Source organism: Brachyhypopomus gauderio, chromosome 2 (assembly GCF_052324685.1).
Source record: "Brachyhypopomus gauderio isolate BG-103 chromosome 2, BGAUD_0.2, whole genome shotgun sequence".
In the NCBI taxonomy this organism is placed as follows: Eukaryota; Metazoa; Chordata; class Actinopteri; order Gymnotiformes; family Hypopomidae; genus Brachyhypopomus; species Brachyhypopomus gauderio.
The window spans coordinates 8,581,105-8,824,897 of NC_135212.1; the positions used below are offsets into that span (position 1 = coordinate 8,581,105).

At 40.8% G+C, this 243,793-nt stretch overlaps 9 protein-coding genes, 2 long non-coding RNA genes and 1 pseudogene across 17 annotated transcripts; 3 read left to right on the plus strand and 9 right to left on the minus strand.

The window, feature by feature from the left end:
- Positions 1–16,131: 16,131 nt before the first annotated feature.
- On the plus strand, positions 16,132–42,408 carry LOC143486107 (LHFPL tetraspan subfamily member 3 protein-like). Its single transcript, XM_076985957.1, has 4 exons — positions 16,132–17,509; positions 38,750–38,986; positions 41,020–41,047; positions 41,201–42,408. The coding sequence occupies exons 1-3, from the start codon at positions 17,083–17,085 to the stop codon at positions 41,034–41,036; spliced, it is 681 nt and encodes a 226-aa protein (XP_076842072.1). The 5' UTR covers positions 16,132–17,082; the 3' UTR covers positions 41,037–41,047; positions 41,201–42,408.
- Positions 42,409–46,103: 3,695 nt separating this feature from the next.
- On the minus strand, positions 46,104–47,850 carry LOC143486135 (uncharacterized). Its single transcript, XR_013123143.1, has 3 exons — positions 47,745–47,850; positions 46,862–46,912; positions 46,104–46,304 (listed from the first exon to the last, which is right to left on the minus strand). It is a non-coding gene; the product is annotated as an uncharacterized LOC143486135 (long non-coding RNA).
- Positions 47,851–47,856: 6 nt separating this feature from the next.
- Positions 47,857–55,761, plus strand: nucb2b (nucleobindin 2b). Its single transcript, XM_076985969.1, has 13 exons — positions 47,857–48,009; positions 49,358–49,492; positions 49,783–49,890; positions 49,991–50,123; positions 52,443–52,546; positions 52,794–52,979; positions 53,307–53,397; positions 53,477–53,535; positions 53,631–53,723; positions 53,819–53,908; positions 54,185–54,355; positions 54,600–54,660; positions 54,842–55,761. Exons 2-13 carry the CDS (start codon positions 49,358–49,360, stop codon positions 54,937–54,939), a joined length of 1,329 nt encoding a protein of 442 aa, XP_076842084.1. The 5' UTR covers positions 47,857–48,009; the 3' UTR covers positions 54,940–55,761.
- On the minus strand, positions 55,192–59,694 carry LOC143486125 (uncharacterized). Its single transcript, XM_076985976.1, has 7 exons — positions 59,468–59,694; positions 59,204–59,328; positions 59,021–59,087; positions 58,777–58,927; positions 56,669–56,814; positions 56,168–56,278; positions 55,192–56,039 (listed from the first exon to the last, which is right to left on the minus strand). Exons 1-7 carry the CDS (start codon positions 59,621–59,623, stop codon positions 55,866–55,868), a joined length of 930 nt encoding a protein of 309 aa, XP_076842091.1. The 5' UTR covers positions 59,624–59,694; the 3' UTR covers positions 55,192–55,865.
- Positions 59,695–65,423: 5,729 nt separating this feature from the next.
- nat10 (N-acetyltransferase 10) lies at positions 65,424–79,855 on the minus strand. The gene is made up of 29 exons (XM_076985995.1): positions 79,700–79,855; positions 79,359–79,484; positions 79,174–79,265; positions 78,899–79,070; positions 78,693–78,815; positions 78,545–78,606; positions 78,222–78,336; positions 78,034–78,141; positions 77,714–77,847; positions 77,504–77,597; positions 76,928–77,026; positions 76,643–76,779; positions 74,768–74,892; positions 73,811–73,961; positions 73,587–73,683; positions 73,392–73,508; positions 72,630–72,731; positions 72,467–72,541; positions 72,180–72,296; positions 71,840–71,973; positions 71,502–71,550; positions 71,248–71,344; positions 70,782–70,892; positions 70,529–70,701; positions 70,305–70,424; positions 69,501–69,599; positions 69,252–69,325; positions 68,744–68,824; positions 65,424–68,620 (listed from the first exon to the last, which is right to left on the minus strand). The coding sequence occupies exons 2-29, from the start codon at positions 79,470–79,472 to the stop codon at positions 68,515–68,517; spliced, it is 3,078 nt and encodes a 1,025-aa protein (XP_076842110.1). The 5' UTR covers positions 79,473–79,484; positions 79,700–79,855; the 3' UTR covers positions 65,424–68,514.
- Positions 79,856–80,597: 742 nt separating this feature from the next.
- On the minus strand, positions 80,598–91,628 carry caprin1b (cell cycle associated protein 1b). Its single transcript, XM_076986003.1, has 18 exons — positions 91,469–91,628; positions 90,623–90,802; positions 89,302–89,364; positions 89,102–89,188; positions 88,267–88,505; positions 87,902–87,984; positions 87,308–87,484; positions 85,837–85,889; positions 85,468–85,551; positions 85,176–85,337; positions 84,989–85,097; positions 84,835–84,899; positions 84,609–84,719; positions 84,011–84,157; positions 83,649–83,802; positions 83,333–83,530; positions 81,514–81,620; positions 80,598–81,355 (listed from the first exon to the last, which is right to left on the minus strand). The coding sequence occupies exons 2-18, from the start codon at positions 90,800–90,802 to the stop codon at positions 81,269–81,271; spliced, it is 2,106 nt and encodes a 701-aa protein (XP_076842118.1). The 5' UTR covers positions 91,469–91,628; the 3' UTR covers positions 80,598–81,268.
- Positions 91,629–98,924: 7,296 nt separating this feature from the next.
- Positions 98,925–102,668, plus strand: lmo2 (LIM domain only 2 (rhombotin-like 1)). The gene is made up of 3 exons (XM_076986007.1): positions 98,925–99,460; positions 100,346–100,561; positions 101,352–102,668. Exons 1-3 carry the CDS (start codon positions 99,420–99,422, stop codon positions 101,572–101,574), a joined length of 480 nt encoding a protein of 159 aa, XP_076842122.1. The 5' UTR covers positions 98,925–99,419; the 3' UTR covers positions 101,575–102,668.
- A 286-nt stretch (positions 102,669–102,954) lies between these two features.
- On the minus strand, positions 102,955–134,429 carry tspan18b (tetraspanin 18b). 2 transcript variants are annotated; one of them, XM_076986004.1, is made up of 9 exons: positions 133,966–134,429; positions 118,457–118,538; positions 108,135–108,230; positions 106,274–106,468; positions 105,860–105,934; positions 105,651–105,749; positions 105,059–105,235; positions 104,314–104,397; positions 102,955–104,001 (listed from the first exon to the last, which is right to left on the minus strand). In XM_076986004.1, the coding sequence occupies exons 2-9, from the start codon at positions 118,457–118,459 to the stop codon at positions 103,954–103,956; spliced, it is 777 nt and encodes a 258-aa protein (XP_076842119.1). In that variant the 5' UTR covers positions 118,460–118,538; positions 133,966–134,429; the 3' UTR covers positions 102,955–103,953. The 2 variants fall into 2 exon arrangements, with proteins under 2 accessions (XP_076842119.1, XP_076842121.1); XM_076986006.1 differs by lacking the exon at positions 133,966–134,429 and adding an exon at positions 121,158–121,196.
- Positions 134,430–140,214: 5,785 nt separating this feature from the next.
- Positions 140,215–162,247, minus strand: LOC143508752 (uncharacterized). Of its 2 annotated transcripts, none has more exons than XR_013129450.1 (5): positions 160,889–162,247; positions 142,577–142,809; positions 141,266–141,321; positions 140,693–140,750; positions 140,215–140,346 (listed from the first exon to the last, which is right to left on the minus strand). It is a non-coding gene; the product is annotated as an uncharacterized LOC143508752 (long non-coding RNA). The 2 variants fall into 2 exon arrangements; XR_013129451.1 differs by having other exon boundaries at positions 142,577–142,812.
- Positions 162,248–163,559: 1,312 nt separating this feature from the next.
- Positions 163,560–179,378, minus strand: cd82b (CD82 molecule b). Its single transcript, XM_076986008.1, has 9 exons — positions 179,220–179,378; positions 175,385–175,457; positions 173,075–173,147; positions 169,904–170,028; positions 169,073–169,147; positions 167,337–167,435; positions 166,584–166,757; positions 166,193–166,276; positions 163,560–166,004 (listed from the first exon to the last, which is right to left on the minus strand). The coding sequence occupies exons 2-9, from the start codon at positions 175,445–175,447 to the stop codon at positions 165,927–165,929; spliced, it is 771 nt and encodes a 256-aa protein (XP_076842123.1). The 5' UTR covers positions 175,448–175,457; positions 179,220–179,378; the 3' UTR covers positions 163,560–165,926.
- On the minus strand, positions 174,130–174,279 carry LOC143508977 (U2 spliceosomal RNA; annotated as a pseudogene).
- A 4,742-nt stretch (positions 179,379–184,120) lies between the features above and the next one.
- On the minus strand, positions 184,121–221,846 carry tp53i11b (tumor protein p53 inducible protein 11b). 5 transcript variants are annotated; one of them, XM_076986012.1, is made up of 8 exons: positions 221,718–221,812; positions 198,074–198,133; positions 196,394–196,531; positions 190,248–190,306; positions 189,545–189,593; positions 188,515–188,611; positions 187,833–187,934; positions 184,121–187,079 (listed from the first exon to the last, which is right to left on the minus strand). In XM_076986012.1, exons 3-8 carry the CDS (start codon positions 196,520–196,522, stop codon positions 186,946–186,948), a joined length of 570 nt encoding a protein of 189 aa, XP_076842127.1. In that variant the 5' UTR covers positions 196,523–196,531; positions 198,074–198,133; positions 221,718–221,812; the 3' UTR covers positions 184,121–186,945. The 5 variants fall into 5 exon arrangements, with proteins under 5 accessions (XP_076842127.1, XP_076842126.1, XP_076842125.1 ...); XM_076986011.1 differs by lacking the exon at positions 221,718–221,812 and adding an exon at positions 203,569–203,646; XM_076986010.1 differs by lacking the exon at positions 198,074–198,133 and having other exon boundaries at positions 221,718–221,846.
- Positions 221,847–243,793: the final 21,947 nt, after the last annotated feature.

A 243,793-nucleotide genomic window follows, 5' to 3' on the forward strand; every position in this document is an offset into this window, starting at 1 on the left:
TCACGACACTACAACCCGTGCGCCAACAGCGACTCCACCCACATTGTGTTGGTCCACCATTGTAATGGAAACACAACGCGACCGTACCGTTCCGTTGCGAATCGACCCGTATCGAACCGTACCGCGCCAAGCAGGCCCTAGTGGAAATGCGCCAAAACAGCACAAACATTACAAATTATAAGTAACTACAGCAAACACTAATTAATTTAACAGTTTATGTCCAATATGAAGAACACAACATACATAAGTATTTAATACATCTGTATTCTGTTTAGCTAACCGCTCGTCTTCTGACATCAGTTTTTACCGTCACTTACTTAGAGACCTAGATTAGATAAATTTAACAGTGGTTGTTCGTGCAAACAGAAACAGTCTGATTTAGTATAATCACCAAAGAAAAGTTACTAACATTAGCAAGATGAAAATTGGTTTATTATGAACTTTCACATTCGTGATTCTTCACAAATGAACAGCAAGTGAGTAAATAAGAATATCAATGTAGGACGGCAATAGTGATTTGAATGGCTGATCTGATAAACTCCTCCTGCGTAGTGCAATTACTTCAGACCAATGAAAACACCATAGTGGGAGGAGTTGGATCTAGATCCAGCTCCACCCCCTGGACTTTTGCTTCTGCAGCGAGGGGTATCTCACGAGAAGACACGACCAAAACGACAAACGGCTGAACTGTTTTTTTTTTCCACCTTATGCGTTTTAAATGGTATGCCATGTTGGTTGATGACATAACTTGCACTTTACTTTGTTTGACTCATCTCTATCTTTTTCAAAATAGTTTTAAAGTTTTTAGTAGCCATTATAATCTCGGTAGACGCTGACTATCATGTAGCGTGTTCAGCTCCGCTCATTTGGATTTTGCAACTGCAGGGTGTGATTTATTAATTTGTAATAAGGAAGATGCCTATTGTAAATGCGCACCCATCATTTTAAAATATTTATTAACAGAAATTAGTATGATTTTATTTGACAAAAGGCTATATATAACAAAAAAAAAAGACTTTTCATGTAATAACTAATTCTTAGCAGCATCCTTGGGCACCCCCATGCAGTTAGAATGGTATATTCAACTATGACGTTCATAGTCGACTAGGGGGTATAGTTGACTATAGTCAAATCAGCGACTATTGCAGGTCACCCCTAGTATATATATAGCCAGTATTCGCTCACCCATCCAAATTATCGGAATCAGATGATCCAATCACTTCCATTTCCAAGGCCACAGGTGTAGAAAATTAAGCTAGGTATCACTCCTAAATCTTCCACTGTCAGCTGTATTATAAGAATATGGAAGTGTTTGAGAACGACAGCAACTCAGCCATGAAGTGGTAGGACACGTAAACTCATGAAGCAGGATCAGCAGATGCTGAAGCGCATAGTGCGAAGAGGTCGCCAACTTTCTGCAGAATCAATCACTATAGGCATCCAAACTTCATGTGGCCTTCAGATTAGCTCAAGAACAGTGCGCAGAGAGCTTCATGGAATGGGTTTCCATGGTCAAGCAGCTGCAGCTAAGCCATACATCCCCAAGTGCAAAGTGTCGGATGCAGTGGTGTAAAGCACGCCGTTACTGGACTCTAGAGCAGTGGAGGCACGTTTTCTGGAGTGACGAATCATGCTTTTCCATCTGGCAATCTGATGGACGAGACCGGGTTTGCTGGTTGCCAGAACTTTGTAAAGTTTGGTGGATGGGTGGATGGTGTGGTGTTGTTTTTCAGGAGCTGGGCTTGGCCCCTTAGTTCCAGTGAAATGAACTCTGAGTGCTTCAGCATACCAAGACATTTTGAACAATTCCATGCTCCCAACTTTGTGGGAATAGTTTGGAGCTGGCCCCTTCCTCTTCCAACATGACTGTGCACCAGGGCACAAAGCAAGCTCCATAAAGACATGGATAGTGTCTGGTCAGGACACCTTTGGGATGAATTAGAGCAGAGACTTCTCGTAATAATTTATTACTATGGTGTAGGGTGCCCTTTTGTGGCCAATACAGCATCAATTTGTCTTGGGAATGATAATATACAAGTCCTCCACAGTGGTCAAAGGGATTTTAAGCCATTCTTCTTGCAGGATAGTGGCCAAGTCATTACATGATGCTGGTGGAAGAAAACGTTTCCTGACTCGCTCCTCCAAAACACCCCAAGGTGGCTCAATAATATTTAGATCTGGTGACTGTGCAGGCCATGGGACATGTTCAACTTCACTTTCATGTTCATCAAACCAATCTTTCACCAGTTTTGCTGTGTGTATTGATGCATTGTCATCCTGATACATGGCACCGCCTTCAGGATACAATGTTTGAACCATTGGATGCACATGGTCCTCCAGAATGGTTTGGCAGTGACGCGCCCATCTAGCACAAGTATTGGGCCAAGGGAATGTCATGATATGGCAGCCCAAACCATCTCTGATCCACCCCCATGTTTCACTCTGGGCAGCAGTCTGGGTGGTTTGCTTCTTTGGGGCTTCTCCACACTGTAACTATCCCGGATATGGGGGAAACAGTAAAGGTGGACTCATCAGTCCTTCTTGGTCGTATGCTGACATTACCCAGGATACTGTGGCTCTTGATACATCACAAAGATTTGCTATCTTGGTCACAGATGCGCCAGCAAGACGTGCACCAACAATTTGTCCTCTTTTGAACTCTGGTATGTCACCCATAATGTTGTGTGCATTGCAATATTTGGAGCAAAACTGTGCTCTTACCCTGCTAATTGAACCTTCACACACTGCTCTTACTGGTGCAATGTGCAATTAATGAAGATTGGCCACCAGGCTGGTCCAATTTAGCCATGAAACCTCCCACACTAAAATGACAGGTGTTTCGGTTTCACCCCCTGTATATTATAATCTTTTAAACCATGGAAAATGCATTTAATTCAAAACCTTTATATTTGTAGCAACAATTGCATAGGTAGTGAATGCTTAATGAAGACATGACTCGTATTCTTTCAAACTTTGGGGGTTAATGTGTGTAGAAATGTATGAAACAGAGAAAGCACAGCACTAATTATGACAAACTAACAGTAACTGTGTGCGAAACGCTAAGTGGCTAAACATGGCCAATATCTGTTTGCCATGGACATTATGGGTCACACTCATCTGCACAGGCATAAACATTACCCAAACATAAGAGCCAAGGTCACCTCGGCAGATTAAAGCAGTCTCTAAATGAGTATAATTAGGCAAGTTGCTAACGACTCTCTGCTAATGACTGTCAGTCTCAAGTGGCCTTCCTACCAGCCTGTAGTGGAGATCCTCGCACCAGTGTTTTCTTACATTTTTAGGACAAAAACATTCTGAGTGGAATGGAAAACCAGAGATAAACAGGTGTAAACTATCCTCTCAGGCCATCAAGATGGTTCTGTCAAGGTAACGTTGTGTCTACAAAAGCTCTGTTTATTTTTTAACTGAAAGCAAAAAATGTTTCTCTTTAGTTACGGAGGTTAAGGTTTGGATTGGGGTTAGGCAGACTGCTGAGGCCATCCACTCAGTCTTGTATGAAAACAAGATAGTTCTGGACGTAGTCATGTATGAAGCCTTTTTTTAAAGCTGCCACACAATGTTGCCATGACAATGCATGACTGAGATCACAAACTGCACCGTGTTTATCAAGAACATGAGCAGGGAAAAAAGAGGATTCATGAGAATACAAGTGAAGAAAGAAAGAGCTGTCTGGGTCTGGTCTTTCTTATCAGCCAAATAATCTGTGAATGTAATTAGACATGAATAACGAGCTCGCCGTTAATTAATCTGTTATACAAGCTGTGCATGTGCAAGGGAGAGGGAGACTGAGAGAAAATGAACAAGGACAAAGGACAGAGTTTCAGTGCAATGATGTAAATTAAAGAATGCATGAAAAACAGAGAAAGGGCTGAGGATGCCATATTAATTTTGATTGGCTGTGGAAACTTTCCATGTAATTAGACATGCCATTTTGTTCCATATAATATTTTTTTTATTGTTGGCCGGGTCTGAAACTCATCACCATCTGAGCTGGTGATGAATCTGATGGTGTACGAGTGTGTTGTGCTAGAGCCCAGCCAAACCTGACCTACCCCATCTACTGCACACAATTTGTTCTCACTAGTTTGTCACAGCCAGTAATATCAGTAAAAGTCCATGTTTGACCGATTATTAGAATTGTGGGTAATCACTCAATGGGACTGGGACAAATCTCAAATTGCACTTTTGTTTATTCTGAAGAGAAGAATTGGTGATATAGATATGATGTTTGTAACTGAAATGTGCTATGAATTTACATATGTGCCTCTGAGCTGGCCACTGTTATATGACGTCACTCCATAAATTTTAGATTAACTGTCCACTGAACAAGTTATGGTTTAAATTTATGTTTGTCAAATAACTCCCCTTAAAAAAATATGTATTAAAAAAGACTATTTACATGGCTCCCCCAGTAGAGATGTAAAAACTCTTAAAATAAATCTGACATCCTGCTTGTTAACTGCATTTCATTTTCACAAGAAATGTTCCTAAGTAATAAGCTAAACATTGCATTATTGTTCAATTTCAGGGTGTGCTGCGTGGACAGGTCCTTGAGGACTGTACTTCCTGTTCTAGGTGTCATGGAATCTCAACCAGGTCAATGATTCCCTGTGGAGACCAGGAAGGGGAAGAGAAAGGTTCCACCCCACTGGTCCATGTTGCACCTTAACCCTAACGCTGCCTTCTAGAACTGAATAAATCATAAGATCACATTTCAACAACTGGAGCAAAGTCTAATTCCACCACAGATTTCCAACACCCTCATCTCTTGCTGTGCAGTATTTCTAGATTTCATTACATTCACTTGACAGGTATAGCGAGAGCCTCATAACAGAGCTCTTCTTTGTGAAAGAGAAGCTGAATTATGTATCAGATGGCTGTTTGTGGGTGCATGCATGTGGACAGACTGGCTGACACTCTCAGTTTCCTTCCCCTCAGACTTTTTCAGAAGGTCACAAACAGGGCTGCTAGGATGGATGAACTCCTGGGGTCTATGTCACTTTCCTGTTTTCCACACCATTTCACAGAAGCAGGGAAATGGCGCTGACTGTTCGCTCATTACAAGCCAGTAGTGGCCCGCCAGTGGCACCTTCTTGCAGCCAAAAGGCTGCTGACACATTCACGGCACACTTGGGGCCGCTGAACCTCCCAGGTTGCAGAGGTCCTCCCTGGGACCTGATCGATCACGGCTTGAGCATGTGTACTCTGCGGGCTTCACACAATGAGCTGCAGGGTCAAAGATTTGACACTTACTGCCCCCTTCGAGGAAGGCAAAGACAAAAAATCAATGCCTTATTAGGACTTCATTCCTATCTCAGGGGAGGCCAAATGGTGTTGAGATGAAGATGGAGAAGACTAACCTTTGTCAGATATGGTTATAAATGTGCGTACACTTAATAGCCACCTCCACTCGTAGTTTCGTTAGCTTTGCCGACACTGCTCCTCCTCCTCAGATGAAGATCCTGTCTCAAATGTCTAGACTGCTTGTATCAAGGCTGTAAGTCCTGTTTATTTAGGGTATACATTTAGCAAATTGCAGTCTAGCGCATGCACCTGACATATGAAACACCTGCTTGGCTAATGGCAACAGCATGGGCCATTTCTACAAAGCCCTCTGGAAAGTCAATTGGTTTTTAATGAAGTAAGCCCTCCTGTCAAAAGTTCAGGTTTGATAAGATCTCTTGGTAATGGACGAACATGGTCAAAATGCCACAAAACATGTAATGTATCTCATTCCTGACCGAGGTCATCCAAGGTGCAAAGCAGTTTAGCTTTGCCTTGTATTATTATGGCCACTAGGTCATAGAGAAATAAGTGACATGTGCGATTAGTGGAAGTCAGTGAGGCATGAGAGGCCTTGAGAGAGGATAAAAGATCATAGAGAGAGAGAGAGAGATATGGAGATTATGTGAATTAGGTTAGTTCCTTCTCAGTTCTTCTCATATATGAAAATCAGTCAGCTGAAATAAATTAATTAGGTGCTGTTCTACTAAAATAACATAACGGGGAAAAGTCAATATCTCCCTGGATGTCAATAACAATTACTTTTTACTACTCAACACAAATAATTCAGTTCAAAAGAACAACTTCATTAATGTCTGATAGGTTGAATGAGATGACAGCAAAGCAAACATACTTGGACTACCCAGAATCACTAATGATTCTGGTAGGACAGTGGACGAACTAGAACACTTTCAGGAATCAGCAACATCAGGCCAGGCATTACCAAGCTAAACAACAAAAGTTCCTCAAAACAAACAAACAAATAATAAATAAATATCAAAGTTTTAGTTCCAACAGTAAAGATTTATAAAGTGACTGGCTCATCAAAGTGTCTCCATCAAAGCGATGTTTTATGATCAACTGACATTTCTCCTGACATAATAGCTTCCATGGGCGCTAAATCTGAACTTTATGCTACTTGGCCCCAAGTATAAATTTAGCAGTGAGATGTCTCCCATCAAAATGAGCGGTGAGCTAGTTAATGAATAAAGTAGTTTGCTTCTAGTAAAGTAAAATACTGTGGTTCCTCATTTAGTCATGCTTGTGTTCTTCCTGCTCTAACACCCAATTCAACTCATAAAGGATTTTATTAAAAAACTGCTGAGTCTGATAAGGTGTATTAGATCACAACAACCAATCAGTGTGATGACCATGGGATAACAGACACTGAGTTAATGTAATAGACAGACCTAACAAGTATTTGAAATAATAGGGCAGATCAGATGCAACGTATGTGGTGAAGTACAGATTAGATATAACTATTTTCCAGATTTACTATTTTCCAAATAGGACAGTTTACAGGCTAATTGAGCGCTGTTTAGAACCATGCCAGTACCATCCTCTGATTTGGCTTTGCCACACTCTTTATTTGATGAGTGGCTCTTGAAGGAATTTAGACCAAGGCTGAATAAGCCATCCAAGAAACAATAAAGTAAACAAACAGCGCCGTGCACATAAAGGACAGTAGAGCTCTGCTTCATTCTGGATAAACACTATGGACTTTGGACACTATGGAAGGGTTTTTAAAGAGTTTAAGACTCCAAAAAGGAACTATTGCTATTGGCAATCTCTTTGGAAGTCTCTTAGTAGTACATCGTCTACCTCTGCATCCTTCTTTAAATCTCCACATTCAGTTGCTAACTGGTAGAGTGTAAAAGGAATTTTTTCATTGGTATTCATCTGTTATCCACCCAAAGTTGAATGAACTATGTACCACAGTTCTAATTATGTATGTTTTACTTCATTTGTTGTGAATTTAGGTGATATTTGAGATCTGAGAGTTCATTTACAATATAATGAGATGAATTGGTCTTCCAGGTGTTTAGCAGCTGTATGTTGTTACACTAAATGCATAAGCATATACATAGGATGGTTCGTCCATACTATTTAGCCCTAATAATAAATTAAAACGAAAGTAGGAATGCATAAAAACTGACTTATAGTTCATTTAACGGGATACTGATATAAATGCTGTATCTGTGTTGCTTGACATTAAATCTCTGAATGGACTTCAGTAAAGTAGAAGCAGAACGGCACTTGTCATGAAATCAATTTGGAGAAAATATTTATGGGAAGGTGGCCACAGGCCTCTACCTTCACACACAAATGGGTCCATAAATAAAGATGATGTGCTCCAGGCTTTGGAGATAGGATACAGACCAACCCCCTCCATAACTCCCACCCCACCTTTCTCCCCAGAGTGCCTTATAAGGAGGTAGACTGGCCAGGGTCAGTTCAGATATTCCTCTCCCTGCCTTATAAAAGCAATTTATGATGGCCATCATCATATCATAGAAAATTAAAAACTTAGATATATCAGGCTGGGTGCAGTAGAAGTGATACAGCAGAGAATATACTGGTAATGAATTCCTGTGTGTGCTTGTTCAAAGGTATTGAATCATTTCACAGGGAGCAACCTTGACCTGACTGACAACTGTCTGTGCCTTGACACGCTACAGAGCATGATCCCCTGCTGGGCATCTGGGCTCGACACCGCACCTCACGCATAACAAATTCCTTCCAGCAAGGAAACAATGAACACCCCTGCACGTTCAGAATTCAAATCATGTCCGTCGTTCAACTGAATATGAATTGGTGTGTTTCACCCAATCTCAACAGAGAAAGAAATTATCTCCGTCCAAACAATGACATTACACCTATGCTGAAAGAATCACGGATCTTGTGACATAACTGCCATACATTTGGCTGTTTCTTTGACCTGTAGCGTTCTGCTTCCTCCTCCTTCCACCTGCACTACTCTTACCCTCTTTCTTTGGGGTCAGACACTGCTCTAGCTCACCACTGAACTTGTGGCTATGAGTGCTGTGTCCAGCAAAAAGTTTACCAGTTCCCAGTCAAGAATGACTGAAGATACATATTTCATGCACGGTATTAAAAATTCAAAGGATCTATTCTCTTTCTTTATTCTGAGAGTCAAGGGGAAAAAAAAACAAGCCTCAATAATGGATGAGAGAAAGGTTTTGCTAAGAAAAAAGAGCTGGTGTGGTGTGACTGAGCTAAGAGTGAGAGAGAGAGAGAAAGAAAGAGAGAGAGAGAGAGAGAGAGAGAGAGAGAGAGAGAGTGAGTGTGTATTTCAGAGAGCATATTCACTGTGCATTGGGAAATTTTTTTCTTCAGATGTTTTGGAGTGTACACAGCTAGCTGCTTAGGGGTGATTACTCTCACACTCTGCTGTCTACCACAAATAATATAAAAGTGGTTCTTGTAACAGCTGAAAATTTTTTACAGTTTTTTAGGGCTCGTTCAAAAGTGTATCAAAGTACTCTGTAATATATATGTTGTTGATTAGTCTGCTTGAAGTGTAGCACAAACAAAACAAAACAGCCTTCTTAGCTAAAAAGGATAATACTTTGCTTTAGCCGCTTACTGCTTAGAGGAATAGGGCATACATGGTCTGTATGAGCTGTGCAAGAAAAGAAACCACATTTCATATGCAACGAATCTGGCGTTTTCCTATTAAAACCTACACATGCAACTTGCTACTCTGTTCTTCAGCACTGTGAGTGGGCTATGTAATTCATAAACTGGCTACGTAATACATGAACTGCTTCGTAATACATGATTTGGCTACATAATACATGAACTGGCAACAAGCTCAAATATGATGTGGAAATCATATTTGATCATCTTTATTACAGCCAAACGTAATAGTTAGACGGTTGATATGGTCAGCATTAAAGTTGCCACACATGTTCATGTGTCTTTTCTGGGAGCCTCAGAAATTAACTTATTTTAATCCGCCCCTCCCCCTTAGCAACACACACACACACACACACACACACACACACACACACACACACACACACACACACACACGTCACGTCAGAGAAAAGTTTATTTTCCTACATTCCCTTTTATATTACTACTTAAAAGTCTTGGGACGCCCATTCAGATTCAGTAATTATTTGATTCCTATCTTTAAGCAGACAGCAAATTCCTCTCTAGAATGACAAAGCTCTCAAGAAACCAAGTAGCCTATCAGCAGAGATAAAAACTACTGTGCAAGATTTTTAAAACTACCGCTAAACCTGGAGAAATCATTGCCAGAAGTAAATAGGAATAGGCTATGTTCTGTGTCGGTTTTCTGTCCATATATCTAATCAAATCTTCCACTAATTACCTATTTGTTTAACCTACAAATGCACAATTACTGCAAAATCACCGCACAATCACTGCTATCACTACAACAATCAAAAAGACTTGAATTTGCATTTTGTTGTTTTGTTTTTCCATATTATGTTTTTTATTTAAAGAAGATTTTATCTATCCACGGGCAACATAAGATAACAATGTCTGTTGTGGAGCAAACCAGCATTGCACATGTTTCGATGTCTTGATACCTTCCATAATAGTACTGAATTATTTTGGTAAGACAGAGATCACACTGCCATCTAGAGACCATTTTAGGTCATATATGGACCCCAGCGTCCTTCAGGCATGAAAGAGATAATAAATCAATAGGCATAGGATTAAACAATTTGTGGCTGGATGCCTTTTTTTCAGATCAGTCAAGAATTCAATCATCATATAATGCACAAGCAGAGGGTTCTCTGCCTTAGCTCTTCACAGTGGCTAATGCACAGCCTAACCTGTTCTGCAAACCAGGTTCTCCTGCATCGTTATGAGCTGTGCAGAGGGCAGAGTTGAGCTGTCACCTAAAGCTGACTAGCTTTCATCATGCACAATTAGGCTATATTACAAGAGAAATATAGTGGAGTGAAAAAAAGATAAAAGAACATGAACCATTATCAGCCTCCACAAACTAGTACAGGTTTCTCTTACTCCTGTCAAATAGTTCCTGATTAGCACACGTGCACACACACACACACACACACACACACACACACACACACACATACACACACACAAATGGATATTGCTTTCACTGTGTGTTATTAAGATAATAATGACAGTAAGAACAGTATTAGCTCCAAAATATTAGACACTCAATGATACCTGACTTCTTAGCTTCGAATCTGCAATTATCTACCATGTTGTGTTATTAACATCTGTAATGTTACCATGGATAAAGTTTTTTGTTAATTGGTGCACACACACACACACACACACACACACAATCTCTTGATTGCACAATGCTATACAGACTAGGCAGAGCTCATTCTGCACCCAAGAGCCTTTCCTTTGTGTTGATTGTAACTCCCTCTTGCTCAGATTTTGCTGTTTTCCTTTTGTTTCATGCTGGTTTATTTTCCTTTGATTGGGAAAAAAGTGACATTCCACCAAAATGGTCCACATTATGTTTGATCTGAAGCTCATGATGAAAAGAGCACATGCAGCATAATCACAAAAGCGATTTATAAATCTTCTGAAAGGGTGTAATGTCAGTAATTATGTCTACAGTGTGTGTGTGTGTGTGTGTGTGTGTGTGTGTGTGTGTGTGTGTGTGTGTGTGTGTGTGCGTGTGCTAATCAGTCATTCTCTATTCAAGTAAATTATGTAGGTTTTGTCATTTTGCTGACACATTTAACTTATTCATTGGCTGCAATGGTACCACATTCTGTCCATACTTGCTGAAATACAACCTAAACTAAATTATTCTCTTCCTACACGTGTTATAATATACAAGACGTGCATTTTCTATTACAGTGGATTGGACAGTATAGTCATAAGTGACATTCTAATCATTTGGACGGAAAATCATTTTTTATCCAGAAGCACCAAGCAGAAAAAAACTAATCTATGAGAAGAGAAGCTTATGGAGAATGGTGCCATGAAACGCCATGTTTGGGAGTACAGTCCAGCAATCCCTCCTCACCAACCAACAAACCATCCAGCTCACTCTCAGAAACAAACAAAGAAACACACACACACACACACACACACACACACACACACACTGACAGAAAACACACAACCTCCCTATGACCTTCCGTTATCTTCCCAAACCCAGGCATTCTTACTCTGGCTCTGGCTTTTATACACAAACACATCAAACTCTGCACTGTTCACCAGCCAAGGACTGCATCTGGATGTTCACTGGTGGTGTGGTTGTTTTTATCTCCATAAAAAGGCTTAGCCCCAATGTGTTTCTGTCACTTTCTCTCTCTCCCACTCTCCATCTATTTCTCTGTTTATAGAGTTTCATAAAAGGAGCCTAGATATTAGCCTAGACATTGGCTGTAGCTTTATACAATAGAATAAATCCTCTCTACTTAACATTTGCAACTGAAGTTTTAATTAGCCCTGTCAACAGAAGAAGAGAGACATAGTACATTTAGCAGTTCATTAGGCAGAGGTTAGTCCTTTAGACAGGCAATGGTCCATTAGGAATGGGTAAGTCCATTAGCCAAGGGTTATTCCTTTAAGTCGGGGTTATTCCATTGGGCAGGGGTTATTCCATTAGGCAGGGGTTCATTCACTAGGCAGAGGGTAGTCTGTTAGGCAGGGGTTAGTTCATTAAGCATAAGGTAGTCTGTAAGATGGGGGTTACTTCATTAGGCAGAGGGTAGTCTCTTAGGCAGGGATTATTCCATTAGGCAGGGGTTATTCCATTAGGCAGAGGTCAGTCCATTAGGCAGGGGCTACTCCATTGTGCAGATGCAAGTCTGTCAAGGTTTATCATGTTATGACTTTTTCCCATTTTTTCCAATTTACTATGTAAAAGGTTTTCGAGATCTTTCAAGGTCTAAGGTCTGCTCCGTGTTAGTCAGTGATGAGTAAATCAGTTATATGTTGGATTATATCATGTTTGCAGATCTTGAGATTTACTAAACAATACACATGGAAATATACTGAAATAATTAGAATACTAATTATTCTAATTCTAATATACAGTGAGTCCAAGAAGTATTTGATCCCTTGCTGATTTTCTTTGTTGGCCCACTAATAAAGACATGATCATACTTTTAATGGTAGATCTTACCATTAAGATCTGGTATTCTTACATGGAGAGACAGAATATCAAGACAAAAATCCAGAATATAATTTTAAAGAATATATTTTAATTAATTTGTACTTCAATGAGGAAAATAAGTATTTGATCCCTCTTGCCAAACACACTCAATACTTAGTGGCAAAGCCTTTGTTTGCAAGCACAGCGGTGAGACGTTTGTTGTAGTTAACCACAAGTTTAGCACACACACCAGGGGGAATTTTGGCCCACTCTTCTTTGCAGATCCTCTCTAAATCATGAAGGTTGGTGGGCTGTCGCTTGGCAACTCTGACCTTCAGCTCCCTCCATAGATTTTCGATCGGATTGAGGTCTGACGACTGGCTGGGCCACTCCATGACCTTAATGTGATGTTTCTTGAGCCAATCCTTTGTTGCCTTTGCTGTATGTTTAGGGTCGTTATCATGTTGGAAGACCCAACCACGGCCCATTTTCAGATCCCTGGCAGAGGGGAGGAGGTTGTCCCTCAGGATTGTGCGGTACATGGCTCCATCCATCTTCCCAGTGATGCGGTGTAGTAGCCCTGTACCCTTGGCAGAGAAACACCCCCAAAACATTATGCTTCCACCTCCATGCTTGACGGTGGGCACAGTGTTCTTGGGGTCATAGGCAGCATTTTTCTTCCTCCACACATGGCGGGTGGAGTTGAGGCCAAAAAGTTCAATTTTGGTCTCGTCTGACCACAAAACCTTCTCCCAATAACTTGGTTCATCTTTCAAATGATCATTGGCATACTTGAGGCGCGCCTCCACATGTGCTCTCTTCAGCAGGGGTACCTTTCGGGCACTGCAGGATGTGAATCCATTGTTGCGCAAAGTGTTGCCAATTGTTTCATTGCAAACTGTGGTCCCAGCTGCCTTCAGGTCATTTGCTAACTCCTGCCGAGTGGTTGCAGGACGATTTCTGACCGTTCTCAGCATCATTGCCACCCCACGAGGCGAAATCTTCTTTGGAGCACCAGGCCGAGGTCTGTTGATTGTCATGTTATACTCTTTAAACTTTCTTTCTGATAATTGCACCAATAGTTGTTACTTTCACATCCAACACCTTACTAATCTTTTTGTAGCCCATTCCAGCTTTGTGAAGGTCAACAATTCTGACTCTGAGGTCCTGTGACAGCTCTTTGGTTTTACCCATGTTGGAGACTTGAAATCTGTGTGATCTGTCTGATTCTGTGGACAGGTGTTTTTCACACAAGTGATTAGTGAGAACAGGTGGCTTCCGGTCAGGTAACAAGTTGATTGGGAGTGTCTAACTGGTCTGTAAAAGCCAGAACTGCTAATGAATACTAAGGGATCAAATACTTATTTCACTCCATGAAATACAAATCAATTAATATATATTCCTTAGATTTATTTTCTGGATTTTTGTCTTGATATTCTGTCTCTCCATGTAAGAATACATCTACCATTATAGAATGATCATGTCTTTATTAGTGGGCCAACGAAGAAAAACAGCAAGGGATCAAAACTTCTTGGACTCACTGTACAAATAATTATACTAACAATTAGAATTAGAAAGCCAGTGCTTTCATAACACAAATAAAATTATCATGTAAACCTGTAACAATTTCTTAAATGATTGGCTACAGTTTGGATTTAAAAAGAGAAATAGAAAAGGCAATTGACAAGTAAAAAAATGTAGTTATTGATCATTTGGTTACCATTCTATGATATGAAACCAATTTCCAGAAAGTTTTCTATTTTTTTTCTCTTTATCCATTTGACAACTTTAATTAATTTATTAGCAGATGAGCCACTGATTACTGATTTCAAAAATAGGTTTCCATTGTAGAGGCCATGTTCACAAAGAGAAGGTTTTCGTGACTTTTCTAAAACCTTTCTAAAAGTAAAATTAAATCAAAAGTATATGTGGTACAAATACAAATTTATAACAAGCCTCTCTCCAGTGTGTATACACTGAAATAATACCAAAATAAAATTATAAAATTAAATTAAAATAAAGTAATAAAAGAAAGTGAAACTTGCTTATAGCCACTACCAGAGGAGCTGAAAACAAAAATGTGTCATAGACAAGCCTTCCTAGTCTTTCACGTTTTTTCTGCTTTTACGATCTGCATCTCTCCCTTCCTCCCTCGCTCACTCTCTCCCTCCCTCTTTCTCTTTACTAATTCCAGTCCATCTTTGGCTCCTCGTGTGTTGTGAATGCATATTGGTAGGAGACAGACCAATTACTGCCTATTATTCTGCAGTCTCTGCAGATCTGAAGAATTTTCCAAACGTCATCCACTGATACTCTACAGGCCAGGACCATTATCTCTTATTGCAGATCATTACAGTCCACATGGACATTAAAAATTAGAATCTAAGATGCATATAAACAAATAGCTTTTGCAACTTATTTTCCTACAAAGTGGCATTTATGATCTTTTTCCTGTTACAGACACGGGTATTGCGCAAAATGCTACTGAAAACAGACAAATTAGAAAGAGTTTTGCATAAAAGTGATAATGTTGTAAGTGGTTACTGTGTAAAATGTAAGGCAAGGAAAGCTTATTTATGTAACACGTTTCATAGACGTAACACAAGTGAAAGATTTTACAGTGGAAGATTTTTATTCAGTCTGTAACCTGACAGTCTATTCTATTAACTTGCACTGACATCTAGTGAATATATTAGGGACTGCAACACAACGCATCTTGAACTTATCTGCATTATACTGTAGGCTATACTGCAGTAAATTGATTACAGAGAATAATTTTCATAACATACATTTTTATACCGATATATTATTTAAGGAGAGCATTTCATTGACAACTACAAGATTTAAATCCATTCTATTTTCAACTCAGTTTCAAAATTTTGTTGTCATGCTCTTACATAAAAAAAGAAATATTCAGAAACTGTAGATATGTTTTATGCAAATAAAACCATAATTCATTGTCTTCTTTCGTTAGTTTGTGCATGAAACGATTAGACAAGGGGACTTTTAGGCAGTACGGATTCTTTGCTTTTACTGTTCAGGAAACTACGGCAGTTTCTGGAAGTGGGTAGAATGACAGGTGCGTGGAAGCAGCCGTATTCTGGTGATTCTGGTTACCGAGACAGAACAGACTGGGCTCACAACTGCTGTGTGAGAGAACATCTGCTCAGCGGACATGTACACTGGCACGAAGCATCATGGCGAAGAGCCCAAAGTAGCGGTGATCAGCAGTAACCTTGCTAAATGTGCACCAAAAACCATTCATGTTATTTACCCAGTAGAATTAAAGACAGCAAACTATGGCGATCCTTGTCCTGGCAGTTGAGAGTTCTATATAATTATTATTATAATTCACTCATTAAGGATGTTGATGGAAAAATTCCTAATAGTTAACCTCACAAATTGGGTCATGATGTAGCAGTGTTAAGCAGATTTCCTATTATTTATGCACGCTTTAATAAATAAAAAGGTCAAATCATTGTAGACATTTTGAAATGTCTCCATTCTCAATCATACTTCAGAGATTATGTTATCTTGATTTAGTCAGTGCCCCCAAAATATTGAAGAATTATTTGCATTGCTCTGTGTGTTCAACCTGCCGTTCTGTGCCGCAGAAGGCTGTATGTATAGGAATATAATGGGCTGCGACACCTACTTATTGAAAGGTTTATTTATTAGTACGTTTTTGCGTCTGTGATGGGTTAAAAACAGTATTGCAGAATTGCCGTTATCGCATGAGCCTTTCAGTTCTAACGTATAAATGACGAAGTATATGGAGTCTTCCTCACAAACTGCGAGCATCCGTCACTTTGTGGAGCCTTTGTAACGCTGCTGGGGTGCGCATACGGGCTCTGCTGCTGCAGCCCGACATCTAGCGCAGCGCTTGCATCGGCATGAGACGCTTTTAGTAAAGTACTCACACCTGCCTCTTTAGTTTTAAATACAGAAAAGGGGGAAAGGTGTTAAACGCGTTTAATACGGCACCGAATTAGACCGACGACGCCGATTTGAGCGACAGCCACCTGCGTTTCATAAAAGGAGAGGTATTTATTTATACGTCGGTATTAAAGGATGTCGTTATAGGCGGAGACGGCGTCGTAGTTCCATCACCATCTTTCCTGCTTCGTTTCGATTCGCTCGACTACACGGAATCACGGCACGGCTGAGGGAGGATGATTTCCGCGGATTTCCGTTTAATTCTGAGGTAGAGACATTGGGACGCTTCACCCACGTCCTCATATACCTACGTTTCCAACGGAAGACCGTTGCGGGCCTCATATATTCGGTTCGGAAACTACTTTGCTGCCGACAGGCGTTGACGAGACTTCCATTAGGGAATAAATAAAGACTTGCGGAGTGGCACCTGCTGAAGCAATACAATACAATAGTTTTACAATAGACAATAGAAAGAGGTTTAATTGCGTTTGTTTGTTTCTTTTTTCCCTTAGTCTAATTACAGCCGATCGATAGACGCCAGGCCACTCTATCTCGTTAATTGCAAAGTAACGATGGGAGGAAAGGTGGACACAGACCGCATTTTACAATAAGGTGCTTAGTGTGGCGTGTCTGTGAACCGCGAACATTACTAGCCGTACGCTATTATAATAAGTATATCTTAAGAGAATAAAACAGGCTAAATCGAGACGCGAGACAGCCGGATCCCTACAAGTTGTTTCGTATAGAGCATGGCACCTGGATGTCCAGCAGCGATGCTCCCCGCCTCTGAAGCCGCCAAGGTCTACCAGACCAACTACATCAGAAACTCTCGCGCTATCGGCCTCCTGTGGGCCATTTTCACCATTTTGTTTGCCATCGTCAACGTCGTGTGCTTTATTCAACCTTACTGGATCGGGGACGGCATAGACACTCCGCAAGCGGGTTACTTTGGTCTTTTCCACTATTGCATCGGGAACGGACTGTCCCGGGATTTCCTCTGTCAAGGCAGCTTCGCCGAGTTCGAGTCCATCCCGTCGGGTGCGTTCAAGGCCGCGTCCTTCTTCGTGGGCACGTCCATGGTCCTCGTACTCTCCTCCATCGGCTGTTTCGCTCTCTTCTTCTTCTGTAGCACTCTAACCGTTTACAAAATTTGCGGCTGGATGCAACTAGGCTCAGGTAAGTTAGTCACCGCTGGCTTCTTAATTAACGGGCAGATTTCTGGGTACCTGCTCGTCTTCAGAGAGATGGTGTGCCGATGTCTTTAGTACAAAGCTGAGCTTTAATGTCTGAATTATAATAGTTGTGATGCTCACTCAAGCGTTAGTTTCTTTGAAGAGTGGACGGATGGGTACTATAGATACATTTAACCATTTGGATCTATGTGACATGCTAACGGCACGATTTGTTAACTGGTTTGCAGTCAATACTCTAATACTCGGTTTTCACTTCAGTGGCGTAGGAAAACAATATTCTCAAACCTGACAGAACACAGTGAAAGTGATTACAGCAACATTCCCGAATGTATGAGATTATGGTGTAGATTATTGGACATTTAAACATCAGACGCCAATCTTTCCGAATGAAACTTGCAGCACAGGCACTTTTCTAAAACAACTTACTGTGTGAATTTAACTGAAGGCCGTGATTTTGGAGGTTACGTGACTCCTGCTTAAAGCCTCATGTCACCTGACTTAAACAGTAAAATCTCTATCCGACAAGTGTAAGTTATAACAAACGCTGTTGGTGTCAAGTTGACATAACTGCACTGATTTTTGGTGACATTAGGATATGACACATTGTGGAGTGAAATGACATAGCATATTATGACAACTGACTAGCTCAGTCTATTTTGGTTTGACATGGTGACTGTTTTTTATTGAATAGAGTTCTGTATATTTCTTCTTTTCCTTAAACAAGTTTAATTTCTTGCTTTGAAAAAAAGCACTGGTAAAGTGAGTTACTGAGCTTTAGGTTGATTTAAGAGTTATTGAGACAGTTTTTGAATTTCTGCCTTATGTAAAGCTTTTTTAAAAGCCTAACAAATCACCTTTCTTGCAATACTGAAGATCTCTCCATTTGAGGAGGTAAGAGGTTTATATGGTATTCTAAGGAGGCATGACAAACTGACCCAAGTCTTTATTTCTTTATTTTTTTGTATCAGTTTGGTGATTGGGATGGTGCAGATGATGTAGGGTAGGAAAAGCATATGTATTGCACAATTTAATTTCAAATGCACATTTTCCATTTTGTGCTCATCATTATGAACCAAGACTCCACATTAATTTTTGTTTCTGATTCTGTTAAAAGTTATTACTGAAGATTTAAAATTCCAAGCACAGTCTGTTCTAGCTAGGTCTCGTCTTCATGGGGAATGCAAGAGTTACACCCAGCAATGTGCTTTTTGTCCTTTACAACTCCCTCTGCAGAGTTGAATTTAGCAAGTTCCAGGCCCTGGCCATGAACCCTAACTTGGGAGTGTTCCTTGTCTCTCTGCCTGTTCCCTTGAGTGGCTCCCTTTATCCTGTCCTCCCTCCACCTGTCTTTTTCACTTGTCTGTTCTTTCCCTGTGTTCTCCCTTTTGCTGTCTGCCTGCATCTCTATTCCTGTCTCACTGATGTCATTCTATAGTATATTTATCAGGATTTGTCAGAGATGAGTTAAGATGTCAAGACTAAACTTGATGATAGGTTTAGCTTAGCTAGTGTATTAGGGTGTTTGCTTTGTGAAACAAATAAATAAGCAATTATAGATCTGCTGTCCACATTTTACATTTACATTTTTAGTAGAGTACTGATGTAGAGCGTGCAGAGCACACTCAGGTATTCTTGGTAGCCAGGTTGATAGCTAATTTTATTCATGAGCAGAGCCTTTTAGCACTCTGTCCAATTCTCTCAAATCATGTTTGAGTGAATGGAACAAAATAAAAACAACCTAATCCAAAAGTAGAAGGAATATATTAACAATGTGTTTCTGATGTTGTAGTAGTACATTGTATTCATATTTCCACTATTGTTTGGTGCCATGCATTAGCTATGACCTTATGATGAAAACCAGCTAGCTAATGTCACACACACTGAGGACTTGCAAATGTGATTATGTCAGAGAATTTCCAGAGAGGAGAACTGCCACTCCACAATGTGTTCCAGGTTTGTCAGATGCTGGAGGGGCTACGAGACCAGGATGAATAGAGGTGACTGGAGCTAAATGGCTAAAAACTAAAAATAGTTTCCCCATCACCTGGCCAAGACCTTCCTATAATTTTGGAAAGTAGAATTACACTGAATAACAAAAAAATCTGTATATTTCCTTTTTCCCCCTCGTCAAGTGGGTTGTGGGCAGGAGGACAGTAGCATTTTTGATTCTGAATGCTAATTGGTCAGTGAGGAGACACTGGAGAAGAAACTAAACCACACAAAATAGAGCTTACAATATTAAGACTCAGTGGCAAAAATTACCAATTACTTTAGGTTACTTAGCAAGAAAGCCTAAGGACTAACAACTTAGTAACTAATATTAAGTTGTGTATGAAATGACAACAATGTTAGAACGACTGTTTATTTTGAGTCTAATCCTAACTCTAGCTAACTAATCTTACTTCCATACCTACCAATTCCCATATTTTATGTTTTTCCAGCATATCTTTCTTTATTCCTAGAGCAAATCTGATCAAAGCAAATCTGATTTTAACAGTGACCAGAAACAGGGGCAGAAACATTGCTAAAGTTTTCATCACATTGTTACTGCAGCACAAGAGATACTGCAGAGCTTCACTGCTGTTCAGTTTAGCAAGGTCCTCACTTGACAAGATGTTAAAAAACTCTGATGTCATAATGTATGTGTCATTTTACCCCACATGACGCATCCTATTGTCACCAGGATAATTATATTTATTTCAGCTTTTAAAACTATACCTAAGGTCAGTATAAAAGCAAAAAAAAAAAAGCAAACACCACAGATGGGCAGGAATCAAGATCAACACATGAGAATTGGTAAATGGTTTGTGTTTTACTAAATTACTTATGGTGCAGACACCAGAGCTCCACATAGCTTGTAAAAAGTTTAACATATGTGTTTAGTCATTTGTAGTGACCAGACACAAAAAATATACAACAGGTGTCCCAAAAAGCTAGAAATTGGTGAGTATGTTAAGATAATTAATACAAAGTAATAAATGTGATGCAAGGCGTAAGCAGGATGGCGAGGCAAAATATGCTTCAAACAGTGTCTTTATTAATATAGTAGTGCTTAAACAGTGTCTTTATTAATGTAGTAGCGCTTTACGCTTCAAACTGTGTTTTTATTAATGTAGTAGTGCTTCAAACAGTGTCTTTATTAATGTAGTAGCGCTTTACGCTTCAAACAGTGTCTTTATTAATGTAGTAGCGTTTTACGCTTCAAACTGTGTCTTTATTAATGTAGTAGCGCTTTACGCTTCAAACTGTCTTTATTAAAGTAGTGGCGCTTTACGCTTCAACCAGTGTCTTTATTAATGTAGTAGTGCTTCAAACAGTGTATTTATTAATGTAGCGCTTCAAACAGTGTCTTTATTAATGTAGTAGCGCTTTACGCTTCAAACAGTGTCTTTATTAAAGAAGTGGCGCTTTACGCTTCAACCAGTGTCTATTAATGTAGTAGCGCTTCAAACAGTGTCTTTATTAATGTAGTAGCGCTTTACGCTTCAAACAGTGTCTTTATTAATGTAGTAGCGCTTTATGCACTTAAAACACATAAACACTTAGAACACACACACACACAAGCAAGACTCTAACAAAGACGTTCAGGGATCAGAACGTAGATGGACATAACAAAACCCTAGTTTGACACATTACGATAACAAGACGGGTGCGACAAATAAACACACACACAACACCGCACCCACAGGAAATATATACATGGACATAACCAGACGCAAACTACACATACGCACACCAGAGGAGAGGGGTCAGGGACTGTACCGTGACAAAGCATAAGTTTTGCATTTTGTGGAATGTGTAATGTTACACATATATTGACCAACAAAACTTTTTCAGATATCGATACTTGGAGTAGTTCATGTAAATTCATGTACACCTAAAGATGATGTGTTTGTAAGGATTACAGCAATACAATTCAGCATCATCTTCTCAGGTGAGGCACAAGGATGTATTCCTGGCCAGACTGGAATAAATGCCACTTAGATGTAAAAATTTATTTTATTTCAAATTGCTTGTTTTTAATGTCATATTCACTTTAAGGCTTAACATTGACTTACCCATGGATCAAAATGTGTGAATCAAAGCATTTGTAGGTCTAGATGATAGATTCTATAGCCTTTCCGTTACACTTATTCACACTCTTTCTGTGCAACTAATTCATTCAAAAGGTGAACTGAGGCTACTTCACATAAGGCTAGCCCAGGGCTATGAGCGAACAGAAACACTTGAATGTAGGGAACGTGATTGGTGTGTGTGTGTGTGTGTGTGTGTGTGTGTGTGTGTGTGTGTGTGTGTGTGTGTGTGTGTGTGTGTGTGTGTGTGTGTGTGTGTGTGTGTGTGTGTGTGTGTGTGTGTGTGTGTGTGTGTGTAGGTGGGTGGGTGGGTGAAAGAGAATGGCTGACTGCACACAAAAACAGTTGTTTAAATTGCTATGTGAATTAAATAAAGAGAAGAAGGATATTACATACAGCAACAACATGCACTGTGTCACAACACACACACACATTACAAACACATGCACACAACACACATTTACTGTTTTATTCTGTCTGGACATTTTTAATCTGCCATTACATACTGTGTGGTAATCCATTACGTACACGCATTGTACAGTTGTACACAGACTAAACAATATAAGTGTCAGTCCATTTCTTCAGGCTTTTTTACTATTTCCAGTCTGTTTGGCTGTAAACCATATTTACCACTAGCCACTGTTACAGTTTTCTCTCTAGTGCTTAGTATGGGCATAAAGTAAAACCCACATTGCAGTCATGTGTCAAATATAGGGGGATTTTGCAGTCTTTCACACTGTATTTGTACCATCCACATTTACTAAGTTATAAAAAACTCATATAGTCTTATTACTCTTGTAACTGAATTGACATGATACAAGGTACTTGTACCTGTATATGTCAGTATTGAGTACTTCTGCCTCATGTTCTAAAGCTCATAAATATCTGTATCAACTGAAAAATATAAAGAGGACAAGCAGATGTCCTGTCAGTACATTATTATGGAAGAACGAATTAACTGAACATATAATGTCACTCTAGATGTGAGATTTATAGCTATTAATTTACTGTATTTGTTCACTGAATTAATAACAATGGAACATTGTTTCAGACTTTACACTAAAATATATTTTAAAATAATATAATAAAAGTTTCAGTAATAAAACTGGGATTGTAGCCTGGCATTGCTTGTTGTCAGACCAAACACATTTTACACTAATTACATAAAAAGGAAGGTTCAATCTGTATGGATAAAATTTGTTTTGATATAGATATAATTAATGTTATTATCATTGTGCTCAATGTAAAACATTAGTGCAATGGTGGAATTTTAAGTATAACCATAACTTTTTGTATTATGATTACTAGAATAAAACCTGTTAAGTGGAAAAGCAGACTTCAGTATCATGTTAATTTTGGTAACATAGTGGCACATTACTCTCAACAGTGGCAACAGATTAACTACAGACTGCAAAGTGATGTTTTAATTAAGGGGCTGGTGATTGTATAATTGCAATGATCTGGGAAGGAAACATGAATGAGTGTTAACAGACTTGAAGCATAATCAGTCATCACGTTTTAAGCAATGGTTGGACTGGAATTTCACTTCAGTTTTCCTTGGTGGGACAGGCAGATTTTATTTATGTTTGCTCAGATTACTGTGTTTTGATATATATTTTATATATAAAACAAAGTATTAAAATGAGAAGCATGAGGTGATATGAACATGATGCTAGCAGGCAAGTGTCAACAACATCTAGACTAGAGGATGAGTTAACAATTAAGCCATAGGTATTTCAGATTCAAGTATGATAAATGAGTAAAATCAGATATAAAACACTTGTAAAGAAGGTCATATGCCAACGACTACATTTGAGAATGGAAATGGGTCAAATAGTCAAATAGCCACAGAGAGTTTGGGAGTTCTCTGACTCATATAACAGTCTTCTGGAACATTACATCAAGATGACGAGGGCATCACAAACAGTCCTAGATAATCACATGAACGCCCCTTGAGCAATATTATTGGTCTGCTGTACTGATTTTGAATTTGAAGTTTTATTCTAAACATTCAGGGATCATTCTATACTACCCAAATAATGCAGAGTGGTTAGTGGTCTTTCAGCTTACAGTTCAGCATTAGGGGATATTTTAGAAAGTGACCATTGTGTCATACCTCTTAGTTGTAAACTTCACCTTGTGTTGTGTATACAGTGAATTATGAGTATTGTCATATTATTTATGCCTATTAAGTGGAAATAGCATCTCTTTTGGTGTGGATACTTGGCCACTATCCTCTCTCTCTCTCTCTCTCTCTCTCTCTCTCTCTCTCTCTCTCTCTCTCTCTCTCTCTCTCTCTCTCTCTATATATATATATATGTAAGGGCATAACTTCCTCTTCCTCCTCCTCACCGTAATCCACGGTGGGAGCGGAGCACACGGACGGAGGGTATTCCTCCTCCTCCTCCTCACCATCATCTACGGTGGGAGCGGAGCACATGGATGGGGGAGGGCTCTCCTCTTCCTCCTCGCCCTCAACGTAGTATTCTGTGGGGGCCGAGTACACGGACTGAGGGGAACTCTCCTCCTCTTCAGTCTCCTCCTCTGACTCCTCCTCCCCGAACTCGCTCTCGGGGGTCTTCTCCGTCGAGCAGAGCTCCAGTAAGCCTACCGCCAGAAGCGAGGAGTCGGTGTTGGGAGCGAGGTGTCTCCCTCTCCAAATTTGTTGCGCGTCTTGGTGCAACTGCTCCGCCAGTGACTCTGCTTCAGCCTGACGCAGCAGAATTGCAACCACAGGATCCTGCCGCATCTCATCGGTGGTCACTGGGGCTTTGCAATGCTGTGCAGGGGAAGAGCCATGGTGGTGCCTACTGGGTCTCCGGCCCTTCTTTGCCCAGGTGGCGTAGCCTGGCATTCTGTCTCTTGATAAGGCTCATCGTTCTGTGACGTCCGGCAGCACGAGGAAGGACGAGACAGAAATCTCTTTCTCCGTTTTTGCAGACGTTACTTTTAATACAAATAACAACGCAGACAGCGCACATACAACGTGTTCACAATAAACATGAACAACTCCAACAATGACGAGCACAAGACACTGTGCGAACGCACATTAAATAGGCAAACCACATAAACCCCACGTGATGACGAGACGAGCCACAGGTGAGACGGATTATCACAGGACATAACCGCACCCACGGAGATCCACAGACGCAGACGAGTAGACGCAGACGACGTAAACACACGCCCAAAAGGAGGGGTCGGGGACCTCAACATGACAGCACGCATATTTTGAATTAGCCATTTTAATCTAGATTAATTTCAAGATTTCAGTGAGATTAATCTAGATTAAAGAAATTAATATATGCCCACCCCTAATATATATATATATATATATATATATATATATATATATATATATATATATATATATATATATATATCCCATATATATATATATGTGTGTGTGTGTGTGTGTGTGTGTGTGTGTGTATATATATATATATATATATCAGTGGGGAACCGTCAGGGCCCTCTACGCCCTCTCAGAGGGCCTAAAATATTCTTAAAACATTATATATATAATTATCCAATTTTATTTTATCTACTTACAGTTTTACAATCGACATCTAAACAATTACAAAAATATAAGCAAATAAAATATTCAACCGTGTCTATTCAATCTGTGTTGGAAGGTGAGGGGTTAAGTGGAAGCGCCTGTGTCTCCCCCTATCAGGACTGTGATGCCCGCTGTTCGTTTACAGAGGGCCTGGCAGTTATAATTCAACGCAATACCAGTTTCAAATGACAGTAAAATTGACCAATCATATCTTCCCTCTTAGTGGGCGGGCTTAACTGTATGATAATTTCCGCCCGCTGTGGCGACGCTAGCTGTCGTTACCCTACCGCCGCTAGCTAGTTTCGATTCGGCCCTTTGACGTCCTCATTTACATATTCCGCTTGCGAGAACCACGGAGCTGTGAAACCTTATTTTGTTTGGAAACTTATTTTGCTTAACAAGTTATCTAGTACAAATGTTATTTGAACGCACTACATGCGTTTCTAAAGCTATACTGTCGGTTTTTTCTTTATTCTTTAGTGCAGTTTATTAGGAGAGGAAATAAACCTCTCCTAATAAGAGGGGGGGTGTAGCGGGCCCAGGTTTAATGGTCACGGTTCGCTACTGATATATATATATATATATATATATATATATATATATATATATATATATATATATATATATATATATATATATATATACATACTATGGTATAGTATATATACTATGTTTTGTTACTTTTGTATTACACATAAGAACATGAATAGAGTTTTTTGTTGCTATTTTACCATTTCCATGTGGTCAGATTGTACTCAATGTTACTTTACAACAACACAGGAAGAGGGGAAAACAACTCAACTACAGGAGGATGGTGATGATAATGTTGAGAATAAGGTACGATATAAGTTGTTTTAATGGATGAAAATGAATAACTCGATCAGAAAGATTGTGATAGCTCCACGTTTCATGGCCATGACACTGGAAGGTCTTCCCTTTGCAAAGACCAGTCTAAATTTAGGGATGGAGAGAAGACCAACATTAAAGGACCTAAGTGTATGAGGAGGGCAGTTTGGGTGTAAAATGTTCAGCTAAATAGGGAGTTGCAAGACTGCAGAGATGTATATGTGAGCTGGAGGAGAATGTGTGTTTTGGGACAGGGAGCAATTGTAACATGAATAATTGGAGTGATGTGGATAAAATTTCTAGTATGTAGAAATATTCTGGCAGCTGAATTTTGGACATATTTAAGTGGGTGGATGGTTTTGTTTGGGATGACAATGAAGAGAGAATTGCAATAATCAAGATGGGGCGTGATGAAAGCATGAATCAGAGTTTCAGCATCTTGCTTGGTGAGCATGGGCCTACATCTAGCAATATTATGGAGGTGGAAGAAGGCATTTTTAATCAGTCACTTCATGTGAGGTTCAAAGGAAAATGAGGAGTCAAACAGTACATCCAGGTTCTGTACTGTTTAAGATCTTGAATGCTTTTGAGCAGGGATAACAGGGTTGTCATAGCTATCATGCTAATTTATGTCTGTGGGTCATCAGCATAACAGTGTAGCCCATGGCTGGGAATAATTTGACAAAGGGTAACATATAGATAAGAGAGGGCCAAGGACTGAACCCTAGGGCACTCCTTGAGTAATAGTATCAATGTAATAATTATATTCACCAAGGGGACTAGTGTAATCTATTAGAAATATAAGAAGTAAACCAGCAAGTACAGTGTTAGCAATTCCAATGACTGAGAAATGGTGATAATTATGTTATGGTTAATTGTGTCAAATGTAGCACCTAAATTCAGAAGAATACTGCGGGTGCCTGAGTCAGTGGAGACAAAGAGATCGTTGAGGGCATGTGACACAGCTGTCTCAATGCTATGCATAGTATAAAAGCCAGAGTGGAAAGGTTGAAAGAGGTCCTGAATAATTACGAAAAACAGGTTGAGAGGCTACAGCCTTTTCTAACAATTTGGCTAGAAATAGGAGACTGATACTTAGGCTTATGATTATCAAGGAGTTCTGGATATAGAACAGTTTATTTAATAATGGGAGATATGACTGAGGTTCTGAGGTCTGTAGGAAAAGATCCTGAAGGATGGCTTGCATTTATAAGATGACAGATAGGAAGACATAACACTTGTTAAGGAAAGGAGTGGAGGTAGTATAAAACTGACTGGATTTAGCAAATAACTCATAAAGAAGCACTTACAAAAGTTCAAAAGTGCTTTGCCATCTACTTATAAAATTTATCCTAGTCAGTAGAGCAGGTTACAGTTCAAGATACAACTGAACTAGAAAACTGAAATACAGGAATCAATTATGATACACAGAAGTGCAAAATAAACATAACCTCTATATCAGACAACAATAAGTGCAATAATAAACAATTTCAGACAGTAAGTAGTTTAGTAGTAGTAGTAGTTTCACTTACTCAACATAGCTGCAGGATCAATGGTCATTTAAATATTGCACATATATGTAAGTCTTCAGTCCATGTTTGAAAACTCCAAGGGACTCAGTGGAAGTTCATTCCACCGTCTATGAGCCAGGATTTGAAGTATGGTGTTTCAAACCAAGTCTTACTTGAGGGTCGAAGTACTTGGGGTATGGATTGGGCTTTGACCATTGTCATCATGTAGGAAGGAGGCTGTTCCATTTTTGGCTTTGTAGGCAACCATCAGGTTTTTAAATCTGATGCGGGGAGCTAGTGGAAGCCAGTGAAGGAAGGGCAGCAGTGAAGTGACATGGATGTACTTCAGAAGACTGAAGACTAGCTATGCAGGTCTGAAGGCCCATAGAAGAAGAGTCTACTGAGTTGCAGTAGTTTGGCTTTGAGATGATGACATTGCACAGTCACCTTTTTGTGAGAAAAAGTGCCAAATCCTTCTTATGTTACAAAGGAGAAATTTGCAAGACAGTGTCAGGTTTGAAAAATTAGTTCAGAATGACAATTGGTTGTCCAAAGTTATGCCCAGGTTGCAAGCAGTTTCAGACTGTGATGCCAGGGAGTTCTCAAAAGAAACTGTAAGGTCACGTTGAGGATTGGCCATTCCCAGGATGTACAGAAGCTCAGTTTTGATGGGGTTGAGCTTCAGGTGGTGGGCTGTCATCCATGAAGCAATGTCAGTCAAGTAAGCTGAGATATGGCTAGAAACCTGAGTTTCAGAAGGTGAATTTTCAGAATTCATGGAGTGTCATCAGCATAGCAGTGGTAGGAGAAGCCATCGGAAGAAATATCACCAAGAGAGCAAATACACAGAGAGTAGGTGGCCTAGCACTGAGCCCTGAGGGACACTAGTGGAGAGTCTACATGGAAGGAATGTGGATCTTCTCCATGTTACCTGATAGGACCAGCCCTCCAGAAGAGAGGGGATGATTTTGAGGTTTACTGTGTCAATGTCTGCCAAGAGATCCAGAAGAGTCAAGACAGATGACAGTTTGGCAGAATGTTTTTTCTGTCACTGCTATGAGGGCTGTTTCTGTTGAATCTGCCTGTTAGTATCCAGATTGATTGGGATCATGGAGCTGGTTATGTGTGAGGAAAACATATAATTGATTGTAGACAGCTCATTCAAGAATATTTGAGATGAAAGAGAGGAGTGATACCAATCTTTATTTGCTTATATTGGAGCTGTCGCTGTAGCTACATGTCCAGATTATAAGGAGTTGTTGATGATGGCAAAGATGACTGGAAGCAGATCTCTCTAAGTTGCGTGGATTAGACAGGTAGGAATGTGATCCAGTGGTCATGCAGGTGGATTGCTGGATGCCAAGAGTTGAAGGATTTTGTCTGAGGAGTAAGGAGAAAACCATGGCACAGAGTTGGATGTAGGGGTATGAAGACTGGTGGGAAGAGAGGGAACAGAGGAAAAGGACTGGCAGATTGAGGCAACCTTCTCCTCAAAGAAGGTGATGAAATCCTAGGAGTAAGAGACGAGATAGGAGGATGGGGAGGATTAAGAAGAGAAAACAGTACTGAAGAGCTTGCGTGGATCACATGCTGATGATTCAAATTTGCCTCTTTAGTTTGATGACTACAGAGCATGACTTCTTTTTAGTGGAGAAATATGCTGTAATAGCATGAAATTCAAAAGAAGAGATTGAAAGACAACGGGGTGAAATGTAATTTCCGAGACACTTATTTTCGAGTGGAGATTCATCTGTGTTTTGGTGTTTCCATAGACATGCAGCAATATGAAGGCTAAGGAACATTATAAGCACATAAGGTTCTTAACACCAGTCAGACCATGGACAGAAACAAGCAATATTCAAGGTCTATCGTCCTCAACAAGGTTCACCCACTGAAATACATATACAGACATAACCAGACACAAACGACATGAACACGCCCAAAAGGAGGGGTCCAGAGTTGTTCCGTGACAATGAGACAGCAACTCTAAAACAGCAACTCTAATTAAATTAGAGTACAATACATTCGTTCTTCCTTCTCTGTCAATACTCCATGAGAGAGAAGGAAGAACTGGTCCACCAGACAATAGCATGTTCAGGCTCTTATATAAAAAATATATATATTAGATCTCAGGAGAACATGTCCAAAGATACATGAGAAAAATTCTATGATCTAGTGAAATCAAACTTTTTAGACATTTTTTGACAGTTTTTAGACTTTTTAGACAGTGCTAAATATAATATGTTGGTGCCAGAAACCTAAGACTACATTGCATCATTTCAAAATTGACGGACAGTGGTGCCTGTGTCCTGCTTTGGCAGGGCATCCCTTGAGCAGGTCCTGTACAACTCAGACAGATTGCAAATTGGTGGAGTAAAGTACAGAAAAAAGAGAAACCTGCTGTAATATGCAGGAGTGCTGGGACTAGGACAAAGACCAGAAACATACAAGAAAAGCTACACTGCAGTGCCCTCAGCCAAAGAACAATGGTTTGTCATGAGTTAGACTTCAATCCAACTGATCATCTGTGAAATAAAAGTGCCGGTAATTTGTTCACAGAAAGTTCCTATCCACCCTTATACAGCATAAAACGGTTTTGCCAAGAATAATGGCCAACATTTCCAGTGCTGGGATGTGCAACTCTGATAGCAATTTAAAGAGTTAAAGATGTCATTTCAAATGTGTTTTTTTGTTTGAAATTTGTATAGAAAAGCACTTTCATTTTTGATATCGTAGAGGTCTCTGTGTTGATGACTGTTAAATATGTCACGATTGCACGTGGAATTCTAAAAATCTAAATAGGTTCTTAAATCTCAAAGTACCCAAAATACTGTATCTTCCCGGCTCTGACTATGTGGGGCCCTAAGAATAGATTTCGTGGTGGTATTAGAAGCATGTATTCTTAGCCTCAGCATATGGCTGTCCAGTCTCATGGCGTATGTTCCATAAAAACTTCTTGCTGTGAACATGGAGCAAAAGGTGCTTGCGCTCTGTCTCTCTCTCTGTCTCTCTCTGTCTCTCTGTCTGTCTTTCTCTCTCTCTCTCTCTCTCTCTCTCTCTCTCTCTCTCTCTCTCTCTCTCTCTCTCTCTCTCTCTCTCTCTCTCTGTCTGTACAAGTGTATTGAGATGAGTGTGAGAATTGAGGGATGTGGTCAGATAGCCTGTGGAGATATGTAGAGAGACTAAAAAGAGAAACAGCACATTCAAGTCCAAGGCTTTAATTTGTTTAGACATCACTTTCTCCTTTAAAGTGTTGCTTCTACTTAAGATGAATTAAGCTACGTTATGTCACATGTGGCTTGCTGAAGTGTAGATTGACAATGTTGTGTTAAAGTACAGGTGCTGTTCTGTGTGTTATAAGGATTAGACTGCTTTGCTGCTTGGGGGGTTGTTCAGATCCATTCCAACAGAACAGAATGAAATAGAATAGAGTCAAATAGAATAGATAATCAAATCTTTGCAAGGACTTCAATTGACTGGGGAACCATGATGATCGGAGGGTCAAATTTGGTGTGCACAGCATGAATTGATAAGCCCTTCCTGTCAGGTATCAACGGTCCAGGCTGGTGGAGGTGGAGTAGTGGTGTGGGGAATGTTTTCTTGACACACCCTGGTTCCTCTGATACTTGTGTATGGATGTTTGGACAGTAGGGCTTTGTGGCTGACCAAGTTCATCACTTCATGGCAGCTGTTTACCCTCTGGCAGAAAGATTCAGCAAGACAATGCACCATGCAACAAGGGTTGTATAGTCATGGATTCGTTTTACGAGCATGAAAACAATTTTCCTTGCTTCCCTGGCCTTCACAGTCCCCAGGGGCCTCATGTACGAACGGTGCATACGCACAAAAACATTGTGTACGCTATGTTTCACGCAAACGGTCAGATGTACGAAATGTGATTTGAACGTGAGAAAGTGCGTAAACCTACGACACCTTCACCTCTGGCGTACGCATGTTTCTAATGTGTTTTCGTCAATTAGCGACACTTAGAGGTGATGCATTGAAATTACAACTATTAAGATATCCTTCACGCACACATTGTAGTAAGCCCTTACTGGGTAAAATAAAGTAAATTAATCAGAAAATTAAATAGTAAATTAATCAGACAATTTCACTGCGAGGAGTTGCGCATTGCCAGCAACAACGCTCGGCTTCCTGGCAACTGGCTCGTTTCAAAGCAAACTGGCAGACCGGTCGGGGATGTCCCAGTCATCTTTGAGCCGGGCCATGCCAGCTGTTTTGGATGGGATCATCTGCATGTCAGCTAGTTATATAAAGTTCCCATTAAGAAGCGGTTGACCAGGCAAACATTAAAGCGCAATTTGCAGCGATAATGCAACCCTAATATAATCGGAGCGATCGACTGCACACACATTTCTATGAAGGCACCATTTGTGGAGGAATTTGCTTATGTGAATAGAAAGCACTTTAATTCCATAAACATGCAAATAATCTGTGATGTAAAAACTTACTAATGTAGTGGCACGTTGGCCTGGATCAACCCAATGATTAGTTCATCCTTACAAACTGCATGGTTGGGATAAGATTACAAGCTAGCAGAGTGTGTGACGGGTGGCTACTTGGTAGGCAACAAAATGTAAGCATTTAAATAAAAGCATTTGACATTTCCAGCTTAGAATAATTCGTTTTAAACATGGATAATTGTTAAAGTACTTAGGAAACAGCAGCTACGTGCTCAAGACGTGGCTGATGACCCTTTGTAATCCACAGACTGACCGGGAGCGGAGATACAATTCTCTCCATTCTCACACCCAGTCAGTCGTGGAGAGGGCGATTGGGCAGCTGAAAAGCCGGTGGCGCTGGCATGTGGGGTCCTGCACAATGTTGCGCACAGGTATGCCGTGCCATTGTTAGAGGTGGTGGAGCAACCAGTGGACCCAGAGTCAGGACAAATTAATGCGCAGCGCAAATTTTAACCAACTCTTTTATTGAGTCGCTGATGCTAGTGAGCGCATCACTGATATTTTTAGGTGCATTATATTATTCTGCCAGTGTGCATTATTCTGACCCCACAACATTTAAAGCTTCACACACGCTATCCCACTCAGACCTTTTGCGCTTTGCCGTAATGCCACAACGTGCCAAACAAACATTTTTCCGCACCTCTACCTCATTCAGGAGCGTCTCTACTTTCACATTCGGTGAAGTTCCTCTTTTTTCCCCGTTTAGACATGGTTTGTGATAGATCAGAGAGCAAACTTCTCCGGTGCAGGGCAAATTTAAATGAATTTGCATATTTATAGGGGGGCGTGTCAACGTGTGCGGCGTACGCACAGTTTGATACATTTTCTGGATTTGTACATACGCCAATTTTTAGTAAGTAATCCACGCAAGTCATTGTACATGAGGCTAGGGCTGAACGATTTTGGAAAATAATGTAATTGCAATTTTTTATCTATAAATTGCGATTGCGATTTAAAATCGCAATATTTTCCCACTGTTTTCAGGAAACTCTGTTTCAGCATTTTTTATACAGCTCAGATTCAGGGTTGGCAACTTTTCAAGATCGCTTGGAGTGAGACTTGAACCTGGAGTGGGTGGCGAACGTAATTTGTTATGGGGGGGGGTAAAATGGACTAAATTTAAGTATTATTATTATATCGTGATCGATCGATCGCCTGTGGTTGGCGCCAGAGCGAACTAGTAACTTTTTAGTCTAAGACGCTCAATGCGTGAGAGTTGGCAACCCTGCAGGTATAGCAATATGGCTAAAATATGTGCGTGAGGGCATTTGGTAGCGCATATCCAGTGTGTTTAACAAAGCCATGAAGCCGGGCTGGTTAGCACTGTCGCCTCACAGCAAGGCGGTCTGGGTTCAATTCTTGGTCTGGGCTGCTCTGTGTGGAGTTTGCATGTTCTCCCTGTGCCTGCGTGGGTTTCCTCCGGGTACTCCGGTTTCCTCCCACAGTCCAAAGACATGCGTGTTAGGTTGATTGATCACTCTAAATTGCCCGTAGGTGTGCGTGCGTGTGTGTTGGCCATGTGGTGGACTGGCGACCTGCCCATGGTGTACCCTGCCTTCGCCCGGAGATGCTGGGATTGGCTCCAGCCCCCCCGTGACCCCGACTAGCGGGATTAAGCGGTTCAGATAATGGATGGATGGATGGATGGATGGATGAAGCCGGGCTTGTTCACTACATGAACAGACATCATGTCTTTCACTATGAACTCCGTTACTGCCCGAGTTATTTCAGCGTGCCGCTTCGAATTAAATCCATAAGGAGTTACACTTTCAAACGGTTAGGTCAGTGAACCCTGTCTGCTGGACCGCGGTCAAGCTATGCGCGCTTTTGCGATTCATCCGTGCTTTAAATCTTATTGCGCCTATATGCGTGATTTTACGGTATTTCGCTGCTCACCGCATACTAAAGCTGTATAAGCGCGGAGAAACACTTTTGCGTATTTGAAGATGCAGCACTGGTCGTTGGCATTTTAGCCTTACAAATATCATACGAGGCTTTGTGGTGTTTTTTTTTAATGCTGAAGAAGGTTTGTAGTGTTTCCTCGCGTCGTAGCGACAGTAGCAAGGCACGTTTTACACAGTACCTGACGTTGAGCAGCATCTTTTTAAAAGCCAAAGTAATTTCACACAACTGATGTGCTGCCCCTCTTTGGTATTAGACTTTCAGTTGTGTCAGCTTCTGTCGAGCCTGAAGCCATTGTGCAACAAGTTAAAGTGCGCTGTGTTAACTTCACTTCTCCATCTCCCTGCCTCCTGCTCGGGTTTGCTCCGTTCGTCCTCGGCTCGGCTCGCTCCCAAGTCACGTGACCAGTTTAAATCGCAGCCTTTGCGATTAGAGAATCGCGTTTTAAAATATCGCGAGATTATCGCAAATGCAATTAATCGTTCAGCCCTACATGAGGCCCCAGATCTTAATCTTATGGAGCACCTCTGGGAGCATTTCTTACATCAACTGCAGGAAGAAATCCTGTCCTCATGAGCCAAGATTCCTGCACAATGATTTAAGTACCTAGTGGAATCTATGCCATGGTGAATTTCAGCGACTCTAAAGGCCAAAGAAGGTCCAACACACTACTAGATGGTTATGTCTACTAAAGTGGCCGTTTTTCCAGTTTACCCTCACATCAGTATTATGTTTAAAATACCATTTATAGTGTTCATAATCTCAAATTATGTTAAATAAACATACATTTTAGCTGCTGTAATTTGCACTATACTACATAATTAATATGTGAGAAGTTGTCATGATTGTGTTTCTTCCTTTCCCCCACCCCACTCCTCTGTTTCACACTCCAAGTATATGACCAAGAACTGACGAATTGCACATTTATAATCGTGCTAGCCTTATCTGTCAATGTGGACATTCAAAAACATTTTACACCTCTACCAATGAGCAAGACAGAGAGTGAAAATAAAGGTAGAAGTAGCCGGAAAATGTTGAAAACGTTTTACAGAACAAGATAAAAAGTGAAGGGGAGAGTAGGAACATAGATATATATTACTCAAAAAAAAACATTGAAGGAATGTGAAGTAGAATAATCTTTATAAAATGCATTGCATGTTTTACACTACAAGCTAGACATTTTTTGGACTGTTGATCGAAGAACCCTAAAATGGAAAGATAATCTACATGCCTGGAGGCAGAACTGATAAGGGAGAGTGTTTTTGAGAAGTGGAAAAAAGATTAGTGTGCTTCATTGTTAATGTAAATTATTTTGGGGGCCATTCCGTCACTGAGTTCTATTTTCACTTTCTATCTTAAAATGTCTCCTCAGGTAGTGGCAGAGAAGCGAAAACTCAGGACTCAAGAAATTAGAGTATATGTTTCAAGATAAATGTTTTTACTGAATTACATATTCATAAAGAAAGGCAGCATTGTGGTTAGGGATGGGGCCGATCCGATCCAGTATCGGTATCGGGTTCCGATATCAACGTAATTCACGTATCGGAAATTTCCGATCCACCCTGTTAAGATTTCCGATCCACACAAGCTAGCAGTCGAACGTTCAGCATACGGGCTCTAGTTGGGTAGTTAGTGCGAACAGTCATTTCGTCTCAAGATGTCTGCTGTGTGGAAGTACTATTTACTTGATTCACCACAAAGCGATACAGCAAAGTGTAATGTTTGCAAAGCTGTTGTACCCAGAGGTGGACGCTCCGTTGCAACATACAATACTACGAACCTAATAAAACATCTGCAGAAGCACCACCCTAAAGAGCACGATGAGTTCTTAGCCACGAAGGGGCTGAAAGCACAGACTAGCCGTCAGGAGTCACTTCTGCAGTCATTCGAAAGACAAGGTAAACTCTCACCAGACAATGTGAAAGCGAAAGAGATCACTGAGAAGGTACTGAACTTCATCGTACTCGATGACCAACCATTATCAGTTGTCGAAAATGAAGGCTTTCGCAGCCTGATCGAATACTTGCAGCCAAGATATAGTTTACCATCGAGGAGATATTTGTCAGAGACTGCGCTACCTGAACTTTACAACCAAGTGTCAACCAAGTTAGCCGACAAGTTAAAGGGAGTCCCAAATCTGAGTTTTACCACAGACATTTGGACGTCAGATGTCTGCCCGATGTCACTGATCAGTCTTACAGCGCACTGGATTGACCGCGACACATACGGGCTCTGTTGTGCCGTGCTCCAAGTTAAAAAGTGCAGAGGCTCCCACAACCGTGCAACAATCGCAGCATCCATTACAGAAATGCTAAATCACTGGGGGATATCACTAGCAAAGGTGCATGTCATTATACGGGACAACGCGAGTAACATGAAGGCTGCGATGCAAGACATGTCAGTTTCTAACCTCGGCTGTTTTGCTCATTCGCTGCAGCTCGTTGTGAACGAGGGGCTAATATCACAGCGCAGCGTTAGCGATGCCTTAGCAAACAGCAGAAAGATCGTAGCACACTTCAAGCATTCACAACTTGCACAGTCTCGTTTGGAAGACCTGCAGCGTGAAATGCAAGGTGCGGGAACAACGACGAGCCCTTCTCGCCTGGTTCAAGATGTGCAAACTAGATGGAATAGTTCCTTCTATATGATCAAGAGCATCCTGAAAGAGAAACGAGCCCTCTGTGCCTATGCTGCCGACCACAACTTACCAGCAACACTGTCAGCCAACGACTGGGCTTTGCTTGAAAAAACAGCGGCTGTGCTGGAGCCCTTCGAGGAGTTAACCAGGAAAATCAGCTCGGCGACCTCCAGTGCAGCCGAAGTAATTCCAGCCGTCACAATTTTACAACGCCTGCTCACAGAGAACACCAGTACCGACAGCGGCATCAAAACAATGAAAAGCACGCTCCTCCAAGCTGTCAACCGGCGTTTCAGCGACATCGAAAGTCAGCCACTCTATGCTGTTGCCACTTTAGTGGACGCTCGATACAAGGACAGGTGGGTTATTTTTGTAACAATTTAATCAAAATTAAATCCTGCTGAATCAAGGGTTAACCTATTCCTAATTATAACGTGAATATTTCTTAATGACATTAACTTTATGTAAACTAAAAATAATTGGATAAGGGGGATGTGTGTGTGTGTGTGTGTGTGTGTGTGTGTGTGTGTGCCTGTCAGCTGTATAAATTGTACTCAATGTTTCTTCTTGTGTGTGTGTCTGTCAGATTCTTTACAAGTGGAGAAGCTGCCAGGAGGGGGAAGGCTCTCCTGATTCAAGAGCTGGAGAAGGTGGAGCAAACACTCACTGATGAAGCTGGGACAACGGTGGCTGAGCCAGCTAAGAAGATTGCTTGCATGGAAGCTGGACCAAGCACTGGTGTTCCTCCAGGCTCAACGAAAAGCAGCTTCAGCAGTCTATATGACAAAATTTTGGAGGAGCATGATGAACCTGCAGGAGGTACCCAGGCTGTGGTCACACAAATGCAGATGTTCTTAAAGGAACCAACTATAGGTGAGGCAGACAGCCCTTTTCAGTACTGGGCAAACCACCATGCTCGGTTTCCCCTCCTTGCTGCAGTTGCCACAAAGTTCCTGAGTGCCCCAGCAACCAGTGTGGAAAGCGAAAGACTTTTCAGCACAGCATCCAATATCGTGGATGAAAAGAGAAATCGTCTGACAGCAGAGCGGGCAGAAATGCTAATCTTCCTCAAAAAGAACCTGCTAATGTTTAAGTGAAAGTAGTTGGTCACTGTTATGTTATCTCAGATAGTGCTGCTGCACTTCATTTGTTTGTTTTGTTAAGATAATGTTTTACCCATTATAGGTTGCTGAGGTGAATAAATATTGAAGGCCAACTTGAAATCCTGCTTGCGTGTAGTTTGTTAACAGTAATGATGATGATAATGTATGTCCTCATAAATGTAAGGGCTATTTTTTTAGGTTTAGTGCAACTTCTACTTAAGTGCTTCCTGTGCCAGTATACTTTGGTCCATCATCAAGTGGCTGGTATAATTTGAAAGAACAAGACTGTTACCAGAGGTATCGGAATAGTATCGGTATCGGCAGATATCCAAATTTAGTTATCGGAATCGGATCGGAAATGAAAATATGTGTATCGGTGCATCCCTAATTGTGGTGTGGTGGTTAGTACTGTCACCTCACAGCAAGGCGGTCTGGGTTTGATTCTCGGTCTGGGCTGCTCTGTGTGGAGTTTGCATGTTCTCCCTGTGCCTGCGTGGGTTTTCTCTGGGTACTCTGGTTTCCTCCCACAGTCCAAAGACATGCATGGTAGGTTAATTGATAACTCTAAATTGTCTGTGTGTGTGGTGGACTGGTGACCTGCATGAATATTCATAATGCTATCTTATATTTCTCTTCAAATGAAAGGAAATTATATCAGAAAGTTACACCAAATAATCTATTACTACCAGAGTGTATGTTTAGAAGAACTGTGATTCTTTTACATTTTAACAGGTCAACTTGACCATCTTTTGTTGTCCCACCTGTCCAAAAGTATCACCGGTTGGCTGGCTGGCTGGCTGACTGATTGACAAATTGACTGATTGATGTGTATTAGTTCTTCATATCTATCCCTTGGCTATATGTGGCTGTGTTTGGTGTTTGAGGTTATTGTGAGTAATTCTCACAGGTGCCTTGAAGACAAGTAGCTTGAAAGCAAATCGATTTTGAGAAAGTTTAGTGTTGCCTCAGAACAAAGACCAAAATGGAGGTGATGGACAACCACTGCGTTGATACACCTCGGTTTCTGCTAATGTCTCCTGCCTTTTCTATTCTCCTGTCTTTCTTTCTTTGGCCTCATTTACTTTGTTCCTTCTCTCATTTGTGATTCAGGTGTATGTCTGGTGCTGGGATGCATGATCTACCCTGATGGCTGGGACTCAGATGAAGTGAAGCGCCTGTGTGGGGAGGAGACTGGTAAATACACCCTAGGGGCCTGCTCTGTGCGCTGGGCCTACATCCTGGCCATCATGGGCATCCTGGATGCATTCATCCTCTCGTTCCTGGCTTTTGTGCTGGGCAACAGGCAGGATGGCTTAATGGCTGAGAAGCTTCTGGCTGAGAGCAAGGGTAAGACTCCTACCAACATGTTACAGAATTCAACTGTATATATTCATTTACATTTTATGGCATTTGGCAGATGCCCTTATTCAGAGCGATTTATATTTTTATCTCATTTTTATACAAGTGAGCAATTGAGGGCTAAGGGCCTTGCTCAGGGGCACCTCAGTCATGGCCTCAGGTCTGGGAATCAAACCCACAACCCTCCGGTCACAAGACCAGTTCACTAACCACCAGGCCATGACTACCACATATTCCACATACACCAAATTCTAAAAATAAATCGATACATTCATACACTCAAGCTTCAGCCTTGGCCTTCATCACTGAGGTCTAAATAAAGTGTTTCCTTCTGTACTCTGTGTCTCTGGTGTATACATTAAACCTCAGAGAGCTAAGGGGCAGACGATGTGCATTATGTCAGAATAACCCTCATGACAGTACTACTGTACATGCTTCTCTTTCCTACAATATATTCGTACATTTTACATATATTGCAATTAAGTGTCCAAGTGTGGGACAAGCGCCTACAAATCACACACTGATCATCAGAATGTGAAAAACGAATGATGTTAGTGGATGAACACAGCATGACATATTATGTGATGTGTAACTTGTACCATCATGAAAACAGAATGGAGTGAAAAGAAAACAACTGGTGATCTGTGGTCAGTTATCAGCAGGGCTGATCACAGATCAGTCCCAAAATCAAGACAGGTGCAGAATACTGTCTCAGAACACACTACTCATCAGACGTCATCTCACATTGGCTTAGAATGGGTTGTTGTCTCAAAATAGATTAACACTGTTGGTTCATTGAATTCTTAAAAAAAGGTATTGCCCTTTAACAGTGAGATTAATGTGTATCTGCACTATAACTGGAATCAGATAGGATCAGCAAAGCTGTTAGACGTAACAGGAGAGAGAGAATGGAATGAGAACAGAGTGAATACACCTGCAAGCTCGCTCTAATTATAGCTTGTGGCTATTCACTGAAGCATTAAACTGCTAAAGGCTGCTTATTTATATAGTTGTCACGTTGCTGGAGAATAAATAAGACACACATAGCAGGGGGTGTGGGTTAGTAAACACAGAATAAAGATATCTCTTGGTACTAGTGATAATATAACTGAAAACAGTTAAAGAAGTTAAAAGAGATTCTTCACAAAGCAAGCTGAACAACCAGAATTAGTCCTTTAGCATAAAATGAAGTGATAAAAATGAAGGAAAATTATTAAAAATGCAAATGACTGAAAAATGAATAGGCAAATCATTCTAAGCAATAATCAGTAATTTGCAGATGTTATTATGATGTATTATAAGAATAATGTATATATTCAGACCATTATTATATTACATTGTAACATTTAGCCTCCATGAGTTAGTCTATTAGCCCTCACTTAAGCATGTCAATTTATTTCTCAAAAATAAATGAGTTTGCGGTCAGTTGCCATCGATACATATTTGATAACAACAATAAACACTGTTTAATATTTGACAATTTTGCCTCAAGTGTGATAATGCCAAAGTCAGTAGCTGGAAGGACTGGATGCATGGTGTGAATTAGCCAGATTAAGTGTGTGATAGGATATTAACATTAGATGTAGCTTAGCCTAAGTTTACAAGTAGACTGAATGAGCTGGTTAGGTTAGCTAGAAGCATATTTAAGCAAAGGCTCTGAGCTGTGAACGTAGTTTTTCCTGCACTTTGACCCCGCCGTCCCTCACACCTCCATTAAATATCTTTTCTTCACATGCTTTTTCTGCCCTTCTTTGTGCTGTTTGGATGTTTTCTCCACATTGCTCACATTGCTAAGCCTTAATGGGGGCTTTGTTTTTAACTGTCTCAGAGTTTTCCTGGGTGGCAGTGGCATTCCCATAATGGCACTAAGGATGCAGTGTGCCCGGTGCACACATTTGTTTCAGAATATCATTTTGGATCTCCTTATGTTTATATAGCACCTTTGTCACATGAAAGGAAAGACAGTACAATCCAAGTTTCAATATGCCCTGGTCATTTTATCATCTTTCTTTCTTTCACAGAGGGTGGAAATGCCTAAGAATGTAAAAGGTAAGCAGTCAAATAATTTATTCACACTGATGTAATACAATGAGTTATTGTGCTATTTTATGCTACCTGTTTTACAGTGATATATTCAATATAAGATTAAAAGTAGGCATAACCATAACTAGCAAATATGTCTTGTCTTTCTTTCCTCTGTAGGATAGTCTGACGGACTGTACATTGCTTCTCAAGCCATCTTAGCCAACTCTGATGGAGAGAGAAGATTGAATGCCTGCAGACTTATGAGCTGTTTTTCATCACCTCAACCATATGACCATTGCACCTAGAAGACAATGTATCTATCAGTCCATTACAGACCCTTGTTCATCAGTTCCATTAGAACAGGATGTAAGTTATGACGCAGACCAGTGTGCACACATGCATACACTACAGCTGTGATCACATTCTGAAGTATAAAAACCCACTCCGTGTCTGTGTGCAGGCCATCTACTACACTGGACACTTCTCGCAGTTACTTGATTACCACCTACTTAGATCACCATGTGAACACTGTGACATCAAAAAGTTACTTCATAAGATTAACCATAAAACAACTTTAAAGCCAATGCACACTTTTTCAGTGTTGTTTTTCTTTATGTTTCATCTTTTGTTGTGTAGAACTTAAGTAGCAATCCTCTAGATTCAAGCTTCTGACAATCCCGATTTAATAAATGATTATCATATTTATCCAATTAGCATTTTAAATGTATTAAAGTGACCCATCTCAGCCAATACTAGCAAGTACTCGCAGGTTTGTGATTTGTGCCCATTACACTTCTGTTGAAGACTATGTAAGTACACTATCGTCATTTTGCACATATAAAAGAGAAGAATTGATTCCTATTAAAAATATACATAGTATATGTCATTGCAATCCTATTTCACTGTGAAAAGGAGAATATGTTTTATTGGGGGTAGTTGCTCTCAGATCATCCTTACCTTGCTTATAGCAAGGTTTATATTTATTTTGGTAAGTGTGGTGATATTTATGGTGATTACAGAGTCATAAAAAGGTGCAAGTTATGGCATTTCAGGAAGACTATTTTGTGCCGCACACATCATTACATACATGATCAAAGAAAGCTTTTTAGATGTAAATATAAGCCATCCAGTCCAAGGGAAAAGTCATGAATGTAGAGTGTCAGCTTTGTGATTGTAGGTACTAGCATAGACTAACTGAACAAATGAGTCTTTCCTTTTATGTAAGGAGGATTAACAGACAAACTGAAAATCATTTTATCTGTTATTGTTGGGCAAGCCCTGATACACCACTGTACATAAATCATAGATATGCTCAACAGTATTATTCTTATTAGAGGAGAGAAAAGGTCATGCAGCTCAATAAAGGTTTTCACTCTGTATTCTCATTCAAACTGGCCTCCATCGTCTTGTGTGTGTGTGTGAGTTTGTGTGACTGGGTATCTACAATGATCATATATATATAGCTGCTTTAACATATGAATCACTTTCTCTTCTTTGGTCCAGCAACCTGGAGTAGTGTTCCTAGTGTTAAATAAAATATATGGGTTCGTTTCCATGACCTGGGCCAAATAACTGTCAATGGTAAATAACATTTGGACCATGTTTTGTGTCTAGACAAATATGGTAAACTATGTCTGAGAAACTGATCCTGAACTTATATCAATTACGTCAATAGAAGCCTAACCAGGTGTTTTAACATACGTATAGAGTCTGGTATTGTTAGTTTCTATAACCATATTAGGAGATACAAAATGTCCAGTACACTGGACATTTTGAAATGAAGATAAAGGATTCATTAACTGAACACAAAAATAACCACCTGATTCAGGAACATTACAATCCATGAGCATAAATCAGAACCATCCCCCAACCCAACCATGTTAGAACAGAAAATAACATCCCACAAACTGTTCACAAAGTCCAAAATGTCTCTAAACCTTCACTGGAACTTATGGGCCTTAGCCGACCCATGAAGAACAATCCCACAGCATTATCCCTGTTCCACCAAACCTTATAATTGGCACAATGCAGTCAAGCAGGTCATGTTCTGGTATTCATCAAACCCAGACTTGTCAGGTAGGTAAGTGTGATTTGTCACTCCACAAAACACATTTCCACTGCTACACAGTGCAATGGCAGTGTGCTGTACTCCACCTGACGCTTGGCATTGTGTTTGATGATGTAAGTCTTGCATGCAGCCGCCTGGCCATGAAAACCTATGCCATGAAGCTCCCAGTGCACGGAGATGGTGCTGATGTTACTGCCACAGGAGGTTTGGAACTGCAGATGCTCAGGCAGAAGATTGTTGGTGATTTTACGCACTATGCTCCTCTGTGCTCAGCAAACCCCACTCTGTAACTCTACATGGTATTGCCACATCACGCTGAGATGCCGTGGTTCCTAAATACTTTCACTTTTGAATAGTTCCACTACTGAATAGACAGTGGCATCCTATTACAGTACCATAATGATTCAGTGAGCTCGTTAGTACAACCCATTCTTTTACAAATGATAGTAAAGGCAGAGTGTGTGACTAACTGCTTGATTTTATACCAATGTGGCAACATGACTGAATGAATTACCCTGAAATCAATAATTAAGTGGTGTGTCCTAATTCTGTCTGTATAATGTAACTTCTAACTTAATAGTGCTATCTGAAAATTCTGACATAGGTCCTTCTGTACGATTCACAGAATGAATGAATTTTGAATGAATCTTAGTTTGAAAAGGTAAACTTTCTTAAGAAAGTTATCCACCCCAAAGACAGTCTTCTGTTCTAAGAAATCTATTAGCCACATTATTATCTCAGGTGACATCTTGGAAATCACTCTTGAGCTTGCCAACAGCAGCAAGAAACAAGCAGTGTTCAGCTCGTTCAGCATGAAACACACTTGCATTCATGTGCCAGCATACATTGGTGTTCCAAATTGTATATCAAGTTCCAAATTGTACACCAGAGCCTCTAAAATTACCAGTGCTGGACAGTAATGTACATGTATTTTCCTACTGTACTTAAGTACATTCATTAAATATTTACATTTAGAAATATTTAGAGATATAGTATTTCATACTTTTTGTATGCATTTTACTTTCAATCCACTACAATTCACATGAAAAAATGATAAATAATCTCTCACTTTCTTTTAACATTGTTTTTTTAGTCGTCAAATTTGACAAAACATGATGAGATAAGCTACAATTCTGGCTAGCTGACTATCATATAAAAAATATAATCTATTGTTAACCAGCTAACAACAATTGTGAATAGGTCCTATGTCTAGAATCAAGATGATTAGGTATTATTATCTGCTTCCCTATAAATTAGGGGAAAACGGGACAGAGGTGCAAAAACATCTACATACATATACACACACTCACCGGCCACTTTAGTATGTACACCTGTCCAACTGCTCAGTTGTTGAATCAGCCAATCACATGGCAGCAACTCAATGCATTTACGCATGTAGACATGGCCAAGACGATCTTCTTCAGTTCAAACTGAGCATCAGAATGGGGATAAAAGTTGGTTCAAGTGACTTTGAACATGGCATGGTTGTTGGTGTCAGACAGGCAGGTCTGAGTATTTCAGAAACTGCTAATCTACTGGGATTTTCACACACAACCATCTCTATTTTTTTTTTACAGAGAATGGTCTGGAAAAAAGAAAATATCCAGTGAGTGGCAGTTCTGTAGGCACAAATGCCTTGTTGATGCCAGTGATCAGAGGAGAATGGCCAGATTTGTTCAAGCTGATAGAACGGCAAAGTAACTCAAATAACCAGTCTTTACAACCCAGGCATGCAGAAGAGCATCTCGGAACACACAACACATCGAATCTTGAAGTGGATGGGCTACAGGATCAGAAGACCACACTGGGTGCCACCCTTGTCAACTAAGAACAGGAAACTGAGGCTACAATTTGAACAGGCTCACTAAAATTGGACAATAGAAGACTGGAAAAACTGGAAAAACATTGCCTGGTGTTCTGGACATTCCGTAACCCTTAATTGGTAAGCACAATAAAAGTCAGAAACAGCTAGGTAAGATAATAAAGTAAAATAGATTTATTAAACAAGTATGGATCAATCCAGGGTTCTCATTGTACATACACTCAAGAGCGCCTGCAAACGAGAGCCCATTCCCCCTCTGAGCTCTCATCTCTTATACTCTAGTTCATAAGCACATAAGATGTGCACGGGTTGAACATGGTTTGACAATCGTATATTGGCTTCTCCCTGCACGCCCCCTCCACGCTTGTTCTCATGATGGTCTGAGAGCCGACGTGGCCACTTCCATGTTGAGACTAGGAGACCATCTGGCGTCTCCGGCGAGGTCGGTTTAGGTAGGGCTGAGGACATCCAGGGTAGACAATACAGTTTTCTAAGGCCTTACTAAGCTGTACGGGACACCGAACAGGTTCAGTGTCCAACATAGAATAGATGGAAACATCATAATTTCCACCACACTGGTCTGACGAGTTTCAATTTCTGCTGCGACATTCAGATGGTAGGATCAGAATTCAGCATCAACAACATGAAAGCATGGATCCATCTTGCCTTGTTTTAATGGTTCAAGCTGGTGGTGGTGGTGCAATGGTGTGGGGGATATTTTCCTGGCACACTTGGGGCCCATTAGCACCAATTGAGCATTGTGTCAATGCCACAGCCTACCTGAGTATTGTTGCTGACCATGTTCATCCCTTTATGACCACAGTGTACCCATCTTCTAAAGGCCATTTCCAGTAGGATAACACGCCATGTTATAAAGTGCGAATCATCTCAGACTGGTTTCTTGAACACGACTGTGATGGAGTTGCCCTCCACCACAATATACTGTACATAATATATAAGTTGTACGTTGTACGTTAATAAGTAAATGAAGAGACACATGGGATTTAATGTTCTTTTTATTGAATAACTATAACAGTACTTATCAGTTTACCAAGGGAGAACCTGCACAGAAAGAAGGGAAGGATGTATAATGTTTGTAATGGAAAATGTGAAATTTTGGTTTAGCAATGTAAACATTATCTACCTGGCCAAGGTAAAAGGTGTAATATGGATTATTAGTGTATATTAAGATATAAGAAAAATTATTCTTAATAAGTATATTAAGAAAAAAACACTTACCGGTGATTTGGTATGCAGAAGAAGGCCACCATGTTGTCTTGTTGAGGAAACAGATTGGGTTCTGTAGAGAGCTTTTATAGGTTGCGACAGTCAAGAAAAAGACTGTGCTCGAATGGCCTCCACAGTCACCAGATCTCAGTCCAATAGAGCACCTTTGGGATGGAACAGGAGATTCGCATCATGGATAGGCAACGGAGTAATCTGCAGCAACTGCGTGATGCTGTCATGTCAATATGGACCAGACTCTCTGAGGAATGTTTCCAGTACCTTGTTGAATCTATAGCATGAAAGATTAAGGCAGGTCTGAATGCAAAATGGGGTCCAAACCGGTACTAGCAAGGTGTACCTAATAAAGTGGCCGGTGATTGTGTGTGTGTGTGTGTGTGTGTGTGTGTGTGTGTGTGTGTGGTGTGTGTGTGGTGTGTGTGTGTGTTTTTTTTTTATAGCTCTACCTTCTGCCTTCCAAGCAAAGTCATCAAAAGAATTAATAGATTATTTAATGTTGTCAAGCAGAAACCATTGCCATGTCCATTTATACAATGATGAATAACAGATGGCATTAGAAAATCCATCACGTAAATTAAATATTCCGGTATGAATACATTGGCTGTTTCCTCAAAAAGGCAGTTATGCTAACCCAAAAGACCGCTGTAGTAGGAAACCAGGGGAATCTCTACTTTCAGGTGCTGGATATGTGTATTTCACCCACCCCTGATTAGGATTCCTCATTACACATCATTGTTTGGAGTAAAATGTAGGTCTGCAAAAAACATGTCAAAGGAGACAAGGTCAGATATATTGCAGGAGCAAGCCATTGATTCTATAAGGAAAAATCTACTGTCGTTCTCAGTCCACACATTTTCTGTCCCAGCTCCCTACATTTAAAGCAAGCAATAAAGATGACTGCCTGGTACTGTCTTACTACCCTGTAGATAAAACCAGAATATGACTGTCCAAGTTCCCTGAGGACATAATTGGGAATCACTGTACTAAAATATTTGACACCCCTGAGGTAGGTAATAAGTCTGAGACAATCTTTCAATAGTCCTTTAGAACTTCAGACTCTCCAAGTAGTGTCAGTAGTGCCTGTTTAGAGACTGGGTTTAGAGGCCAGGCTGTAATGCTTCGGTGAAGTCTTTACACACACACACACACACACACACACACACACACACACACACACACACACACACACACACACTCTCTCTCTCTCTCTCTCTCTCTCTCTCTCTCTCTCTCTCTCTCTACCTGTAATTAACACGTGATACAGTTTCACAGTTTTAAATCATGTCATTAAACTACTGGGGACAACCTATAGACAATGATAACAATAATTGACGTTGTTCTTAAATTTGTTTGAATGACATCCAGGTTCCTGACTTGCCCAAACAAATTGAGCTGTTTTGTCAGCGTTGGCTATTTTTGCCGATCATTTTAAACTAATAGCAGCCTAATATTTAATCATTAATCAGAAAAAACTGTCATGACACTTGACACTTGGTTTATTATTTTCTTTCTTTTTTAAATTAATTTTGTTGCTCATCAACAGCCTGCCGATGGGCGTCTTGACAGGAGATGTAAACGCCACGTACCTTTTGTTGCAGCGGAACTTGACGCGGTACCGCGGAGAGACGGACAGACGAACTATCCAATGGCATATAAACGCGCAGACCACAAACGAGCAAGCAAGGCGACGTATCCAGTCCAGTCCTAATCGTGTGTACGGATTTGTAGGCGGAATTGTCAACGAAAGAGCGAGAGTTTCATTCGGGGAAGTTGCGAGTGTACAGTCAAACGTGAGCCCAAGGCGGAGACAGCGATTGGACTCCACGGAACCGCCGCACAGTGTTGCCGAGGGTAGGTGTTCACTTGCTGCTCCAAAACAAACGTGTGCCAAATGACTTTTAACGCAATGTTATTAAACGCGGGTATCATTCCCAGTGATGTTTATTGTAAAGCCGGATTCCTGAATGTTTTTATTTTATCTTCATGAAATGCTTAGTTAAATATTGACCATATGGAGACTGGAATGCTGGTCTCAACGCAGTCCAAGACCGTTCTACAACCGTAAAGGATAAATCCATACAACCATTAGACAGAACTGCACGGACGTTATGTGTAAAATCACGTGTAAAATTTTGGAGAAGGGTTCTGTGCATACCCAATGTAAACTCCCAGTGGCTATCCTGAACCAATATGTTGTACAGGTGGTTTAATAAGCGTTGACATGTAAAGCCCCTAGCAAAACTGGGGTAATGTTGTTACTGTAGACTTTTTCTGTGCCTTGGCTAGTCTACAGCGTCTGTCTGCCACTGTGCTTATCTTTGTTTTGCTTCAGCAAACCTTGTTAGTCAGTGTCTCACAGAGGAGGTGTGGTTCCCTTTGAGTCTCTTTTCCGAGGCTTCAGAGTTTTTTGCTGCCACGGTGACCCATAGCATAGTCTCTTCTTAAAAACAAACAAAAAAATAATAAAATAAACTGACTTGAATTAAATTAAATTGATGTAGATCAGGGGTACTCAACTGGCGGACCGCGGTCCGGATCCGGACCCGAACGCAGTCCTGTCCGGACCCAATCTCATTCCTGATTAACTGGATACGGACCAAAACAAAGCCGGAGCATTTATTTCAGGGCTATTGACAAAACACTCCGTCACGAGTGTTACGTTTACCACCCCCGCTCAACAACTTACGTTCGCCACCCCCTCAACAACTTAAAATAAAAGCCTGCCTGGTTGACGCTTCGCGAGCGGCGCGAGGGTCCGCGCGGCGAAAATGACGTAATCGCTGTGGCTCCGCGTGTGCGCGAGTGCCTCGCGCGCTGTCGGTTCGCGAGGTCGTGCACCTCTCGAATTTTGTAACTTCGCGCGCGCCGCGCTTCAGCGCAATGAACAAAGTCACGTTTTCAGGGTTCATACACCTTTATAAGGTGGAATTCAAGCACTTGTACGTCACTTTCAAGGTCCATTTTCAAGGCTTTACGTTCGCCACCCCCCCGCTCAACAACTTACGTTCCCCACCCCCGCAACGGACCTCAGGTCACAGGTATCTGCCAAAATTGGACCGCGGACAAATTTAGTTGAGTACGCCTGATGTAGATGATATCACTGAAACCCCCCCCCCCATCTAAACTGCTGTTACTGCTGTTATGAGCAAGGACATCAAGTATCATTTGTGATAAACAGTCTATACATTTGTGTGCGCAGATGTTGAGAAGGCCAAGTGTCACAGTGTGCTGTTGGGCGTTATGTATGTGGATTTGTTTGGAAGCAGTGCCCATTGCTGTGGACCAGACCAAAGTCAGTCCACCAGCAGAGGATATGGAACCGCCCCAAAGTGTAGTAAGTAAAGTCAACGATTATAATGGTAATGTCTAGACTGTGGTCTGTTGTATACAATGACAATGTGTAAGAGTATGAACAAATACACACAAAGATTAGGTTCCAAGTTTGTCTTTGTTGTTGTTTAGACAGTATACATTTATCACTGTTTGTGAGAAATTTGATCAGTTTCTCAGCCAAACAGTTTTAGAAGTTGTTTACAGCCTGTCAAATGCCTTGTCAAATCTCTTTTAGGCAGTAATTTCTGCTGCCTAAAGTCATGCTTGTATGCATAATCTACATTCAATTAGGACACCGGATTGCACTATGACCGCTATCTCAGAGAAGTTGTCGATTTCCTAGAGAAGGACCCACATTTCAGAGAAAAACTCCATAACACAGACATGGAGGATATCAAGGTAGTGCAACACCTGATTCCCGATTCTGTTCACCTGAAGCCAAACTGGACCTCACAAGAGCCCTTTTGTTGAGCTCTCATTCACTGTTTCTCTAAAACAGCAGGGGAAGCTCGCTAAAGAGCTGGACTTCGTCAGCCATCACGTGAGAACCAAACTGGACGAATTGAAGAGGCAGGAGGTGAACCGACTGCGCATGTTGATAAAAGCAAAACAAGACGTCGAAGGGGGAAGAGGTATCCACATTGTGCATACACACAATATATAAACGATGGCTCTGCAATGTTCAGCCTATTATTAAAGTAGTTGTTTCCCATTGTTTGCAGTCATACACGGCACAACCTATCTGATTTCACACTGAGAAACTAACTTTAGCTTTGAGAAACCATGCCTCTGCAACTCCAGCCCGAGTTCAAACACAATCCTGTGTGCCGATCATTTAAACATCCAAACTCCCTAACGAAGCTTACCATATAGTTGATAAATGTTTATTCAAAACATGGTGTGCAACAAAATATAACAATTATATAATATTTTAACTACTTAAAATGCAGTAGTTATGTTATGCATGACATATTTTTGAATTATTTTATACATAAGCTGAGTTTCTTGCATTTAAATCCACCAAGAACCTGCAGAACCTCACAGAATCGCTCCAGAATGAAAGTGTCATGCGAAGCCCCCAGATCACTGTGGTAAATCCCTCATGTGCCTTTAGAGTAGGAAGTAAATGTTGCGGCTTTTGTCCAAGCTCATCTGAAGCATAAAGCTTATTACTTTAATGGTGAAGTCAGAGTGCACAGAGCCTCAAACAGGTCTCCGTGGTGACAAAGGCCCCAGCCTAAAGAGACCAATCACTAGCAACACAGGCTGAGGCATGCACGACCTGAGTGCATAAATGTAAGATAAAAAAAAAACAACCAAACGTAATGCCCAATATTAGCTTGCTTTGCAGCAAATATCAAACAGAATGCTATTAAACTTAAACAAGTCATCATTAATTACTCATTAATTCATTAACCAGGCTACATCATACAGTATAGCCTATATTTTGCTTACAATTCATCACTGTAGGCATTTTAGTGTAGACTAATGCACAGTTCAACTGGTCAAAAGAAACTGAGAGCAGTAGAGGACCAGTTACACTTTAACATGGCTCTTCATACAGCCCAACTAAACTGCAGTCCTGGTCTACTGCTAATGGCCCGTGGTAGCTGATGACATGATCTGACTGATGGTGGTTTTATTACAGGCTATTTCACCATCAGACCACACTGTACCACACATCTCTTTGAGTCTGTTAGTCATCCTGTATCCTACAGTTAATCCCTTAAATAAGTGTTAAGAAAGCTGAACATTCTTCTTGTTCTGTACATGTGACCATCAGCCTTAGTGATGGTTATTAAATCATATTATTAAACTATTGGAGAGTCTATATGACGGTCAAAGTCAAATTTATTTATATAGCGCTTTTCACAACACATGTTGTCACAAAGCAGCTTTACAATCATATGGGTCCAGATCCTTAATGAGCAAGCCAAAGGCGACAGTGGCGAGGAAAAACTCCCTATAGGGTGGGGATTAGGAAGAAACCTTGGGAGGACCAAGACTCAAAAGGGAACCCATCCTCCGTTGGGCGGCCCGTTAGCACAAGTCCGTGGTCGCAGGGTGGTTCCACAGTTCCACAGCAACAGTCAAGGCTCCTGTTCCCCGGCCAAGCAGCTTCAGTCCCCTCGGTGCAGGCGGTGGGCCTCAGGCAGGAGCCAGCACCAGCACGACCCTCCGTGGCAGCGGCACATCCAACCCCGGCATCAGCACATCCACCGGCAAGCCAGACCATCCCCCAGGTGCCTGCAGGTGCCTGTATCCAATCTTCTTGGGTAGAGGCATGCAAAAAAAAATAGACAATACAGACTGAGTGGACATCAATTTAAACCATCATTGATATAAATGTACATTACTCACGTGCCAGTGATCAGCATGTGGCTCCGGCAGGCTAATCTATAGCAGCATAACTAAAGGGAGGGGTTCAGAGGTGACCACAGTTATGAGGGCTCACTGAGACATTGCTTTCCAGTAAAGTCATTGTCACAACTAGTGATGCCACGACGCAGCTGGATGACAGCATCAACATCTCAGTTTACCAGAAATCTCTGGTGGGGGGCCCCCGAGCCCCTACACCTTACAAGGGGAATATTAGCTGAAGGCTTGATTTAAATAGGTGAGTCTTAAGTCTAGATTTAAAGATTGGAATTGTGTCAGAATCTCGGATTGAAGCTGTTACAACCAAAACTGCTTGCTAGCTTGAAATGAGGCAATAGATAATGGTGACGGTTAACGCCAACGCTAGTGTTGATGTGAAATTTCCCCCACGATTTCGTAATGTTTGTCATTTGTTTCATCAGTCGTCACAGCATTCTCCACGAATGCAAACATGCATTTTTTTGCAAATATCAGCCATAAGATTTTGTTACGTATGTATTCAGCCTTCTCTGTCAGTATGTATTCAGCTATGCCTTGTCCAGTAACACCCCCATTCCTTCATACATATCTAGGGATAAAAATAGACCACCAGACCCTACTGAAACAGTTTGAGCATCTGAACCACATGAACCCTCATACATTTGAGGTGGACGATTTGGATCGGCTCATTAAATCGGTAGGTAGACCACTGCGTAAAGGGGACTACTCACGTGTGTGTGTGTGTGTGTGTGTGTGTGTGTGAATACCTTTATTCAGACCACTGAATAAAGAGATCACCTCTTACTTGCAGTGGTGTCAAAACATAATTAGTCTTCTACTGAGAAAAATTTAATCTTCTGCCGTGTCTGTTGATGCATGCTTAGAAATCCCCAGTTTAGGTTGTGCTTAAAGTCGATGTGCCTTGTCTCTGTGGGTAACTGAAGGCCACCCACGATCTGGAGAATTACGATAAGGAGCGTCATGACGAATTTAAGAGGTATGAGATGATGAAGGAACATGACCGACGAGAGCGTCTGAAGACCATGGATGAGGAGGCACGTAAGAAAGAGGAAGAACACTATGAAGAGATGAAGAGGAAGCATGCAGAACATCCCAAAATAAACCACCCAGTATGTCTAGAACATTCTCAATGAACCACAATATAGATTCTGTCTAGCTAGTCTCTAAATCTAAATCCAAAATGACCCTGTTTCTGGAGAGTGCAAACACTAGGTGTCAAATTATATACATGAAATATTTTTTTTATAAAATGTGTGTGTTTTCATGGAAGTTTTCCTTATAAAAAGACAAAATCTACAATTTTTTAAACTAACTACATAGTGTAGTCTTTTTTTCATTACTATTTTGGTCACAGTATCTTTAAAAGACCAATATTGTTTAAACATGTAAATTTGTGAGTCCTATTAAATTTGACAAAGCACCATATGCATTTGTAGGGTAGTCAAGACCAATTAAAAGAGGTCTGGGAAGAGGCAGATGGTTTGGACCCTAACGATTTTGACCCAAAAACATTCTTCAATCTCCATGGTGAGTACAAAGAAATGTTCTGTTTACAGATGCTGTTAAGCAAACCTGTAGCACTACTGCCTTCTGTTTGCTTCCACAGACACTAATGGAGATGGCTTCTTTGATGAACAGGAGTTAGAGGCACTATTCACCAAAGAGGTTAGCATTTAAAATCTTTATAATTTAACTAGAATTTGAGAATGACTTAACAAAACGGACAATGTTAAATCAGTCCCCACCCCCATTGATTTCAGCTAGAGAAGATGTATGACCCCAGACAAGAGGAAGATGACATGGTGGAGATGGAAGAAGAAAGACTACGAATGAGGGAACATGTCATGAATGAGGTGAACTCAGCTCGATAGCAGTAGGGATAGAAATGTATATAATGTATTTTTGTATATAAGACTAAAGTAAGAGAGTATTCTTTATTACACTTCAGGTTGACACTAACAAGGATAGGCTGGTTTCTCTACATGAGTTTATGACTGCCACAAAGAGGAAAGAGTTCCTAGAGCCTGATGCATGGGATGTAAGTTTGTTTTCTTCTTTTCCTCTTAACCTACATATCAAAGCTGTTGTGGTACATAGTATAATCCATTTAGGCACATCGTTTTTCTTGTTATCTCAGTACATCATGAACAATCATGAAAGCCAAGGCTTAAGCATTTATCTTTTGTCCACCTACGTAGACCTCAGGCCAATGATATCCTTCAGTTTTAAAGTAAAAGAAGAAACACACTAGGGTTGAACTTTTTCATTAAATGGCTCTGTTGTGTTTGAAGTTGTTGTGTCTTTTCTTCTCCAGACTCTGGAGCAGAATCCTATCTACACCGATGAGGAGATGAGAGAATTTGAGCAGCACTTAACGCGTGAAGAGAACAACCTAATCCAGAAGACTGCCGACCTCCAGAAACAGAGAGAAGATCTGGAGAGACAGCAGCAGCACCTCAATGCTCAGAAACTGGAGCTGCAACAGGTAGGAACCAAGTGAGAGAAATCAGAATGAGCTCAAGAACAAACTGTGAGGGGTTTACACTGCTGCCCAGGAGGGGGGAAAGCAGGAATACATGCTTAATGTGGTCTGTAGTGTGCAATTAATTAAATTCCTGTGCAGTGTTTTACTGAAGTAGAAGTAAAGTGTGAAGTAAAGTAAAGAAGTAGAAGTAGAAGGAACTTCATTAAGCACAACCCTTAATAACCCATAACCCTCCACTCTTTAGGCTGTGGAGCACATGGAACGGTTGAAATCTCAGCAAATACAACTTCCACCTGAAGCCAAAGGTAAAGGCAGCTGTGGGCGCTCAGTGTGTGTATAGAACTGACGTCTTCAGAAGTGCCAAAATATGTTACATTAACCAACTTCCAAGTAGGTCGTGGAAGTGGCAGATTATGGGTTTTCAAGGACAATTTACAGTAAATCTAATTGATTTCCCCCCATGTTTTGCTGTTCTGCCATTTGCAGTTCCTGCAACACATCTAGAAGAATCTGTGGGAGAGCTACCAGGAAACAGTCAACCTCTGCCTCCCGCATACAAACAAGACCTTCCTACACACTCTTAACACCTCACACAGGTTCATTCCATAGTGCTTGTACCGTTGTACTGTGTTGTATATCTGTAATTGCTTTGAAATATTCAGTCCAACCAAAGTTAATTACCAGTCAAGTAATTCTTGAACATGTTTTAAAAAACAGCCCTCAAAGTGCATATGAAAACATTCCACAAATTAAGATTATACTAGCATAGCATGCATTATATTTCAAGGAAAGATAGCTGCATAGCGAGACATCTTTGTCCTGTTTTTCACCCAAGATCAGGACGTTCTATTCTATTCATATTCAGCGCAGGAAACAGGGCAGAGCACACTCTCTGCCTGCATGCTCCGAGTGTCTTGCTGAACATCCAGCTTCCATTTTTCATTATACATTTCAAAACCTGAGCAAAGTCACAACCCATGATTTTATTTGAATTGCCAACACAGATAATTTAAGTTATAAATGCTACTGTCCGTTCATACAACATTCCATATATCTACACATAACTACAAGTGTGTACACTTCATATCCACTTTTTTATGATTTACATTTGGGTAAAAGCCTAAAGGACTGAATAAGCAACAGAATGGAGTAGCACTTCACTATAGCACTGATCCCAAGCTCAATTTATGAATGTCATTCAAATGCAACATGTAATTTCAGACCTCTTGGATCATCATGTCTTTGTAGTAGATCACATATGTGTGTATGTGTATGTGGGTTATCCATTTGCACTATGGAATCATTGCCAGTCAGTGTGAATTTATGAAAGTTTCTTTTAGATTCTGTTCCAATTATTTTCATGCTGTTGTGTTCTACATTCAATCAATAAATTATTTCAGCTCCAACTATTTGTTTTGTAATATTGTTATTTGATTTTATTTGTAATTTTACTAATTAAACTCATTTGTAAAGTTAATCTGCAGCCCAAAGTCACCTGCCGGATCTATTTTCAGCTATACGTGTCCTTGAATCTTGCCATGAGGTAATCTCCTGCGTTCACCGCAGGGTACTTGTCTGACCCGTCACAACAAGTGATGATGACGTCATCGTCCGGCTGGACGAAGAAGGCCAATGACTGACGTGCGCTCGAGTCACCTGCAGGGGGCAGCAAAACCCTGTGGACCTGAGGGGAATCACGTGCCAAAAGTGTCAACTTTAATATGACGTATAGTTTGCTTTAAATGTTCATTAAAATTAAGGTTAGCCATTTATGTTATGATAATATGCTTTGGTAGCAGCTGGGATATTTACAGCAGAGACAAACACATCACTGGTCCATCTTTGCATAAGGTCTGCAATGTTGATCAAAACTGTTCCTGGAATGCTTGGGGCTGAGATATATTCCCCGTTACGATTCAGGACCTAAAGGTGCACACGAGATTAATCTATTTTACTATGGAAGTCATACAAATGTAGACACAAATATAAATCAGAATCTCAATTGTTAGCATTTAAATAGCCTAATAATGTTGCGATTGCACATTATTAAACTGCCATTATACTGCCACCTAGTGGCCTGCGTCAGAGATACATCCGATATTATGTGTCAAATCTGTTTTAATCACGGCCACGCCACGTATGGGGGGGGGGGTGTAACCTTATTCGCTTCTACAAAGCAATTTTGCAAAAAGATTTTCATATTTAGCTCACCTCAGAAAAATGTAAAAATAAACATAAAATTTCATAAATATTGTTTGCTACTTTTTGGTGGTAGAATGATAGCTCCTTAGTTCCATCAGTCTCCTGTCTCACCTGCAAGCCGCCCTCGTGGCCTTGAAAGACAAGAGTGATACTGCCATAGTCTGAGTGCTCTCCACAGCGGATCTGTCCGTCCTTAACATGCTCATTCTTCACCGGAGGATAATACAGGGAGCGCAGTGTACTGCCGTTTGTCTCACCTTAACATCAACACAACCACTGTTTAGCACCTCTTTTAAAAACCTTATACTGCAGTTTTACTAGCCCTTGATGCTTTACGCTGTTTGGCAGCCATCTTTGAGCGAATGGTACTAGTACACTTCAACACTAGATATCTCAAGTTGTACATATAGGAAAATCATCATTCATGGCTCAAACTGAAGTAGACAGTTGGGGGAACATACTGATTCACTTCAATATCATATTCACATAATTTGGTTTATTTTAGAGCCTCTATTACAAATGCTAAAATGCCAGGAATGTAAAAAATTTTGACTTGAACTTGAACATGACTGGAATGTATATTCACATAGTTATTCAAATCTCTTATTGGAAATTGTCAAAAGTTTCGCTAGGGTCTTTTCTAACAACACAGAAAAAATGAAGCAAATCCATGCAAGCATTGCAAAGTTATTCCACTTTGTTCCAAGGAATGTCCAGTTCACCACACCCTGTCCAAATGTGCTAAGTATGTGCCACACCCGGTACACACCCTTAGTCAACCAAGCTAACATGCTAACAAATTCCATACACGAAACCGATGAGCCATTTCAAACAACAACGCTGCACATATTACAGAAAGACCAGAAAATTCCAATGAATAAATTCCATGTCCAAATATGAACGTTATGATATCATATTTATGTCCAATATAGTCCGACAGCATAAGCTAGGTTACCGTAGCCAACTCCGGTAGCATCCGACACGATACAGAGTGCTGCAGCACTCAAACGCTCTAAAACTGTTTATAATCTAACGCTTAGTTAATGTTTAGTATTAGAATATATATTTTGTACAATATCGCTTATGAAAAATTATCCATTGTCACTCACAGTACGTAGAATCGCGTCGTAGCCGGTGTACCATCTCACTTCCGGGTTGGCGAAAATTCCGAAAATTGCCCATATATTCCACACAAAGTAATCCGTTTATGTTCAAAAGTATCCACAATCCACATAAAAACGAACAAAATAATCCATGGCAGCTTCAGTTTCGCCGAACAGTGTGTTCTGGGGAGCTTAGCTTAGGTTAGCAAAGGGTTAGCTTATGTTGCTATGCTAGCGGCCGAAATTGGAAATGAAGCGCCAGTTTCCGAGGGCTCAATTTAAAAATATACTTGACCAATCATGTCATATGAGGGCTGGCTAGCTTCGGAAGGATGTACACTATTGGTTAGAACAGCTTTCAATCACTTCTGAGGCTCCAGCTTGTCTCTGTGGGCTTATTGGTTCACCCTCCCCCCCTCCCCTTCGCACCTCGCCGTGGGAGAGGTTGTAAAACCTGTCATTCAAAGTCACTACCCCACTTTAGACCAATAAAAACCACTCAAATCAAAGCAGAACCGCTGCAGCTTTGTAATGAGGGATCAAATCAGCGTTAAAAACGCTTCTGTGACGCTTAGGGGGCAGATTTGTCGGAGTGTCTCATTCAGGAAGCGGATTTTGGAAAATTTTGCAGTGAGGTGAGCAAGCTTTTTAAGGTACTTAACCACAACGGATCTACGCTGTTAAGGTCTTAAATTAAAGCCTTATTAGTAAACGATTTTTAGGTGACAAAACATTAAGACATTTCACAACATAAATATGTTTTGTAAACGGATATGTCGGGAGACCCCCTCGCGGGGTGCACTTTTGTGGTCAACTTCAAAGCCGGATATCTCGCGATCGGCTGCACGTAGACGGCTGAAACTCGGTAGGCATGTAGATGGGATAGGAAATTTTGATTTAAGCGCTTTTGTTCGGAGATTCATTAATGTTTAATATGTTTTATATCGCCGTAAAGGAGCTGGGCCCGCCGGCGGGCCCACTAGGGGGCGCTTCTGCATAATTTAAAAACTGTACTTGACCACATAAGGGTGAGAGAGATTGAATGTCAGAAATAAATAAAATAATAATAATAAACAAATCAAAGGAAATAAAGAAATTAATGAATGCAGAGCTCACTTCCGATGCGTTCGTGCTCCTTAAGAAACACGTTGGGCTCCAGGTCGAGACTGAGTGCCATCACCCGGAGCACCCGCAGAGAGAGCTCCTTACAGCGCAGGAAGAAGGACGTGTGGATGTCACGGAAACCATCTACATCTGAGGGCCATTCCTAGTTACAACAAAACAAAAAAAGTTCATCTAGGCCTAATTGTGGAGAAAGTAGATAGTCGTTGCAGTACTGTTGAAAATGGGAGGTGATTACAATATCCGTGCGTAAGGATGAAGTGTTGAAGGCCTCCTTCAAGTCATGGGGACGGCGAGGATTCAAACTAGAAAACATCATGAAACGCCAGGGTGATTGACTTAGTTAAATATGCATTTATAAATGTTGTGAAAGCATTAGATTCTAAACAAACTATTGAACAGGTGGTCGTTACCAATTTACCTTTCTGCCCCTACTGAGATCCAGCCATGATTTCTATGGATTGCGCAACTGCCCCGTTTAAAGGCGCTTTTCTTGTTTTCGGGGAGCATGAAAAACTTTTTAGAAACGTCCAAGACTTCATTTACCTATGGGATCCATATGATTTGCTGAGAAGCTCAGAAGTGTAAGACACTGCAATAATTTCTACTAAGAATGACATTTTTAACATTGTTAACATGGAGAAAACTTTGGCTGTGGTCAAAGTACGCGTCAGCTTAAACAAACCTCTTTCTGGTCGATTCCGGTGTTCTTCAAATAAACAAAGCCCACTTCACAGAAAGCCTTCTTCAGTTCTTCACCCAACTCTCGCAGATTCTCATCGGTCACATCACCTATACCAAGTCTATATGGATCAAAATCAACAACAGGTATAATATCCATTCTGAATTTGTTTGGACACCAAGTGGCGAAGCTGTCAGGTTGAAGGTCTAAGAGTAGATCGAAAATATGGATTCAGAAAGATCAAATCAGAGGAGCGGAAGGCGGGATCAACTGCTTATGGACCTATATGATCTAGCTTGAGTGAAGTATAGTTTTTTGTTAATAGAATAAACTATATCAATAATACTAAAATGCAACTTAAATAGCAATTGGACAATTTAAACTTATAGAAGAAAATGAAAACACTAAAGTGCAATATTTAAAAACATTACATTAGAAGATGTTCTTACCTGGATTTTAAAAGTTCAAACGAGATGTTCTACATGCTGGTTTGTATCCATGGATATAACACAGCCCTAGTGTTTATATTTTTATAAAACACCAAAGTAGTCTGGGCTTAATCCATTCAGTGATTTGTAGACTGTAAGTAGTGCTTCAGAGTCAATTCTATAATTAACTGGAAGCCAATGTAGAGATATTAGAACTGGAACAATGTGTTATGTTCTCTTCGTCCTGGTAAAACTCTGGCTGCAGCGTTCTGAGCAAGTTGTAGAAGTTGAATGGACATTTTGTGGAATCCAGGTAGGAGACCATTATAGTAGTCAATCCTGCTGGAGTTTCTCTGGGTCTTGTTGGAACATTAAACCTTTGATTGTATTTATATTCTTACACACTTGAACAATGTGCATAATGACACATTAGATGGTTTCTGCATATTATGAAGCAGATTAGACTATTTGCAAACATCATTTCAACTATTACAATTACCCATAAGACAAGTGTAGAACACAGTCCAAGTGTGCAACCAGGACAATAGACAAATGAAACTTGGAATTTCAAGTCCTTTCGAGTCTTTCTTTTTTTTTTTTTTACCAATGTTGCAGGTATATTTTAAATGTAAATAATAGACCATGTGTTTTTTTAATCTGTATTCTCCTCAAATCTGACCACCACAAATAGGTGCAAGGTATAAATACCCAGCTAAGAGATGGAGATTGTCGTACATCATGCACTTTATGTAATACAACTTGTTTGGTGGTCTTATGAAGGACCGTTTAAAAGCTATTGAAATTATTGCAAAAAAAAGAAAGCGCAGAGCTCTGGAGCCTTTATGACCTCTGTACATGAGATGCCAATGTCAATGGCATATGCCAGCGTAACCTTTACGTAAGATGCCGATGCCTTTCCGTGTTAATACCGCTACTGTTCAAATCTCACTCCAAGTGATCTTGAAAAGTTGGCAACCCTGCAGAACCTGCTTTCTGAAACAGACCCCCTCTCACCATCCACAGGCAATCATGACCTAACACGCTGCACATTAATCGTGGATGCACTTAGAGGATTGGATTTATATAGCATGACAACATAGCCTACACGTGAAAGCTAAGCGGTATCAACGTAGCCCAAAGAATACAAAGTTTTTTATTGAGTACTTCGTAATTTATGTACCCAAAAGAAATTACTCTTGGTAGCGCCATTATCTGCCTTTAGCATTTCTTTACTTCCGTTTTTTTTTTGTTTGTCTTTTTAATTTGATTGGTTGTGCTGCAGCTCATGCACACACACGTACAGAGTGTGGAAAGCAGAGGACCGGTCTGCGTCAGAAGGACGGAAATTAAATTAATGGGGCGCACTTTATAAATATTAATATGCATTTTAAAATTTAGATTTGGGGTGTCTTTGCAAGTAAACAGGTTCAAGTCCAATTCAAGTCCCAAGTTATTGGTGTAAAAGTCCAAGTCAAGTCTAAGTCTCTGAATATTTTTTCAAGTCAAGTCAAAAGTCTTAATATTAATGACTCGAGTCTGACTCGAGTCCAAGTCATGTGACTAGAGTCCCCACCTCTGGTCTGGACTTTTCTAGCACCTGCTGAATTGTAATAGACAGAGTTGTATAGTAACAAAGTAGAACTAATTCACTACTGTACTTAAGTACTAAAATGCTGTATCTGTACTTTACTGGAGTATTATTTTTTCTCCTACTTCCACTTTTACTTCACTACATATTTTGCATCAGTTTAATACTTTGACTCCGATACATTTTTTACGTGCTATATAGTTACTCGCAGGGCCGGAGTGGGCCCCTTTTTCAGTCCGGGAGTTTCATGCCCAAATCTGGCCCAAAATTATTTTTCCCTCCCAATTTTTCCCTATATGTGAGGTAATCATCAAACACTGCATTTGCACTTTGCACAATAAACACACTATTGGAAAGCTTAATGCCTGATTTATTAAAATACAGAATAGTGAACAAAAAAAATCAAAGACTCCAGGCAGACTCAGGTGCAGGGTGAGGGTGCTATCTAGTTGCAGGCTCCATTGAATCCCCTATGGTTCTTTGGCTTAAAGAGAGAGGAGAAAAAGACAGGAGAAAATGATTATTATGAGTATTGATGTGATATGAATTTGAATTTGTTGCACATCCTTGGTTGTTTTTTATACGTGTAATGAGTGTATACATATCCAGTAAATGTTCTCTAATACTGTGTATTCACCCACTATGGGATATGTATATGAGTAGACAAAACTGAGTTGTCATGTATCAGGAGTAAACTCACATCACTCTGCAGGCACATTTTGAAGCAGACCAGTTCATCAAAACCAAACAGGGCAAGACTAGGCTGAGAGCAGATGCTGTTCCCACCATTTTTGTGCATCGCCACGCACTCAGAAAGAGGAAGCCCCCTGCACCACTGGACCTGTAAAGACAGGGCCCATAGCTGCTGATCACAGCTATAGTGTTAAGAGGTGACACAGGTATAATAAGTATGAACTCCTAATAATTATATTATTTCTTTAAGTGATAGAATATTAAATCACACTAAATAGTATATGTCTTTTATATCCAGCAGTTTCAAAAACTGAGGAAATACGTTAATAAAATAAAATAAAAATAAATGGATATCCTCATTTCACCTCCTCGACCCAACACACTCTACAATCACACATATAAAAATGTTATATTTAACCAGTACTTAGCTACCCTGCAATAACATCGCGTTTAGGTGAAATGGCATTAAGAGAGGAATTTACAATTAATAGGCTGTCAGTCGTTAATGTGAAATCTTGCTAACCGTATTCGCTTTGTCTTAGCATAGATTTAGTTCCGGCCTCCTGGGGAACACTGGGGGCGTCTACGGGCGGCGGCCACGGGCGGCGGTGTCACCGTCGCCTCTGAGGTCGGCGTCCTGGGGAGCTGGCACGGCGTCCTGGTCGGTGTCCTGGTCGGCGTCCTGGGCAGCCGGCGCGGCGTTCTGGGGAGCCATTATCTGCCTTTAGCATTTCTTTACTTCCGTTTTTTTTTTTGTCTTTTTAATTTGATTGGTTGTGCTGCAGCTCATGCACACACACACGTACAGAGTGTGGAAAAGCAGAGGACCGGTCTAACCCCGAACCGCTAGCATCTAGCCCCGATCCGCTAGCATCTAGCCCCGATCCGCTAGCATCTAGCCCCGATCCGCTAGCATCTAGCCCCGAACCGCTAGCATCTAGCTCCGAACCGCTAGCATCTAGCCCCGATCCGCTAGCATCTAGCTCATCTAGCTCTGATATGCTAGCATCTAGCTCATCTAGCTCTGATACGCTAGCATCTAGCTCATCTAGCCCCGAACCACTAGCATCTAGCTCTGATACGCTAGCATCTAGCTCATCCATCACTTTGCTGTCGACTATATTGGACACTGAATAAACAACAACACTTAATAACTTGGTGTGTGTCATGAACTTGACCGATACTGATGTAAACCAAACAATCAATAGCTGACGTTACTCGGCTTGCTAATCTAGCTAGATATTGTTAACTAAAGCTGTCAGTATCATTCATAATATTATAATATATATCATAATAATATGGACTGTTTTACCACTCCGTAGTATGACTAATGGAACTAGCTATACGTTACCCACACAGCACAGGAAGCCCAGCAAGCGATGTCACGCCTCTTCCCCTGCCCAGCACCGCAAGACCACAGCGACCCCTGAGATGATGCAGCAGGACCCTGTCTGTGCGCTCATGCTGCGTCAGGCTCAGGCGTCCTCCACCGCGGAGATGGCGGTGTATTTCCGTGAGAACGCGGAACGAATGTGGCGAGAGCGACACCCCTCGCCTTCCCGGGACCTCTCACCTCTATGGGTAGGTGCCGTGGAGATATGCGCCACCGAGAAAACCCCGGAAGGCGAGTTCTCAGAAGAGGGCTCGGAAGGCGAGGATGAGGAAGAGGAAGGCGAAGAGGAAGACCAGGCTCCCTCGGTTTGTTCCGCCCCCGCCATATACTACGGTGAGGGTGAAGAGGGAGAAGACGCCTACCCTCCGTCGATATGCGACGCCTCCACTGTGAACTATGGTGAGGAAGAGGAGGTGGATTACCCTCCGTCGGTTTGCGACGCCTCCACCGTTAACTACGGTGGTGAGGAGGAGGAGTACGAAGACGATTACCCTCCGTCGGAGTACTCCGCATCGGCTGTAGGCTACGGTGAGGAGGAGGGGGAGTACGAAGATTACCCTCCGTCGGAGTACTCCGCACCTGCCGTAGGTTACGGTGAGGAAGAGGAGGAGTACGAAGAGGAAGATCGTCCTCCGTCCGTGCACTCAGGCGTCTCGGAGTGCACGGACAGCGAACTCTACTCAGAGGACGAGGGCAGTCCGCCCCCCTCTGAGTGTTCTGCTGGGACTGTGAAGGGGAGGTGGACCCCGTCCTCAGATCGCTCCGGAGGAGAGAGGATGGACTGCTCCCGGGGTGGCAGCCCGGAGCAGCCCATGAGTTGGAGCCGGGACAGCGAGGCGACCGAGATGGAGGTGGAAGAGCCCACAGTCGACTCCAGAGGACGGTCGCGGAGCGAGACGGGCGTACCATACGGCCAGCTGGGGGGAGAGAACGCCCGCCGCGCTGCACCCGGCGCGTCCGCCCGCCGCGCTGCACCCGGCGCAGCAAAGCCTGGAGGAGGACCGTTCGCTGCAGCACCTGCAGCTCCCGATCTCTCTCCCCTTATCGCTCTACTCCTGGCGCGTAGTCTGGCGCCTGTTTCGTGTGTGTCTGTCCCAGTGTTCGTGAGTCTGCCCGTATGTGTACCGAACCCCTTTTTCCCGTTTGTTCCTCTGTGTGTAAGTCTTCCTGTTTGTGTGTTTGTGTCCGTCCAGTTAAACGTGTCTAACGTGTTTTCCCCGGTCTTCCCAGGGAGGGTGTTCTAAGCTGTTGGTGGCGGACTCTCCACCGAGGGCGGTCATCTCCCAGACGCAGGACTGGGTGCTTCGGATCCGCCCATCGACGTGGGTTCGGGGCACTCGGTCCTGTTGGCACCCCGGGACGGGTAGTGCCCTTGGTGGGGGCGTCTGTCATGCTACGGTCCCCGAATCCTTCCTTTGGGGCGTGTGTTAACATTGTCTGCGTCTATTCGTCTGCGTCAGTGTCTCTCTGTGGGTGCGGGTGCGTCTTGTCATTATCCGTCTCACCTGTGGCTCGTCTCGTCATCACGTGGGGTTGATGTGGTCTGTCTATTTAATGTGCGTTCGCGCAGTGTCTTGTGCTCGTCATTGTCTAAAGTCTACACGTTTCAGTGTGAGTGTTCCATGTTTTACGTGCGCTGTATTGCGCAATAGTTGTAGTCAATAAACGTGACGTTTGCTAAAGCAAGGATCTGTGTCTCGTCCTTCGCCTCGCACCCAGCGTCACAAGTAGCCATTATAATCTCTGTAGATGCTGACTATCCTGTAGCGTGTTCAACTCCGCTCATTTGGATTGTACAACTGCAGGGTGTGATTTATTAATGTGTAGTAAGGAAGATGCCTATTGTTAATGCGCACACATCATTTAAAAATATTTATTAACAGAAATTATGATGATTTTATTTGACAAAAGGCTGTATATAACGAAAACAAAGACATTTCATATAACAGTTGAAAATATAACAACTAATGCTTAGCAGCATCCTTGGGCACCCCCTTGCAGTTAGAATGGTACATTCGACTATGACGTTCATAGTCGACTAGGGGGTATAGTCGACTATAGTCGAATCAGCGACTATTGCAGATCACCCCTATACAGAACACTTGTATTTGTGGTCTTTGACATCTTTGATTTGTAAGAGATATATAAAAACAATTGATAATCAAACTTTGACGGCTTTCTTTAATTATTTCAAAACACAATACTTGTACTTTTTACTTTCAGTACTTGAGTAATACATTTTTTGAATAAACTACTTGCAATAGGTTAAGTACAAAAATGCTGAATACTTCTGTACTTCTACTTAAGTAAAGTTTTTAAAAAACACTTCAACTTCTACTCAAGTCAGTTTTTTGATAGAGTACTTGTACTTTTACTAAAGTATGGGTCTCTAATACTTTATACAACACTGGTAATTGAAGGGTGCTTAGTTTTAATGAGAATGCATGTTGATGTGTTTCCATCTTTGGTGGCGCAGATCTTACACACTGACTCATATAGGTTTGCATATAACCAGTTCGACTGACTCACAACTAACACTCTTCGCCATTGTGGCTTTTCCCCTCTATATTAGTGAACACCGCCACTCCACAACCAATCAGTGAGCTCCAACTGCTGACCCCTCCCACAGATCTTTTTAATGAACGCGCAAAATGTTTTAAATGCACCATTTTTCAAAGTGCAGATTTGGCATGTTGCGTCACGTGGTTAATATACAGTACTGCCACAATTTTACAATACTGTCATCACACTGCCTAATCCTAGTAGGTGCTAGTATTAGCTTATCTCAGCAATTCAAGATATATATTAAAACACATATGCTCCTCTGTTCATTGCACTTTTGAAAAAATAACAATGTTGCAGCAGGCAAATTGCACTGATTTACTCCGGTGGTAGTTGTTCTTTATTTTTAAAATTTATTATAAAAAATATTTAAAAGTTGTTCTCTGCACTACTTTATGTAAAATACTATTTTTTGTGCAATACCATTATATTTATTTCTTGTTATATGGTAATATTTATAATTCATTTGCTTTTTATGTGTTTCTTTAATACTGATACAATCAACGCGATGATTGATGATGCAGGGGGCACCAACCAAAATCTCGCCTAAGGGCACCACATTGGTCAGGGCCGTCTGGTGTGGAACAACCCATTACATGGGTTACATTACATCAATTACATTACATAAATTTTAATCCTTCTGAACATCAGTGCTGCCTTCGATACCATCGATCATGGTGTCTTATTGGAAAGATTACATTTATGGGCCGGAATTTCTGGGACAGCTCTAAAATGGTTTAATTCTTACCTATCTAACAGGTCATTTGTGGTGTCTGTTGGTGACAAGTGGTCTGTCCCTGCGTCTCTCAGCAGTGGCGTGTCTCAGGGGTCTATTTTAGCTCCGCTTTTATTCTCTTTATATATGCTACCGTTAGGGGACCTTATCCAAAGTTTTAATGTTTCCTTCCACTTTTACGCTGATGACACTCAGATTTATCTATCTGTCAAACGGAAGGACGCTGGAAGTGTGTCACATCTTACAAACTGCCTGGCAGCCATTAAAAATTGGATGTCCCAAAACTTTCTTAAATTAAATGATGAAAAGACGGAGGTCCTTATTGTGGGCACTGAGGAAATGCGTACAAAGATACAATCAGATCTTAATTATGCTGATTTAAAGGCTAAATCCTTTATGAAAAATCTTGGGGTGACTTTTGACTCTCAACTTAATTTCTCAGTGCACATAAAGAAGCTCCTACAAACTTGCTTTTTTCAGCTGAGAAATATTAGTAAAGTTAGAAATATTTTGCCATACCCAGAAGTTGAGAAAATCATCCATGCCTTTATTGCCACCCGGTTGGACTATTGCAATGCGCTATTTACGTGTCTAAGTCAGAGAGAGGTAGCCCGTCTCCAACTGGTTCAAAATGCAGCTGCCCGTCTTCTCACTAGGACGAAACGCAATGAACACATCACTGGCTTCTCTTCACTGGCTACCAATAAGCTATAGAATCAATTTAAAAAATTTATTGCTTGCATATCAGGCTGTCCATAAGGAGGCCCCAGCCTATATCTCAGAGTTACTATGTCCTCTTACTAGTGAGAGAACTTTGAGGTCCTCAAATCAGGGACTCTTATCAGTCTCGTGTACAAATCTGGCAACAAAGGGGGACCAGGCATTTGCAGTGTATGCCCCAAAACTATTGAACAATCTCCCCGCAGATATTAGACTCTCTGAGTCAATTCAGGTTTTTAAAAAATGTTTAAAAACACATTTTTACTCTCTGGCATTTAATAGTTGTTGATCAGGGTGTATTTATAATCGGTGTGTATTTGTGTATTTGATAATTTTATTTTATTGTGTGTTATTTTAAATTTTTATCTTTTATCTATTTAAGAGTATAATTGTAGCTTTCTATCTACTACATTGTATGTTGTGTAATGTTTGTAAAGCACTTTGTGATTCACCTCTAGATAAGTGCTATATAAGTAAAGCTTTACCTTAGCTTTACCTTACATGCTGAATAATCAGATATTAATCCAAAATACAATGTGATGTGACCATTGAAAGCGCAAATTTCCTCTAACTTCCCATTCAGTTGATGGGGGGGAAAAGATTGATAAAAAGCTCTATAAGGACATTGCATTTAAACTTTAGGAACCTTAAAACACGTTTAATCACTCTCTGAAGAGTGTATTACATTGTTGAAAAAAACATTTACAAAGTCACTGGAAAGTTCCTTCTGTCAGGTTCATTTTCTTCCATCTGCACTTTCTTCAGTCTTATCCATACTTGACAGGTAGACCAAATTATGTGGCTTTATTTGTTTTATTATTGCCATTAATATGAATGACACAATTTGGTGCAACTTAAAAAAAAAAAAAAAAAAGGTATAGGTAAAAAAAAAAAAAAAAAGTTCAAAGCCATTTTTTTTAAAACAGTAGGTTATACTTTCTTTCCAAATTTGCCCTTTTTCTCTTTATGTTTCTTCAGCTTCTTGCCTTGCTGTTGCTCAGTCTTGTTTACACCCTCCCATTTTCTTTTCTTGTCACTAAAAGGTGCAATACATAAAAAAAGACAAACACAAACGTTCTTGTGACAGATCCAACACTTCTATTACCATACGCAGCCCTGCCATGACCCCGCTGGGTGTGTGCGGAGGTCATTCGCTTACCTCTTTATGCTCACAATAGCCGTGTGAGCTCCCTTCTTCAGCACCTGGTCCCATTCCTCATCATTTCCTCGGATCATGTACCTGTACAGAGTAACGGTTATAACAAACCCAACTCAACAGTGGCCATTGCTTATGCCATTTCATTTCAGCCTCATATTGCTCTTGCGAAAGCCAGGTGAATAACTTGGGACTAGAACAACTGTACTGTGAGAGGGATTATGTCAGCACCACTACTACAAGAAAATCTGGCAGTTGTATAACCTGTCTGTGTCGTAGGACAACAGCTCTGGGAGCCTAAAATAAATCCTAAACACTTATATGTTGTTCTCTCTACTGTTTGGCCTGAAAATGTGAACAGGACTGAGCTAAAGCAATTTTGAGAAGGCCCTGGTTACTGAAGGTGAAAAGCTCATAGAATGGATAAATCTTGGCTAGAATCTTGGCTAGACTCGTCCTGTAGGAACAATAAGGTAAAACCCAGTATGCGTCCTCTCGCTTTAGCACATACTGGGAAAGATCCATGTCCTTAATCTTCTCCATGTCCTTCTTGTGTTTATCTTTGAATTCTTCGGCTGCCTCATCCTGACATTAAAGAAAGAGGATTCATAGTCAAAATATTAGTACCAACTTAGTTACTCTGGCTTAAAACCAATAAATATTTCAGGTTTCCAAACAGTAGAGAAGTAGATTTTTCTCCCAGATCATTTATTTTCTGAAATGTCGGAGTTGTTTTTGAAGCTCCATAAGAGATCCATACCAGATCTTCGTGCAGTGACCGAGCTGTTGGTTCCATGGTAACGTCTTTCAAAGCAGCCATGTCTGCCTCGATGGCCTTCTCCTGGAGACCGTTGAAGAACTGTAGAAGATAGGACAGGAAAGAACCACATTAAGTCTGAAAGTCAGAACAAGATGTAGAAATTCACTCATCAACCAAAACTCTCATCCACTTTTGCTTAATCCAACCTTGAAAATCAAAACTGAAACGGAATATGATTAGCCTATAACTGGAACAAGAACTTAACCACAGATAGCACTTGTTGTCTTTGTACTTTACACTGTATGTTTATTTTTATTTGCACTTCTAGGTTTTAATTCCTGTTGTTTGAGATTGAGCCCTTGTTCATTTGCAATACTAAGTAATGACACTGATTCCTGTAGTTTATTGGTACTCTGGTTCAAAGGTATATTGAACTCTGACCCATCTATGGTACTATCTATCATGAATTCTGTGAGCAGATGGCACTTTGTAAGTCGCTCTGGATAAGATAAAAAATAAAAACCTTGAGTCTGCTTACAGTCTATTTGCTTAACCATTTGCATAGCAGTATGCTTGGATTTGTCATTGTGTGCACATTCATACAAAATTGTTCTTGTAGGATATCATGAGGATAGCATTGGCAAAATACAGCTTCCAAATCTCTCCTCTAGCCTGAAGCGTTAATCTGTTTCTTGTTTATTAGCCACCACAGTGCGCCTAGCTAGAGTACTTCATTTATCTCAACAGGAATATGTCATGGACCAGATCTCCTTCTCCTGTTGTTTTGGTAGGTTTTGATCTCACCTGTACCACCTTGCGGACGAGCCGGTTGAACAGGCCCATGAGCTGAGAACTGGGCAGCTCGATTTCCTTTTCCAGGTCATCTACAGATTTGTGCTGCAGCCCAAGTCCCAAAAGCAAATACTACAACAAACAGGAAGGATGAGTCAAACCTCAGAAGCCTGTCCAGAAACGCGTGCACACACACACACACACACACAGGCAGAAAAACACAGGCACACACTCACAGACTGAGCGACAGAAAGTGAGATGGAGCCCAGCTGTTTGAGGAAGAACATCTGGGCCACGGCAGGGACCATGTCAATGATGAGGTGGTAGTCCACCATGTTCCTGGAGTACATCTCCAAACGTTTCAGGTCGTATGGGGTGAACCGGGCAGCTAAGTCTGAACTGGAGAGCACTGAGGGGAGAATGAATCAGAGTTATCCTCAAGGGCCAAAACACCTTTAAATGAACAGAGGGAGGTACAAGGTCCCGTACGTGTTGGGCTGTCGTCCTTGACGGCCCTGTTCTGCAGGATGTTCAGCGCCAACGTTGGGCTAAAGCTGCTGAACTGGTAGGAGAGCAGAGAGAGGAACCTCCTACGGAAGTCTGCAGAAAAGATCATTAGATCTTTCACCTTCTCACCAACACTACCAACATAAAGTCTAATTCTAAATATCCATGTCAGATTTCATATAATACAACTTTCATGCTTTTGGGGTGCACATATCTATGACTGGATCTGGATTATGTCATGGATCTGCCTTTAGACTAGTCTAATATCATAATAATAATGCTGCTGTAGATGTGCACCATATTTGTCAATTATACATACACACACACACACACATAATTACTATGGTGGGGCACCTCAGTCATGGCCTCAGGGCCTAACCACCAGACCATGACTATCCCATGATGACGGGACGGTAGAGCGTCTCTACAGTTACATGAGCAGACTCACCCTTCCAGAAGGCAGGCAGCCACTGTCCTGGTCCTGCAGAATCCTCCATGTTCAGCTCTTTCAGCATGATGCAGGAGTGTTCCCCAGTCAGGTCATTCTGATGGTCACAATGCAAGTTCACGTTAATCTCATAAGCAGTACCGCACAGACTACACACTGCACTGATTAGTTTTCATTCTCGTCTTGCTGCGTGATCAGAAAAGTGAAATACAGTAATGGCGTTATGTCGATGTAGGTGTGTTCGTTGTCCTTACTGGAGTTTGTCTTAAATAAACTGGAACAAAGCCTGCCTTCTTCCAGAACCTGGATGGGAGAGAATACAATATGCAAACGATGGTGGAGTGGAACAAGCATTATAGCACAAGAATATGCATGTGTGTGTGAGTGTGTTTGTAGGGGTTTGTACTCACCTGAGCAACTGTGGTGTGTGTGTGTGTGTGTGTGTGTGTGTGTGTGTGTGTGTGTGTGTGTGTGTGTGTGCGCGCACGCGTGTGCGCTGTGGTGTAGGTGTGTGTGTGTGTGTGTGTGCGCGCTGTGGTTTGTACTCACTTGAGCAGCTGTGGTGTGTGTGTTTGCTTTGGTTTGTACTCACTTGAGCAGCTGTGGTGTGAGACCATACGACACCCCCAGGTAGTCCAACCTTTCAGCTGTCCTCTCATTCAGCTTCAGCAGGAGGGGAGGCAGGTCTGTCCGGGGAGACACCACCTCTTCCAGGAGACTGACGGCCTACGCACATAAACGAATGAACAAACCACCTTAATTGTGTAGTGAAACAGGGTTTAAAGGTTTTTTGTTGCCGGCTCTTCAATTCCACCTTTATAAAAAAAAATGGAGAGACATTTTTTCGTTCCACAAGTGGACAAGAATAGAGTTAATCAGTACCGCTGGAGCCAAAGTCCTCCCAAGCAGATAAAGGATGCAGCACTCGTTACCTCACTGCTGACGGAGTTGATCGCCCTGGTGTTCGCCTGCTCCCCCTCGTCCAAGAGAGGAAACTGACCCTCATAGTAGCGCTGCAGGAGCTGCAGAGCACGTGTCCCATAACCCATCTGAGGAACACAGGAACCTCCAGATTAAAGTACAAACACACCACTACCGACCGAACACCAGGAAAACAGGCAAATAAAGTGGCGAGAACACCACTTCAAGTTTTACTTAATGTCGGTTCAGCACTGGCTGAAAAAGGCAACACGGCAGAAGTAAAGATGACACTGCTTACCCCCTGATAGTCCGGGTTCACAGCTATCCGGACAACCCTTCCCCCAGAGAGACCACCAAAATCGGGATCTTGAAACTAAAAACAGGAGCAACACTGTACAAACGGCCCCCCAAAAAATAAGATTTGATATTATGCTCAGTGGAGCATCAAGGTGAGGTGATACCTGCTCCGACACTGTCCAGGGAATGAGGTCTCCGGAGGCTTTCCTTCCTCTGGATAAGCTATTTAGGATGGACTGATGAGAAATCTCTCCCTCCAGACACACCTTTAATAGAAGAACGAGATTAAATAACCACTAGTTCAGTAGGCTTAATCCACTATTAAGAAACTTGTAACAAAAAAAAAAAAAAGTAAATTTTTACCACCAAAAAGTAACAATATATACAAAAGTCATTACTTATTATGTTTACATCTGTTCTAGAAAGTGCAGGTCACAAGATAAAAAACCAAATCACTTTTTATTCATCAAACAAACCATGCTCAATAGATCAGGTCCCACACCCGATCTATTGAAGGTGGCCATGTTGAAAACAGATTTTGTACAGAATCTCTGAAACATCTGGTTGACTAGGTATCAGTATCTTTAATAATGTGAAGAAGTATCATTTGAAAAATGACTTTTTTTTTAAGAGACCCACTCAAATACAGAGGCAATTTCAGATTTATGTTATTCAATAACTGTAGCAACATGATCTTGGTATGAGTCATTCAGTTCATATAAAGAACCATGCAATTTTAGCCAGCAACACCAATTCAAAGAGTGAAAACTTTTAATATCAAATCGCAATTCATTCATGTACTTTGACAGAGGGAGTAAATATTGTTAATGGAACACAACGGTCAAAATATTTTTTGTTCAAAGCCATCACATTTAGAATTTTCGCAGAAGGCATCAATTCAGAGCAAAAACTGCGAAGGCCATTACCTGCACGACCGCCAAGACCTCAGGCAGAGCGTTGTGTGTGGGAGGAACGGGGGGCAGCAGGCAGAAGAGGTGGTGAGCTGGAGCATCAGAGAGCATCTGCAGGTCATTGGGGGAGTTCTGCAGAGGCAAACGTCCAGTCAGCACACGTTTCCTAATGCACGTTGGACGGTTAAAGGGAGTCCAGCGTGTACTCACCTTATAGTGAGACGCCACATAGAGGGCCATGAGACGCTGAAGAAAGGCCTCTGAGGCTTTGTGGTAGCAAAATAACGTGTCTCTGTTCACGTAGTACCTGTAATAAGGAGCTAAGGAAAGCTACAACTCATTCACACTAAAGAAAGGAGGAACGCGTGCGGCTACAGGGGCCAACCGGGCCACTCCACACCGCGGACCGTGAGCGGCAGGGGTCTGGAGGATACAGGTCGCAGGTTTCGGGAAGAGGGCAACCCGAGATGATGCGTGGCACACTCAGACAATCCAGACACAGGAGCTCATTCAGCCACTTCTCCACGGCGTCTCCTGGAGCGTAGCGGATAGACTCGTGGAGAGTCGCCTCGTGGAGGGTGCGGGCTGTGGAACGTAGATTACAGATTAGCGATCCAGAGAGCTGACATGGCTTCACTGTGCGGTCTTACCGGGACTGCTTGACCCCTTTCAGTACATGTGTGGCGGGCTATTTCACAGTAAAGGTTTACAAATGTGTTTTTCTACTAACATTACAATTAAGACTGTATTGATATAACGTAGGGTGCAGTCACGGACGTAATTTTGGGGGGGGACTGGGGGGGACATTTCCCCCCCAATTTTTCAAAAGCCGGCTTTGGTCCCCCCCAGTTTTTACGGTTAAAACCAAATATTTAAATAGCGACGAATCCATGTCCCCCCCACTTTTGAAATCAAAATTACGTCCATGGGTGCAGTGGGGAGTATTCGGTGTGATGGCTCTCTTAAACCTAAATGGAATGGAACCTCAATGGATCGGTACAAGAAAACTTCAGGACTGTCTCCTCAAAAGTGTTGAAATGTGCTTGGTGCCAAGGGAGGTCACACTGAATACTTTTGCCTGTAGTAGCCATTTTGTTCTGAAAATATATATTTTTTGTGTACAAATTTTCTGTTTGTATCTTAACAAATGGACAGAAATAATTATAATTAATAATTATATATACAAAAATGACAACAAATCTAATGGATGCTTAAGAACTTTAAGACTTTTACACAACAATAATATAAATATATTATAAATTATAGTATATAATATATTATAATATAATAATATATTATTATAATAAGATTATAAATATAATGTTAGAATTCTAAATAATACATAAATATTTAAATATTGCTGGTGTGCCGTGATGGTGATGCTGGGGTACCTGTGGCCAGTCTGGCGGTGCTGGTGGTTCGGTTCTGGGCGGAGAGCGTCTGCTGACTGTCTGCACTCTGCTGCCTGAGCTGCTGGATGAGCTTGAGAGAAAGGGAGCGGCCTGTGCCCTCGTACCTGCACACACCCCCCAGGCAAACAGCTGCCTCAGTCACCACACCAACGACAGCTCGCACCATCGCCATGCCAACTGCTACGTACGGAGGCCAAAATTAACAAACGGTAAATTCTCGGGAAGCAGGACGTGCGGTAAACCTCAAATCTGTGAGCATGTTACGAGAACATTAGCAGCGTCATTTATTGTCAGGACATGAATTAAAGCGTCGTAACTTGTACAGTGGGGAAAATAAGTATTTAGTCAGTCACCAATTGTGCAAGTTCTCCCACTTAAAAAGATGAGAGAGGACGGTAATTGACATCATAGGTAGACCTCAACTATGAGAGACAAAATGTGAAAAACAAATTGAGAAAATCATTTTGTCTGACTTTTAAAGAATTTATTTGCAAATAATGGTGGAAAATAAATATTTGGTCAATAACAAAAGTTCATCTCAATACTTTGTTGTATATACTCTGTTGGCAATGACAGAGGTCAAACGTTTTCTGTAAGTCTTCACAAGGTTGGCACACACTGTTGCTGGTATGTTGGCCCATTCCTCCATGCAGATCTCCTCACGTTTCATCTTCATTGCCCTTGCTGATGGAAGGAGGTTTGCACCCAAAATCTCACAATACATGGCCCCATTCATTCTTTCATGTACACGGACCAGTCGTCCTGGTCCCTTTGCAGAGAAACAGCCCCAAAGCATGATGTTGCCACCCCCATGCTTGACAGTTGGTATGGTGTTCTTTGGATGCAACTCAGCATTCACTGTCCTCCAAACACGACGAGTTGTGTTTTTACCAAATAGTTCTACTTTGGTTTCATCTGACCATATGACATTCTCCCAATACTCTTCTGGAACATCCAAATGCTCTCTAGCAAACTTCAGACATGCCTGGCTTAAGCAGGGGGACACGTCTGGCACTGCAAGATCTGAGTCCCTGGCGTCGTAGTGTGTTGCTGATGGTAGCCTTTGTAACGTTGGTCCCAGCTTTCTGCAGGTCATTCACTAGATCCCCCCTTGTGGTTCTGGGATTTTTCCTCACCGTTCTTGTGATCATTTTGACCCCACGGGCTGAGATCTTGCGTGGAGCCCCAGATCGAGGGAGATTAGTAGTGGTCTTGTAGGTCTTCCATTTTCTGATTATTGCTCCCACAGTAGATTTCTTCACACCAAGCTGCTTGCCTATTGCAGATTCAGTCTTCCCAGCCTACAATTCGGTTTCTGGTGTCCTCCGACAGCTCTTTCGTCTTCACCATAGTGGAGATTGGAGTGTGACTGTTTGAGGTTGTGGGCAGGTTTCTTTTATACTGTTAACGACTTCAAACAGGTGCCATTAATACAGGTAATGAGTGGGGGAAAGAGGAGCCTCTTAAAAAAGAAGTTACAGGTCTGTGACAGCCAGAAATCTTGCTTGTTTGTAGGTGATCAAATACTTATTTTCCACTATTATTTGCAAATAAATTATTTAAAAGTCAGACAAAATTATTTTCTCAATTTTTTTTCACATTTTGTCTCTCATAGTTGAGGTCTACCTATGATGTCAATTACAGGCCTCTCTCATCTTTTTAAGTGGGAGAACTTGCACAATTGGTGACTGACTACTTATTTTCCCCACTGTATTTGCATTTGAACAATAGCACGTCTCATCGGTGGAGTGGCCAACCTTCAACCTGTGTCTTTTGCGAGCCAACACGAAAGGACGACCTCCACCGCTGTGACCTCCCTGCAGACGTACAGGCCGGGGCAGTTGTCCTACTCACCCGTTGATGGTGGAGGACATGAACACCAGGTAAGGGCCGAGCAGCTTCTTCACCAAAGGAAGGGGGATAGCAGCGGCCTCGTCTATGGCCACCAGCTCTGCCTGGCCCAGCTTCACAGAATCAGCAGGGTGGATGTACTGTAGATGATGGCTCAGATCAGTCTCAGCTCAACTCAAATACAGCAGATGAACACTGTCTAGCCATCATCAATCTCACACGTCTTCTACACTACTTTAGCCAGGAGAAGTGAATAACGTCAACTGGCCAAGAATGCAGCCAGTGTACCTGAATGGTCTGACGATGCTCCTTGAAAATATTCACTCTGACCACAGCCTTATTGAACTCAGGATTCAATGATTGGATTATTTCATAATCCAGATGTTCCTGGAAAACAAATGAATTAATTAATTTATCAATTAACAACAGTTAACAATACAATCATATTTCACAGGCAAAGAGAACAAGAGTTGTTAAAGTTCTCATGCTAAAGATGATTGAGATGTGCTGTATGTACTCTGTATGTGCTGTAGTTTACATAATGAGGATAAGAGCTTAAAGACATCCTTGACATTTTTATCTTCAGTACCATCTACAGGACTGTGGGCTCCCATTCCTTAAAACCCACCCAATGAACAACCACAAAAAAGACCAGGAAATCTCAAATCAAAATCAGAAATGTACTGACTCGTGATTTCCATCCCAGCATGCAATTTGAGACAGCACAAAACATGTTATTATTTAAACTGACTAATCCCATATCACCATGGAGTTCAGGTTATTCTTGGGGAGCAAAACTGTTACAACATCAGATGAGTCTGAACTTCAGGGAGTAAGAATTAAGAACAAACGATCAATTCCTACCTGATACTGAAGGGCATCAAATCCTTTGAATATGAACTCAAACAGAGTGTGCAAGTTGTCTGGGCTAGGAGACGTGACAAATATATTGGAATAGCTGCAGCCAAACAGAACACAAAGGTGTTAAAACAGACAGAAGTAACCAGATCCATAGAGGAACTGTTAAGTGTGAATGGTCTCTTTTGGTGAGTCTGTCTGTGCTCTCACACCCACCCAAAGGCCACGGCTGCAGCCAATGACAGCCCCAGCGCTGCCGACTTGCCCCGCCCCCGAGCTGCTGTTAGAGCCACCGTGCTGCGCAACGTCTTTTCTGAAATGGCTTCAATGAACTTGAGCACAGCCTTGGCCTAGACCCCACACATACCCCCCCAGACACGTCAAATTAATGAAATTCCTTTTTATTTTATCATCAACTTCATTCATTCAACAATAGTTCAACAACTATTATTAACTATTATGATTAACAACTATATGATATATGTAATAACAATATGATTATATATATATATATAATCCACTGCCTCTGGGTGTACCTGGTCCATGGTTTTGCAGCAATCCACTAGAACGCCCACTGGCTGTGTGTCCTGCAGGGATTCCTTCAGGTCCTTTAGTTCTTGTTCCCGTGGCGACAGACCTTCTTCCTGTTGGTAGAGGCACAGGTCATGAGGCACTGCTGTGGTAGTGATTGGCCTGGAACTGACCAGGTTTCACCCAGATCTACCTGTGCTCTAGGTGGGACAGGCTTGATGTTTGCAATGTGCTTAGAGATGGGCAGAATGTTGAGCTGGTCGTCAATGACAACACAGGCCTTACAGGAGGAGAGAGACAAGATAAATCTGTAAAGATAAAAAGGTTGACATTAAGACATCAGTTGAATGACATTAAGACAATAGCAGGATGAGCCTGTAGATAGATATTATTATTATTAACATGATTTAGATTAAAATGCAATACAGGCATGCAAATACTAACAATACCTAAAAATCTGTCACATTTAAGCTCCATAAACTGCAAATGAAATCTACTTCATAAGATCCAACCAACCTTTCATTGAACCTTCCTACAACATCCTGGTGAGCCTCCGTCCGGTAGCGAGAATGGACGTCCTGCAGGAGACAATGAGCAATCCCAATGAGGCACACGCAGGCAAACACTTAAAAACTTCCTGATCAATGTTGCGAGTGCCATTTACCATCGTCATTGTGTAAAGCTGCTTCAGTGAGTTCATGGTCCTGAGGAGAATCACCACAATGCCTCCGCCTTCCACCGTCTCAACAGTCCGGGCCAAGAGGTTGGGAGTTACAGCCTCAAAGTCCTTTAACACAGTATGAAAAGGAAAGATGTCGCACCAAATGCCCACAATGACTGGGTGTCTAGAAGGCAATAAGCATGACCAACCTGTAGGACACACATGCCGAATGTGTTACCCAAGATTTTGTGAGTTTCATTGTAGTAACAGTAGCGGATGTTGGTGGAGGCGATGAACAGCTCAAATGGATCATCTTGCTTCAGATTCAGAGTTCCTGTTTTGATCTTTTTCTGCAGCTGCCGCATCCGCTTCTTACGGTTACTGCAAAATTATTATAAAGTATTATTAGTAGTATTAGAACAATGTTTCCATCCCAGTGCTGGGACTGGGACTGTCTGGAGTTCCCCGAGACCTGCAATCATACCTGCTGAAGTCAAGTTTCTTCTTATAACACCACAGAACCGATGGTCGTGCTCGCACCGTAGCTTTGGACAGCATGTGATGAAGAATGACAACCTAGAATACAAATGAACAAGGGTTCTTTACACAGTATCGACTGGTTGTCAAATCGGTTCGGCCTCCAGTACCCAGGTGAGTTATGGATCTTACCTGGTCTCTGCCGTGATCTCCAACAATGACGAACATTGTCCGATGTTGTTGTACGACTCCATTTTCGATTTGGACACGAATCCGATTATCGATTTTCTTCCGATACGTTGCCATGTCTTTCTATTGCTAACAGAAATAGAGAAATACTGTTTAGGACATTTGTACCACACAAATGGACCGGACAGTGTTAGTTAGGGTGACAAGGGACTCCATGCTTTAACATTAGGTTCGGTACTTAGATAACGTTAGCTAGTAAGTTTCCTACAACTCCCACCCTAGTAGTTTATTTTTAATATAATGGTCGACAAATTGTAAATGATAAACATCCGGATAAATCATACCTCAAACACTAAAAAGGATAAAGAACCACTTTAGCTAAACACTTTCAGAAAATAAACAAGCCTCTTGCACCAACACACCGCACATGCTTGATATGCTCACGTGGTACGACAGCGCTCGAGGACACGTTGTGGTTGTGCGACTCGAGGCAGAGGAAGGACCCAGACGCGTGCGTATAGCTGTCTTTACTATTGCCGGCACACATCTACATACTACATTTACAAAATAAACCTAAACCGATATCTCATGTATATTGCTGTTTTATGCAATATCATTTGATTTTTTTTTTCGTTATATTTTCCATGCTATACCTACTGTAAGACGGCAACGTACCACAGCACTAAAGTAACAATAACAGCAGAGGCAAGATGCCAAAGACCTAGTTCTGTAAAAAGGTTGTAAACATGTAGTTAAAACACCGTATAAAGATTTGTGTATTGCGGAATACGATACTTAAAATGTAATGCATCGTATACTTTGAAAATACAGGTAATTTTAAATACTGGTTTATGGAATCTCAAGAGATTACCGTGTTTACAGGTTAATTGGTGCGTGTTTGCATAAATAGCCTTGTGTTACCAGCTTGAGGATTTGTTAGTTGGTTTTGATAGCTGTGCCTTAGAAGAGATAGGGTAATTTACTGATTGTGGTATACATTACCTAAGCTTGTAGTTCTGAAACAAACATTTAGAAATATTGATTCAAGATTTATATATTTTATAGAAAATATGCCATCTTATTGACAAATATAAATATCCACCTGTACAAAGTATGATTTTCAAACATAAAAGGCCTGCATCTTAATGCAAAAGTGAGCTCGTCAATTTTGACTTGTAAATTGTAAACAAAATAAAATCAGAAATCATAACACCATAAATAAAAAACTATTAGAGCAAAGAGTTATGCAACACATATTTATTGAAACTTTTAAAGCAACATCAATATACAAATTGAAGAGTTGGGGCTTCTTTAAAATGTACCAAAAAGAAAAGAAAAAAAATCTTTAAGGGACCAAACGAATTGGGAGAGAAAGCAGTATTTCCAGGAATCAGACCAGCAGCGGCAGGTATTTTGCTTTTTATTTTTATTTTTGTAAAAAAAATAAATTAATGATTCTTTATTAAATCAAGTTTTCAGGCCATCTTAAAACCTTGACCGTGAAATTTCAACTTCTGTCCTTTCTCATTAAATCAAAGGGCCATAATGTAGATTAAGTTTAGTCCTTGACTATGCTAATCTTTCACAGGAACATTACCATAAACATAGTAAGTAATTCAGGACTAGACTTGATCTATGGTTTTCCAGACAGAGATTTAGCAGTCCTACACTACACAGAATGTTCATGAAGTACTGCCAGTGTCATTTTCATTTGCTTAATCTGTGTCCAGAAAACAAATCCTTCTCTTTATTATTTAATTTTTCATTCGTGCCAAAGCAGGTTTTGATCGAATGGCAGGAGGAAAAATACCACTGACGGGACCAAATGAAAGTGTGAGCTGGAACGTATTCGTTTCCCGCGTCTGACCGAGTGTTCAGTTTAGCCCAAGACCTCAGGTCAGTCCACAAGTGTCTCAGGACCGCATGGCCTGGCCATTTCCTCGTGGGACTCCTCGAGGACCTTGTCCAGTGGCACGCTTGTAACTTTGTTGGTAACCGTCCTGTAGAGAGTAAACAACAATTTATTACTTTTGAAAATTGTTTGTACCCATTATTTCTGCCTGGGTGAATGAAAAACGGACAGATTTATTCACTAATAGTAACCATGACAACAACAAAGCCTAATGAGTGACGTGTAAACGGCATGTTCAGGTCTTACCCTCTGGTAGTTACTGTTGGAGTAGTCTCGAGGAGTGCTGAACTGGGCCTGTCCATAACCAGGGTTTGGAGCACCAGAGAAGTTTGCACGGTAACCATCATAACTTCCTGCAAGTAAAAACAAATTCTATACTTTGAGAGACTTGACAGGCATTGAAAACTATAATTAAATACTTAAGTTAAGTAAGACATTTAGAGGAACATTACTGTTTACATTTGAATTTCACACAATGTTTAAAACTAGGCCTGTCACGATAACAAAATTTTCAGAACGATATATTGTCCCAGAAATTATTGCGATAAACGATAATATTGTCATTTTAAAGTGCCATTATAAAATTTTTTCTTGCTTCTGGGCTCCCCAAAGGAGCTTTAAGACAATGTGCCACAATAATAATATAGTAGCATAATAATACAATTACACCAGTTGGCAGTAATGTATTGTAAAGCTCATGTATGGGTTCATATTTGAGCTTGACCACATATTTGTAGTGGCAGAGTAAAATGAGATGTCTAATCTCCTTCAGAACACGTGACTTCATTATATAAGGTTGGAATGGCAGTTTGGGAGATAAAGGTTTTCTTTGGCAGTTCATACTGCATGTTAAATCTTTGCAGCATGTTTATAAATGTTTTCTGACTGTATTTAACGGCAGCATCTCTTTGGCTATATAGCGAGTTAAGTCTGGTTTAAGCCTGGCCTGGTTTAAACTTGATGCATCGCGAGCCGAGCGAGGGTCTGCGCGGCGAAAATTACGTAATCGCGGTGGCCTCGTGCACTGTCGATTCGCAGCGCAATGAACAAAGTCATGTTTGCGGAGTTCATATTCGGGCTATGCGGAGTTTAATTCATAAAGCATTTGTACGTCACTTTAAAGGTCCATTTCAATATTCCCCAGCACGTTAAACTTAATTAAGTTAAATATTTATACATATACTCGAAATAATTCGCTTTTTATCACATCATTTAAGGGTTGTTTATTTTCAAAACGCCCAATCTTAGAACGTCTTCACGTTCTCTCAGGTTTCATCCTGGAATTACAAGAGGCTCGTATTTGTTAACTGTTCAGTCAGTCAGATATTTATTGTGAAACGAAGTAGTTACAATTTCAAGTATTTTCAAGTACTTTAGCCTAAATTCCAGCACTTTTCAAACCTGAAACACAAAGCAACATTAAAATTCGTCAGGTAAATGTTCCTTCCACTGTTTTTGAGGGGATTTCCTTTATACTACCACATATCGTTTCGAACAACAACGCTTTCACCGTTCGCGGAGGTTCGCGCGAGGTGAGCGGAGTCGCGCGCTACGGTCACTATAATAACCATTAAATAATGTGATAAAAAGCAAATTATTTCGAGTCCTATTAGCCTCAAATACGTTCACGAGCTAACACATCTCCACCTGTGTGCGTGGAGGCACTGTTATTGACGTTATTGAAATCTAACGTAGTTGCGGTTTATTCTCATGTAAACAAATTTGAGCGGAAACCCAATGGTCAATTATCGACATCAGCAAAAATGATCGCGGTTAAAAAAATTATCGTACGATAAGTCGATAATGTAATTATCGCGACAGGCCTATTTAAAACCCAACCCTTGTCTGCAACTTCACATACTGTACCAAAGAATTAAATGGGGAAAAAACTAAGCCAGGGGAAAAGTGACACATTAAACTTGGAAGAATAACTGTCCAGGTGATGCAGCACACCGAGTCAGAGCCAGGACAATTCTGAATAAAAGAATAAAAGGCACTGCACACCGAGACACTACCCCTGAACCCCTTAATAAAGAATAAAAGGCACTGCACACTGAGACACTACCTCTGAACCCGTTGGACGGTCCTCGGTAGCCGTTGATCATACCCCGAGAATTGCGGGGCCCACCGCGGGGCACAGCACGGCTGTTGTAGAAGGACTGCGTCTGCCGGCCAAACGCACCGCCCTGTCCCGCCGTCTGCTGGGACAAAGACTGCTGGCCCGTAGACGTGGGAAGTGACTGGTCCTGGAAGGCACCAACCACTGCGAACGAGGAGAACAACCAGACAGACGACGCTGATCAGAGCGCATCGATGGGACTCGTCTCAAACCAACGCGCTATGGATAAAGTTGCCCACAGCTGGTGTTGAACGGTGCTCACCTGTCTGAAGCTGCTCAGACTGCAGGTCCGTCTGCTCCACCGGGTGCTGCGTCTGGCTGCTGAAAGGCTGGCTGTAGCCGCCCGGGTACTGGCTGCTTGGCTTCAGAGCATCTGCCTCGTTGGCTGGTGGAACAGGTGCATTAAGATTGAAAACCTGTGGGGGGAAAATATCCAAGATAGGGAGTTCAAATTAGTTAACAACCTAGACAGAATAGCCATTTTAATGTAGACGCAACACATAAGGCAAACGCCTTCATTATACTCTTTATGACCTTTCAATCAATCAATCAATCAAATCTGCTTAAGAGGTCAGAGATGGGCAAGATGCATGTAATTATTTATAGCCCCAGGTACAAAGTTACCGTCTGCATGGACTGGAATGGTGCGGCGTTGACGTTGATGCCGCTGCTGTGCAGGGGTTTGGAGCCAGGCTGGAACACCTGCGCATTCTGGGGGGAGGCCGATAGAGGCGCGGGGGGAGGAGTCTGCTCCGCCAGGGACATGGAGGCCTGCCAACAAAGCACATCTGTAGCAGAAACGGGCACAGATTCGGAAAACGCCACCCACACGCACTGCCAGTCGCTCGGTTGTCGGCGTGCCCGGGCAGGAGTTTCTGGGCTGGATGAAGGCTGGTCCCAATCGCAAGACAGCACAGGAAAGCTGATTTTCTTAGTTACTTTAATTTGGCTGAACTTGAAGGCAGCACTATTTGCATCCTTCTCAGGAAAGACATTCTTATGCATTTAGATACTGAAGTTTAACTTCTTTGTCATATTATAGCTTCAAAAAAATTGAAATTCCTACACATGGTACTCCTATCCTTCTAAATGAATAATAACTGCATGAAATTTATAATATCCAAGCCTAGCCTACATGAACATGTGCTACTAATTTAAATGGCACTACTACTTAGCCACTTGATCACTGACAAACGAAGTGTTTAGACGGCTGGTCGCCCACCTGAAGGGGGTCAATGGAGTCGGCCGGGGGCCGCGACTCTGCTGGGGGGGCAGGTTGGAACATGGGGGGCGGTGTGGAGTACGCCTCCGGAGAAGACGGGACCACGGGGACCTGAGGCACACCACACACACACAATCAAACACCTCAATACTCATTCTGAACAACAAAAGGGATTGTAGGATTGTAGTTACACTAGAGGGAGGACAACACTTTGATCCCCACATACCTGTGCGGGTTCCGGCTGTGCGGGTATTGTGGTTGGAGACGGTGTGAGGCAGGACTCTGGATGAACTACGGATAAAGAACAGAGAGACCTTGAGCTCCAAGTCTAACTCCTGATTAAAGTCAGTTCTTTCACGAGCCATGGCTGCTGTACCGACCCAGCGGGCAAATCATCTGAGACATCTCCATGGTCTTGGAAGGCTTCATGGGTTGCGCCGATACGATAGCCGGGTCCAGTGGCTGAGCGTCGAATTCTAGCATGGAGTCCTGCGGAAGGAGAACTTTTCAGCAGGGGCCGTGCTAAACGCAGAAATACAGCACGCACACGGTTCTGATCGTGCTCACCTGCATGAAATTGTAAGGGCCCTGCATCTGCGCCATGAGGTCCTGGACCACACGTTTTCTTAGCGAGGGGTCCGAGGAGGGCGCGGCGGTCACAGAGGTGGGCGGATGGGTCTCTGGAATAACGGGGGTCGTCTGAAGAGGCTGCAGCAGGGAACTCGGCACCTGGAAGAGATGCAAGAGGACTGTGGAACTTACTGCTGAAGGCAATATGACGACCAAACCGCAATTAAACATCTACAGGAGGAGAAAGCAGTCTGAACATCTCAGCTGCTGGTTTTAAGATGTCCCTTACTTCAGTTTCCACGCTCCATTTGTCTCCTTGTTCTTTCTCACCGTTGCTGTATGAGGTTTCAGGAATGAACTGTCTATTTACAAACTACATAGAAAAAACATAACAAAAAATAGCTTATTTTTGGCTTTGCACATACAAGGGTGCATTTTTTACCTACACCTTCAGGTGGAACACTGTGCTCCATGTGGCTCAAGGAAAAACCTAATCTAGCAGACATCCCTCAGCCCTCTGATACAAGAACCTGGCCAGCAAGTACACAACACTTTTGATGCTGTTAAGCAGTAGGTTACTAGTCCAATCAAAGGAAACACATTAGCAAAAAAACACCCTGAGCACAAGTGTAAAGGCTATGGGAGCTTCGGTTTTTACCTCTGTAGCTTCCATTAGAATGGCCCCTGCAAATCCTTCAGTCATTTCACCTTCTGTGTGAGATGAAGTTCAAAAATGAGTATTTCTCAAATTAGTACTGTATGTAGTATGCATCTCCACAGCAAGCCAAGACTTAAACTAGTGCTTGGTATGAAAAACCTCGGGAGTCATTTCACACCATAAGCAAAGCTACAATACTCTTAACTCCCATAGACAAACATGAAGTGGCCTATATAAGAGCAGAATAGGGACAGATATACAACATCGAACCATGCTGAAGGTAATGACTCAGTAGTCATACTCCAGCCACCAAAATAGGTCAGTACACAAGTATCCAGCACCAACAGAGCAGTAGGAACATAGCCATGAGAGAGAGGTTCGTAAATATCAATTAAAACTAGGGGTGGGCATAGATTAATTTTTTTAATCTAGATTAATCTCACTGAAATCTTGAAATTAATCTAGATTAATCTATATTAAAATGGCTCCTATGCGTGCTACCCAAGTAATGACTAAAAGTCAGTCTTTGAGATAGGGTTTCTTAATACAGAGGGTGCATTAGACCAGGGGCTCATCTCCTGTTTCCAAAATGCATCAATGACTGCTTGAGAAAGCTGTTCTACTTTGATACTTAAAGAAAAAAAACTCAATAAATGCTCAATAAAATGTAGGCTACTCGTGTTCAACGGTTTATTCAGTTAAACATGAATTTGTAAGCCTACATACTGTACATTAAAAGGAGTTGATAACATGTTTATTCAGCTAAACATGATATTTGAAATGTAAGCCAACATTTAGTACATTTAACCTCACGGACGTAATTTGGGGAGGACTTTTATAAAAGCCGGTTTTGGTCCTCTGCAGTTTTAACGGTTAAAGGGGAATATTTAAATAGCGACGAATCTAGCGCTAGGACCATGCAGAAAACGACCGCTCCGAGCTCCGCTTCAGTAACACTTTACGTTCCTAAAAATGAATTTTCCGTGAAGCAAACCTGGCGACTTCGTGGCTGCATCCATGTAAACACACGAACGATTTGTAATTCACAGGTTTGAAAACTCGTTCTCGCCCAATTTCTCGTTCTACTGCGCAATTTGGTTAGGAATACAGCCGAGCTAAACTATCAAGTTGAAAGTCATCATAGTTTGCTTACCTATTTTGAACCAGTTCCCAACCCAACTTTAAGAATAGATTAACGGCGATAATTTTTATATCGCCCGATAAGAGTATGAAATTAACGAACGCCGTTAACGCCCCACCACTAATAAAAACACATAAATACATATAAATTGCTCAATTCAACCACATAAAAAAATAAAAAAGAAAAACAATTCCTATAACTCATTTCTAATAAATATGTGGCTACAAGAAATCTTGAGAACTCTTTAGGAACTAGTCTTGAAACTAGTTAGAATCGGGGCACAATAGCTTTTTAAACTGGACAATATGAACGGGACAACGTGAACAGGACCTGCGTCCGCTTGCTGCTCCTCTGCCTCCGAGGACTCTGCCGCGGCCACGGGCTTCTCCTTCTCCTCTTCCTCCTCCTCCACCTCCTCCTCAGTGCACACGCCATTCTGATGAGACTGCACTTGATCAAAATAGCCACTCTGCAACACGCGCTCCAAAATCTCCCTCAGGGCTTTATCTGAAAGGAGAAACCGGATATGCTCAACACGCCCATGTTCAACAGGCATCTCATCTTCATCCATGACTGGGTGAATGTCTCATCGCCAACTGATTAATTCTGTGAGCAGCTTGATCCAGCTAAGAAGAAAGGGAGGGTTGGAGGAGACAAGTACATGTACACAACTTAGAATTACAAAATTAGTTTTGAATATATGGCCACTCTAGAACAACCTGGGTCCAACCCTGTCATTTATTCCAGATGTAACTTGAATAACTCGAACAGCAATTTTAAAGTATCACTATCGAGTAAAAGAATGAAACAAATTACATTAGATACAACAGTATCTCTACAGTAAGCAAAAATTCCCTACGTGCAGTAATTGGTGCATTATGTGAAATTAGACACCCCCCTCTCCTCCCACTTTTTCCAACATACATGTTGTTCCTGCCACGGCCTTGTCTTTGCCTTCCAAGAGGTCCCATAAATGCTGTGAAGCTTCTTCATACTGGTCGGTTAACCTGTGTGAGGGTCATAGACGATGCTTTGTTAATGGAAAATCTGCCATGCTGAAGGACAGGAAGAGAACAGGCATAGGAAAATGACTGCAAAAAGTAAATCGCTTAACCATATACGTCAACAATAAACAAAAAACCAAACAAAACAATAACACCCCCACAAACACACAACAAAGATGGTTGTGTACAAGCTTTATATCATGCTGTGTGAACCCCAGCTGCTGTTATTCGTCATTAGGAAAGTTGTGGAAGGTGAACTGTCAGCTGAGGGTCCATTTCACTAACCGGATGGTTTGGTCACGTTCTGGCCCCACCAGTTTGTAGAAGTCGTCCAGAGCGACGAGGTCGGTGTCGGTGAGGAGTGCCGGCGCACCGGTTCCCTGCACGAGTTCCTGCCGTACGGTCTCGTCGCCGAGCCGGTCCAGGATGAACTGTAGCTCCAGAACCTTCCGGAGCCTCGCCTGCTCCGCCTCTTCACGCAGGAGCTGATCACGCCGGGCTGCCTTTTTCACCGCCTTCTGGACCTGCAGGACGCCAAAAGGTCAACTAGGTGGGGACTTCCAATGCAGTCAACAAAGTGCTGATTAAGAACTCAAATGTGCAGCATTTGATCATGGTAAGAAAAAATGGTGTCAAATGCTCATTAAATTAAAATTAAGATGAGTTCACTTGGTGGAATAACTAGTAAAAGACAAGTTTTTGTAATTACAAGTCTACACAAAAGACAGGTGCTGGGTAGTGGTAGTGTCTGTGTTCATGCATTATAAATGGTAGATGTTAAGTATGCATATTTAATATATTCAAGTAGTATTTCTGTTGGTATTTTTGTGAGAGTCTGTTGTACAATTTTAATACAACCACTGTAACAGAGATGTTTTTCTCCCCACTCCCTGAAATTTCATTTTATACTAAACATTATTCTGAGATGCCGATTTTCAGTGCCTTATAATGAAGCTCCCTCGCAATCCATATGGCTGTGAATTCACTGGTGGTAGATTTGAACACCTAAAGAAGTATTGGTGAAGTTCAACACCAACGCTACATTTTGTCTGCTGAAAACAAATCTCACAATGATTTTTTAAGTGGTTGCTTCTTTAAAGTGTTAATTGCTTGTGCTTACATCTTGACTCAAAGTTTGGAAACTTTTATGCAGCTCACGGGCAAACTCCAAATTGTTGATCACTTCCTGGTACTTTGACAGGGCTTCCTACAATGAGCAAGAAACAAAACAAGAAATCTTTGTCAAGAAAATGTCAAAGTTAATGGAAGCCAACAGGCAAAACTAAGACTTGTGTTATTTGGCCCTAGCGCTTTGCTCACCAGCTGGTCCTGGTTAAGACGCTCTCCTTTGTTGTTCCGGGCCTGGTAGTCGTCCAGCTTGCTCTGAGGGAAGGGACAAAGAAAACACCAATGTTAGAAATATCCAAACACGAGGATGAGAAATGATCCTCAAACGCTTCTATGGCTGAAAAAAAGCAGCCTGACAAAGGTCAAGAAAAAATCCATAGCAAAGCACTAATGTCACAGGATGAGAGGATCAGAATAACCTTACAACACTGTTACTGTAGTGCCTGTGTAATGTGAGAGCACTTGAATGTGTCTTTTAGAAAAATACAAACACAAGTCCCACTGGCATACACACGAATGAAAATACTCTAATAAATATTCTAATTATTTAGCTATGTACCATTAGTGTTACTCGTTTTTATTTATACATTCGTGTAAACAGCATGTGACCTACCTACAAACACGACTGAAACGTACAAATATCTGAATAATAATCATTTAGCCAACCCAGCTAACTACACATTTTGGAGAATTTCGCCGCATCGCGAACGTCTCAGTTCTGCAGCTAGCCTAGCTAGCCCGCCAAGTCCATGCCACTACTGGCTAGCTTGACTAGAAATTAATCAACAATTATTAAAATACGACAACTCATAGCGATAAGTGTGTTATTTTGGTTACAGCCCAACTGGTCTGGTCAAACATGTAGGGTACACGACCCTGGACAGCTCGCCCATTAGCCTTAGCTAGCTAGCTAGGTTTTGTTCCGAGCTAAGCGTAGCTATGGCGACACTGTAAGAGCGGAAGTGCTAAGCTGGCTAACAAACAAGGCTTCAAACATCCTCGCTGCCTAATCAAAGTCTCTACGAAAAACATAATTCGCTAAAATATACAGATACTGCAACTTAACTATAACAAAAAACATACTACAAGAAATATGCGTGCCCTTCTTCGTTATGTAAATCGATGCCAACAATAAGACATGGGTGGTCAAATGTAATGGGTCTAGACTAGTTAAAGAGACTAGACTAGTTATATTGGTTATGAAGTTATTATATGTTCATGATACAATGAAACAACCCACACACAACGTCTCAACCATTAACGGAACACTGAATACGTGATATTTGGACTCTGTTACAGACATACATGATTGAATACCAACAAAGAAAAATACAAGTAGCTTAAATTATGCCACCATGTGTAGATTCAAGTGACTGCAAGGTTTGAATATTGTTGAACCCGTAGTGCTCCTATTTAGATCAAAATTCTTACTGGAATGTAAAACTTGGATATGAAGGCGCAATCTAGCACTTTAGGGGGATCCCGGAGAACTACAGCAAAACAGTAATGTTACCTTCTTTTTCTCCATATTGCGGACTTTCTTTTCAACGACATTTAACACTTGCTTCATGGCCTCAGACTGGGAGCCCGGTAGTGGGTTAGTGCCCGTGTACTGGACCACTGGTGCAGGAGCCAGGCCCACCTCCAGGCTGGCAGACTTCACAGTCCTGTTGCCATTCGTTGCCGAGGGCATCTGATCGAGGAGATGAAATATTTTGTAAAATGGGATAAATAACATCACCTTGTTATTACCTTAAAGTGCCCTTAGGTAAACGTAAAAGTTAAAATCCTCACTTTTTACGAATGCGTTGGTGATGTACCTACATGATGCGTTACAGCATCTTACTGATCCTTCGCACCAAACTACATGCCAAATCTCAAAAGTTGTGTACATAAAGATAAACGGAGATAACATTACTCAAAACACAAGTTTCGTTTAATAAGATCAGGCTGATAACCTAAACAGGTTCCGGGACACACGGTGCTGGTGGGGGATGAAACACAAAACCTCAACACCATCGCTTTATCTTTGATGTCCAACTTCAAATGAAGAATCATTATAAAACATACAATCCAACATCGACTAGCCACCTTTTCTGTGTTAGCTAGCTAGCAGGCACTAACGTATGCACGTTGATGTGTAAACTTGGACTTAAGGCAATCTCCAGCCAGCTATATATAGATTATTAACTAAGCATGAGGGCAAAAATAAACGAGTTCTTTAACTGGTTATCGAGCTAGTACGTCCATCTCTGCCTAGCAAACTAGCCAGTTAGCTTTGACCACTTTACTCGTTAGCTAGCTAGCTTCCCCTATTAAGAGTTCATAATTATGTCATTACGTTCGTAGATATGCTTACCCTTATGCTCAATATGTCCACAGGGCAGAAAATGAATCGAATGGGGGATAAAAACAGTTAAAATATTGACAGTGTTGCTTTATTTTTTTGTTTCAATGTACTGTGGGATCCGCCCCGCCGGCCTCACCGACAACTGAGAACGAGCGAAAGCGGAGGAAAAGGTTTATAACGCCGAAGGACCCCCGCGAGGCTGCCCCGAATATGCCTGTTACACCGTGACGAGATACTTCGGTTGTATGTGACAACGATAACGGAGGGCTAAAGCTTACATGATATGTACATTCGTGCCACGTGGTAAATATTTGTATGGGTAAAAGTAAAATGAGGTTGACAGTTAATAATTAATTTCTAGGTTCATCAGGCGAGAAACGACTCCCTTCCACATTTTAGTTTCGCCACAATGCGTTCGTGAAAATGTCCATGCTGTTCATACACTGTTCACAAAAAGTTTGGGATATATGGCTTTAGGGTGAAATTTATGGAAAAAAGTTCATGTTGCAGTGATATTATATAATGAAATTAAGACATTTAAGTAGAAGCATGCGATTGTGATTTCCTCATCCCAAATAATTAATTGAAACAAAAGCCAACGGCAGTGGTGGATATACAGCGCCCTCCATAATGATGTTACGTTATAGGTTACGCGTGACTCCATGCTGATCATACACGATGTATGGGGCTGGCCAATGAAGTGTTGGGAAAGAACCATGAAAACATCCAGGCCAGCCAGGATAGCGACTTACCTTACTTGGTGGTCAGTGAAAGGCCAGCTATATTTTTGATAACTCGAAAGCTGATATAACAATCAGCCGTTCTGATTCCCTAATGACTCTCCCCCTTTATGGAGGAGTATCACAGCATAGACACTGATTTAACAGTTTCTAGTGGGAGGCATAATAATTAATGAATCAGTAATTATCAAAATAATTATTTCAGTTATTTTGCTGAAATTATATCTCAGTGTATTTAGTACTACTAGGCATTTATTACATCTTAAGATGCTCTTGCAATGATCTTGTTTAATTAAATCGTGTTTATTTTTGTTAAACATTTATTACTATCAAATATATAAGCAATCAGCTTCGGTGGGTGCCCTCTCTGGGTTGGGAATGAGTCCTTGCCTCAAGTGGAGGAGAAGTATCTTGGTTTCTTGTTGACGAGGTTGACAGGTGGATTGGTGCGACGTCTGCAGTGCTGCGGATGCTGTACCGGACCATTGGGGTGAAGAGAGAGCCAAACCAAATGGCAAAGCTCTTGATTTACTGATCTATCACCTGTGGTCACGAGCTTTAGTGACCGATAGAATGAGATCACGAATACAAGCGGCTGAAATGACTTTCCTCCGCAGGGTGTCCGGGCTCTCCCTTAGAGATAAGGTGAGTAGTTTGGTCATCTGGGAGAGATTCTGAGATTCTGATTCTGGTCCGGATGCCCCCTGGATGCCTCCCTGGTGAGATGTTCTGGGCGGGCATGTCCAACTGGGCGGGGATCACGGAGAAGACCCAGAACACGCTGGCGAGATTATAACTCTCTATAGGATGCCTCAGAATCCACCCAGAAGAGGTGGCTGGGGAACTGGAAATCTGGGCCTCTTTGCTTAGGCTACTTACTCCTGCGACCCAGACTCGGATAAATTGACGTGGGTGGATTGATGGATGGATATAAGCAGTCATAAAATATGGTTATTAAAAAAATTCAGCTAGCCTAAGTGGAAATCTGTTGCAAAATGAGGCTTGTTACAATACATTTTGTGATAGGCATGGTCCTTCTTCTAATGAATTGACTTGCTTACCTGCTTGGATGAAGACAGTATTATCCTACTACATATATATTCTGTGCTATTCAGTTATGTCTGATCACACTTTTAGTTCACATGCTCAAGTGTGAAGACAAAATGTGCTAGTTATTACAGAGGCCTAGAGTTTCAAACAAGTGGCTAATTAATTCAGCATAAATTGGACTAGAAATTCCAAAAGCTCTGCTCCAAGAACTCCTGGTGAACAGAGACCCCTACCGGCCAGTCATTATATCAGTCCCTTAAATAACGTACACTTGAAGGCTTTATCTATAATCCATCCAGTGGATCACAACGAGCGGATTTAAAGGACATTATGAATTACAATGAGAGAAAAATGACTAGATTATGCAGTAAAGATATCAGTGATCTAGTCTCATGCTACGTGCTCTTAGGATAGTTATGTTTTCAAAGAGGGTCACGTCAGTTCAAAATTAGCAGATTCGTTGTAGATTTGAATGATGGTTTTTGGTCCCAGATTTGGGGCATCAGTAATTGTGAAAAGTTGTAACAGATGGGTTTCCCAGGAAAATCATGTGGCAAAACCTTCCATGCAATGTTAAAACAAATCTAAATTAACCTGCTGTTTATACCAGGAATTGCATTAATGCTAATCAAATTTTAAATATGCGTGTAAATCTATGCTTAAATGACACTAAAGTTGTTGAAGATGTTAGGGATGAGATCCTGTCTTGCTGTAGAGCATATTGGTCTATAGGTGGCGACAGACACCTCAAGAATCCGTGTGCCTGTAAACGACAACATACAATATTTTGTAGTTCTAGCTATCATTTTATGTCATTTTAATTCAGTTATTTATTTCTCAAAGCATTCAGCAATTTTATGATTTAGAAAAAACTTGTGTCTTTTTGCTTTAACCCCTGCGGTGATATACATTGACCTATCTCATGGTGACCTGTGAACATTTATGGCCCATTAGATAAGAACTCTGCAAGGTCTTGGCAGAAATACAAATGGTAGGTCTATATTAGGTCTCTATGACACACCCAGAATTGTCTCTAGAGTGGACAAATACACTTTGACAACTATTATAACACATTAAGGTCTAATGTACAGTGGTGTAACTGCTAAAGCTATCCCACTCCCTCCTTGCACTAAATGACAACATTATCAAGTAAGTATATGTACTGCACCTATGCAGTCTTAATACTTAAAAAAGTATTTGGTTTTAACTTAATAATTATAATGCATTCTTTTCCAGATGCACATATTGTAGCCAGGTATGCTTCTTGAATATGATTTGATACATTTTGTATGAGTGGTCTCATTAACCAAAATATGAATTTCTAGATTAAGGTAAAATAGTCGGAATAAAGATTTCCATGCCTTTTGTCATTTGTAATTTGGTTGATCATGTTATGATCATGTTTGTTGAAGTTACAGAAATAAGTTTTTCTTATTAAACTGAAGACAGCTTCCCTCTCATTCTGTCTTTATAGTCAAATTGTTTTTATTCAGTTAAAAAACTGAAAATTGTTTTCATTCAACGATTTTGTTGCAGTCTTCAATATGATTTAGTAGGAGCAATTTGACAGTTTATACAATTGAAACATATGTTTTGGAGGTCCGAGTCCACTAAGCCATGTCATTAGAAAAGTGGACTGCACTTGAGGTTTTCTTTGGCAAATACAGGAAGCAGTTAACATGGCTGCTCCTCACTTTGATAGCACTGTCCAATTGAAATGCTGTTTTCTTTTGGGGATAATACTGATTAAAGGAGAGTCCCATGGGGGAAGTGAAGCTCCATTTCAACGAGTGACTCATTTCCGTAGCCTGCTGTGTTTTCAGTCAGTCAGGGGTAGTCACCCATTTCAAAACTATGAGTCCCTCAGACCTTTCTGCTGATCACATTTGCAGCCAAACAACTGCTCACTGCTCTTCACTAATTTATATACTATTGTATAAATTGCTAATGTGCTTTTCATAACAGAGGGCTAAGTGGACCCAAACAAACAAATTCAGACAGACAACTAAAGACAGAGCCAAAAATCACTGAATCTAAGATTAGACAGGAAGCAGAAGCCTGCATATTGCTGTTGCAGAATATGTGCTATCAGAGTGTCAACAACACGTCCAGGCTCTCTCCCCACAGGAAATGGGTCCGAGTGCCTTTAATCAGCCTGTGGCACATCACTCACAAGGCAGTTTGGCAGCTAATTAAAAACAAAGCAGGCAAAGAAGTGTTTAAACGTTAACGTTAGTCAGGTGTTACTTCCTTTTTTATAAATACTTTACCAGATATTGTATTACATGGCAATATCATGTCAATTTATATTATTTTTGAAGGTAATACTAAAACTGTATTAATTAGTCTTTAGGACTTAACAGTAAGGAAATTCAAAAGATTTGGAATAGAGGTGTAGCGTGAAAAATGTTACAGTTATACTGGAATCAGTCTATGGAACTGTAATGAGAAGAAGTAGTTCAGTGTTCAGCTATCCACAATGACTCAGTCTTCTCAATCAAAAACACTGTAAACCTTTGACAACCAATCAATGCAAAGGAAGAGAGTGATGTCACCTGTTGCTTTGTTATTTTCCTGACACAATACTAATAATGATTGTTTAATGTTTAATAAGTGTCTTTTGGCCAGATTTTATTTTTTAAGTCTAGCCATATTTATGGATTTTGGGATATGCTAAGCAAGGTTTTTATGCTGAGTTAGTGATTGAAATGTTGTTAGCTTTAACAGACTATCAGCTTTAAGAGACATACACCATATGACTAGCATGGACTTAACAAATTTAGTAAAAACTCCTGCTGGTTGTCAAAGTGTGTTTCTCAGATGTTCCTCTTTTTACATTGCTATTCATTTCTATATGTCCCCCAATTAATGTAAAGCACCATTAAAGAAAAAAAAATTTTTGTTTGATGTTTGCTGTGACATATCCACCACATCCTCAGTTGGCACAGAGGGAAGCATAAGACATCAGTAGGTTTTTCCTGTACCGTACCTACATTTGACAGGAAGGCCTTTCTGTGGCACTTTAGTACGCACCAAACTCCTATCAAGCAGGGCCATCTGGAGTCAGACAGCCAATCAGGATCCAGTAGAGCGGCTATGCACAGGGAATAGGAAGTCAGCGTGACTGTGAGCCCCTCCTGCCAGGGTTCATCTGTGCTCATTTCCTGTATATCCTCTGTGTTCGCCATTTCCAAGCCACAGGAAGCAGTGGACGCCTCACATTCTCAGCAATGTTATGTTATTGTAACATGAACTATTGGAACAAACCACTGAAGTGATTAGGTGTGAGAACGCCTGGCTGGAGTAGGTGGTGTCCCAAAAGCTCTAGTAACACATTCTTTCCATCATTACGAATCACTAGAAAATAAGACTGTGTCCGTGAAAAGGTTCGAGTATTAGCTTTGCTTTTGTTGCCTGTTGCCATCCATACTCCTGGTAATGGATTTTGGATAGTGTTTTATAGGCCATCCATATCATATCTTAATTTGGAATTTAGCTAGGACATTTCAGACAGAAATCCTTCACCCTCTGCACAAGTAATAATAATAATAATAAGTTAATTTTTTTATAGCGCCTTTCACAAACCCAAGGTCGCTTAGTAAAATACTTGTGTACTTCACTGCTATTCTGATTACCTCCATTTCTTTTACTGCAGTACACTCTCTCACACATACATAAACACAAAATTAATTCAGCCCCGCTATATGTATGACAGCAATTCCATTCCAGTTTCTGTTGAATTCCAACACATTCTACTTAATGAGGTACTGAGCTTGGAAAAAACTAAGCATACCAAACTACATACAATATCAGGGTTATTCCACCAAAATGTAATGTCTGAATTCTTCTTAATTTAAAATATGAGCATTCTGTTTATTAAAAATAATTTGAGCTTTTCTTTGCATTTTGACTATCATTTTCTTTAATGTCTGTATGTCTAATGTTGTCTTTTTTTTCCATTTTAATTTTTTGAGTTTTTGCAGGTCTTGGAATGTTGAGGTGTATTATTAATAAGAATGATAATCTGAAGGTTTATAATGATGGTAATATTCAAACCAGACTTCTCTTAAAGATTTCTTAAACTTCTCAATAAATTTGGTTAAAATTAAACAGAAGTGACATCAAAGCAGCTGATAATGGAGAAGGAAGCACTCGCATGCATCTCCAACATCACTCCACAGTTAGTCCTCCATCCCTCCACCCAAGATGTGTTTTGCAACAAGAGACGAATTGCTTCTACTGCATTTCTAAGTTATTTAATTCGCTAGCAACATGATCCCACAAATCTGTCATTTCTTAGACCCAAACATGGCCTTGGTGAGGCAAGCCAGCTACGTGTGGAAGACATGAAAGACCACCACATTCATTTTATAGACCACAGTGATGATGGTGGCTGTAACAGCTTCCTAAATGGTTTCTTAAACCTCTGACACCTGCAGGCTACAGGATATTTTGCAATAATCAGAATAATCTGTCTGTAATGAAAAACGATTAACTGTAAGGGCTCTCTGGTTTCTGAGCTAGGGTAGCTCCAGGCTGTAAGGAGCCATAAGGTTTCACCTAACGGAAAACATTGATGGTTTGTAATGAAATTTTAAAAAGGTATTCCTCTGGGCAGGTTCTGTCCATCAAACAGAGTCCATTGTTCCATAATTTTAAACCGTCTCTAAGTGTAGATTATAAGGGGCAAACCCCTGATAGAATGCATGTATTCATCTTAGAGTTACCAAACTTTAGGGCCAGTGAAGTCAACATACTGCGTTTAACCCAAGAACGCAAATTTAATTTAGAGCTGGTGAATAGATTCTCTCAGCACTGTAACTGCCAGACGCCTCTGATATCCCCCCAGGAGAAGAGGACAGTTAAGGGCAAAGCTGGATGTTTTATCTCATGGTCCACTCCAACAGCCCACAGTTACCGCCCTCCTCTGTAAGCCCCAAGGTTCTGGCAGAAGATAAGAGGAGAACACCCCAACGGTGGCTGTGAAGGAGAGCTCGGCAGCCTACAGACAAAGGAGATGTTAAGATGCTTGCTGTTCTTACTAGTCTAAAGACAATTATTATTAGTAACAACGACAACAACAACAATAATGGGGGAGAATATTTGGCCAAAAATGAACCAGTGAATTGGTGAAAATGGGCAATAAATATTAACAAACTCGAACATAGGTTTGGTCAGTTGTAGTAAATATCAGAATATTGTTCATTAAGAACTTGAACTGAATGACAGTTATGCGGGGAGTTAAGTTGGTAGGCATAAAATAGAGACACGACACACTGTCAAAATGCTAAAAACTTATTAAACAGGATAAATAATCCTATATCTAATTATACACGCAGCCTTAAAAGATCCACAGTAGACTTAACAAATACTTAAATTTTACTTTACATTAGGTGAAGCAGCTTGTTCAGTAGCTTGACCACTGATACATTGGCAGTTATAGCACGAACATAGTTTTAAACACCAAACGTGAGACTGAGAGCTGACCGAGGTCACGACCTACCGCCTCACGACCTGCGCGGTCACTGCACCATGGCGGTCTGCCTGGTGCCGACTCTCGGCAACTATAAGCACTATTTCCTCTCATTGTCGAGCGGTCGTGAGCAGGAAGTCGGAAACGAAAGCACAACGCCAGGGGGCTGGGCTATTTAAAAATACCTGCACAATAACGGGGACCGTACATTCACCAGGAGGCTGGGCGCACGACGTGAAACAGTAGGACCGCCGTATGCGTTACGAGTCAACCTGGAGCGCGCAGAAGCCCCAGTGACCTCAGGATCATTAACACCTCACCGCGACCATTTCTGACCGCGCATCCTATTACAACTCGAGGACCTCGTTTTTGAGGCAGTTTGACTCTTGCTGATCTCTTTCTTAAGGGTAAAAGCTGCTTATTTCTCATTTTTTGGAACGATTATAAAGAGCGACGAATTTTGACTCGTTGCTGTGGAGTGAAATACGCTGTATAATACTGAGGCAGCAGGTGCATTTTTGCGCATCCTTCATCCCCGTTTGCAGCGTACATTCTTTATTTGACAGACTTGTCTTCACTGGAATTTCAGTTATAAGCACCGCGGAGGAGAAAGCAACGGATATTCTATAAAGTGCTATCAAACAAATGCACCACATTCTGGTTTCTGGAACAACGTGGGATTATAGCCAATTCTGAAATGGCATCTACAATTGAAAGGAAGACACTGGAAGCTAACGAGTGAGTACCTGTCTAGTGTAGGAGTACCTGACTACACTAGCCTATGCAATTGTGTAGAGGCCCATATAGTCTCCGTTTATAATAACCGATGCCAAATGTATGCTCTAACACCTTCGTGTGATAGGTAAAAACGCGTAATTGAGGGTACTTTACTTTTTTATATGATGAAATTTGTGCATTAGCGGTTTACGTTGCAATTGCAGTAAAGTGCGTAGGTTTGAGTACTTATAACCGCTGGCAAGCCTGGCTTTGCATAAATATTCCCAGTGGAATTGACCGTGGTAGGAGTCAGTCATGCATTACGCACTCATAAAGAGGTCCTTCAGTTTCATGTGTAAAAAAATGCCATTCTATCAAGGTTGAATTCTACATGTTAGAAATAATTATATCAGCAATGACAAATTCACCTCCGACCTGACGTTTTTGTAAAATGACTTGGTAATCTGAAACAGCACCCTCTGGCGATGTAAATTAATGCAACATCAATGAACATAAGGGCAGTGGCAGAAGCAATGTAAAAAAAAATGATGGTGTAAATTTGTAAATTCTTATAATTACATATATTTTAATCTCTTCGCTGTTTTGTTGTCATGGCTAGAAATGTCCACTTTCGATTAGAAGTTACATTGATGTGTGTGGGAGGGAGAGCTGTGGTAGATGTAAATCAAACTTCTCCATTTTGCTTTCTATTTAGAGAGGCAAGTGCTTCTATAAAACTACTGGCCTCTCTTAAGTCATCTGATGTGAAGCATATGGCAACATTTCCAATGTTAAGACAGGACAGAGAACAGACATAACCATTAACCAACTTTACCTCATGACATGGTCAGACACTTTTCACCGAAAATAAGTTACTTCGGTTACATTTTCCACGTTGTCCTACAGGGAGCCTGTGGACGAGGTCCTGCAGTTGCCTCCGTCACTGCTGACGTGCGGCGGTTGTCAGCAAAGCATCGGAGATCGATTTTTCCTGAAGGCCATAGAACAGTACTGGCACGAGGACTGCCTGAGCTGTGACCTCTGCGGCTGTCGGCTGGGAGAGGTCGGACGCAGGCTGTACTACAAGCTGGGGAGGAAACTGTGCAGGCGGGACTATCTCAGGTGATTCTGGGGCTCGGGGACCCATACAGGACAACCCCTCTTGACGACTGTGTACTCGGGGACTCATACAGGACGCCCCTCTGACCACTGTGTACTGGAATTCTAACGCTGTCGCATACACTCCGGAGGTTGAACTCATAAGTCTGAATGTAAAGATGCAGTTAGATGATGGATTCAGCTTTTATAATGATATAAATGTTGTACAGAGCACTCAATACTTTGGAAATGATTTATTCAGATTGGGATTCATATTAGGCTGTTTGGGTAGATACCAGGCAGTTTAGTAGAAACACTAACTTTGTGCCTACATTCTACAGTCATTGCAACATTTAACTTGGTTTCCTTGTTTTACATATTTTCAACATTTCTATATTTTCTACGTTACTCTTAAATATGCTGAAACAACGCTTTAAAACTATTTCATTTATACACCCCCTCTTGTCTTTTACCCACTGAAGGATCATGAATAACTGTTACTGTTTAAAAATGGCCTTTATAAAAAATACATTTGCTTTTTGATAGATGATAAATCAGTGGAGATGCTTTGAAGTTGTCAGCATTTTGAAGAAAACAAACTTCAATGGAATCTGAACATGCTTTAACATCTGAATTTGTACCAATTTTCACATGGCCTAAGTGAAAAACAGCTTGTAAAATGAAACCTGATTTGCATGTGTCCTACACACAGAAAAAGGGTTTAACATGTTAAAACCTCCAACAGGTGTTCACAACAGAGAATCCTACAGCGGGTCTTTACTCCCGCATTCACTTGTGCTTGTTTGTTCTGCAGACTCTTTGGCCAGGACGGACTCTGCGCATCCTGTGAGAAGCGAATCCGTGCCTTTGAGATGACGATGCGCGTGCGTGATAAAGTCTATCATCTGGAGTGCTTCAAATGTGCCGCCTGCCAGAAGCACTTCTGCGTGGGAGACCGGTACTTGCTCATCAACTCTGACATTGTGTGTGAGCAGGACATATTCGAGTGGACCAAACTCAATGGCAATTTGGTATAGTGTGTGCAGTGAGCTTTTTTCGCCAGAATCTACAATGATCCTGTTATCGAACAATCGTGTAACAAAGAACAAAGTGAAGCCCTGCAGCATCGTGGCACGAGGACGTCGCTGAGGAAGATCACAGCTGTTCTCCACCAAGCCCCTACCTTCAGTCCACCAGCATTTAGCCAAGACTGCTAAGAGATTTTTCTACCGTTATCTATTTATCTTAGGAAAGCAAAAGCTAATGTTTTTTGATGTATGAAGGCAATAATCGCTTTGTTTGTTTTGCTACTTTTGTACATAGTCAAGCAAACATTTTCCACAGATATGTGGATTCATTTTTAGAGTAACAAACAAAAAATGACACCTTTTGGTTTTTACTAGTCTTAATCTTCGACTCTTTCATTTTTCCTGTATCGCCCGATACAGTTGCCCACTACTTTGGAAAAGTACTTGCAAACCCTCACTGGTACCATTTCCAACAGCTGGTCAAGGATTGGCTCCATCCTGCCTGCCACTGACTGTTTGGTTAAAATGTGATTGCACAGAACTCCTTTGTGCCTTGTAGACAGTTTTACTGCTCGCCTTGGCAAGGGGATTGGGGCTTTTCATAAATTACTGGCACATATTTCATACTGACCGGGACAATGTCTCTGAATTGAACGCTTTACAACCCTGTACACAGACTTTTCATGGTGGTGATGTCAAATCCATTTTTTCTTTGCTCTTAATGACAAATCAAATGTAACTATGATCTGCATTGCATTATTGACAGCAAAGCTGTACATGTTTAAAGGAAAACCATCTGATTTCACTATTTCACCACACAGTCACCCTCTCTGGCCATCCGTATTGCACAGAGTTGCTCCTTGACTCGTCACATACACTTTCCTTATAAATTGTTGCATTATGCTCATCCAAATATGGTCCGATACGCTGAAATAATTATTCATGGGTCTTTTGAGATCCTTAACACTGCATGGATGAAACATTAGGCGACTTGCTACATGCTAAGTATTTTTGGTGGATTGTGTCTATAAGGCAGCCTTAAGAAAAATCTGTTGTATTTTCATGCAATTACTTATGTAATTTGAATAAAAAAATTCAATGGATTTATATTTTATATTGCATGGAGTAACTAAATGGAAAATGGGATAAATAAATAGCCCTCTATTTAAAATGATTTAGATTTGCTATAGTACTGTGGGAAACTGTCATACCAATTACACATTTCCATGAAGCGTTAGGCACTCTGACCTTCTCACAGCGAGAAAGCCTTACTGGACACGCTAAACAAGGATGATCCAGTACGGAGGTGGTAGTTTTAAGGTGGTCTTCATTGTTTTATAACAATGTTTGTTTTTATAGGTGTGCAAAATAATGGAATCACCTAGTAAGAGAGCTGTAAGGAGATTGTATTTGGTATAGTAGTTACATAAAATCTGAAAACATTTCTACTGATGTCTTGGTCACAAGCACACATGTTCATGATGGCACTGAGCAAGATAATCAGCATGAATTTTAGACCAATATCAAAAATTTAAAAAATATCAAAATGATTTGTACATTTTTGTATTAGTCTCGTCACAATAAACTGCCTGCTGTTGTTGCAAGACTTCAAATTATGAACTTAACTGTGGCATTTGCCAATATATCCCGACACTTTCCTGATCTACAGAAACTGTTCACCACTGTGCAGCCTTAAATGTAATGCACACTTACAAAACAAAATAGTTCACGTAACTTAATAATGTGACCCATATATACATCAAAAATTATTTAATGGCATTCTTAGCTTAGACACATATGCGTACATGTAAATCTAATTTTAAAATCACATATATGCACCACGGCAGTAAACATCACGATAAAAATGAAAGGTACGTGGAATAAAGACAAACACAGATAGATTCACACCAACAGGGACGGGTACTTACATAAGCGGTCAGAACTACTGTGTCTCCATGACAATGCTGTATGGGAGGGAGTGTTTTGGACAGGCAATGTGATTTTCTGCCTTTTTTTGTATTTTTTTTAACTAACACCACAAAAACCTATAAAAACAAGTCACCATCACTTGGTATAAATACTCTCAGTCCAGGATCAGTGCCGTGTCAATTGTCCACTTCTGTCCAGACATGAGCTGGACTTTTAACACCTGGTCAAGCGTCCATGTGGCTCTCCATGCGCAGGTCCACTCTGCTTCTTTATAATCCCAGTTTTCTTTTTTTAAATGTCTTTTTGTTGTTGTTGTTGTTGTTATTTGTTTGTTTTTTGCTTTTTTTGGCTTTTGTTACCTAGCACCTCAGAGGTCCAGCTGTGAAGTACAGGACTTTCAATGATTCTATTTTTTCACTGAATTGTTTAAGGATTTTGAGAAAGTCAGTTTTGTGCTTCTTACTGAATCCCTCTGAACAGACACATGGCAAAGACCATGGCGAAGAGCTGTGAAGAAAATAGACACAAAGAGTTTAAGATACATAATTCATTGTGGTTTATAAATCGGCTGTTACTCGTCTCAGAGATTTATCCTGGTAAAACAAAGATTTTATTAACCGTTTGCAGTACATCACCACAAGAGGGCAGCAATTAATAATAACTGTACAACAAGCATTCAAAAGCACAAGGAGTTCAAACTTCAGTTTGAAGGGTCAGTTTTCGAAGGAACCATCATTGGTCCTGTCATTAAAAAAAATATTTGAGATAATTGCCATAATTCACTACATACATAAACAGAAGAAATGTAGGGAGAAATACCTCAATAGTCAGGACAACAATAGCCAGGGCACCAGCCACATATATGTACAACTCAAAGTAGTCCACAACCGATGAGTAGCATCCCTATGGAAACACATAAAAAGAACAGGAACAGTTATTATCTACGGATGGCAGGTCATTCTGCTCCGAGAGAGTGGAGTCTGTCTGAGTCCTTCACAGGCGGAGCGTCCTTTAATAACGGGTGCATAAGCGGCGGAAAGAGGCCACGCTGCCCCAGTGCCTGAACACTCGTGCAGAGAGCTCTCACTTCAATCACTCGCTCTGTGGCTCTCACAGCCATTCAGCAAATGTTCACTTGACACTGAACACGTGAAAAAGGACTAATGAGCACATGGAGAGTCTGAGCAGACTCGTAACTCCACTCTGCAAGGATGGTGCAGCTCTCCATCAGCTTGGGTGTCTGAACTGGAAGGGAGCTTAACAGAACCTTCTGTAAGGCAACACTGGGGCATTTCAGCTTTTAAAAAATACGTGTATATGGAATATTTTAATATATTTAGAGATTTCTGGATAGTTTTTTCTTTTTATTTTAAATATTTTACTGCCTGAATACAATAATTTGATAGATTTCTGTCAGTGGATCTGTGTATATTCAGTAGTACACTGTGAGGAGAAGTCTCGGAGAGGTTTACACTAGAGCTTCACTGACCCTACACAGACATGAATTCTTTGTACTTTCGGAAACACTGTCCCTATGGACATCAAGACTGAGTCAGTCTCGGACCTTGTTGTTGCGATACAGCATGTTGCCCGAGATGCATTCCTCCTTGTTGCTGAAGCTGACATCTCCTAGGTGACTGTTCCTACGGCAGCAAGCCTCGGGCACCATTTCGCCGGGGTTGAGGACACTGAAGAGACTCTCTTTAAAGTCCTCAGGACTGTTCACTCCACAGCAATCAAACTGCAGCCGGGACATGGATGCAGGATGTTAAAGACACGTCCAAGCAAACATATATGACATCACAGCATGCACTACAAATGAAACTTTCTAAGGAATAAAAAAAATGTAATTAATTATTGCTTGCACATCTTTTCAGATTCATGACTGGCATAAGACATAGGCATAACATGATGTGTATGCTTACTGTAATCTTTTTATTTGCTTATAAAACATTGTTCTATTTTTTTTAACCTTCTTTAAACTTTGTTAAATCTCTCTTATATTATAGGCCACACCCACTATATACATATATACAGTATAGGCCACACCCTCTTATTATACCTGTACATGAAAGGTACTTATCACGCTTAACACTTCTTCACACAATGATAATTATTGTCAGCTCTTATTTATTAGCTAGAGAGCGTAGACATACTGTGTTCATTATGGCATTCCATGTTGAGGTAAAGACATCTGAATTGTTGTAGCCTTGGTAATGTTTCCTCAATTCTTTTGTGAAGTACTCTTTGGTCAGCTGTGGGGAAAGAGGAGATGAGATGTCCCATGTCAGTCCGTGTCTAGAACAATGCCACTTGTCTCGTGATGTGTGAAGTGTTGCTCCTAGAACTCTTAAGAGGCACTTACATGCTCCCGAAATATAAAGGCCAGTATGGCAGCAGCCAGCTCAGCCAGGAATATAATGAGGATAAGCATGAAGAACTGCAGGAAGAAGAATGGAGAGAGAGGGAGAGAGAGAGGGAGAGGGAGAGGGAGACAGATAGGGACAGAGAAAAATGACGAGAGAAAGAAAGAGGGAGAAAGACAGTTGGAAAATGATGTTCGAGTTCAAATCAAAACTGCTATTCTTTATAGGCACTCATGCTTTCACTCACCATTCTAAACACAAATGGATCGATATCATGAAGCCATCAACAGCAACAAGTTCTTGGAAGAACATAAATTGAGCTACATTTTTAAATTCCATCCCCTCCCAAGCCTCTAAAAACATCTCCCAACACATACACACACACACTCACACACACACAAACGGCCACTCACAAAGAGCAGTAGACACTTGTTCTCTCTTATGGCTCCGCAGCAGCCTAAGAAGCCCAGTAGAAACAGCATGCTGCCCAAGGCCAGTATGATGTAGACTCCAGTAAAGAGGAGGGGGTTGGCAGCCACAATCTCCCTAAAGCCTGTGGGGTCCACCAGCACCCAGACGCCCACTCCCAGGAGAAAGGAACCGCCCAGCTGGGGAGAGAGGGGAAGAGACAAATGTTAATCACTCACTGGCAAAGGTACTGGCCAAATGTTCCTGCCAGGGTGATGCCAAGAGCCACTTCTTCCAATGCCATTTCTTCTGGGAAAGGTTCTGTAGTGCAGTTCTTTGTTATGTTATGGAATACATAATAATGCTATTTCTAGATGGGGAAATAATAGCCAACATAAAATAGCCAACGCAGACCACTGATTACTGTGTGCAGAGGATGAGACTTGGAGGGTCTCACAAAACAAACAGCGTAACAAGCACCTGCTTCACAAGCACATTTTATCGGAGGACAATTGTGTCTTATTTGATACACCTGTTAAAGCCATTTAAGAATAGACAAAGTCCCAGACCAAAAAAAAAAAAAAAGCTACATAATGAATGGTACTGCTCTGAAAAACAAGGGGGTGGGTATCATGTCTCCTGCAATCCTCCAACTGTCAGAGAGAAAGCCCCCCCCCCCCACCTCCCCTAACTCTACCCAAAGCCCCCCCCCCCCACACACACGAAGGCTTGGGTAGACGCCAGGGTGATGATAAAACACCTGGAGGGATTGAGTGTGTGTGCACATGTCTTTTGAGATAAGGGCTTCACACACACACACACACACACACACACACACACACACACACACACACACACACACACACACACACACACACACACACACACACACACACACACACACACACACACACACACACACACACACACACACACACACACACACACACCTTCCCAGGTTGCTCTCTCTCCCTCTCCCTGCCCCTCGTGAGTCAGATCTGAATTCTTCTCATGGACGGCATTAGCAATCTGTCAGGCTGACGTGCAGAGAAAGCCGACGGCTCTTTTGCAGACACCTACTTTACCCATAAATGAAGGTTTGATAAACAGCTTGAATACATCAGGATATGGATGTCCTGTGAACAACAGCAAAGCGCGGAGCAACTATCCTCCTGTAATTCAGGGTAAGCTGTTGTTTTGTAATTGTATGCAAACCAGTTTATCTGCGTTAGCATTAATATTATCCGTGTTGGCCTGATTAATTCTCCACATGTGTACTGTGAAAAAAATTTGCTTCATCAGAGGAGATCATTCAGAGGAGGTCCTTCAGAGGAGATCCTCAGTACTGTTTCTAGTCAGTCCTCACACAATAAACACTGACACATTGATAAATGATCAAAGGAACATTTGGTACAATAAAGATTTCCTCACTCATCCCATCTTATTCCCCATCTTCCTTATTTCTAGCACCTCCAGTCTCGTCCTAGCAGCTACATACAGCTACATACAGCTACATACAGCTACATACGATCCTGGACATCGTAACTATGTTCTAGAGTAGGGGTTCTCGTCCTAGCAGCTACATACAGCTACATACGATCCTGGACATCGTAACTATGTTCTAGAATACTCGTACCAAGTCTGCTTTGCCTGGTACAAGGAGAGCCTGCATGTTGTAAACCGCAGGGCTATACGATCTGCATTTTAAGTTCATATGGGACCTTCCCATTAGAAAACTGCAGATATATGTTGTATTCACTATACTTGAGAGATTTATACTTCAGAGGGCATATGTTTGGAGAGAGAGGCTATGATATGTTGGAAATAATGTAGCCTAATGCACGATGAAGCCTGACAAATACTCACAAAGATGAAGAAGTTGAAGACGAACATGAGGTATTTGATGCAGCTGAGGCAGTCGCCCTCCATGCTGGTCCCTCGTGCTGAAGCCTCCCCAAGCCCCTGGGGAAGACACACACACACACACACACACACACACACACACACACACACACACACACACACACACACACACACACACACACACACACACACACACACACACACACAATGCTTCCTCTGAATATAGGGTGCTTGCATACACGTAGTGAACAAAATTCTTGGCAAAGACATTTCAAAGAACTTTTTCCTAAAATACAAATATATGACACTAATCGCTTGAACCATTCAGGAAGAACCTTCCTGGTTTATAGCTCTTATATTGTATTATTTCAAAATGTGTCTCTTTAGTGCAATTAGAGGCAGGAGCCCCTTCTGTTGCAGAGAACCTTCTTTCTGCCTGATAAAGCACTCACTAAGATGAAGGCCTATTAGAGTACGCCACTTTACTTAAATGAAATGGAACCTTTTTCATTACTACTGGGGGCTGCAGTCGTGAACTCACACAGCTGCTGCACCATTACTCAGACACGAGTGTAGGCTTGAAGGCCAATTACAGCCAGGCATCATGCGGAAGCGTCAGTGTGACAAGGGATGGAGGAACGCTACTCACTGCACCCCCTGCATACATACATAAGCAGCATTTCCAGAAATGGCCAAACACTGTCAAGCAAAGACAAAAATACAGTCTCGCTGTGCGCCACGGGGGGGAAAAAAATGATGGTTACTCCCCGTTCGCCGTCTTCGTTCCCATCAAGGGTTTCCCATCAAGCACTTTAGCTCCCAGATCTCTCTAAAGCTGCTTCCCACCAACATCCTTTGCGAAAAGCACGATTTTAATTAAACTGAAGTAAGTTGCAGTATTGCAGCTGACCAGCTGTACACAAAAGAAAGCTGAAGCACATGTTGCCATACGGGTATGCGGTTAATAAGAAATGGCGACAAGAATCGGTATGTTGGGAAATATCTATCCTAAGGTTAACAGACAGACTCACAGACAGACAGACAGACAGACAGACAGACAGACAGAGAGAGAGCGAGAGAACCCACGTTCTATGCTAATCCCATAATACTTCAGCACTGTAAGCATTTTTTGAGAGACAATTCCGATAAATGTACCACTCTCTGCATCTTCTAGGGAAGGTCACTGTGATCAATAAACTTCAAATACGCAATATCCTCGAGGTCCTCCCACAGAGACAGCACCAATAAATGTCAGGACTCAGTACTCAATTAAAATGATTTTTAGGATAGTTTTTACCCATGAATCCTCACTCAATTTTATGATAGAATTGTTTTTATCCATAAACCCTTACTGCAGATACTCAGGAATTAATTGACCAGCAGTCAAAGTTAAATACATCCCCTCAATCAACCTGATGGCTTCCTGATATTGATTGTGTCTTTGTGAAGCAGCTAAGCACTTATGAAACCTTCAGGGCCATTAGAACTTTAATCACTCTCCTTCACTCCAAAGGGCAGACAACTTAGTTTAAAATGAAACGTGCATCTATTACCACAATCAGTGCTAGTCCACCTCCTTGGTATGTTTTCACTGTGACCTATTGGGAAAACAGTTTTATTGCTTGTGGGGGTTTTTGTAACATGTACAGCTTCATAAAATCGAATGCACATTTGGGGGCCTCCTGGTTATGTGTGCGCAAACAAAACGCCACCACCAGTTTGCCGTGTGCTGGGAACCAGTCTAAAGTTGGACCAAGTGGGCGTAAAACAGCCCGGGCCAGTATAAATCAATCTGGCAGCGGAGTGTCGGGGTTCCTGGGGAAAGTGCGCAGTAAACAGCACGGCTTTTCCCATGCCTCACCAGCCCCCATCGATCAGACTGTGGGAGTTCCGGCTCATACTGCACATAGGAGATGGCTCTCCAAGAGACTTCCCACTCAGTGAAGCATGCATACAGCACAAAGCCTGGTCCTGCAGCACCGGCGCAGACATAACACAAAGCGAACCAGGACCGGGACGATCTTGGCGTGACGCTTGATTCAAGTGCTGCAGCTGCTGATTGTGGGACACTGCAGAACAGAGGAACTGAATAAAGTGCCTGAGATATGGAAACATCTCCCAGCAATGTCAGTATACGCTGGTTTCCAGTAGTGAGAAATAAAAATGGTCTTTACAGGACAGAGACACATAAGCAGCCACTGACCAGGGGAACACGAGCACTGCAGCATGAAGGCAGAAGTGTAAAAACCAAAAGACTCCAGACACACGATCAACATTATCTACAGTACATTAGCAAATAACAAAGGTTTCTATAACAATGGAAAATGTACGCAATGTCTTTTGTGGTGTTTATTCTTAGAATGTCAGCTTTGAACAATTTCATCTCACATTTCATCTTGGTAAGGGGCATGCATTAGCATTTATGTTTCTTCTTGAAGTCTGGGCCTAGGATAGAGAGACAAGCTTGCTCAGTAGTACAAACAGACAGAGCCCTGAACAAACTGGCTAGTTTATGAAGATGATGACTATTGCAAATGACAAATGCAATTTAAGGTTACACGAAAAGGATCACTTTTTTAAGCATTGTTTAAAAGCAGATGTTGAGACTAAATCAACAAAACATTAACAGTATAGCGGGCCACAACACACCACCACCTAAATTATATCCATAATACAACACTATTTAAATAATATCCATATTCCATAACACAAGACCACTCAAATTACATCCATAATCCACAACACACCACCATCCCAGTTCAATTCATATTGCATAATACTGCACCACAGTGCAAATTATTTCAATAGTCCACAACACACTCAAATTATATCCATATTCCATAATATCTTCAAAAACAAACATTCTACAGGCTCCTCTACTAAACAAAACTGTGAGCAGAATGTTCACCAGAAGAATGTTTTACTTTATTGTAAAGCTGTAAAGCACTTTGAGTTACATGTATGTATGAAAGGTGCTATTCAAATAAAGATTATTATTATTATTATTATTTTATTTCTTTACACACAGTCCAAGGTTTGCTCCATCTGCTCTTGTATGGGAGAAGAACAAGGCCTAGCTCCATGGCTGATTGTTTCAAGGCACCAGATCTGATCTGTGGTGATGAGCATCTCAAGAGCTTTCAATTTCCAAAAGAGACAGTAGAGACGATCCCTAAAAACATTCAACCATTTCTCAAAATTATACTCCTCCATTTATTTAGTCACAAATAAAAGCTTACACCATCTCCCGTGCTGCGCCGTCTTTGAGAAGATCAGAGAGAACAGGCATATTAAGATTGAACGAGGCATCTCTCTGGTGTGAGGTGTGGGGATTCCCCTTGAGGATGACATCTTCAACCTGATTAATTCACTCTCTGCCATGGCACCTCTCTCCCTGAAGTCGAGGCAAAGTTCATTAGCTCAACAACAAGGACATGGTGTCTGCTCCCTGACCTTCACCTTTACACTGCACATGGAAAGACCACACCAAATGAACACTGAACATCACACAGCCTTTATCCTCACCCTCTCCCTTCAGCTTCACCGAAACGCAAATCATCATTCCTTATTTGTGACTGGTCTTTGCGTATCTATAAGAAATTCAATTCAATTCAAATTCTAATTCAATTACTTTGCTACAATCTGGTATTGTCCATAATTACTGACACCTGAATAAGATAGAGGCGATAAACACAATATGTCTGTTATTCATCAGCTTGATCTAAAAAATAATGAAACAATGCGAGAAATGTTGCCTTTTCGATGTGTAAAATAATGATTTCCTCAAGAGCATATTCCTTTATCGGCATAGCTACGATTATTTCATTTTTGGCACTGCTCCATTTAGACATTTGGATCCCTGACATTTTTCCACGGTCCTTTTCTTTATTTGTGTCTACCAGGAGGTAATTCAGGAAGGTACTGCATGTCATTAAATATACAGCAAGAGTTTTTACCCAGCGCAACAAATCTAATTTTGTGAACTGAAACCAGATTTGTCATGTAAATGTATTCTTCAGTAGAGGTATGCACTGCACTATTTTAAAATAGCATTTAACAATTATCAAAAACAAACAGACAAAACTGCTGTGTGTTTGAGCCTGTTTAAAAGACGATTAAACCATTAACCTTAAGAACAGCTTTAAATTATGCAGGAAAGGGCATTATATATATATATAAGGAAAAATTACACCTGCAAGAGGAAGATTCTGGGGGTGTAGGCACTGTACTGCACAGTGGTGTTGGTAACTGAACATAACAGGACAAATATATTGCTGATTGGCTGCTGTCGTTCTAGGCTAATGAACTGAATGAAGGAAATGAAGACAACATGCTCATGTGTTTTAATGCTAGTCACTGCCTAATTACCACAGTGACATTATGTGACTGGTCTGAACACAGGCTTGTTAGACAGCCCGTGATCAGCATTCAGGTGGAGGTTCCCTACATCTGTTGCTGAATGTGCCAAAAAACTCAAAATGAAAGCAGGGTACCAAATCAGACCATGAGAAAAGTGCAGGACACAGACGGGCATCCGGCCTCTACTTGAGCACCATTTTCACACATTCACAAACACCGCTGTAGCACCTCTAGAGCATGAGCACTGGTACTGATATCATCATCACAGAACACAGTGATTAGGGGTTATTTCACACCTTGTGCACTTCGCATTGTATGAGGATTGGAGGGTTGGCACCAAAATGGCTGGTCTATGGAAACACACTAGTCTTGTGCAAGTGCTAATTTTACAACACTTTTGTGATTAGGTCTATTTTCAGTGCCATATCTGTAACCCGGCATAATTTGATATTTTCACGCCGGTGTTTGATACAAACTAAAAGCAAGCTGGGAGATGAGCAGTAATTACAGCAGGTCATGTAATAATGTTTTAATAATATCCCTTCTTTTATGACAGGAGATGGATACAATTACTAAGTTACAGAGGCGGGATTTTTGATTATATAACAGCCTTTTTAATTAGAAGCTTGGCTGTAATGCGTCATAACTAGCTCCATCCTTGCTCTGTGTATATAAGGAAAAGGTGTAAACACTACAATTAGAAAAACTGGCTGTGGATCATAATGAAATAATTTCCTAAGTGGCCGGTGTACTTTCCCTCTGCCTGATCAATAGTGAGAGCTAATGTGTGAATGGAAATATGTCAGCCATGTTTTGCTGCATGCTTTGGAGTGAGTCTTCTGGACAAAGGAGCTTGGTGATACAGAACTGATGCTGACTAAACCTGTCTTCTACTGTGCGTAATGAAAATCTAATATCTCTAACTGGATAACAAAACTGAGAATAGAATAAAGCATGTTCAGCATTTCAGAGCATACTCTACCACATACGCCGAGTGTTCGAAGGTTGCAGAGCCACTGATGAAAGACTGTATTACAGTACAAGAGACATTTGAGAGGGGCTAAACTACTGTAGCACCAAGCTAAATCATTAGCAGGTCCTGCAGGTTTTCCGGACTTTCTGGATATCAGGTCTGTAGCTCCTGATATCTCACCCAGATCTGTTATGGCTGCTCAGAAATACTCTGTCGTCTGCAATAGTCAACCTAAAAAATATAAGACTGCATAAAGGTTTACTGTTATTCTGTGTTGACAGAATTCAGAATTCCTATACTCCCCGTCTCCCGTTGTTTTTACACAAGCTACAGCTAGACTACAGCTCCCTTTAGTGTACCCCTGCACAGCCTGTCTGCATCAGATCAGTTTGGTATCAGCCGATTCCACTAACAGAAAATTGGACTGGACTCACAAAACACTGATTGGGGCATCTCCACTCGTAACACTCAAACCTGATGTTGTTAAATATCTGCATGAAAATCGTTATACACGGATAAGCCAGAACACGTTGCTTTTCATCTCTTTGGTGTTTGAGGACTTTTAACTCTTGCACTGTTAGACATGAGAAGCGATTAATGGGTATGAGAAGAGTAATGTGATTGCCTGAAACTATATTCAATCACCACAACCTCCTATTGCGGTTCCTCATCGTCCAACATGATTTGATGTAGTGCTTCTGAAAGCATCTGCATGTTTTTTACGATGTGTGTTTATGTCTTCAGCTGTAGTATGCAGAAAGTAGTAGCACTTCATACAGGGCTTTGCATGTTTTGTCATGAAATTCATGCACCAGTAGTAGTACCAGGAGTGGGCCTACTAAATTGGTCATATAAAGTATTGAATTTGGACAAGCAGTTGAGGAGCTAAGGACATTTAAGGAAAAAAAAAACTTAAAGCAAATACATATTGATCTGAAGTACATTTCAGAGATGCAGTCAAGTAATAAAAAGTTTCAGAACAGTTTAGATGCTTCTACAAGTTAACCAGCTAGAGTCAGCACCTCTGTCTGCCTAGAGAAATTACCCACTGCAAAGAGATAAATAGATCAATACCACACCATGCAAACTAACTGATTCAGTATAGATCAGAAGGGCTTCTTTCCGCTTGCTGGCCAACTTGGGCCTGATTGTCCCTCAGCAGTGGCAAACTCAGCAACACTAATTCATTATTGCCTGACGTCACTCAAAGATTTCCCATGGCCATGAACTTTCCCTCACAAATAACCTAAAACACATTTTACATCTAGTAATAATGCATTGCACCATAACATTTAGCATAGCTTTTTTGTAGTGACACAGGGCTAACTGTGATCTTATTTTACACATTTATACTTTTTAAAGACGTGTGCAGTGATTGCCGATTATTCTGAAGCATTTCCAGAATGGGACGTCACACAAAGGTTGTCGTTCAGCTATGCTACAAAAATGACAGAAATCCAAAAAATTCAAAAATTACAAGATAAAATTAGCATAACATTAAACTAAAACAATGAATAAGCAAGAAAACATACAACAACAAAAACCCATAGGAATCAGAGCCCTATTTCTCCACACAACAAAATTCAAGGGACATTGGAAAATTGGAAAACAATTGAAAAATAATCAGTCTTAAAAGCTTTTCTATTTAGTACTTGGTGTCTGTGCAAAGACTATGTGTGGCCCACAGACATCAACAGATGCTAGAACCCTTTCCTGCTGATACTTGAGTTTTCCTTCAGAGCCATTCATTTCAGCTTCCAAGGGCTTTCTGCACTTACTCTTGGCTCTGATATGTGAAATACATTCAGCAGGATTCAGTCTGGTAATTGACTTGTTAAAGACCAACTCACTTCAGTATTATATTTTGAGTCACTGTCCTGCTGAAGGTCGTATCCTCAGAATTTAAGGTATCTGGCAGGATTTGAACGATTAAGACTACGGAACCAAAACATCAGGAATTGTATGACTGTTCAGTTATTTATGGAATTCACTCAATGTTACTCCCCAGACACGACAAAAAATGGCTAATAAAGTGTCATGTAAATTTCGTATAAGCAGCACAGAATAAACTAGTCAACATGCCAACATGCCTATTATCAATGAAAAAAAAAATAACATCTGAAAAAGTTTTTTGTTGAACATTTTAAAGTCTTAAAATGTCTTACTGTAATTCTTAAGCTCTAAGTGTAAGTCTAAGTGTAAGTCATAAGCTTTAAAGTGCTCCGACACCAAGGTTTCCCGTGTTGTTCGGGCATGTGCCAGAGCTGCACATCTATCCAAATGATCGCCTCAAAAATATGTATGTGCCAATTTTCAGATTATCGCCAGTTCTAAATGCAGATTTGAATTTCTAAAGTAAAATCAAAAGTGAGGCTCCTCTCTTCTGGTAAATTATCATGACCTCTCCGTGCACTGCTAAATTTAATCATTTACAACTGTACAACAAAACGGTTGGAGTAATTTTTAAACTAAAGGATACACACATGTTGACAGTATGTCCTCACAGATTGTTTGCAGTATGGACACAGAGGTGATGTAACCATTATTACCCCTGCTTAACAGATTTTTAATCCTAGAGGTACCTTCATCACTCCAGTGTCTTTCTGTGGCTTCATTCCAAAGATAAAGCACTCATGAGCCTATAGATGCATCATGCTATGATGAAAACAGGCTATTTTGCACAAAGAAAATAACGAATGTACCACGGGGAAGCAAAGGCCTTAATGTTTGGGGGATGGAGGATACAACACTGCCTGTAACCATTAAGAGATTTAAAGTCACAAGGAGAAGTTGTGCAAGCAAATGTCCTGCTGCTACAAACAGTTATTATCCTAAATTGCCCCTTCGTTTGGGAATGATCTTAAATGAATCATGCTGTTCTTTATAGTAAAGAAGAAAGGAAGAGGCAGACACCCCTCACATCCAGGCTGTTGGTCTGGCATTCTCTGTTAACACCAAGTCCAATTAGTGTAAACCTCTGCTGGAGCTCCCTGCCTGATGAAGCACAGCTTTGACTGCCATTTATGTGGAGCTGGGCTTTAAATTTAAATGTGTTATTTTGTGTACACTGGGAACACACACAAACACATTTTACCTCGCCTTGCCTTATTTAACTGCCAGTGTACACACACACACACACACACACACACACACACACACACACACACACACACACACACACATATAATCATATACACTCACCGGCCACTTTATTTGGTACATCTGACCAACTGCTCATTAACGCAAATGTCGAATCAGCCAATCACATGGCAGCAACTCAATGCATTTAGGCATGTAGACATGGCCAAGATGATCTGCTGCAGTTCAAACAGAGCATCAGAATTTGGAAGAAAGGTGACTTTGAACATGGCATGATTGTTGGTGCCAGACAGGTTAGTTTGAGTATTTCAGAAACTGCTGATCTACTGGGATTTTCACGCACAACCATCTCTAGTGTTTATAGTGAATCGTCCGAAAAAGAGAAAATATCCATTAATCATCAGTTCTGTGGGCGCAAATGCCTTGTTGATACCAGAGGTCAGAGGAGAATGGACAGACTGGTTCGAGCTGATAGAACGGCAAGAGTAACTCAAACCGAGGCATGCAGAAGAGGATCTCTGAACGCACAATACATCGAACCTTGAGGCGGATGCCACACTGAACCACACGTCGAACCACACCGAACGCCACTCCTGTCAAGCTAAGAACAGGAAATTGAGGCTACAAGTCACACAGGCTCACCAAATTTGGACAACAGAAGACTTGAAAAACGTCTCTCTTTCTGCTGCAACATTTGGATGGTAGGGTCAGAATTTGGCATCAACAACATGAAAGCATGGATCCATCCTGCACTCTATCAACGGTTTAAGCTGGTGGTGGTGGTGCTGCAAATGGTGTGGGGGATATTTTCCTGGCACACTTTGGTCCCATTAATACCAATTGAGCATCGTGCCAACGGCTACCTGAGTATTGTTGCTGACCATGTCCATCCCATTATGACCACAGTGTATATATATATATATATATATATATATATATATATATATACACATATATACACACACACACACATACATACACACACACACACACATACACGCATGCACATCCATACATGCACACACACACACACACAAACACACACGCACACATATATAAAGCCTCAACCATCTCTGCTGCAGGGCTTAGACCTGGAAGGTGTCTAAAAGCCAGACAGAGGAGCTTTTAATGGAATATGAACATGCACAGTCTCTGCAAGGCATGATACCATCCCACTCAGAACTTTAACATCTAGTTAATGCAAGCTGTGGCCATTTTAGCACACCTAATGCTAAGGGAAAGAGAGGGTTAAAATTTGTAGGACCCAGACCTAGAGGACTGCGATTGGAATATCGGTGGAAGACCACTTAGGGGTCTGTTGCCATAGTGTCTGAAAGCCCTTAGCTGCCACATTTCCTGTGTGCATGTGTTTTTCAGGTAAGATAATAAATAATAAATTATTATTTACAGGAAAATAATTTCTATTGCTAGTGAAATGTTGAAATAAAACCCTTAGCCTATATTCCATTCAAATATATACATATAAACATTTCTCTCAACATATTACAAGCTGAAACTTCCACATGTATGCGTGAATCCAGAAGAGTCAGAGAAGCGAAACTCTGTTGTGCCTTTGACTTGGAGTAATACAACACACCCTTTGTTTTGTCAATTGTAGATTCATTTTGAGGACTGCTGTACGGTGTCTTGAAATTCATTCAGCAAGTGTTTGTGTGTGTGTGTTTTACTTTCTTCTCAATATCTATGGATTAAATAAGAAGTCAAAACATGAGGCAAATAACACTACTACTAATGAGGCAGCAGAAAAATTCAGCCCTGCCTTGGGCCTTGTACCTGGCCTTTGGTGCTAGTTTTTGAAATCATTAAGTACACAGCAGCTTCGGAATCAATGGGAAAGTTAAGAACAACAACACAGGCAATGCGGAACACGTACCATTGGTTCTCAGTTGAAGTTCAAGGTACAGATCGAAGGATGCAGTTTCTTTGTTCTCTAGTTTCTCTCTTGTTCTCATGAGCTGTAAGAAGACAAACAGACAGACAGAGGGATTGATTATGCATAATTTTCCACACTGAATACCAGCCTTGCTGACAAATGATATTACTGAACATTACAATAATTTAAACAAGCAGCGGAATTAAGCAAATAATTGTTCTGTCACATACCATTGCCACATAACTTTTTTAATGACTTCTCCTTTAATTAATCTTTCACTTTTTACCAGCTTCCTAATGGATGGCTAGTTAAAAAGTAGTACGACTGAAAAGACTGGATTTAATTATAGCCTAACCACAACAACACTAATTAACTACAAATATACATTTTTACGCATGCCTTGTTAAAAGATAAAGAATTTCAGTCAGGCAAAGAAACAAAAATGGTTTACAAAAAATGTGTTTCCAACCAAATTAACATATTTAGATGTCCACCTTTTAAATAAAATAAATCAGGACCAAGCTGAAAAGTTAAACAGATGAAAATTTTTGTAGTATGCTCATGCATGAACCAGTATTTAAGTCAGTAACTACTGGGGAACTATACACGAATCCACACCAGTTTGTTACTCAACACTGTGTTGTTATAATTTCATAGAATTAAGATTATAATTACATAATTTTCTGTCTTTCTCCTACTAAGATACAGGAGATTCCTTATGCTGTCATGGACACATGATAAAGATCACACTCGCAACACAGTGACATAAGTTATCACTATAATTCTGAAGACAGTCATTTGTCTAAATTTACATTAGCACCAAAACCTACTGGATACGCCCTCACACATGCATTCATAATACAGCTCATATGCATATTTCATTGCTTTATGTAGATGGTGTTTACAGATGGGGTGCTGTAGGGACAGTTATGGTGATGAAATGTAAGTTACACTGTTGATTACAGACTCCCTGATGCTTGGTGCAGATATTTTACCCATGTGACTTTATATCACTGCTAGAGGGTAAAATTAACAGGAACAGAATGAACAAGGTACTAGCTTTAAAAGGAACCATGGTGCGTCTGTACTGGAAGCTGGTTAAATATTCATGGCTGCCGATTGATGCTAGGCTCTGGTTCCTTCTCTGCGTGGTAAATTACCCTTTATTGCTTGATCCTAAACTGCATTTACTTGACTGTGTTTCTCCTGATGCTAACCCTAATTAGAGTCTCAACTCATGCATAATTCATTGATACCAGCATTTCGGGCTAATTACCTGTAGCAGGCGCTTGCTGTCACTGTGGGTTTCCGAGTGTCTGTGGCTAACGAGGCCAAATGATTTTATGCTTTTTCAACTGCTACTGTTGCTTCACCGCAAGCATCTTCCAGCTGCACAATGCAGCACAAGACAAGGCCCAATTAAAACCTGGATATTTCCTGCAGTGACTCACAGAAATTGTTATTCCAGTGCTAGTCTGAAAGGCCATTTAGAGCCCGGTGCATGAGCACCACACCCTGCTGTGTTCATGCCGAAAAAGTGACCTGGTCACAGCGCCCAGGTCTCCGTGTCTGTACTTAGCAGGTCTCCATTACAAGGTCTCGCCTGCAAACGGACATGGTAGCTATGGACATGGGCCTAGATCCATCAACCTTTGACTCAGACCGACAGAGCCTATGGGAACCCCCCGCATTTAGAGCACCATTACTTCACACAGACTCAGTAGTGCCAAGGGTCATCGTTATTGTTTGGTTTCCATGGCAACCGGCTAAAAGACAAAGTGAAGCACCGAACGGATCTTTATGTGGTTTATAAAGAGAACAGGCGCAGTAAAGGGAATATTCAGTGGAAAGCTCAGGATGTGAGAACATTTTAATGAGTCAGTCAGAATTGCGTTCTACACAAAAAAGGAAACCTGGTTAGCCATGGGTCAGTGAAAACAGACAGCCAGATTCTGTGTCCCTCATTTGCATCCACTTAAAGGGCTTCTTTTAAACAACACAATCCCCTTTTTACTACCAAATCAATGGCGTTTAATACTGACCACAGTGTATAGGGATTACACGTGGCCTAGTTAATTGATTTCTGTTTGACATTTTGTTCAGCAGGACAAATGTGCTTATCTGCAAAACAGCTAAAGCCCCTGTGACTGTCCATCACTATTAAATGAGTAAATGTAGGGCTACCACCAGTTCAATGCTGACAGTTAGATTTGGTCTTTAGGGAAGTGGCGATAAAGGACATCCTTTCTATGATTTAGCCTTGCACATATCCTGGACCCTGACGTTGCCCTACATTATTCCTGCTCTTTGACTTCGCATCTCTCTTCTCCTGCCCTGCTGCCAGGATGCACGGCTCTGATGTCACCGCCCACAGGAAGCTGATCACACACACACACACACACACACACACACACACACACACACATACACACATACACACATACACACATACACACATACACACATACACACACACACACACACACCCCTTTATTCTTATGTAGTCTTCTGTTTTGAAAGTTTGGAAGTGCATATACAGAACCTCAGACCTCCTAAAACACCATTTCAGTCAACAATGTTTCTAGCACTGTATCTACCGATTAGCTTCAGAATCTGCTACATGACAGGATTTAACTTAACCTTTCCCAACAATGTGGCAAAAGTTAGGCTATATTTCAGTTCAAGAGCAGATGTACAGTACCATAGTAGGGGCCACAGACGTGAAGAACCACTTCCAGGTGCTGCTGAAGCTCTGGTTACCGTCAGAACCCTAAATGCCACAGAAGCATGAAGTATCTTAGCCGTTCGCTTAGCGCATGCGTACAACACCGCCCACAGCTACACCTCCTCCTCCTCAATCACCCACTGCCATTTCCTAAGACCCCTTTCTGTCTCTTGAAAGAGGGGAGACATGGGTATCAAAACAGGTCTTTGAAGCAGAGTAATTAAGAGGAAGAGAGAATTGTCAGGCTCGACCCAGGGGAGCTGAAAGAAGTCAGGGAGGGGGTTTGCAGTTACAGACACAGTAAGAAGTTAAAAGCACTAAGCCTATGGGACTTAGTAACTGAAATATAGCCTAACCATTTTCATCGAACTGGATGAAAGTGATGGAAGTACATTTAGAATTTATGATTCATTTAAGTAGTACTAGGGCAGAGAGGCAGTCTCTGCTGTTTTTAATTCTACCCTTCTCAAGTGCACAGGGATGACACTACCCATGAGATACCTCACATCATCTACTTAAACAGGTGTGCAGTGTTCAGAGAGAGAACATTAGAATCCTCAGATGTCCAGTACAAATATTTCAAGTAGTAACCTTGTACTTCATAAAGTTCCTACACTACTTGGTATACTGGCTTGAAACCAGGGCCGGAGTGGGACACTTTTTCAGCCCGGGAGTTATATGCCCAAATACTGCCCAATATTATTTTCCCCTCCCAATCGGCCCAAACTAGAGACTGACATGAGCCGGCCCATCGGGAATCCTCCCGAATCTCCCGATTAGCCACTCCGGCTCTGCTTGAAACTCATGTTATGGAAAATATAATATGGAGCAATTTGAAATTTCCAATTTGAAAACATGAAAAATCAGGAATTCTGTAATATTGCCATACAACGAGCTCTATTTTCACATTTAATGTGGAATATGGAAATCACAGCTCCATGAAAAACACGGATGTCTTGCACGTATTTGTAAAGCCTTTGTGTTGAAATACAGATTTATTTATACTCTAAAAAGCAACACCATAAATATTTTATCACGACACGTGCAAATCATGATAAAGTACTGTTAGTTTAAACATCTTAGAAAGACATTGTCCACACCACACAGCCACCCCATACACTTGTCCAGTACTCTTGTTATTTATATATAAATACTTGTATATAAATAACAAGTAAATAAAGCACTGATTTACATTTAACATGTCATTAAATAAAACAAATCAGACAACACAGACTTTGAGAACATGAGACCACAGTACTGAAGAGTGTGAGGATCTTATAAATATTATTTTAAGGAGTTATACAACTATTGATGAATGAATAAATGTTCGAGCTTTACTTCAATAATGTAGTGATAAAGTAAATAATTGATTGGTATTGCTCTACTCATAATGCAAGCAATTAGTGTATTATTGTGCCATGTCAGCCAGTCTGCAATGAAGAAGGATTAAGGGTGCATGATATGAATAACATATCACACTGTTGGGAACATGGTGCGTTACTGAAGCAGTTATTATTTCAATCATTAATATATGGGTGTTATGGGTGTACACGTGCACCCCTGCCTACTGAAAGAAATATACCCTTTGAATTATCCTATAGATTCTGCCCACCAAATGCTGCACTAGTAAAAAAAAAAATAAAATATAATTTTATACAGTTCACAGTAAGAATTAAAATGCACAATAAGTGAATGTTGTAATCAATAAATAACCAGAAACTGCCAGACCGTGCGATACGATACAAAATGATGATACAAAATATTCTAGATTTAGCTTAATATCTAGACAATACATATGATAGGACACATTTCTGTAAATTTAATAAAAAATGTGTACTATTTTATAACAAAATGACAAAAATCTATACTTATGACAAATAATTTATACTTTCCACTATACTTTAGATCAGGGGTTGGCAACCTTTGAGACATGGTTTGCCAACTTTAACATTTCTAGTCAATGAGTGTGCCACTATCAACAAATAAAATTGGAGGGGGGGGGGGGGGGGTGGGGGGGTGTTGTTGCATGTTGTGTACTGACAGTCATGCTGTCTACATTCTGAACAAGGCTGAACATTAATTTTTGTCAGGTAAATGTTCCTTCCACTGTTTTTGAGGGGTGTTTCTTTACCACAGATCGTTTTGGAGAACACTGCAAAGAATATGATGCGGCAAGTATAAAAGCAGGTTCGCGCGAGGTGTGTGGAGTTGCGCGCTACGGTCACTCGCGAAAGTATAATTCATAATAAATAATCCAGCCTTGACGCGGTTTAGGGATTACGTCACACGCAACGCCGTGCGGTCGTAGTGCCTGTAAATTTAAATTTTAATGGTCCAATGTAGGTAATTTAAAAACCAGGACATTTCCTCACTTGTCCACGGGAAATACGGACGTTTAGTCACCCTACTTTAAGAGAGCTGGACTGTTTGCCATACCTAACCATGGCACGCAGGGCCGGCGCGACGGGGGGGGGGGGTGGGGGGCGAATGGGCCCCCTCAGGCGAGGTGTCCCGCCCCCTCAATGTAAAAAATAAGACCCATTTATTTTACAACAATCGCTACATGGTGCCCCCTCGGCCGCTCGACAATCGTTACAACCCCCCCCCACCCCCCCGCTCAACAACTTGCGTTCGCCCGCCCGAAATTTTCTGACGCCCCCTCACTGTATATGTTCTGGCGCCGGCCCTGATGGCACGTTTAACGCCTTTGGCTCTTTCTGCGGGGTCTTTATACATCATCGTGTTTTGTCTTGAAATGCTTCTTAATGCTGGAGATTCGGCACGGAACGTTGTCATAGCACAGTGTACATACATCACGATCTTTGACTTACACCAAACCATAGTCTTCCGTCCAGGGTTGAAATGTCTTCGCTTTGTTTTTTTAACCGGAGGCTCTGTCATCTCTTGTAACGCTATCAGGTAGGCTAACTGATTTTGCCTAAATTTAGGCTAAATTGAAACATGGGTCTGTGGCGGGAGCTGAGTGCAGAGTGTTGAGGAGCAATTTCGATTGGAGAATCGTGCTCTCTGTCTGAGATTTATTATTATTATTATTTGCTGATGCTGGTCCAGCGTGGCGCGTGCCAGTGATTATGCTTCAGCGTGCCACCAGTGGCACGCGTGCCATAGGTTGCCGACCCCTGCTTTAGATAGTTAAAGGCAAAAACTGCATGTTACAAATATATGTAGTTAGCTAGCTAGGTAGCCAATTAAAAAACTAGACGTTAGATCACTGATTTTTTCTTGGTTAGTCCATCTCCAATTTGGAATTACCCAGTTTTGCGTCACGCTCACTCCTCCTTAGTGTGGTTTTGTTTGTATGATGTTTTTGGTATATCATCATTTGTTCTCTTTTTCATTGTATTGCCTTACTGGTCTATCTGATTATCCTCCACTTTCCTATTTCTTCAGTTTACTAAACTTGCTGAAGCGTTAGTGGTTCGTCAGTCATTTAACAGCCATGTTTGTTTTGCCTTAATGCACATCTCATTGCAAAAGAGACTTTGTATTTGCATGTTGATAAATATTTAAGTTGCTCTGCACAACAACATCTGTGAAATGTCGTAATTGTACTGTGCAAATGTATTACAAATCCAATAAACAAAAACTGTGTGATGAAAAAAGGTCCAGAAAATTACACACCCTTCTGCTACACAAAAATAGCAGCACACTGTCTTATATGTCTTTGAAACTGACCAAAACAACCAAAAACCTTCAGTAATGGGGCCATTGGGAGACATGTTGCTCTTATGTCACAACCTTCAACCCCAAATGCTTTGAAAGTTTGAGAGTTGCTTTAGTGAACTGCACAACGACTGCGGCACACACGCCTACCACCATGTGGGACAACATATGGTCATTGCAGGCCATTGGAGAGAATGCCACACCATATACCTTCTCTGTAAACCCAGACTTCCTATAAAGGCTGTAAAAGGCTGAGAAGGTGAAGCTCGTCATGCACAACACAACCAGCCGTTAAAAGAACACATGCACGAGCCAGTTGTTCAGACACAGTGCAAGAAATGGACCCAGGCAAAGGAAGTGTAAACAGAACTCAAAGCACCTGCAGAGCACTTTCAGGGCCAGAAGCAACCTTAACAGTGCACCCAGATCTGGTCGTCCTGACCACAAAGGGCAAACATGAGAAACCCAGGACTTGGTGCAGGAAGCCCCCGATGTCTGAAGCATCCAGTGTGGCACTGAGAGTAAACCATTCAACAACCCCCACATCTCATGGGAGATTACCGACAGCAGCAGCCAAACCTGCCTTGATGATTGGATCAGTGTAGCCATGCGTTTGAAAAGACTGCATATTCAACACCTGAAGGGATGTTTCCGTCTCCTCCTAGGACAGGAATCCCTCTCAATATATCTAACAGTATGGAAACTAAACCATCAAGTAAATGAGAGCAAGGGCTCCCATGACATCAGAGAAGAATTACGCCTTACTTCATTTAACAGTTTTTAAAATGTCTTTGTTCCTTTTTATGGAGTTACTAAACATTCACAAAGACTACAGATAAATGCTAAACTGTTAACCATCACCACATTCGCAGCCCAGGCTCTGCATAAGGAGTCTCAAGAAAGACAATATTTTGAAAAGAGTTTTCTTTTTCAGTACATATTAAAACTCATGTTTACACATCCTGTTAACACATGAAACCCACATCTGTTGTCAATTTAAATCCACCATTATAAGCAGTCGTAAACATCATATAGCAGCATGTGATGTTCCAAGACATGTATATTCTAAGATATGTATACCTTTTAGATTGAGGATACCAAATGTGAGTCCAACAGGACTTAATCAGTTTGGGTTGTGTAACTAATTCTTACTTTTACTAGTCTAACTACAATTATTCCACTTGAGGGTGGGCAGCCATTTGAGATATAATATAAGAAGTTGGTTAAATTGGTTAGATTGCATCATGACAAACCTAAAATGGTAGCACAAACTGTTGTATGAGCTCTTATTTTAAACTTGAAAAAGGACCTTGGAAGAGCTCATCACTTTCATGGTTTACCACCATGAAAATTGCACTGCAGTTTTCAAAGCTTTATTCTCAAAGCTTTGGAGAGATGTAACCCTAATTTGGTGTGTATAGATCAGGCATCTGTACTGTGATCATTCTCAGTACAGGAGCAGGAACATAATACTCAACAAGAAATTTAAAGTGCAAAAACTAAATAAATTAATTAATAAAATAATAATAATTTTAAAAAATCAACACTCAAAATTCACCAAATTAAGCTCAATTGTCAAAAGCTGAAGTGTGAAAGTGATGCATGCATTAGATGGAAAATACTGGTGGACTGGATATGATGTAATTAACAGATTTTAACCGATTCCTCAGGTCGTGAGCAGACCTCATGCTGAGCTGTAAGTGTGAAGAACCTTGCAGCTGGACTCCTTCCTCATTAGGGAGATGGTCAACAATGGAACCTTCTCATAAACAAGCAGGTTTCATTCAGGTCCTATTAAAGTCATCCTGAAACTCCTCAGTTGCTTAGGAAAAAAAACCATAAAACGCGCACGCGCGTACACACACACACACACACACACACACACACACACACACACACACACACACACACACACACACACACACACACACACACACACACACACACACACACCCTCTGCAATGTTTCTTTAAAGCATCACTTTATTAGATTTACTTTGGTTATTAGATTTGCATGTATATTACTGTAGGGAAGGACATCGCTGTATTCTTCAATCGTGGAGTTCCCAAAGCTAACTGCTCCCAGGAAGGAGATGAGACATCCTGAGGGGAGACATCCTTCCTTTTTACTGAGACCCAGGAGAAGGGGGCAGGGGAGGAGTCAGGTGGGAAAAAAGCCAGACATTTTTCCACAGAGATCGCCCATAAAAATCTCAGTGCATTCCTCCTTCTGGCCAAGGAAGCAGTGAAGAGAGAAATAAAGAGAGCTTACGCCCAAGACCAAAGCACTCTGAAAACACGAGGTAACCATAAACAAACTCAGCTGCTAAGTATATACATCCATAAAACACTCTGGATGTCCTACAACCTATAATCTCTTCAATGTGGAAAAAATTGATTATACCCACTCATTCCCAATGTACCTCAAGCTGCAGTTTTATCACAGGTCTATGTAAACCTATGTTATACCTAGCTGTCTTACCTGAGGCTATAGCTGTTTACCACTTCAAAACTTTGTAATAAATCATGTGTGAGATCTACAAATATTCAGTACACCAGTGTGGCATCATTGAAAACGTGGTTTTCTGAAGAAATGCACAAACTGCATGTAATTTTGAAAAAAAAAAACACCAATGGTTGCAGAAAAATACACTAAATAAACCTGTTTTTTAATTTATTTTTGATTAATCTGAAATTGCAGTGTCTCATATAATGGCGCAAATCTTCATTGTGAGGCTACTGAGATATGGACCAGTAGCAAAGCAAACTCTTCAGTTAAAACAGCCTTCGATTCATTAGCCAGTACAATAAAACATTACTCAGAGCCATCTGCTCATGCTACCAGTGCTTCCACACAGCATTTACATTATGATGCAAAAAACTGTAATATCTGTTGGTTAGGGTTCAGTAGTTCTTCGCGTTGTAGCCTAGAATTTTGCATAAAACAGAATATTTACAAAACACTGCAAAAGGGATGGGGTAGCCTGAAGTGGTATATGTAAAACAAAACCTGCAGCAGCACAAACACAGTAATCCAGTTTTTAGTACCATACTTGGGGCTGTATTCGACACTGTATCTTGGCCCTCGTGATTGCCTATCAACTCTCAATTCCAGCAAAGCCTAAAAGAAGTTAGCATCATTATCTCACAAGAAAGACACTTGTCTGGCTGTACTACATGGGAGGTGCATGAATTGGCTGCACAAGATCCTTACCTGAAAGGCCAAAACCACAATTCAAGCTGCAATTCAAGTGTGAGCCGCTCAGCTCTTGTCAAAACAGACAGATTTACATTTACATTACATTTTCAGCATCTGGCAGGCACTCTTATGCAGATGGTTCATGTTCATTGGCTACCTGAGTGTGTGGTTAGTACCTGATTTGTCAGTCATGCATCATATTGTTATCTTTTTCCTTTTAAGGACATCTGTGCAGACACAGCTGCATTTCAGGAAACATGTGTCATAGGCTACAGTACAGGTATTAAAAATTTAGGTGCATGAGATTTGCCTACATCATAGGTGTAGTTTTTTTTCTCAAAAGAAGTTGGCTACAATCAAAATATGAAGGTTATTTTCTTTTAACACTCAAGTGCTGTTTTCTTGATATAATGATATACAGTTCAGCCCAGTTCTCACACACACACACACACACACACACACACACACACACACACACACACACACACACACACACACACACACACACAGCAAATGTAAAAAAGCTTATGGATGTATACCACTAAATGCTGGATACTAATATTTAGGCCTCAGGAGCTATATTCTGTTCCTTAAAACGAAAACAAATTTGACTGCAACAGACATAGCAGCAAAGGTGCACCAAAGACTTTTCACACACACACACACACACACACAAAAGTCCATGTAACAGTCCCCAAAGCAGTTCAATGCACAGGAGTATACCATAGAAATGCTGCAAACACCAAAAAAGGAGAGTGGGGAGGAGGGAGAGAAACTATTTGGGGTTAAATCTGCTTCTGGGGCGAAAGAAGCAGGGCAAGTAGGAGCTGGAAGAGTCTGATTTCATAAAGAAACATGCATGTGAAGAGGAGTGAATATGGGCCAAGGCTGAGAAACTAGCCTATTAGCATACCGGAATACCACTCAACACTAGCCTATACGCTTTTAGAAGACAAAGAGTGGTCCTTCTGAAATTCTGGATGGAAAAAAACACAATGAGATAACATCCAATCAAAGCAAAATGTCCACATACACTATATTGACAAAAGTGTTCGCTCACCCATCCAAATGACCAGAATCAGGTTCCAATCACTTACATGGCCACAGGTGTATAAAATTAAGCACCTAGGCATGCTGACTGTTACAAACATTTGTGAAAGAATGGGTCGCTCTCAGGAGCTCAGTGAATTCCAGCGTGGAACTGTGATAAGATGCCACCTGTGCAACAAATCCAGTCGTGAAATTTCCTCGCTCCGAAATATTCCAGTCAACTGTCAGCTGTATTATAAGAAAATGTAAGTATTTGGGAATGACAGCAACTCAGCCACGAAGAGGTAGGCCACGTAAACTGACAGAGCGGGTCAGCGGATGGTGTAGTGCATAGTGCGAAGAGATTGCCAACTTTCTGCAGAGTCAATCACTACAGACATCCAAACTTCATGTGTCCTTCAGATTAGCTCAAGAACAATACTGAATACTTCAGTATACAAAGACATTTTGGACAATTCCATGCTCCCAACTTTGTGGGAAGAGTTTGGAGCTGGCCCTTTCCTCTTCCAACATGATGGCAGAGTCTGGTGTAGATGAACTTGACTGGACTGCACAGTCAACCCAATAGAACACCTTTGGGATGAATTAGAGCAGAGACTGAGATTCAGTCCTTCTCGTCCAACATCAGTATGTGACCTCACAAATGTGCTTCTGGAAGAATGGTCAAAAATCCCCATAAACACACTCCTAAACCTTGTGGACAGCCTTCCCAGAAGAGTTGAAGCTGTTCTAGCTGTAAAGGGTGGACCAATGTCATATTGAACCCTATGGATTAGGAATGGGATGTCACTTAATATGTGCTCATATGTGAGTCAAGGAAGAAGAGCAAATGCTTTTGGCAGTATAGTGTATATATGGACCATATATGTCTACAACCTTTATTAAAAGCAAACTGTCATATTTTCTGAATATTTAACATTAATATCCATAAGCATTACATCCTTGATAGGACAGCAGTCTAGCTGTGACATCAATACTGATGCAAAAAGTCACATCCTGACACCCAACATTTCAGGAGAACCTTCCCATAAAAACACACCTCAAGGGGGAACTACAGCTGGCCATCACACAAAACCAATTTAAACTGCTGAGTGTCCCTTCCAGGGGAAGATTACCAGCTTGTGAAATGGCACAGAAAACTGCTGCTATCTATAGGGCTCAGCTTGTCAAACATGTACAGCTAAACCATGGTGACTCTACAGTGTAACCAAAACTGGAGTAAATCTGACCAAATGAGAGATAAGTCTGAGGAATCTCAACACGAGCATAAACAGTGTTTTTTCTTTATAAAGAGAACTTGTCATTTGCAACGACACATGTCTAAAGTGAAATTTGGACTCTAAGTTTTATTTATATATATATATATATATATATATATATATATATATATATATATATATATATATATATATATACACACACACACACACACACACACACACATACACTCTTGTGGCTGCCTGAAATAGAAGAGATACGAGTTTCGATTATGCTGCAGTTTATTTTGAAGTAATATGAGATGTTTAAAAACTTGCTTTTTTGAAAATATCTTGCACACCAGGACAATTCTCTATACAACTCCCCTCCCAAACTTTTCAAGTCAGACTTACTCTGAACATAATTTTCAGTAAAATATCTTCAAGGAAAAAGGACCCCAACTCCATTTTAGGCAAAGCTCTCTGTGTCACATACATTAGTAAGGGAGTCCTACAGTGAGGAAAAAATATCACATTCACTTGAAACAGATGGAGAAATTTTATTTTCAGGCTCTTTGTGGAACTGCATTTTATTGATGCTACAAACTGAGGGATGACCTTTTATCACAATCAGTCTCTTTACCCGTCTTCCCCAAATAGTGTGTACTGGTACAGGAAGGGAGAATACAGAGATTACCACCTGGGCTGATTAGAGTGAATGAAACTGGATTGAAAATCCAAGCCAACTCTGAACACTAAGGTCACTCGAAGATACTCTGGCTACTAAATGGAATGGGAGATATTTTCGACTAAGATAAGATAAGATTCGACTACAGGTCTTTACAATTTGAAGAACCATAGCAACATAAAATCAATATATTGTAAAATGTACTGTGAATTACAACAAACCAATAACCAAAAGTCAACCCTAACTGTTCATGTCCTATTATAATGCAAAGTGATCTGTAAATCACATAAAATAAAAAGAACATAGTGTCATAAGCATCTGTCCTATTTTTACCATTGTCTTATTTTTTTTAGATTTCCTGCATTGCCTCCTGTAGTTGCCTATGGTAAAAGAAATGAGACCCCCCCCCCCCCTTGCGAATTTTGTTTGTACATGTCTAGGGGCATTTAAATACTTGCTGGGACAAAAATATTCTCTGTAATACCAGGACATGCCTCAGTAAGTCTGCTGACTGTGAAGAAGCTGTGATCAAACCACAACAAGAATTTTAATGTGTAACCATGCTGGCTAAGTTATGCAATCTGTAGATTTCAGTTTGGGTGCAAACCTTAAAAGAGACTGTACTTTTAGTCAAATAAATAAACAAATTTAAATAAACAGCAAATGAATCTGATGATTATAAATCACTAATTATGTGTTATCTGTTTGACATAGGAGTTCATTTTAATGCTAAACTGGAGCCTTTTTTAAGAAAAAGGTTTTATGCCACATATATCCCTGGTTTGACAAAATGAATGTTAAGTGTGAAGCTAAAATATAGCCATTGTTTTTACTTGTGTGTAATAATAATGTCAAAGGAATCCTGCATACATCACCTACGCAAAGTATTCCTGAAAACACTAGCAATGGTTATTAATGAGCTTCCTTCCACACCCACATTTTTCAGGCTTCAAGCAACGTCCACTTTAAATATGAAAAATACCAACTAGGCTATTTATGAAACCTGCGTTTCATAAAATAGCACAGAAAAACTTAATTTGACCAATTCAAGAAAAACCTTCCTTTACTTCTTACCATATTTTTAGAGTAATTTTATTGCCGAGCAACCTTTCATTGGACGTCATGGCAGTCATGAGTGTAGCTAGTTATGTTTTATTGAAAAGAATTTCAAAAGAAGCCCCTCAGTTTAATAATTAATCAAAACTGGATTATAGTGAATTATTCTCATAGTTAAAGGGAAATTATAGTTTGGCTTTGTCTTCACTTACAATTTTTTTATTTAATTTTTTTTTTTTAGAATCACAGAATGCTATTATAAAAACTTATATTAGGGTCTTTCAGTGGGCACATAACACATAATACAAAGGCCTGTGTGAGTGAGGGAGACTTTATTAGTGATTCTGACATAAACAATCTATATCAAACTGAAATCCTCTCCCCAGAGACCAGTTTAATGGATACCTCTGTACCACAATGGCCATGCCTAAGCACGTTAAACTTGGTTTGCCCGAAGTGTCTGTTATGGATGAGAGCAGGTTCTTTATCATAGGCCCCAAGTGTTAGTTCCTGAACCAAGTGACTGGTCTAACCTCTTCCTCTACTGGAAAGATCAACAATCTAAGCTCGCAAACATACAGTCAGACTGCATAATTAGATTAGGGGAAATGCTCAATTTTTTGATAAAAATCTTATCAATGTTCACATAAGGTTACGGGTGAATAATCATGTCTTTTTGTCTCAAATGTTGTTTCTAAAGGTATAACTAGATGTGTGTGCAAATAAAAACCTCAAAATGCTAAAAAGCAGATGCACTCAGATCTCTACCCCATGGGATTCTAGTTCCATCCCTCGTGTTCTTTGATGCATTTTTCAGGTTGAAAACACAGATAATTGAAAGAGACAACTGACTAAACCGTAGGTACATAGCAACAATACAGATGCAGGTTCCAAGAACACACTCAGTTGCATCATGATGACCTATGTATTATTATTAAAACTAGTGCTTGTTTTACTTAAAACAAATTATTTAAATGTATAATGGCCATTATTCATTTTCCCCTTATTGATTCAGATTACTCATATAGTTCAGAAAAGCTATGGGAGAAGGATCCCCTAAGAAGAGTCTCAGAAACCCACAGAACTCGTGTCCTGTAGGGAAGATGCGGCCAAACCCAGCGGCTGACCTTGTGCGGGCGGGGAGATAATGTGGTTAATAAGAGGATCCCATGGTAAGCGAGCTCTGTGCTATCGTGGGAAAGCTGCCAGTTTGATGAACACGAGATTCGGTCTACACCCTCCATCCCTAATTGAATCCCACAGATAAACCGCGTCCAATATGACAAGCAGAAACTTTATTGTAGTCGCTGCTTTAAATCATTTTATATAAAACCTTGTTCAGCAGAATGTGGGGAAACTTTGCATGCTGATTTTTTAAAGGGGAGTTCATTAGTTCACTTGACATTAATTGAACTGTAGCTAATTAGGCTACCGCTCAAATATAGGTAAAACCTTAAAATAAGACTTCAAGCGGAAAAAGCAGTCTACCGACCAGAAAACATACACCAACTCGTATCATCTAAAGAGACACATTCAGACAATACATGAAAGCCAATCTTCCTTAAAGCTTCTATAATACACAAGACAACAGTTTTAGGGTCGACGAAGAGATCAGTTTGCTTTTGTAACAAGTGGTTAAGTATGGTAAATACATCTCCATATTCATCAAAACATTTAACCAGTTAAAAAAGGGACCGAAACATATTTCCTCTGGATAAAGGATTTCGACCAAACCACAACAGTAGCGTAAGCGCGTGCGCGATGCCTCTGTCTTAATGTAGTTAAGTACAACTGTTTAACAGTTGAAACATTATCACTAAACGTGTTTACTGCAAGTTCGATGTTTACTCAATGTATACTACATCTACGACGACAGTTATAAGGGAAAACGCTGATTTCCAGCAGTACTCACCTCAAAACGCCGCCTAAGACCGCGTCGTACGGTTTTTAACCCAAAAAGGCAGCGACGAGCTTGAATTTGATGTCCAAGACTTGCGTGAGACAAATAAAACACTGAGAAGTGCTCTTTCGAAACCAGGGGGAAAGACAAGCCCTTAAGCTTTAACTAATGAGTACCAGAACCCCTCAGTACTATTGCCCCAATAATCTTGTTGTGGAGCATTCGCCAACAGTTTTCAAGCTCAACACATGCCGAGTAAATGACGGACACACAACTGCCCAACCTCGAGGACTTGCACTAAACCTGCGTTGACGCCTACTTTCTTTTCTGAGACTTTTTGAACCTATGTTGATTACTGTATTTCCGTCATATACTTAACCTAGCTCACCAGCTTAACGCCATACAGGCATAACTGGAAATTCCTTACATGTGGCCAGAATATTGACCAGAGAGTTCATATATTCCTCGTATGACTCCTCCTTAAACATTACCTTTTAAACTCGTGGGCGGTGACACCGCGTTGTAGGCGGAAAGCCTTCATCGCTTTTACGTTTCAAGAATTTCTCTAGATAGTGAACAAGATAAGCAAAGTAATCTAGGATGGTAATTTTACTCCCAACAAAAGGTCGCGATGATGGCATTCCCTGAGACGTACATGATATTGTCACACTCAGGCAGCCCCACAGCACAGTCTTACATTATCTTACTGTATTCAGTTCAGAGGATTCAGGGCGCAACAAGGAATCATGGTGATCATTCACGAAGTCTTATAGGAACAACATAACAGTTGGCAGAATGAGTAAGTATCAGTTAAAAGTAATTCCACGCAATTCAATAGCCAACTATGGTGCAAAAAGGTAAATTTCTTTTAATATTCTCTCTTAACATTCTCAGACTTGTGTCTGAATGATATCATTATGCTTTTGGGTTCATCGGGACATGACAACCAAGAAATACGTCATCTAGGTATTGTTTTATTAAACATCAAATCTTTGGTAGCTTCTTATTAAAAGTGATCTATATCTAATTGACAGTTTTCTTGCACTGGGTGTCACATCCTGAGAAGGTGAAACACAAGGAATAAAAAATTGGATCATGTCACAAAGGTCTTTTTTCTCTTAAGAAAGTATATGAGATATAAGAGACATATAAGAGACATATAACCCACCACAGTACATTCACTACGATAACATAATTCAGGCCAAAGATATGAAGTCTATTTAATGTTGCTGTCTTGAGCTGTACACTTACTCAAAGTGCTGAACGTAACTTGAATGTAGACAGCTGCTTTTGGGGGAACCGTGTTTAGTTTGCTGGTTGCCCACTTGGGAAAATATCTCACCCCTCATAGCCTCCCTTGTGTGCATACCTCGTAAGATACACATGGCTGTAGCCTTCACTGTGGTATGCAAAGAAAACATCACCCCTCCCTCTCACCTCTCTCTCTTTCACACACACACACACACACACACACACACACACACACACACACACACACACACACACACACACACACACACACAACCACCACCACCACCACCACCACCAGCCCCATCCACCAACTCACACCCTTATGCTGTGTCCAGACAGCATCATTATGTTGAGGGCCATCAGAAATCACCCATGGGACAAGCAGCATGTGTCATCCCCCCCCCCCCCCCCCCCAGCTCCTGGTCACAAGCCCCCAGGGCCCAAAATGACAGTGTAGAACACAAAACTGACAGGTAGAGAAAACTACATCATAATAAGAAAAGAGTTACAGGAAGGATACGAGCACTTTATGGAATTTTGCTGAGTGAGAAAAAAATCCTGCCATGATTTATCCCATGATCACCATCACCATTGTAAAGGATAGCGTAATATAAATATGACCCCAACTGTGCATCTGAAACCTATATAAAGTATAAATCAGTATACTTCCCACTGAGGGTTGTCATTACAATGAGCAATTTCTTTTAAATTATTTTTATGACTTATTGACATATTGGCTTTTGACTGGATCAGGGTTTGTGTGAGAGAATAATCACAGTTTGAAAAGAACATTGTGTCTGCACCTGAGGTGGAATATGGCCATAGCTTGCAGACAGACCATAATTGACTGCTCTGGGACCTGTGGGAATACACGCAGAGGACAAGATGGTTTATGGCAGTCTTTGTCTTAATCCTTTGTCAGTATGAATACTTAGCTTTAGCAGTTTGTACTGCAGTAGCGTCTAAATGTTTTCATATATGTCATGTATAATTTCAGAAGTCATTCTATACTCCATTTATATTTGAATATACCATTTATAGGTAGAGCATTCATGACCATTGGTGTGGATAACTCAGAAATCCAGGCTGTTTCAAATGGAAACTCTTCAGAGCATAATCCACTGACAGCTCTTCGTCACCATGGGGATATCGTCTCTATAATAGCACTGGTCAATGGTCAGTTTTCTGCTGTATACATCACTCTGCCATTGTCCATTCAGCTTGAACTCCTTATGAGTGGGCAACAGATCCTCATTATCCTTGCCAGAGTGATACTCGTGTAAAGATCATTGAAGAACCGACACATTACTGAGAACCCCCAAACACATTTGGGTGAAGGGGAAGCTTGTGACACCTATAGTACACCACTAAAGAGTGACTTAACACAGACACAGACACACACACACACACACACACACACACACACACACACACACACACACACACACACACACACACATACACACAAACAAAACCCAATGGCAAAGGTAAGACAGGAGAGGGTGGGTAGAGGCCAGCGAAATGGGGGAAACGTGGGTCCAGCATTCATATTTCAATACACGAACACCCCTCCCCCATGCTGTTTGTCTACCTTGTGCTTCAGTAACAGGCCATGCGTAGCAGAAGCCCACTGTGCACCTACACCATTCCTGTGGGAGGAGCCAACTAGAGCATGCGAGCCGCGCTTTTGGTGCCTCCTTACTCCAGGGGCAGAAGTCACATTGGGAAGCAGCCATTCATCTTTCCCTCATAATGAAAATTCTGTCCACTTCTATGTAGTTTATTTTTATATACATGCTCAGATTAGTTCATACATTCTTGGGACTGTAGTCCATCATTCAAAGACAATGACCAATGAGTTGTGACACATGCGACCATTCTGGATGCTGTTAGGCTGAAAAAAAAAGGCCTGCACTTTAAAATGGAACCATTCCAATGTATGACTCCTCATAAACAATTTCAACAACTGCTTCACCGCTTAGAAAATGAACCGTATCTACATATATGCTTTCCACCATAAAAAGCTGAATTCCATTTTGGACATGGTACTTTGACAGCCCTTCCTTAGCAACCCTATTGCTGCGGGCTACGTCTAGCAGGCCTACATGCAGCTGTCAGCAGGGAAGGGTGACTTTACTTTTCATTACTGCTCCATCTGCCAGTCAGCTTCACTCTGCTCCACTCATTAGGGATTCAGGGCCTGTCTGCACAAATCAAATATAACGAACAAACATTCAGGGTTTTATTCTTGCACCTCCTTGAGGAGCAAACATGATCACAATCTGAAACTTCTTTTACTTTTGCCTAATAGCCTTTTTGTTGTTGGTGGTGGTGGTGGTTTCTAATCTTGAATAAGTGTAAGATACACAAAGGTATGTGGAAGGAAGAAAAGAAGCATGATAAGAATAAGAAATGGGAATCTTACCAAGCTTTCCTATTCTACAGATGAAATACAACCCTCCTATGCACCAGAGACAACTTGCTTAGATGGTGCTTGGAGATTATCGAGCAGATCGTGCTGAAGGCTTGATTCTACAATAGGTAGATAGGATTCTACAACAGCAAGAGCAATGTCAAAGTGAAAGGTGTGTGAAAATTACATTGGTGTGGCAAAATGTCACCTGAATGCTTGTGCTGGACAAATGACCAGAGTCCTCAACAAAATCTTTAATCTTAGTCTCAGTCCTCATTATAGTATCTCAGCAATCATTTGTGCAGTATTGAAGCAACAAGACTGAAGAAAGTGTGTGAAGAGTGAAGAAAGACTACAGCAAAGGGAAGTCTCACCTCCTCTATCACAAAGGGTTTTAAGGGTTTAATCCTGCATCACATCAATATCAACATTCTACCTACTACCAACTCCAACACAATGCCAATGTGTCAGAATATATCCCTATTATAATGGTTATATATACTATACTTGGTTATATAATATAGTTGGCTACATGTGGTTGTATACTATAAACTATAGCTCATCTACAGCATGAAGATGCTTGTCAGATTGCTGTTCCAATTGTGGTTAATTTAACTGAGTTTCCCAGACAATCATTTTTAATATACTGACATCCAAATTTCACAACAAAAGCCTCAGCTCCCCACTGTGAATTTCGATCTTGAATTTCCGAAATAAGCTACTCTTTCTTCACTTAATGTTGTGCACCTGCTCATAACTCTTAACACTTAACAGCATAATCAACTCTTAGCACTATAATTGAGCTGACAGATGACAGACTGCCGATTTCCAGTAACGACAAGTAGCAACAGAGGGAGATTCAGTTCCTGGCAAGTGCACTGCCAACATCTTGATCCACGGCACCAGTGAAACAAAGGTTCTTCTCATGGACTTCAGGAAAACAGGGGGGCCCTTCCCCCATCAAGATAAAACTAAACACAGCAGACCATGTCTTCAGCTTCATCTTCATGTTGTACACATCTCAGAGGTCCTTTCACAATCTCTCAACACCTCCACCCTGACAAAGAGGGAACAACAGTGTTCGTCATTGCTCTGAAGACTGGAAAAGACTGACCTGTTGCAAAGCTTCCAATGACCTTTTCCTGATGAGCTACTGAAAGAATTCTGACCTCCTGCACAACATTGTTTATGCCAGTCACCAGGAAAGTCATGACACGAGTAGACTACCAGCCACTCAGAAAAATTAAAGTAGCTGCCATCAACAGAAAGCCCTCAGCGTCTATCTGAACCTACGTTTGAGGCCACACCAGCCCATCACTGGTTTGCTAGCACTAAATAACTGTCAGACCCCAGCTCAGTTTATAACTCTACTTCCCATCCAGAGTAACTAAATGGCCAACATGCCACCTGACTGCTAACAACACCCACGCCTCTACACTACAACCCCCAGCGCTGTTTGCATTTGGATACAGCCTGAACCCTGAGCCCTCCCACCACCTCCAACAATGTCTGCACCCCACCCCCAGCCTCCAGTCAAAAATCCCCCACATCTGCTTTGACCGACTGTGGCTTTGTACCACATCTCCAACCCTCTGTGCCATGCCTCCATACAGAAGGATGTTGTCTTTGAACATATCTGACTATTTGAACTACATTTCATATCTATGTTACATATAACTCCTAGATATTTCTATGTATATTATATATTTCACATACTTGCATTTTTGTTAATTATTTTACTTAGATTTGTGTAACTGCTATTATTATTTTTTGTTGTAATTTTCTTTTTTACACAATTCAGTTTTGTTGCACTTTTACATTGACAACGAAAGGTAGGTAAAATGAATACAAGGTCTCACAATACAAATCATTTTCCGAATGTCATGGTGCTCTGTGGGTAGCATATTACAATGGTGAGCATGTGAACTTTGTTTATGATATTGCTGTGCTCACACTTGTGTGTTGTCATTCAGAGGCTACACCACACCTCCTGGGGGTTCTTAGATCATTATGTTGTTCCTTATTGAAACCTGCTTTTGTTTCCATGACCTTGTCGGTCATTCTTATTGGTCACTGTCAGGCGTCATTTGTTCTATACACTTTTATGTGATTTTTAGTTTTTGTTAATTTCCTTAAACCCTTTCATATAGACATATAATAGAGATATGAAGTTTGCAATGTTGACTAATTGCATACAATTATGACAGTGATGTTAATTTGTTCCTATGAATGGACATGAATGGATATGAATTTTTTAATGGATTCTGAAAAATTACAGTTTGCATAAGAATTCAAATTCAGGTGGTTGGGAAAAAAATCCAAAGCAAGACTACTTCATCTTTTTGAGTATTGTCAAAAAATATTGTAAAACTGTAAAAATCACATCTTGTCATAGTTGTGTGATTTGTTATTTAATTTGCCTAAATAAATTAAGCATATTATGTAAGACCAAATATATTAGAATGGATAAGCTTTGGTAAAGAGTACACATGATTACAGTATCAAAAGATAACAATGAGAACTCGTGATGAAGTTAAAACAATACAAATCACAAGTCAAGGACATTGCAAGAAGAGGGAATAGTTCATTGTTTTGAGAAATATCATTAATACAGGACCTAATGTTTGGTTGTGGTCTTGAACATACCATGATATGAGATCATTTTGAAATCATGTATCATTTGCAGGGGAAAATGTAGGGGTGCTTTTTCACTGATGGTCTTTCTAGCCCTGCCAATTTAAATGTAACAGAAATGAGTCATTGTAAGCAACTCCATGAGGAAAATCCCTGAAAACATCTATCAGGTACAGAGCCAAAGATTGCAAAATATCAGAGGTTATTCATGGGGTATGTGTGAGTGTATCTCTGAATGTGAATACTGAATACTGAAAGTGAATCTGCTTCAAGAAACAATGATAACATGAAAAATATATTTCTGCTGTTTGTTTGTTTGATCTTGCAATCAAGATAAGAAACCTAATCGTTCATGTCAAATTGTTCAAAGGGAAAACAGGAAAAATGTGAAAATATATAAGAAACATTATTCTGAAATATATATGGCATTGTATTACATACATAGTACAACAGGACCTCTTTCTGTAGCTCATCAGGTTGGTATGTGGACTCTGGTGCTCTATAAGATGAGAAATGAATCTTAACAGCAGCGTAACATAAACAATGTGATGGAAAGACCATTACAAGGAGCAACAGAAAATGCATAACAATAATAATAATAATATTAATAATGCCCAAGCAGCTTACGGATGCAAAGGATGTTTTAGAACCCACCTAAAAGCGGTTCACTATATAATCAAGCATCTATGGTGGTCAGCCCAATCCCCTCAGCTAAGCTCTCCAGAAAAGCTCTAAGTGAGCTAAAGAGGGGAATCCACAGAAGACTAAGAACTGAGGATCTGAAGACACTGTTTGATGAACGATCTCAGATTCCTCCAAAAACTCCCCCCACCAACAGTGAGAAAACAATAAATAGTTAAAAAACATTTTCAACACAGCAGTCTGCTTCATTTGTTTGAGATTGCTTATTACTCCTGCTGTTCATAAATATTTCAGTCAAAGTTTACTTACAGAACTTGCTTGCATGGCATTTTAGCAGAGGTTTCCAGGGTTTTTAATGAACAGAATAGTTACCTGGCACGTCATCTCTCAGGCACTCAACAAGCCTTCTTCTTATGGAGCTGTTTAACCTGAATAGAGTACATAGTTAATTACTGCTAATGCCACAGACAGAACTGCCAGAGGGGGTCTTTTAATTATTGAAGCTATTTTCCTCTCTCTTGGTGGATGTGGGATGAATCTAGCAAACTAGAACAAATTAGCACAAGTTCTTCTTCTGCCAAAGTACTGTCAGTACTCCTCAACAGCAGATAATAACCACAGAGGCACGTAACTGGTATATGTTTCCATTTTCTGTGCCTGTTCAGTAGCACAGAACGTTCACCATTAAACTCATGAAGTGTGAGACGGGCCTTCTTTTTGTGGGTAGGAACCACTGCCTGTCCACTAACTTGAAAGTTTGGTTGGCATCACTGAAAGGGTCCTTATATCCACCAGTGAGGGAACTAATAAAACAGAAGAACGAGGAAATAGATGTTCTTGCCGTGGCTGCACAAACTAAAATTGTGTCTCATGTAAGAACTCTCCTCACGAGAACACAACAGCATGTGATGACATCATAGAGTTTGTATGTATATAGATAAATGTTTAAGTAGCATTTACTCTCTGCGTTTGTAAAAAGGACATCTGTCCTAAAGAATGCTTGCTCTACTTCAGGCATAAATGGCTTGGAGCTCTTTAGCATATATTCACAGTAACACAGGGTCTGCTAAGGATTTGAGTATTTAAACATTAATGTCAGTGCTATCTAAGGGAACATGGATGTGTTCTAGAATGTAGTTTGTGAATATGTCTAGGTTATGCTGGATAACACAAAGGACTTCATGTCTGTCAGCAGAATTAGCTACACTTTCATGCTAACACTTTCATGTCATGATTTAAAGTGGGGTAATTTTCCTAGCAGCCATGTAAACAGCATGTCTTAAATATTATAATGAGATTAAGGATTTAAATATAGTCAGTAGAACTTGGTTACAAGCACAATTATCTTTTTAATATGAGCAAGACAGATTTCTTAAATTAAAACATTAATGAAAAACGTTAACCATTACTGTTTATGGAGGAAAACAAGGAGGCTTTTAATAGCCTCAGTAGGTTTAGATGAAATCACTTGAAATGAGTTATCAATATTTGCAGATAACAATTTCATATTGAATCCATGTGTCATTACTGTCTTAATCTGACCACTTTTAATATCTACAGTGACTGTAACTATTTCAACTGTGTTTATGTATCTCTACAGTCACAGGCCATAGCAAAAGCACTCATTCATTGTCCTCTGTCTCCAGCATACTGGATTAAGCTTTTAAAGGGCTTAGTAATTACCTGCTGAGTTTAAATGTCATGTTGGACCAGAGCAAGTACTCTGAACAGTGCTTCAGCATTCAGGACAGGATATGAGGAAGCTTAATTTTTACAGCCAGGGTTCAGATAGACATATGCATAATGCAGTACCATAGGCTTGTTTTCCTGCAGATCTATAGGTGTCTCGTTTTCTGTTGCCATAACAACGGAGGGCTTGGAGTGGAGCTGGGGCATGTGGGTCTTTGAATGGTTATCTGCTAACAAAGAAAATGTGACACTTACACTCAGCGACACCAAATGATAGCAATAAAACACATTCATATACATATGACAAAATAATGCCATAAGTTAATCATAAGCAACACAGAGGACCACTGCGATTATCTGAATAAGCTGTTAGCATCATTCAAAAATTTTAACAAAAAAGATAAATGAATAGCGATGTGTTTACATTGCATTCTGTGGTATTTTAAGATTTGGAAATATTTTGACAGGAATGAGAAACATAAGAACATGCAATGTGTTCTTACTCGCAGACACACATCAGTGCACAAGTATGCACACATGTACAAACACACACATACACCACACACACACACACACACACACACACACACACACACACACACACACACACACACACACACACACACACACACACAGTAACTGTGCCCTGAGATGAGGCTGTGGATAGGAAGTTTTTTAAAAGAGAATCACTAGATTCAACCTTCAGGTAGGATGTGATTCATGTGATTCAGGGAAAATGGCAGAGAGAAAAAGCCGATGGGGTTGCAAAGGTAACGGAGACATTTGGTGACATATGATGAGAACAGGCGAGAGTCATTAGCAGCCGTGGAACAGTAGCTGAAACTCAGGACAGGCTTGAGGATCCTTCTGTCAGGGAACTTGTGTCAAACATCTGTTTCTCAGCCACATGCAGTCAACGCTAATGGAGAGAAGAGACTACATCTGCATGGAGGGATAATGTAGCAAAGCTCCTGCACAAAGAGTTAAAGGAACCCTTTATTTTCAGGTATTATATGATAAGATATCCTGGAAATTACAGTTTAGAGGTTATTTTCAAGTTTAAATCTTTCATTAAAATCCTTTATATAAAGTAACTCTTTAATCATATTCTGTTAAACATCATACCTACAAGTTATGATTAACCCCAGTCATAATATGTGTAACCCTCCTGAAATTAGGGTTACTAATCTCAGGAATCGTTGAGGTCATTGCCTTAAGGGGGCGCTCTGTACGTTCTTTTTAAGGGAATTTCTAATGAAGAAGAACATCTCTTTTTTTTTTCCCCCCTGAGCTATTTTCCTGACGTGTCAGAGATCGAAACTCCCAGACTTCGGTGGGAAATAATATAAAGCTCTCAGGATAACGTCCTAATTATATATAAACAAACTATATTCTCCAATTAGACATTCAACTTGAGAGTTATTTCGAAGCGATTCCATCACGTTATCAGGCACTAGAAACTCCGCTGACGAATCTGAATGCTGAGATGGCGAGCCAACCCCAGATCCTGGATGCGGTGCGGCCAACCGTATGATCCAGACCGAACCTGATTCGCCCATCGAGAAGTCATCAGATCCAAGGCCTACCCGTCCGACAGATAGGTAGTCAGATAGTTAGGGATACAATTGTGTAAAGGACGAATCGGAACAGAACTGTGGAATCTGCACCCACCACTGTCTGCGGACTGAAAACGTTATACCCTGGATTCTACTCATATGTGCACATATTAGAGGGACTGATTTTTCTTTTTTTTTAGGAATCTGATAACCTCATGCAATTTACTTTTGTTTAATTATTTTTGTTTTACAGTATTTTACATTGTGGTTTGCATGATCAGTTGTGAGGCAATAAACTGGTCAATTGTTCAGCTTGCTCTCGTTTGACTTACCTCTCCTTCGAACCTAGTAGATGTTAGTGCTTTCTGATACTGGCCAGACAAGTGCTACACAAAACTTGGCGAGCCAGCCAGGAGAGGTTTTCTTATTCTTCTTTTTCTGAGAGGCTGAACTTTTGACTGTCTGTTGCTTCCAACATACCTGTGCACCTTTTCATGTTCCATTTATAACACTTAGTGGTGGTAAAATAGCTTACAACATGGAGATAATTCAGAAAGAGAATGTGAAAGTGCCAAATTCACTCTTAGTAGGAGGGCTAACAGGTGATGAGACAGATAATGATGTTATGGAATACTTAGCCACATATGGTTCCATTGAGAGGATAATTGCACTAACTAGTGATGAACCTCAGTTTAAAGACACTGCTATTGTAGAATATACATCAGGGGAGCCTATTAAGTTTCTTCGGAATACTTTGCCCTGCAAAAGACCTAGCAAGAATCCAGGTGTTATCCACAACATCCAACTCCTATCAGAGTTATATGTAGCTGACAAAAGTTCTACCATAACCCACTCTTACCTCGCTGAATTACAGGGCATAGCTAAGCTAAGTGGGACTGACTATGAGAGACTCTTGCTAGATGAGCTGGCTAAGATACAGAAGTCTGTTAAACATACCCACACAGCTGACTCTGATGAAGTGACTAGCCTACGACCACAACCGTCTCATGATATCGCCCAAGATGAACTATTATCTCCAGACACTGGGGATCATGCACCACTAGACTCGAGCTTAGTTCATTCCCATGTTTCGCCTACAGTCACTAGTATTGCTGATGCCCCTGCTGCACTTGGAACACAGGCTCTTCCCTTATCTCCTGAGCAGCTTGCAACCCCTGCTGTCCAGAAAGTAGTGGTTGAGCATGTCATTAAGAGCAATGACTTCTCTTCTGATCGTCTCAAGCTCAGGCCTTTCTCTGGAAAAGTCCCATGCCCATCATCTGAGTCTGACTATGACACATGGCGCAGCAATGTTGAGTTCTTTCTAACAGATAATGCTGCATCTGATAGGCACACTGTACGAAAGATAGTAGAGAGCCTTCTTCCGCCTGCTGCCCATATTGTAAAGCATCTTGGTCCAAAAGCATCTCCATATGATTACTTAAGCTTACTTGACTCTGCTTATGACACTGTCGATGATGGGGATGAGCTTTTTGCTAGGTTCCTGAACACCAACCAGAACTCAGGCGAGAAGCCTTCAGTTTATTTACAACGATTACAGACAATCCTGAGTAAAGTTGTGAAGAGAGGGGGTATGGCTGTTACTGAGTCAGATTGCCAGCTCCTTAAGCCAGTGGTTCCCAAACTTTTTCTGCCGTGCCCCCCTTTAGTAGATGAGAATATTTTTGCGCCCCCCCCCCCTATTGACTAGGGATGCACCGATTCACGTTTTTCACTTCCGATACCCATTCATATCTATCTGAGGCTTGGTATCGGCCGATACTGATCCGATACCGATCTGATAAAACAGTGCTGAATCGATTTAAAACATTTTTTTTTTAAACACAGACATACTGAATTACAAGTTTATTGAAAACTCTGCACCAGTATAGCACACTTAAACACACATAAAAACATGTAAAAAAAAGCACAACTTGCATTTGTTCAGTCAGGGCAATTATGAATATAACATTGAATGTAAAATATCAAAGAACCTGAAACAGACAAAAACAATAAGTTCACAACTTTGGTCAAACATGAAAAAAATAAACTGCAAGAAACCTTTGAAATGGTTCAAGAATTCTAAATATCATTTTAAATAAATAAGGAGATGAAATAAGAGAAACAGCAATACCTATGCGGCTAGTTTGCTAGCGTTGACATCACGCAGAGCACAAAGCATGTAACGGCCAGAAATATGTGTACTGTCTCTTTAAGGGAGCGAGTTGAGCGCGCGTATGGAATATTGTTGTTATTTAGCTTTCTGCCGTAGAAAACCACTGCTCTTTATTTTATCTTTATTTTATTTCTGTAAGTAACGCATTCAATGAGCTTTGGACAACTCACCAGTTCATGTATGAACAGTCAAGTAATGATGGAGCCCAGGTTTATTTTGGTCAACCAGCACATAAACGGACTAAGTGGAATAGCACCAGCGCGAGTACGAGTGAGTGATTCACCTCTTCTCTGTGTGCTTCGTGTTTCACTCGCCTGTTAACTGTCCAAGTTTTCTGTCCGTGTCGGAGTGTAACTCCGAAAAGCGTTACAAGCATAGAATTAGACTGAATAGATCTGTTTTAATGGATCGGTCACATTGTCACTGATACCCGATATAGAATTTTTTCAGATATTAATATCGGAATCGGTGCATCCCTAATATTGACACATGTGCACGTTTTACTTTCAAGCTCCGCGCCCCCCCTGCAATAGCTCCGCGCCCCACCTAGGGGGCGCGCCCCCCACTTTGGGAACCACTGCCTTAAGCAGTTCTGTAGAGGTTGCTGGAATAATGCCTTGATCACCAGTCTTCAGCTTAAGCAGAAGAAGAAATACCCACCTCCCTTTCCTGAGTTGCTCCTTTTGTTGCGTACTGAAGAGGATCGGCAAGCAGCTAAGGCTAGCCGTATGAAGCAACACTTAGGCTTACCAAAAAGCAAAGCTCAGGTGAATGTCCACTCTGTGGAAGAATATGCTGTTGATAGCACTGACCAAAAAAATCCTGGATCTTCCACAGATACTCACAAGCTTGAAAAGCAGATTGCAATGCTGCAAACTCAGATGGCCTCCCTGAAAGAATATATGGCTAGTGGCTCACGCCGGACTCCTGCTAAGCAAACTAAGGCACAAAACCACAAAGCAAAAGTTTCCTGTGATGAAAAACCTTCAACCGCTTCGAATCTCATGAAGAAACCCCGCCCAGGGTACTGCTTCAAATGCGGTGAGGATGGCCACATTGCGCCATCCTGTAGTAATGAACCAAACCCTCAACTAGTTGGCGAGAAGCGCACCAATTTCGAGCAAAGGTTGAAGGCCTGGGAGGAAGGGAGTGTACCGCAGTTAAACTGATCTCAGTTCCTGAGGCGGGACTGTCAGGAACTGTGAATAAATACGAACGTCCCAGAGTCAAACCCGTAGTGAACGTATCTAGGCAATCACTCCAAATAGACGACCAACTCCAAATTCCAAAAGAGCTTATTGGACAGAAATGTACAGCAAATGTCATTGTGTCAGGAGTTACTTGTAACTGCCTCCTTGATACTGGGTCACAAGTGACTACTGTCTCTGCTTCATTTCATGAGAATCATTTATCAGAGACCCCTATTCAGTCACTGGAAGGCCTGGATGTTGAAGGTGCTAATGGGCAAAACGTTCCATATTTGGGCTATGTGCCTATCAGCCTGAAGTTTCCAAAGAGCTTTCTTGAAACTGAACCTGAAGTATGTACTTTAGCTTTAGTAACTCCAGATGTGCGTAGTAGCAGTGATGTACCTGTTCTAATTGGAACAAATGCTCTTGATACCTTGTATAGCGAACACTGTTATGGCAGAAGACCAGAAAACTTATCCTCTGGCCATGGCTATCGGCAAATCCTATATACACTCAAATTAAGACAAGAAGTCAGTTCAACCGGTAGGATTGGCTCTATAACCTTGAAAGACAAAGTGCGACAAGTGATCCCTGCTCAAGGAAGAGTCCTTGTGGAAGGCTATGTTAAAGCTAAAAGCCCTGGTGAGTGTGCCTTGGTAGAACCAGCTACCACATCTACTTTACCAGGGGGGATCCTCGTGGAATGCTGTCTTGTTACGTTGCCCAAGCGTAATCCTCACAAGCTACATCTGTGGGTTAGGAATGAAGCCGAACACGACATAATGCTGCCTACCCGCAGCGTACTTGCTGAACTTCACACTCCTGAAGCGATTCATAACAATCTGTCCACCCTTGGTGGTGTGAAGTGTTGTGCTGTTGCTTCTCAGCCCATTACTCACCCTAAGGAGTCTAAACTTACCTTTGATTTTGGAGATTCACCCCTCTCGAAAGAGTGGAAGGAAAGAGTGTCCCAGAGTTTAATGGCTTATGCTGATGTCTTCGCCCAGCATGATCTTGACTTTGGACACGCATCCAAAGTGAAACATCATATTAACTTAAAAGATGACACACCTTTCAAGCAGAAGTCACGACCTATTCATCCTAACGACTATGAAGCAGTAAGGAGACATCTGCAAACTCTCCTTGAGGCAGGAGTGATTCGTGAATCGGAGTCCCCTTACTCCTCTCCAATCGTAGTCGTTCGCAAGAAGAATGGAGACGTACGCCTATGCGTTGATTACCGGAAACTTAATTCATTGACGATACGAGATGCCTATGCACTTCCCAATCTGGAGGAAGCCTTTTCAGCCCTTGCCGGATCCAAATGGTTTTCAGTCATGGATCTTAAGTCTGGTTATTACCAGATTGAAATGGAGGAACGTGATAAGGCAAAGACTGCTTTTGTGTGCCCATTGGGGTTTTACGAGTTTAACCGTATGCCCCAAGGCATCACCAATGCGCCTAGTACCTTCCAAAGGTTGATGGAGAAATGCATGGGAAATCTTAATCTGAAGGAAGTGCTAGTGTTTTTAGATGATGTAATCGTTTTCTCAAGCACAATAGAACAACACGAAACTAGGCTGTTGAGTGTGCTGCAACAGTTGAGAGAACATGGCTTGAAACTCTCTCCCACAAAGTGCAGTTTTTTCCAAAGCTCGGTGCGTTATTTGGGACACATTGTCTCAAGCAGAGGTGTAGAGACCGATCCTCAAAAGGTCAGCGCCCTTCGCACATGGCCTAGACCCCAAACTCTCAAAGAGCTAAAATCATTTTTAGGGTTCTCTGGATATTATCGCCGATATGTGAAGGACTATTCTAAAATAGTAAAACCCTTAAATGATCTCACAAAGGGCTACCCACCCTATAAGAAGGGAGGAAGAGTAACACCTCGCTCTGGAATGTACTTCAACATCAAAGAGCCTTTCGCAGATCGCTGGACACCTGCTTGTCAGCAAGCTTTCGAAACAGTTATAGAGAAGCTCACCTCAGCACCTGTGCTTGGATATGCCGACCCAAAACTCCCATATATTCTTCACACCGATGCGAGCACCTCTGGGTTGGGAGCTGCCCTTTACCAAGAGCAGGATGGTGACATGCGAGTTATCGCCTATGCAAGTAGAGGACTTTCTTCCAGTGAGAAGCGGTATCCAGCCCACAAATTGGAGTTTCTTGCTTTAAAGTGGTCTATTGTGGAGAAATTCCAAGATTATCTATATGGAAACACATTCACCGTGGTGACCGATAATAACCCGTTGACATATATTCTGAAGTCAGCTAAGCTTGATGCTGCCAGTTACCGATGGTTGGCTGCACTCTCCACATTTGATTTTAATATCAAGTATCGTGCAGGCAAATGCAACCAAGATGCGGATGGCCTTTCCAGACGGCCACATGATGCCCTAGAGGATGACCATGTTTCTCTAGAGGAAAGAGAACGACTGAAACATTTTGCTTCTCACCATTTGTCTTCATCTCCTAACCAGAACCTACTTGCGGAAACAATACAGGCCCTGTGTCACCGCCATCTTTTGGGTGAAGCTGATGATAACCTGCCTTCCATCACTTTGGTAGAGTCACTCGCACTCCACGCAGATGCGGTGCCAGATATATATGAAGAGGAGGGAGCATTGGGCTGTGCCATTCTGCCTACATACAGTGAGGAAGAGCTCCAACATTATCAAAGATGTGATCCGATCATAAACACTGTGGTTGAGCTCTTGGAGAACGGAGATAAAGCCAACTCCAGCCTGAATCCTGACTCTTCAGAGCTGAAGCTTCTGCTCAAAGAACTGAAAAGGCTGGAGTTGAGAAATGATCTTCTTTATAGAACTCGACTAACAGACAGTGGCATTAACTACCAGTTTGTGGTCCCAAAATCACTGAGGTCCACCATCCTCCAGTGCCTTCATGATGATATGGGGCACATGGGTCTGGAGAGAACATTGGATTTAGTCCGATCTAGGTTTTATTGGCCTAAGATGGCTACCAGAGGTGGGACCAAGTCAGTGTTTTGCAAGTCTCAAGTAAGTCCAAGTCTTTATCCTCAAGTCCCGAGTCAAGTCTCAAGCAAAGACACTCAAGTCAAGTGAAGTCTCGAGTCAAGACAGGCAACAGTCAAGTCAAGTCCCAAGTCTGAAACTTGGAATTTCAAGTCCTTTCGAGTCTTTTTTTTTTTTTTAACCAATGTTGCAGATATATTTTAAATGTAAATAATAGACATGTTCTTTTTAAATCTGTATTCTCCTCAAATCTTGATAAAACATGTGCAACTGAAAACATGAAGTATAAAAAAAAATAAAATTACACCTCTTTATTGCACAGTTCAATTTGTTAAACTTAGCTGCAAAAATATTCATACTTTAAACTACAATTTTCCAGAAATAAATATTCTGTGAAAAAGTCATAAGTAGAACTCCATGTTCAAATAAAAAGTGCTGATATTTTCACAGTACAATACAAAGAACCATAACAGCATTTTCCCCTCTCTTCTCTTATCTGGTTTCTTGGAGAAATGTGTGAGTGACACAAGACAAACAAATATAAGAACTGAACAATTAACAGGAATCTGCAACTTTAGACATTTCAGTAAACTATTCTGCATTGCATTTGCAAAAAACCAAACTGGCCAAAAGTCTGTATGTCATTTGTGCATGATGAGGCCGTAGAATGATGCCCCCATAGCTGAAAACTCGCTCCACTTTTGTCAATTTTTTTTTTTCTCGACGTAGATGTCTTCAAATACACAATCCATGCTGAGATAGAACTGGATATGATGGTGACAGAGAGAGGCTCTCTTCCCTGAGTTCAGATACAGAACCCAGGGTTGCCAACTCTCACGCATTGAGCATGAGACAGACGCATTTGACCGTCTTCACACGCTCTCACGCCACACATCCGATTTCTCACGTCGAAAAAGAAAATCTAGTTTATTGACCTCTGATCCACATCTATGATTCAATGAGTTACTAGTTCGCTCTGGCGCCAACCACTGGTGATAGATCGATCGCCATATAATACTTAATTTGTGTCCATTTTACACCCCGACCGGTAAAAATTTACGTTCGCCAACCCCCCATTTGATTGGTTGTGCTGCAGCTCATGCACACACACACACACACACACACACACACACACACACACGTACGTACAGAGTGTGGAAAAGCAGAGGACCGGTCTGCGTCAGAAGGACGGAAATTAAATTAATGGGGCGCACTTTATAAATATTAATATGCGTTTTAAAATTTAAATTTGGGGTAAAAAAAATCAAGTCTTTGCAAGTAAACAGGTTCAAGTCCAATTCAAGTCCCAAGTTATTGGTGTAAAAGTCCAAGTCAAGTCTAAGTCTCTGAATATTTTTTCAAGTCAAGTCAAAAGTCTTAATATTAATGACTCGAGTCTGACTCGAGTCCAAGTCATGTGACTCGAGTCCCCACCTCTGATGGCTACAGACGTAGAGAACAAGGTAAAGACATGTGGACGTTGTGTCCGAAGAAAGACACCACCTGAAAAGTCAGCACCTCTTGTAAATATACAAACAACTCGCCCCATGGAATTGGTATGCATGGATTATCTGTCCTTGGAGCCTGATAGTCACAACACTAAGGACATCTTGGTCATCACAGATCATTTTACCAAGTATGCAGTAGCCATACCTACCAAAGACCAGAAAGCCACAACAGTTGCAAAAGCACTCTGGGAGCAGTTCTTGGTGCATTATGGTTTTCCTGAACGCTTACTTAGTGATCAGGGCCGGGATTTTGAATCCCAACTCATTAAAGAACTGTGTGCTCTTGCCGGTATCACTAAAGTGCGCACCAGTCCCTATCACCCTAGGGGAAACCCAGTAGAACGGTTTAATCGTACTCTTCTAGGCATGTTGGGTACTTTGACGGACAAGAAGAAAAGTCACTGGCGTGACTATGTGAAACCTCTGACCCATGCCTATAACTGTACCAAGAACGAGGTCACTGGGTTTAGCCCCTATGAGTTGATGTTTGGGCGCCTGCCCAGACTCCCAGTGGACATTGCATTTTGTTTGCCGGTTAAGAATGGTGTTCCCAAGACTCATTCTCATTATGTGAGAACTCTGAAGTCACGGCTTGAAGAAAGCTATCAGATAGCCAAGAAGAATTCACAGAAAGTTGCTGAACGAAACAAGCGTCACTTTGACAAGAGGGTGAGAGAGTCTACCTTGGGAGAAGGTGATCAAGTACTGGTACGGAATGTGCGGCTACGAAATAAACACAAGCTTGCCGATAAATGGGAGTCTACTGTGTACAGAGTCCTGATGAAGATGGGAGACCTTCCTGTGTATACTGTGGAGCCCATAGATGGAGATGGTGCCATTCGGAGCCTGCACAGGGATCTTCTACTCCCGTGCGGTGACTTGTGTGAATCGGAAGAAACCGAGCCAGCAAAGTCAAAGGCTCAACGGCCAAGGACCAGAAAGAGCGAACCGCAGCCCCCAGAGGAGGACTTTGATTCAGATGATGATCTTCCGAGCTTCTCATTCCAGCCGCCCATCACCCCTGAGGAACACTTCTTTGAGGTACTTGAAGTTCCAACAACACTGCAATCTCCGATGACACCAGTCATGCCATCATCCACTGTGGTACCTGTTGAAACACAGCCCACCCATCTTTTGGATGAACCAAACCCAGACCTTTCTGTGTTCCCTTTGGAAGTCGCTAGAGCGCCCCTTGTGCCAGTTGAAACCGAGGGGCAAGGAGATGTGAATGAACAAACTCTTATTGAAGTGGATATTACCTTACCAGAGGTGACTTGTGAAACTCCAGCTGCTGTTGACAGTGAGAGCCACGAAACTGGAGCTGCTGTTGAAGCTCAGCAAAACACAGATGGAGACAGCACTTGGACATCTACAGAAACTGACATAGGAAAAGAAACCCCCAGTATTGCACATGATACACTAAGCGACACTACACGTAGGTCAGAGAGAACACGCAGGCCACCTGGTCGTTTTCATTACCCAGAGCTAGGGAAACCTTTAATCTCTTTTGCTAAGAGTCTCTTAGAAAGTTTCAATCAAACTCTTGAAAATTTTAGTGATTATGATATTTCCCCTACTAATGTTCTTTAGACTGGAACGTAGTGAAGCATGAAGGGACTCATGTCGATTCAAGGGGGGAAGGTGTAACCCTCCTGAAATTAGGGTTACTAATCTCAGGAATCGTTGAGGTCATTGCCCTAAGGGGGCGCTCTGTACGTTCTTTTTAAGGGAATTTCTAACGAAGAAGAACATCTCTTTTTTTTTCCCCCCTGAGCTATTTTCCTGACGTGTCAGAGATCGAAACTCCCAGACTTCGGTGGGAAATAATATAAAGCTCTCAGGATAACGTCCTAATTATATATAAACAAACTATATTCTCCAATTAGACATTCAACTTGAGAGTTATTTCGAAGCGATTCCATCACGTTATCAGGCACTAGAAACTCCGCTGACGAATCTGAATGCTGAGATGGCGAGCCAACCCCAGATCCTGGATGCGGTGCGGCCAACCGTATGATCCAGACCGAACCTGATTCGCCCATCGAGAAGTCATCAGATCCAAGGCCTACCCGTCCGACAGATAGGTAGTCAGATAGTTAGGGATACAATTGTGTAAAGGACGAATCGGAACAGAACTGTGGAATCTGCACACACCACTGTCTGCGGACTGAAAACGTTATACCCTGGATTCTACTCATATGTGCACATATTAGAGGGACTGATTTTTCTTTTTTTTTAGGAATCTGATAACCTCATGCAATTTACTTTTGTTTAATTATTTTTGTTTTACAGTATTTTACATTGTGGTTTGCATGATCAGTTGTGAGGCAATAAACTGGTCAATTGTTCAGCTTGCTCTCGTTTGACTTACCTCTCCTTCGAACCTAGTAGATGTTAGTGCTTTCTGATACTGGCCAGACAAGTGCTACATATGCATTTATTATGATAATGAACCTTTTTTAGTATTTATTTTAGTATTTTAGGATTGATTGGTTTATTTATTCAGCATTAATGTTGGATGCATGGAAAACAGATCGTAGATTAAATGTGCAATACCCAAATGCAGGATAAAAGTTTTACATATAGAACAATGCCACTCAAAAGTGGCATTTCTATACCAAACATTCAAACACACCTGCACATGCATGTACAATTGCTCGTCTTCTCCAAGTCCCCAGTGTAACTGTAAAAGTGCTCACATGTAACAGGTAGACTGTCATTTGCATTTAAAACACGCTAACCCATAAACACAGCACACCCCAAGACATTACTAGTTTTAGCAAAAATGGAAGTCACGTGTTCAATGCTAGCGGCATTGAACGGGAAGTCATCTTGCAGGAGCACAGAAAAGACATAGTTGGAAGACAGAACACTGGGAGCACGTGTCAATGAGCAGTGCTGGGGTGGGCAAGATACTCTTGCCATGCTTAGTATCCAACTAGAAGTCTGTCTGTTCTCTTTCTCTTCCTCCACCTCCCCTCTCACTCTGTCTAATCTGTCATTCATTGCTGTTTCTTTCTTCCTTCTCCATCTCCTCCATTTCTTTTCCTTTCTTCCTTTCACAACCTCTTCCATCCTCTCTTTGACCCACTGTCTGTTTTTACCACGTGCAGCTTTGTGTTTGAGCCATCACCCATAATCACCCACTTCTGGCCAAAGTCCTTCTGTCTTTGCTAACCCATTTCCACATTTTCATTGCAATACAGTGTTTGAAAAAGACTTCACTAAAGCTTTTACATCCATTCAGCCTTAGATGCATAGTTATGGGACCGACCAGACCAGGAACCAAGTGCTACGGCCGCTGCAAACATTTCAGATCACGTGCTGTATTCTGTGAAGCATCACTGGCCACGTGCCATGGTCATCGGAGCATCGTTGGTCACATGATGTGGTTTGTGAAGTGCCATTGGTCACACGCCATTGTCAGTGAAGCGTTGTTGAACACGTGCTGTGGTATGTGCGAGCTTCACTAGTCATGTGCTGTGGTCTATGCAGGCGTCGCTGGTCACGTGCCATGGTCTATGCAAGTGTCAAATGTCACGTGCTGTGATCTCTACAAAGTAGTTGTGTTTGGAATGTGCAAGACCCTTTAGGTCCAGAGGTGGCTTTTCTCAAATGTGTCTCCCTGACACCTCTTTGTTTGCTCAGGTTATGAATGCATTCCCTCACATGTCCTCTTCTTAGTTCACTCCTACTGCACACTCTCTCACCTCCATTTTTCTTCTTCTATCTGACAACAGCAGCCAGACAAACTTTCTCTTAACAAGTGGTAATAGAAGCCAGATGAGTTAGAAAAACACATGGGAAAGAGAGGCCTATTAAAGTGTGGTCCCATTGCCCATTCCTCACGTGCTCCTACCCATTGGTGGGCTGAGGTCTACTAAATCAGACCACAGGGTAAAGCTCCAGTATGATGGATTTATGACCATCCTGATCCAAATGGGACTGTTCGAGTTTCCATCAGATCCTTCCTCAACTGTGCCAAGTCAGCTGACCAACATGTAATTTACCCTCACATGTGACTGCTCTGGTAATTTTAGTTACAAGGAGAAAATTGCATGGCATGCGCAGAGTAAGGTTTTCACTCGTTCTGTTGAGTTTTTTATTGTGCAGGAAGAAAGCTACACACAAAATGACATATACACGCATGCAACTAAGCTGTTTCAAAAAGGCCTCTATTGTGACATTAATAATGTTGAAATATCAGTGAATGAGTTCAAATGAAGAAATAAACAGTAATGTAAGTCTGATTTTGAGTAATTACAAAGCAGAGATGCTTTATGACAATCTTAATGAATTTGAATTCATGGCAGAGAGAGAGAGAGAGAGAGAGAGAGAGAGAGAGAGAGAGAGAGAGAGAGAGAGAGAGAGATTGATTACTCAAAGGTGCTAGTCACGTCTGAGCAAGGAACTTGATATATTTTACTTGACGATACTCTTGTTTCACCTAAAATTGATGTCTAGAAGTATTGTGGACTAATTATGTTTAAAGAAGGCTAAGCCACAGCATGCGTAATTCTCCAAGAGCTCTCACACTGTTTACCAAACCACAACACTGCTGACGTGCTCCTTTATTAGAGTAGACCAGGTGTTACTTTGTGGAGGTAAAGTGGATACTTCTGAAGAAATTGGGTTTTGGCAAAGAACCGCACAACCCCATATGGCCATAAAACCACATCCTCTTTGGTTGCTTTTCTCTGTCCAGCTGAGGTCAGCGTGTAAATGGGGAGTGTTGGCGCAGTCATCTGTAAAGGGACCACAGCACTCATTCATTGTTTGTGAATTGATTTGGATCCAGTTCGCACATCCATCAAATAACAGCAGTTTTAGGTTAGTCTTTAGGCAAAGTCTTCAATGCACATTATAGACCCAGAAAAGGCTTTATGAAGCTGTGGAAAACAGGACACTTTTATCCTCCGTGGATAAGTCAGGAACCAGCCAGCAACAGCGGATGAATGGTCTAATGCTAATTCCACCATAGCTCAGCCACTTGTGTTTTGGTATTTTACAATTTTTCAAAAGGTGAATATGTTTGACTACATTAGCAACATTCCTCGGTGGATTGTGTGAAACATCTTTGATTGTAATTGTTAAGACTCAAGAGTGCATACGCTTGCTAGCATAAGCTCGACTGTCTAAGACTGGCTTGTTTCAGTCCTCAGTGCATCCATTATTTCAGTAACCTGGACTAACAATACTAGCAATGGGGGGGGGGGGGGTATTTAGGGTTCATTATCTTTATTATCTTTAACACCTAATGTCATAAGAACAAGAAATGTGTTTAAAAGATTTTGTCAAGCAATCTATTTTCAAAAAAAAAAAAGTATACAGTGTATAGAGAAGCCATAATTTCAAAATTCTGTATATTTCACCATGCATGTAAGCTAGTCCTTTGTAAATATGACTTCAAAGTCTATTGCTTTAGCTTGCAGGTTGTTGAATTCCCATGTCTATTGAAGGATGGTACTTGTCCACACTGTATCCTCCCCTCCCTTCACATAGAGGGTAAAATATGCCCTGAGGTGTCCACCCCCCCCCCCCCCCCCCACACACACACACACACAGCCCCCCTGCTGATTCTCACTGTTTCCTCACCCTCCTGGCACCAGTCACTGAGCAAACAAATGCAGCATGTATGACGCCTACAGAAACACTAGCCCATGTCTCTGTCCCCCCCACACAACAGAAACCCGATCCTCTATCCAGATAGCAGCACTCACTTCGCACCCCCCCCCCCCCCATTCCTTAACCTTATAAATCTGGCTGAAATTCTTTTCTGCCCTTTGACATTTGTCTCCTTAAATGGTTAACTAATGGAACAAGTTACTGCAGGGAAACTCCCTTTTCCTAAAGTAACTCCGGTTGTGAAGGGACAGCTTTCTGGAAAGAGTCACCACAACATTGGACAAATTGGACACACCACTCATATTTCGATGCAAAACTTTCCACCGATATTAAACTGTGCTGGACATCAAATGCCTGCTTTCTGTGGTTCTGTGGCTGTGATTTTTCCCAAATATGTTTTGTGGTCAAACAAGAAGTTGTTCTTAAACAGTCCATCAGGATATATAGGAGTTAGAGTAATAATGCTCATCTAATCTGAGCTCTGCTACACCTACGTGGAGGGATCAGCAGAACACAGCACGGGCATTTCCATTAGCCCACTCTCACAGAGCAGCTGTTTAAGTATGAGATGCTATCATTTATTGAAAATCTCAAGGTGCCTTGCTGTCGGCTCTCTCCTGCAGGGAACAAAGGCAAATCAGAGGCAGGAGCATGTGTTGCTCCCACGCAGGTGCAGCAACCACGTCATGATCAGGAGAGCTGGATAGAAGAACAGATCCCCATACATGTTCCATAACCAACCTCACATAAACACCGTTGTTCTGAGAGGAGCACAGTAGTTCAGAAGGGAAAGAGGATGTGTGTGTGTGTGTGTGTGTGAGAGAGAGAGAGAGAGAGAGACTGTTAGTGTGCGGGACAGGAACAGACAGGGCCCAGCAGGGGGGTGAGGCTGTTCTTCATTTTCTAAAATTGTGCCAATGAATCTCATTAGCAACCATTGCTTCTCTAATCAGTCTCTAATATTATTCACCGCTAGCCTTGCTCCAAGCCTGGGTTTAGCGTGACTGCCACCCCAACCCCCAATTCCATCCCAGTGCTAATGCATAAATTAATCCTCAAAATAAATTCAAAGATTCTTTTATGAAGAGGCTTGATTAAAGGTCTCAGGGCATTCTTGTTTAGCATAGCATCTGTTGCATTTGCTACTGTGGGTCCTTCTACCTGTTTCAGGGACCTTCATTTGTGCATCCTGTTTATTACTAGAGGAATATTTAACTCTTGAATGATGATATTTCTGGTAATCAATGAAAACTCTGAGAGGTCAGCTATTATTCAAAGTAGCTACTTTAGACAGGTCAGCTAACTTTATTCAAATGAGCTTATATTATCCGACTCCCAGTGGTTTTCATTAGCTTGTAGCATTTTTAGCATCCATTCCTATATGAAAGGGATAGTCAGGATCACAAATCATCATCCAGAGACCCATTTCAGGGCTGGTGCCCAGCTGCCCTGAGGTGGACTCACTCCATCTCTGATTTGATGAGATGCAATAAGACTGCCATGAGTTGGTAGGGGACCTGGGGGGGGAGGTGGGACTCATGACCAAATCTAGATATGGAATTGCAAAGCAAGGCTGTCTCTGCGAGTTTCGTGCATGCATATTCACGTTAGCGTCTTCTTGCGGACAAAGAGCCCAAACCTCAAGCTTTCCATGAGCACAGAGGAGCCGTTCTGCAGGGGGCCTGTCTGCCACGCACACGGATGCAAAAAAGGCCACTTGTGTCTTCCCGCCACCTTTGTTCACCATCCTCTCCATTCCCACAGGCCCTCTGGGGTATTAACGGTTCTGTGGCTGCAAAATTTAGATTCAAAATGGATGAGACAGATTGTTGAGCACAAAAGAGCCAAAAGAGGAATATGCTAATCTTATTCCTTCTTCTGCCTGAACATGCAGGAGACTTTCAGCTCTATCAGCTCAGCTCAGCACTTTTTCCAGTTTAGCACTTGGTGTGCTATCATAGCAATATATTTTCAACCTAAGAAATGTACAGTTGATAATAAGTGTTTTACACCATTTTCTTATGGACAAAAAAACCAAAGCAGACTTATGACAGAGAGAAGTATGGTATTCATGAAATGCTTTTTTTTCTCATTTGACATTTTATTTTCGTCTGTGCGTGTTCCACTGTCTGCTGTCCAGGAATCTCCTCTAACAGGTAATGGTTGTTTCCTACCGTGTCTTCTTTAGCTGCTGCTAACACAGTGTTGTGAAACAGCTGAATGCACTTGGAGCTCTAACTGCCCAATACCACATACAAGACCCAACAGGTTCCCCCATTACACAGAATCGATAGGGAGAGACAGACTAAGCCATTATTCCCATCCAGCGAGAGCACGGCCGGCTGCATTCTTGGGAATATAAATAAGGATGGTGCCTTTTGGGAATATTTTACCATGAATTGCAGTACATGGCATTCTTATAAAAGCGATCATACTCAGGCCTTACCTGCTGGTAAGTTTTCCTCACTCTAAGGGCATCTGAACCTAACCCAACAATTCGGCTAAATTAAATTGCGCTAGCGCAGCACTTTTTTAAATAATAGACACTGTGACCAACAGCTCAGCTTTACAGACTCCAGGTCAAGACCATTAAATAGCAAGAGACAGAGTGGAGATAAACTTATGAGACGGCACATAGAAGACATTTTGGGAGGAGCCAAGACTCACAGTCATCCTCTTAGACAGTGGACCTATAATCACAGATGAAATTTACACAAGGTAGAAAATCAGGCCTATCTAAGATTTGTGCCCACATTTTCTGTTGAACCATCATTTTACATAGGTTTATCTTTGCAAGTTATTTGCGGTTCACCTTTTGTGACATACCCTTTCTGCGGTGTGTGAGGAATATGCTGCTACTCTTACAGAGGGCTATGAATCAGATTCACGCTATTCGGTTTTACGAGAAAAGTGTATATAAAATACAAATGCCATTACAGTCTACATAAAAACAAGAGCAGCACATGAAAGAGACTCTTAGGCTGGAAGGCTGTGGAAAGAGTTTTCATGGCTAACAAAGAAAAGAACGTTGGAACAATGAGAGAAAGTTCAAAAGCAGCATCAGTGTAAGCGTAGCTTCGGTGTCACAGACAGATCTGAGAGAACTTCATAGTTGTGGTCACACATACGTCACACACACATACATATCACACATCCAGACACACCAAAACACGTTTTTGACAAAAATGTATTTTGTTTTAATAACTTTAAAGAAATTGTAAATAAACATTTGTGTGAACCAGTGTCTCCTACCCTGTCATCAGGAGCCATGTGATCTCCACAAACCAACGTGAAGTACATCAACACCCAGAGCAGAACAGGTTTACCTCAGCCATATAAACAAAAAAGAGAAATAGACAGAGGCAGGCAGTGTAGTAAAAAAAAGGCTTCCATGAAAAGAGAAGTAAAGCATTGTTAGCACTAACGGTGCCATTGGCAAGGACATATGGGCAATGACATATGGTAAATGGTCATAATTCAGAGGACATACTGAACCCATATGTTTCTCCAACTGTATTTATGTACAGTATCACTGCAAAATTATATTGTGAAGAGTCATTGCACACATTCCGTTTGAAAATGTACATTAAAACAGACATGAACGGTTGACAAAACACCTCGTTATCCAAATGGTCTCCGCTTCAGAGGAACATAGAAGGAAATGCAATCAGTTTGGTAATCACTTTCTTGTGCTTAACCACTAACGCATCATATACAAACACTTCAGAGATCCACTTCCTTTACATCACGGTCAAAAAAAAAAGTGATTGTAACACAAAATACAAACATACATATGTGTGCATATGTGGAACAAGGTTCATTAGTTAAAACAAATGACGGTGTAAGTTGATGTGTAACAGATACCACGTTGACCTCTACGTGTCTGTCACATGCTGTGTGGGTCATGGACACTTAAACAGAAACAGGACAGGGGCGCTAGGCAGCAGGATGAGGAAGAGCCCCTCAGGTGGACAGAGCTCATTACGGAAACAGGAAAAGCGCTGGCAGCGTGAAAGGAAGGAGAAGAGGACGGACCAGGGGCCTCTCAAAGTGACTACACCAGCTGCCACATTCTCGTGATGCCAAGGTGGTAAACAGAATTAGATGTATAAACATATTCCTGTGGCCTCTCCCCAGTGAAGTCTACATAAGCGTAGGATTTTATGGAGGAGTGGAGATTTTAGAGTGAAAGGGGACCTTTGCATAATTCATCGGATATGTAAACTGAATGTGGGTCACATGCATAGCTGTATAGTGCAACACAGCTACAGTGGCCTCTGGATTCATTGGCAATTATTGGTAAAGGTGAGCAAGAAGAAGCTATGAAGAATGTTTGTTGTTTACTAGCTTGATCTTACAATGATAAAATAAAAGGGAGTCATATTTCAGTGCCCTAAAGAAAAATGTTTAGGGAAATATTACATAAAATGAGTGGTAATCTGGTATTTAGTACAGCTGCATTATGTCTCGCTATATGATTCATCCAGCACACAGGCCTTGTAGTGTTTCATAAAGTCCATGATGCCATGTGTCCTAGCAAAAATCCCAAGGTGAGAGCAAACTAGCTTTGAAACATGTTAGCCTGATAACATATGATCCTAAAAAAAACCCTCTATATTGTGTTGTTTGGCTACTGCTGGCATACCGTCCCTGATCCACAGGAGGGGCCTTTCCTCTAGCCCAAGCCATCCTCAATATAATTCACTGTCACGCCACTGTAACTATGCTTGGTGACTCCAGAACACAACCAAACCAACTCCTACAGTTGTCCAGATGTGATATTTAGATGAAGGTTTACCTCTTGATCCACGCTCCTCACTGTGCATGAGGGCAAAATACACTTCATCCCAGTTCCAGCCATCTTAACTGTTGTCCTGATTTTGGTATGAAGCTACACTTACAAAATGTAGGGCTTGTGTATCACTTCATACTAAACACTGCAGTCTACCTAAACATGTTAAAATTTGCATAGCTATACATGTAATATAGTGAATGTGAATAAAAAATAATCTCACTGAAATATTAATCTTTCTTTTATCTTTACTGGTTTTAGGTGAAGCTAATAAACAATGGCCTACTTTTCTCATTTTCCAACAGTACCAATAGCTCTGTAGGGCACTGTACATGTATGTAACGGCATACGCACCTCAGAGGAAGAGCAGAACCTCCTTGGTGCAGTGCAACCCGAGAGAGAGGTAGTGTGTGACACCCAGAATGTCCATAGGTGTGCAAGACAGATGGAATTTGCAGCTCTGACTCTACCATCCACCAGCGCTACATGTCAGCTAACCTACATGGACAGGCCATTAAACACTATACTCCTTTTCCTAGTGATACAAAACGGTTCTCATTCACATGTTCATGTATTTGCGATGCCGTCTGAATCTTTAGGTATTTTGTTTTGTTTTTGATCTTTTGCCAAGAGACGGCTGACATTTTAATTTGTTTAAGTAGTTCTATCCAGACTGATGTACCATATAGAAGAGCAGACGACATTACACACCTTAAACTACACCTGCACTTGGAAAAGGCCCTGTGGCAATATTTCACCTTAGGCTGCAGGTAAAGGAGAAAGGGAAAGTTTGTTACTAAAGATTAGAACATTACAGACATCTACAGCATCTTGTTAAAAGATATAATTAATCCAAGAGATAATGTCATTTGTATCTTACTCACTTTCCGCTTGCCTTGCAATTTATTCTTCTGAAAACGTAAAAAAAATACTATACAATACAAAGACCCCACCCCCCCCCTCCCTTTTCATAAATAAGAATATTTCTCCTAGGTTATGTACTGCCCTCTACTGACCACAGAGAGGACTGCTACAACACTTTCCAGGTTCCTTAAACTAGTACCTGTAAACACTCCAATGATTGCTAAAGTTAAATGACATTTGAATAAAAAAAAAACCTTTCTTCTCATAAACTGTCAAATTAGATTTAATTGCTACTGCATAGAAATCCTCAATACACTTAAAGCAGACGTAAAAATGGGGTTGTAAACAGTATAATTCCCATAAAAAAGGAAAAAATAAAAACACCTGTCAAACCGTACAACAGTTTTGTTAACTGTCAGATATGAAATTCTAGCACTTTTGGAAGCAGGGATTTTTATATATAAAACATTCTGTAATTCCAACCAAACATTTGTACAAACTCACAGTGAAAATAAATCATTAAATGTTTTAGATATGAACAATCTTTTAGATAAGAACTGCAAAAACATGAATAGACGATACCAAACAGGACTTACAGAGTTGGAGTCAGAACATAGATGCCTAATGATTTGTGTGTCAAATGTAAGAAAAGGAAAAAACCCCAGCTGTAACAGATAGTACTGGACAAGCGCCAAAACTCCAAAATATGTTCAGAGTTTCTGTCCAACTTTCCAGCATACTTTTGTAGTGATGAATGATTCCTCAGCGCAAGTGAGCATGTCTACATGGATAATGTTTTAGAAAATGGCAACACAGGCAGGAGCAGGTTTTGCCTTTTGCACAGTTTTTTGCCAGCCACCCATCACCCCCTATTCCTGCCGACAGAGGAAGGCCACAGCACGCCACTCTTCAAAAAGACAACGGCTGGGAAACACAACTTCTCCATAAAGCATAGTTTTAAAAACCAGACATACAAAAGCAGTTTAACAACTAAAAAAAAATTACTGCACAAGAAAGGAAAAAGTGTCTGGAAACACATGTGGGCTCTGTGCACATAGAGTCGAGGAGGCATCTGGGGGTGATGGAAAAAGAAGAGTAAAGAGAAAGCTGAACTAGAGGACAACTTCCCCCATCCCCCTTTAAAAAGCATAAATACAGATGTTCATAAAAAAGATCATGCAAATACTACAGGCTGAAATACTGTCTACTGAGATTAAAGGCACTGAACCCTGATCATCATTAATCCATCACACCATAGAGTTGATAAATAACAATCTATACATCTTCCCTTTAGGTGAAATCAAAGTCTGGAAAAAAAAGAAAAGAAATGGGAAGGTTGTGGTTCTTTTACAGAGGCTGTTTGGGTGTTTCCCCACAGAGCAAGCAGGGATTTTTAAAATATGTTTAAAGGTTTCCAAATTAAGAAGTCTGGCAGACAAGAAGAAATTGCATAACATGAAAATGAAAGTGGTGACCTATGGTCGTGACATTTTAAGACAGCAGACACATCCCATCTTAAACACTGTTGTGCAGTTCTCTTTGCACAAGCCTCAAGTAAGTTTTCATAGTTCACTATTTGAGTGGTGTTGTTATCCAGAAAAAGAACCAAAGCCATAGTTCTAGATCTGATTTGTCAAGCTCAAACGACCCATCACGATGACTTTTATACAGGGTAAGGACAACGAATGTTAATCATTATATCTTTTTTTTCTCTCCACACAATAAAAAAGTTATTCAAGGCCATAACAATGTCTGGACAAAGTTCCATTCCAATACCAGTATGTCTAAGGAACTGGAACTGTAATCAGTACTGAATTACACTGTATTAGACCTACAGTCAAATTTTACTGAACCAAACAAATGGAGTTTTAAAGATAAAGGCCAGCATGAGGCCAAAGGACACTGGTAAATATGCTGCTGGATCATTTAGTGTGGTACCTGAATGCATTCAGTGACAAAGCAAATGCAGGCAGACTGAGTACTGAGAGTGCATACTTTGTTAACACTCATGTTTACCCATCAATCCCATAACAGGTGTAGTCAGTGTCCCCTGATCAGGGAGCTCCGTGACCACACCCTGACATCTCAGGTCCCTCCCTCTACATACCTGTCAGGGAGGTTGCATACACAAAACAGAAGCACCCTCATTACGTCTCATTAAGTGCTACTATACATGCAGTGTCTAATTTCCAGACCACCCTGCAACAGTGAACTCCAGGATTTTCTCACAGACACATTGTGATACTGCCTTAACATACCTTCAACAAACATTTGTGGTTAAGGAGGCTTCCAAGTTCTTAGCAGAAAAAAAAAAAACACAAAACCCCACAAGAATAAAATACAAAATGAGAGGATAAAAAGACTACAAAAAGGTATGAAATACAGCACACGAAGAAGACACCATTACATAACACTAAAAGACACTAATAAAATACAATGTTTTTTTTTTTTCTTTTCTTTAGTTTAACACAAGGTTCTACAAACAACAAACGGGACACCCCACACAGGGTATAATACCAACCAATTAAAAAACAGGAGGGCCATAATACAAAGAATGATTTAAGTGTCAATAACTTGCTCCACTGCTGTGGTAAGTGTATTTGTGTGTGTGTGTGTGTGTGTGTGTGTGTTTTCTCAGTATCTTGGGACTTTGGTGTAGTCTTCCTGGTGTACATTCTTGCACAGGCACATCGAAAGAATCATTCCTAGGAGCTGTAAAAAAGAGCTGTGATTAGAAGTATTCACACATGCGCATGCATGCACACATACACTTCAACAAAAGGCTATGCTTCTTATAACGTGGTATGTGAATATCTGATGAGTTGTAGTCGAGCTGGATGTCACACTACACAAGCTGAAGGTCTAGTTAAGGTTGAGAAGGTCAAGTCTGGAGTCTCTACCTCGATCACTGCCACTCCGACACAGAGCCCCAGAATAACGCCAGAGTTACGCAGGAACCAGTCCTCCACACTGGAAATACAACCCTGGACAAAATGAAGAGACAGAGTAAGACAGCTAAGAAAAACAGAGGTGACCCTGAAAGGACAGTGGAGATGATTCCCCAGAAAGGCCAACGGTTTAAGGGCAATGAAACGAGTAACAAGAAAGAGAAATGTCAGGAGGAAGCTCTTGAGAAAGTTCAGAGGTAAACTGTAAAGAATCAGCTTAGACAAACAGGCTGAGAAAAGACAGGGTGTAGACATCAATGATAAGATCGAGCACTTATTTAATGGTGAGACACACAGCGTGTGGTGGGTGTCCAATATTGGAGTGAGCTGTGAAAATGCATACCTTGTTGTAGACAGGCCAGTCAGGAACCAGACTCTGGCACAGGTCCGTTTCCTGCATTTCCGTACCAGCGATGGTTGCGTTCCTACAGGAGCAGGGATACAAGGTCACTGAGCTGTTCTTAATCATCACATTCTCCATCCAGTTAGATGGTTCAGTCCAACCACAGCATTGTATCTGAGGAGAGGATGAGAGAGAGAGAGAGAGAGAGAAAGAGAGAGAGAGAAAAAACAGAATAAGAACTCAAAAATTACACATGGAATAAACCTTAAACGAAAAGCACAGGTGCTCTCCAACTGGCTCCATGACCATGGCAGTGAGAGAACTGGCCTCCCCAGTCACCACATCTGAAGCCCATAAAACATCTTTGGTAGGACGTACAACTGCACATTTGGATGATCGTGCATCTGACAAATCTGCAGAAATTACATTATTTAATGTGTCAATGTGGACTAAAAATCAGTCATGTTTGCAGCACCTTAAGGATCCAACAGTTAATCCAACAATTAAAGGTATTTTGAGAGGAAACGGGGGGTACTATCTTGTTCCTCCTAAAGTGGTTAGTGAGCACAGGTTCCATTGTATTGGTGGATAATAACGTATAGTAAACCAATCCCACATATTTGGATACGAGTAGGATATGGTGGCAGTGCTAATGGTCACCTTGTATGAGGGTTATTTATCATTAAAGATATTGAATGAAAAGTAAAGGGGGAAGATGCAATGTGAAGCCATCTCAGGCCTGGAATGGCTTACCGTTCTCTGTATGTAATCCCATGCACGATCAGCAGTCCTGTTCTGGCCATTGTAATTCACTATTATCTTGTTCACAATGCTGGACATCTCGTGCTTCAGCTGAGAGAAATGAGATAAAGAAAGATACATAAGCAAATGTTTCCAAACCTGCCATGGAAGTAATATGGAGGACGGATTGACTCCAACTGTCACACAACTGGTACAATCATGTTTTCAGATGGGTATTCAAAAGACACATTCGTGTGATCTCATTATGCAATGTTACTTTAGGCTAGTGTGTTCAACATGGGAAAAAAAACCCATGACTATTCAACACCTTTACGCTTCAACAGAAGCACCTAATCACGCAGAGGAAACCTTTCTAACAGCAGACAGTGCTGAAATTATTGGTTGAATTAAGGAGGTCTCAATAACCCAACACTGCATGTTTACATGGGAGGGACGAGGCAGGGCCAAACAGGAAGGGGACTGCCAGGAGTCCATACGGGGAGACAGGGGAACCTCGCCCTGCTGTAGAAGAGTGCTGCACCCTGCCCTGTAGTGAAGCTGAACCTTTAAGAACACAGAGCGTGCCCAGACAAAGGCCCGGCTCCCACAGCCCTGTGTCGTTACTGTACCGTCGGAGGAGCAGGCACGCTAGGTAGCTACCGCTAACACAGATAAAGCCAATCACAACAGGCCTTAATGCTTCATCTTTGTAAAGGCTTTGGTTAAATGGTGTAGAAGCTAAACGTGGGAGTAGAAATACTGACATGCTGTGCTCTCACAATAGTTTTCCTTCACTAACTGTCAAATTCCACCTACCTGAAAGGTTTCATTCCTCTCCAAGCTGTTTATGCCACATGCCTGAATTGCTTTTGGGCATTTATTTTTTTTCCTCAAATTACCTCACCGTGTTTATTACAATTTTATTCAAAAGGTAAACATAAAAGACAACAGCAAAGGTCACAAAGGGAAGGGAAGGGGAATAAAAAAAGATTAAAACCACAAATTACGTCTCTCTGCCAACTTTATAGACAATATCACAAGTTGCCGGAAATGACAGAAAAAATGCTCATGCATTTTATCACCACCACTAACCCACAGTGCTTGAGCGCATGTTGAAGATATGATAAGGACTGTAATCTCACTGTCCTGGCATGTGCGGAGAACTCTATGAGGCACGCTCAGTCACTCCTGTGTGGGACTGGTATATGGAGATTATGGATGGAGGTGACCTCACTCTGGAAGGGACACCAAGGTCTCCTGCTTTCACAGGTTTTTCCCTTCACAGGATGAAGTCCCCGTGATCCGTTCTAGAGAAACACGTTCGATCAAGTAATGGAAACTGACAGTTGAGCTGTACGCCCGTGTGCTCGCGTGATTATGGGTATGACAGGGCGGGGCAGCAGGGCTCATTAAACCTCAGTACACAGGATATGCAAGAACAAACAGTAGATCTTTATGCCATTCTGCAGTAGGACAGATCGGGACCGTGCTGGGCTGTCGTCTGTGAAAGACAGGAGCATCTCCTGACTGAACAAAGTAAAAACTGACTAAACACACCCGACCTTAAAGCAAGGCCTAAGAACCTGTTCAGTACAAAGGTCACCGTGTAGTCAGTAAACCACATATCATTCACATGAAAATGGCTTAGATTACACCACTCATAACCACCGTCAGATATTACTCTTGGCTCTCGGAGGAGCATTCCAGCAGAACAGTCCTCCTAATTTCATTACACCCCAAGCACTTACCAAGTCTCGCTGGAAGTAAATAAGAACAGCTGCCGTAACCTGGGCAATGAGGATCAGCAGGAGACACGTGAAGTACTGACAGGTGGAGAAAAGAAGACAGAAAACATGACTTTAGAACTCGTGCACACTCACTACTGACACTTGTGAGCAGATGTGACTGAATTACATGTACATTCTTTATATTCATTTGATTGTAACTCATTGCTAGAAGAAATTGTTTATATAGGTGTGCTCCTGTATGACGGGGCGGAACGGCTGTACAGAATGCCACATACAGCACAAAAAGACAGAGACAGCTGGATAAACCCAACTCTACCCGGTAACTAGGTCAAATAGTTCAAAGGCACTCATCAACTCCAAAGCTCATTTTAACCCTCTGGAGGGTATATGGGTTCACCCGCCGAAGCTCTCGCCCTCCTTAAACCTCACCAGCTTATCCCAGTCATCCCAGCTCAGCAAATCCACTAGCATTATCCTCAGAAACCTACTTCACACAACGTCTTTATCATGGTAATAGAAATGGGGCTTTGGGGAGCTTCCCTTGGCAAGCTTCCGCCCCATCGCTGTGCTTGGATGGGCTAGGAAAGTGCTTCATTTTGCACGCTAGCGTTCTTGTTCTAAAGACGAGCATAAGTGCCGTCCAGTGGAATTGCCAAGCTGAATCATTGTGATTTTTTTTTAAGAAAGCTTTTTGAAACAAAATGGATAAAAAGTTGTTTTTTCCTTGGCCATCAGTGGCTAAAACGAGCGTGAAATTAGTAAGGAAAATGGCCTTCTAACTGATTTATGGAGTTAATGCTGCTGGTCTCTGCAGCCATTCTGTAACCTCACCAGTCCCAGTAGGCATCGGATCTCATAGATGGCCCCGATGCAGCCCAGGAACCCCATGAGCATGGAGAGAGATCCCACGCCAATCAGGATGTAGGAGCCGACCTTCAGCGTTGTGGAGGACTCCTCTGTGTAAACACGTGACAGAAAGACAACATTAAGAGCTTGGCGCAGAAGCTTCATGTAATATATAGATATTCCGGCTCTGAAAAGAGATTGTTAACCTTTACATTCAAAATGCTCTTGTACTTGTAATTGTGTATTTTTTCCCTTTCTAAATAGCACAGGTCTATACAAGTCTAGTTTAGACACTACATAAAAATATAAAATGTTATAGAAAAAGGGCCTCGGGAAGACAAAAAAATACAATGTGCAGGTGTGGTGGGTTCTTGTGTTGTTTACATAACATCCAGTATATCCCATGTATTCACGGTCAGCAAAACCACCAATTCATCATAAGACAGCAGCAGCACATTTTAAGGCAGTTTATATTCCTATCTGCTTAAGAAGCAGCAAGATTACCTATACACCAGAACTCCATACAGCCTCTTCCAAAATGCTTCTGTCTCTGGTTCAACATTTTACTTAGAAAGGACATCCCACCAATGCTATGTATAGCTAAATACAAATCAGAGGCTTTTCAGTAATTAGAGACGAAGACTGGTGCTGAAGAGAGTAGGGTCTGTGTTGGCTGGGTGTGTGTGATTGGGGGGGGGGGGGGGGGGGGTATAATTTAAAGGAGAAACAAGCTCCCTGCTTCTCCTAGTTCTACCGTTCTAATATTAGCAGAGCTCACAAGATGCGAGGAGAACATTTGATGTTTGCACAGGACCAAACATCAGCAACAAGTGTGGCTCTACTAGACCACAAACTGACAGTTCTATTTCAGCAGACCAATATACAGACACACCCAGTGTGCAGAACCACGCCCCAACATCCTTAAACCTGCATGTAGCTTCAGTTCTTACACATGCTTGTTGGACAAGCTGACAAAACACAGCTGCATGTGCGGTAGACCTGCTGTGCTACCTGTGGTACAGTTACATTTTGAAACTATGCTGACGGCCCGAGTAGGAAAACTCAAAGGAACGCCATCAATTAGGTTTAAGTCTGATAAATGTTTTTGTTTTCGTAAAATACTTGGCTTAAGAATAAAGCACAGAAAGAAATATACATGTGGAAAAGAATGTAAAAGAAGAGCCATGACCCCGCATCATTACGTGTTACGTTGTGTGTTACGTGTCATCTTTGGCCCAACTGAAACTTATACTGGGTGACATTTAACATATCTGAAAACAGGGACTTGTTAGGCTGAACGTCCCATCACAGAATATTAACCCTTAGTTTTATCAACGGCTAGGTACATCTCATGAGTCCTGGACCGAAGATTATAATCATTCAGTTTGAATTTAAAATTATACTGTAGGATATTGAAATGTTTTTGTATCAACTCATAGCTAAATGATGGTGCAATGTATCTTTATTTTGCAGATTATGCTATAAAACATTATTTTTAGAATCCACTTTGGACTGATTCTGGGAATGACCAATGACCCAATGACTCATGTTTTTTCTCTCCCAAGAATGAACAATGCTTATTTCTTGAGAAACTCAAACGCTAAATGGAGCTCCTTTTATCACAACAGTTTTACAACCCTTTTGTTTTGTTTTTTAATCCAGCTGTTCAGCTGGAGAAGGTAGCGGATGTGGAGCTAGCTCAACGTCAGCACCATGAGGATATCCTCAGTTCAGGGCAGCCTTGCGATGACCCCAACCCCATGATCACGCAGATCCAATTCTCTGCTTTATTCATGGCGTCAAACCATTCTACATGCCGCTTACACTGCCTTGCATGTGTATTTATTGACTCAAGCGGTCTTTGCTCCGAGCCTCCATTAAGCTCAGCCAATAACAGGATCTCTGTGTGTTCCTAGCCTCCATGTGGCGTTCTCTACCACTGCTTTCAGCCGGGACTTTATTTATAGAGCATCCAACCTCTACTGTACACAATTTGGGGATGTATTTTGCTTTTTTTTCCCCAGTCCTTCTACATGCGTCGTTGTCATAAAGAGTACATGTACTCATCGAATTTATCAGCATCATCAGTAAAATGCAACATTGTATAGCTCATGGTCATATAGTGTTTAACCAAAGCTAAATGAAAAGAGACTAAACACAGTCAACAGTGAAAGATGAAACATTTTTATGTTATAGTCCATGAGAACACAGGAGAAGGTAGAAGACTCTCATACATCTGGGTTCTCCAACAGCTTTAAAAGTGGTCAGCTCCTGCCAAACCACAGTGCCTTGTTAAACAGTTTATATTATGTATAGACTTGTCTAAATCTCAAGCAGTCAATGGATGGGTTTTCCTCAGAGAACATCTGTTAATGGGGATCACTGATTTGAATCACTTCCAGAAATGACTTACATTATCCTACAATAGGATTTTTTCAGCAAGAATTAAACAAAAAAGAAAAAGGTTGCGTGGAATTTTGCAAGTCCCCCAAGACCTGGTTGGAAAAACCTTAAAAGGCTCAATCACTCAAAAGCTTTTTTGCTACTGCTGTGGGCAATGTTCTATTTGTGCTTGACACATTGAAAATGCATCAATAATAAAAAAGAAACCATGCCATGCCAGTTTCCACATGCTGTCCTTTACTGTAGCCCAGATTTATAATGAACATTTGATAACTAGAAAGGAACAGCCAAACAGCAAAAACGCAAGTGAAATGTGCCATACTAACCACAAAAATGCTCTTATCTACACATCTGGGCTGAAGAGGAGACTAGATCTGCCGCAGAGAGCAGAGAAACAGAGACAGAAACAAGATAGAGGCACTTCCCATGAAAATATATACCCAGCTAATAACAGCTCTGAACCCTGGAATGGCTTTTATAGGAAAGAGGACAAATGACAAATGAGTGCCACACCTCTACAAAGACCTCAGTAGATTTCTAAAAGGAAAAGGGCAAGCAGGCTGAAATACTAATTGTATCAGTCTGTGGATCCAAGAGGTTTAACTTTCCCCTGCTCATTTAGATGTTAATCATGACAGAAAATATACCCCCGACATAGAGGTTTAAGCCATTATGACATGTAGTATCAAACGAGAGAAAGATCACAGTATCTCGGTAAAATGCTTTTACCACAGTAAAATGCTTTGCACTTACGCAGGACTGCAATAAAACTCTGGTTATCCAGCAGAACCCACAGTCCAAAGCCCAAGATCAGAGCTCCAAAAATCTAAAAGAGAGAGAGAGAGAGAGAGAGAGAGAGAGAGAGAGAGAGAGAGAGAGAGAGACATTAATACAAGCAACAAACTGCTGCTTACACGCCCATGTCCCATGTCAGTAGTCATGAATGAGGAAGGAGGGAAGAAAGGATGAAGCAAAAACAGTGGAGTGAAGGGGGGAAAGAGCCAAAGGGGTGCAGGGGAGAAGGAGAGGGGGACCACAGAGACACAGACAAAACACTTCAGTGCCTAAACCATCCCACTCTCGACACAGACCTTGTCCCTTGGGCCCGAAATGCGTTTGCCTTCCCTTTGCTTTTAAATAATGTGACACAGAAGCTTAATTTCTTCTCATCTTGAAGCTGCAGTCTGACTACAGCGCTTGGCATCTGTAGGTTCAGCCCATGGGGGCTGCCTTTGTGGTAAGGGAGGCAGCAAGTCGCTGGCCTGCTGGGTAATTAAAGGGCTCTGCCGTAGCAAGAAAACGTATCATGCACGCACACAGTCTTCATCAGTTTCTGGGTTATACTCTTCTTTTGCTTCTGGGTACCTCTTCATTAGCCTTTGGGTGACATGCTTCTCATACACGACTAATTAATTCTAAGCAGGCCAAATCTCTACTTTTCTTGAACTCTGTCCATCAAGTGTCTGGGAGAGAAGTTAAGCACAGGGCTTTCCCTGCATTGAGAATCAGGCCTCTGCCTCCATAGATTGGTGTGCTACCGCCAGCGCTCCACAAAACTCTGCCTTCATGAAATCACCATCTTGCAACAAGCGTTGCACTTGGTGGATGTTTTTGTTGGCCAAGTGTTACACTCGTTCCTGCTGCCTCCATCTACTTTGAAGATACAAAAGGATGGTGTACTGTGGTGGAATGGAGGCATCACCTAAACTTAAACCAGTAAAGTGTTCCTCCACAAGCTGTCTTTGCTTCATACAAACAATAATAATATGCTTTTCAGTTAATAAAACAAGACCAGTTCCCTAACCGCCAGACCATGAATGCCCAAACGTGTATAGGGCAAGCGGGGCCAGCCCGTTTCGCCTCCCTGCTCTAAGAGTCAATTTAATATGGAGTACATATCAGGTAACTGATAGGAACAGATACTACACTTGATCTTAGCCAAAAGGCCGAGAAGCGACCTCGTGAGGAGAAGCGAGGAGAAGTTCTCCTCACCACTGCCACCTCTGGCTCATTCTCAGGGAGCTTGAAGTTGGACATACTGGCAGCTTACTGCCATGGCAGTGGTAAAAAAAACACTATAGATAGTCAAGATAAACACTATCATTGAAAACAAATGTACTCGATAATCGATAAGCTTGACAACTGTGGCCATTAAAACTTTTGTGAACTTCTTTGTTTCAGTACCAATGCTGATTTCTTTTAGATGGATGTGCGTGGCTGATAACTTGAATTCTTAAAGGGAGCATGAGTCAGCTCAACTGACACCTGGTTCACATTCTTGGCTTCAGCACTTTTCAAAGTAAATTCATGTTACTGATGAGAAGATGTAAACTAGTTGGATAGTGCCCATCAAAGGTAAGTGAAATCATTTTCTTTTTCTTTTTAAATCAGGATGTTTGTTAACTGTAAATTAACATATTGCTTTAATATTGTATTTACTTTTAATTATGAACAATGCACGTCATTGTTGTAATGAAATATGCTTTACCATGATAGTTGTCTTTCTTCGATTCTATAATTATTTATACTTATAATAATTAATTAATTATTAATTAAGAACTCCTAAATTAGCTTTCCAAATTTATACAGAAGTTGATTTGTACACATGTCTGTTCAACAATATTGCAATACTGACTTCCAAATTGCCACAGAAGTTGGTTTATACACATGGCTGTAAAAGAATATCGCAATACCGACTTCTGTAGTATTTTATTCTATCAGATATTTCTTGCTTTGCTGACCAGTCCCAGACACTGCAAGGTTGCTCTCTGGGTGTAGTAATAAATCAAAGCATTCACAACCCACATCAAATGGGTTTGTTACGTAATATAGAGAAAACTTGCAATGTGTAGCAATATAATCACAAAATATTATATTTCCATACTGTGAAAACTTGTCATTCTTGTTGTATCACTTCAGACATGCCTTCTTTAGTAGCACTGGGAGATGTACAAGCCTGACAGAACAGGCTGGGCTAACTGAGACAAAACTAATGGAGGCTAAGCTAGCCGAGGCTATGATAGCCGAGGCTTGTCAGAGAGGTGGGAGATGGTGTACACTTACAAAAAAGAGGAGGTTGAACAAGAACAGGAAGTACTTGGTAGCTGTAATGCATCCTTTCCCCATAGTTGCAGCTCTGTGTGGGAGAGAAGGAATAGCAATTAGCGCCCAGAGGAAGCAATGGCGGAAAAGCAACAGCAATACCCTTACAGCACCGTGGATGAGTTAGGCTGATGGTATTGGGGAACTTGGCTACACAATAACTGACTCTAAATGAACTTAAAAGTGAAAGGTTATCAGCTTGAAAGAAGCACTCGGTGCTGCTGACTCACCACGCAGTGAAAATTCCTTTGAATTTGTTGCCTTAACAAAAGGCCCTTATAACAGGAATGCCAGGTTATAAGATGTTATTACCTACTGTAAACATAAAAGAATCACTGATGGAGCACGTGGCCAGTCCTCTCTGCCTGTCCCCTCTCCCCATCAGTTCACACACTCACTCGTCCTTCTGTTGACTACCACCCTTATTTACACTTTCCTTCATGCAGAGTATGTGACTCCCCCTCTTAAATGAACTGTAAACACAGGACAGTATATTGCTACTGTATATTGATACTGTACATACTGTATATTTTGGTTACAGAGGCTCACAATATACCATAGACATTGCAAAGAAAATGTCAAATCAAATGACCTGATTTATCCTATAAACTCTGATGAGGGGGGAAAGCTGCAACACAAACAAGTTTCCTATATTCCAACTTCTGCTTTTCACTGAATTGCTTGAGGTGCAGAAAAAGAAAAGAGAAAGAAATAGCGTGAATAAGACTTACTGGGACTCTTATCTAAGAAAACACTAGTAGGTCATATTGGAGGATTTTCTGGTGAAAATGGAAAGTTTAGGTTTTGTATTTTCATGCACACTGTGACTATAACTGACCATAAGTCTAACCAGTATTTTAGGTCAAATGTGATCCTCAATTATGCAACTTGTTGTGTAATTGTTTCTTTTCTTTCCACAACAATATGACTATTATAATGTACCCACAAGCCCAGTAGAGCCAAAATAATGGTGGTCTGTTGATTCTACAGAAAATACAAATGTACCAAAGATAAATAAAACAACATTTACTGAAGTTACTTAATCAAAGTAAGCACTACATAAAATTCAGACAATTCAAGCTAAAAATCAAGTGAAAGCCCAGCTCGAACCAGTTCAGCACAACAGCATTAAATATGACTCTTTAAAGCTATAATCAGGGATTTCAGAAGAACAAAATAACACCCCTGCCTCTAAAATTTCTGGAGACTTGGATGACCATAATCTAGAGTTCTCTTAAAATTCTTTAAAAACTACTGCTTGAGTTATTGTTATGATATTTTTTTTATTTTAATTATTTATTGAAACTTCAATATAACTAATAAAAGCAGCAGCAATGAAAAAAAATCAAACAGCCTATTAGTTACAGTTCACACAATATGGTGACAATGAATTCTATTAAGCTACTGATCCAATGTGCTGTGTTGTACAATCATGTGAATAAACTATAACAATGTATAATAGTTCTTCACCATTTGTGCAAAACATGTTCTTATCCAACTTGGTTCATTGTGTTTACTACACTAAAAGCCCTGTCCAAGTTCAAGGAGGGTGTGTCACCAGTCTTTGATAGGTGTCAGCAAGTGCCTGCAAAACCATGTACACATGTTCTGGATGTGCCCTTCCCTCCATAATTACTGGACAGAGATTTGTAAAGCCTTGTTAGAGGTAACTGGAGAAGAGTGCTTGTGGTTATGCCCTCACTGCCTTGTATGTCCATATCTGTGACTGTACTGGCTAGGACATAATAGTGGTCAACTATAACACCACAATTATAGACCTTCTTCCTTCATTTTCTCAAATTGGGGGAAAAAATGTTTCACTAAGTGGTTCCTCTAATATATCTGAGAAAATATGAGATTTTTTTTTCAGTTGCTAGAGGATCAAGCCTCCACTCACACTGCACGGAAACTTCTGGCTTAGGTGGCAAGTTGCCATACTGATTATAAATGATTACTGATGCTAATTTTGGTTAGTTGACTGATGTGGGTGAGTAATTCTCAACATTATATATAGGACACAATATTATTCATATGGAAAACAAGCAAATAACTACCTTTATGCTGGGAACTATAAAGCATTAGGCTACTGTGCTATAATGTACCATACCTTAAAGGTAAAGTCACATCCTGTTTTCCCACAAAACCACAGTCATAGCATATGGGAATCTGCAATCTCATCTGACCACCTCAACAAGAACACAGCAAGTCCACAAATAGCACCAGTCTGTTTGCAATCAAAAACAATCACCTACCAACAACCCCACTGACTTTGTTTACTCATAATAAAGCAAACTGCTCATTACTTCCTGTGGGAATTTCTGGTGAGTGAGTCATGTATTGGAAAAGTAATGGATGCCCAAAGGGAAAAACATATGTCCTCACGCACAACAAAACTGACTGGTAGCTATAGGATGACAGGGACTCTACATATTACAGACGTTTCCCGTATCCAGTTTGTCACAAACAAGATGATGCAATAGCAAAGTGTCAACTGCAAACATCAGAAAAACCCACTACACTTTCACAGTCTAGGACTTTCCCTTTAGTTGGGCCTTTAAGGGAAAGCAGCAAAACGAAAATGTTAAAGGAATAGGCGTTTTGAAAGCAAAACTGAAAAACAATATAAAACAAAACAAACAAAAAACTAGGCACGACGCTTTATGGGCTAGTCAAATTACCTAAGAGAAAGGTCAGGTAGTTTCCCAGAAAAGTAGCTAAAGCGTGGCGGCAGAAGATGCTGTATAAACAAACCTAATTTAGTTTACTGGTTTGTAAAGGGGATCATTATTCTTGAACGGGTATTTGGCATGTGAACCATATTTGGCAATCAGCGCCATGGCCCCAGTTTTGTTTTTTTTAAAGGTTTTATTAAATGGACGAGTGTCATTTTGTTTTTTCTTATTGCCATGCATTTTAAAAGGCTGCAACTCAGCTTTTCCAATGGACAAGACATTTTCAGTCTGTAATCTAAAAGCAAATGTATTCAACTGACTGTAGTGTAGCTAAGTAAAAATGTTCTGCTATTCTTTCAACTAGGACCACCCAGTTACACATAACGGGAGATCATTTTTAAACGAAATGTAGCCAACGTAAATCACAGATCTGCGTGAAGTGCATAAAATTGTCAAGTCCCCTACAAAGGGTCTGAACTATTTCAAAGCTGTTGTCTTCATTACAGGATATTAAAGACTCAGACTTACTAATATTAGAACTACAGTTAGCTAGCTAGTTAAATCGCTGAGAAAATAGTTACTTATATAGTATATTTTTGGCAAACGCGGTGACAGAGAAGTCTGGTGCCAGGTTAACATTACATTCCCACTAAAGGCCGAAAGTTATAACATCGTGGCAACCAAAAGTAGGAAGATGAACTACGCAGCTCGTTATCCATGTTTATAAATATACTTACAACCGCAAATACAAATCTAGCTAACCAAGACGCCGGGAAATCAAATCAGCCTTGGGCAACAGTTTACGAACAAGATGGAAGTAATATTCACGAACAGAAATATTGTGGATATACACATCGGTTCACGCCACACCACATACGCGATCTACAGCTGGAGTTGAAACAACTCTAAAATATTCAGATACCTGTGAAGTTATATTCAAGTGAAGTATAAATGAACAAACACGACATGAAGCATCGAATTATCCATACACAACTCTTGACAAATCTTCAAAATTACGCATAAATCGGGTTTTGTGTTTATTTCTACATGCCAGCTAGCAAGAAAAACTAGATCTTAATTACCTAGTTAGCCAAGACAGACAAGCTTTAAAAGTGAAGGGTTACCTTTTAAGTGTAAGGAACAACAAAAAAGCAGTTTCCACAACTGTCAGGACTATCTGATCTCAGCAAGCTCAGAAAGTGAATGTGTAACTCTGTCTATGAACACTGAGAGTCTTCAGAAGATTAACTCCTTCACCACCCGAGTGAAGCAGATCACCATATGGTGGAGTTGCGGAAGTTCTGCTGGTGGTTTGTTTCTTAGCTGTCTGATTTACTGCGGCTTTAGTCACGTCTACAGAAAATGGAAAAATTTAGCGCACTCACAATTAAAATGCTGTTGAGATTGCGCTAAAAATGTATTTCCATCCACAGGAGAATATGAGACGAGAATGAGAACGGAGCAGAAGCGAGAGAAAGGAAGATGGCATGAACAAAAGAAAAGTTTAGATAAGTTATAGAAGCTCACTGCCAGGTGCCCAAAAAGGAGTGACCCTCGGGCAGGAGGTCGTGGCCATCATACTAAAACTATAGGACAACGCACTGGCCCCCTGGACTGACAGCGTTTTGAGGATTTACTTGTTTACTTGTTTGCTGCGTGTGACCAATGTGCATGGAGAGCTTCATGCAGAGTGAGAGTGTAACCCAATTTAACCCACCAATGCTTTCAGTTCGTCAGTGGGCACTTTGAGTCTAACGTTATTTCTGGGTCATTCCAGGATTTTGGTACATTTCAGGGGTGGTAACTTCTGAAAATTTGATCTTCAATTTGATCATTTTAAATCATATATTTATGTTGGCTTGACAAAGCCAACATTCTGTAATCCGATTTCTTCTTTTTATTATTATTCTTCCGCATCAAATTTCGACACTTTTCACAGGTCGCAATTTTTGAGCTAGAACCTTGAAATTTGGCAGGATCGCAGATCTCATACGGGAATAGTGTGCTTGTGCTTTTGGGACATGTGGGACATACGGTGTCCGCAGGACAAGTCCTCAAAGTGGACTTTTCCCCATAGGGAATGAATGGCGGAATGTTCAGAAATGTCCCCAGTTAGAGTGTGCTGTCATGAAAAATCATCAAAAATCTCCTGGATAAACAGCTGTAAATTCCTTCCACTTTCATCTAGAAGCTCCATTTAAATTTTAAATGGGAGAGAAACTTGTCCTTTCTGTTAAACCAAGATATCTAATCATTTGATCAATTACTTTTAGAGTTATGAGCATTTGTTTGGCATTAGACACAAAAAACTGCCCCATTAACTCCCATGTTAATTTCTCAACATCAGAATTGGATTTTCACAATTTGCCTCTATATTTAACTTGTCATAAATCAGACAATATTGGGTCAAACAACACACAAATTACATCAAAATGATCCGCCAGGGGTCCTCTCTCATACAATATCTTCAGTTAAGCAATAAGTTAAACAGGTCCCGAACTACAACCGTTTGTTCGGAGGGTGCAAATCACATTCTAGAGTGGCAGAGACAGTGTGCCAGTTAAGGGATTTTTCACAATTTGCCTCTGTATTTAACTTGTCATAAATCAGACAATATTGGGTCAAACAACACACAAATTAGATCAAAATGATCAGCCAGGGGTCCTCTCTCATACGATATTTTCGGTTAAGCGATAAGTTAAACAGGTCCCGAACTACAACCGTTTGTTCGGAGGGTGCAAATCACATTAAACAAGGCTCGTCCACTCAGACAAGCAGAGATAGTGACAGTTATTTTGAATGTCTCTCCCCCTCCCCCCACACACGCACGTCCACATACAAACATGTTCCTCATACCCACTCCACACAGACACACACAGCCTTCAACATCATTTAGCAGGATGTCAACATTTAAACAACCTTTAACATCATTTAACATTGATAACATTAAAACAACCTTTAACATTATTTAGCAGGTTATCAACATTTAAACAACCTTTAACATCATTTAGCAGGTTTTCAGCATTTAAACTGCCTTCAACATCATTTAGCAGTTTGTCAACATTTAAACAACCTTTAACATCATTTAGCAGGTTATCAACATTTAAACAGCCTTCAACATCATTTAACAGTGATAACATTAAAACAACCTTTAACATCCTTTAACAAGTTATCAACATTTAAACAACCTTTAATATCATTTAGGAGATTATCAACATTTAAACAGCCTTCAACATCATTTAACAACAACCTTTAACATTAGGTCAATGGAGCAGATGGAGCAGAGGGGCAGATGGAGCAGAGGGGCAAATGGAGCAGAGGGGCGAAGGGGCAGATGGAGTAGAGGGGGCAGATGGAGCAGAGGGGCAGATGGGGCAGAGGGGTGAAGGGGCAGATGGAGCAGATGGGGCAGGGGGGCAGATGGAGCAGAGGGGCAAATGGAGCAGAGGGGCAGATGGGCAGCAGTGATAACATTTAAACAACCTTTAACATTATTTAACAGGTTTATCAACATTTAAACAACCTTTAACAAGTTATCAACATTAAAACAACCTTTAACATCATTTAGCAGGTTATCAACATTTAAACAGCCTTCAACATCATTTAGCAGGATATCAACATTTAAACAGCCTTCATCATCATTTAGCAAGATGTCAACATTAAAACAACCTTTAACATCATTTAGCAGGTTATCAACATTTAAACAACCTTTAACATCATTTAGCAGGTTATCAACATTTAAACTGCCTTCAACATCATTTTGCAGGATGTCAACATTTAAACAACCTTTAACATTATTTAGCAGGTTATCAACATTTAAACAACCTTTAACATCATTTAGCAGGATGTCAACATTTAAACAACCTTTAACATCATTTAACAGTGATAACATTAAAACAACCTTTAACATCCTTTAAGAAGTTATCAACATTTAAACAACCTTTAATATCATTTAGCAGATTATCAACATTTAAACAGCCTTCAACATCATTTAACAACAACCTTTAACATTAGGTCAATGGAGCAGATGGGGCAGAGGGGTGAAGGGGCAGATAGAGCAGAGGGGCAGAGGGGTGAAGGGGCAGATGGAGCACAGGGGCAAATGGAGCAGAGGGGCAGATGGAGCAGAGGGGCTGATGGGGCAAAGGGGCAGATGGGGCAGATGGAGCAGAGGGGCAAATGGAGCAGAGGTGCAGATGGGCAGCAGTGATAACATTTAAACAACCTTTAACATTATTTAACAGGTTTATCAACATTTAAACAACCTTCAACATCATTTAGCAGGATGTCAACATTTAAACAATCTTTAACATTATTTAACAGGTTATCAATATTTAAACAACCTTTAACATTATTTAGCAGGTTATCAACATTTAAACAACCTTTAACATCATTTTAACATTAATAACATTAAAACAACCTTTAACATTAGGTCATCAACATTCAAAACAGCCTTTTTAGCTGCTTTGTCAAGCCAACATAAAGTTTGTTCCACGAACTTTGCCTTTCTAGTTATAATCTACAGGTTATAAACTATCAAAAAGTTTGATTCGTCAATCTCAGATATGGAAGAAGTTTTTTCTTTATAAGATTGGTGTGCAGTAAATTGGTATGCAGTAACAGGGTTGCGACTAACAGGGTTGCAAATTTAGGCTAAGTTGTGGTCTACCCCAGGAACAGATGCTCACTGTAAAATTTAGCTATGTATACAAGATTAAGGACAAATATGGTTATATAAGTATATAAAGTAAATTTTGACTCTACTCAATATTAGTCTTACAATATGAGGAACAGGGTTGCATTCACTGAGTGACACACACAACTTGGACAAACATATTTGGAAAAAAACCTTGAAAATTGTTAGAGCACTTACCATTTTTCTTGCCATGTGGGCAGGAAATGTCCTTGTGATGCAAATTCCTTTGTGCTAGTACACAAATATTTTTAACCCTTTCTCTGCCAGATAAAATTCCTTATGGTAACAGGGTTGCGCGCATGTTGTGGGACACAACTTAATAGTGTAAAAACTGTGACATGCAATACAATGTAGACCAAATAAGTTGTTTTCATAAGTAAAGGAGATGCATTTCAACAATATACAAGAGGAAGTAATTTATTTAGAGCTTATTTTAATTGTAAAATTTGGCAAAGGAGTTGGTCACCCAATGTGTGGGACAAGAGAAAATGGCCATTTTTTGAGGTGGTTCAAAGGTATTCGGTCTTTTGAATAATATCTAAGGCGCTTATTTTTCCACCAAATTTTACAGTTTGTCTTATAACAAGTACAATGTTTAAAAAAAATAGTCATTTAGATATTTTGGATATGTACATTTGAAATTTAAGTGGTGGGACAGGAAATGTACCAAAATCCTGGAATGACCCTTCTATCCACTTCTGCTTTTGTGTATTTTCGGTTCTTGCCTCAATCCTGTCACTGTGTCAATCACAGTAAACTGGTCAATGTTAATAATAATAGTGTCCTTGGCATAAAACGTGGGACCTGGGGTTTCACTCAAGGCTTGCCAGAGGTATGTTCACACCCTACTGTGTCCTTTTTTAGCCTTTTGAAACCAGTCCCAAGTACACTGAGTTTAGTCTGATTCTGAACTTGAATCAGATTAAAGATTTACATTTATTTCACTTCCGCCCTCTCTCTTACAACCTCCATCCGACATTTCTCATTATTCCGATTCTCGTTAACACCCCTCTGCAGGTCACTCGCTGTTGTGTATACAGCTGGTATTTTCCGAGCGATTGCACTAATACACCACGCAATCGTGCAACTGCCCAAATTTGCTCACACTATGTAGTCATGCCAACCGCAGTAACCTCCAGACATACCTATGCACTAATTGTCAAAATAATATAGCGTGTTAGCCGATATATTAGACAGCACACATAGACTACATATATCTCTGAGCATGACTTAAAATGGGTGTAAATTATAAATTAGTTATAGAATTATAGATAATTATAGAAATTATGACAATTATAAACACAGGTCATATAAAATGCATGGCAGATGTCTTTTGAACATTTCTTTATTCCAAAAGAGAACAATGCAAATTCATATTGACTATGCTTTGCACAAAACAAAATCACATACACATTTTAAAAATAAGAAGCATCCTTGTGATTCTTTAGAGATGTTAAAGTTACCATTTAAAGATAGCAGTAAACCCAAAAAAGTGATTTCAGCTTGTTGTCTGAGTACTACTGTTCCTGCGGGAAGAAATTCTGACAGGCCAGTTTTAAAATGTGCCATGTGTAATCACAATCAAAATGCTTTAGTTGGCAACCTCACTGAGAACTACTCTTATTGATAGAATGCATTTTTGTGTATATCTGAGACTGTAACTGGTTAAATATGTTTAGTTTCTACATTTTGTAGTTTTAATTATTTGCGCTTGTTGACTGAAAAGAAAAAAAACAACTTATTTGATTTACTATGCCTTTTCAGTATCCCTTAATTACATTTGTTAACAACAACACTGTTCAAATACTGTGAAATAAATAAACAGAAAGCAAAAATGTAGCTATAATATAAGGCTAAAATACAACTCTTGAACACTATTCAGAGATCCATACATAATATTGGCAATTGACATATGGTCACATGAACGCTACTTAAGGCAATATCAGATGGATGAAGGGAAGTACTGCTACATTGGTAAAGAACATGAACCAGATGTGCTACGTTGCCATAAATCTGCAGGGTGTCATACAGACATTACTCACAATCAAAGGTTCTCTCATGCAAACGTCACAAACCTACTCTGTTCTCTTTTAGACAACCCAGTCTTGAATACTTTAACACAATACTTTAATGCACTTCTCCCACTGTGATTCAGGGGTTCTCTGGTACTAGTGACAAAATGTAGATAATAATTTATAATTAAGTCTTACATCATGAGAATAACATTTTATTCCAATCAATGAATACATTTTTACTCATTGTAGCCCATGTTGTAGCCCATCTAAATATTTTGTTCCGTGTTGAAGACCGTAGACATTCTTGGATGTCCGTTTGTGTTCTAATGGGGAAATGTCAGAATTAAGTCATCTTCAGATTACCAAAAAGGTACATGTATTTATAATGTTTTTCTCTGAGAGGCCCTGCTTTCAAAGACAGGGTGAGTGGTTTAGGTAAAAAGTGGACTAAGAACATATAAGTTGTGCTGAATGACCTTCACTGTAAGCTTTTTAAATTAATTATGAATAAAAAAACAAATACATCTAACACAGGATTTTTATAACATCATATTAAGCTATAAATTCACTCCTGAATAAATCAGTATTCAAAGGCTCATCACTACTGCAAATCTAATTACTGTACTTACTAAATGGTCCAGCAAGAATTTTGCACTGTGTAGAACTTTGGTTGCTGTAACATGATGCAACTTATAAATTAGATGCAAGTGTTAATATTTGAAACTCCATAACCTAATACAATGCTGACATTTCGACACTGATTAAACTCACTCAGCGTTTTAACAGGTACTTTCATTTTGGGGCACCTAAATATTAATACCTTCAATTTTGAGAAATCCACAAGTTTACCCCTCCTTGCAGTGTGAGTGTTTCTGATTACGTTATGGACTAAGTATATAGACAGATCTGTTTGCATAACTGTTCTCTGATAATCTTTTTGTTTTACTCAAGATTACATAAGGGCTGAGTCTTTTGAAAAGGTCCAGGAAGGGGTTAAATGTTTGCTGGTTTTAGATGGAGGGGTACATGATGATTTAAGTGAACACCAGTACCAACAGTCACTGAGCAAAGCTTAGATGTCATTCAGTATACATATAACTCAACCCTGTCTGCTCTTTTAAATGAAGCTCAATTGGTATAAAGTGTGCCAAGAAAATCTGAACCATTGATACAAGCCTGAACCATTGATACACGGCAGGATGGAGCCATGCTTTCATGGTTTATACCAAAATATGACCCTACCATTCTAGTTTTGCAACAATAGTCGAGACTCATCTGACCGAGCAATGTTTTTCCAATCTTCTTCTGTGACGCCCGGTGTGGTCTCCTGCTGCTCTAGCACGTCTGCTTTAAGGTTCAACATTTTGTGTATTCAGAGATGCTTTTTTATCAGAGATGCTCAGGTGTAATGAGAGTTACTGTTGCCTTTCTATCAGTGCAAACCAGTCTGGACGTGTGGCCATGCCACACTCAGTGTAACTTCAATCACCTTTATTCCCCATTCTGATGCTCGGTTTGAACCTCAGCAGGTCGTCTTTACCACATCTACGTGCCTAAATGCACTGATTTGCTTCTACGTGACTGGCTGATTTGCATTAACAAGCATTTGAACAAGTGTACCTAATACCTAAGTGGCCTGTGAATGTGTACATATATGTAGTCATTCATTCCATTCCTATGGACAATAACTGCCAGGCTCAGCTACGAGGTACGATAACTCTCATTCTGGAGCGCTACATGGTGGCTGCACAGAACAGGGAAAAAATAATTTCCTAAAAATTATAGCGTTGTAAATATTCCCTAAATCAAGTATGTACAAAAGATGCATATTAAAGACACACGTCCATGTGATATTTAAGCTGTGACAAAAGCATACATCTAGCAGCATGAAGGTGAAACCCACTGGCTGAATTCAGATTTGAATCAGTGATGTGCCACACCTACTGTGCCCAGGGGGCCAGAGCAGACAAGGAAAGAAATGTTGTGAGAAATGGGTCAGATCTGATCTGTAGCCAAGTGTGAGGCTCCACGCCAGAACACATTGATAAAGTTAATCATGTCGCTAGTCAACGCTTCCCACTAAAACTCGAACGCGCCTTCTCCAACCATGTTGGCCACTCCCCCTGAAGGATGGCACCTTCAAATCTTCTTAGGCCGACGGCCGAGGTGGTAGTAGTAGGAGAGAGTGATGATGAGGAAGAGGATGCGGCTGAGGAGGAGGAGGATGGCGGCGTTTGATAGCAGACCCAGCTCCACCAGGGTGACACAGGTAACTGCAATGCACATAAGGACTTTTAAACATTGATTAGTATATTTAAGACTTGAATACTTAACATAAGAACATCAATATAGAGAATTACTAAGGCATTTTATTTTACCACATCGGTCATTCTCTTTTGGTTATTTTACTGTTCTTCTTTCGGCAATTACCATTTAGGGGTCGCCACAGCGGATCAAACTCCTCCGTCTGGACCTGTCCTGAGTGTCCTCCACTGACACACCAGCCACTCTCATATCCTCTACCACTGCATCCATAAACCTCCTCTTAGGTCTACCTCTCCTCCTCTTGCCTGGAAGTTCCATCCTCAAGACCCTCCTACCAATATACCTCTCCTCCCTCCTCTGTACATGCTTTGGTTATTTTACTGTTATCGTTACCATTTGTACTACAAAAATGTGTACATATTTTTAATAGTGCTGTCAATTCCAGGTGCCGCGATTAAAAGTCCTCACCAGGATTTTGCTCAGGCTTCCTGGATTGTGTTGATTCCACTCATTTTACCTGGATTGCTAATTAGAAAATCTAGCAAGCTTGAGCAAAATCCTGGTGAGGACTTTTAATCGCGGCACCTGGAATTGACAGCAGTAATTTTTAAGCAAAACGCTGTTTACAGACAAAGTGCTCTGGTGGTGAACTACCACAAGGGGGCAGTGTTATTTCAGTCAGATACCGTTACACTAATTTGAAGCCATGCAAATCTCTAAAACAAACCATCAGAGCACAAAAACACTGAAGCCCAACAAACCTATAAACTGGATAGCAAAGTAGCAAGCTTCACTGAGCAGTGTCCACTGGATTATCACTTTCTCAGCAGTGTAGAGACCATTCCACATAATAAGAGAAAGACCTACAATAGAATAAGACACTGTATTTGTGAAGGACAGAAAGCGTGCCAACTACACACAAGCACAATAATGATAGGACATACATTTTAAATCATTTGGATTCAAAGAGAGACTGAGTTTAATTAAGGGCACCATGGTAAAACTGAGCACACAAAACTTGGGTGGATCACACAATGTGCCATGGCAAAATCGACCAATCAGCAACTTCTGAGCAAATAGCAGCGGGGAAACTGATAGGTCCCATTTCTGAAGAACACAAACCTGTGTGACTTCATGTGTGATCCATCTTTAGACCTGCATCAGCAGTTCCGCGCTCCTTGATATCTGACATCTGAACCAGAGATCTAAACTGCTGCATTAGTTGAACTGCAAAGCTCCTCTGTATATTCTCTTCAATCGTACTCTGGTGCATTGCCTCAGTGAACATGCTATTTAACTATTATCTTCTATCTATCATTGCACATCTTTACATCCTCTACAAATAATTTTACACTGTAAACAAATGTGCTTTGGTCATCACCCACAGGAGCATAATTCTGAGAAACATTATTTTAAAGAGAAAGAAGATGCAGCAGAACTTACTCAGTACTGCCCCTCCATAAAGACGTATGGAGGTACTGGTGGCAGTTTGCTCCTGGTCAAACACAACCTCAAACAGCTGGTTAGGGAAGGCCAGGGCCTACAGGTCACACACATTGAAGGTAAATGTGTATCAGTCATAGCAGTTAAAATTAATCCAAAATAAAGAGTCCTTAGAATGGGTAAAACCCTCAAATGCTCCAAGATTCACACACACACACACACACACACACACACACACACACACACATACACAGGGAAGGCTGTGGAATGGAGGTAGTGTTCTAAACAAGGTTTAAGTGGATTGTATTTATGGATCAGATTAATTACACTGATAACCAATCAGTTGAAAATTTGGTAAATATGCAGTAATCTGAGCTTAAACATGGGATATCAGGCTGGCCCATGGGGAGAAGGGATTTTTAAAATAAAACTTAGTACCTTAGTGTGAACTGACTAAGGTGACATTCTAGCTTAAAGGAATTTGGATTCCTCAGAGACTAAATATATCTATCTTGGCAAATTAAGTCTTACATCCTACCCAAAGCACTGGACAAACTATAAATACTTGTGGGGCACTACATGACAGAAGAGACATCATTTAAATACTGCAAATTGTATTCCCTTTTTATACACTCATCAACAAAACCTGGTCATTTAGCTCTGAGTTTTAGTAAAGTAAGCATGTGTAAGCATGTGCTAAAATGCCATTATATTAAAGGGTGGAAAAGATAAAATGATAACCTTTAGAGGTTTCAAGCTACTTTCGAAGACAAGGAAAATGAGTGAAATGTCAAATATCCATTGGACTTTAGGGATGAATGCATACCAACTGATTTTACTTGTACTCAGTATTACACTGAGGATATATACAATGATGGAATCAAGTATTCAACATGATACCTGACCTTCAACAACCATTTGCACGCTTTCACAAATAAACTAAAAAAGAAATTTAAACAACCAAACAACCCAAATCAAAGGTCTTTAAAACATTGTTAATAACTGGCTTGACATTTCTGACCACACTTACCATTAAAGCCATTAGAGTGAAGACCACAGCAGAGAACAGGATCCATATCCTATAGCAGGAGAAAGACTTAAAAAGTCAGCGATAAAATAGACTACTGCATACCAGCTATGGCAGGATTCAACAGATATCAAACATCGAGGCCTCAGACATCACAAATGTCTCAGGGCATTTATGTTTTTTAATTGCAATGTAGTTGGGGAATAACAGTTCCAAGCTTCTATGTGAAACATATGGAGAAACTTCACAGAGGGTTGTCAAATAATACCTAATAGTGTACATTTTTGCATTGCAATACTTGCAACATGTTAACCTTTTGCAATTGTTCTGTGCCTGTATTAGTGTACAAAGATGTTCATGTACAGATATAAAATGGCACTACAATAAAAATCCATTATCTGATTAACATATTTTATATCCAAATAATATAAAATGTACAAAATCCCAAAATCTTAAGGCAAAATCCCAAAATCTTTTAAAAATTGCATTACAAAACCAAATACAATGTAAAATCATACATCAAAACCCCCAAAACCTACTTATTTAAGTATATGGAAGGTAAAATCCTTCCAAAAATGTAAAATCCAATCACAGCTCCAAGAAACAGCTTTATATATCACACCAAGTGTGTGTGTATGTTTGTGTGTGTTCATGCTTGTTGTGACAAACTGTGGCACATTGCTGAGAACATTCATTGTTCACTTACCTCAAACCCACAGGCTCACGCATGGCAAATTTAATCTCATTCCCCAGCATCTGACTGATCTGAGACAGACATGGGAAGAGGAAGAGAGAGGAAGAAACAAAGAGGAGGAGAGACAGAATGTTAGAGGCAGAATGTCTTCAAATATATAACATCAAAATAAAATCAATACATAAAATGTGACTAATTTAACAATGTTAATGAGGATTGTGTGAAGTGTGGCTTAAGCATGGCACGATAATAATGAATGGGTACTGATGACAGCCAAGAAGCAAGAACATCTAAATCCATTCTCGATTAAGCAGAACCCGACAAATTTGCATCAAAGCAACCATTAGTGAAGTCTGAATGTTTTGGGTTGAATAATAAAATGTCTATATTTAGCATAAAACCTAATTTGGCAACAATTAGTCTGTATAGTTAGCCACCCACTCTGCTGAATCTCACATTTACAGCAACGTTTGCAGATAGCACTCTGTACAAACACCTACACTGTCCACAATTTCAAGAAAAATGTCACGTGACTTCAGATACTGTTTAATACAATTTTTATACCAGCACAAATTGATATATTTTATTTACCTTTTGTACCCATATACTTGGAATAATATGAACAGGTCATTTCAGATTAATAACAATCCTGCTCAGTGAGATTCTGTACTAATTATTTGCCCAGTTGTTGATCAGTTGTTGATTAGTTGTTGATTGATTTGTTGGTTTAGTGTATTTCACACATTGCGTTTCGTTTGTTTTTTTTTCACAGGAGGGCATACAAGAGCAGAAAGGAAAAACACTACCTTATTTGTTTTGTGTTCAAGGTAATTAAATATGACATCCTTGGCTAAATAATAAAATAATAAAGCAATTGATTCATCTAATAAATTGTTGTTCAAGCCACTAGAATTCTTCATTTTTGGAAAAAAATATCTGGAGCTTAAAAAGTTGTATCGTTTCAGTCCTTGTCACGGACTGGTAGGTTCCCCAAATTGTATAAAACACAATGTCAAAATAAATACTGAATCTCCATAGAATCAGTAGTGCTGAACCTATCAAAATGGGACTCTACAAGCTTGTACAGAGTGTGAATAACGTGTCAGCGTTAAAGCAGACTAGCACTTTTAAAGACCTGGGGAAAGTCATAAATTAAAAGGGGAGGTGTCGGGCAATGTCAGATGATTTTTCCAGAAGTACTATGAGATGGAGTAAGAGAAACCTAATTACAGGTAGGAGTGTCTGCATAATAAAATACACAAACACTCAAAATCAACAGCACTATCAAACATAAACAGGTGATATTTCAATCATATTTACAACTAAACTGAAAAACCAATAGATGCACAAAGGAATAATTCCTAGATTCCTAACATGCACACATACACACACAGGCACCACCACATGTGTACACCAAATAGACTGCAGTTCTTTTAGAGTATATGCTTCAGTCACAGAAACGGGGCTTTTCATTTAAACAAATGAAATGGCGTGGAAGTCTGAGAGAAAAAAAAACCAGCAGCCATAAAATTAGACAAGCGTAGTGTCACATCACGCTCGACGGTGCCAGCACGTCCGAGAGAAATTCTGCTTTCTGCACGAGGAAGCGCAAAAATGGAGCTACTGTTGTATAAATGTTCGCCTGTATGGGTGAGCCCAGGGTGGTCACTCGAGGAGCTGGTCAGAGCGCCATCCTGCAACAGGAATATTGAAGATGGAGTCTTATCAGTCCAACAGGTTGTGTTGATGCTGCCAGACTTCTGTTATGTTGTAAGTCGGTCGCCTGGATTAAAGCATGACAGCTGCTTGTAGGTAATGCTATAGTATGCACATGGTCCTTGGGGTATAACAGGGAGAGGAGACCTTCTATGCTGTGAACTATATTGGGGTATTTGTATGTGTGTGTGTGTGTGTGTGTGAATGGGGGGGTGGGTATGGTTGGGTTAGGGTTTGGGGGGTTGGTTGTCTTACTTCAATTCCAACTGATTGAAAAGCAATATGTCCACTGAGACAGGTTAAGTGAAAATCACATTTCCCTCTGAAGCAATAAAACATTATTTCTCCACAGCTGTTGGCTGATATACAGTACGGTGAATGAAAGTCAGATGGATAGTGATTAGAGCTTCCAGTTTTGTGCTCTGTAGCTAGGCAGAGAAATTACACATCATAAATACACACATGGTTCCAGAGAATACATATCAAGAAATAGCCAGAGAAAGTAAATATCAGTATATAAGTTTGTTTGCAAAACTTTGAATACTGTTCAATAGCTGCTTGCTTTTAAATTTACATTTGAGACTTTTATGCAACATACAGAAGCACTTTGATGTCTGTGTTGATAATTTGATCAATAATAGCCAGGGCACATTGAAGCACAATGAACAACAGGTTTTATTATTAAGTGCAGGATTAGTGATCAGTCAAGTACCTCTGAAGAGCTTATAGACTGTTCAAGTGGAGACAACCCAGCACGTTGTTGAGTGAAGGTAACACAGCAGTACAGTGATATGGCTGGGAGCTGTAGACATTGTTGTGCAACTCCATTCTGGATCTGTTGTAATGGTCTAGCAGAACGGGCCCAAAGTGAGTTGTACAAATTCAGTCTCGAGATGACAAGGGATAGGATAAGCAATTGAATGGACCTGAAACAAATGGCTAAATTCTCCTGATGTTGAAATTAAAAGCCTGCATGTCCAAGTCATGCTATATGAGATTGGCTGCTGGTTATCCAAGACCAAATCATGACCATCCACAGATTTGGAGACTGAATTATCTGCAGATACATTTTTAGTTTCAGAATTTAAATACGACTCACTCATGAGTGTCTGCAAACACAAAGCAAGTAAAAACATCAGGCAAGTATAGACACGTCTACACAGTTTAAAATCCTATCTAATCCTGTGAACACCTTTGACAGGAAGTGGGTGTTCTGTTTATACATTCTCCCCATTATCTTACAGTTTACAAAATCAGAGTAGGCCTTCAGAGACCAGAGTAGGCCTTTGGAGAAAGCGGTGAGCTGTCACATAAACAGCATATGACAGTTTTATTTCAGTCTTCAAGCCTAGTTGTTCACGAGTGTAACCATTTGCAAGTTTCTGCATTGACTGTGGTTTACAGCTCCAGCTCAAATAATGAACTGCCCTGGAAAAGCCTGGCATGGCCAGACATTAACAAGGCAATATCCAGTGACTAAGAATGTGGAAGATAGTAAATAGAGACCTCTGACATTCAAGGGGGTGTACTCATCACAAGAGGAAATGGAAATATTAGAAGATTCATCGTGGGGAAAGTGAAGGATTTCTGTCTCGGCCTTCCTGTCCTGCTTTCACAGTAATCAGGGTTTTCATCTGAGAGGAAACGAGCATTCTGAAGCTCTCTCTGTTCAACATCCATGTTTAATTCACAAAGAACAGGGTAATCCCAGGTGTGTGTGTGTGTGTGTGTATTTTGCTCCCAAACTCTGCCCCTGGCAGTTGTGCTTATGTTACTGACTCATGTTTCCACATTGGTGTTTAGGCGAGCTGTTGTTCACAGGAACAACACTTCAACAGAAGCTGAGCTCATATCATAAATGACGCACACATTTAGCAGTGAGGCAGACGTCTACAGAGACGTGGGCATATTTAACAGAGTGGGGCAGATCTCTACAGAGACCTCTACAAATTTAGCAGGGTGAGGCAGACCTACAGACAAAGAGGCAGACTGGCAGAGGCGGGCACACCTAAACACAGAGGTGCAAATTTAGCTGAGGTAGTTTCACTAGAGGGAGGGGCAAAATTTGACAGGGGCAACAGTGAGAGGGGAGATTGGAGACAGGAAAAGGCAGGAATAAACAAAGCTGTTTGGAGTAATGAGGCATGGTTAATTGCCAACCCGTTCATCCATCACACACCGGCACATAACATGCAGGGACAAAGCCACTTTATGACGGGAAACACTCGTACGTGGGGGGGGGACAATGGTGGAGAAAGCACATTGTGAGATCATTCTCTTCAGACTTTTACACAACACTCTGGTGCTGTCGCAAGCTTTATTATTCAGCTTAAAATGAATAATAAATATTTACAGTGAACAGAGGGACGGCAGAGATATGTTTAATATGTTACACCATAAGGACCCTGAAGCACAATCGTAGGTGTAACGCAGCATAAATCTTCATGACAAGGCCTCATCGAATCCAAAATTCTCAGTTCATAAACAAAATGTACATGTACTAGAGACTCAATGTGCATACTCAGTGAAAACATGTTTTCCTTCCCTAGAGTCATTCCCAGCAGGAGGGGGGGGGGGTGTGAAAGGGGCATTTCTCTCTTTTGTTATAGGTATTGAAAAATTCTCATAGGAGCTCAACTCAAGGACAAAGCAGTGTTTCACTTGGTTCAGCTCATCTTAAGAGAGTGAAGTTTTTCTGGAAAAACTTAAGTGAAGTTTTCACTTAATGCTTCTTAATTTATCCGCCATAAAACATTAAACTTAAATTCGATATAGGTCATAACAGCCTACATGCTGCTAGGTGTCAGCCATAAGGGAATAAGATTTTGAGGAAATGCAGAATGGCAAATAAAATTGTCACACTTTTGGCCTCTAAAAATTTGTGTTTGGTATAGATATATTGCATTTGGTATATGCTGTTGCATTATATACGCACTGAAATAAAAATTTGTACGAAATACTTTTCCCAGAATGCTGGCTGTGGGGTAAATGGAGCCAGAGCCTTGGGGGTAAGTTGAATACGGATTTCATGAAGTCAAATATTTGCTGTTTAAATTGGTGTTGCATCCTAACACTGAATAAATGACCTTGTAGGTGTGACATGCCATGTAGTTAATTACAGGAGAAGACATTATAAGGGCACTACAGAAGCAGAAGCAGAGATGGTCAAAAAATTATAGTACACAAGGTTCCCAGAGAAACAACATTGTGGACAGAGGTTATTCATCAGCTGTGCAAGCAATTGCTTCTGAATTTGTAAGAGGAGGAACCAGTTTCTATATGTAAAAGTAGATGTTTAAATCATGAAATTCATTCCATGGGGTTCTAAAGTTCCAAGAGTGTTGCATCTTGCAATGCAAACAGATGTGTCATTAAAGACTTTTTAAGGTTGCCCTCTAATCTTCTACAGACAATGTCAAACATGAAATATATGTTTGCCATGAGTGAGATAAATGACCATTCAGATAATAATTGTGGTACTTGGAAAAAACGTGTAAGCAGCTTGATATTGAGGAAATTAAGAAAAGGCTTGCTGATCGGTTTGTTGAACACCTTCACACCATCAGAAATAAAGATTTTTCATTTCAAGCAACAAGGCATTTTATTGCTCATTTACTTTGCTTTAATTATATATCTGTTTGCATTGCCAGTAGTTGAAACAAATTTGAACATTTCCACATATTTTAATAGACTGTTATTAGAAGGTATTAGAAGTTATTAAATAATTTTTGTCCAAAACATCTGGCACAATGCATATTTGACATTCTCTCTTGAGGTTCTTCTGGGTTCTGATGCAGTAACAAGTGCTCATCAATTTGCACCTTATATATACCAGTCTCTGTGCCAGAGGAATGTTATGTGTCACGTCTAGCACCGCCCCCTCCTGTCAGTCAAGTCTTTGTTTTTTCATGTGCTCAAATTTTGGTTTTCCCATGTGTTGGTTTTCCTGGCACACTGGCACACCCCTGTCACTTTGTAACCCCGCCCCTCGATATTAGTCTCATGTGTTGCGTGTTTATTTATACCCCGTGTTTTGTCATTCATGTTGGTCTTTGTTTATTTTACAGCCCTGTTGGTGGATCATGTCTGTGAGTTTGCTAGAGTTTATAGAGTAGAGATTTGTTCATTGTTTTATTATGTCTAAGAAATCTTTACGTGTTGGGTTTGTTTCAATGTCTGGATTTTCTGATATGACCATGAACCATATTAATGACTCTTATGTACATGAACAGTGGGCAAAGTATTAACATATATTTACTTTAAAGAATTTATTAAGTATATTAAGTATATATGTTAAATGATATAATTAAAAGCAAAAAAATGAAATAAGCAACATGGGCAAAATGATGTCGGTTAGAGGTTCTGAATGTTGGTTTTGATGTGTTTTGGATTAATTGCCCAGCCCTAGTACTTGTACAGCACAAACAAGAAAGGAAGCTGACCTTTGACCTGTGCACCTCTCCATCGTCATCCTCTCCACCAACCCCTAGGATCTTGCGGGTCTTCAGTCGGCTAACTAGATCAGTCTGGCTGTGCTTCTTCATGAGCGGTGGGTGAGGTTTAGCAGCCATGCTGAAACTCTGGGTGGGGCAAGGGCACAAAGAAGAGGGAGATGTGTAATTTGTATAGTACTTAACTCAGACATGGAAAAATAACCAGAAATCCTCCATACAAGCTCCATACAGATTGGCATGAAATCCAGCATAAATCGTTGCATGAACTTGCAAATACGTTTTTATTAAAGTAACGCATTCCAAGGTTTGTATTACAGTACTTGGTCTATAACTACACTACAAGAATGTACCAGTAACTACAACTACAAAACCCTGCATTACTTATATAAGTAAACAAAATGGATTATTCCATACAGCCAAAACTCTACACAAATTCCATATCATGTATTTCTTCCTGCTCTTCCAAAGCTTGTAGGCAGGTTAATCTCAGCCGAGAAGGCCACAATATCATCTTCGTTCTCTGAGGCTTAAACAGGGATGTGGCGATTGGCTTTCTCTGCACGTACAAATGTGTTCTGCAGCAGAGCAGCCTGCTGGTCTCTTCTCATCATGGGTAAACAGAAGTACCGTGTCCAAAATCAATAAAGCAGAGGAGGCAACATCTGATGCCCCTGATACCTGGAGGCAGCGTGGGGCAAGACATTTCCTCCCTTTTTACCTCAGAGTAGCACCACTGACTAGCCATCATAACACTATTTAGGCTGTCGTTTTGAATTGTACCAGCCTACAGCACCATAATAGAGCCAAAACAGAATTACATTTGTAAAGGAAGTTAATTTTCATCAACGAATCTTACAATCGCTGTGATGTGGCCGTGTCAAGTAAAATCTGTTTTAGCACAAAGTAGGGAAACAGGTACTAGTAACTGGACTTCCCACCACAGTATCCTTGAATGTGGCATCTTAAAACATTTTAATTTGACTCTTTGCCTCCGTGGAAAGCAAGTGCAAAAGCTGAAGAGAAGAATTCCACCTCACAAGCTTATCCAGGATACACTGCCAAGGAGAAAGTCAGGCTATTACACGCTTGAAAGCATCAAACAGCTGTTTACTCAGCCGTCCCAGAAAAGAACATGACAAGGAACCTAAAGACAGCTTTGATTGTGGAGGATGTGACCTGGAAAACTGACACATATTTAAGATTTCTTGCCAATAATCTCGCAAAAATTTTGTCTCTTCCCATTAAAAAAAACGCAGTCTGCCGCTTTAAAAACAGGAAAGTAGACTGCATGCTGATTTAGATAACTAGCTAAAATCAAAATAAAATATAGTCTAATTTACCCCTGCTGGAGCAATACTTTTTTTTATTTATTTTTTTATTACAGAAATTAGCAATGGCACCACCATTTCTTAATCCTTCTCCACTTAATTATTTCGTGTACACTTCCACCTGGTTGCAAATTGTGGTTAGTTCTTCCTCTGCTAGTCTACTTGTGAATTCTTTTTCTCTTTGGCCCTCCTCTGAAGCTCCGTGGTGTGTAAACAGAACAACACTTCCCATGGTAGGTGGTGGTGGTATCTGCTGAGCTGACATGGGGCTCCAGGCTTTCATTGGCATTAAAAGGAACTCCCACACAAGCAAGCAAACATATGAACAAAGTGGACATACCTTACACAACACACCACTGTTTCTCTGTGCTCACTTCAGGTCAGAGAAATACCACCCGGCCTTGAAAAGTAAAGGAGGAAAAAATATCTGCTTGCAGATTTATACAAAAAGGCATATCCTAATTTATGCATGTGATTTTCATATAAAGAACATGTCTATTAAAAGTTATTGTCACGGTGAGGCGGCCCCCTACCGGCCGCCTCCGTCCACAGCGGCTGTTGTTGTTGTTTGTGACGTCATGTGCGTCCCTCAGGTGGGCGGAGCCCGTGATCCGTCTCACCTGAGGGTCGTTTGTTTGCCTATATATGTCTTGTCTTTGTACCAGTTGACCGCTGGTCATTATATCCTTAATTTGGAGATATTGCACGGGTTTTTGGTTTGCACACTTTCTATTAAACCATCCTTTTTCCCTGAGACTTGGCGTGATCGCTTCCTTTTAGTTGCTCACCCCTGCCCGTCACAGTTATAAAAAAATATATATTCTTTGACCAAAAAACAAATGTATGCACACGTAAGGTGTGTGCATACATTTGTTTTTTGGTCAAAGAATCTTTTTTTTGATCCAACAATTGTGAAGAGAGAGAAGAGAGAAAAATCAGTTATATTATAATAATTAATCTCCTGATTATTTATCTGATAAATGCAATCCATCATTTAAGATCATGCTGGGATAAGTTGTAGATGTATGGCTATTATTGTGCCATTAAGCCCAAACTGGTCTATTAGTGTTGAGTTTTATGACATTCATGTCGCCGGCTGGGTTAATGAACTGCTATTAGTAAAGGGTGAAAGATTTTCTTCACTTCATCTTATCGGCACTCACAGTAGGGGAGGTTGCTCTCATATGAGATCATGCATTACAAGACTGGAGTAAAGACTTGACAATCCTGTTGATCTCTTCTACACCATCTTGAGTTATTTTATGAAGTACATGAGGGTGGGGGTAAGAAGAAACAACAGGCAGTTCACTGAAAGACAACTGATGGAAAGAAAACATAGCCAGAATTCATTATCAGCTTTCCGTCTGCGCGCACCCCTCTCTTTAGACAGGCTGCATGAACACTAATATTCCTATTTAACCCATCAAGGTTCATAGTCTCTAACTATATAAAAGCCACATAAATACCTTTATCTGATTTATTATTTACTGGGATAAGGCCTTAATCACAGTAAGCAAACCCTAATCAATGCATCTAGATTTCTGTGCAATGCATAAATCTTATTATTGTTTTATTATAAGCTGCATGACAGACTTCATAACCAGAGCCAGATGACTGACATGATCCTCCTTAAGAACACTTGTTTTTGTTGCATTTGACATATGTTTAAAAGATCTGAGAATCTGAAATTTGGGACCAGGAACTAGATCCGAGCTGAAGGGATAATGACCTGAGCTGTTTTTCAGGGTTTGGGGAAGATCTCTCAGTTCCAGAAAAGTTTAATGTGCTACTGCATACAGACATTTCCAACTTGGTGGTAGGGGATGCCCTTTGCTGTTCTAGCATGGCCGTGCCCTTGCGAACAAAGTGAATTTGGTGTGGAGGAACTCCAGTGTCCTGAACTCCCTCTGAACACCTTTGAGGCCTTCTCGTCCCATATCAGCATCTTACTTCACAAATGCTCTTGTAACTGAGTGGGGCCCAAATTCCCAAAGACTTGTCCAGATGATTAGCAGTGGTTAGTGCTGCACTGATGGTTTTGTAATGGGATGTCTAACAAGCTCACTGTTGTTGGATCACGGTTTCAACACTATTGCTTGTGTTAAGTGCAATTTAGAAATTTTCTCTGGAACTAATTTGGGGCTAAAACATTGGGAGTACAACTAAGCATGTAATGATTCAACATTTGTTGGGACTGGTTGAAATTTATCCAAGTAACTGTAACAGACTGTGTTCACTTCTTGAATGTTCAAAAAATAAACACTAACTGAAATGGAATTACTTTACATATGACCCATTAATATACTATGTACTATAGTTTCAGTATCAGTCTGATAGGAGATACACTAAATTGTTTATACACACAGATGATAGCATTACTATTCTACTATAACTACTAAATAAGGGGTGATTGTTGATAGAAAACTTATTTAAGGTGCAAATTATTTATTACATTTTGATTAAAAATATATGTGCTTATTGTATCATGTATCTTAAATTAACTTTATACTATCAGTTTAACAAGCTAATCTGTATTCTGCAAAAAGATATAGCCAGTACATGGCCACTAACACCTGTCCTTTTGAGCCTTTCCTGAAGTGCCATTAACAGATGGCTGTCAGACCGCAGGCTTGGTCTGAAGAGCATCCAGACTCGAAGGAATCCTTCACCTCTGATCCACTAAACCCACATCAGTGATCCCACAGACGCTCATCACACAGCACTGGTGATGGTGCGACTCATCATTCACCCCACTAAGCCACGCGGGGGCCACATTTCCTGCTATGCTTCACAACCTCGGTGTGACCAAGTCTTCACAGACGTGAGGGATCCGACGGGTCATGCTTCAATCAGCGTCCTGTAACATCACATACCACAGCCTTTCGGAGGCCTATGCAACAGTACAGCACCAATCTGTTTCTCGCCTGCTGGTGTGATGCTGATGCAGTTGCCTAGCAACCTCCAGACTACATTTGGCAGTCTCTCTTATTATTCAAAGTATATTCCTTGGTGATGCTCCTTTGGTGTGGATGATGCACTCTCCTTTGTTATTGTGCTTGTAGTTGTAAGTGATACTTTTAAGGACACGATAACTGACCACTGATTATTACGGTTTCAATGCTGAGATATGTTTGGTCATCTTCAAGTGTCAACAGGTCAATTAAGTCAATGTCACTGAAAAACAAAACATATGAAGGTGAGGATATCTGAATTTCAAAAGATCTCTGCTAAGAATGAGAGAATGTTTTCATCACAAAACCTGTGGCCACATAACCTCAGTCCAGCCCACACACCTAGTGAGAAATATTCTTTCAACTGAGGTGGCCAGATAACGAAAAAAGACCAACTGCATCAATGAATCATTTAATAATTGTCTGCAGATGCAGGGAACTTAGCAGGCAGTCTATGCACAAAAGAAAGGAAAACATTCCTCCACACAAATGCTCTGAGTTGACCTGAGGTTTCCTTGGTTATTGTCCTCAGAGAGACTGTGAACCCACAGTCTCACCAACCACAGATTGCGTGACATTACGTGACATTACGTGACATTACGTGACATTACGTGACAGTGTTAGGGCTGAATTCTTTATATGCAGCTATTAGTAGAAATACTAACAGCACATACTAAAAGCCTGGTGGCAGTTTTATAGCAGAGTTTTTAAATTTTTAAATTTTATTACAGCTAATGAAATGCAAGTGGTTGGTAAAAAAAGAAATTACCATTACTATTATTACCATGTATAATTCATAAATGAGCAGATAAAACCTAAAATTCTAATTAGAAAGGACAACATTACACACTTAGGACTTCACACACTTCATAATTAGTCAAGGTGAGCATGTGACATCACGCCCCCCTTTTTTCTGCTTTTCCAAATCTAAGCAGAGATGCTTCTGCTAAGCTTTCTGAAATATGCCTACTGACACCAACTAATCACAAGTGAGTTTCATTTCCTAAATAAAATGTATCTGTATAAAATATATAATTTTGCAGCCCTGTACAACCCTGAACTGATCAGTATTAGCACAATCAATGCTACACTGGAAGGACCAAATCTAAGTTCTATAGAAACACAATTTTTATGGTCACAAGCTTCATTGACAATAAAATACATTAGTCAATACTAGATGAAAAAATCTGTTACTGGAACTAACCAGCCTTCCTCCTCCATACCCTTCTAACAGGAGATCAATTCATTTTGATCCACTAGATAAAGTAACTGAACACATGTGAGACAACTAAAAATGAAAGATGAGCATTTGCTCTGAGAAGCAAAGGCTACTGCTGTGAAACAGCAGCGTTTTGCTCTGAAAAAAAAAAGTATTTGGCATTTTCATTCAACTAAATTACTGCATGTCATAGCATAGCAATCCACAGCTTTACCCCAGGGTGGACTTTCTGGAGCCAGTGAAATCAGCTCTGAAGGATCTAAAAACTGCACCCTGCTCTACGTGCTGTAGCAGGTAGGATACAGCAAGCAGCAAAAACTGCATTTTTTGCAAAAAAAAGTGCATTAAAATCATGACAAAATTTTTTAAATAGAAAATTGTTGCTGTGTCTGGTGCTGTCGTGGATCGTTAAAAATGCAGAACCCACTGTTTTCAATGTGTCTTTTCTCTGTAACACATAATAGGGGGGATTCTAGTTCAAATGTGTAGGTTAATGGCTAGGTTTCCAACTAGCAAATGTTGAAGCAAGGAAATCAACTTGATGTTGCTCCTATTCCCGGGGCAATGTCTCTGGGCATGGCGTCATTCAGATGTAGTATCTGCAAAATCATTTTACGATGACTCATGCTGGGTTACCAGTTGTAGCTTAAATGTTACAACAATTACAAAAACATCCTGTCACCTGTGCTGAAGACAATAGTTATGACCAGAACAGTGCGACAACAATAAGATTTTCCGGAAAGTCTCCAGATGGTCCTACACTCACAGGCCACTTTATTAGGTACACCTTGCTATCCCTCTTTTGCCTTCAGAACTGCCGTAGTTCTCCGTGGCAAAGATTCAACAAGGTACTGGAAACATTCCTCAGAGAGTCTGGTCCATATTGACATGATATTATCACGCAGTTGCTGCAGATTTGTCGGCTGCACATCCATGATGCGAATCTCCTGTTCCACCACATCCCAAAGGTGCTCTATTGGATTGAGATCTGGTGACTGTGGAGGCCATTCAAGTACAGTGAACCCATTGTCGTGTTCATGAATCCAGTCTGAGATAATTCACGCTTGATGACATGGTGCGTTATCCTGCTGGAACTAGCTATCAGAAGATGGATACACTGTGGTCATAAAGGGATGGATATGGTCAGCAACAATACTCAGATAGGCTCTGGCGTTGACACGATGCTCAATTGATACTAAGGGACCTAAAGTGTGCCAGGAAAATATCCCTCACGTCATTGCACCACCACCACCAGCCTGAACCGTTGATACAAGGTAGGATGGATCCATGCTTTCAAGTTGTTTACGCCATATTCTGACCCTACCATCTGAATGTCGCAGCAGAAATCGAGACTCATCAGACCAGGCAACGTTTTTCCAATCTTCTATTGTCCAATTTTGGTGAGCATGTGTGAACTGTAGCCTCAGTCTCCTGTTCTTAGCTGTATACAGTAACTCTTGACTGGTCTTTATGCTATCTGAGTCTATCAATTGCTATATATTTTTAGAATAATAATTGCTAAATTATTTTAGCATTTCGCCACAGAAAACACCACATCTGAACTAACAGTACTAACACTAGGTTCCCTTAAGCAATATTGCTCAACTGCCTATTTGTTAAGTGAGTTATGACAAATATGAAGTTAACCTGATTCATTTTCCTTACCTTTGGACGATACATGTCTGAGATTAGTAGTTATAGCCTTGAATCGATCACCAGCTTCCTCTACACTAATGCCAGCGAGTGACAAATGTTCAGCGGCTCACTCCAGATGAGCAAGAATGCAGCCACCTGCCAGAAACAGGTCTCAACTAGACCAGACGCTCCAACGTCAGCGTAATTACAATGTGGTGTTCGGAGAGCTCTTGCTGCTCCACTCCAAGCTACTGTCTTCATCCCTGTTGCTTGCTGGGGCAGCATGAGCACTGGAATAGTTGGAGAAACTCGTCCAGCAAAGCAAACAAAGCTAAACTATTAAACAGCCAGTGACAGTTTTCATTAACACAGGACGAGTGCACAGCTGGAGGATTCTCCTCTTGATGCTGACCAGACAGATGTGCTGGCACATGGAGTGGAGATGCCACAGAGATACCACAGTGGAGATCTGGCTTCTGTATCCTGTACTTTCCCAGTGGAAAATGAGGCTAACAGCCAGGGGTCTCTCTGCACCCAACCCCCCCCCCCCCCCCCAAAAAAAAAGATTAAAAATGTTTAGTCAAATGCTAATCTTGGGATTTTTTAAAAAATCAACAAACAGATGCTGTTAGATTTTTGTTTGTTTGTTTTGGTTGTGCTTTTAGTCTTTAAATGATTTTACCCTTAGTTTGCATAACGTAAAAACAGCAATGTAATTCAAAAGAAGTTAAAAGGAAAAGTTAAAACTATTGCCACTGTTTTTGGCAATTCAGAACCATGCTATCCTGAATGTAACTGACACATTCATGCATAAACACATTTTATATTTATTACATCATTAATCACCCTTCAGGGGCTCAACATTTTCTGCGTAATGTGATGATGTGTTATCATAGTCATAGGCATGGCATTTATTCTCCATTTTATATAAATAAAACTTCTTTACATCTTTAATTGAAGATTCATAACTTTAGGCTTCATGCTGTAACAGATGTTGCATGTTGCTCTGCTAGTAGATAATAATTATTTGAATTAGCTATTTTTTTGCATGGAACACACCAAATGTGTTGTTCTCAGACATATTAAATGGAGTGCAGTTTAACATTGAACAGAGTCTACAAAATTTACAGACATAATATGAATCAATTGACATTTAACAGAACCTATTTCACCTGGAGAGGAAGCTGGTTCCGGAGCCTTATTTACACTTAGCTAAGAATATTTTAGCATGTGCAGAAATGTTATATGGTTAAAAAAAAACACAGCAAATAGGACAATTGTACTGCCTACATTAAAATATTAAAAGGCTCAAAAGTTCTGAAACTGAGCCATATTTGAAATGGTTTTCAGTAGTTAGATATTTAAATGTTAGATATTAGTTAGATATTACCCCTTTATTAAGGCAGGCCCTATGACTATTTTTACAGACCCAAAGATCCGTAAGGGAATAAGTCCTTTCCTTTATAAAATATGGCTCGTATATGGACAAAATCATTTAATAATTTGTGATTTCTCAAATTCTCAGTTAATTGTTTGTTATCATAAAAGACCACCAACAACAAAAGTTGTACAACAAAAGTACTTTAAAATGTACATCAACACACACTAGGAGTCAGAATACCAAGAAATTAGATAGTCCTGTCTTGGTAAGAAATAATAGAAATTGAAACAAAAAAACAAAACAAAACAATAAAATACTAAAAGCTTAAATCCAGTCCTTTGACTGCCCTCATACCTGCAAGCAAGAGGACACCAGCTGTGGTAGTTAGTGTCAGCTGTGACAAAGCAGGTGATTGGGGCGTGGGGCTAGTGTGTCTATTACTGGAACAAACACAATTGCACCTGTTGGACTAGATCATTATTCTCTGGATACATTGCTTTGGTCACAATTCAAACCATTTCTTTTCAGAAGGAGACAATAAGTATTGAGCAAATATGAATGAGATCAAATAATCTGAATCTTCAAAAACCAAAAACATTTCCAGATCACATAACACAGTAACGTGTTCCAAGTTTGCATATACAACACTGTTTGCATTGTTGAAAAGTATATATATGAAGTTCCTTTTATCCTTCTATTCCTGAAAAACTGGAGTTTTATGTTATGTAGATAAAAGTAAACATATATTCTAGCCACAAAAGCAAGTGCCATGCAAGAGTGAAAGAGAAGAGAAGAGAAGCTTCCATTGCTTCACTGGGACAGTGAAAATTCCTGGAGTTGTGGAAATAGATTTGGCTCCTTAAATTAGAACTTAATAATACAGCACAATAATAAATAGCTTACTAATTCCTGTCTCACCCTTCCAATTGTTGGTAATATGCTTTTATTCTTCCTTATAATCTACCAGAGGTCCAGGGATTTGAGGGTGCAGTATTTTCACTGTTCCCAGAACTGTGCTTGTTTGGACTAATATTCATGCCATTCCTGGGATCTTTTGGAGCCACTACATTTCAGCTACGGGTCACAACCCCCAGTTTCCCAGTCACTACTGGGACAAGCTTGGTTTTAACACTGCACATTCTCTCCATTTTGTCTTTCAATTCATGGTATTTTCCCAACTTTTCATATTTCTGTCTTCTGATTTTTGGGGGACTCCCACATCTATTACCACTGCTGTTTCCTGAATCTAATCTACTATCACGATGTATGGTTGGTTCATCACTATTTACTTATGGCAGGCACTGCTGTATGTGTTGTGGGTGTTTTCATTTCAACTGTTCTGGGTCCTGCAGATATGAACCCATTTGCTCCTGGCATTGTTTTTCATTGGGGGATTCTTGTGATCCTGCTTTGGAGATTGATTTACTCTTTTGTGGTACCTCTGCTGAGTTTGTATACTTTGTGAATTGTCTTTTCATACATGCTATTGTGATGGGTGAGGGAGTGCAAAAAAAGAAGCAAGCGATCACGCCAGTCTCTGGGAAAATGGAGGATTTAAATGAATAAGTGCACCAACGCAAAACTCGTGACATAATCCAAATGAAGGATACGATAACCAGCAGTTATCCGGTACAAAGGCAAGACAAACGACCCTCAGGTGTAGGGTTCTCTAATGGGCCGCATGCACCCGAACGAACACAAGGACGAACACAACGTCACAACAACTGGACAACATGAAATACTGCAACTGTCAGCAGCTGGTAAAACATTATGCAGATATATGTGTTTTCAGAACTGGCCATCATGACGTTCTTTCTGGCATTATTCCTGTTTTTCAATTCAAATCTTTATACACTGGACGATTTATACATTCTGTCTGTCCTGTTTCTCTTTTCCCTAAATCTTTCCACTTACCTTCATATTTAGACGTTGCTAGAGTCATACAGTTAATGTCAAACTATCTACCAATACACCTCCATTCTGTTATGTTATGGCTTAAAGCCTAGACTGGGTCATAACATTTTATGTGTCTGGATCAGAAAATCCAACAGGACCTTAAACTTGATTTCCACCACTCTCTACGGTTCTTCCCATCTGGACTCCAGGTCACATGCCTGCCATATGTTCCTGTATATAATCAATGATGCTTGGTTTTGTCTTTCAGTGGATGCCTGCATCTTGCACACTGGGTTCTGGCTGGTGTGATAAACCCCTGCATTGATTGACCTAGTGCTAATTGCTTGCTCTGTGCTGTCCTTCCGTCCCACCTTTTCAAGCCATTGGTAGGATAGTCTTACATCAGCCACCACTGCAGTCTGTCAGTGTTTCTTTCCATGGATTTTAGATTTTTCCCTCCAGGTATTTATCCTGCTATAGTATCTCCCCTGCTTCCACGGGGACCATGTCCCCTATCTCTCTGAGGCAGCCCCTCATCAGCTCATCGTTGGATGCTATGTCTTGGCTGTATTGATAAATGTTGCATGTCTCACCTTGGACAGTGGATCCAACACTTTATAGCCCCCCGCCCACCTCCTTTTGACTAGCATGCAGGTTTTTGAGTCCGGGTGGTGTGGCCCATGCATTGTGGAGTTTTCTTGACATCAGCAGCTTTCAGCTCTACTCTTTGCCAGCGTATTGTGACTGTTGTGTTGTGCACCTGATGACTGGAAGTGCTTACGAGTTCGTGGCTTTGATCATATCATTCCCACTCATCTAGCTCTTGAAGACCTGCTAACCCTATGGAGGTACTTAGATGTTGCTGTCCATGTCATTTCCGCCTTAAGGTTCCTGTGATTGGAGATGCCCTATTTGTTATTTGTAGCTGTTTTCCAGGTCTGTTAAACGGCCTTGTGATAGTTCAGTTGCCCACGTCCCTCTGCCCTTTAACCTCTTCCTACTATAATTGCCAACCTTATGTCTCCAGCCTCAATGATATTCTTTGCTGTAGATCCTGGTCAGGAGGATCAGTGATTCAATGTGCCTTTCCAACTTGGTATATAGCTTGATGTTATTCATACACAATATGACAACAACGTATTAGGTTTTTCATGATACCACAATTCTGACTCCGATACTAATACCACGTGAAGTATCACAATTCTTGATATTAATACTATATCTGGGCATAAAAATCCCACAAAAATATAAGGGAGATGTAGAGGTAAGGGAACTTTTTGCCTAAATGCATAGCCAAGATGTTAGTGTTGATGCAGGGAAGAGATTTATAACACTTTTTGCATATTGGTTTTGTTGGTATTGGTATCTGTTGGCTGGCCATCTTTATCAGTAATCACATCTGACTTCTTAAGTCCATTTTCCCCTCAAATCATGGACGTGAGAGAACATCTTTCAGTTACAGCTGTCTCACTGCTCATGCCAGCTGGCTTGCGTGTGTCACCTATCCGAGTCAAATTAGCATGTGCAATTTGATATGCTTATCCAAAACAGTGATTCAGAATCTCAGGCTATATCCAGTATTGAAAGCATCAAAGGTTACAGAATCGAATCATATGCTACGTTGTAGTATTAAAAAGAGCTGAACTATTAATGCTTTGTGCAACTCTAGTATACACGTGTTTATATATTCATAAGAGCCTGCCTTACTTGCGTGAGTGCTTGTGTGTGTGTGATTATATATAGTGATTATATAATATATATATATATATATATATATATATATATATATATATATATATATATATATATATATATATATATATATATATATATATAGGAATAGAAAATCAGGGAGAAACTGGGATATAAATTCTGTTTGGCAGCAACTGGCAGACAGAGAAGGACATGACTTCCATACAACTTTTAGGCAGAAGAAACTACAGTGAGTCTACTGTATAAACTTATCTCTTGAAGCCACACTATTAACATTATTCAAATAAAAAGTCAAATATATTCTTTTTTTGTAAATACAGTACTTTTGAAAGCATACTCTTTAAACAGTCCTGAAAAAATACAGACAAAACAAGGAGTGTGAGGGCATCAAAACGTTCAGTCAGAAAAGACTGAAGCACTGAAAAGACCAACCAGTACACAGCAAAGTGATAGGGACGTTCCCGACTGGGTGAAAATAAACACAAACATCTTTACCAAGAATATGCGACTGCTCTTAGCGCCACGTAAAAATAGTGAACTACCATTTCACAGCACATACCAGCCTCCTCCGTCTGAACTCCATGGGCTATGAATACAGCGCTGCACCATGCTGCTTACCACTTTAAACAAAACAGCAGAAAAACGCAAAGAAGCCCCATCAACTTCTTTGTAGGATTTTTTTTTTTCAAGCCATTATGTCTGCTAAAACTAACATTAATTTCTATCACTTAAAACAAATGCATAATAATAAACTACACAATGCTATTTAAAAGCATTGTTTCTTCAGGTATTTAATGATTGAGTAATCTCTCATTGACTACCTTACAAAACCTATTGGGTTTTTAGTCATTGGTGATTTAAATGGTCAGTGTTAGAATAACGGTGAGAGGTTACATCAAAGTGAAATTTGGAAATTCAGAGCTTTCCTGCACTTGGTGATTTTAAGCCATTTTATAGTTTCTCGCAGGAGCTTACTGTGATTGACAGGCTAAAGAGCGGAAGAGTCCTGGAGAGCTTCTGAGTAACCCCCACACAGCACACCACTGCAGGAGAGCTTCTGAGTAACCCCCACACAACACACTACCGCAGGAGAGCTTCTGAGTAACCCCCACACAGTACACCACTGCAGGAGAGCTTCTGAGTGAACCCCCACACAGTACACCACTGCAGGAGAGCTTCTGAGTGAACCCCCACACAGTACACCACCGCAGGAGAGCTTCTGAGTGAACCCCCACACAACACACCACCGCAGGAGAGCTTCTGAGTGACCCCCACACAACACACCACCGCAGGAGAGCTTCTGAGTGAACCCCCACACAACACACCACTGCAGGAGAGCTTCTGAGTAACCCCCACACAACACACCACTGCAGGAGAGCTTCTGAGTGAACCCCCACACAGTACACCACCGCAGGAGAGCTTCTGAGTGAACCCCCACACAGTACACCACCGCAGGAGAGCTTCTGAGTGAACCCCCACACAGAAGAGCTGCTCCCCACTGTACGTATACAATCTCAGGCCCAAATGAGGCAAGTGAGAAATGTAAAAATTATATGTAACACCTTTGTAAACTTATTTCAAACGTCAATATAATTGTGTTTCAGTAAATGTGTGTTTTCATATGACATGTGAGAAGAATTAGAAAATTGGACCTCATATTGTCAGCTTTAGGGCCATAATATTTATTTATTTAGTACTTTAGGTCAAATGTAATCCCATTAGGATGAGAGTTGAGATTTTCCAATTGTTCTTTTAGCTTTTATTCTGAATTTCAAGAGGTGATAATATGTGAGGCAGGGCAAAGAGTGCAATAGTTTTTCAACAATTATTGTAAATTATTGTAGTCCCTTTTTTCTTTCATGACATCATAGAATGAAAAACCTTGCAAAGCTGAGTGAGGAGAATTAGGAACTTAACCATAGCATCTGTCTCCTCCTTCAAATGTAAACCCTATATAACCAAAACATGTACAAAACAACGTACCAGTTCCTACACTATTATAGAACTGAACAGTTCTACAGGTACTGTGAGAACAAAACAATATCATTAGAGCAACAGGCATGGTTGATGCTCATATTTTAACAGAAACCCAGACATGTTGTTAGTTCGCTAAATGTAAATACAAAGGCGAAGAAAGGCAGGATGTCGACATGAGTTTGATACATTCAAGGACAGCTTTATTAGCTCTGACACTGCGCGAGTAGCGCTAACTAACAAACTGAACACTGAACAAAACGAGTATAGACTCTGACAAAGACAAGCTCGGGACCTTGCATAAACGCACATTATATGGATTTAAATAAATGAGATCCAAGAGTTGAGGAAACGAGCCACAGGTGAAATATACGCACATTGGAAATACATATATGGACCTAAGCTTCTTCAGCCTTCTCTTCAACATGAGTATGCAGATTACTGACTGTACAGAAAGCACATTACCAGTACAACCTCCCATTTTGAGACACAATTAAAGCAGCCAACTTGAGGACCACTCAGGAGAACAACCTTATATAAGGTTTCCACAGGTGGAATAAATTGCTGTCACTCAGTGTAATCAGTGATGAGAATACTCCTTCATTGTCAGAAACAGCTATTTCTGAACCCTGCCTCACTGCTCGGTCTCTAAAGAAAGATTCCTTCTGATCATGTGACATAGGAGCATCCCATTTTCCAATGAACAAAATTCCCAAATTCTAAATTCCTAACAAATTCCTTTGGAACACGCTTGATGGTAATCGAGAGCTAATTATTCTTTTATTAGCTTAATAAAGTTTGTTGGACCAAAGAAAAGATCAAACCAACAGAAAATCCTCTGTGTCATATTCCCAGTAAAGCCAAAATGAATATACAATATCAGCTCACTCGTGAATGTGCCGACCCCCCGAGAGGTCTTATCTTGCTTTGCGGCAAGTGATTAATACAGCTGGCGTGGTTTAAAGTGAGTGGCAGGCAAACATTAGGTCCCTGGAGTCTAGATGACATTATACCTCACACCATCGGGAAAACGATCATTTCCTCCATCTCCAGCCTCCCCTGCAGGATCTCTGACTGACAGCCCATCAGAGGCGGGCTAAGAGATGTCCCATTTCTGATGACTGTGCCCAGCTGTCCTACCGTGACAGAAGGAATCATTGCAGTTTTACTGATTTAGAAGAGCAGTAATATAACACAAGGAGTCTTTTGTCTCAACAGTCACTCACACTTAGACAAAAAGAGTGGGGCTCATCAAGACTTATGGAACTGTCAGATTAGATTAGAACAATAAAGTAAAAAAAAAGAAACAACATTTCCCACATAGTCGAATCAACATATCAATAATTAACTAGCTTACTTTTAACAGGAATATTAACATCCTTAATATTCCTGTTTCTCAAAAACATATAAAAACAACCAATAATGTGAGTACCGAGAGACGCAGCAGAATGGCCTGAGCCTGAACATGAGAGTGCACAGGAACTCTTCAGAACAGCATGAATAGCCACAACCTACAGAGTTGTGGACCTTGCTAATGCAACAACCTAGTCGTTTCATTCACAACCTCCATGTCGATTTCACAACTCACTGTACCATCATCCATCCCTGGTGCTCACCGGCTTTCTTCCTGGTTACTAAGCAGCCGCACGGTTGACAGACAACATCCAGCAAAGCCGTGGGGCGTCTGTCACCCGGGGACACACCTTATCGGGGTGATTAATTGCTTGATAAAGGTCAAAGACGTGGCTCCAAGACATTCTGCCTTGTTCTTATTCTAGAGATGGCACAATGCATGTGCAAAGATCCTTAGCCAACTGTGTGGAGAGCATATCATTTCTGATTGGTCGCTTAACCAGGTTTCAGCACATCAACTAGCCAATCAAAGCCCCGGCCTGCTTTCCTAAAGGAGGCAGGCATGGTATTTTTCCAGGGATTCGGCAGTAGCCTTTCTGCTGCTCTGTATTTGTTCTGTTCATGTCAGACATATCATCAGAAGCTTGAGCAAAGAAGATATATCCACTGTCCTGTCATTTAGAAAGTTTTTCTGAATTTTGCAGCTCACACCACAGTTAGAAGGAGGTAACTCAGTGAGTTAATTAGACATTGACAGAACAGAGAAGTATGAACATCTAAACACACCACAACCTTAGAAGCAGATACAGGCTTTTGGGAACACCTTCCTCATAGGTAAACCTTATAGGTATAACAGCCATTATAGCCTATCAATGTCAGCTGCTCATCCTCAGGTTCATTTTCAGACCACAGGACTGCAGAGACCAGTAGTGATATTGGCACATTAATACCAGCATGCTAGAAAACACTTATGCCAGCTGAGCACCTACAGCAACAGCCGTGATATGTCAGTGATGATGTGATGTTAATAATCATCTGCCCCCCACACAATGTCTGGTTTCTGTAGTCAGAATCTGACAAGTTTCAAATTTAGCATAAAGACTGCTATGAGGTCCACCTTAGTTAGCGAAGCAAAAAAGATTAAAATCTTGCTGTCCAGTGTAATAGATTTTGTGAATATATTACTTGTATATGAGATATTGACCAAAAAATATAGCGGGAACTTAGCAATTACTGAATGCTTCAATGACAGCTATGCTTTCTTTGTGAAGCTTAATAAAAAAGATGGTATTTATTACATAAACACTTTTAAACAGGCAATGGTATACTAAGTAAGTTTTGGTATGCTTCAAAATGGCTTTAACTGTGTGAGGCCATTACTAAAACCATTACTACTGCCAAGTGTATTTGCCACCAATGACATTTGGACTCCTGTAGCAGCTGTGAACAAGCTGCTCCAGCTCAGGTTGAAAATCTGCCGTATTGGCATATTGACAGGCTCTATTCTCTCATGACCTTACTTCCTAACACACACACACACACACACACACACACACACACACACACACACACACACACACACACACACACACACACACACGGCAATTCCTCCCTTGTTACTTTCAATGCAATGAACTGAAATAAGATTTCAGCCTCACTGGCTAGTACAATCTGATACATTTCAAAAGGGCTTTTCATTGTGCACACTGCGTTTTCTTGTACATTTGACACCATTATCAAATCAGTACACACCACCCCTCCTAGCTATTGCTCAGAAGGATGACGGCAGGGTTTCTAGCTTCTGCAGGAAAATTCTGCCGTTCTGTTTTTGGGGGGGTTGGAGGGTTAAAGGTTACATCATCTGAGTTCTGCAGAATTCTTCAAATTAGAACAGCAGATTCTCCTCTGGGATCCCATCACGGAAATGCCTTATCCATAGAGGAGGCAGACTTGCTTTGAAATGGCATGCAGAAGGTCTACAGTGTATTTTCTCCAGATACTGAACATGGAGATGCCTATCCATATTAGTTACCAATCAGTGTTCACTGTGAGTTCTTTCTTTGAGTTTGGAACATGAGCAACCGCTTTGACATACAAAGAGACTTGAAGATGAGCTTTGGAAATGCAAGGTCAGGGTCGTGATTCAGCAACACATACTGTCTTTTAAGCTCGTTCCTCATCATTTTAAAACCTGGTTAATACTGAGAAATGAAATTCTCCTCTGTACCTTCACACTGATGTTAAACAAGGTGCAATGGGACAAGCTAGATAGGCTTCAAAATCCAAGATAAACCCCCATTTACAAAACTTGCAATAGTCAAAAGCAACTTTGCATATTTTATGATTTTGCAGGGCATATTTGAAATAACAGTTGGTCATCATATCACAATTTATTTTTGTAACTGTGTACAACTGATGCAGAATGTCACTACTTTCTGTAAATGTGAACAGAAATTAAGCAACAAAACCGACACAGTAAACATATTAAGTATCTTTTTAGGTAAATGGTACATTTCTTGTTTTGTAGGAGCTTTGTATGGGTTCTTGTGAAGGATTAAAACAAATGCAACATTTTGGAACATGCTTACATCAAATGGGAATCTAGAGAAATTATTAGTCTGGTGCTAAAGCTCATGCTAAAACTAATTGTGAACTCATCGTGCCACCAGATACAGGGCCAGACCACAGGAGAAGAGTGAAATGCAAAATGTAGGTGTGGGTAATAATGGAACAATAGTGCATCCATATTTGGGGAGCATATCAGTACAAACAATGTCCATTCAACCCCAAAGAACATTTTATGACTACAACTAGTTGCAGTGCAAATATTGTATTGGTTTGTGTTGTAAGGCCATGTACACAGAAGACTGTATTTTCTCTGAAGTTAAAGGCGAGGTCTGTACATATTTCAGTGTGAACATGCTTGGGTGCTCATCATGATCCCATATTTTTCCAGAAGTGGATATACACAGTTCAACCTCATTAAGAGTAGCTGTCGTTTTCTTTCTATGACTTTCTTGGATAAGATAAATAGCAAGGCATTACCTACATTAGCTACAAATCATCTAAACACAACTCAAAGTGCAAGAGGCATTTAAACTTTTCTGGGAACGCTGTCTACACAGGAAATGGGTCAAACTGATAAAAATGCACTAATATTAAGAGTCAATGATTGTTATAACAGGCATGTCCATTACATTAAATCTCCCTAACATGCAATAAAAGCAATAAAATTTTTACCAAAGAACAAAAATTAACTATTTGATTGGAGTTTCCAATAGAGCTGAAACAATGTTGAAACACATCATGCTCCCATGAGGGACAGGACTTTTATTTGAAATTATATTAACAGAAAGGCACACTTAGAAGTAATCTTAAAAAATACTAATTTTCTTACCCAGAAATGGTTAGCCTAATGGTGAAAATCTTTTTCAAACGCATGATTGCAGCCCTAGCATCTCCCAATTCATTAAAATTTTATCAGTCTATTAGGAACATAGAATACATGGAAGAGGTTAAAGACGAGAAAGGAAAGACTGCAGATCAAAGCCCTTCAGAAGTAGCAAAAAGTAGGCCAAGCAGCCCTCTCTATCCTGTCAGATGCTTCCACAACTCCTCCATCCTCTTTAGAACTCTCCTGGTTCATCTTTTACCTCTCTTCCCTCTTTTTCATAGCTTGTGTTTTCTCATTTCACTCAAATGGTCTTTTGCTAAAAAAAGGTTAAATCTGAATAAATAATGTCACATGATGAGCTTCAAATCAATATGTTGTATACATTGAAATGTTTTTCCAAATTATTCAGATGTATTGCAATGGTTTAACTTAAAATTTTAGTTAGAGCTAAAAAAAATAAATGCGGACAATATGTTAAAAATATGTTCTAAAACTGAACAGGAGGAGTATTGAAGAGAGATGAACGGTGATGAAGCCTAGAGGTAACACTTTACATTAAGTGTTTACTTACTAACATGAAGTAATGCATTAGTTAACATGAACAACACATAAATTAACACAATGACAATAATTAACTAACGTTAAGTAAACATGTAACAGTTGCGGCTCCTGTTTTGGCTCTTTGTTGCTCGCACCTTTTTAGAGCTTTAGTGTTTTAGTTTGGAGCAAAAGGGACCAAAGAGCTAAAAACAGTATGGACACACTTCAGTTCCTATGCTGATAGATTCTGGATATTTCCAAGTTACCCATTACTTATGTAGGTAAATCAGTACAATGTCATATATTCCTTTAAGGTCGCACCAAAAAAGGTGCGAGCAACAAAGAGCCAAAACAGGAGCCGCAACTGTTACATGTTTACTTAACGTTAGTTACTGTTATTGTGTTAATTCATGTGTTGTTCATGTTATCTAATGCATTACTTCACACTAGTAAGTAAACACTTCATGTAAAGTGTTACCAGCCTGTGCAGGAATTACCATAACCTCTGACTGAACAGACTAATTACAATCCCTGACCTTAAACCTCCCAATGAAATTGTTCTAAAAAAAAACAAATACTGCTCTGTATCTATGCAGATGAGACATTCTGTGAATGCCCAACTCCATTCAAAAGACAACAGAAAGAAGCATGTGGTTATTTCTATTGCTGAGGACTTTCACACCTAAACCAAACTGCATATGTCACTTGGCTGGTCAACAGCACTTTGTGATGCTTACATGGATGTATGTGTAAACTGACAGGAAACTGGCTGCATTCCTCCCAGCTGACTGTATGGATAAACAGGAAACAGCAGGGCTCCAACAGCACATGGAGAAACACAGGGAGGCCCTTCTGCCAACAGATCAGATAAGGTTTCCTAATTACACATCGCTGCAACACTGTATCTATGAAGAATGGTTAGACTTTTCATAGAATGGAAAGGACAACCGCAGTCAGAGGTTAATATGATATCAAATCCAAGGGCACCATGCTTATCTCTACTGATAACATATCAAGCAAAAACCAGATTAGATGCAATAAAACCAATAAAATAAAATAAATCATTGCTGGATGGTCAAAACAGAGCCAAAAACACACAATATGAAATTACAGTTGTTCCAGCAGGGTGGAGGTATAACATCACAGAGACAGAGATCAGCAAGATGCCTCTGAGTGTGTAATAATCTCAGGACCATGCTGGTCTGACTTTAGCTAGCCACAAAGTTCAGTGGGGCTGTGTAGTTAGAACAATAATCCAGCATGCCTGACGGGGAAATAATCACTTTATTGGACACTGGCATTAGCCTCACACAGAACCCTTTTCCTATATGGCATAACACGTTTTTGAAGGGACATGAGTTGTTTAAGCCTTCAGCCTTCTTCTCGAGTTGACCTTTATCCAAATAAATAAAAAATGTACTAAATAAACATACAAGTAAAATATGAAGCTGATTTAATCATACTACAAGTTATTTTTCTACCTGTAATGTTAAAGGGTCACTATGTTCTGGTGAAATCTGCATGATGTGCTATCTGGGGATTGTAATCTAGATGAAGAAATCCAGGGGAGGACATCAGCTCACACTGAGGCAGAGTGCTGCCCTGCTGACACAAGGAGTATAGGAAATTAAACTGGAAACTGCCCCCCCACCCCGCTGCTCCACCACCCCTGATCTCCACCTGATCTCCGTAAACACAATAAGGGCAAGCTCAAAGCTCACAAAGCTGGTGATTAACCAGGGCCAAGAAATTCGCTCAAATCATACTGTGTTATGATTATATTCTGTCTTGTGATTTTATATGTGTATGTATATATGGAGGTTTTGGACAGAGTTCAGTCAGAGTACTTCACTACAATTCTGAGAGAGATTCAAAATTATAGTGAGGAACACCATGTTTCCAGAGAAACAGGATGTTTCAGACAGAGGTCCTTTATCACCTGGGCAAGCAAAGTGCTTCTGCGTTATTAGTAGAAAGAACCTGTTTATATTTGAAAAAGCGGACATAACATTCATTACATGACTTCCAAGAGTGTAGATCAGTTCTTTTTTGTTTAGTTTCCTAATTTCAGTTGGTGCCGTAGCAACAACTGACAATGCAAACAGATTAATGCAATGTCAATTAGAGTTAAAATGCCTTACCACTGGAAATAACAAATTCTTATTCAGAAGACGTCCAGAGGATCAGAAGTTGTTCAATAAACCGATCAACAAGCCTTTTCTTGGTTTCTCCAATGTAAAGCTGATTCCATCGCTTGCAATGCAGTAAACAACTCCCACAGTAATGCATGAGGAGGACTTGGTGATGACAACTGAGCCGTTTGTGCCAGTTATTTTAGTTAATTGACATGTACACAGTGGTTGCAAGCTGTAGTACCACAGTTATTATCTGAATGGTCAGCATACACATATATACCATATATACAATACATTCCAGGTGAGTAACTGCAGTGGACAGTAGTAAAAGGTATTAGGGAAATCCAAAATTAGAGCCAAGTACATAAGGATTCCAGTGATACAGAATATCTTCAACAACTATGCAAGCAAACTGCTTCTGGGAGCACTATGAGGAGGAACCAGTTTAGAAAATGCAGATGTTTAAACCTTAACATTTATTCCATGGTGTTCTAAAGTTCCAAAAGTATATTCTTATACACTTGTGCGTACACACTCATGCGCACACACACATACATGAACACACACATGTTCAAGACTAATCCATCACTGAATAACACCTGCTGTCAAAAGTAATGCAGCAGTGAAGAGTAATCTTACACCGATGAATAATGAAGTGCGATTCAGCAATGAACAGCAACCCAGCATGGAAGAGCGATCCATCCCAGCATGGAAGAGAAATCCAGCACAGAGTCGCTTCTTGTAAATATGACATGAATTCAGGTGCTTGATGCTTTTACATGCCATGTTACACTCAGGAATCTATTCTCACCAGGAAGACTTCAATGTCCAGACAAATGTTGAAGAGAGCATAAATAAAGTACTATGGACTCTTGCAGAACCAGAGATGGTTACATCACTCTATTGGAAAATAGAGGGTTGAACATTCAGGCATGACATAAATTCACAGGACAGAGCATGACAAATCAACTCTGTAAGGAGCAAAGACAGGACAGAAAGCAGGTCACCATCTGCTCACACTGCCTAGAGTGCAGTGCTCTTATAGACTAGTACAGAGCTATGTCAATAAATGCTTAAACATCATCACCATCATCATCATCATCATCATCCCTGCAAAAAGAATTCCATGTTTATAAGTTAAAGAATAAGATGTGTAAGCAACAATTGTTTCAGGCATAAAATTTCAATAATGAAAATATCTAGGCTAAGTAGCTAACACAGGTACCTCTATTTAGGGGGCTCTGCATAAACCCACAATCTCCCACTGCAATATGGCTTTCATTGTGGTAAAGCATGATATTCATGGTTACACAGCCTTACATTTTATTTCCTAAAGAATGTGGCTTTAAAACTAATAATGGTTACAGAGGTTGGGAAACTTGGCAAAACACATCCCATCTCCTCTTGTAGCTTGACGTACAGCTCACCAACAGTAACTGGTTGAAAATGGGCATCTAATAAAGTCCTCTATAATCAAACCTATTACAACCCCACGCTTGGTGCTGAGTGTAGGCATGAGGGACACCCTTACTGAGGTGAAGACTCGGTCTAATGACAAGCAGCCCAAGAGAGGCGATTAATGACGAAGTCAAGAATATGGTTCAAACTCTCCAATGAAAACATGGTTTGGAATGACTCAGCACCTAGCCTCTCTGACTCAGTACACATAGCCAGCCTGTGGGACCTTGTAAGCCCAGCAGCACTGCAGTTGTAAGGCACACCCTGTAAATGCCTGCTAACGTTTGATCTGCATGGCTAGATCAAAAACTAAGCCCTGTGGAAGATGCACTATAGTGTTCATTTTAATGCCTCTGTCTCCCAAACATCCTTACAAGGTTGGTATGCACTTTGTATGCACCTGAATACACACACACACACACACACACACACACACACACACACACACACACACACACACACACACACACACACACACACACACACACACACACACACACACACACACACACACACACACATACACACACTATATACTAAACAGTGGTTTTCAACTGCACTGTATACCAGACACCAATGATAGCTTTTCACCTTTTGCTAACAGAACCCTCCCTCCGTTGCCTCTTAGCGGGAGACTGATAAAAACACGCAGCAGCTACTGCTGTGATAATTATGCTTTGATATTAAACAAGTCAGCCCCTGAAGGAGGTGGTGCGGAGGACCAGCCTCTCCGCCTTGCTGCGAGTCAAGCCTGGTGTGTAATAACAAAATGGGCTGAAAGATTACAGCTTGCATTAGCTGCTCAGTGAATGTTTTAGTAATTTAAGCCCAAGGTAATGTTATGGGTAATTAAACTGAGCTGACCCACATAAGGCAAGAAAAAAAATGGGCTGAAATGTTTACCTTTGTAAATAATAATATTTTTACTTTTTAAATAGTAAAGATTTTTTTTTTTACTTTGGTCCTCAACACAAAACTGAAGTGTATGGATACAAGATTTCTGGAAGTTAGGCATAGAGTTCATGTGCAAAGACCTGACATGTGTGAGCAACTGTAGCCTATGCCATTTGTTTTTGTTTTGTAAGCTTCCAGAAAGAACACACATACCAATAGGGAATGGAATGGGAGGTATTTCATGAATTTATGGTAACAGATACACCTGTAACCATACCGTGCACCAGCGAAATGCAAATATAGATAATATAATATAGGTGTACCTGATAAAGTTTCCAGTAAAATGTGTGAAGAGTGTATACATCACAATTTGTGTACCCGAGATCATAAGGAATTAGTGTAAGGTCTTTAGAAATGCAAACAATCAATCTGCAGGCTCTGTTGCGTACCGTACATTTCAAACGTTTCAAGACTGAAAAAACTCCATTTTCAAGTGCCACTGGACAAACTCAATAAGTGACTCGTGTTCTTGTTAATAAGGTTTAAAAATCTAGGAAACAATTAGGCGACAACAGAGTCAAGTAGGTAAGCCTTTTATAACACTGAGGTAAAAAAGAAGCGAGGCCCCCAAAAAAACGCGGCAGCACATAGCCTTCATACACTAAACTAAACAATAAAATGATTTACAAAGCAAACAGAATTGGCCGTGTAAAGAAAGGATGGAGACAAACGACAATGTCGCGTTTTGTCATAAAGTGCACAACAATAAGACGCACGTGTAAAAAAAGTGTGATTAGTCGCTTCAGTGATCCCAGTATGATGTCTCCTCAGAGAAAAAAGACCTGCTGTCACTCGGTCCCCAGACCAGTCAGTCGGGATTAACTGTCTAACCATGTAACGATGATAGAGATAAAACGAGTATATCATATCGTGATCGATACTGGGTTACTTAAACTTACATTCCGAATTGACCCGTTATATTTTAACGACGTTAAACGCAACTTTTCTTACACAAGGTTAAATCGTTAACGATCGTTTGACGAAAGCAGCGTATTTGAGTGATGTGCGCGCGACCCAAAAGTGTAGAAACCGGTGCGCAGACAGTTCAGTAAAGGCTGTCAGCAACGCAGCAGTTTTGAACACAGAAAAAACATGAATCAATTTCAACATCAAACTGAATTTCAACCACTTAATGATATATGCGTAAAGGTAATATTCCCTTAAACCCCCAAATATTCTTATCTGGTACACAGAAAACCAGCTGCTGTAAAAAAATAACAAGAAAAAAACAGACTACCATGTGTTGATTTCTAACGAAGCCCCAAAGATGATAAGACTAGAGGGGAAAACTCTCGTCCAACTATGTGAGGTTGAAATCAAAGTGAAACAAATTAAAACCCAAATTACGTGCCTTGTAGAACGGGGGGAAAACAGGTCTTACCGATTTTGTGGAGAGAACGATCTATCCCGGTAGTTTTCCTTCTCCGCGTATTTGATGTTTGGACGATCGTTACAGCATGCTGTTGAGAAATTTACCTCGCAGTATTCTTTCCGTTTGCAAACAGGCAAGACTCCAACAGATGAATAAATTTACCGTAATATAGCAAAGACATAATAGACATAACTTTCTTACCGTAATATGTAGAGTAGCTCTTTCCACTTGGTCCTCAGGAAACACTAGAATGCATATCACCACGAAATGTCAACGCGGTCGATATTGGCGCCGGTAGTCAAAGTCTGAAAGGCTATAGATTACATAGTCTGAAAGGCTATATACTACAATTAGGCTAAAAAACATTGATTTTCATTTATTTTTTTACATTTATGATGCAATAAATCAATTGTTGAGTACTATTTAGCCAACTGATGCATTTCAGAAATTAACCCAAGTCAGGCGCTGTATTGCTGTGTGTAGGTTTGTCAGTAATGTAGCTCTGTAGTGTAATTTAGAAATCTAAACTAAAGAATCAAGGAAGAAGTTGGAGAACCCTCGTGCCATCAAACCCTTAACCATTATCCAGCAGTTTTTGGAACCTCAGAAACCAGAAGGTCATGGAACATATATCTATCTCAGAGTAGCCTACATATATCTGCAGTCAGTTGTATATGAAACAAGAGGTATGAATCTACACAATATCAAAACAATATAATGTTGGCATGTTAGGGTTTAGGGGGGCTCCTCCACACTTTGTCCCAAGCAGGAGAAGCCACTTTACATCACATGAACAGTAGGCAATGAATAATAAATACAGTCAATTAGGACTCACAGTTCTTTAGTCTAAAAAGTTTCATGTACCTCAATAAAATGGACAATAAACCTTTATGTACTAACATACTGCTTTGGTTGTCTTGCTAAGAGAGCATCTCATAAGCGAGCAGAGGTGCAAATAAAAATAATACCAATTAACAGGAAAGATTGATACAGTCATGAGTTCTAAAGAGACGGAGCCAGTTGCTATATGTATGAAACTCTGTGCTTGGATTTTATAGCATGTGCAGTGTATGTACAGTATTGCTCCAATGAGGTGTAAATGTATTGAACAGAATGGGATAGGCCAATGCCAAAAATCAGAGATCAACCACTCTGACTGGCAAATTACCTCTTTCCTTAGAACATTTTTCCTTAGAACTTTATCGATGGTCCTCTCCTCAGAAATATTTATAAAGGGACATTCTTTATAAAGGGAGAATCTTAACCTTGACAAGCATGGAAATGATCAATCTCCTTGAATATAATTCAATCACAAGAATTAGGTTAGATTTATACCTCTTCATCTTGTAGACTGCCAAACAGCTTGTAGCATGGATCTAAAACAAGGCTCAGCAAGACAGTGGGCCTGTGTTGTGTTTCAAAAAGATAGCACAGATCGACATGTATTTTCAGTGGGTGGTAATTTATTTCAAAAATGACATCCAGACAAAGGGAAACCTTACTCAGGAGAACTGGACATTTCTCCAGCAATGAGCATGACCCATCAATCACCATGCTACTAATACACATAATATTAGTGACAGACAGGTCATGCTCATTACTAAATATATATTTCATATCCTCATGTCCACTTTTGAAACCTTTTCTATCGGTTTGACAGACAGATGCCCTGTTGTTTGCCTTGAGATAAACTAGTGATTTGAGAGGCTGTTTTGAAGTCAGCATTGCCACTCTTACCATCAAACCTTCTTTATGATCTACTTTTTAAATGAAATTGCACCAGTACATTGCACTTCTGATTGTAGACGGTCTCAGCTGTCGATCGTCTATACAACCACATAATAAGACGAAAAATGAATAGGCAGCCTAGGCATGAAATCAATCCACCTACGACTTAATCTCTAGAGACACTAACCCACTCACTCTTTCCATCCGGCCTCAGTGTTTTCAAAGCTATATTTAATATTTCAATATTCAGCAGAGAATACCAGCAGGGAATACTGTAAAGTGTCCAAAAATAACAGATTTTATTATATATATAATCAAAATATATATAAAGAGAGAGAGAGAGATTACAGTGAAGTATACAAGGGCATTTTGGACAAAGGTCATTAATTCACAAGATATTTAGAGTCTTTATTGTGGCACTCCAAATTCGAGATGTGTTTAGAACTCAGCTGGAGTCTACATGTTGCATTTTGAATTGGTTGAACTTTTAAAGCCCACACCTGGGTCTATGAGGGACCACAACTTACACAGCATTGTTAGTGAGAGACCTATGTCTGCCCACTTGGAGTTTGCAAAATCACTTTGAAAGGACTCTGGCTACATAAGAGAAAAGATTCTCTGGCCTGAGATGAAGATCAGCCTCCATGGGCAGAACTGCAAGGACCATGTCTGGCAAAGAACAGGCACTACACATCACTAGGCTAACAGCATCCCTATGGTGAGACATGACGTTGGCAGCAGCACACTACAAGTGGTTCTCAGCAGCAGGGAGATAGGTGATAGGAAAAGGGACGTGTGAATGTAGCCAAATACACGAATATCCTTGAAGAAATATTCCTCCAAAGCACAGGAACTCAGACTGGGGTGATGCATAATATATTGAAATACTGGCATACAACCAAAGTCACCAACTTTGAATATGGTCCGTGAGTGTGGAAGCCAGTAGCATACTTTACAAAGATTGCTCAATCCACACAGTTTACACTCTCCCAGGACAAATATAAATAAAGACTAGGATGAAAACATATTTATGCAAAAATCATGAGATCCCGCATTCCATGGATCGTTGAGTGCCACATTAATTTTGAAAAGAAAAGCAAAGGTACATGAGCAAATGAGAAAATCACAGAAGAGCTTAATTTTTGACCACTTAGCCAACACAGTGGTTCTTCATAATTTTTTAAACTGTGCTGTTTGGATTATTTTAAAATAATTTATACTATACATTTCTTCCTACATCCTACATACAACCCAGGTAACATGGATAAGAACATGTCATATAAATGCAGCAATGTAGAATGAGTCTGGGCTTAGCTCCGTAAAATGAAAATGTGGGGAGACATATCAATCCATTATTACATTATTGCCATAAAAGTGTCTACTCTAACACATTTTTGAGAAGACGAGCTGTAGATGCATTCTAATTAGAACCCAACACAAAGAGCACATTCCCATTCAATACAGAACACATCCTAGCATCATGAAACCTCTGAAAAAAAGAGAGAGGAATTCTTACAGACATAATTGCAACACCCTCATTTGTGCTGGGCCTGAAGTTTCTAAACTGTATTATACTCTGCCTCGCTTGTTTGTAGTGAGCATGGAGATGATGTTCACACACGTTTCCTTTACTTTCACATGTGGTCCATGATTTAATGCATATTCAATCTTTAAATCTCTTTTTACACCAGTGTGAACTGTCAAGTCAGAGTTCAAGTGATTTTGCAAATGAGCACACTGTTAATTTCAAAACAGATGTCTATTCTGAACATTGACATATATGGGTGTTTTACAAAACTTAACAAGAACAGCCATAAAAATGCTGAATTGGACAATCCCTCGGTCCTATTCTTCAATTACAAGGGACAAAGACATCCTGCATGTCTTGATACTAGCAGAGCATTTGTCCTCTGAGAACCACAGTTACCTTGGCTATCAGATTTATGTGCTCTGTGAACCCATTCTTCTAAAATTAAGCTTAATCTCTGAATAAATTGGACAATTTCTGTCTCCAATTTTAGACCAGAGTTGATGTATGAGACTCATTGATAATGCATACAGGTCTGGAAGTGTAAGACTGCGTTCATGTCGTTCTTTATGTAAATTTAAGCAGTTTAGGCCAGTCTACTAGGTGTCACCTAAGTGGTACAATAACAGAAACTGTCTATGCTAGCAGTGGACAGTTAGAGGCTGGTAATAAATTAAGCCTGAAATATTGACCAGTACACCATTTAGCTTTTGTAAGATGTAAGTTTTATATATAATATTTCTATATAAGGCTTTTTCTAGCCTATATGCGTTTCATGTGCTCTCTCTCTCTCTTCCTCTCTCTATCTCTCTCTCGGAGATAGAGAGAGATAGATGGTGATAGATACAGACACAGAGATACTATATACAGATAGAATGCACAGAACATGCAGGCATTGACTACAGTGTGAAAAGCCTGTTCAACCATGCACCCCTCCAAAGCAGATATGACAGGCAGTCTGGACCACTAGCCTTTCCCCTGACTTTTGTGGTTTTACCAATACCACGCTGAAGTCAGAGAAGCTTATCCCCACTCCCGAAGAGTGATACTCAGGCCAATTAGGTGCAGCAGAAAGGAAACATTGCCTTTTGCTCTCCGAGTGTGTTTAACTGGCAGGCACAAGCACCCACCAGAACGAAACATTTACACATGCAGTAAAAACTGCCTGCAACAACACCTTACTGTGAAGGAGCGATTTCTAGGGCATTATGAAGCTGGCGTAACCGAGCTTTACAAGGGTCTGTCTAAACTTGATAGTTGATAAATAAGAAATGCACAAGTACACAGTGCTAAGTGATGAAAACAACTAACTCACCTCCAAATTTTTTTGAGCATCACTCCACCCTACGGCAACCCCATTGAGACATTCGCTGCACATACACCGTCAATAACATAGTCTACATAAATGTCTGTCACACTTATATCAATACAGCTGTCTGTAATGCTGTACAACAAAACAGTACTCAGGGAAATAAATGTTTTTTACTCTCCAAACCCCTAGGCACAGATTTTTCTTGCTGCAAAACTGCCTGCTCAGTTTGTCATATGTGTAGCGGAGGGAAAACAGATATACAGTGAATGCCATTTTTTCCTTTCTTCTAAAGACATGCTTCAATAACAATAACGTCCATTTAACACGGTTTTAGGATATATTTTGTGCATTCAACTGAAATTAGAACAGAAATTAATTAAAGGAGGAACCAAAGGTTTAATGAGTGCAGGAAATTCCAATAAGCATTAAAACAGCAGGCTTGTTTATTGTCCCTGTCACCCACAAATGAAGGAAACCACAAACAAAAGCAAAGTTAGGAAGAGAGACTCCACACGGGTGCCCTTTAATACCCATGATATGAAAGATATTTTTCCTATAACAGATAAAAAAATATCAAAGAATGGAATTGGAGCACTGCCTGTGCACACTGAATGCTTGACTGAGCTTGACTTGAATTCACTGCTCATGTGAGGGATTAAAATAAACAGCCATTAATTCCTAATCTCCATTTGCCAGAAACAATGGGTCCTTTCTATGAGTCAGAATCCAATTTCCTCATTTACAAATGCAAAGCAGCTACAGCAGATATATGAGCATTCCTCCTCTTATTTATCATCAAAGTAAACTAATTCAATACATTTCTTTAGGCCCTCTGACAATTACATTTACATTACTAATAATTAAGTTGTTTACTTTCATATAAGTAGTGAGCCTCTGAAATGACTTCAATGACATTTCATCAAGGTTGATAATCTCAACATTTTAATTTCAGTGGTATAATAGTGGACATTCTGAAAGAGAGCACACACACATCAAGACAAAAATGACGTTTTTAATGTAGTGATGTCTGGAGGATGACCCAGATGAAGTCACTTATGCACCTGCAGAAACATCTCGGAAAATCAATTCTACCGTCTGGCTTTTATTAAAAGGCATATCAACGGTGTGCTAAATCTAATCAAACCGAGGGCATTCATTACTCACACAAGATTGCTTTCCTCTCTCCCCCTCGTGGTCTTCACCTTCTCAGGTGTCAGGTTGCAAGAGGGAAGGAGATGGACGAGCTAGCAGAATTCTGTGCTTCCCATCTATTACACTGTATTGATTGCATGTCTGTTTGTTTGTTTATTATTACATATTGGAAAACATGCAAATGCATTTCAGCATATAGTAAAACATCCACATAAAGCTTACACAATATATATATATATTCCAGGTGCCGCGATTAAAAGTCCTCACCAGGATTTTGCTCAAGCTTGCTAGATTTTCTAATTAGCAATCCAGGTAAAATTAGTGGAATCAACACAATCCAGGAAGCCTGAGCAAAATCCTGGTGAGGACTTTTAATCGCGGCACCTGGAATTGACATCATAGGTAGACCTCAACTATTAGAGACAAAATGTGAAAAAAAAATTGAGAAAATCATTTTGTCTGACTTTTAAAGAATTTATTTGCAAATAATGGTGGAAAATAAGTATTTGGTTAATAACAAAAGTTCATCTCAATACTTTGTTGTATATTCTCTGTTGGCAATGACAGAGGTCAATCGTTTTCTGTAAGTCTTCACAAGGTTGGCACACACTGTTGCTGGTATGTTGGCCCATTCCTTCATGCAGATCTCCTCTAGAGCAGTGATGTTTTGGGGCTGTCGGCGGGCAACACGGACTTTTAACTCCCTCCAAAGGTTTTCGATGGGGTTGAGATCGGGAGACTGGCTAGGCCACTCCAGGACTTTGAAATGTTTCTTACGAAGCCACTCCTTTGTTGCCCTGGAAGTGTGCTTGGGATCATTGTCATGCTGAAAGACCCAGCCACGTTTCATCTTCATTGCCCTTGCTGATGGAAGGAGGTTTGCACCCAAAATCTCACAATACATGGCCCCATTCATTCTTTCATGTACACGGACCAGTCGTCCTGGTCCCTTTGCAGAGAAACAGCCCCAAAGCATGATGTTGCCACCCCCATGCTTGATAGTTGGTATGGTGTTCTTTGGATGCAACTCAGCATTCACTGTCCTCCAAACACGACGAGTTGTGTTTTTACCAAATAGTTCTACTTTGGTTTCATCTGACCATATGACATTCTCCCAATACTCTTTCTGGAACATCCAAATGCTCTCTAGCAAACTTCAGACATGCCTGGATATGGACTGGCTTAAGCAGGGGGACACGTCTGGCACTGCAAGATCTGAGTCCCTGGCGTCGTAGTGTGTTGCTGATGGTAGCCTTTGTAACGTTGGTCCCAGCTTTCTGCAGGTCATTCACTAGATCCACCCTTGTGGTTCTGGGAGTTTTTCCTCACCGTTCTTGTGATCATTTTGACCCCACGGGCTGAGATCTTGCGTGGAGCCCCAGATCGAGGGAGATTAGTAGTGGTCTTGTAGGTCTTCCATTTTCTGATTATTGCTCCCACAGTAGATTTCTTCACACCAAGCTGCTTGCCTATTGCAGATTCAGTCTTCCCAGTCTGGTGCAGGTCTACAATTCGGTTTCTGGTGTCCTCCGACAGCTCTTTCGTCTTCATCATAGTGGAGTTTAGAGTATGACTGTTTGAGGTTGTGGGCAGGTGTCTTTTATACTGTTAACGACTTCAAACAGGTGCCATTAATACTGGTAATGAGTGGGGGAAAGAGGAGCCTCTTAAAAAAGAAGTTACAGGTCTGTGACAGCCAGAAATCTTGCTTGTTTGTAGGTGACCAAATACTTATTTTCCACCATTATTTGCAAATAAATTCTTTAAAAGTCAGACAAAATGATTTTCTCAATTTTTTTTCACATTTTGTCTCTCATAGTTGAGGTCTACCTATGATGTCAATTACAGGCCTCTCTCATCTTTTTAAGTGGGAGAACTTGCACAATTGGTGACTGACTAAATACTTATTTTCCCCACTGTATATATATATATATATATATATATATATATATATATATATATATATATATATATATATATATATATATATATATATATCCTATATACAATTTGCAGCCTGCATGTTGGAACACATAATGATTGCCTACATTCTTCCTCTTTTAAATATGGCCCCCAGGTATGGCAGTGCCTGTGTTTACAAGACAGCTTGGGCCAAACACCTGTCTCATTAAGGTAGGCTATGGTAGAGTAACCACTGACTGGGTGTCCTTTTGTGTTTTGCCAAGTTTCGCCAGCTGTGCTTGAAATACTGAGTTGTGTTCCTAGTTCCCCTCATGATTCCTCACCTGTTTCTCACACTGTTATGATTCTGCCATTCATCACACTGTCCACTCAACCATTTGACCATTCTGATGACTCCAAGAAAAGGTTAATTGAGGGAGAGTTCAGTAAATGGAAACATGATGGGAGGGCATCAAGAGGAAGATTTACTAGAGACAAGGAACATGTTCCCCTGGACAGTGAATGTCAACACCGGGGAGGGCTAAAGGGCGTAAGTGAACTTTAACTGAAGGCTAATTTATCACTGGGTATAACGTCAGTGTTATGGGCAGCGGTGCCAAGTATACAATGTTACCATTTAGGCTGCAATGAAAGAATAGTAAAAGACTGCTATCGAGAAAACAGATTGCATCATCGTTAGCTCGTATATTTAAAAGTTTAATTTCATCATTATCAGATTCCGAAAAATCAAAATGAGGTCCCCATTCCCAAACAAACAGCTATGTTCCACAACAATATACATAGTCCAGATTGTAACACTGACCTCACGTCTATAAATCGCCTCCACAAAGGTCACATGTACCGCTAAAAGCTTCGAAAAATCACAAAGCTAAAACACACAAACGTGATGTAAGTGAGAGAGCAAGAGCGTGATCGTCCCCTTGCAGCACGGATCCTTATGAGCTACAATCAATTAAGGCGGGCCGGAGTCAGTAATGAGGCATGCGAGACCCAAACCCTGAACCGGACCTCAAGGATCAGGATCAGTGCAGCAGCACGGGTGCGTAACAGGGGAATGAAATCAGCCTTGGAAGCTGCTCGTGAGCACAATGGTGAGTGTGACCATACTGGTGAGCGCTCTGTCAGACTTCCCCTAGGCCTCCACTCATCTGGAACAAACCACTGGCACAGGGAATCCAATATCAATGCAGTCATGTGAGAAGAGCTGTCAGTGAAGTGTCTGGTCTTAGAGCACAAACAGGATAGTGCTCATGGCAAAAAGGCAACATCTTGTCCAAAGCATTACTGGGAAAGAGTTTTTCAAAACAGTGAAAGATACACATTGTTGTACTGTACAGGCTGAATGTCGTCTACTGAATGTATTTTGTGGGGTACCCTGCTGGAACAATATTTATGTAACAGCACACTGGCCAACTGAATTTCTTGCTTTTGTAAGGTCTAAAATAAAGAGAATGACATTTTCTGGGTGTTGATATTGTATGATAACGGCTCAGAAGGAGAAGGGGAGACATTGTGCAGTAGAGAATTAATTACAGAAGTAACTGGAGATTGCGAGGGTCTTTTTAAGGAGGGGGGGGGGGATTTGCTCTGTATAAAGTTACAACTGATCAGTGAATGCAAGCAGTCTGTAAAATTGCCTGTTTTCCATAAGAAGAAAAACATTTAAACTCTGTGTGTGTGCGTGCACGCATGTGGTTGGATACTTCATGCAAATGAGAATTTAATCAGATGTGAACCCATCAGCTTGAGGTCATTTCTGGCATATTGAGCCATAGTGAAAAACAGTTTTTCATTACCTCTGCAGACACACGCTCAGCTGAATTGGATTAAACAACAATTTGATTCAACAGAGAGGACAATATAGATAATTTAAACATGAACAATTCATGTTAAGTTAAAACAACAAGCAGAGTAATAATAGTAATTAGAAGCATCTGTGTCTTGTGTCTTGAATCCATTTAAGGAAGAGCATCATCTTAAAGATTCTTTTTTCATTAAAGCTCCCAATCAGTATTGTCATAGACAAAGGCACAGAAAAAAATTACATATATTGGCATTTTAGAACCCCACTATAGAACTTTAAAATAAGGAATGAATGAATAAATGAATGTATTCTATATTTTAATTGACTTTATCAGCCAAAATGACTTTATTCTCTGGGCGCCCTGTCTACCTCAATACAATTTTGAATATCTTTAGGTGATTCACCTAAATCATTCTGTTATATCTCCATGGGAGACTTTCTGAGCAGCAAACACAGTTTACTGTCCTTGGTCACGAATCAGGCCAGGAACGGAAATGCCAAATTTCTAGACTGTACCTTCCTCTTCTTTACTGAAGAGAATAAAATATTTTACAGAACAGGTCAACAAAACCACTGGTAGGAAAGCAAAAGGTTAAGAAGCCTGCTCAGCAGCAGGGGGGCTGTGGAGATGTTTATATAAAAGGACAACCTCTACCAAGCTGTCATGTAAAAGTGAATTCATCAAATGACAAGACCCACTGTTTCATTAAAAATCATCTTTCACTAAAAGATTAAGTCGTGTCTGAGAAAATGAGACGGCAAACGAAAAAAAGGGAGTCCTACTGAGCAACAGAAGCTCACAACACTAGATGTGGTCTCTGGTCACAGAGATCCATATCAGCTAAGGGAAGACAGCGCGAACACCCACCCACCAATTACTATACCACACACCACACACCACACAGGCAATCACAACCCACACAGTCTCAGCTGCAAGAGGGCACATCTAAAAGGCACTAGCAATTTTCACATCAGAGCAGGATGCATAGACTAGACAGAAAAGTTACAAGCAGGAGGGTGTGTAGATAAATTAGTATCTTTATAGCCAATCATATTATTTATTTCATACCATGCATTTTTAACAGCTGCAATGAAGATGGTTCATTAAGAGGGCGGAACTGAAAGAACTTCACAGCAGACAAAACTGGCGTGTATTAATATAATGTACTACTCTACTACACTTCAGCAAAGGAAGATAAAGATAAAGGAAGAGCATTTAACAGAAATGACAAGTCCAAATTACATGCTGGAAATGCAACAGCCACAAGTCAGTAGGAAGAGAACAACTTTGCTATGATATACCTGTTAAGCAACATCATAAAAAGAAGTGCATTCCAAAACTGTTAGCAATCATATCGATTGATCAGCAGTTAAAATGTCTGCATGATATTTCTGCAAAAAATACACTACTCCACATCTTGCAGGGAAATAAAACTCTGCACGTAAAATCTTCCGCATGACTCCACTCAGCACAACAGGGTAATTGTCTAATCTTCTCTACACTCTTTTCAGCCCGGATAATTTGTGACAGTGTGGGGACACAAACTGAGCCCTCCCCTGGTGTAACTGCGTTCGTAAATACCAATAGACATAATGGCCCCAATTAGTGGGTAATTAAAGCACGCACCATGGTGACAAACTGCAATCAGCCCTGTGGGATTAAACCTGGCAACTGGGTCCAGAGAGCAGAGATGTCACTGTGAGCTGTGAGTGATGTGACCCAGAGACTCTTCTGCATCCCAGCGTACTCGGAACTTCAGCCGCATCACAGAGGTTGGAGGCATTCCTGCCTCCCCACAGATCGTACATGAGAAACACACACAGCTCTAACAGAGACAGGAGCGGGAGAAAAAGCAAAGAAACACGGTGAAGGGAAGCTATACAGAAGAAACGGGAGACGCGTTCCTTTAACAGAGGCTGGAAACCCATTAAGCTAATCCTAGTAAGCGCTATCTGATGATGACAGACGTAGTAATGAGTGGGACAATTAAAGTAGACAGCATGACAGAATGACAGCTTGGGACTATAGGTCACTAAGCTTAAGGCTGTGCTGTGACAAATAAAAAATGCAGATAATGGGAATGAGCCACAGCTCTGTGTATATGTATCACTAAAATGCCCACCAGTAGGTTGTTACTGGGTCATGATACTAATGACTATGCATTTTAAAATCTTATGGTGTGTGCGTTAAAGCCAGCCAGCCAGCCAGCCCGACAGAATATGCCATTCGAGAATCCATAACATGCTAACAAGCTCACAACTATGAAACGGCATCCCAAAAAGAAAGACAATTAAGTTAAAGAAGTCCAAAACTCACAAATCTCTTCGTATCCGGAGCAGCAAGAAATCTATGAAGCCTTTAATCAGGTGAGATTAAAACAAAATGCCCCCAGAGAGATAACACAAGGTTTAAACAAAGCTTCGCCACAGAGATGGAGCCAGAACCATAGGGCCACCTGAGAGAATCTCCCAGTCTCGTCATACCTTTACTTTTGGAAGTCACTGGTCCTATCAGTGGTCATATCTCCCAAGACTTCCCAACAGTAGCATCAGTGCTAGTCAGGAATTAAAAGCAAAGTATTAGAAAACTGTTTTAATAAGGATATTTGCTGTTGTTTAGCATTTAGCAGAACGCAACCAGGCACCAAGACAAGAGGGGTAAAATTCTGTAGTTTCCGGGCCAAAATGGGAGACTTGACAGGTATGACATCGTGATTTGAAGCCAAAGAGGTAAGATGTTGCAGTTAGTCTTACGATAACAGCAGCAGTATGGTGACATTTGAACAAGGAGTCCGGAAAAGACTGCTGGAGATCCACAGAAGACACAGGATTCCCTGCTGCAGTCACTCACTAAACCTTGTAGCTAATGCTGTCAGGTCTTCTGTGTTGTCTGTGACTTGTTTTGTATTCAGTGTCTCTACAACCTTTTCAGTTCTTCAGTGCAGCACTGGCCAAACCTACAATGCCACATAAAACTGACTGTGAAGAATCACCAGCACACAAGGTGGGAGTGCTGTGTTGACAGTGGGAAAGCCCCTATGTCATCTACTGCCTGAGTTGGTGGAGGTCTTATCTGCACTCACTGAGCATGCAGCAGAGACAAAGGATGGAGAGACACCATCATGTCATGGCAATCTATTCTCTTCATTCTGATTTCGTACAATGTATTATCACATTAACTATGTAAGCAAACATCTACAGAGCCCTAATATATCAACTGATGCAGTGAACAGAGAGGATGACCGTTTCTACAAGACTACCTAGACTATGGACTTTCCAGAGAAGCAGGGAAGATTTCTGAAATTACAAATAAATATAACCAGTGGCAGGATAATGAATAACAGTTCACAAGTTCCCTCATGAGGGAATGGAGGAAGCTTTGCTTACACCAGAACATCTTTTTATACAGATTTTTCCCCTCCCCTGGTTGACACAGCACTTAATAGTACAAGAGAAATGTTTACACAAGTTGATTTTTTTTCTTTGAATTCTTATACTCAGCAAATAACATGTTGGCAGCTCAGGAGGACACATTGCACGAGTCATGTAAGAAACAGGAGCAGACACTGGGTTGACAGGCAAGATTTGGTACTGTAAGTAATGGTCCAGGGTGGCTTCTCAGAGTTACCGCAAATCAGACGGAGGCACTGACATGTTATGAACAGCCCATTCTACCTCAGCCCAGAGATGCTCTATAAGATTAAGATTAGGGGACTGTGAATGCGACGGAAAAGAAAAAAACCCTTGTCACATCTCTGGAACCAATCCATGACTATATGACCCTTATGGCATGATGTACTGTCCTACTCAAAAGGCCCTACTGAAAGATAAATCGCTACCATGAAGGGATTAACTTCACTACAATGCTTAGATAAAAATCTCCTGTCCAAATGTTCATCCACCCAGGGAGTGACCACCCAGGGTGTGTCAAGAAAACATTGCCCACACTGTCACTCCACCTCCACCAGCCTGAACTGTGGACACCTGACACGAAGGGCTCATTGATTCAGGCTGCTGACCTCAAATTCTGACCCTCCCATCAGCATGATGCAATAGAAATCTAGATTCCTGTCACAAGGCAATGTTGCACCATTGCTCAGTGATCTCATTTTTTTGTGCTCTTAGCCACTGGAATCTGTTTCCCTTAAACAGCACTCAAATTGGTCTTCTGCTGTTATTTCCCATCTATGCTGATACACATATATGAGAGTTGTATATTCAGATATTCGGGCACGTTTGTTAGAGCACGAGCTCCAGGTTACTGCCACTGTAGCTTTTAATGTGCTAATAATATGTGATATATATATATATGGCAGATGCTATTTGCACCCGGGTATATGCAGCAGTATGTGTTATTTGCACCCGAGTATATGCAGCAGTGTGTGCTATTTGCACCCGGGTGTACATAGCAGTGTGTGCTATTTGCACCCGGGTATATGCAGCAGTGTGTGCTATTTGCACCCGGGTGTACATAGCAGTGTGTGCTATTTGCACCCGGGTATATGCAGCAGTGTGTGCTATTTGCACCCGGCTATACGTAGCAGTGTGTACTATTTGCACCCAACATTTTGATTTATCAAAGATTAGTACTATTCTTTTGTGTTCCATTTTACTTACAAATTATTTTACAAGAAGTGAAGATACTTTTATTTGGGGTTTTGGGGTAGACCTGTTTGAATTTTGTTTTTCACTTGTGAGTCTTTTTCTTTACCATGCTTAGAATTTAAATAGCAATTTAATTATCCTAAGTCGCTTACCGCTAATGGCAGTAATCACATGGTAAATACTACATGTAATATACACTGCCAGTGATAAATAATGTTAAAACAAAATGTAACACAAGTTAATATCTGTCTGTAGCACCCTGATATGTACACCACATTGTATGTGTCACGTTATGGTCCCCGACCCCTCCCTTTGGGCGTGTTTACGTCGTCTGCGTCAGTGGATCTCCGTGGGTGTGGTTGCGTCCTGTGATAATTCGTTTTACCTGTGGCTCGTCTCGTCATCACGTGGGGTTTATGTAGTTTGTCTATTTAATGTGCGTTCGCGCAGTGTCTTGTGTTCGTCGTTTGAGTCCACGTGTCTCTATATGAGTGTTAAACGTGCACTGTCTGCGCTATATGTGTAAAGACAAATAAAGTAACGTCTGTAGCGAACAGGATTCTGTGTCTCGTCCTTCACCCAGTCGCCAGCGTTACAGTATGATGTATACAAATATTCTTCCTGCCAGTACATTATCAGCCTCTTTAATTTTATTTAATTTCACAGAATGCAGAAGACAGATTTGACTTTTTAATTCATTTTTTCTGGATGGTTTGTACATTTTTAAAGAAATAAATTGGGGTTTTTATTATTTACATCATGTTTAAATAAATTTTAATTTTGTGCATTTGATGGTAGCCCTCTTCACTCCATAATCTCAGTGCTCTCTGGAATTCCTCACAACTGTCGAAGGAGTATCCTTCACAAATGTTCTTTAGCTTTTCTTCCTTCTTGGGAGAAAACACAAATATTAGCTTATATAAAATAGTCATTACATTATAAGTCTGGCATATTGACTCTGTCATGCAAAAACCTTAATTCAAAAGGACTGTACATCTTTTGTTATACACATTCATGTCCTTTGTGTGTACTGAAACAACACAAAAATAGAGAACAAAAAGACAAAATTATATAATTTTACACAAAACTATATAATAAAAAAAAAAACTCAAAAAATAGACTGGACAAAATTGTTTTTCTAAGATAGCAATGCGACTGTCACGTAGGGCTACGCCCCCCTCTCTGTCACTTCGGGTTCCTGTCCTCGTGTCTGTGTTGTTCCCTGCGTGTCTGTCTCCATGGTTTCCCCTCGTCTGACACGCCCGTGTCATCAGTGTCTTCACCTGTGTGTCCAGTTTAGTTCTGTGTGTGTCTAGGTTAGTTCTGTGTATTTATAGTCCCAGTGTTTCACTTATCGGTTATTGGTTGTTTTGTTCTATTTGGTTAGTTTGTGCTCTTGTTATTCATGCTCTTTGGTCGTGTTGTGCTCTTGTTATTCATGCTCTTTGTTCAGTGTTCTACGCTTCCTGGTCTCTGAGTTCTACTCATTTCGTTGCTCAGTCGTCTGTGTTTTCTGTAGCCTGATTTTCTAGTTTGTATGCGTTTACCCCGTGTTTGGTTTAAAGTGTTCGTTCGGTGTCTTAGTTTAATTCTTAGTATCGTCATGCCTGTTTATTTGTCAAACCTGGATGGCTCGCTCGTTATGACCCCTGCCTGTTTGAATAGGGTGACCAAACGTCCGTATTTCCCGGGACATGTCCGTATTTCACGTCCTGTCCCGGGATATTTTTTAAAACAGTGGAAATGTCCTGGCTTTTAAATTACGTTAATCGGGCCATTAATTATACAGGCACTAGGACCCTGAGCACGGCGCAGTATGACACGGAATCCCCCCCTCCCCCGACAAATTACGTTCGCCACCCCACCCCACCCCGCTCGACAAATTACGTTCGCCACCCCCCCCCCCCCCCCCCGTGTCCTGGTTTTCCCAAACAAAAATATGGTCACCCTATGTTTGAACGACTTTGATCATGATCATTCCTCTTAATAAATCTCGCTCTCCTCAGCGTTTGTGTCCGCCTCCAAGCTCTGTAGCGCCAGTTAGTGTTGCCACCTGTCCCGGTTTGTCCCGGTTTTCACGTCGCTGTCCCGGTTTTCCTTCTTTTTAATATTCGGTCCCGGCAAAAAATAAAAATCATTTAATGTCCCGGTTTTCACTAGGTTAGTTCAAACGACCATTTAGACTGTTTCTGCACACTTGAAATCTGTCTTTTTTTTCTCGCTGTGTCCATTTTACACCCCCCACCCGGTAACACTTTACGTTCGCCACTATTATGCTCCTATTAGCTCAAAAATATATCAGTGTTCGTTGGATAATAATTCTCACACTATTTCTTAAATATATATCTTAAAATGTAAAGTTAAATTGAGTGATGGACCTTTATACATAACTATTAACCAAATTCTGCTTACCGTTTCCTACTGTCTCCGTTTCGGTTCCTTTGAATTTGCGCCTTTTCGCTCCCGCGCATTCATTGGTAGACATGCGCAGATGGGTTCGCTTTCTTTTTTTTAAATTAAGGGGTGAAAATAGCCTCGCTGTGTGGCAAATGCTACTTGTACCCGGGTGCAAATAGACACTCCGTATATATATATATGTGTTATGGTGGGTCAGCCCAGAAGCCGCCAGAGGGCACACTCAGACGCTCCCTCCTCCACACACACGCCCACACTCGCGCTGTGCACGCCCTCTCACTCCTGTTCACTCCCTCACTCCTAATCGCCCGAGTACTGACACCTGTTACTGATCAGCCTCGGGCTCTTTATATTCTTACAGGTCGCGCCGTCCAGTGCTGCGCATACAACCTGCACCCCTCGCCTCGCTACCTGGGAGTCGTCTGTCGCTTCACTGGCCCTGCTCTACGCTTCATTATAGCTTTACTTGACTTCTTTTACTTTGAGTAGTTTGTTGTGTTTCTAATGCCAAGTGGCCTGAGTCCTTGTGTTTCCTTGGAAAATAAAGCCTTCGAATCTCAGCCTCTGCCTCCTGCTGCCTCCAACCCTGCGTCACGATATATATATATATATATATATATATATATATATATATATATATATAATGTATTTATTTATAATATATATAATTTATTATTTACACATATTATTTATTTATTTATTTATAATATATATAATTTATTATATACACATATATTGGCTTACTATATTGCCAAAAGTACTCGCTCGTTCTCTGGAGTGACGAATCACACTTCTCCATCTGGGTTTGGCAGTTGCCAGGAGAACGGTACTTGTCTGACTGCATTGTGCCAAGTGTAAAGTTTGGTGGAGGGAGATGAGCTTGGACCCTTAGTTCCAATGAAAGGAACTCTGAATGCTTCAGCATACTAAGACATTTTGGACAATTTTATGCTCCCAACTTTGTGGGAACAGCTTGGAGCTGGCCCCTTCCTCTTCCAACATGACTGTGCACCAGTGCTCAAAGCAAGGTCCATAAAGACACGGATGGCAGAATCTGGTGTGGATTAACTTGACTGGCCTGCACAAAGTCCTGACCTCAACACCTTTGAGATTAAATAGAGTGGAGACCAAGAGCCATACAGGCCATCAGTATGAGACTTCACAATTGTGCTTCTGGAAGAATGGTCAAAAACCCCCACAAACACATTCCTAAACCTTGTGGACAGCCTTCCCAGAAGAGTTGAAGCAATTTTAGCTGCAAAGGGTGGACCAACCCTTATATATAGTTCCACATTTGAGTTCCTGCAAATATGCCAAGTTGACTCAAGATTAATTAACTCCTTTTATGTTTAATGCAGATGTTACTAATGCACACCTGGTGAGATTACACGAATTATTCTGCATTCTATCAGGTCCCTCAATTGATTGAGCGAACACAGTAATGTGATTCAGAGAAAGTTCATTGAACTCATCAGAAGTGGACATTAAGCATCACATGACCTGAAGCTGGATTTGCCCCTGTGTTAATCAGCAGCAAGACAGAAAACGTGGCCATGTGTGGCACAGGTGTAACAAATTTTACAAATCTGGTAATGTTTATATAATTTTATGGAACCTCTAAACTTACTTCACAGAGGACACAGCTGTGCTATAATGCATTCATGACTACATCATGGTAAAACAGTATGAAATCAATCTGTTGTTGTCAATACTGGTTGCACCAAAATAAATAGAATAAACTTTATTGATCCCACAAGTGGGAAATTCAGTCACACACAATCACACACCGTTTGCAACAATACCTCAGTAACAATTAAGCTAAGACCCCCAAAGTGGTTATGAGAATTACAAATGCAGACGAAAAAACCTACCTTACTTACGTGGTGAAAGCTATGAAGGTGTTACAAGTAGTTCTAATTGTTTGTACTCATGCTCAATTAAAATAAGTGCCACCATCCTAAGAAACTGACTTTAGGATACACTTTGGATGGGGGTTCAGATGAATTTCACAGAGATTTCTGTGAACAACCCAGGACACACAGCATTTCCCCAATGTGGTAAGGATGTAGGCTGGGTTATATTTAGTATAAATGAACGGTCCTGTCGCCCACTGGATGTACTGTACTGCAGAGAAGCTTAATTTTTATACAGCATTTAACTTTGTTGCTATTAACAGTCTCCTTACATAAATAGAAAGTTACTCACATGGTAATAACAGGCAAAACACATTCTAGCACAAATTAAGCACGACATACTCACTAAAACAATGTTGTGCTAAAATGCTGTCACTTTATGACAGAGTATATTTAGAATTCCCAGCAATCACTGTCCAAGATCAGGACGAGAATAGGAGGCAACAGACACACGAATCTAAAGAGCTTGTTGTGTTGCTGGCATCTATTGGGATGTGTTTCACGAAGTGTGACATGACAGTTTGGATTACAATGAATGTTGTGTTGGTAAAGAGCTGCCAGTGACATTTAGCCTAATTCATTGCACATTGACAACCTAATTAGGAGAAATGGACATTATCTGTCACTAATGTTAATACTGCTGTTTGTGGATGCATGAGAAGACATGCTGTTGGTGCAGTTTTAATGGCCGTTATGGGTCGTGCCAAGTGAATAATTCAGTCTACTGAGCTGAAATAAGCCTGGAATTGTGATGTCATACGTTCTCTTGACACTGTGGAATTCTTTGTTTCCTGCATCACTTTTACATCATCTGAGATCAGTGCTGTGCTCCATGGTGGAGAGGGTCTTAAGGCCCATCTGGGAGAGATATTGAAATACAATACTTTGGATGCATCGGCAAGATGGATGAGTGCTGCCTGTTACTATCCAGCAGAGACTGAATCGATATCCATACAGGAAGAGAGTTGACTGCAGTGCTACATTTAATGTTCAAATGTATTCCTATTAAAGTGGTTTATTGTGAATTTCAATTTAGAAAAAAAATATGGCATTGCTGCCTGTACATTGTACAGTTAGAAGATACTGAAACTTTTCTACTGTGCTGTGCAAAACTAAATGATAAACAGATGTGTTAAAGAAGGCCAGAGTAATTGATTATTACCAAACCAATCAAAATTAATGTAGTCATGTACGTATTTAATATTATTCATATATTATTTTATTCTCATACCTTACTGACAGACTACTAATAATACTAGCTAAACAGACTTCAACATGTTCCCAAAAGTTTTTAACAAGCATTGTATTTCAAAATAGAAGCAGTACTAAAATGAAACAGCATATAGATGAAAAACTCCCATTCTGTTTACTACCTGCCAAAAATAGAGAAAAAAAATTGTTGTTGCAAACTTTACTTGTGGAGTGAAAAGTACATTGGGATTGGCAGCGAGTCATTCCCCAGCGGTGAGAGAGAAGTCCCACTTAGGGTTGGCCCAACTTCCCACATACTTTAAAAGGGGACATGTGTTATTACCGCCACCTTAATGGGTGTGCCTGGGTGCCTTAGGCAGGTGGAGAGGCTTCCCACACGCCTTTCCGTCAGCCTTGCTGAAATATTCTGACAGTGCAGTCTCACAAGGTTGTAAGCAGACTGAGATGAATAGCCACCTCCCATCAGCCAGGCCCGCGGCTCAGCTGTCAAGCGGGCGGCCTTTTCTCCTTCACTGCTGAGGTTTTATTTAGAGGTGAAAGTGAGTCAGTCCTTGGATAGGCTTTTGATCTTCACCTCTTCAACGGACTCCTTCGGGAATGGAGACGGGGGAAGGGCTGGGGGGATGCTACAGTATCTAATGTCTTCCCCAAAAAAAAAAAAAGAAAAAAAAAACACACAAAAAAGCCCCACATGGGGCCTGGCATGAACAACATCTCTCCTTGTTTTTGGCAGGCCCAGAAGCTTCTCCATACTGCTCCTGTGTTCTAGCTCCTGGCTAAATCATCTCACCTCACTTTTCCCAGTTCACCAGTGGAGCAGTGGAATATGAGGCTGTGGTTCCAGGGAAAGAGAAGAGAGCATTTTGAACCGTTGCATCAGCTACAGCAGCAACCTCTAAGGTGAGCACACACAGGACTGGGATACTACCTTTTCAGTAGTGCCCTCTGTCATACATACAGATACAAACTCACTGTCCTGTTGATTAATCTTAACCTAGACCGTGGCCTATAATTCACACAGTAAAACACACCAGTGTAGAAGTTTACATGGAAGATTTTTCAGTGTAGAATAGATTGCCCAATAGAAATAATGAAGTGATCAATGAAAGTACTTTTGGTGCACTCCTCCAGTACTTTTGGAGCACTCCTCCAGTACTTTTGGTGCACTCCTCCAGTACTTTTGGAGCACTCCTCCAGTACTTTTGGTGCACTCCTCCAGTACTTTTGGTGCACTCCTCCAGTAATTTTGGTGCACTCCTCCAGTACTTTTGGTGCACTCCTCCAGTACTTTTGGTGCACTCCTCCAGTACTTTTGGAGCACTCCTCCAGTAATTTTGGTGCACTCCTCCAGTACTTTTGGTGCACTCCTCCAGTACTTTAGGTGCACTCCTCCAGTACTTTTGATGCACTCCTCCAGTACTTTTGGTGCACTCCTCCAGTACTTTAGGTGCACTCCTCCAGTAATTTTGGTGCACTCTTCCAGTACTTTTGGTGCACTCCTCTAGTACTTTTGGTGCACTCCTCCAGTACTTTTGGTGCACTCCTCTAGTACTTTTGGTGCACTCCTCCAGTACTTTTGGTGTGAATTGCAACTGTTGATGACAATCTGGTATTTTCAGGAATCTGTAAATAGAAGCCACATCTGTAATTGTATATAGAAAAGGACAATACTGTGGGTGGAATGAGGGTGGAAGACCTTGTAGGACCCAGCTTTAAAAACACAAAAACAAAATCAGTGTTTCGCACATCACCATCAGCTGAGATACAGGTAAGTGCAGGGAACCCATCCAACATGTTGCTGTTTGTGTGTAATGTGTGATGGGCGGTGTGAGCAACTGAAAAGGAAGCGATCACGCCAAGTCTCAGGGAAAAAGGATGGTTTAATAGAAAGTGTGCAAACCAAAACCCGTGCAAAAGATCCAAATTAAGGATATAATGACCAGCGGTCAACTGATACAAAGACAAGACATATATAGGCAAACAAACGACCCTCAGGTGAGATGGATCACGGGCTCCGCCCACCTGAGGGACGCACATGATGTCATCAAACAACAACAACAACAGCCGCTGTGGACGGAGGCAGCCGGTAGGGGGCCGCCTCACCGTGACAGACCCCCCCACCAAGCCGCACTCCCTTCCACTGGGTGTGTGGCACACAGCGGCTGCACACAAAACACGAAGGGGCAGGAAGGCAGAGACAGGCAGGAACACACCTCCTGCCGTCCGGGAGCTGGAACAAAAAACACACAACATTAAACAGCTCACCTCCCTGGGCGGGACCCTGGACCGACCGGGCCGTTAACAACACAAAACCACGCCCCAGTCGGTCACAAGGCCCTCACGCCCTAACCGGCCTTCAGCCGGTGAGCCCCACAGGTGTGAGGACGAGGGGCTATGGCTCCTCTCTCGTCCCTCGTGTATGTGTGTGTGCAGGCTACCTCTCCAAGGCGTGGCTACTTCACCTCCTGGACCTACCTCCTCCCAGAGCTGACC

Coding starts and splice junctions, on each gene's coding strand:
- LOC143486107 (XM_076985957.1), top strand. CDS start 17,083: ATGGCACCTGGATGTCCAGCAGCGATGCTCCCCGCCTCTGAAGCCGCC. Junction 17,510..38,749: donor CTGGATGCAACTAGGCTCAG/GTAAGTTAGTCA, acceptor TTTGTGATTCAG/GTGTATGTCTGGTGCTGGGA.
- nucb2b (XM_076985969.1), top strand. CDS start 49,358: ATGTTGAGAAGGCCAAGTGTCACAGTGTGCTGTTGGGCGTTATGTATG. Junction 52,547..52,793: donor TGGATCGGCTCATTAAATCG/GTAGGTAGACCA, acceptor GGGTAACTGAAG/GCCACCCACGATCTGGAGAA. Junction 52,980..53,306: donor ATCCCAAAATAAACCACCCA/GTATGTCTAGAA, acceptor ATGCATTTGTAG/GGTAGTCAAGACCAATTAAA.
- LOC143486125 (XM_076985976.1), bottom strand. CDS start 59,623: ATGGATATTATACCTGTTGTTGATTTTGATCCATATAGACTTGGTATA. Junction 56,815..58,776: donor GGAGCACGAACGCATCGGAA/GTGAGCTCTGCA, acceptor GTTGATGTTAAG/GTGAGACAAACGGCAGTACA. Junction 56,040..56,167: donor GTGATGTGTTTGTCTCTGCT/GTAAATATCCCA, acceptor GATTCCCCTCAG/GTCCACAGGGTTTTGCTGCC.
- nat10 (XM_076985995.1), bottom strand. CDS start 79,472: ATGGCAACGTATCGGAAGAAAATCGATAATCGGATTCGTGTCCAAATC. Junction 79,071..79,173: donor AAGAAACTTGACTTCAGCAG/GTATGATTGCAG, acceptor ATAATTTTGCAG/TAACCGTAAGAAGCGGATGC. Junction 72,297..72,466: donor TGAACCCGGACTATCAGGGG/GTAAGCAGTGTC, acceptor TGTGTTCCTCAG/ATGGGTTATGGGACACGTGC.
- caprin1b (XM_076986003.1), bottom strand. CDS start 90,802: ATGCCCTCGGCAACGAATGGCAACAGGACTGTGAAGTCTGCCAGCCTG. Junction 88,506..89,101: donor TCCAAACTTTGAGTCAAGAT/GTAAGCACAAGC, acceptor GGCGTCCTGCAG/GTCCAGAAGGCGGTGAAAAA. Junction 85,890..87,307: donor GGAGCAGCAAGCGGACGCAG/GTCCTGTTCACG, acceptor CATCTCACACAG/AAGGTGAAATGACTGAAGGA.
- lmo2 (XM_076986007.1), top strand. CDS start 99,420: ATGGCATCTACAATTGAAAGGAAGACACTGGAAGCTAACGA. Junction 99,461..100,345: donor AAGACACTGGAAGCTAACGA/GTGAGTACCTGT, acceptor GTTGTCCTACAG/GGAGCCTGTGGACGAGGTCC. Junction 100,562..101,351: donor TGCAGGCGGGACTATCTCAG/GTGATTCTGGGG, acceptor TTTGTTCTGCAG/ACTCTTTGGCCAGGACGGAC.
- tspan18b (XM_076986004.1), bottom strand. Junction 105,236..105,650: donor GGAATGCCATAATGAACACA/GTATGTCTACGC, acceptor TCCCGGCTGCAG/TTTGATTGCTGTGGAGTGAA. Junction 104,398..105,058: donor TGCTGTATCGCAACAACAAG/GTCCGAGACTGA, acceptor GTGTTTCCATAG/GGATGCTACTCATCGGTTGT.
- cd82b (XM_076986008.1), bottom strand. CDS start 175,447: ATGGGGAAAGGATGCATTACAGCTACCAAGTACTTCCTGTTCTTGTTC. Junction 166,758..167,336: donor GGGATTACATACAGAGAACG/GTAAGCCATTCC, acceptor TCCTCTCCTCAG/ATACAATGCTGTGGTTGGAC. Junction 166,277..166,583: donor ACTGGCCTGTCTACAACAAG/GTATGCATTTTC, acceptor CATTTTGTCCAG/GGTTGTATTTCCAGTGTGGA.
- tp53i11b (XM_076986009.1), bottom strand. Junction 189,594..190,247: donor CGTGAGCCTGTGGGTTTGAG/GTAAGTGAACAA, acceptor CTCCTGCTATAG/GATATGGATCCTGTTCTCTG. Junction 187,080..187,832: donor CTTTGCTATCCAGTTTATAG/GTTTGTTGGGCT, acceptor TGTGCATTGCAG/TTACCTGTGTCACCCTGGTG.